Here is a 284,724-nt window from a genome sequence, read left to right as displayed (position 1 = left end):
AACACAACGTTATTTTCTATGTCAAGGGAGAGCGCTAGCACCACCTCCTCCCTAAAGTAAGGTAATTTATTTACTAAATGACAGATCCTGATAGACCCCCATTTTGGGACCAAAGTTTGAGGGTCTTTTCAATAGACCGAAATACCTGGTTATTAGTTTAAATAGGGTACAGCTATTACTATTTCATCCATGTTTAAGGCACATGTAAAGGCCGCTGAAAAAAATACGGTAATTCCGGTACAATTAAACTGATATTAGGCCACGCAGGCTTTTAAATATTCATCCGTCGGGTTTATGAACGAGGAACGAACCCTTGAAATATTACAATGAATTGAATGAGAGTTTCATCCAACATGAAGAGACCAGCATGGAATCCCTTTACAAATTTTAAACAGATTCCTGGTGCAGGATTGAGATTATGCGATTCGCTGTCGCGCTGTGCAAGTTAGAAACCTAATTCCGTTGATAAAATGTAATATTTTCAGGGCCCGATGTGAGATGATTCCTGAATATCTAATAACTTCTTCGTTCACTTGCATTATAAAAAATAAATGAAATTTCAAAGCTGCATCTCTGACGCGATTCTGCATCGAAGATTGAATTGGATTTCGCCATTACAGGATGTAACTTCCAAACTTCCAGATTATGTGCCGCTTTTGATTTAAAAGTTTTTGATGCGGCTGCATTTTCATAACAACGAGCAACATAGTTTTTCACGTTCATGAAGGGGGCCGTATCTGAAACCTATTATGTGCGTATGTAATTAGACGGCGGAAAAACATCGCTATCCAATTAACGCGTGACAATATAAAACATTGCGCCTATTTTGAAGCCCCATATTAATCAAACTTTTAATTAAATTCCACAATATGTCCCTAGTCCGCTTACAAATATTGACGGAGGCAAAAATAATATTGAAAAATAGAGAAACAAAACTTTCCCGCTAAGTAAATAAAACGAGCAGTTTCGTTCCGCTTCACAATTTTCATTCAAATGTAAGCTTCCAGATATCTTTCCACTTAAGACTGGTTATTGAACTTAAGTTAAGGGTGAAATTTTGATAAAACTTCGCTTTTATAAAGTGTCGAGACATCGAAAGCCGATGAATAAACTTAGAAAATTTTTGTAAACAGGAACTCTCAAATCTGATATTCCTCTCTGTTTCACCTCATTATCCCAGCAGGTGCCTCTCCGAGCAAACAAAGGAGGAGAATTGATGATCTATTGCCGTAAATTGGGACCTATAATATTCATTGTAGATTTCGAAACAAGTTGCAGTTCCTTTAGTGCTAAAAGCACTTCAGTTACGTGCTCAGTTACACTTTGCATAGCAAACGGCAATACAGAAGGGTTTTAATGCTCGAATATAACAATAAAGGCCGACAATTCTAGTTTTGGCAGCAGTTTCAGTCTATAAAATTGCTCATAGTTTAGTCATGAGGAAAAAACGGCAAGATGGAGCCATTTTCGTTTATCGTTCCCGCTTGAAACGTTTCATAAATATCTAGCAAATGATAAAAGATACATGTTGCCAATATATTAAGAGAAATGCTCATCAGGAATTCCATTTGGTGAGTCATCTAGTTGTCTTCAGCGGGAAGGAAAACGATTCAATTTTATTGGCCGGTGGTTTTATCGCGCATTTCCACAGGTTTCGGATAAATATTGATGAATTTTATTTCGAACCGAAAGTGTATTTCAATATAATGATCTATTAAAAGCATTTCAAAACAATTGCGAATTGCATTGAAAGAAATATAAATATAAAACTCCAGTAGATCTACTTAAAAGTTGCTTGAAAAAACGATTGCCATTCGGAAAGCGTCGAAATTTCAATAACGCTCCAAGGAATTTAGTCTACAGTGGGTGATTAAAACCCCCTCATAATATATCTAGGCACGATCATATACATACAGTCAGTCATAAAAGTATTCGTACACCCACTAAATTTCCCAAAAAACGAAGAAATACTAATGTAAAAAAAAAAGAAAAAGAGCTACATATGAGACACCCTAAATGTATTTATTTTCAATAATTAAAATAAAAATTAAAAAATCAATGTGACAAAAAATAAATTAAAATGTACTTTTAAGTGATCACGAAAGTATTCGTACAGCGCGTCCCATCGGTTATTTTTCGGGTTTTACAAAAAAATTAGCGATAACAATTTTTTCCTATTGTTGTTTATAGTAGTTTCTACGATATCAAAATTGTTGAATACACATTTGAAGCATTTAGTAAAAATGGGGCTTAAAGGACAAGAGTGTTCTCAAGATATTCGAAATTTAATTATTAAACTCCATAAAGAAAGAAAATCCTATTCCGAAATTAGTAAAATCGTTAATAGAAGTCGATCTACGATACAGTATATTGTGAAGAACTACAAAGAATCGGGAAATGTGTATAAAAAGCCAAGATCTGGAAGAAAAAGAGTTTTAAATTTACGCGAAGGGCGTTTTCTTATTCAAAAAATCAGAAAAAACCCGAAGACAAGTGCTCCAATTTTGGCTAGTGAACTATCAAATATGAGTGGTAAAAATGTGCATCCAGAAAATGTCCGAAGGGTTCTACGATCAGCAGGATTTCATGGAAGAATGCCCAGAAAGAAACCGTTTATTTCTAACGCTAATCAGCAGAAACGACTCGCTTTCGCGAATAAATATAAAGACGAGGATGAAAGTTTTTGAAAAAGGATTCTATATACCGACGAAAGCAAGTTTAACTTGTATGGATCAGATGGGAAAGGTAAAATTTGGCGTCAGAAAAACACACCATTGGAGGCCAAAAATCTATGTTCTATCATTAAGCACGGCGGTGGCAGCGTTATGGTTTGGGGAGGAATGTCAGCGGCTGGGGTTGGAAGTTTGGCATTTATTGAAGGCAAAATGGATCAGTATCAATATATGAACATTTTGCATGATAATATACCATTATGTGTGGAAAAACTGGGACTTCAAAATTGGATTTTACAACAGGACAATGATCCAAAACACACCGCTCATAACGTAAAGATGTGGTTAGCCTACAATGTGCCGAAACTTCTTGATCATCCACCTCAGTCGCCTGATCTAAACCCCATTGAACATCTTTGGGATGAACTGGAAAGAAAAATTCGACATCCTGATGTTCGAAAAAAAATTACAAGTCAAGAAACATTAAAAATAGTTTTACAAGAACAATAGGACAAAATTACACCCGAGGTCACTGTAAATTTAGTGAATTCAATGCCTAGAAGGCTAAATGCTGTAATTTTAGCCGGAGGAGGACCTACAAAATATTAGTTCATTACCCAAAACCCGAAAAATAACCAATGGGACGCGCTGTACGAATACTTTCGTGATCATTTAAAAGTACATTTTAATTTATTTTTTGTCGCATTGATTTTTTAATTTTTATTTTAATTATTGAAAATAAATACATTTAGGGTATCTCATATGTAGCTCTTTTTCTTTTTTTTTACATTAGTATTTCTTCGTTTTTTGGGAAATTTAGTGGGTGTACGAATACTTTTATGACTGACTGTATATTCAATGATACTATACAGGGTGTTAGGGAAATAACTGTCGTAGATTCAACAATGATTAAGAACGTCCTTTTGAATAAAAAGGTTCGTTACAACAGGGGTCGGACACCTAATAGTTTTCTCAAGAAAAAAATGTCAAAGTTGGTAACCGAAACACTATGATAAGCTTTAAAATTTTAATAAAACGTGGAAAAACTTACCTGACAGATGTCGATTGTTTGACATGTACCAAAAAAACTTTAAATTATTCAAAAAGCGATTGAAAGTTAATTAATAACTTAAGCGGTAGAAATAAACGTGAGCGGCAACGCCGCACCGAACGTGACTGAGGAAGAGGAGTTTGTTTTTGTTTTGATTGTTTTTTATGGCCCTTCGTAGGGTGGCTCGCCTACTTTGCGGATTAAGCGATAAAGCATTGGAATGCGCAGTAATCAGGTAGACCCGGTACCTCAATAGTACATGAGCCATATAGCCATCTGCGTTATGCCGTGGTCATCAAGTGGAGCCCTTTAGGGACCATCAAGAAGGGACAAGACAAAAACCACCCTCATTTTTCAGTTTTGTCATGGACTGCATATCCTTCCATACTTTTAATATTTCAGTGTGATTTCGTTCTCGCTGAATGCATCTTTTCTCAGTACACGCAACAGACCATCCGCAAAGTCAATTAGGGCGAGCTCGAAGTGATTTTATTCCGACTTATTAACAGCATCTACGTGACAATGTATTCTTTACGCGAGTATCATGATATGCTTTTGATTTATGGAGAGGCATCACAAAATTGTGAAGAAGCTCGGCGCATTTACGGCAATCATTATCCAGAAAGAAAATTTCCAACTCCACAAACATTTGTGCAAGTTTCCCGAAGGCTTCTGGATACACATAGCGTTATTCCTTCATATCAAAGACGAGGTCGACAGCGAGAACTCAGTTCTGAAGCCGAAGTACAAATTTCAAACCTTGTTCAAGAGATATATAACAACGCGTAATTATTTAATAAAATATATCGCAGCGTTGGTGGACCGTTAACGTAAGCCATTTGCCATCAAAATTTACCGTTAATAACTAAATTTAGAATAATAAATTGGAGTATTGAAAGTTAAGGTTCAAACTTCACATTCCTGCAAAGCACCTAATATGTCACAGCCTGCATCAATGAAATCATGAAATTGATAGGCATTGGCAAAACAGTGTATATCTAAGTTTATTTTAATAGTTTTCAATTCTGATTAACACGCCATAATATTTTTCCCCGAATTCCTAGGATGTTTGGATATGCATACAGGGCCCGTTATATGTAAGCCGTAACGGCAATAACTTTGTAAGTAATTTTTCTATCAAAAAAAATTTAAGTGAAAGTTAAAACGTTAAGTTGTTGTCAATGTTTGATGACTTTGAACTTTTTTCTTCTTCCATAACATTCCAACAAAGTTAAACTTAAAATTTTCAAATGTCACCTTCTATTTCCGAATTACTTTATGGAATTTACATTTATTTGCGTATATAGACATATCATATATATATAGGCATATATATTATTGGGGTTAGATAAGAAAAATTTCGAGAAAAATATGATTTTTCTTATTTTAATCAAAAAAATTAAATTCGATCCGAAAAGCAAAATAATAAAAACATCCGCTGTTTTTTTTAAGTCAAGTAAACAGCATTTCAGAAATTTTAATTTTTAACTTTAATAAAGCACTACCAAATTTTCACTTGATGAAATGGAGTGGCCAGCCCGGTCGCCTGATTCGGATCCTTGAGACTTTTTTTTTGGGGCTATTTAAAAGATCAAGTTTATAAAGATCAACCAAATGACGTAAATGACTTTTGGGCTAATATCGTCGATATAATGCACAAATCAGGCAAGACACCTATGTTCAGGTAAGCAGATCATTCATGCAACAACTCTATCTCTCTTGCCTCATGGATATGGTCTGTATATCTCGTTACGTTCTCATTCGACTTATTTGCTCTACTAGAGGAACTATGTTTATTCGAATTATGTTTTCCCATTCGTATAACTCTCTCAGAAATATTGAAGTGAGATCCCGCCAATACGTGAATTTGTGTATAGTAGATGATTGCAATACCCCAATTTAACAAAACATGATAATATATTCAGTAATACGATAGAACGGAAAATGACTATTCGAAATGGCTATTAGGCACCAACTTCCTATGTAAACTCGATTGAGTACTCAATTCTATACCAGCGAATCACTATTACTCACGCTGGCGCGATCGTTGTGTCCTTTGACGGTCTAATGCCCCTTCAATATATATAAAAATCAGGTTGAGCTTCTAAACACATTTTCAAACAGCAAAAATTTAAAGCTTACTATACGAGCACCAAGTACGACTAGTCAAAATGCCTCAATTGATGAGAAATAATTGAAAATTCCTTAATGTCTTTTTTCTTTCCTTAATAATTAAAGTCAGTCCTAAAAGCTGTTTTTCAGCTGCAGATATTGCTCGTCTCAGTTGGCATGTATTGTATAGCTCCTTAGAACCCGAAACCGCCCTTAACTAGAGTCCCCAGGTCCTGTTTCTTTGGGGTAATCGCTGTAATTATACATAATGAAACAGCATCATTATTGCGCCCCATGCAACTGATATGTGCTTAAAAACGATCCAGTTTCCTGTCTTGGATAGTTCCCAATAGTAAAAACAAATTGAATTTTATTGCGTTGCAATAAAAATAAAAGTTTTAATTCAATGGGGAGAGTTTCTTGGCATCCAATCAAGTAATAAATAGATGCAGTTGAGTGGAACTATTCAAATTAGCTAACGGCTATATAACACTATGAGAGAATTAAATAGTATTGTTTTTTTGCTTTGAAACTAAGCAGTGAACCGTGCAATCAGCTTCAATTCTAAAGCTCTAGCTGCTTTTGTTACATTTTAAATTACTTATTATAAAAGTTGGTAAATAAAATTCCTGAATCACATGTCTGATTTTGTCACAAATCTCATTAGTTGTGTGAACGTAGAATTTAAGTCACAAGACGACACTTCACTACTGGTGCTGACTTGTCTACTCACCTGACCGCCCTACGCTACCACGCTGGTCTCTTTGTGTGTGATATTAGCAAGTCCTTGTACTTGTAAACATCCGTGCCCTTGCTTTCCTTAAAGTCTGCCATAGAGGTTTTGCAACCCCTCAAGCTCCCTTTTTGCGAATTTTCCTTGTTATCTAAATGTTCTATCAAAGGAAACTCGGTTCCTATTCTTTGTGTCTTATTGGGTATTTCCTGTCCGTAGTTCGCGTTTTATTTGATCGACGCTATAGGTACTTCTAGTTCTTTAATCGGGTGGTAAACGATTTTGCCTTGCCAGTGCTGGCCAGTCTACACACTGCATCTAAAACGGGCACTTTGCTTTTTATTTTTTTCTTAAGTCTTAAGAAGGCTCAGTGATAAGTCATTTAGGGAAAATTTTTAATCGAGGAACTTCCTGGAACCTGGACGCTCGTTCCCGGCACTGATTTAAATGAAAGGGCCTGCTCCTATGTGCGACAAGTTAAAGCTCAGCAGCATCCGTCATATCGTGTCACTCTTTTCTCAGCCTTGTTTCGTCCATCCTTCGAGCTTTATTTCGGATTTTCGAATCCTTAGAACATGAAAACATATCTGAGAAACAAGAAGGTCCCTACGCGCGACGAATTATTTAGGTTTCCTTTTTATTTAATTATTTAGTTCTCCGGGAGATTTTAGTATGTTCTTCTGTGTAGGACGAAATCTTGCAAGTATGTGCTATAGGTTGGTCCGTATTCATTCCGCCCTACGTTTCTATCAACAACGGGCAAAAATTAATTCTAAGAAATTGAAAGGGCCATAAAACAAACTGAATTAATTTCAAGAAAGTTCCCAGCTGAAACTCAAAAATAAATTATAATTTCCTCAAATTCCGACTTCAATACCTGCCAGGATCGGGATTTCATCAGCGCGATCCACGATACATGAATAATATATTGTTTTTGGGGGGATGTAGCTTCGAATAGTACGAGGCAAGAAGACTCGCTCGTTAATTAAAGAGCTTCTCGTTACAGTTTTTGAAGATGTGGTTGCCTGCCCAAATTTAGTAGTGCAGCTCTAAATTAATTTTTGCCATTCTGCAATTTTCCCCACATATTTATAGATTGATTATTTTAGCTGACTCAATGGAAATTCGAAACGAGACAGGGTGTGCATCTGCTTATAAACACGTTTTACAAATAATAGATTTGCGCCTAGTTGAACAAGTAATTATAACGGTTATTTAATAAATTACAATAGCACTAGGTTTTCAATTTATTTGCGAGTATGCATGTATGACTGGCTGTTTTGTATACCAATTTATTTTCCCAACTTGAAAAGCGTAATACATAACAAAACATTTTACATATTATCATATTAACAATAACTAAAATTGTGCGTTATTCCAGTACATATTACCCTCCAAGGAGATCTCCGAATTTTAATAATACATCTAAGCTACAGTCGCCACAACAGTCTCTTGCGAAATGCATAATTTTGAAAAAAAGTTTTCTTCAAAATTAGCTCCCATTACTAGAATTAAGGAACTTTCGTTCTAGAATTGCCTAGATTAAATAAGCTTCAAGTTTACAGGGCTTAAGGGCAGCTTCAATTTTATCCAGTCAGCATGCTTATTTAGCTGCATCTCTTGCCAGTTGCCTTTAAACAGCGCCTTTATATTTCTGTTAGTGATCTTTCTTAACGTGCGAATAATTTCGTTAAAAAGCAAATTTAAGAAGTTTTAATAGCAATTTGAGGTCAGTCACTTGAAATTTGGTTGTTGTTTGCAAGGGATCTAACTAAAAAAATTAAAGAAGAACTTTTGCCCCGGGGGGGTCGTTACTTCCGTTATAAGCGAAAACTCTTTAAGTATGAAAGCATGAAAAAGCTTATAAATGTTAAAAATGAGAAAAAAAAAGAAAAATTAACTTAAAAATTAAATTAATTTCTTGGGGAAATGATTTTGTATAAACCGAGGTAGGAGACACCAAAGGGGGTGAGAAATGGAAAATTAAAGTCTCGCAAATTTCAAAGAGACGCACTTCAGTGATTACTAATTAGACGCCGAGGGAAGGCTTGTGTTCACTTAGGTGTAAAAACTAAATGAAAACCGTAATTTTCCCGTTCTCTATATAGGTAGGTTACCAATAGCTACCATTTCTTTGGGAATTTATATCCGTGCTTAAAATTGCCTAGACTTCGTATGTCCTAGGCAAGACAAAGCTCTATGTATGCAAATGAGCATAGCTATCAATCTATGAGAATCATCAATGTTAGTAATTGCAATCCTGATCTGAGCTCTAGGTCCTCGTAACACGAAATCAATTTTGTAGTTTCGCATGTATCTCAGTGTCACCCAAAGGGCATAGAGGAACGTGTTACATGAGTTAGGGCAACAATATCGTTCTCTCACAAGTTTGTTTTCGCAATTCAAATATGTTGTTTATGACACGGGTGCATTGCACTTAGAATTAAAGTTTCGGAGGAGAATTACAACGGAAAGCGTATGTTCGCTTTTGCATTAGTCTGCTGAAATTAAGGCAAAGTTTTTTTTATAAAAAAATTGCAAATATGTTTTTTCTTGCGTATGTCCGCGAGTTTAAAAGTTTAGACCACTAACTGACCTCCCTACTAAGTAAGACGTATGCTAAACAGGACTTTTTAACCAGGAATCGACGAAAAAGAAAATTTTTCTTTCTGCCAATGCAATAAAAAAAACTTTTTTTGTTGTGACACTCTTGTCCTTCGGCTATTTATTGATGCGTAACTCGTATTCCAATAATTTATTGCTAAGAAACCGAACTGCTCGAGAATTTTTCAGATTGTTGTTTTAGTATAATTCTAGACAATCCGCAAAGCGACCGCCGGGCAAGTTTTTTGTTGTTAATTTCAACGTCTAAAATGCTAAAATTGTTCCCATCAAAATTAGGACCGATTTCAAAGTTGTGGCTCACCAAAGTCGTTTTTTTGTTCGAATCATTATTTTGTCCTTTTAATCATTCCATGCACAATTTGCTTCTTGTTTGGCCAACAAAGTTCGAGCAAAGTATTGAATATTTTACTCCGGCTCCATCCAATGAAGGAGTCTACTCTTACTATTGGAATATCAGAATATAGGTAACCTACTTTCTTTCTAGAATACGTGACAATTTTAAGCTGATCATCCTCCAAAAATTTACGTAAATTCTCACTCAGATTCAAAACTGATGGAATTTTTGATACTTCGTAACATGATCCACGCTGCTTGGAGCTCGTTTACTTGAAGGTTCAGGTTGTTCACGCGAATCAGTCCAAAATGGCAACAATCTGTTCCTTTACCAAAGTACAAGATTTACGGCGTGCCATAGCCCTAGTTTTATCATATTGTCTTGTCTTGTCTCGTAACGTTGAATCACTCGATTTCTTAACTCTTGACAACGAAGGCGTGAGCTCGTCTATGCCCTTCTGCGGAACTATAAGAAAGACGCCATCTTCACCAGCTGAAAAGATAGAATTGTCATTTTCATTACACATGGTCTAGCTATTTGAGAGAATTTTCCGGTTCGCCCTACTGGGTCGTGTTGCGAAGATGCACGGTCCAGTCTCTATTGAAAAACCCGGCTGCTTGGGAAATAGCAGCTTGCTAGAATATAGCAATCCTCAAAGTTTTGTGTGTATCTCGAAAAAATCGTCTTTGGTGTAGCTTTTTAATCGTTTTTTTGTTTACGAATACTTCAAATAAGTTTTTGAAACTTTCTTGGAGCAATTGTTTGTCTTTCTTTTTTCTTAAGTTCACTGTTGCTGATAGATTTTTATTGCCTTAATGTAATTTAAATGACTTTGGGTTAACATAAAAACCAATCAGAATAAAGAATAAAATTCTCATAGAGGACGGCAATTTCAAGAATAAAGGAATGATCCAACCCGAATAACAACTAGAAGGCAATCGTAGAATTTATTCTCAAATCCCGGAATGTTTGGCATTCAATTAAACTTGTTAGTTTGTCACTGGAAGTGTCGAGATTTGTCTTCAAATCCCATTTGCCGGGGAATCGTCGTGTTATCTGATTTCAGTGATATTGTTACCCCAGAGGGATTATTAAAGTAGGTTCTCTCATTTTAAGTTTCCGGTCCATGGGGGTGATGCACGATTTAAATTGTTCTTGCATTAGTTGGGCAAATATGCGCTTGACATGATTGTTTACGATGCTTTTAATGAGATTTTTTTTATTTGCCTGCAAAAATCGTATAGATATGACCAAAGGGACAGCAAACAATCTGCAGATAAACTTTCCGAAAGGCCGAAAAGCCTGAATAACGAATCGGTCCAATTCTAATACAAACACGTATACAAACATCGGACTGTAACCTGTGGGGAAATCAAAAATGCAAAATTAAAGTTGAAAGCAATTTAAATTCAATATAGCGTATTTTCCTTGTCGGCGTATTTAGTTGAGTTCGCTTCCAAGGTTCTGCTTCCTTTTTTTTGTAATTAAAAAGGAAAAACTCTGTCGTAAAATCTAATTTAGGCAACTCTAAAATTTTTCTCAAGGAGCTACACGATGGCCTGTAAATTTCCATTAATTCCCTTCGTCAACATGAAAGAGGAAAAACCCCTTGCTTCCGGAACTAAGTTACGATTGAAATCAATCTAACATTATAGTCACGAGAACTGATGTTAAAATCTTCCTTGCGAATTTCCCTGAAATCCCGGGAAATATGGGATGGGTTAAACGTTATTTAAAATTATTTATTAAGAAAGTTAACCGAACTGTCTGGACTAACTTTCCTTGTGAAATTTTATGCATAACCAAGTTGTGTTTCAGCGTGCTAAGTTTTAATGCATACTCGATGGTTTTTGTGGTAATAGTTCCTGAGGTAAAATATCCTCAAAAATTATACCTTTGCATTTTCATTACGCTGGCACAGGCTTTTAGCCGCTCATTTCATAATCTCGAAGCTGAAAATTAACACGAACTCATATGTACTGATTTTAATCAATTCGGATCGATGAAGAGATCAATGTGGGATAAAATTGCAAATTGCACGGTTGTTGCGAACGCAAAGAAATTGCTCTTCTTGGAACTTTGATCGGAACAGTTGAAACTAGGACCTCTTTAAACCTTTCACTGCAAAGGCAAGAAACCAAGAAACATACTCTGTATTTGTTCTTTGAATGAGATTCGCTCATGGCAAAAGAAAATCGAAATAGTCGACTGCACCGCCTAGAAAACCTGGGTTATTGGAAGTTTTACGATGTCTGTTTGATATTATTTCATTCATGTTTGACAACACAATAAGAAATGGAGTTCTCTTTAGATAAAGAAAGTTGTTTCTATGTGCGGAGTAAGTTGAGCTTAATATGATTTGTTCGATATTGAACGGAGCTTCTAGCGTAATTTGTCCACAGGTCAAGAATATGCCGATGCCTTTATTTAAAATCGGTTAATTACATTTTAATCTTGCAACATTTCCACGTTTATACATTAATGCCCTATGGGTTAGGTCTGTATTACCGCCAATAAAACTGACATTTATCAACCATTAGCGTTTTATGGGCAGCTGTGCTGGCCGGAATTTAATTTGTTAATTATACACAGTAATTCCCCTCCACTACGTCCACTCTTTGTATCATGCCGCACACAACAGTTGGCACAGCTTTCTCGAGAAAAATTGATGCCGTTTTTATTTCACACTTCCGATCGGAAATACGATGTAGCTAAGGTGGATTTTAAGCCGATAGCAGCTCAAAATCTCGGGATAAAGAAAAATTACCTCATAAAACAGATCGTATCTTTAGCTCTGCAACATTGAAAGAATAAAGTTTTCTACGTATAACTGTCGTGAATGACCATAAAACGAATTACGTTATGCTTTATTTTAAGGTTTCCTTGCTAAGGTGATACAATAACAGCCTTTTAAGCCTACAAACTATAAGCTATAAAGTGTGAGTCATATCCTCGAAAATTATGTGCTAAATAAAATTTATTGTCCCATCTCCTATCAAAATGTATTAAAATATTTGCAAATCCCGCAGATTTGGTCTGGAATTGCACCTCATGAATAATAAACAGGATCCAGAGATGTCCCGGTTTCGATCCCCCCGAAAATTAATGTTTAAAAAATTAGAGATTTTATTAAATTCCCGTTATTAAAATATTCAAAAGCTTTGAAATAACCATCGAACTGGGATAGATATTCCCATGGAAATACCAGACGAGGTTTTAAAATTAACTTTCAACGATTGATGGATATTTAATATGGTTTAATAGGACCACACTTTTATTTCCCCTGCCGAAAGCGATATGCCGCTAAACTACTTTTGATATGCAGTTCAGAGGATTTTTAAACTGTGGCCAATGAACATGTGTTAATGATGCTGCATTCAAATTAATTTTTGAGTTGAACTCTTTAACAATGGTCTGGTTTTAATTATAAATAAATTAGAATATTCAAATCAGGTTTTAAGCATGTGAATGCATAGAATATCACGTAGCTGAACAGTGTTTGAATTATAAATCACAAATTGCTCATTGTTCTTTTAACACAAAGCTCCGAAATTACACGAAACAATAAGTATCTAATTAATTTTAATTCCATTGTATTTCGAATGTTTTAGCAATTTCCATTTTCCACAGAAAGGGAACAGATGAGAGTCTCTAATTACCATAAATTCTTCGATTAGGCCCTAGGAAAGGTATAAACGCGAGAGGGATTGCCAACTCAAAAATTAATTCTCATTTGCTTATTTGCGTTAATTAGTCTTTGCTTCCGTTGATTAGGATAGGTTGCTACAGGGTCGTCACGTTCCAAACGAGCCGATTGGTTTATTTTAACGCATTAATGAAAATTAAGGCAAACCTCGGATAAGCAATAACAAGCGCCAATCCCATTTGGGTTTAATTGAATTATGGCCCAAAATGATTTAGTCGTTTGCTTCAGAATTAAACCCCACGTGAGCCCGATGATTTCTTATAAACGCATTTGAACAAAATCGCGGATGCTTCGGGCAAAAATATGTGTTTCAAAATCAAAGCTGTAAAGCTGACTGGAACGAATTTATACAGCCACGAGAGAGCTTTTGAACCTTTCAAATGTAAAAAGGTAACCAAAGCGTTTTACTCTTATTCCTTTGGTTTTATGCATGAAAAGTTACGAGTGTATTTCGACGCATGTCATCCAAGTTGGTCACCACCGCAATGCAAATTTATTGTGCAGCATATTAAATTTTTCATAAAAGGTCCAGCAATAGTTCCATAACATTATGCTTACAAAGAGGTTAAACCCTAAAAGGTCATAAAGCTCTTTTGCATTTTTAATTCTCTCCCTTTCTTTATGGACCGTGTGCTTTTTATAGACCGTACTACTGCCTTTTAACTCTATTATAAAGAATATCGATTTCTCATTTTTGTCATAATGTAACTATTGAGTAAGTACAAATTCTTATTTACGTTTTCATTGGAAGCCGATAGGGGGAAGCAATTATAGTGCATTTACCGTTCGTTGGTACGTGCTGCGTCCCTGTTGTATTTAAGCTTCGAATGGACGAATTTTATTTGAGAAGTTGTAAACTTTTATTTAGCACGAACAAGCCTTAGCTTCTAATAACCTTAAAATACATCGCAGGGTTTCGCACGTACGTTTTATATCATTTTTTTATTGGGCACATCCCTCTTGAAACATCTATCAGCAGTCGTATTCAGACTGATATCTACGTAAAACATAATAAAAAGTTTGAATAGTTAGTTTTACTGATGCGCATTGCTGTAACTGAGCGTAGCAATTTTCTTACGCTTGCGCAATCACAACCGACAACGACGCACCGACGTCGAAGCAGAGAACACTCAGTGATAAATCCTGGTTTCTCGATGGTTTTATCCGAGTAACATCTCTGGTTCTGTAACTGGGGTTGTAAGTCAGCGGCTAAAGGTAAATCTGCCGTAATTTGTACAAAACTTTCCCAGTGCGATAACTTAATTATTTCATATCAATTATGTTTTAGTCATGTGACATTGCACAAATATCATCCATCTCTTAATCTGAAATCGATTATAGAAAAACTACATGAATAACTGGCTCCGAGCTTGACGACTTGACATATTTAATAAACCCGCTTTCAAAGATCTTTAACTGCAAAAACCAAGTTTGCTTTACAATCTCATCCAAACAGTAATTTCCTGGGTGTTTAATGTACATCTTGAAAAGAATTTCGATCTTTTCCAATGCGAATCCAATTTGGGATCGTCAGCAAACATCCGACGCTTCAAGCAAGTAGATTGTTTAAATAAAGTGTTTGCTACGGGGTGTAATCCAATAATCCCCGATTGTGACTGGTGAAAATTAAGTTTTGTGGTCTAATGTTATACTTTAAAACTTAATCTAGTGGAATTGATTTCGTCTGCTTGGCTAGAAGCCCAGGTGCTCTCTTTTTATTGCTCTGAAGGAAGTCATTGGGCAATGAAGAAGCTTTTATTCTTGCATGGCCCCTGTATCTAATGGCTTAAGAATATTGCATTCGTCTACAGTCAACTATACACAAACCGGGCTGGTTTTGCTTCTACCGACACGACGAAAATTAATCAAGGCCCAACAACGCAGTGCAGAGGCTTCCTCTCCTTTGTGATTCAGGCTTGAATTATGCAGTTAATGCGGTTAGATAAGACATGTAATTTGGGAAATATTTCACGTTTACCTTACTTTAAAAATATAGTTCAGGCTTACCCTTAAACCACTACGCCGGAAATTCTCGGATTAATTCTCATACAATAGCGTTTTGATATATTTATGGGAGCTTAACAGTGGAAGAGGCAAATATGTAGCATCGGGACTAAGCTGCGTATTGCTGTATTTCGCTGTAATAACAAAGTTCCAGGCAGATGAGCAACTTGGCAAGGAAAACTTTTAATAGAACTAAACACATTAAAATTATGTGTGAGGATTGCCCAAAAAAACAATTCTGAAAGTTTCCCAACTCCTCCAGTTTTTTAGATATTAATCTGAGTTTTCGTACGTTAACTACTCTGTAGAACCTCTCCTCTTCTTTCGCATGAAGTTTTCTTCTTAAAATCCCTTGATATAGCTGTTCTTGAAATACGTACACGTAGTTTTGAAATGCGGGTGGATACAGTATATGCAAATCATGCCATAATAAATGTTTGTTTGTCATTTCTAGGCTGCTTGTTTCGACTTTATTCCCATTGACTTCGTTGAGTTGTAATCTCACGTGCTATTCGGCAGTAACTAAATTGACTCGACCTTTTTAAAAACTTTTAAACGTGTCTGGTTTTCAAGCCTTTGCATACGGTTGTGTCGTTTCCCCACACTTTCCGGGGCGTAACTAAATTTGCTTGACTCTTGTAGGAGTTTACAACATGCCCAGCTATCAATCCCCAAGATTAAATTTTACAAAACACCCGGCATTTAACCTCAAAATTACGGTTGAGTCATGCTCCCACGTACTCCCCGGACTTAACTAAATTGATTGTGCAATCTTCTAATTTTAGTACACGTGCACGTAACACACTGTGTACACTTACAGGAAAAATCAGGCCATAAGAAATGCTTGTGTTGTTGGTCATTTCTGTACTACTCGTTTCGATTTTCTTCAACGGTTGAACTCTAATCCCACGTACTCTTCAGTCATAATTAGCTCGACCTTTTTAGACCTTTATCGAACACCCGGCTTTCAATCCCGTGAGTGCAGTTGTGTTACCTGATACTCTTTGAGCTTAATTAAAATGACTATTTTAAAATTATTATATAAAATTTAGTGATTTTCGACTCTGAAAATACGGTAGTATTCTCACGTATTCTGCAAGGCGATATACTCTTCAGGTCATAATTAATTTGAATTCCCCATTTTAGTATATGCTCGGTTTTTAATCCCTTAAAAGCGATTGTATTCGATAATTCCCACTTATTTCCCAGGCGTAGGTAATTTGCTTTGAATATTAACGACCTTTAAGCGATATGATTTTTAACTATGTCAATACAGTCAAATTGTATTCTCATACACTCCCCTGGCTTAATTAATTTTTTTCTTCTTTTTATAACTCTGGAACACGCCGGGTTTCCAACCCCGTGCTTACGCTTGAGGCGTGCTCCCACGTACACTGGGGCGAACCTAAATCGACCCAGCCATTACAATTGAGTCGTTAACACATAAGCAAGTAAATCGGCTAGACATTTTTAGAACTTTACTAAATTGCTCTACTAATTTATTCAAAATCGGGAAAAATATTCAGTACAAACGCATTGAAGGAGTCTAAACCCTGCATCTGCTCCCAGATACTAAAAACCATTACTATTAAAACTCATCAGAGACATTGCTCGAAACCACATTAAGACAATTTACATGCAATAAGTAGCTACAGCTTTGAGATAAATTTCGTTAAGGATGGGCCTACGTCAAAAGCATTTTCCTACTTATTGAGGAACTTTATAAATTCTTGAACTTTGAGGCAATGAAATCATTTAACCATTATTAAGTGGCAAACCGATTCAGGCAGCCAGAACTTGCAAACTTCCAAAATATTTAAGGAAAAGAACAAGCTGTTACTTAGAAAAAGTTTGTGGAAGTTTCTCAAGCAGCCAGGCAACATAGTTTGTGTATTGTTTTAAAACCAAACTCGAAATACAAGTTGAGCTCTTCTGATTCTGACTCACGATTCTTCTTCTCTTCTGATTCTCACACTCTGATGTCACATGTCTGATTCTTCACTGTGTAGTTGCTCCACACCATCAAAATGCGGTTGATCTTCGCGAGGGGAGGAAGCATTATTTTCTACAGTAAAACGATTTTATTGTTAGCTTTTATTTCATATTTTATGGTAAAAATATGTCATAAGACCGGGAAAAAAGTGCGCGTCATATTTCCTTAAATTATGCCACATATTCAAATATTAAATTTTTGTGACACCATATCGCGAGTCTCCCCTGAAATCCAGCAACGTGATAACGGCCTTATTCAATATTATGTAAATTGATACGATATTAAGCGAGATTTCCCCAAGTTCGAAATATTAACAAGTTTGTATTGATATTTCAGTTACCCTACATACTCGACGTGAAGTATGGACCTGGAAATAAGGGAACCCTCCTGCCACCCCAAATGAATATTTCATCAAGCGGCCTCATACCAACATCTGTGCAGACATTTAGGTTTGTATTTCTAACCGTTGTGTCTGTTGATAGGGAAATTCAAGCTGATTTCTTTCCGGACGATTTGACACTGCAGGGATAGGGAATTAATTTCTCAGTCATTGCCCTTTGTGCGTTCTTTCTTTCAGTGTTATTGGTAATGATAATGGAGCGGTATCAACTTGATTTATTGACACAATATGTGTTTTCGGACAGTAGTATAAAACAATCAGCCTGGTGTGAATTATTTATGAATTAGTCTGCTTGGTAGGGTTATTTTCTACAATTGTCCAATTTAAGGCAGTTCTTTAACATTCCTGTTTGGGAATGATTGCGACGTTGGCTCGACAAGCAAATATTGACTGAGTAAATTGCTTTTTAAGGAAATCGAATTTTTAACAAGCAAGGAGGCCAATCCTCTTGGCAGGAGGATTTATAATTTCCTTTCCGATTTAAGGTCTACTAAGTTTCTTGTTATTGCGGAACAAAAAACCGGTCATTAATAATTTTTTTAATGAAAGTCACTAAGTTATGATTTTATCACAAGTTTTAAATAAACATTTTTTTTCAGTATAACAATGTACTGCACAGGAGTGAGAAACGCGGAAATCTCAATTTTGATACAGCTGTCGGTAAGCACGAAGGAAAAAACTAATACCACATTTGTAAAGTTTAAGAGGAACAAGGTGTGTCTTAAAGGTAAGAAGAGGCAAGGTATCATTCATTATATGCCTTTTATTTATTTATTTGCTTTTTATACAAGTCTACAAATATCATGTATATTAAAATATTTAAAAAAAACTCTTCTTAGCCCATTAAAAAAATTATACATATTATGAGAGATTTATCAAAGCTAATACAAGAAACTGCAAACTGTTTTGTTTGTTTCGTTATTTCAGACTGTTGCAGATAAATGTAGGACATCTTTCATAAGAATTGAGCAGAAACAGAAAGATAACACAAAAGGATAATATTATTGAAGATACTCCACTAAAAAAAACACATAATTTTGGGGGCACCATAATTTTATTGGACACCTTGTATATCAAGATATGAAGACTTTCACGGCCATATTTCTATAATTTTAAAATATGTACCGCACTTGTGTCAACAACTCTCGTATTTAACTTGTTGCTCTAAATAACAATGTTTAAAAATCCATTACAGTTTTATATTTAACTTTAAATATTATTATACGTATTATTTCAATTTGAACTAATACTTCCCTTTATTTTATAAGTTGCGCATATTACACGAGGATGGTGGAAGGAATTTAATCGAGTCATACTATAAAGAGACAAACAAGCCTTCGGTTTAATTAAAATTGCCGATATTTGCACTTCGCATGCACCGCAAGCTTAAAGAGTTAGTCCTTCAGGAAGTGCGCTGATCATTGATTAGACACATTTTGCGCGCTTGCCCAATGCTAGGCTTTTAATTTCAGATGTTTGAAAATATGTTTTTCAATCGTTGTGCATGAAAATATTGGGCTGAATCTAATAGGATTTTTAGCTTTTTTGGCCACATAAAATAAAATATTTAATGTATAAACTTTGCTGTAAAGCATTCCCTTGGCAATATAACACTAGAAAAACAATAAAGCTAGTTTTATGTTTCAACGAATCAAGAGTTTTATGTTATTCCATATAAAATAATTTTATAGAATACTACATCTAGGAAATGAAAATATAATACCCTGGCTGTGTTTTCTTTGCATACGAAGCTCGATTTCAGTGGCAGCAACAGCAGTGGAATTCTATTTAGTATTCTATTGCAGTTGCTGATAAACAACAAACTAAGTAGATACTATTACTTAATTTTGCTCTAACTTGTCTGGAAAATTTAACTGGAAATTATTATTCAACCCGTTCTCCACTAATTATTGCAAAGCTCGCTATTTGGTCGGATTTTCCATTCACATTTGCACGCACGCACGCTGCTGGGGCAAAAACACTTGTTGATGTCATGTTAGATTTGTTTTGACGCCAACGATATAAACGACACCATTTAGGGGCCATTCTCGACCACAGCTCCCTATTTAATAAAGAATTATATATTGCGGAAATGAAGTGAGATAGGGTGTTGACTTCCCCAGTGTTTGATAGTTTCAGTCTCCAACTGGGCACAAAGGCGATTGATGAGGGTAGCCAAAGGACTGGAAAATTGCGTAATTTCGGGACAGCTCTGTGCGTGGTAAAAGTACAATTTTTCAACAGGGCTCGAGCTAATAAATATCGGTCATTAAGAAATAATTAGGCTTGGAGGGACCCAATTATAATACCAGGGAACTCGTTAACCATATTGGACGAAATAATGGTCTGCACGGGTAGCAATTTGCCTGAAAGTGAGGGGTTATTGTTTATATATGTATGGATCATTTAACGCCATTTATGTGTGTGCTGAGCTCTCGAATTTGTCCATTGTAAAGGCTTCTTAAATCTGAGCACAATTTAAGATGGTCTGACACACACTTCCCTGTGTCAGAAACAGAAGACTTTAAGTGATAAAAGACCCTGATGGATTATATTAATACACAGAGACCTAAAAACAATAAGGATACAAAAACGAGAAAACACGCTTTTTCCAAGCAATCAAGTGGAAAAAGCTCGCCTCGTTTGTCATTAAATTCAAATCATTTCAAGCGAAAATAAATTTCGTTGCGCTACTTTGATACACGCACCATATACCTACGAAATTCACCGGGAACATGTTTATAAGCCGCTTCCCTTGATAATATTGAAATTATAAGGACCCTTTTCAATTTTGACGCAGGGACAAATTTCGTGAGGGCAAGAGTCCTTAATCTTTGAGTGTACCGTTGCCGGAAAGCTTTACTGGCAATTATTCCTGGCAGCGTTTCGTGATTTTCGCTGAAACAACTCTCATTGGCCTTGTAGAGGTCAGTCAGAGCACGATAATTGGAATGTAATTAACTCTGATTAAACGCTAAATTGAATCACTCTAATTTCCTCGGCTCTACCTCACAGTCAAATGAAAAAAGCGCCCTTCTTGAAAAGTTTCAAATAAAAATATACAGCTACCAGCAGGGGAAATACGTCTTCGAAAAGTAAATTGCGAATTAAATTTTTAAGTAACGACGAGAAGTTAACGCCAATCGGGCATGAAATAAGGCCCTTTAAGGGAAGTTTATTCCATAAGACAGTAAAAATTGATAGGAATTTCGTGCAGTCTTAAATATTTACGGTTCAGGACAGTATGAGTTCGAAAGTAGCCAGAAGCTCTAACACACGTATTCGATTTTAGTCAATAGCTAATTTAATCGACACTTTCAATATGAAAACTTATGCAGTCTCATCAAAATTTTCTATTGAATATGCGCCAACCGTAGTTGTGATATGCCTTGAGCGCATGCGGTTTATTTTCTTGAAGGTTCAAAATATGTTATTAGCAAAGTCTTCTAGCTACATTGTGTCATGGAAGTAGGCTCGGAAAACACGCTCGAGCTCGATCTATATTATTTGTTATCAGGTATTTTCCTTGAGTTCACATTTTACGCTATATTTATTAACAAACAAATTTGATTCTTATTGTCGGACGAAAATCGTATACATTGTAAACTAAGAATAGTATAAATTATTTATGCGCTAACATGGAAGTTGACCCAGAAGCCACACGTGCGCTTTACCAACTTGACAAATTATTTGTGCCCTCTCGTGGGGATTGTTTAAATTTTAAGCTGGAATGAGGTGACAATTTCATAACTACATCAAGAGGCAAGTTTAATTGTTAACTAATAATTTGAACGAATCGATTAAGTTGATATTTGCAATAGAGCTATTTAGACGACGATTTGCCAGTGTGTAAAGCCATTTTAAGGAGGACAGAGGTTCTCGACCCGAAAACTGCTCTTAAAAACGTTTATGAAATATATTTGCACTCGAAATTCGAATTAATGCAAAGTAGGGCTATTAATTACATAGCTAGCTTCTGGAAACTTAATTTCCGCTACGCTGTTTAGAGTGAGACTCCTAAAGTTTTCTTATTCTTCATAATTAAGGAACAAAAATGTTGAACCTGAAAGCGAGACAAACGTGTATGAAAATACATGTTTCTAGTTATTAATCGTTAACGCGTTATGCAACAATGGAGCTTTTCGCCATTTATCCGGCATTTCCTGAACGTTTTCCGGAATCAAATTGCCCCAGCAACAGAGCACAGCACTTGATTCCTCAAGTGTCATGATTTAACTGAATATCTTCTATTTTCCTGTAAACTGAATGAGGTGTCACTTGAAAGGCAGAATTTAAATAAACTTCCTCTGGGAACTTGCAGGATGAAGTTATAAAGGTCTTATTCAGTAGAGTTTTCTAGATTGAATATTGAATTTGATATGTTCTCCTGAGGGCCAATATATTTTCGCAATTTCCTCGTGCATCCCAACTAAAAGAAGGCTATATGAAGCAACAACAAACTTGGACACCAACACAATGGCCAACAACAACCAATTTAGTTTGAGATTAAGGTTAAGCTAATCTCGGTTAAATGAGTGTTTTGGGCCTCTCAGATCGGCCTGCAAACACAATCTAAGACGGTCTATATCAACACATAAACATAATAGGAATTTACTTTGCTGAAATCTTAGAGCTGCTTTTGCTTATTGGGATATTCTGCGGGGATATATTGTTTTTTAGAAGTCTCCAGGAAAGCTTTTTAGTCTCACCTTTGCACCTTAAATAGGAACGTATTGTCACACGTGTGATTTAATGTCCACTCGTGTGCTGAGCGTGTAAAGCTAACAGAATTAACAAACCGCACAAAATTAAGGACAACATAAAGAATACTACCTTCATTAAGATTGTTCTTTATGCTGTATCAGCCGGACGAAGTATATTAAACCGCAATATTTGGACCAAATACCGAAACAAACCTGTCGTGAACGTATATTCTCATTTGGAGTTGCAATTTGTTTTTCCAGGTATTGGGAATACACAGAACGAGTCCATCCGGTTAAACCCCAGTTATTTCGGAAGTTCATCAGACTTTGCCGTCGCTTGTGTTTTAACCCTGATTACATTGGCCTTGTTTGTGGTCATAACTTCAGCTTATTTCATCAAGAGGAAAAAAAGGGAGCAGGAACACACGTAAGTGCCATTTCTCCTTTAATAACATAACGAGCTCGGGTTACCAATTAATTTTTTTTTATCGATTCACCGACCCCGGGGATTTGCGGGCACGAATTTCTATTCTCTTCGCCATCAAATTTTGTCTTTTAATAGAATAAATTACCCATTTTTCCAAGTATAGATTTAGGCGAGGTTTAACCAAAAGAAATTACCGAAGTTTGGCTGCTAAGCTTAGATATAAAAGAATAAACCCTACATAATAGCTCTTCCTTCCCTGGCATCCTAAATAACTGCGATGCTTCCCATGAATTTATAACACTCTCATAATCCTGACATAATAAAGGGTGTCACGTAAGTATGGGGTAATTTGTCTATGGGACTAAATTTACTTCTAGCAGGAGCTGGGTTCGGCATTTCGCATTTTTACACTTTTCAACTAAGCTAATTACTGTTGAAAGTTTGAGGCTTTAAATATCACACATCAATTGCATTTGTTGCCGAACGCTGTTTTGTACAGGTTGCTCCAACTTCGAATTTTTCGCGTGAGTCTCAGTAGCGCGAGATAAAAACGTTCATCATACCCTCTCGAATTATAATCGTGCATTCCTCTAAAGGCGGAGACGCACCCGAATGGGATTAGCCCCACCCTAAAAGAAGAAAAAATGTTCAAAAACCACCCTGAGTCTTAAATCTCCCCCTTGTTCCGTCTCAGGAAGTTTAATATTCTTTAAACCCTTAACAAATAAACCCTCTCTCTTCCAGATACATGACAGCCCTGTATGACAGCACCCCCCACATGTTCCTGCGACCGGGGTTCGGGCGTCCCCCGAGTATTGGCAGTGGCAGTTATGCAACTATTGACGACTTGCAGAAAAATCCACCCTCACCCGCCCCTTATGCCACGAGCGATTGTTGCCGCCATTCAGAAAATAATAGCAATTACAGGGTGTCTTATTATGCTTCTTCGCAAGTTATGTTAATTTCTCAGGTAAGAATCGACATGAAGATGGAGATTAGATCTGTGAAACTAAAGTAATTCGCACTCGTAGAAGAAAGAGAAGACTCGAAGAAAAATCAGTATTCACATTTCTGAGAGATATTTTGAATATTCATGTTGACACCAGACTGCATTGTTATTGCTTGAAAGTCTGAATTTGAACCTTCTCTGATTCCTAATTTTCGAGGCAGTTAATTGGAATACATGAAAGTGAAATTGGACGTGAAATTTGACTCTTAACTGCAGAGAATTCGAAAGAGAGCCAGACTGAAAAATTCCTTATAAAAGTATGATTTCAGGACTTGAAACTGGCAGTTCGAAGCTCTTTCCCTGATCTGACTGAGCTAAAAGCTAAGAGCTGGGAAGCACAGAAAAGACTTGAAATTGTTTGCAAATTGGTAAAAAGGACTTATTAAGTTCCTTATTGTTACCATCCTTTGCATTTTCTTGTATTTTCCCCGCAACCCCTCATCCGTCTCAGATTAGAAAAACGAGACTAAAACGTTTCGTTTCCACCAAAATTACAATTTGCAGTAAAATAGATTAAACAGGGAGAGCGCACCCTCAGTTTCAGACTTCAAACACTCACTTCATCCCCTAGCAATATTGGCAAAACTGAAAAGAACCGAAGTGTTGGCCTGTCTCTTCCACTCTGGCACCCATTAACAATGCAATTCCGAATTAGATATGATGTCCCTGTCCTGTCCTGGCCGCAAACAATTAAACAGAGATTGAGTTTTTGATAATAGCTCTATTCAGTGTTGCGATAGAGCCGCCGAAAGTGGCAATGACGTCAGGTGTCGTCAATACGGACATGCAGGAAATTGTGTCTGCTTTTAGGGCGAAGTGGAAGTCCGCTTTTTAGGAGGATAAAATTCAATCTAAATGTTTGCTTTAAGTGACTCTGTTTGAGTTTGGTGTCGGAATTAAAATTTAAAAGTAATGGAATTTAAATTAGAATGGGTAAATCGGTAATACACCTGGATGTTAATGATTTTGTGAGGGATATTGTGGGGCTCTAACGACCCTTCAAATAATCTAAATGCCCTTGAGCCACCCTCATAGACATCAAAATGAGAACAGGCATTCGGTAGTAGATAGCCAGTGAATGACGAAGCGGTCCGCCATATTAAACCCCTTGGGAATTTCGCAATAGTATTTACTTTAGACATTAAATTTCCCTCTTGTGTACGGCTTATCTGTTTTCACATAAGAGCACCCTTAGATTTGTGTGAAATCAATCAGACACTGCAATACGGATTATATTTAAGGGACTCCTGAATTAATTGCTTTTCCCCGTTAATGGCTACACAGAGGATGTAATTGTGCCTTTTAGTTTGCTCTTATCTTCTTTGGCCAGTTGTTTCGCGTTGGCGGTTGGGTAATTGCTAATTTCATGAAATAATCCAAATTCACTCAGGCTACAACAATTTTCTAGATATAAATAACGGGTAATGGTTGTTTGTATTTTCTTTCACAGGTGTCTCTTGGAGACCCAAGGCTCGCAGATCCAACCAAAAGAATTTCCAGCCTTACAGTTCCTCGATCCTCTATAGTAATAGATTCCCTCCAAGATGAGGGGATTTTTGGGAAAATATACACGGGAAAGTATCACGAGAAGACTGTTTCGATCAAGACTACTAAAGGTAAGGCAGAAGTTCACATTGAAAGTTTTAATTGAGATCATTTCCACTGCATTCCACCAATGAAGTTAGCTCTTATCCAGACTTAGGAACTTGCCTGAAATTACTCATAGAATTTTCCATGGAAATAATCTTGAGTACACGTTAAAAACCTCATTAAAAATGTGAAAATTCTCTAATGAATTTATTGATATTTTAATAAATTTTACAATCAGTTTAGATACAATAATATAACTTTGGTCTCAAAATAATATTGAAAAATCAGCATCCTATAACAGAAACAGTTGGAATTAGTCCTATTCCTACACTAAATTCCTTCCTAAAAGAAAAATATGCTACAAGTAATTTTAAAAGATCAAATTTTCCCTTCTTCTAAATCTTCTAACCGAAATCCTACTCTGCTGCTACATGCATCACTCAGTGGGATCAGATGCGGTTCGTAACATAGATCCGGAACATTTACTCATTGTAAATAGTATTCAAAGAAGAAGACTGCTGTATTCCATTTAGAGGGATTAAAACCAAAATAGAGAAATCCGATGCAGAGTTTTCACATTCATTCCGACCTAATAAAGAAGCCATCTTTATTCCAGTCTAGAAGCCCTCAGAATTTTTTTATTCTTTTGAGAGACCTCGTACATGTTCCGGAAAAAGCTTATTCTTCCAGGAATTGATTTAAGTCACGATAATCCATGCATGACATTCCATCCATAATTTTCATATCATGGTCTAAAGTCTAGGACCAAAGCCGGCCTTAGCGAGTCTGGCGCTCTGAGCGAAATTTTTAATCACTGCCCCCCTGCCCTCAAGTGAAACCACCAACTAAGAAAGTCCGCCGCCCTTTCTGGTCTGCTGTCCTGAACCATCGCCCCCCAAAAGATTGATACTGTGTAGGACACACATATATACCTAAACAATTATAATTCACCATATTATCCAGAAGCCTTTTTTGATTCGTTGTTTTTATTATGTTTAATATTGAAATTAAGCATTTATGAAAGAAAAATAATTGAACAGTTTGTGATGTTGTAATTGAACAGGAGTTTGTGGTATTAAGATTAGATAATGCAGATGTATTAAATAACTTTAACGTGACTTTCAAATTTGGAGACTAGCTATGAGTACATTTACTTCTAAATACTCAATATTTATGTGCCAATGTCCGATATGTACATGTCCATAAAAGGATTGTTAATAATCAAATTTATTTTTAAAAATCCTTAAAAGACTAAATCTGAGTATATGATTATCACGTCTTTCAAAAGAATAAGGCCGATGCTTCCCTGTCGAGAAGAAAGTTGGCTCATGCATAAAATAACGCAAAAATCAAGATTCCAATTCTAGTTGAGACTTCCTGGGTCAAAACTAGGGTGTAGAAGAAGAAAGCATATCTCGGAGTTTGTGAAATCTGGAAAAAAGTAGGGGAAGCCGAAGAGTCCTATTTCTGGTGTCAGTACTAAAGGTTATGCATATTAGACAGCTAAGTTGGATTGCAGTTTGAATTGGATGTTAAAGAAAAGAAGATTGAACCTGCCCAAAGTGCTTGCATCATATTTAACCCATTTATTGTATCTTTATTTAGTGAATTTATCGACTTTTATATAAATTCTGGTTATTAATGAATACATTTTTATACGTTTCTTTTAAACTGAGGCCTAAGTTAGGAACGAAGACAGCTCAAAGAGAGGTGATCTAACGATTGCTAAGACTACTTATCCACTCCTTAATTATAAAAAGCACATATACAGGAGAAAATGATAAAAATACTAAGAAATATAATGAATCTTAATACTGATATAAAACTTTACGATACGTCCAAGAAGGAGTGTTTAGTCAATAGTCAGTCAGAATTGCGAATCAATAAAGACATGAAAACTAAGTAATTAATTTTTCATTTGGAAACATTTAATACTTACAGTTCTAACCATGAGACCAACAAAAATAAGTACTTCGAGAGTTGTTACCTCTCCCGTCATTGAATCTCAGAACTTTCTCTTAATTTGTTTTGTGAATGAGTAAAATGAAGACAGTTTTATTCCTATTCTTTGAGTCAACATAGTTTTTTCTATATGGTCTGAACAACAAAGGGCTCTGAAGAGTTTCTTAGACCTCAAATATGTTTTTAATTTTAATATTCAGCATTAAACCCCCTACATCTTAGTAATCTTGATATGTTGGCGAACTAAACTTATACGTATGTATACTGCGTTCACAATTCAGTTTCATCTCAGATACCGCACTTACTTAAACCGATACTATTGCAGCTGAGACAAATCTATTATATATTTTTTTATATAATATATTTTTACTTTATATATATATTTTATTATATATATTATATATATTATTACTTTATATAATATATTATATATATATATATATTATATAAAGACTATTCACTTTAAAAACAATGTTTACTAGGTTTGTGTTGAACCTATAGACTACAAATATAAACGCAAAGTTGTTTAATACAGATTAACTCATGCATCTGCCCTATAAATTGCAGATAAAGCCCAAACTTCTCAATTTTATCACTTATATAACGAGGAATTAATAAACCTCTCCAAATAGTTCTAGAAATTATAACACCCCAAGCGACCGAGAGGAGTTTACTAACTTTTAACTCTCCACTAATTGGAAGATCAGAGTATGTAAATCTTGTTTTCCAATTCTCATTGCTGCTAATTTGTCTAATAACAAAATTAGAGCACAAGTTGGTGCATGTGCTCTTTGTGTTAAAGTCCCTCCTTAATTACTGTTACCATTTTAGTTAGAGTTCATTTTGGTGGTTTCGTGACGATTTTATTACAACGATCGTTCAGACTTTACGATTCGACCATCGTAAAACATCGACGTGTCCCTGGCTATAAAGTCAACTTTACTTTCATTTTGATAAATGAATACCATTATGGAGCCGGGGATTTTTTGTCACTTTTCGAAATCTATAAAAGTTCTAGGGCATTTCCATGGAATTAGCACCTACCAACCTTGGACACCGATTCACATAAAAGCTTTTAATATGCAGTATCTTGAAACGAGGGGGTATTCTCCATAAAAATATTTCTGCCTTAACCGAAAACACATGGCTGCCTAATCCCACCTAAGCGGGCCCGGTTGTATTGCTTAATGAAATCAACCCCGATCGCACGTTATTCTTTCTTAACTTTAGGGTTTGCGTGCAGTCTTGGCCAAAACAGTTTTAGAAGAATGTCCCAGCTGACATTTTGGTTTGGTAGACCATAAAATCCTTTTATTTTTACAGATACGGTCTCCAAGAGGTTGTTAAATTTATTTTTGGCAGAGGGAACAATGATGTTCGAAATGGACCACAAAAACGTTTTAAACGTCTTATGTGTGAACATGGACAATCCTACCAAGCCTTTGCTTGTCTATCCCTATGCCAGTAGGGGAAACTTAAAAAGGTACCTGCACCATCTTACTAGACGTGTTCCTTATCAAACGCATTGCAGGTTCCTTGTAAACTGCCGACAAAGAAAAGACAATACTATAGTCTCAACGCAAATCCTAGTTGATATGGCAATTCAAATACTTCTAGGGCTTATGTATCTTCACAGCAAGAACATATGTCTGAAAGACATGGCTGCCAGAAATGCTGTGTAAGATTCGCTGATTTTCTTTGATATGTATCTGAGGAGTACTTTTCTATTTTCCTTCAGGGTTGGGGAGAAGTTTGATGTTAAAATCACAGACAACTGCATGTCAAGGGACCTCTTCCCCAACGACTACTTTTGCATTGGGGACAAGGAAAGCAAGCCCATCAAATGGATGGCTCTGGAGAGTTTGGTGTATGACCAGTGGACTTTTCAGACTGACGTGGTAAGTAACGATCAGTCTAGACCCAAACAATCAATCCGTTTTGCATAAATTCAATCAAGTGTCATAATTAAGTAACGATATACCGACCATCGGAACGAGTTTTAAATTTAAATTTGATTATGTTCGACCTCGAAAATTATTTCTCCGGGTTTCTGCAGATGGAGAAGATCTAAAAAATAGACGAGGCGTTATTTGATTCTTTGTAACCAAGTTTATTCACCTTGATAACCTTGAATCATGCCTTATTCACACCTAAAATAGGCAGTCCGTCCGGAGGCCGACCAAATATTTAATTTACTTTGTTGATTCCTTTCTCGAATATCATTTCTTCACTTCCTCGTGAATTAATTTTTTCTTGGCATTTCGACTGTGAAATTTACCTTTTGACCAAAACCAGTTGCATGCTAGAATGATCTCCGATTGTAAAATTCCTTTTATAGCTCCGCTAGAAAAAAAAAACATTTAATAATAGGTACCATACAGTTTAACGTTGGCTAGTCTACAAACCCCAGAATTCCAAGTAGCAATCAACTCTTTGAATATCAAATGCCCGAAAGCAATGCGGATGTAAAATGCCCACTATCGCCGACAATGACAGGCGAGAGGCAAAATTGGGTGACTGCTTAAAGGTAACTTGCTATAATAGGTACCATTCTACAGAGACGGACTTTGAGTACCACGTTACTATCGAGGGAAAATAGATATTCAACCCTTTAGGTGCCTAAGCCTATGACATCAAAATGGGTATTTGCTTTACGTAACACCCGAGAACTGGTTACTTAATAGAAAGTCAAGTTTGATGATGGATTATAAATTTAATGATTGATAGACAAATTCAACAAAAGGACCGATGTCGAAGAAGATTATAGGTGATAAGAAGGGAAACTAATGGTGTGAGCGGTTACAAAGGATCAAGATTGCGTCGAAAATGGCCAGTTTCGTATAGTACAGTAAATGAGAGGGGATTCTAAAATTATACTTAAATACCAAGTCAATCTTGCGAGTCACCAAAAAACTGATACTTTCTCAAATTAAAGATATAGAGGTGTCTACTCTCATGTTTTACCCACCAACATTTTGAAATATTTGGTTCCTAAATCGCATAGACGAAGATGTTAAGTAGTCCATTGAAGATCTGATGTTAAACTAGAATTGAAAAGAACTTAAAAAGTAGACTTATTAAAGTCGGAAAATTCAATTGGAAAAGTGAAGGAAGGTACAAAAAGAAAGTCCCAGAAGGGGGCTAATTTTCTTCCTCGTTCGTATTCCTCTCATTCCGCGATATTTAATTTCTGTCCCCCCTGAAGAGTTGAAAAGGCTCGAAATATTTTGAGTCACCTACACTTTTCATTGGCAAAAACTCGGAATCATGTGTCTACTGTCAGGAGTATATGATAGCGTTGGATGCTTCTTGACAACAAGCAGGAAGAATGGGCGACAGAAACAGAAACATAGAAGATGAAATTGTTAACTTGACTAGCACCTTAATGAAATAAATGAAATCTACCTCCTTCCCCAGTGTTTCAAAAGTTGTTCTAGCGAAATCGAAGCTGTGATGCATCCAGAGCCAGCCTTAGGAGGTTTAGCGCCCTTTTGAATCAACGCCCCACTACCCCGAAGAAAACGGCCAGGACTGTCTGCCCCCTTGGGCCATCGCCCAACCTCACTCCCCATAAGATCTATATCGGATGTAGCACAAAAAGACCTAGAAGGTGCAGAAAAAGAATTATACAAAAGTGCATAAATTGTCTTAGATTTCTTTTCTGAAAAGCTTTATTTTCACCAACCAATTACTATCCTTTCGATGTCAGGTTTGTTGCAAAACCTATAAGTCCCCCCTATCTTTGGGTACGTGCGTAGGTGTAAGATACTTGTTACCACCGATGAAAATTTCAAGGCAAGAGCTAAAGCTTAATTATGCGTTAAAACTGATGTTTTTTTTGCATTTGCAGTGGTCATTTGGAGTAGTCCTGTGGGAACTATCCACAATGTGCCAACAGCCTTATGCAGACATCGACCCATTTGAAATGTCAACTCACCTGAGAACTGGTTACAGATTAGGACAGCCTTTAGGATGTCCAGACGAGCTGTAAGTAATTAATTCGCATATTTTCTGAATCATAATTGCTTTCGTTTTATGTTACTACGTTTCGTATAATAAAAATTTCATTACCATCAGTCTGAAATGAACTAAACATTATTTCCGATGAATTATTTCAAGGTTAATTCGAAATAGAGAAGTGTAGGTATATGCAGAGTAAAAGATAGCCGTGGGAAATGACATCAGCTTTGAGTTACACAATTTCTTCCCTTTCAGAATGATTTTTAAAAGTTAAATCTGCCGGCGCGGCACGAGGACCTACATACATAAAAATTATGTAATTCCTTGGGCAGCAAAAAGAAACCGAACCAACTAAGAATACTTCCCATTATGAGGGTTTAGCTGCAGAAAATTGGGCATACGTGTGCCCATTTTCCTGGCATTTTATTTCACTTTTACGAAATTTTACTGCCTTATTTGAAAGATCCCCCAGAGAGATACCAAATACAAAACGCTTTATAAAACCAATACTGTTTTCTCAGTATTTAAGTAGTTCAGCCGAGCCAAGATCGAGATATTATGTCACGTTTTCACTTTCGGTCCGATCGTCACTACTTTCGTTTTCATTCTCACATAATACCAATTTAAAATATGCAAACAATATTAAAATTATTTCGAAATCTTTCATTGTTATGCATCCAAGCCTAAGTGTTGAATTCTGTTATAGTTCATTCACAGGCAGGCACATAAGTGACGATTTAATGAGGAAATACTCCGTAGGCAGGAGGTTGCTAAAACACATTTTACCACAGAAATGCTCTAATGTCAATTTTAATTAGAGGCTATATAGTAACTCCCACTTACAAGAATTAATCTTTAAGGATTCACAGGGGAACCCACACAAACATTTTCATTTTAAATGGACGGTTTTCTAGTGTTGAAACTACTCTCTTTCAGGTATGCTGTAATGACCTATTGCTGGGTTCAAAATCCGACGGATCGTCCCCAACTGAACCAACTTCTAGCTTATTTGAACGAATTTTACACTGCCCTTTGTCGATTTGTGTAAATCCTAGAGCCTTAAGATAGCATACGGTAACATTAATCATATTTCAAGTATTTATCTCTACACGTCATGACCAGTACAAACCATTTATAGATCGCTAGAAAACTCGATTTTTTTTCTCTGTAAATAATTCTTGCTCAGCTTAGGAAACGAACGTGTCGGAAATTTGAACTGTGCCCTCGGATCCTTGGTTCTTTTAAGGGCAGACGTGTGCGGATAAAATTAATAAAGGGGGAATGCGTAACTGCTACAAACACCCAAAGCCTAAAAAAAAAATTATCATCCTCAAAACACATGTACACCATCGAAAAAAAAAGAAAAGGGTACAACTGTTATTTTGCTTTCAGGGTAGTTTTTTCCTTTGCATTTAACTCAGCCGCAGGTTTCAACGCCACCACTGTGTTTGCCACCTAAAATCCTTTAATGTATCAATTTTCATACTTCTAAGCCAAAAACAACAAAGTTTTGATATCCCCAATTTTGGGAAAATAGTGAGAAATCGCCGTTTACCATGGCAATTACTCTATGGACTGATTCCCATTGTTAGCTACAAAACCTATGAATATACCATCTTGCATTTGGGCACGGAGGTGTAAGCACTCGTGATTACCAAAGAAAATTCTTTAACCCTAGGTTCTAATGCCACCATTGAATTTGGCACTCCAAAGTCCTCCAATATTACACCAATTTTCACTTTTCTGACTCAAAAGCGCATGAAGTTAGAATATCTCAAATATGCACGAAAAAAGTCAGAAATCGCCGGTTTAAGTGTTCTGCAATTTTCCTCTGGGCTGATTTACTGAACTGATTTACAGAGCTGTGTGAACTGGTCAGCACCACGTTTTCGGATAAACATTTTGAGCCTCTTTACTCTGAATTGGACTTGGGACCTCTGTAGACGATGGTAAGTTGATGGAATCGCACGTTGCTCTGCAAATTAAGTGCAGGACTGAAACTCATTAAAGATTACTACGGCAACAATAGTCAATTTGTGCACTGCTTAACAACGCTCGTTATCAATTGTTAGAGGACAAATAACCCAGAGGAGACTCTCACTTGACCATTTTTCCCCCCTAAAGGTGGAACAGAGCAGTATTCTTGATTTGCACTTAATTCCCCTAAATAACGCTTCTTTGTGTGGAAAGACTTTTACAGAACGCATTCAAATAAACCGAAAGGAATATCGCCTTATATGAACGTTCGCCAGCCTTAAAAAATTATTTTGACCATGAAAGCTTCCGTTCAAAATACATAAAGATGAAAGAATCTGAAGATAATGGGAACTTGATTCGTTGTTACCTTGGTTTTAAAAGTTTTAACTACTCTTTCATTAATTAAGTGTACTTTTGTTCTTTTTTTTACGTCTGAATCATCAACAAAAGTGATTAGAGCAAAAGGAACTGTGAATTGTACTAATCATTTTAGCATTATGAAATATCCAAGTATATGACCATTAACTATCATTATGTCAGTTGTTTTCCTGGAAATATGAACATTCTAAATAGATCACGATTTTTATGAGTTGATGAGGATAAAACAGTTCAAGCTTCTGACACTAAAAGTAGCCTGTATTCCGAGTGCTATTGCGGCAGAGTTTGTCAAATTAAGACTGAGGATACTTTTAAGTGTTTGTATAAATGTGTTATATTTAGATTTAGAGACGAAACCTGACATTGTTCTGCAATCCCCTCGCAAATGAGGAGGATTAACGGCATGTAATTGTTACTATTTGTAAAACGTAACTAGATTTCGAATTTAATTGCTCCTAAGGATTATGAAAAGCCATCAAGTGGTATTGTTAAACCTCCTCTTGTCCTTAAACATTTTATAAAATTGCAAAATGCTCATTATAATGTTAGTTGAGCAACATGAATTTCTTATGTACTTTGAGTATCATGCATCCCAGAAGACGAAGCAAAGCGGTTTTGCTTTATTCGCATAGGTGCGAGATTTAATTGGGAGCGATGTTCAAGAAACAAAGGCAGGAAAACCTCAGCGGATTGTCCAATGACTCGAAATTTTTTTTTGTAGTGAAAACGCTGTTTATTAAGCTTAAAAGGCTTATCTATGATCCGGATATAATTTCCTGGCCGTATACAAAAAGGGCAAACAGTCCCGACGTTCTGCATATTTATTTTCCCCTTAATCATAAATCATTGCAACCGGGACACCTACGAAGAATCACGCATTGTGTGCATTCAGATTAAGAATTTTTGGTAGTAAAAGAGCAAACTAACCTTCCCGGACCTCAACTATACCGAAAGTCCCATCGGCAAACAGCAACAAAAAGTTTTATGATCCCGTCAAATTTACAAAAGTACTCGAAAACCCGGTTTTTATTGGGGATATAATTAACAAGTCAAAGAAGCCTAAAATGTTTGTTTTCTATTTATACGCAAGGGCTTTGCTAAAAATTACACCATCTCCTCTGGTAAACAAACTTTTTCAATTTGGGCCCCTTTGAGATAATCAAATATTCTGAAGGGTCAGCTACTTTTCCGGGCAATGAATTTGGGAGGTTTAGGGTTGTCACATGTCTGTGAAGATTTGTATCGATGTTCTCTATTTAAACAGCTAAGAAATATTCATATACATACTTAGATGTTTTATGTAATGATTGTTTTATCTAAGGTACTACAGTAAGATGTTAATAAGTGTTCTGACTTGCGCAAATTTTGAGTCAGCGTTTAAACTTGAATAGCTACATAGTTGTTAAACGGCTTTTTTGTTATAGCAAACTAAAACCCATTTAAATCAAACACTCTGTATATACTAGACCGTTAACCGCTCATACTGTAAATCAAAAACGCGCAAGTTTTTCAGTATTATTGTTGTTTATATATAATTACTAAACGTTTTGACAATCCCTTATCATCATAAGGGTTGAATGAATGGGACAACAGGGTTTATGATATAAAATTAAAAATGAAAATTTAGGGATCAATTTTTTAGTGTTAGGAAACAGTAAAGGTGTAAAATAAGAAGTTAATTATATTTTTAACACTACAACCCTAAGAGGGAATAAGAACATTTTGTGCAGCAATTTGGCAATTGAGCTTCGAGGGTCCTGCAAAGGAACACAAATTGCCGCAATTGTAGACATTCTAGTAGTAAGTATATTGCATAGTCGGCTACGATATGGGGGTTCTAGGACACTCTGGTATCTAAAGAAATGTAAATTAACCGCCATTTTGAAAGAAGAAGAGGGACTATTAAGGCCCCACGCGTTAAATTAGAATCAGGTCTGAATGCTTAACAGTATTTCTTTGGCAAACAACACTGGGCAGCAAGCCCCACCTTATCTTTATAACGTAGTCGACTCTTGTTCCATAATTCTTCTATTATTTTATAGAGTTTTTCCTCTCTACATAAGAACTTGAGGAAGGTACCAAATCATTTATGAATGTCTTTGTCTAGTGGTCCATGATCACTCTGTCCCTCTTTTTCGATCTTAATGTAAGCATTTGCAAATAAACCGACCATCTCTTCTTCTACGTATTATAAGATGTTGTCATCCTAAATGTAATGTAACCAGATGCTTTATAAACTGAATGTCATGTGCTTACATACATGTTCAACTTACATGTTTCCTTTGAGATGAAAATCAAATTAAATTTGTATTTTTGGTGTAATAAAATGCATTAAATGTTTTATTTGGTCTCATTTAATTCCCTCGACAAATAAGTTTGTTTAAACAAACAGTTTTCAAATTGTCAAGATTGGATGCCAAGCGAAAACTTGTCAAGAAACAAAAATCTGAATTAAACTAAATCACTGCGAATTAAGAGCTAAAAGGACTTAGGATTAATTCGGATTATAGCTACATTCGGCTCAGAGTAGTGAGATTAAACCAATCTGAGGTTTATGATCTCATCGAAATGATAAGCCTCAATTGCCCGTCTCTCCTCACTCTTTAAATTATTTAGGAGAATTTAAACGTTTTTGAAGTGTATTTTTTCACTTAAATCGACTTATTATAATCCCATATCGATCCCAAGACCAAAGAATCACGAGAAGTACCTAAATATCAAAGTGAGATTTGTAGCTCGTGAGGATGATTAATTTGACGCATTTTTTTAGAACAACTAGTGTCCAGAAGGCTCTTCCAGTGCACAATCAAAAGGGGCACACGGATGGATTGGGATCGTTATACTGAGGCCCGTAGAGAATTCCGATGGAACTAACACGTCGAGAGAGCTACCTTCAGTATTTTTTTCCTTTTCTTAGGAAAATTTGACAAAAAAAATAAATTAGAGGTTGGAGCTTCAGCGGGGGAGATGGACCCTGTTCCGGGACCAGACAGGACGGAACATGGATTGCCGATCTCGGGGAGACCGTGCGGCTTCCCTAAACGATCACTTCCCCGGAGAATCGGGCGAGGCTATCCTTAAAGGGGGCCCAGTGCTGGATTGTACAGAGGGTTCAGTTTGAGATTTTTTTTAAATTAAAACGCTGAAGAAGTACACTTTTTATGTCCTCCCCAAAAAGCGGATTATAACGAAATATTTGCCTGTGAGAATATCAATTTAGTCTGTGTCGGCCCTGTTTTCTGATCATGGTCACTTCGAGCCGTGGCCAAATGCCTGTTCTCGGTGACCTGGGCTCGAACAAACCCTTTAGTTTCAGGCAAAGAATTGAAAAAGCCATAACAACCTCTCTGGTCATTTCGTCACCATATAAGTACCCGAGAAGACAAGTTTTACTACTGGTATCTAATGTAAGAGGCATTGCCACATCTAAGACGATAATTGTTAATGACAATAGAACGACTTGTACCTACTTGTGAGGCAATTGTTTGTGCTCTTAAAACGCAACCTTCAGCTTGAAAAAACCATCGTCAATATGTGTAGTTGTTCTGTTTCAAAATGAGCCTTAAATAACTTCATAAAACTATTTACTTCTTTATCTTCTCTGGGACCATAAAAGCATCAGGCATGTCTTCCCTCTTCAATTCCAACGTCAAACATTATTCGCTTGCTAATCAACAAGGCGCAATATAGAGAATTAAACTCCCATCCAGGGCTTACTCTAAGCAAACAGACAATTACAATCTCGAAGTATTTTCAGAAAGATTCTCATTTAATTGCCTGAGGCGAGATTAATGTGAACAGCACAATATTCATCTCGCAACCTTACTCTCCAAATCCAAAAAACAACATGCTCCATTTAAAGACATTGAATCGGTAAATAAATTATACTGAAGATCTAATAAAAGCAGTTAAAATCATCATAAAAGTGAAATGACGTCCGCCATGTTCTGCGCCATAAAAGCCCTCCACCAATGGGCTCCGTTTCTTTTATCTCTCGAAAAACTCGGATTATACGGTACATTGTTGATTCTACTGCTTTGGAGGCAGGCCTTCAGTTATATGTTTTCTTATTGACAGAGACATTTATATCGTCCCAAAAAGGTCCTACATCAAAAATGGCCTCACTTTCGAAACAAAAACCGAAAGTGGTAGCATCTCTTGCCCGGCTTTATTATCGCTGTAAAGCCTCCCAGATAGAGGTTCTCAACATTCCGGTACCTACTGAATTTTGTTTAGGCAGAAAAAAGGAAATAACAGGTATGTTAAATTGATACTTCTTTAGCATCAAACAGAAGGAGCCCCTTAAGGGTTCGAGGGCGGGAACGGGGGATTCGATGGGAGGTTTTTGATTTATTAGAGCCTTGCCGACATTTTCTTTTAACATGCCCGGGATTCAAAGCTTTTGTGCAATAGTTTTGTTTAACATGTAAACGATTAGAGCTCTGTTCGAGTGGTTCAAAATTAATAGCAGGTAGCAATAGTGGTCTAAATAGCACAAAGGCAGTGTATGTTGCGACTCAGTTAATCAGGCTGCCTAGGGGCGAAATTTTACTTTTAATTGCTTACCGCAGATCATGTGTTTGCTGTTCAAATTCCTACCATTTCAGTAATTGGCCTCCTAAGAGATCTTTGAACCAGAACAATTCCAGAGTTTGTAAATTCCCAAAATTTTAAAGACAGAATTGGCCATCACAATAAGAGGTTTTTTGTCAAGTGGACATGTGATGAGTTTTTTCTTGGTGACAATACTTATCCTCCAAGAAAAACACTTCTTTGTATTCCTTGTTATTTCACTTCATGTTTGCACATAATTTCAAATAAAGATTCCTTATTTTTAATATTGACACCATCATTTATCAACATTTTTCAAAAACTAAAGCAACCGGAATTGACCTGATTCTCTTCATGGTTTTATAATAATTTTAACCTACTTGAATTTTCACATTTTCCAAGTAATCCAAATTGGCCTAGTTTCCATTCACAATTTCTCAGCAACCGGAATGAACCCGCTGTCTTCTAACGATTTTGTATGAATCTAATGCAACCTCAACAGGCCTGAACTGAAATGATTGATATTGTGATGACGAAACGGCGTGTGTTATATTTTATTGAATTGACGTATCAATCTTCTACGATCTGAGGTCTTTTATGCACCTTAGAGCTTTTGAGTCATACTGGTGGTCTCCTCATTCGGTTCCTCGCGAATCTTTTCACCATTCTGAATTTTTTTATTTTCATAGCTGCTAAAAACAAAACCTATCGAAGAGGAAGTAACCTTCCAGTAACCTTTCCCAAACTTTCAGCATAACCGACGTTAGACTTATAGACCTGAGTGCTTTTGGGTCTTGTGCGTCATGTCTGATTTTGGATGCATAGACGTTCCGAGCAGAATTTTCCAGGAATCTGGCCAAATCTGGATTAGTTGTCGCCTTTTTTCAGCAACATAAGCTGACTAATTGTAATAACTAACTTCAATTTGAATATTTATAGCTTCAAACTTTCACGTTTCTCCAAAAATTTAATAAGCTTTAATTGCACAATCGGGGAAATTTGAATTCCCATAACTCCCAGGTATAAAGCGTAAAACTTCAGTGTTTCTATTGAAAAAAGTCCCTTTCTTCTGGGAATACCATACCCTGAAACCGAGAACAACTATGATTTATATGTACATTAAGACGAGTTTTGTAGAACCAAATTCGATCATGATCATGGCACCGTTTCGGTTAATCCGACTAGTGGGAATGCAGGAATCCTTAATAGGTAGCCACCAGGTATAAGAATATTAAATCTGAAAAAATGCACGTTAAGTCGTCGGATATATTCACTCAAGGTTAATAATTTTGTTGTCGAGAAATTAATCTTGAATGTGACATTGAAATTATTTTTCTCTCCTTTTAAGAAAGGATTCAGGTTCTCGTGATTAAAGAGTGTACAGTGTTTGAAGAAGATTTGGTCACCTATTTGTGCATTGAGTGCTATGGGCACGCAGCACACCGGCTGCACTGAGCATACACCCATTGTTAAAAAAATAAGACAAATTCCTAGCAAATTGCATAGAGCTGTTGCATAAGTAGATTCCAGCTAAGTAATTATAGCTGCTTAAGTAATAATATTTTAATTATCGCATGCACCCACATTTATCACTCAGCCTCCGCGGAGTCCGAAAATCCATTGGAGGCCAAAACATTTGTTGCGTCCTGTATAAGTAGATTAATATTAGTTATTGCGCAACCTAATGATTGCCGAAATGTTATGCGGAAGATTGGAACCGTGAATATGATATATTATTGTTATAATGTTATGGGGGTTTTTTATGCGTTTTGCAGGACCATAAGGAAACTATTGCCAGTTACAAAAAAATGGTTTCTTGCAGGTTTTGACAATCCTCCAAGTGGCCGAAATGTCGTCAGACGAGATCATAGAAGTGGGTAAGTTGATGAGGTTCACATTTCCGTTCGAACGTACTAAACTATCATGTCGAATGAGAAAGATCATCATTAGAAACAGGATCGTGCAAAAACCACCTGTTACGCCAGTGCCTAACCTTGATGATTGGTATTAAGTAACGTTCACAACGAAAACATTACAAACCCGGTACGTAATCTCAATTGTTGTTTTATATAGAAAGGTATAACACGTATAGAAGGTTCTTATATTTAAATTCCAACGCTGCTAATAAATATTTACATAAAAGAGAATGCTGTGCGCTGACAGGATTCAGTAAAAATAACTTTTTTTAAAGCGCTTTGAATGGAACGAATCATGCCTCAAGGTTATTTTCTAAACAAAAGTGTAAACTAAACATTCACTTGCTACCTTGATGTTGTAATGTAATATATTAGTGAGACAAAAGACGGTCCCACTCTTTGCCATCACAAATACATCTTGCCCATCGGCATCGTTTCGACCTCTAGATGGGCCTCATCGAATCTCATTTGAGGGGCTGCAGAGCCGCTGACCTTAGCAAGACGAAAAGCTTGAATTCGACTTTCAGTTTTTAAGATGAAGAAAGCCTTGAATGTAGGTGAGGGCAAGCGCCTCCCCTCTATAGGCAGCCAAAAAAGCAAACGCAAAAATGTCCGAGAAAACAAAGGTTTAATGTAAGATGAAAAAGTGAAATAAAACACTAATGATAAATGACACTGAAGCCAGAGAGATGTAATCGCAAAGAGTTGGTTTATGTAATATTGGATAAAATAGGCTATAAAACAGTTGCAAAGGAGCCTGGTTTATTTTAACGCTAAATTATTCAATTTATCTATTACATAAACCGGGCTTTTCTTAGCTTACTCATTTAAGAACGAAAAGGAAATAAATTCAAAGCTAAACACAGTCAGATTCGGCTGCACTCAGTTACCACTTTTTTGCTTTCATTTCCTCGTCTTCTGTTGTCGAAATTTAGAGTGTTCACTGCGAGTAAAATAAACTAATTAATGAGAAATTATTAGATCATCTCATGATAGTCATATTGGCGTCTTTACTACTTCAAGGAACCCAACAAGCCTCATGAAGGCTGCTATTGTAACGTTTGCGCAACTTAAAATATTTAATTTAAATTATAATATTTAAAATATCATAAAAGTATCTACGTAAAAACGCAATTTTGTTAAGAGTCTCTGTCACTTCCATTAATTTATGTTAAGGTATAGTCGTCAAAATCCAATAGAGTGAGCAAGGCTAATGATTGATCCAAACTCTCGTTGGCTTTAGCCCGAAATTCTCACGAAAATCCACAGGTAGATCCAGTGGAAAAAATAAAAATTCTCTATTATGATTTAATGGTCAATATCCGTACTATATTTATCGACATTCAAAATAGCAAAGAAAGAACACGTCCTAATCTGGTCTTAGTTCAGTCCAGAATTGTAGGAAGAGGATGCGATGATGGCGACTTATGCCTTAGAAAAACCTAAAGTGAGAAGGTAATTTTATCCCACACTGTCATAGAATTTAGGCTGCAATTTTATCCTTAAGGATACTGTGCGACCCGTCTTTCACATACAATAGTTCATCTGATCGTTCCCCCGATTTTAGCCCAAAATTTCAACCTAATTCACATCATCATTGACTTTTACACCAATCCAAACCCAACACAGCGTTTTTTTCACCGATTTTAGTATATTTTTTTTGTCCTAGCCCAAAATCGCCGCTGCTTGAACGATTAAGAAAATTAGCCTAAAAAATCGTAAACCTTCGGTAACATTAATCAGAAATCCGAAAATCGATCTTTTTCTTCTGGGTCATGTATCTTCATCAACTTCTAAGGAAGTGAATCAAAGGAAAGATTTTAGCCTAATATTTTATCTTTATTCTCTGATTGACTTATGGCTGCTACGCTCGCTCCAATGTGCATGCTTTTAATGTTTCAGTAGCGATAACATGTATTTTGTCCTGACTAAAACGGGAATCTTTTTAGCCTTCATGTCACTTGCTTAGATAATGTCCGTGGTACTTAATACAGCTTTCATAATTTTACATGGATGTTGCATTGTCCGAGTCAAATGAAAGAGAATCTTGTCGCCAAACAACGAAAAACTATACTACACATCTAGCAATAGCCATTGCGTAAAATTGTATTATTATTCTTTACGTAACTTTACACTTGACATTATTTTTAAAAAACGTGCCTTTAGCTCCAAGTACAGAAATAAAGGTTGATTTATCGGACCTTTTGTGCGTGTATTACCATTCTGTGGACGGAAATAATGCAATATTAAGCAATTTAAAAGAAATTGTCCATGTACTAAATTTATTTAGATTTTTAAGGAGGTTAACAATGAAAGAACTCCTACACGGAATTATATACTACACTAGTTACTTTTTGGAGCAAGGTTATACGTCTTAAACAGGCAATTGTGCAAAAAAATGAATAATAGGTACATACATCCTTCGGCTGCCTCACTTCTCTGAAGGAGATTTATATTTAATAGAGAAAGTAATTGTCCTAAAATTTTTGATTTAATTCCTTCAATTAGCACTTGTTATTTTTCGGAGTTTTATTCCCCAAATGACACTGAATTGACCACACAACTTTTTGCTGAAATATACTATTAAATGTACATATACAGGGCGATTCAAAAAAGTGGTGCCAAACTTGAGGGGACATTGCGGTAAAGAATTTATGCATATAAACCCCTAGTCGAAAATGAGCTTTTTTGGCCTTGGAGCAATTTTTGTCCAAAAACATAATGTTGTCTCGTTGATGCCAAAAGACTTCGATGTTTCACTATTTTTTATTAAAGACAATTGATTTCATTGAAAACAAACACTTTTTTGTCCTTTGTTAAGTTTTTATCAACTGCATTTCCTTCACACGATGTTATTAAAAATTGATTTTATTCGTGATCGCATGTAATCATCGAAGTCTTTTGGTATCAACGAGACAACATTATGTTTTTGGACAAAAATTGCTCCAAGGCCTCAACGGCTCATTTCCGACTAGGGGTTTATATGCAAAAATTCTTTACCGCAATATCCCCTCAAGTTTAGCACCACCTTTTTGAATCACCCTGTACTAGTATTTCTTAATGCAATAGTAAAAATCTCTCATCACTTCAGACCCTATTACTCGTGCATCCATCCAGTCCAATAATATAGATTTTACATCATATTTCAGCACAGTAGTAGTACTTTTGCTTCGTAGTTCCTTAGCTATCTTGCATGAATACAATCAATGTCAAGTCAAATTTCTTCTTGCATACTCCAAACCTGTTTACCTATCCTCAGATTAATTTAATGAGAAATTAACCACAATCTCATATATCATAGCAATTCAAGGTAGCGAATTCCTTAGTGATTACCACACAACCAACTGATTAATCCCGCTTAGCATCATTGATTTGCCGTAAGAAAAGGCTCTTAAAGGATCTATATGCTTGACTAGTCTGATTAGCATAATACTGTAAATAGTTAAGGACATAAATGTCCTTAAATACAACTTTCTCTTAGATTTTTTAAACACCCCCGCTCAAATCGAGCTCCTGCGGTGGTATTAAGCGCAAGTGGTATTTAAACACTTCGTATGTGTGCTAACATTGAAAGTAAAAGTAAAAACTAAAAGGAATTCTTTTAATGTCTCACGTTTGGTTTGGTCGGGTTGGCATATACCTAGATATGTGTGAACGGTACATAATTAATAATTATTTTGTTCCACTTTTGTATTCTAGTTCAGGTCTGAATCTGAAATAATGGAGAGTATTAATTTCTTCCACTTTTGCCACTTCAGTGATTAGTTATTGTTTCGAACGCCAGGGATTTCAAGCCCAAACGCTTTTCATTGCTTAAGTCAAAAAGCAATTTATTAACGTGAAAAGGAATTGACTTAAATGTAAAATAACGAGCTTGATATTAAATAAATTTCGAAGAATCGTGATTGCACACAACAAAGGAAAGTGGAGGTATACGTATAGTATGTATAAGGAGGAAGCTAGAGATGCAGAGCACAAAAAGGTATGAACGAAAAAAATTAAATCAAATTTGATTTTAAGTTTGAAGTAATAGAGATTGGTAGATTTTTTAAGTCAAAAATAATTAAGGAAATTGGTAATTAAAAAGAAGACGTAGAATGAGCAAAAATAATTAAAAATGAAAAACTGAATACGAAGTTTGTTACATATTTCCTACAAATATCTTTAACGTGAAAGAACAAGTATTATTGGAAACGGGTAGTTTGGAAAAAATGGAAAAAGAAACTTTTTATTAGAAGGAGAGGGAGGAAAGTAAGAAGGATGGCATAGATTGAGGTAGACCACACACATAAAAAAATTGGCAATCCTAAACTGGTCACGCTTAAAGGATGTTTGCAATAAAGGAGTTAACGAGAGACAAAAAAACGTATATTAGAAGATACTTCGTTCTTCACAATTTAGTCTAATTCGAAAACAAGGAAAAACAAGAAAAGGGAAGAACCAAGCTATTAACGATGTAATAGGACATCATAAAGAATTGTTAATAGTTGTATAAAGTGAAAAAATTTGTATACTCAATAAATACAACATAAAGGGAGAAGAAAAAAAGTTGAGATAAGTGATTCTTTAATTAAACGTCTTTTTACGGTAGTAGAGAGGAAACTAGGAGATCAACACGACATAAAGAACTATCATTAAAATTCAAAATAATTACAAGTGCTTAGTCGATGATTAGAAACTAAAACATGTACATAAGTGTTGCCATTATGAATACACAATATATTATTGAAATAAATTATTTTAATTAATACTTTTCTTACAGACGCCTGCAGGTGGCGAACATTTTGTTTTCTATGCTAAACATTGTTCTTCAACTATGGATTTCTCATTTGTATTCGGTTTATGAAGTGATAATTCAAATAATTAGATTTATGTAAGTTGTTGTACATTTCAAGGTAACTTAAAAGTTGTTTTAATTATTAGTGCGAAATTGAAAATTTGCAAACACTTGCAGCTGTGGTCATATTAATCATTCACATGTCTTTCAGTTTACTATTTCCAAGCACCGTTGTGACTGGATTACAAGACTAAGATCATTATGAAAGTTGGCGATTTACATACTCTGATCTGCTTAACTAATCCCCTTGGCGAATAGTAAAAACTTAATGGTTATTCTAGGTCAGGACCTAATAACAATAAATTGGCAGGTATTAATTAATGTAAAAGCTAATTAACAGCATTGATTTAAGCTGCATAAAAGGCAGAGTTGCGACACCCAACAACAATCCAAATAAAAGCATTCTTTCCAATATAAAGTAGCTTGTGAAAATGGTTGTGGTTTATGTGAAAGGTCGCTTTTATATAGCATAAAAGTTTAAGCAGGTTTGCGATTACAACATTGTGAAACGAGTTGCAATATTTAAATGATTGTTATTTTTCATAGCACACGTACTCCTGCCAGAAATTTTGGTCATGGTTGTGATAAGCCTGTCATAGCTACAATAATACTGAATAATATTGTTCTTTGTCACTCTTTGCGTTTCGACATCGGTTAAACACAAATCGCAAACCAGCAAAAACGCTGAAGTGCTCACTTAGCTACTTTTGACCCAATGTTGCATCAAGGACAAAAGACACATGTGCTTTGATCAGCTTTACTGAGAACTTTTCTACATTTAAAACTTGTCACTGAGATAAGAGTGCAACGACTCAATCAAGAACATGCAGCAAAAAGCGCATAAAATAGAATATCGCATTCTTAATCTAAAGAATTACTCGTATAAGGAGAGTTTCATAATATATAGAAATGAATACTGGTTGAAAACCGTTCTTGATCAAACATAACGGTAACTGCAAATAAAGTTATCTACTAGCGTAATCGAATGCAGCAAATAGTGACTTCAATATAAATCTGAGGAAGCTGGTGTGTCCTGATTGGAGGAAACCAGTCTCTATTTGCCCAGCCACGCCTTAAACTCAGTGATTTTTTCAAAGAAGAGACTTGCCACATCTTTTTCTATGTCACAGATATTTCACAAGACCAATCACTGTTATCATCGCTGTTATAGTTACACCACATTAAGAATTTCAGATTTTATGTTTATTCGATGGGACGGAAAAATCATTATTATAATTCGCTCAATTTTACAGCTTCGAGAAATCGTAACATTCTTCATGGGAATAAGTGCCTTTAATGCTGCCAGTTGATACCCCAAAGATGGCTTTTAAGTGTACATTTCTTGTTTTAATCGAATATGCAATGCAAGCTTTAGATTGCAATGTAATAAGATAGTAATGCATTAAAAAATCATAGCTTCCATTAAGAACCAGATACTTTAATGTAGTGAAGTCAGATCGGTTGTCTCAAGATTTTCCTATGAATCGCATAATTCTGGTTTAATGGAATACGCAATTTTATAACACAAAGCTGCAGTTCTGACGTAGAGACTTGAAGGTAAAAGAATTAAGCAACGAGTTTGAAAAAATGGATCCGTGGAGGATGAGGGGTCTACCGTGGTCCCGCAGTATGAAGATTTACCTATAAAATCCTAATGAATTTCTTTCTCTAAGTAATTAGGTAATCTTGCAACATGAGGTCCTCGCTTGGAGAAGTTAAATTGTAAAACCCAAGCAATCTGCATTCATTGAAGTTTAAAGGAGCTTCATAGCTTCCGCTGAGAATGAGCTACTTTAGCGACTCCAGCGCAGGTCAATAATTTAAACGTTTCTCTATAATCCGCATAAAGCTCTCGTGTGAGCACCCGAAGCTATGAGAATCAAGCAATTTGTGTGTGTTCGACAAATTTAAAAAAATCGTTCCGTTCGTTATGAATGGGTCACTTTACTGAATTAAAAGCAATTTGATGGAAGAAGTGAAGCAACGTGTAAATAAATGTCCATTTAAAGTCAGTGCTGTTGAATCGTTTAAATCTGCCTTTAAATTGTGTGCTTATTTTTAGCTGGCTCGCTTTGAGGCTTAAGCTGGTAAAACTTAAGCAATTCATGCTTAATAAATTTCAAATAGTCGCAGCTTCCTTCGCGGGCCACTTCAAGAAGTCCAACGCGGTTCGGCGGGCTAATGAATTTTCCATAAATATTTTTCTCATTATTTTCTCAATAAGAAAGCGGCAAACTCGACGAGTGAAATCGCAACATGTCCCATAATTCGTCCCCATACTGGCATACAAAATGTTCCAAATCCGTAAGATGGGAAACAAACGTGCCTTAAAATAATCAGGCATTGTTCTTTTTGCGTTAAGTGTGTTTTGTTGGTGAAATTCTGTTAAAAGAAATTGACGTAACCAGTTGTACAATAAGTAGATGAATTTGGATTACATAAACTGTACAGCTTATTGGGAGAAATGTTTCGACAGGCTCTTAACGAAGGTCTGCCTTAAAGTAATTTTATCGTTAGTAACAATTTTAAGTAATTGTTTTCCCTCAGTTTCGCAATGAGAGCACCACTGCGGCTTGTCCAATGGGCCGAACGCAAAGGCCCCATCAAAACACCAAGCGGGCTTTACAAATGAGCACCTGAGCATGTTGAAAACAACAATTTGTCGTTTGACCGTTGCAAAAGAATTTTGCGCTTACATCACCGCGTTTAGCAAAAAAAAAATGGTTCAGGTACACCAATCAATTAGGCAAATTTTCCCATTGAATGTAGGTGAGGAATTTGCCTCCGACTGGTACTCCCAGGAAATTCGTATCGCAGTACCTACATCTGATTTTATTTAGGCGATAGAATTAATTGCAAATTATGCTCGCAGTACCTATTAGTTGGCATCGCAGTGTTGTCTGTTCTGTTGCCGTGTCAGTCCAAGCAAGACTACTTTCACTTCCCTACAAAGCGGGGACCTTGAAAGTTTCAAACAGGTAAATTCAGTCTCGAGGACAGTCGAGCCAACACAAAACTATCAATTACTTAATACGAAACTTGCCTGTATTACGCCATTCGTTATTTATGAGATTCACATCATCAGTGCTGCTTTTTTTACAACGAATAATTGCAGCTTTTTTCACTTCAGTTTGCTAATACCCAAGAACAAACCTTCACGACAGTAAAATACGCTAATTCATAGGAGCGGGCATGCAAAAGTAACATAACATTGAATGCGTTCTTCCTATGGCTGATTACATAATAATTGCAAATTAACAACTAGACTCGTGTTATGATCTACCTCACTATCCGTTCCACCATCTGGTCCAAATTACTCATAGATCCGACATCGAGCATGCACTCTGAAACCGGAACAGTTACATCAATTAGTTCCTCATCGATGGGCGTTTCTATTGTATCAGGCCTGCATGGACAGTCTTGCGATCGTCAATGCCCTTCAAACTCCTATTTGATCGGTGCCTCATTCGCTCGCCCTCCTCCAACCGTTCTCTAAAATTTTTAGCCCTAATTAAAAAAGTTAATTAAAGGGCAACGTAAGCAGATGTCTCTGTGCTTTAAAGCGACGGTCGTAGGCTTTGCAAAGGCGTCTTACGTAATAATGCGTAATGAAGTGTCGATTTCGAGGCCGATATTCCGAATTAGCCGAGGTCCAGACAGACATTACGCGATAGTGAAAGTATACGTAAAATATGGGCACTTTCCCTTGCCGCTATTACTGCGGCCATACTAATCTCGTAACTTCGTAAGTTTACATCATAACGCCGGTTAACAGCAGTTCAGTTGCTCGCAGATTTCCACCCCAGGTTCCGTATTTACGTCCAACAAACAATCCCAAGATTCAACGAAAATAACGCGAGCCCACGACGATAACATCACAGGATGTTAAAATGAATGTCCCCATAAATTTCATTATTAATAGGACGTGTGCACTCTAATTAGTAACCATACTGAGATCTTATTGTTTGCCATAGAATGAAATCGGATTTATGCTACTTTGAGTCTGGATTTATTTTAAATTTACATAGTTGGAGTCATTATTTTAGGCCTGGACGTCAAAAAGGTCTAGAATTACTCTTTCTATTTCGGTTGAGAATGGCGCCTCACACATAAAGAGGGGTTGATGGGGCGGCGAAGCCGCACACCACTCTCACCCCTCGGCGACAAATCTGGCGCCGTCTTCAAACTACATTCGACCCGCGAAATTCTGCTGTTGATCAGTCTCCTTTAATTCTCTTATTTGAAGGTTCTGTCACAGAATCGTCCTCCCTTTCAGTCATTCTTCCACCGCCTTCTCATTTCTCGCGAATTCGAGAATCACCATTCATCGGACGTCCACGCGATTCTGCCCCTAAGCATAGCCAAGGCATCGGAATTCTCCAGGAAAAAATCTCGACTTATCATGTTGAAACTGTTTTCCCTTCCCGTTTTTTACCCTGCGCGTGTCAATGCAAGACGAGGTGAAAGCTCCACCGACACTCATGCGCAGACCTTATCTCAGCGTGTCGATGTTGGCAGTGTGCAGCAGCAAATTTGGAATGCGTTCGCAATGTCAATATTGCTGCTCAGGTTTCATGAGTTGAGAAAAATGAGGAAAAGAGGCGAGAGATGAGAAAAGTAAGCGCGGCGAGGCAAAAAGAGCGGATGATACGGTTTTTAAATATTGGATTGTTGTGTGGTTTTTTTCTGGGTGTTTCGAGGAATTTATTACTTACTCCGTTCATAGTTTGCAAAAACACGAAAGTGAATTTATTTGTTTCGTGCGTTTCATGTCCTAAAAGTAGTAGATGAATGGGCATGGAAAAGTTATTAATTCAGTAAGAGTGCGATAATGTTAATAGAAAGATGCGGGACTTGACTACGTGAAGCAAGACGGTGAGATTATGATCGAGTCCAAAAATAAAGACGATGAGTTGAAGAGATTGTTAAAATGCAATAAAATATTTAGCTCCCAAGCTCGGGCATATTGCAGGATCGTTATTTCACAGTATTATACAACAGTGCCCCCCACCGGTGTGTGTGTTGTGAAAGTACTGGCGATTTGTGCCCCACGTTGACTGTGGTGGCCGCAGCCGAGACGAGTCTCCTTGGCTAAAGTTGTTGGTGAAAGCAAATGCGAAATACGAGTGCCAATCCGTTCGTAAGGAACATTTACGTTCACCATTACCGAAATAGACCGCGCTCAGGTCATGCCATACACTCCAACAGCGTCGAATGGAATGGAATGGAACCCGACAGGCCGCCGCTACCCAACCTTGAAATCAGCGAAGAAAGAACGAGTTAGCGAGAGGAAATTCGGAGTGGGAGGAAGAAAAGAGGGGAAAGTAAAGGGAGAAATTCGGGCGATCCATTAAACCCGATTTATTTTAAGTTAAGTGCAAATTTTAGTCGGCTAGGGCGCGCTTCGTCGATTCCATTCCATCCATCAGGACTCCGGGACTGACCGCTGTAGCCGCGTTGTGAAGGCTCGTTCACTTTTACTTTCATTTGTTGGGCAACCGAGCGCACTGGAAACCCGTGCCCCAAAAATATATACACTCGACGCGAAGCCAGCGACGGATTGTGTTCTAGTGTTTGTGGAGCCATGGCTCGGTGTTTAGGTGGTGTTCCTGGTGCTCACCCCCGCGGCTACCCCTTGGATAACGCTGTTCCGGGTGCCTCATTTTAGGAATATCATTTTTTCCCGGTAAGTCCCACTTTCTCGCGCCAATTTCCCAATCAACAACCACCTGTTGATTTTCTCTTGCTCTGCCGTAACGACTCGGATTGCGCATTGTCCTGGCGCGCCTCGTGCAACTCCAACAAACACTGCTTTCGATTCAACATTATGTAACTTTGCATTTCTATTTCTTACATCACGTTCATTTTAAATAGAAAAGTTGCTTAATGTTCTGTAATGCAATTAGTTCGCCATATTGTTCGGCAATCTCCTTCATTTCACTACTCCCGTTTTAGACTTCTCTAAATTCGGTCGGATGCCCGAAAACTTCAGAAATGGTAAATTGGCTGGCGCCAGCCAGCACCTGCTGCTGGAAGAAGTCGCCGTAAGGACAATAAGGCCTTTTTGCGCTACTTGTTGCGTTGGAGTTTCTATAGTTAATAGGCTTGATCATAATTCTAGTCCAACGCAGGCTCCACACTTGCGTACACCAATATTTTACCAATTATGTTTATTACATTCGCATTGGGTAATATCCGCGGTACTTCGCACAAATCGCGATTTACGACTAGAACGGCAGAGATAACGAATATTCGGATTATTTGATGAGGCTCCGCCTTGAAAGATCACATAGGCATTTCTTTGCAAATATATTTGCCAACGAATATGAATCCCTTATTCGTACAAGCAGTACTTTTCCTGGATGCCGATGATCAGCGGGCGAAGTAAATAAAAGGAATATTTTATGCTTATGTTAATTTACCACCATAAATTAGAGCAAAATGGTGAATATCCGGCAACATACACGCACAGTATTTTTCCCTCGATTTTTCCTAAATGCAGGATGAACGTTACAGATAAAGCATCATTCGCATATGAATTAACACATAATTGAAAGAAGAACCGAACGACCGTTTGGTTCCTTTGATGTTCGTGCTAGGGCTCATTCTCGGGCTCCTATCAAAGGTGCATCGATATCTTATGCGCCATTCAACACAGATACATTCCTCAATATTTACGTTCACAAACATATTGTTTTTTAATGGAAACTTTTGCTATTTCATCCAAAGCACGTGATGGCTATAGGATTAGTCACGTCACCCCAATGGAAATAACATTAATTTGAACCACTGTATTATTATTGTATTAATCCTTTTGAATCAATTCTTGACAATTTCCTCCACTGCAAGTTATAGGTACTTACGGAACTAAGATCAAACTGCAATTAATTGGAACAATATCAACAAATCATAAACATTGTAAGTGCTTTTTTATATGCATGAGCACATGCGATGACCCAACTATCGTAAACAGTAATTTCTTTAATAATAAATTTTTGATTTTTTATTACATTACCACACTCTTAGACAAGTTAATTAACTTATATTTATCCTGAACAGGAATGCGGGAACCTTTTTACTTCTAATGATGGAAACACAAATATAAAATTAATTTCTCCATGCAGCAAAGCGAATGTTCCATCCTGCATCAATGCACTCATCAGAAGCTCGCGAAGAATTTTATTCAGGACTGGGCTCAGGAGCGAAACATCCGACACGGGACTTAATTCCATCGATAAATCACTTTCCTACATATCCATTTTACTAACGAAGGTAATTTTGTATGGTCAAATCTGCTGAATATATCTAAAGCAGCATTATTAAACCACTAATCAAGCTAAATAGTCACAATGGGCAATTGCTGGAAAGTTAATTATCTAATACGAGCCATGATTCAATCTTCGCAACGAAGGAACCAGCATATCATGTTTCTAATACTTGGAAATTTTCACTGTTTTTAACTGTAGAAACCTAGGAGTAGTGAAATCAAAATGAATTTAGTCGCCCCTAACTTTAAGCCCTTTAACTTATCACAGTTTAATCCAACTGTTCCAGAATCCTCTATTTCTGACAACCAAAAGGTTCTATAATCCTAGTCGAGTCGTCAAAAACTTCTGAGCTATCCGAGGAAATCAAAGGTACCTTCCAAACTTCCCTTGATGTGCCCATTTCCAAGTACCATCCAACCAGAAAAACAACCTCCTTGTATGTTTAGGATGTCGTAGAAGTTAAATATTAAATAAAACCGCTGCTTTTGTTAAACCCAATTAAAATTTGCTGTGGAGCATAAAATGGCATGCGCGAATATTGAGAGATGCGCAGTAGCCGCAGCAGTGGAATAATTTTAAACTAATGAATAATCCTACGATTAATAGGAGATTTTAAATATGACAAGCTACGGCTGATTAGTCCTCGTTTGTCGGTCTTATTAGGCCACCGAGTTAAGAAAAATTTCAGACAAAAACAAACTAAAATCAGAATTATAAAGGCTGAAACGAGAGAACAGGACGTAAACATGAAGAAAGCCTTGCGCGTGCGCGTATCTATCGTAGAAACGCCACAGCAGTGCCCAATGGCTCATTTTGAAATAACGGAAAATTATGAATTTCGAAATGCTTTGTGCTACGTGCTGTATTAATATAGATAAAGAGACTGAAGAAATTTTCTATTTTGGGCATTTCGATGGAACGCAAGGAAGATTCGAAATTTGGACTAAGTCGAACTACTTTTGCGGCAGGAATGTGTTCGCTTAATAATCACAAATACCTCAATTCAACCTACCCAGTCTTGTGGATGACCAATTATGACTTGATACAACTGGATCACCATCAACATCACTCCCACCCACATATTTGTTATAAATAGTCGGATAGATACCCAAAACATAGGGACAAAAACATTTTTCGGAAAAACGCGAAACAATCAGGGGAACTAAATTCAATAATAATAATAATGCCGATGGAAACATATTTCATCTAGAAATTTAACAGACACTAATTCTGTCTGTTAAGAAACAAGTTGTAATAATGATAATTATAAATTTGGGCCACTTCCAGAATGAATTGATGCGTGCTCGGTTAAAAGTTTTCGTAACGACCTAGTTGCCGACTTATTAAATGATCATTATTGCGGTGGTACCAAAAATGGTTCTCAGCCATAAGAGAAAAATTTTAAAAAGTTTGATGCACAAATGCGTCCAAGACATAAACAAATATATGCTTGTAGAGCGCAAATGATCAAGCGCAGAATGCTAAACAATTAAGCTTAGTATTACACAATTACAGGAATTGTTTGTAAGCAAATACCGCGAGTCTGAAAGACATGTAGATGCAATTTTTTAGCCTGTAAATCACTTTGAAATGGATCATTGTAGGTAGAATAATTTTCTGCAGTCATTGTGACATGCAAAACATGCAACATTGCTTACGAAAGACGTCTTTTCGCTACTGGAATTGAATGATCGATCATTTATTGCACTTATAATTAGCTGTACTATAAGAAATCCTGGTTTTTAGGTGTTAGAAAGGCCTGATACATCTCGTTATCCCCATCTGTTACATATCAACCGCTTGCAATAAAAGCAAATATTTAATTTTCGGTTATTTAGCAGAACCCATAAGAGACCATGCCGAAAACGATTCAAACAAAGCATGGAAGAAGTTAACGATAATTACTATACCCATAAAATTACCAATTACGCAAGGCGTTACGACTAACATTCACCATTCTAAAAACGACCTCCCAAAAATAAAACTTTTACTTTTCGTAAACCATTCAGTTTAGTCCTACTGCCGATTATTGTGACTGATCCGTTCATGGTTTTCATCAGTTGCACGCAGGTTTATCTTATGAGGACGACTTTTAATCAATTATTATTCGGATATTTTCATAACGAACGCTCGCTTAATTTGAAAAAATTCTCTAGACATGTCCCATCACTGGGCTCTCATTGCCGCTAACTCAACAGTCGATTTGAACTCAAACAAAAATTTGTAAATTTCTCCAAACTTTATCACTAAAATTTCAATTTAATTGATTACTGAGAAAGAACTAACTTTTTAGCTTTAGAAGTTCAGATAACAGTTTCCTTTATTTCTAGCTACCACGATCGGTTATTTTGAAAAATCGCAATGCGCACCAACATCGCGCACCTTGCGCTACACTAAAAAGTGTCTAGAAAAACGTGTTCTAATTTTTTATAGCTCAGCCCCGATGCTCGACTCCACGATTTTGGTCATTTATCTATTGATTATTTCCTATTAAGTTTTGTTTTGTCACTATTCTCACTTTTTTATAAGTAGTTTTTCCTCTATGCTCTCTTATAAATCATATTGCTAACACATTAGAGCTTGTTTGTGCGTCCACGGGGTAATTGACTGAATTTAAGCAGTTTTAGTGCTTTTGCCCTAATTGGTATATAAATCTGAATCATCCATCCAGAGTATTTTTGACTCCCACTTGCACACGTCCTTGCCGTTTCACAGTCGAATTAATATTTTTGCGTCATATTTAGATCGAAAATTTTTTATACATTGTCCCCAGTATCATAAAGAACACTTTTAGCACCTTGCTCTCTAAGCACAAAGTTTCATCTTCCTATTATCACCCTTGTTAGCACGCAATTTCTAACGAGACCCATTATAACGATCTCTCTAGTAGCGGTTCTCTGCAGCATGGCAGCAACAAATTCGTTACAAAAATTAAATTTAAAGTCCAACTTTTGCGGAGTACCTCGTAGGATACATAAATGACATAATTCTAGCTGGCTGTCGCGCAAGAATTGCCTTCTTAATAAGTAAAAGTAAAAGTAGGCGAGTTGTGCTATACATACATACATTCATACATAATATTAAGCGTAACATGTATGTAATGTTTGTAGTTTTGTAACGACAACGTGGGAGATCAGAAAAGGAAAACAGATTTTATTCAGGATTCTTTTCATAATTTGAATCGGTTAGGAACGGATGTATGCATTACCACAGTGAAAAGCTATGTTTTGGAAAGTTGCATGTGTGCTAAGGTTAGTCTGTTAGAATTGGCAATAGCGATGTTTATTTTTTGTTTTAGCAACTATTTTTATTTATTTTCAGCCACCGCTCTTTTACAAAAAGCAGATTTCAATCCGAAAATAGCTAGGGAGCATCACTACCGCGCCGCAAGGGCGACGGTTATGCACCTCAGCTATTGGTGCGCCGCAAGGGGCGGAGCATCACCACCGCCCTTTACGGTGCGGTGGTGATGCGCCGCAAAGGGCGCGGCGGCGATTGTACATACGTACTATGCAGCCTAGGCAGAAAAGCTCTGGTATTTATTGTTGTGACGCAATTTTACTCATCTGTGGGTTCCTTTGAGCCTCCGTGTTTCACATTAAAGAAAATCCGCAACACATGTCATGCAATTAAGCTTTCGTTTTACACGTGACTAAGTCCTTTTTTTCAGAAAAAACTTCATATAAATAAAAAACTTGCTCACCGCGAGAGAATGATGCATTAGCGAAAAACCGTGCAAAAACAATTGAATTGACGCCATAAAAAAATCAATTTTGCCATAATGCATATAATGTTTATTGATGATTGTTATTTAGTCAGTCTATCAAGGTTACTTTCAAGCAATCGCGTCTAGATTTAGATAATTTTCTTGTTTTGTAACTTTACATCAAGCCAATTTTACTGCTAATAACACACAACAATGGGGTTTTCATTGCTTTCAATAATTGATGTTCTTTTACTAATTTCCGACACATTTTTTCTAGGAAATTGTATGTGCTACATGTGAGGCAAAAAGCATTATTCTTCCTTTATAAATAAAGTGGAAAAGCTTTAGGCGAGGCATGTGCACTCGCACTGAAATTCTCTAGAAGTTTCTAAAAAACCACTAGGCAATTCATTAAGTTAATTTTCTGATCTCGCAGGAGCCCGGCAATTAAATGCGTTATCACAAGTCCTACTTGAAGAGACAGTTGTTGTAAAATTGTCTCCATGTAATTTAAAAAACGCTGCCCACCATTGATCTAGACCGTCTTGCTACATGCGACTTTTAAGCCTTTTTTTGTACGGATATCTCAGATTTTTATTGCAGATTAGAGGTCTAGCCTAACGTAACGAACAGGATTATGGAATTTTAGTAACAGGTCTTAACTTTCAGTATTTGTCTTTATGGTTCAGTTATTTTGAAGATAGTCCGCACGCATCAACTTCGTGCAACTTAAGCTTAATCTATGCAATATGGATTTGCTATCTGCAGTATTGCCCCGTTTTGCAACTTACTTACCTCGCGCTTAAGATGTTTTTAGTGCTGCGCTGGCATTTATTGCAATGTTTTCAACAGTTTTAGCCTCAGTGGAACAGCTATCAATGAATGCATTGTACCAACGCCTTAAAACAAATTAGAGCACACAATGGTACCAGCAAAAAAGGAAAAATCCAGTACCTACTATTACCAGCATTCCGATTTAAACCAATATTGCATAATCCCGTATAGTTTTTCATTCGGCTTCAATTATGAAATTACATGTTTCTATTGGACTCCTATCACGACCTTGGGGCTGTTTAAATAAATTTGTTTTACAATACTCACATGTAAAAATTAATTGCACGCCAAATTAGTAAAATCGCTATTTTCTATTCTTCATTGTCCCAGGTATTAATTGATACGTACTTTGCCTTTACTTAAGTGTTACGTAAGCCGTCTAATGAAAGGAAAGATCGCATCTAGGATTCAAGTATACCTAAAGAGTTTTTCAACGCTCATTTTTAGATCACTCTCGCTTTCCCCAAAAAAAAATCCTTTCACCCTTAAGCACTAAACCGGTCACAATATTGACGCACGCTACGCCCAACATGGAAAGCACTTTCATGGTCCTTTAAGATGACAAAAACTCGTTAGAAAGTGAAGGTTGGCATTGTAGACGACTTTCTAAACATCGTAAAAGTGAAAGAAGGCTTGCTCGTAATAATGTTGTGAAAGGTCATAATTACCTTTAAGTGTTGTAAAAGTTTATTCGAAAAATATTACCTGATGATGGCGCAAGCTATGGGTCTTCTGCGTGCGTGTTTAGAAAGGTATTGTGGGTTTACTTAAGTCCTAATGAGTTCTGAACTTAATTTAAAATAAAAACTCCATTAATTTGTTCACTTTTAGCTTGCTGGTCACAACCTAACTGAATGCATTTGAATGCATAGCCGCAGTTTCAATTTTTAAAACTGGGAAAAACCGTATATTCAAAAAACCGCCTCTTACTTAAAAAGTTCTGTATATGTGGGTACCTGATCGTGCCCGATTCAATAGTGATAATACACTTACGCGATGTTGCCAAGTTTCCATTTTTTGCCCAGTTTCTAGGACTTCCCTTTATTACGCATTTTTGCAACTCTCAGGATCAGCTCCATCTCATCGACAGTTTCAGATAAAACGAAACGGTCCGCACTGCCTTGAAGGGGTTGCAACGAAGCGTCGCTCTGCCCTCTGCGGCTTAGATTTAAGGACCCCACGAAATGGCATATTTTAAAAAATGTTCAAAAATGTACATTGCCGCGAGGTGTGGCATACACCTCGTGTCCACTTCGCAGCCCATCTTAATCGAAATAAAAGCTCTGACATCTATGGAAAAAGTGCAAACTTGGCAACATCAACAATATCGTCACAGGATCGAGCTTAAGCGGATCCTGCGGAACTTCCTGAATTTGGGTGTGGTGGGTAAGTGCTTTCCGAGATACTAAGACATTTGAATGCCTCGCCCTGTAGGCGAACTTCGATTAAGTTCTGATTGGTGTCGAATGGCAACAGTAACGGCAAATGTGGCAATAAATTATTAAACGATCGGACGTTAAGAATTGCGCAAGTGCCGAAGATGTGTTCGTTACTTTGGTAAACATGAGCAGATTAACAAAACATCTTTACACTGATTTATACGAATTAATTTGCTTATGACGTCTGTTATTAACCCATAGGCCATAAACAAATTTCAAGGAATTGTTCTTAATAATGCGAGTTCATTTGTACATAGAAATATGTTTTATAAAACCATTTAGTTACTTTAACGACCCCTCAATTTACAATGAATTAAAGTCCAGATACGTTTAATATGTTGGGAGCTGCTTTGGTTGTTCGGTATAACGAAAAGCGATGTCACTGACTTCAGGTGAGCTAATATATCAGGCCATTAAAAAGCATTGGAGAAATTCTTCTAATTCGATTTATTACTGGTTAATAATTAGATAATGACATTTCTTTCCAGTTAAAGCAGTTAAAGTAAGTTTACGACCCGTTTATCACACATCGTTCACCTGATCAGAATTCAGTTGATGAGGCAACACCTGACTAATTACGTATCCTATTTGCGATGGTAGACCTCTTCAAATCCTGGCCGGTATGAGGCAACCCTGCGAAATTATGTAGTATGCCATAGCAATTAAATTTAAATTTGTCTATGAAATTTTTAATAATAGCTGTCCAAAGAAACGCATTCATTTCGTATTTCCACATATTTCGCAGTCAGAAAGTAAAAAAACAAAAGAAAATATTGACCCAGATTTGTTGCACATTATCCTTCTACTTTTTCTGAAACGTTGTGTAAAATCTAATCTGTGTTTTTACTTTTATTTCGAAATTCCCCGCGAGATGCCAAACCTGAATTTAGTCGGCTTCCAAATCGAAATAGTCGGTTTGAATATTTTTGTGTCCGAATACCAGAGCTAATGCTGTTATTTCAAATCCGTTTAAGCCTCCTGCGAAGACCCCAAACTTCAATTATTAACCGATAATTAGAAACTATTTTAGAGGAAGTCATTAATTAAATACCGCGTGCCATGGCGAATGTAACTACAATGTTGACCCAGTTAACACTACATGAAAGACCATTTGTTTCCAGCTTAAGTGGCTTTAAAAACAAAAATAGAAACCACGTGTAGAGTGGCATACGAGTCTTATTCGGCTGTTAGGGCAAATATCATAGGCGTGCTTAAGTATGCTCAACTCTCTTGCAGGTGGTCCCTTCCCAACAACGAAATTCGCCATGTACTCAGGAGAACAAGACTCTCACGGCCTACTAACCCTTCACTACGGCAAACACCATGCTACAATAGTAGACGAAATCAAAACTTGTTTTGCATCAGAGAACTACGCCGACATGACGTTCATTTGCGACGACAAAACCGCCCTCAGCGCCCATAAGATCATCATGGCAACGGCCAGCCCGCTGGTGCGCAGGATTCTTGGCGAGAGCGTACACGCCAACGGACCTTGCGTCGTTTTACTGCCGGGGATTAAGAGCTGCCATCTAAAACATCTGTTGGACTTTTTGTACAATGGACAAGCCTGTGTCAAGGTAAAACATGTTTTAGTCTATTAAGTTAATCGTGAAAGTAGAAATAGTAGTCTTTTTGAGAATTGAAAATCCGTAGTAGTAACCCTCGTCAAAGCTACTCTATGCTTACTTCTGGTCGAATCATACATTAATCCTAATATCCAAAATTAAGACAGTGTAGACTCTGTCTTAAGGTGAAAATACGAATCAATTCGCGTTCCATCTCAGGACGACGGTGACTGTCTATCCATCACCACGAATATTGATTTTTAGTCGAGTGAATTGGAAAGTATACAAGAACTCTTCGAGTTGCTCCAAATCAAGTCGGATGTCTGGCAGTCTTCAAATTCTGAAGAGGCCAAAAGTCAGTCCGACGATGGAGGGAGCAGCTGGGAACGCGACCACGACCCGTCCGACGCCGTCCAAATCAAACGAGAAACAGACGACGATGAAAAGGAAGAAGGTGAAATTAAGGACGACGATGACGACCCCGCGGAAGAATCGTCGTCTCAAGACCAGAACAATGGATCTCCCAACCCTGTGAACTTATCTATTAGTACTAAGAATACCGATAAGGATGAAACTATGCCAGAGCTGGAAAATAACGCTGAGGTATACATATTAGTCGATTCAACGTCCGCATTGATAAGTTGTATTTTTCAGAGGGCGGAACAGAATAACTCTGACTCTATGAAAATAGGTCAAACGTCGGTGAAGATAGCTCCGAAGGTGCATGAGCTGTCCCAGTTCCACCACCACCGCATGAAACGGAAAACCACATATATAGAGCCGATAGATTTGAAGCACCAGGAGGAGTATTCCCAAATCAAGCCGCCCATAGCCGACCCCAAGTTGATATCCCTAGTGCAGAGCCCAGATAATTACGTAGTGACTCCTCACAGGAAAAGACGTCCAGGTTTCCACAACTCACCTGCGCAAAATCCACCTTTCGTCCCCTTCTCTCCGTCATATATAGAAGATGCAGGTCATCACACTCCCCATAGGTACAAGAATCTTCCTCCGATTTTAGCGGCGCATCACCCGCTTTCACTGTCCGCTCCCCCGTTTCTAGTTGATCGAACGCACACTCCTACACCCGGAACTCATCCAGACACTTCTTCTGCCCCTGAAAATGTAGTGGTGAAATATAGACCTCCAAGTGCCGACCAAGGACTGGTGTCGGAAACGTATCAATCGTTCGAGCACACTTGGGGAGCTTGGAGTTTGTGTCAAACCCAAGTGAACCCTCCCCCTAGCAACGATGAGCCTCGTGAGCCTCCTCCCGGGTACTCCTCGAACCCTGGAGGAGAAGACTCTGCGGAGACCTCCCAGCAGGCCACTGGGAGCAAACAGGCTCTGCCTGCCGTCCAAGTGCGCGAATATAGGTGCGAATATTGCGGAAAACAGTTCGGTATGTCTTGGAACTTGAAAACTCATTTGCGTGTTCATACGGGAGAGAAACCGTTCGCTTGTAGACTTTGTGTGGCGATGTTCAAGCAAAAAGCTCATTTGCTAAAACACTTGTGTTCTGTGCATAGGAACGTCATATCTTCCAATGATGGCAACTCTGGACGATTTAATTGCTGTTTTTGTCCTTTGTCGTTCGAGTCTCTGCCCGAACTTATTAGACACTTATCTGGACCTCACAATAATTTGCTTTTAAGTAAAAACATGCACGAGCTTAAGTAGGTTTCACATTCCATTTCAAAGACGATGGGAGTCGTAAAACTTCAAATGGAACGACTTACATCCTAACTTGTGATATATTGGTGAGCAGATCGTATGTGGGTGTGGTCGAATGCCTCAGGGACCAAACCGTGCCTTGCATTAGAGCATCCAGAATTTTTCTGAAAAATAACACATTTTAATTGGAATTTTGTGATCTAGAAGGCTCAGCTGGTGCCTTTAGTGTGTAATCCCTTCTAGGACTCAAAGTTGTCGGCATTGTCCAGAAAAGCCCTGTTGCCCAGTTTCTTGTTGATAGCTAATGTTTTCTTTTTTTGATTAGAAGTAATTCCAACCGATGTGTTCAATTTGACTTTACGTACCTAAACTGCGCGTGGTGTGTATGACAAGTGATTTGGAATTTTTCGGCTGGTCCGATTTTCAGGAAGAGCTTTATGTGTTTTTTCAGAATTTACTTTAATTTTCAATCGAGTGTTATATACATCACAAGTAGGCGATTTATTATACAGTAACTAAAATTGCTTCTACGAGAAGTTTTCTTTCCGAAGCCCGCAGAACTAACATGATGTCTCGAGGATGCAACTTAAATTCAAAGCTTTTTTAGTTGTTGTATGTAAAATTTTGTATATAACAAGTTTATAGTTTTTACTACAAAACTGGAATGTACGAGCGTATATTTTTTTAATATACACACCAAAGAAGTAAATTGTAAGAATTACAATAAAACTATCTACTTAATTAACTTATACACGTTTTTCTTCCTTTCGAGTTCTCGTTTTTACTACTGAAAGTGAATAAACCTTCGAAGCAATTAAATTTAGATTTTAGGTTACTACACTGCAAAATGCACGATGTTTTTCTTTAACGATTAGGCTAAACTCGGATTAATAAACTCGTCGATAATTTAGGGATTTTGTAACAAAATTTGTTATTTGGTCGTAGCTTCACAGCCCAATATTAAAACAACCAAAAACTGTTTAATTTTTCTTTTTGCTCATTACCCCTCTCCTCGTTACTCTGCTTAATCCTTTGGATAATTAACCCAGTAAAAAACTCCAGGTCCTAGAAGAGGGCTGCATCAGAACTCGTTTGAAATCTAACAGAACCTTCCTGAAGTTGAGCGCGCAAGTTTTGAGAAATTGTATCTTTTGAGACGCAAGGCGTTTGCCTTCAAATGTGGTACAAACGTGGTAATTTAGTATTCTTTTTAGTTTTGTAAATAAGTTAGGTTGTAAATAGTGTAATTATAAGATAATAAAATTATAGAACTCCTGGTAATTTTATTTAAACCCCTAGAGAAAAAGTCCCGGTCGATGACGTTGGTCGAAAAAAGGCCAAAATAGCAACTTTATCCAAAGACGGGTTTTGTTTGGTGGTGCTGGTGCTCGGCATATTTCAATACACCTTTAACTATACAATACTTCGTACCAAAAGCCAACAGCACGCTAGCAGTTACATTGTTGCGAAAAGCGCAAATTTTCACTATTCGTAACAATATTTTACTCCCTTTTCGAAAGTATTTTAACAGCTCCCTGAACGCCTCGCCTGCAAAAATTTAAATCCTCCCCGATCGAACACAGGTGAATTTAAACTACACATATTCAGTATAAAAACAAACTTTATTATGTCTTTTTTGCATATAAAAACCGTTATTAAAAGTGTCCTCAACATTCATCTTTTACCAAACAGGACCGTCGCTTAGAGGCCTCATTTACGCTTCTCTGTTCAGGGGATTCTGCACGGTCCCAATGAACAGAATAGTTCCACTGTTGTCATCTTGAATGAAAAACAAGAATGGATGGGTCGCATTGAACGTTGCATCCGGAGTCCCTATTTTGTTGCCAATAACTACAGCTGAAAAAAACGTTTTATTAAAACGCCTATGCGTAAATGATGCTTCTAACCAGTGGCAGCAAGAGCTACAGTGCCCTTTTCATCTACATCGACACCTATAGACTGCAGAATGTCTGACACTACCAACTCTCTCAAAATCGAGCTGTTGCCCTGAGCAACACCAGTCAGGCTTGCAGTATTTTGGAAAATCTTCTGAATCCCTAACTGAAAAGACATATAATTGATGCGATTCTGGTTTGCCCATATGGATTAGTACCAACCCTTCGGAAGACTTCGACATAGCTGGCTTTGAGTTTAAACGAAAACTTAGGGATTGAAGCCAGCACTACTCTCTTATCTAGGAAGTGCAACTGCTGATAGAGAGTCACCAAATCGATTTTCTCCACAAGGTTTCTAAGGCCCGCTTTGGCTAGGGGCAATACTAAGATCATTGAGAATTTGTTGCCCTGAAAAAGTTTCTGTTACAGGATTTATCCTCCTAATAACTAAACTCACCTGGTAGGGTAATCGCAGTATTTTAGCCTCCAGGGTCTGAGATTCATAGTAGTAGAACGAGTTTGTGGTCGCCATGTAAGGGATGTAAATCGTGGTTTCCGATGGCATGGGATAGAAACCTCCAATGAAAGTCTCGTTTTTAGGAAAGGGGTATCTCCACATACCCTTGAAGTAAATTACGTTGGCAAGGAGCATTATCATGTCTTTGACTTCGGCTGGAATTTTATCTTTCACGATTATTTTACCAAGTTGAAGCAATGATGAGCTTACAAGGGTCCGTCAACTTCATCACAGACCCTCTAGTCGACTTTTCAGCCCAAGCATTAATGTCAGAGCTGGTTCTTTCGGGGTTTGAGAAATTAGCTGACACTAGTGCAGTTCCATAGCTCTCCGTAAGTTTCTTAGCGTATACGTCCTTGATCCTAAGACCAACATCCAGAAAGATCCGAGTGTTTACTATCAAGTCATTAGAGCTGGAACGGTTTTCCTGGAAAGCGTAAATCAACAATTAAATCACCATTGTATATTTGGATGGAGTGGAGGAATGGAGGAACAACTTACTTACTTACTTACATGCAGGGAGTCAATCATTTCTTTAAATCGTTCACGTACAGTCTCTTTGGAATTAAAGTCCAACACATCTTCAAATTCCTTCTGCGTCGATCCACTGGAAGCCTCATACAAAATTGCCAATATCAGCTTCAAGCTAATAGGTGAGAACAGAATATTGGAAGAATTCCTAGAGAGCACCTGAAGATTTCACTTGATTGGGCAAATGCTTGAATGGAAGATATTGAAACGTACCTTCAAAATTTTCCAGTCAAAAACATCTGACCACAGCAAGGCTGGATAATATGGGTCATCAGCAAATTCTTCATGGGCTTGTGGAGGATTGGATGGTAGTGTAGATTGGAAATCGAATGCTTGGGCTTGTACGGTGGCAAACAGTGACCCTAGAAGATAAACTCAGAGAGGTTAATGCGGTGTGCTGAGACGATAAGTTTTTATAGCAGGTTCGTCAAGTCCAGATAGTAGTTCCATTTAGTTCATATTCGCCATTACCTCTAAGTAATACTGAACGAAATGTGGAGCAAGCAAACTTCTGAGTCAAACAAAAATAAATAGGTACCGATTTGAAGAAAAGTTGCTTCAAAGTATCTTCGGCTATAGAATTTTGAGCGACCCCGTAGCGACAAAATGGACTGCAGCATTTGAATTTCTTTGAGTATTTTGAATGAGCAATTTTGTTTGTCTTTTTTTAAGTTTTTTTAAACTTGTCTCAATTGAAGCAAAGCGAAATAATGCAGGAAGTATGTGCAGGATTAGCCACGCAACACGTGCATTAGAAAATTTTTGGACTTCTCATTATCATAGGCCATTGAAATTTGGTTTCAGGCTAGAATTCGCCATTTTGAATCCAAGTAAAATATTTTCAAAATGGCGGCACTTCCGGTTATCGCGACAATAGCTACTAAATTCGTTATTTTAAATGGAACCCCTTTATTTTTTCATCATTTTTTATTTCTCGTTAAATTTTTAGGCCTGTTTATGTGAGGTATCTGATATCTAAAATTTCCCATTTTCAAGTTATGCTGGAAACTTTTGACAGCTGTAGAAGCCCATGGAAATCGATATTGTGCGCTAACCGTTGCGAGTTTTAAAATCGGTACTCTGGGGCTCAAAGGGGACCTAATAAGCTACATTTTGATGCATTTCAATTTAAAAAAAAGTCCTCTACAACCCCTGAAATATTCCGCAGAAGTTGCATGACTTCAAATCTCAATAACTTGCTTATTTCAAACGGGACATCCTGTACCTTAAAACGTTTTCAGGTATATAATTAAATTCTGTATAAACATTACTAAGGTTCCCCGGCCCGATTTCGGACAAGTCCTCTTCCAGTCCCGGAAAACCGATTTGAAAATTCGCGGCAGTTAACGTACAATGTCCATTTCCGTGGGATCTTGGAGCTGTCAAAATTTTCAAAATTTTCGGTATAACTCGGAAAAGGTAAATTTTAGACATTAAACACTTTACATAAACTGGCTTGAAAATTTAACTCGAATTTTAAAAATGATAAAAAGAAAAGATAGGGGGTTCCATATAAAATAACGAAGTTGGCAGCTACTTCCGGGATAACCGGAAGTGCCGCCATCCTGAAAGTATTTTACTTGGGTTGGAAACAATCGATTCCGGTCAGAAACGAAATTTCATTGGGCCATGATAGCGAGGAGTAAAAAATGTTCTATTGAGCGTATTGCGTGGCTAACTCCGTAGATGAACACATTTCCTTGAAAACAATTTGCTGATCTATTACGAAGCGAATGCAACACAGTTCCGCTACTTGTTTGCTTCGCGTAAAACCTTCGACAAAAAAAATTAAATTATGTATTCGTACATATACCCAACGCAGTGAAATCGTATATTTAGTTTATTTCATGCAGTGTGTGAGATGAGACGTGCACAAGCACAGCAGAGTGACAATCCCAATATAGGAATCAATAGGAACTCACCCAAAGCAAAACACCACAGCAACATTCCGTCAACAATTCGCATTGAAACTAAAATCATTTGCAGTACTAATGACTTAGAAGATGTATAAAATCCAGTTAGTCAGGATCCGGTTTGAATTAAGATAAAGCTCGGCCCGAACCGTCCGCAACATCAATTAATACAGCTAAATTCTGCCTTATCATGCAAATGCCGAACACGTTGTCTATCAGTTTGAAACTTTTTATTCGATTTTAATGGATTTTATTAGTCATGCGCAAATGAGTACCCAGAATGTGTCCATCGGATTTTCCTGCCAATCAAGAGGTGTCGAGGCACTGGTTCGTACTAGTTTCAGTTGTTAGAGAATTATTTCCTTCGGCACTTACGTGTTAACGTGTAACTGACTATAGCAAAAACGTGTGTTATTTGTAACGCTGCAAGGACAGCGACGGATAAGAAATTAATCTTGAGGAGCCATAGGACACCATCTTTAATCTACATACTAAACACATGCATTTTCTATGAGAAAAATCGAGTATGTGCCTAATTAACATGGACAACCACACAAACACGTAACTGTACTAAGACTAAAAAATAATAAATAATCTCTTCTTTTCAATACTGATGTGAAACAAACTCCTAAAACGCTAAGAACCACCCTAAGATTAGCTTCTCAACTGGTGTTAGATTTCTCCGCCGGTTGAGCTCCATCAGCTGCGGGATCTTTGGAATCTTGGGAAGAGGCCAATTTTTCGACTGTCAATCCTGCATCTGGTCCTAATTTTACAGCTACTTTCTCCTTCTCTTTGGAAACTGCAGGAGTTCCATCTTCCAGCCGCTCGGCAGGCTGGTCCCCCACCAGGGCGGGCACCGACTTCGATTCGTTACTATCTCCATCTTGAGCACTAAGACTGGCAACCACCTTCTCTTCGGTCTTGCCATTTCTGTTCAACAAAACTTCAGCCACCGGTTGAGCATTAACGACACCTCGCTCCCTGCTATCGTTGCCTTCGATGGTCTGATCGACGTTTGTAGAAGTAGAAGCAATTCCTAAAGCTGCGTTTAAGTCTGCAGCTGCAATGGTGCATCCCTCTTGGTCGGTTTTAACAAAGAAGCTGCGGTTTATCTTGTATCTGTCCAAGACGCCGTAGGCTTTCTGGAGGGTGGGAGAATCTGGGATGCGTTCTCTCGTCATCAACCAGGCGTTTTCTGGTAAAGAAAGTAATTTGAGAGATCGAGGATGATCAGAGATGTTAAACTTACGAGTATTTAATGGACCCAAACCGCTGCAGCTCCAAATCACTGCGTAGGTATCATAATCGGTGTCTAAAATCGTCAGGGCAGACGTTGTGGAAATGGGGGTTGTGTCGTATTTGACCATGAGTTTGCCCTCAGTTTTCTTGCCCGTTAAATCCATATTACCCCCAATGACTCGTTTCACGCCAGTACTACAACAACATTAAATTTGAATAGCTAAAAACCAAGAATGATAATGCTTACAATCTATTAGTAACTTCATTGGACACGTAAATTTTTCCGTTAGGGCCCACTGCGTAATCAGTCACTACACATCTAGAGGCGATTTCGTTAAACTGAAAGTATCTTTCAGCCTCGTACCACTTGCCAAGGAATCGGTTCATGTCAAAATGTGCCAAAGGCAGATAGTCAGGACAGAACCCGAAACTGGGAATCTGAGCCTTGCACAGGCAAATCGAGCAAAATAACAGAAACACTCGGTACATGGTTCGAGAGATTTTATAGCCCATTTCTTCTCGACTTCGTTTATATAGTCAAGTACCGGTACTTTTTGATAATTAATTTTATCAATACTACGAGGGGAAATTGGTAAGTGAAGTCGTATGGTGACACCAAAGAGATCTTAAAAAATCACTCTTAGAGACTTTCAAACCTGTGCAACTACCATACCTTCAGGGAGTTTTCAGCCAATGTGAGGTCTTAGATAGGTCAATAGTTAAAATATTCTTTTGGTGTATGAAGACATTTTTAAGGAACCCTCGTAAACGTCTTGAAGAAAATGAAATTACAAGAAATGGACATAAACTAGGCGTATTCCCAAGAGTAGGCAAGATCACTATGTGGTGTCAACGGTTCTTGACGATTTGGTTTGGGATGGAAGAGGCAATGCCCTATGCTGGCCTGATGAACTTGTGACGCAAACCTTCCCAAAGCCGACCATCCGTTCGGATTCTGCCCCACTTTAATAATGGCCTTACTAAGTGATGTATCTGACACATTTATATGGGTTGCTTGTATGCAGAAATGCATCACATACGAACAAATTTCTCAGTGTTAAGTATTGACTTGTATTGAAATAAATGGTAGTTTGCAGATACATTTTTCTCAGTACTACAAAGGTGAATGCCAAGAACTTATCATTACTATTCCAGCCAATCCAATTTTATAACTAAAAAAGCTTTACAACGAAAATAATTTCCAAAGAGATTGGACAAAGATTCGTTTTTTCAAGTGTTACGCTAACTTAAATGTTTATGTTGATCACCATATGGTACCGGTCCGTTCAACAATGTAATTCATTAACAGTTATCTGTGATATCTATCTTAATCAAGTATTATTATAACTTGCGCTGTCTAATAAGTTTAGTATTCAGACTTTGATAAAAACATGAAACCTTCAAATTAATATCATTTGTAGCCAAGTTTTGACCTATTTATCCCCCAATAGGACCAAGCCGGACCTCTTTCTTTTGCATATCGTCGCGGGCACTTGTATGGTTCTTGAAAGTTTTTCAAAGCCGCATGTCTCTTTTTTCGGTTTAACCTAATGAAAACCAAGTTCGTTTTTCGGTTAAATCTAGTGAAATTTCATATGTACAGGGTGTTCAAAAAAGTGCCAAATTTATAGAAGTTATAGGGGACATTGCGGTAAAGAATTTTTACATAGAAACCCCTATCCATAAATGGACCGTTTTGACTCCAGTGTAATTTTTGTTCAAAAACGTAATGTTAACTCATTGACACCAACGGAATTCGATATTTAATTCATTTTTATTAAAAATAACGCAAAAAAATATAATAAAGGTTTAAAATGACGGTTCCCTACTTAGTTACATAAATTTGTTTTTTGTATTATTGAATTGCGCCAGCGTTGTAAGATGTGCGAATCTTGCTGCACAAAAAAAGGTGCCTTCATCACTCTTCCCAACAGTTTCTCTTGGGTAACTACAAGAGTTTCGTTCACCAACGACTTGATGTAACCTCAGAAGAAAAAAATCTAGCAGGCTTAAATCAGGGCTTCACACTGGCCACCTGATAGATCTGCATCTTCTATTCGAAAAACATAAAGGCTCTCAGCTCTCTAGCGCTGCATCTTACTTCGTCATATATTAGACGCATGTGAGGTTTCTATGCAAAAACTGTTCACCACAATGTCCCCTATAACTTTTTTAAGTTTGGCGCAACCTGATTGGAATATTCTGTATATTGCTCGTTTACCCGATGAGGCACGCAACTTTGTGTCTTGAAAAAAGTTGTCTGCTCGTCCCTCAGTAAGTGCATCATTTTATGCTGATCATTCGGCCTCATTTGTCTGCAGGATATTTTACAAAAACTACGAAATTCCATTATGTAAGTTTTTCATATTGACTTATTTTAAATGGTCGATGATCGGCTAGATTCTTTTTCAATCTAAACATTAAATGGATTTATCAGGAAGTTTTCTTTCAGAATGTTGATTTCGATCGAAGTTATCATTATTTTTCATCATGGTAAATCGACGGAAATTACTCTTCAATAACAATTCAACACATTCTAATCTGAAGGGTGAGGACTTGCAGGATGCAAAGGTACCCGAATTACGGAAATATCTAAGTGGAAAGCAAAATTCATCCAGTTTAAATAAAAATACGTAAATACTTTTCTTTTAAGTAAATTCCGTACATCCCACATGCATTACGTCCAGGTCTAAGGATTAAAAATTCCCGCGAAATTTAAGTCGTTTAGACAAATTAGCCGTATTCTATTGGCACCGTACATTTACCAAATCCATATTTTCTCTTTTTCTAATCTCACACTGTAAAAAAGAATACCACTACTGACTGGAACTGAACTTTACATTCATAAAAATAGAAGATTTTTCAAGAGGAAGACCGTTTCATAGTCTTGCTTTCCCTGCTTACTACAAGTATTAAACAAAGATAACTACTGAACTGTCGTAAATATATTAAGAAAAAATATATATTATGAAGTGTCAAGAACATCAAAAATGCGGGCGTTGTTATTTGTTTATTGTTGTTTGCTGAAATTGTTTATTTTCATTCAACACCAGCAACAGAACCTTACAAAAAATACACAAATTTACCGTTATAATGCGAGTGCCTCTATGGCCTCATGTATTGGGGAATTCTAGGTCTTCTATAGAAAAGTAAGATACAGAATGAGGGGTCTATATTTCCTCCTAACCCTAGTAAATTTAATATGTTACTTGAAAGAATGCAGTGCCTCTGTAAATTTATATTTAAGCTCTCAGGAAGTACAAAGACTTTTAGGTAAGTTCCTCTGTTATCCTCAATATATTAAGTAAGAGAAAATGTGCCAGATGAACCCTAAATAAGACTTGTATAAGTTGATTAGAGGCCCCATGTTAAAAAGAGATTGCTTCGGGGTAGTATATGTAACATAGAAATTGACAAGACTATCAATATATGCTATGTCAATATGCTACTACTAGGAAATCTCTCTAACCGTAAGAGAGCTATGAAAAAGTAATCAAGCAACTTAAAACAAAAAAAGTATATTAGCTAGAAATTTGAAGTTAACTTAATAATCTCAAAAAACAGTTTATTGGCATATGACTCAATAAAAACCCTGGTTATCCTATGGTTATTTTCGGTCAATAGCAATACAGTATCAGCCCTAATATCACAAATGACAGGACTGATTTACACATATTTCTTAATCACTTTCAGGTTTACCAGCAGAAATGTATTATATAAGAGATGATCTGATTAGCACTTATGCTTTAAACTTTACTTTATTGGTTCCTCCATCAGTCAATGATTTATATTTTACATGGGAGAACACTGGAGGTCAACAGGTAGGCTGTCAACGATATTGACTTAACTTGCTAGATAATTTTGCTATTGCATTCTAGATCCCATATTCAATTAAAGTAAAAACATCCAATATTGGAGCAATCCCCAAAACTCACCTCAATATCTCCTCATCTGGTTACATCCCCTCTGCAACTCAAACTTTCATTGTCAGCTTCCCATGTTCAGGTCTTGTAGATGCAGATGTGCATATTGCCATAATTCTTAACATCACATTCCCTAATGATAATACCCAGTCCCTAACATTTTCCCGCAGAAAAACCTGTCTCAATGAAGATGTAGAGAGTTATGTTACACTCAACACTTTACCTCAGTTCGCAAATTCATCGAACATTTTTTACATAGCAATGTGTTGTGCAGTGTTGCTTATAAGCTTACTAGGAATATTAGTAACTGTAAGTTACATTAAAGATAAGAAAAGCAGGTCCACAGAGAGTGGGGGGAGTGGTCCTACTACCACCACCACCACTACTTTTTTGGCTGCCCTTCCAAGAAACAGTGTCAATGCATCATCTTATGGTAGTTTTAGAAGAATGCCTAGTTATTCTTTGTTAGATGATAGGTCCAAAGATCTGCAAGAAAGAATTACTGAGTTGACTATACAGAGGTTAGTTCATAGACTTCAAGCATAAAAGTGGATCAAATAATTTTTTCGGTTTTAGGTGTAGAGTTCGTTTAAACAATATAATATTAGAAGGAACATTTGGGAGAGTCTACCAAGGCTCATACACCAATGAGGAAGGAGCAGAAGAGACTGTAATAATAAAGACTGTAGCAGACCATGCCAGCCAAGTGCAAATATCCCTACTTCTTCAAGAGGGCATGGCCATGTATTCCCTTACCCACAAAAATATTTTAAGCATTTTAAGGGTGTCTATTGAAGACCACACAACCCCGTTTTTACTATTCCCTTTTCATAACAATAAAAATTTGAAAATATTTTTGCAAAAATGCAAGGTGTCTTCTGAAGGAGTTCATCACACTCTGACGACGCAAGAAGTAGTTCATATGGCCCTGCAAATTATCAAAGGAATGCAATATTTGCACAAAAAGCATTTGCTACATAAAGACTTGGCTGCCCGCAATTGTGTGTAAGTAATTCTAGTAATGTTAGTGGAAGGTACTACGTACAACTTCTTGCATTTTCAGAGTTGATGATAAGTTGAACGTGCAAGTAGCAGATAACGCCCTATCCAGAGATCTTTTCCCTTCGGATTATCATTGCCTAGGAGACAACGAAAACAGACCAGTTAAATGGCTAGCCCTTGAAAGTCTGCTTCACAAAACTTTCACACCAGCTTCAGACGTTTGGTCTTTCGGGGTCTTACTGTGGGAGCTCACCACCTTAGCTCAACAACCTTACATTGAAATAGATCCTTTCGAAATGGCTGCTTATTTGAAGGATGGTTATAGGTTGGCGCAGCCTATTAATTGTCCCGATGAATTGTAAGTAGACTTAAAAAAACTAATGTAATGTAATAAACGTTTTTCCTTTTTATAAATTCCAGGTTTGCAGTAATGGCCTATTGTTGGGCAATGAGTTCAGAAGAAAGGCCGACATTCACGCAGCTTCACGTGTGTTTGCAAGAATTTTACGCGCAGTTAACTAAATACGTTTGACGAAAACATTTTTTTGGATTCTTTAATGTAAGTGCCAACTTGACAGAATATATTGCCAAATATAGCCTCTAAGATATACCTACATATCTGTGTTCGAAAACATGCTTATGGTATGTACGTGTTAAAAGCCTGTCTGAGTGTATTTTTTGTTTATATAAGATATGTACTTTTTATATTTATTTATTTGTGATTAAAATATATATTCTTGCGACAGATACAGTGTTCTTTATTTCTAGCTCTATATTATTTTGTTGAATATTATAGGAACTCTGCACCTGCACCGCGAATCTCAGTATTTTCGAAAATTATCTTATGATTATGTTAGGACTAAACTCCGGAATGATAGCACATTCATGCATATCCGAAAATTGAATTTGCAGAGTCGGCAAACTCTAAAAAATGGGAAGTTTAAAGAACATATTGTCCATCGAATTGCTTCAAAAACGACGAAATCTTTACTTTTCGACAATAAAAAACACATTAAGACGTTTATTTACATTCTATATTTCACAATTAAAAAACATAATCGTCATAAAAACAATTTTACACTGACCATTGCATATTTGATATACACTTGAATTACAACTACGATCTAATGTTTAGATTCGGTCTTTACATAAAATACAACACTTATTAGGACCTTGGCATTTTTTTTACAATGAAAAGACAGTCGTTAGAAATCAGAACAGATATCCTAGCAAACATAAACGTACTGGCCATACACATGACACGTAGTAGCACGATTTGTAATAGGCTACTAGTCCTTTTTGTTTGCTGGGACGTAAATAACATATGTATGCCTAGATGGAAAAATGAAAGATAATTATTTTAGTATTATGATTTTTGTGCGTAATTCACGAAAATATAGATTGTCCACGACCACTTAATAATGAACTAATATTCGGCTTGTTGACTGAAGTTAAATAAGAGTGATACAGTATCAGAGGGAACAAAGAGGGATCTGCGGGATATAGTCTTCATTCCCGCTGGCTATTTAAATTAGATGTTTTCGTGGCAAGGCGTTCATTACAGAGCACAGCATCGGGAAATCAATCGAGGATGAGCGTCGCATATTGCTTGATTGCGGCGAATAGGTAAACTCGAAATTTTGAAGTCCACTATTACTAAAGTTTTAGTAGATTTTATCGTTGGCGATGGACAATGGCCGTGGACGAAGTATAGCATTATAATCGTTTTTTATGGCCATTACATCTTCTGGAGACTTGCACCCCTCAGCTGCGATTCGGGACGAAATCGTCTCCCTTAGGCAATAATGGTTAACATAATAAGCTCCTTTAATAATATAACACATCACTGAGTAAGTCTCCGGTCTGACACATATATGGCAACACTGTTGATAGACCCATATGATTTCCTTAGTTACTTTTTCTTGGTTAGACCGGAGACTTATTGAGTGATGTGCTATTATTTCTGGTCTTCTATGCGTAACAGTGTAATGTAAAATATAGCCTGAAATAATAAATTGGCACAGAAATTCGCAATTAAATACGATAACTATTACTTTTACCCAAAACCAAACTGAATTCTAGATAAGTCAACTAAGTATTAAAACTCTTTGGTATCCCATTATTTTTACAAAACAAAGACAGTCCTAGTAAGAAATCAGTAAATACATACACAGTGCGTTTCGTGAACTTTACAACAATACACACTTATGAGGGAAATTCAAAAACAACACGTAATTTACTACCAAAACAACTATACATAACTCGAAATTTGCCATATTTTAACTTATATTTCGAAGAGTTTACATTAATCATTAATTACTACTGACGTCCTTGTAGTATAGGTATGAAATTTGCACGAATAACACGTTTTAAAGCGCCTCGTGTCGTTGTTTATTTCAAGTGACCATTTTAATAGTAAGTATTTAACAAATTATTTTATTAAACCCTGTGACAACTTATAGTATAATTGTTATAAAAATTGGAATAATGTTGGTACATAAGTACCAATATTTTTACAGCGTCTTCCCAATACTGAAAATTTTGATTGGATTCAAAATTATGTAGGAAATTAAAAAAACTCATTTAAATTATAACTTGAAGGAAACTGGATTCATTTCGTGTTCGGAATTAATATCTCACTACAATCTACGGCTTTTTGTAGAAAAAATATAATAAAACTGCTTTTGTTTTTTACAGTTAGTAAGAACTAGCAAAGGATCTTCGTATACAGAGCAAAATCATTTATTTAAAACTACATTAGGCTCAGTGTATATTTCAACACATTTGACTGCAAACGCATTAAGCTCTAAAACTACTAACCAAATACTTATCATAGAAAAGTCACTTAGCTAAACACTCGTCGTTACGTTTTTATTTGCCCAGATAAAAGTTTCGAAACCGATTGACTTTTCTATGATAAATATTTCATCGGTATTACAACCAATGATAATGAAAAGACAGTAACTCAATCAAGGTTTCTTTAACCAATTTCGAATACATAAATTAAATATACAGGATGCCACAAAAAATATATTGCACTATAACATCTCCTATGCTAACAAAACTTTTGCTAAACTTTGATTCGTGAAAAAATCGGAGTTTTACCAATTTTAAAAAGTTATGATAACTCAGCATCAGGGCATTCAACCACATCTATTTGCTCCAATTTCATCGAATTCGATTTTTTTAACATTTTCCAAGATTTCCGTACATACAGACACGTTTGTAGCATCCTGTATGTTTTCCAAACTTGCTAATCAAATAACAATTGAATTGTTAACTACAGGTAATTCTTGCTGCAAATTCAATATTTCCAAAAAATGTAATTCACTTTGTATAATCAGATCCTAATTTTATTCAGATCAGGATTAAGCAACATCATTCAAACATTAGGACATCGATATACCCTATTCTGCATTTTGAACACCCGTCAATATCTCAGCTATTTTTATTGTGAAAGGTGGTCTTCACTAACCTACCGCCTTCCACTTCAAATTACAGAATAAATCCTTGTAACAACAGCTCTTAGTTTACGTAAGAAATGCTTTTTACAAGTCAATATTGAGATATATTAAAAACACCTGGTTGTTCTGGCATTTTTTATTATCCTCGATCAATTTTCCTTTATCATTTTCTTGGTGGAAAATAGTGTCTTACGAAAAATAATAAAATTGATATTTTTTTAATGTTTTCAATATATCTTCAGAACAATGGACCTATGAATTATACCTAATATTACGTTATACCTTTATAACTAACAAAGCTTATCAACGTAATTATATACACATAAGGAGTTGAACAACTACTATTTCTGGCCTTATGGGCAAGGCGGAAAATTAAATAAACTGGTCCATTCTTTGATAGGGAAAAAATGTACGAAAAAAAATTAACAACGTATGTAAAAAAAAATTAATAATGTACATAATAACTCAGTCAATTTGTATAAAAAAGTGTAAATAAATGGTGTAAAAATAAAATAAAACAATAATAAAAACAAAATTATACGTTCTACCGTAATGTGGGAAATTTGATAAAATCAAAATAATAACATGTTTCCGACCAATAAGGCCAAAAATACCCCAAATATAATAATTCTGTACATTAAATTACGCAATAATTACCAAGATTCCCACTAGTAACAGACACTTGAACTGTTGTTTCTAGCTGAAGCTGTTAGAAATTCAAATATCACATCGTTTTCGTAGAAAGTTCATAACGAAACAGCCCCAAAATTATATTTGTAATTATTTCGTTATTCGCTACATATCACATCATTTTTAAAGGAAGTTCATAACGAAACAGCCCCAAAACTTTTCTTTGGAGCTATGTCATTATGCACTACCTTTATATATCACCCGAAAACAATTAACATTTGACAAACCCAGAGAGGCCATTAAAATCCACTGCGCATTGTCGAATGTTAATAACAGAAATTTGTACCACTTCTCCTTAAACTTAAGCAATTCCCCATCTAAAGTATATTGCTGTCAGACAATTTATAGATATTTTTAAGTTCTATTCAACCTCAATTTAGGGAGAGCTAATACAAATCGCAATAAGGCTTTTAACGACTCCCGAATCGGGTCTCTTCTTTTGAGCCATTATAATTGTGACTCTAGCAAATATCTCTCTTTGGTAACAGTTTCCCGACATCTTCAGAGGAAAAAGAGCCGCACAGGACTCGAAATCAACCCCAAGTGTAGGCTGTTACCTTTAGGAACCTTCACGGACCTACACCTACTAGGGAATATTTCACCACAAAAGTTTACCTAAAGTTCTTATATCTATTGGTCACTTATGATGGTTTCCTCAGTTTTCACGTCAGTGATGCCTTGCATAGCTTTAGTGAGGACAGTAGCATCTTTGAGGGAGAGAACCTGCAATACTTGGGGTCCGTCGCTACCTGAACCCTGTATCATCATGGTATGCGTATTAAGACCACTCGGAGTGACCGTTAAAGTTTCGATACTGTCGCCGTTGTTTGGTTCCACCTATTTTAAAGCAAATTCTTGTAAACTTACATGTTTAGAAATTTAAGTAAATGAAAAAAAAAAGATGCATATTAGATCTAATTAAAAATTATAGCCCAACACCTAACTAAAAATCTAAACCAAAAAAAAAACACATTCACGGTATTTACCTTTACCTTTGGTACTTGTACTACCGGTGTAACACAAACGGTACCGTCGCTGTTGGTGTGTAGGTGCTGAATATTAGCTACCATAGTTTGGTACATTGACGCAGAAACTGGTACGGTTATAACACCGCTCACTGCAATGTCAGAAAAAAAATTAAGCAAAATTTAAATATAGCACTCGAAAACAAATGTAAATTTTACTCGCAAAATAAAAATGTTCTATGCCACAGCCTAGAAGAGAGTCGTAAACCTTAAATATCTATGATATGGAATTCTGAGGAGTTTGGCATTATAAATTTGGTGAAGTCTAGGATATCTACAATTAAAAATAGTAGAATATGAAGCATTTACGACCCTTTTTAAAGATATATTTAAAAGAAAAAAGCAGTCAAACATGCTTTTACAATATGGAATCTTTTGATATAAACCACTATGAGTAAATGTGAAAATAAAATTGTTTCTTGAAACGGAGGTTTCTGATTTTTAATTATCATCCTGAATGCTTTCGTTACGCACTGTATTTGCTAGTAATGGAGATATCTGAATACAAAGACAATTCCAAAATTCACACAATACATGCATCATGATATTAGGTATAAACGATAACATCGAAAGTAAACTAAACTATACTACACGTTAAGAGACGAAATGGGGCATTGTAAATAATAAATACATATTTAACCTTAAGTTACAGATTTATACAGGGTGAGTTTTTTAAGTGTGTCACGTAAATATCTCTGAAGTTATGAGTTTTAGAAAAAAAAGTTTCAAATAAAAAAGGGATTATATGAAAGGGGGAACCTTTTGGCATCATCACTGTTTCGATTCAAGGTCATCTTCAGGCTCTAATCAAGGTCAACTTTGCTTTTTCAAATGGAAACCCCACATTTTTTTGACAGATTCTGATTTGTTGTTCAAAACAAACATGTTTTTACTTGAAACATTTTTTTATTCATTTGATAGTTTTGGCACAAATTGACTTTTTTAAAGAATTTTGTTCTAACGAAAATGCTTGTATCGATACATTCAAGAGAAGAAATTGAAAAAAAAAAACATAATTTTTAAACAATTCAATCAAATAAGTGTTCAAAATGATGTCCTTCTACTTCAATGCATTTAGCGATTCTCATTTTGAATGACTGTTGGATATTCCAATATGTTTCTGGTCAAATGTTACGGCAAGCTACTTTTATTCTTTCTTTCATGTTTTCAGCAGTTGTTGGCACTTCATCGTAGACAATTTCTTTTAAGTACCCCCAAAGAAAGAAACCTGGAGATGTTAAGTCTGGTGAACGTGCTGGCCAGTTAACATAACCACCACGACCAATCCACTTTTGGGGAAACATTTAATCCAATTTTTCCCGAACAACTGTTGCATAATGAGCTGGGCACCCATCATGTTCATACCACATGGTTATTCGTCGATTTAGATTTACTTCTTCCAAAAGTATTGGCAAGTCATGTGTTAAAAAATCGAGATACTTTGCAGCATTAAGATTTCCATCGATAAAAAATGTTCTCCTACAATGCCACACCAAACATTTACAGTCCATGGACGCTGGTTTTCCACCTCTAGTAACCAATAGGGATTTTCAACAGCCCAGTAATGCATGTTGTGTCTGTTAACTTGCCCATGGTTTGTGAATCCAGACTCGTCCGTAAACAACACATTCGAGAAAAAATCATCATTTTGTCTGATTTTTCTTTGAGCTCAAGTACAAAAGATAACTCGGTTTTGAAAATCGTCACCATGTAGTTCTTGATGAAGAGAAAAGTGGTAAGGATGAAACTTATGATTTTTTAAAATTTTACAAACACTACTTTGTGAAATACCAGACTCTTCAGCCAGCTGGCGAGTACTTACATGAGGATCAAGTGCAATGGCAGCTAAAATATCAATTTGATTGTCTTCATTTCCAACGACAGTCTTTGAACGTGCTATTTTTTGTGTTTCGATACTTCCTGTGGCTCGAAATAAACTCACAATTTTATTGACAAAAGTCCGTGACGGAAGTACGTTTTGTGGGAAATGCTCGGCATAACGCTGCACCGTTGCAGTAGAGCTTCTACCTGATTCGCCATAAGCAAAAATAATTTCAATTTTTTCGTCTTTTGAAAATCGCACTGCCATTTTACAATATTTATTATTCTAAAACTGAATTGAAACTGTAAGCGAGTAGGACTGTGGGTCCTACTTGTTTACAAATTGATAAAACATCTATTTATTACGTTTTTTTTAATTCTTTCTTTATTCGACCAGAAACATATTGGAATATCCAACAGTCATTCAAAATGAGAATCGCTAAATGCGTTGAAGTAAAAGGACATCATTTTGAACACTTATTTGATTGAATTGTTTAAAAATTATGTTTTTTTTTCAATTTCTTCTCTTCAATGTATCGATACAAGCATTTTCGTTAGAACAAAATTCTTTAAAAAAGTCAATTTGTGCCAAAACTATCAAATGAATAAAAAAATGTTTCAAGTAAAAACATGCTTGTTTTGAACAACAAATCAGAATCTGTCAAAAAAATGTGGGGTTTCCATTTGAAAAAACAAAGTTGACCTTGATTAGAGCCTGAAGATGACCTTGAATCGAAACAGTGATGATACCAAAAGTTTTCCCCTTTCATATAATCCCTTTTTTATTTGAAACTTTTTTTCTAAAACTCATAACTTCAGAGATATTTACGTGACACACTTAAAAAACTCACCCTGTATATGATGTTTCGAAATTAGATGGCCACAATTCATCATGAACCAAACATAATGCTATTTTGCCATTTAAAACATATTTTAAAAATCAAAGTGGTATTATTTTTTTATAGAAAATTTATTTAATTTTAACTTTGACCACCTAATTTCAGAACATCTTGTACAAGAACAAACCATTCTAAAATATTTTCTAGTAACACATTGTGTGCTCAATAAATAATACCACACATTTCGCAACATAACTGTTCATAGTTTGAAGACCACACACATATAAAACAATGTCTGTTTTAAAGCTCAGAATATTTAAAAAAATTCAATAAACAAAATCAAATAAATATATTGGAAATCAGTGGTAAAGTGAGCCATCTTTAATTTTCTCAACGTTTCTTTTAAAAATTATTATGAATGGGACCTTCCTTATATTTTTCTTCCTTTACAAACAAACATTATTTTCAAGTATCTGACTAAAAGTTTCAGCGTATAATATCAAAACCCTATTGTAATGCGTATAGTGGAAAGTCATATAAAATCATACATACCCTGTCCATCTTCACCAGTCAATATAATTTGACCCTCAGTATTCAGGGTTGCTTCCGTAACAAAATTTAAACGTGAGTTTTAGAATGATGTATTGTACCAGGAGTGCAAAAATATTTATATAAACATTTTACGATAAATTTCAGTTATTAACCAGTATGTTTCTTTTACACATTTTTTAAAACCAAATAAAAGAAACATTCAAGTGGACGAAAGAAGGAGCCAATTTATTAAATTAAATTATTATAACAGTTTATTATAAAACTACTAATCAACAAATAGTAAAACTTCAATCAACGAAAGAAACTGAATAATAATTGTGACTTTACACACAATAACAACATAACTGACAACAATAAAATATAAAACTAGATAAATCAACAAATTATTCAAAATTTAAGGAGAAACAGGTTCAAATCAAACTGGGGCGAAGAGTCGGATCACATTGACCAGGGAACAGGCAACCTGGCAAATGTACTGCTGGGGTCTGATCGCATACACTAAATGATTTAAGAAAGTAAGTAGGTACTTCATAATTAGGAAAGTAAAGGAAGGAGTCTGACAACATACCCTATAGATACTACCTAGAACTTTTGACTTTTTTTAAAGTGATCTCTTAAAGTTGAGTTTCACACCGGAAGGTTATGTCACGTTTATAAAGGCGTAGTCGGTATTATATTGGAACACCCAGAACACAATTTTTTTTCATATATCACTATCTTTTTTAAACAAATCAGAGTAAGATGAGTTATCTCCGGAGCCCTCAAGATGTAATTGAACTATACATACAATAAACTAAGCGTAAATAAAACACGGATGGCTTTGTTAAACGTCCTGTTTAAAGTTCAATGCCTGCTGTGAGATTAGTTTCAATGAAATCTTAAGTATTTTGTCTTCTTCACTGGCCGTTCATATGTACCTATATAGATATCCTTTCCTCCTGGCACAAATCGCAACAATGACAATGATCGACACACACATGATTAGAAATTTCAAAGTCAAAAACCTAAACTTACCATGGCCATCTTCGGCAGTCAAGATGATTTGACCGTCTGAATTTAAGGTGGCTTCTGCAACCGAATTCAAGTCAACCACCTCACCTTGAGAGCCACCATCAGTGATGGTCTGTATGGTATGCACATTTGATCCGTCGCCATTTCCAGATTGTAACTAAATAAGAAATTAAATTTAACTAAGAGAGTTACTATAAACATCCTATGCATGATACTAAATAACACCAGAAATAAAAATGCAAATAAACAATTTTTTTCGAAACTTGAATTCAAAAACACTCTGTGTTAGCAAAATCTTACTTACCGTTGCCATACCCTGCACATGGGCGGTAGTACCATCTGGTAATGTTATAATGGGGTTGTTGGGATCAACCTGTACAATACTGACAGTTCCATCTGGGTTTGTGATGGTGTGTAGGACTGTTGGGGTATACTGCGTAGTAATCTGGGTACGAAAAACCTATTGTTAGCGAAAAAATAAAAAACTAAGTAAGCTTTCAGTATTAGTGTGATTACATAATCCTGAAAGTTTACAGTCATACTAGAAAAATGCTTAAAAGAAATAATAATCAAGCGTCCAGTCTAAAAAATAAACCCATAAAAAGAAAAAAGGAACACTGATGTACTACAAACACATGAAAAAATATTGCCGAGAAGGTAAAAATCTTAGAGTTTATATGAAAGCAAATGGAACTAATCGGTAATAATTAAATTAGATAGAGATTAGCTAGATAAGAGAAAGGTCAATTGTATAGACCATTCACTTATCGATATCCATCTTCATGTCCCTACTGTATATTTTTGGCAAAGGCTGCCTTTTCCCGCATATCATAAATATTATTTTTCTCTGATAACTTAAAACTGAGAATGTTCCAATTAAAACAATAGAATAAGAGCTTCTCAGCCGTTGGTACATTCAAATTTTATCGAGTTACTAGGTTTTTTGGCTATAAAACCAAGTAGAGCCACGGTAGACAATGAATCAAACGTGTTACACCTTGCTACATTTGGAACTAAAATTTAATAGCTTAAAAAATGGCAGCATGCGCTACACATTTAAATCTTGCTCGTTATTATATTTTTTTGATATTCAGTCTTAATTTTTTTGAAAGGAGACGCTCTAAAGGATTGACAAATACGCTACAAGTGAACAACACATAAAAAAGTGAGCCAACTAAAAAAGTACAACATCAAAGAAGCCAATTCAAAGGTACACACATCCACGTCTGAACTGTAGCCTCCCGGGTCGAGGCAAACCTGCGTGGACGATCCCGACAACCCGTCGGGAGAAGCCGCGATGATTTGAGGGGAGCCGTTAGCTTGAATTTGTATTTTGTGGGTGGGCACGCCAGATGAGTGCATTTTTAACACACCCACGGAATTACACTGAAAAATATTAGTAGGAGATGCGCCATTTTGTTATCGGGTTAGATAATGAAAACAGTCAGATTGTAAAAGATTTTAAAAATTTTTAGGAGCATATTCTTAACTGGCTATTCATTTAAATTGAGTATTAAGGAAAAATATCATTTACTGGAATGTTAGTTTAGATTAGTTAGTCTTAAAAAGTCATGTTCAAATTTAATACAGGGGCACAAGCCCTCTCATTGCACAGGTCCTTGACTTCTCCAACACAATTTCAAATATTTTTACACGGCGATTCCTGGTGGATCACAGTTACATATCTTCACATTTTCATTACAAATATAATTATAATTTTAAGTGTAAAGCTGTTCTTTCGATTGGTCTAAACCCATCATGAATGCCGGTTGAAAATTCGATTGGAGTCATATTTTTTACTTACATTCGCATTCGATGTAGCAGCAGCATTGGCCTTTTCATCCTCCTCAGTAAATGCAGGCAAAAGATCTTCCCTACCGTGAAATTTGTAGCAATTAATCACTATCTGTCGCAGGGCATGAGTCCAAGATATCTGAAATGAAATGTGTTTAAACCTTTGCAGTTAACATAAAATTAGAAATATATTTATATATAATATAAATGAAAAGCATTTTGATTACCAGAATTATAGGAAGAGAGATTACTAATGAATTTTAAAGATCTTAAGGCTCTAGAAAACTACTTGTCTTAGTTTATATAGCTCAAATTGCTGTACCAATACTACACAAAACCAGAATAAAGACAAACCTTCTGTTTCTCATCTTCACTTCTCGCATCCATTCTAACATTAGCCCAAGGTAACTCTTTTGGCCACCACGGAGGCCTTGTAGACTCCCTACCCCATCCAGGTTTACCTCTCCCTGTAGAGTACTTCAGCATCAAAGGGATGAAGGCGCGTAATTGTGCTTGCGTCATTTTCTCTACGGGGGTTGGAATTCCATCAATAATTAAAGGAGGAAGTTCAAAGAGGGTTGGATCCTCTTGTATTGGAGGAGGAGCCTACAGAAATTAAAGTTAAAAAGTTTCTTAACGCTATTAATAGAGACAGCTCACTTGATGGGCCAAAGCATTCTCTAGTTCCTCCATGATGGTGACTTTTAAATTTTTTATAATGTCTTCCAAGGGCTTGGCTCCGAATACTTTGTAACTGGTGTTGGGTTTGCCAGGGGTTGCCACCAATACTATAGCTTGTTGTCCTACTCTAGTGGCAAATTCGTCAATAGTTTGCTGTAAAAAGAGTGTAAACTCAGGCATTTAAAATGAATACTCCAAGCCATACTCTTAGCTTTCGTAGCAGTCTGTTTTGTTGTCGTTTTCTAATTGAAGGGTTAGTTTCAAATGAATGAGGCCTTTTACGTTTCTTTGAGGACACTATTGCAGCAGCTGCAGCTACTCCTACAGGACCTAGAGAAGATAAGAAGACACATGATAAAGGAAACGTAGTTGTGATAAAAAAAAAACAATTTAAACTTATTATCACAACTCTTGTAAAGAAGTCCTAGAAAATATAATGCTGGAACTTTGAATTGGAGAAGTAGGTAAATGAAACAATCAAATTTTCCTTATCCCTTTTAAAATTCCAGCAATCTAGTTTACTGAAGTTGCTAGGTATTCTATCTCTCTATTACTACACTATGAACTCTAAAAAACACACACTATCTTTTCAAATTTTCTTCACAAAATCAATATAGCATTTAATCAAATATTTCAATATTTAATGCTACCAACATAAACACGTAATACAATGCAACCAATATAAACATGTAATAGTTTCTTAGCACCTCTATGGAATGACCTTTTATCAAAAGGCTCTGTAAAGTTTCAAACAATGGCATGAATCAACGCCTATCGTAAATATTTTTTTAATTGCCGTTTGTTCAAAATACAGCTCTGTTACTACTTAAGACTGAGTTGTGAAAGTGTCACAAAAAGGAAATATTTTAAAGTGATAATTATAATTATGATACAATGTTATCCAGAATTTTAGATTCGTCTCTTTTTTCCACAATATTCAACAAGTCACATTGTATTACATATGAATAAAGCATCTTTTTGACATTATATATATATATATATATATTCATTTACCTAGATAGTCTAAGGAGAAAATAAAATTTTTAAAGTCTGATTAAAGGCACTTGAAGTGAATGAAGTATCTCTATTCTCTAAAGCGTCTACTAATTTAGTTACAGTCAGTGCTGTTCAAAATCAAATTAAATATTTTTGGGGAAGTTTACCTAAGCATCTTAATTTATCTGAAGTTGCAAAGACTTCCATTAGCTAATCTACTTAAATTCTTGAGGACCAGTATTATATACTACCAATTTCTCACAAAAAAATAGTTCCCATTGAAAATAAGGAATATTTGTACTTATTAAATTACCAATTTGGTCCTATTTTAAAAATTTTAACAACTTCCCAAGATATCAAAATGTGGGTAATAAATTGATATGCTTACCTGCTGCTGCCAATTGTGCTGTAACTTCATCTCCCATGGCGGCAGCCATGAGATCGGCATTGGTTTCATAAGCAGATCCTGGCGATGAAGGGCACTGATCATCGTCATCATCTGACTGTCCTGACATTCCAGAGGGAGAACCCACCACCATGGTAATCTGATCAGCTCCATTGCTTGAACTCCCGTTAGTGTTCATATTAGACAGTCAAGGCTTTTAATTTAACCATGGAAGGGGCTCTCTGTAAGAGATTATGCTTGTTAGATTGTTTTTAAGTACCTACATTTCTTGCAAAAACCAACGAAATAACTGAGGACTACTCTTATTACATGCTGACATTTATTTACTTTAAAATGTGTAACTTTGATATTATGTACCAAAAATTACCTGCAGAAATTAGCGAAAAGCAACTTATAGAATAGAAATTTATGACAGACAGTTTCTACTAGATACTTTTTTGTTTTTATCATAATTGATTCTAAATTTAATTGTTTCAATTACCATTTTTAGTGCAAAGTGAAGAAATTTAATTAAATTCCCTTCATTATTTGTTAATGAGGATAAGCGGCTACCTGGAACTAATGACAGATGGTTCCTGTCATATTTATTTTTGTTTTTAAAATTGACTGGAGACTTGGTTCCGAGATGGCCTGCAAGTTTTAAATAGCAGTGGCATAGTCGTCAATATGCGCCGGACATATTACCTGTCAAAAGCTGAAATCTGCGGAAATGTCAAACATGAAAAATTGTTGTTTCATTAGTTTAAAATTGATTTTCAAGTGGCATGTCGTTCTAGTTTCAAGTTTTGTAATTCAATTTCAAGGTCAACATTGGGTAATATTGCTTCTTATTGATGATGGCTGCTTTTTCTATTAGTAATTTATGTGACTAATTGCACACTTTGTGGAATGATAAATCTACTATCGTTTAAATTATATTTCAGTTAAATACTGTGTTCAAAAAATGCAGCAACACCTCTTCCTTACTACTGAACAGGAATGGGAACTTGATGGTAAAAACATGATCTATGGAAAAGGAACATGTGTAGCAATGATCAACAATATTATCTTAGAACCCTCGGACTAAGAACCAATGTTTTATACAACTCAGGATAAAACTAAATAAATAATAACACAAAACCACTCTAGGAATACTATACAAACTGAAAAATACCTATTATGTACATGTAAGACTTTCTTAGCTTTTCTGCTTCCTCAGAAGAAGCTCGATTTTCTTATAGAATTTTACAAGTTATCTAATTTGAAAATATTGAGTGAATATAGTGTAGATGTGAACTGAAACGTATGTGAAGGAAGTCGCGTTAATACAAAAAGGTGCCATGTCGTGACATATTCAAATTAAAGGAACACAATGTAACCCTGCGTAATTCAACTCAAAACGTAAATTTCAAATATAGAGTGCATCACAGTCCATACACCTTAGAATTTCATGTTATAATATTATTTTTTCTGTAACATTGAAAAGTTAACAAAAAAACCTTTGGAGGCAAGAATTAATGTTTAATTGTTATTATCACAAAACTTACAACTTTATTTATAATTAATAAAAAAATGGCAGCTATTTGAATAGAAAACAAAAAAAATTTAGGCAATAGCCAAAACTATACGGTCGAAGGGTTGCTTGACATGGAATAGTCGTTTCGTTCGGGGAAGTCCTTATTTTAGCTGTATGTACATATACCTATTATTTGTCAATTCATTTGAAACTGGTTTCCAAAATGTATAAGCGATTTATAAAAGGTCGTTTGAAAAAATGAAGCAATTAACTACCGAACAGAAAAAATTAATCATTCAATACTTCCAGGGGGGAAAATGTTTAATAAAAATAGCAAAATGTCCAAAAGACAGCATTCTACTATTTAATGTGTTGTTAAAACTTTTAACAAGAAAAGCGGGTATCGTGAAAAAAGAGAACAGCTCTTAACAAAAAGTTATCGGAGTATGATGAAAGATGGATTATTAGACGCATCACTAAAAACTCAAAAGTGAGTGCTGTCCAACTAGCTGCCGATGTGTGACAAGAACTGAGCATTGATGTTAGTACTCACAACATTCGAAAAATGTTACAGAAACATATTTTTCACGGATGAGTAGCCGGAAAGAAGCCCTATGTCAGTGCCATTAATCGTAAAAAAAGAATGAACTTTGCAGAACGTTATAAGGACGAGGATTTTGCCTTTTGGAAGATGGTTCTTTTTAGCAACAAGAGTAAATATAACATCTGGAGTAGAGATAGAAGACAAATAGTGTGGCGATAACCAAATATCGAACAGATAGATTCACAGTAAAACATGGTGGAGGTTTGGTGTTGGTATGGTGGTGTATAACAGCAAGTGGAGTGGGCGCATTACATTTTATTGACAGCACAAGTACAAATTCGTTTATGTAAATATTTTAAAACAACATATGAGACGTAGTATAGAAAAGTTTGGGGATTTTGGAACACCTAAAGTTCCATGCCAACAGTGATCCAAAGCACACTGGAAATAGGAAAGCTCTGGCTATTGTACAATTGTTCCAAACTGTTGCAAACACCCCCACAATCGTCTGATTTAAACGCAATCGAAGATTTGTGGGGTATTTTAGAAAAAAAAATTAGAACTCAAATAATTTCAAATAAAAATTAGTTGGAAACAGCACTTCAAGAAGAATGGGCAAATATTCATCCCTCGGCTACAGAAGATTTGGTCAAATTGACGTCACGTCGCTTGAAAATGGTGGTGGATAAAAAAAGGATACTCAACAAAATATTATATTTTATATGAATTATTTTTTTATGTTATAATGATGTGTACGGTTTTGGTTGTTGCCTAAATTTTGTTTGTTTTCTGTTGAATCAACTGCAAGTTTTTATTAATTAGAAATAAATTCTATTTAAGTTTTGTGATAATAACATTGAATAAACATTGATTCTTGCCTTCAAACGTTTTTTGTTAACTTTCTATTTTACCGAAAAAATAACATTATGACATGAAATTCTAAGGTGTATGACTTTGGCTATGATACACTGTAAAAGTATAAAAATGCATAACAATTTATATAACAGCATAGGCCCAAGCTGTAAATATTTGTACACCTATTGCATTTTTAGCCAAGACAATTGCTTTACTTCCTAAGACATGCTCATACTTCCCTAAATGAAAAACTCCTAAGTCCAGAGATAGTACAATAGGGTTAAACTAATACATTTCCATAAGAGGTAAAATAACAAACATGAATTTCAAGCCTTAGAAAATTGTAGTTTAGTAAGTTTATTGGTGATTTAAGGCAAGCAATATGCAATTTAGTGCAAAAATTTAAAGCTAAAGAGTTAAGAACATTTCAATTTTTTTTTTAATTTCATTAATTTTTTCATTTCATTCAATTTTATTCACTATAGACTTATTTTTCCTTACGGAAAAGGAGTAATTGATGAGAGTTCAATTCCAAAGAAAATGAAAGTTGTATTGTCAAGATTCAACAATGCACCTGATTCAAATCAGTTGTCCTTTTACTACATTTTGCCCAGTAATGTACATTTTTAAATTTTACATATTTCCAAAGATTATTGGGGATTTTATAGATGGTTAAAAATTGGAAAGTAATAAAAATTGACAGAGATATCCTGTATTAACAACAATATCCCCAAGTCAGACATGAATATTCAACTTTGAGGTAGGTTTCAAATACATCACAAAGTTACCAGAACTTTAGTCTATTCACACTAAGAGCCATATCATTGAAGTATTGGTGCCAGAAGCATAGTTATTTGGAAAATTGATATATGAGTGAACGTCAAGTTTAGATTTTAAAATGAACATAGTTATGTTCCTATTAAAATCAGTGAAACTTGACTAATTTGAACATAAGTATTTCTTAAGAGTAAGAATTTATCTATATTGACCTTAAAGAAAAGGTTCCTTAGAAATTATGTTGAAGGTCATACTAAAATCATATACCTACCTGGTTATTTAAATTGATAAATAATCTAAATTTAAGAATGACCTTCTAGCTCATTTATGTGGACCTACTGTAGACGAAAATAAATATTCATTAAACTACCTAAAAAAAAAAAATAATACACAAAATGAGATACAATCAAAAAATTAAAAATATTTATTTGTGCCAAGCAACTGGGTAAAAACGACCTAATTAGGGACCTAAATTAATGTTTTGAACGGATGGGCATTAGTTAATAATGATAGAGCCCTAGCGGATTCGTTTTGCTAAGGATAATAGGATATCGCCCTGTACAACAACATTGGTTAAACCAGAAATTGGTTTCATGTTAGTTGTGGATTGTGGGGGCCTGAAAATCAATATATTTATTAGATCATAATGGAACAAAGAGGATAAGTATCGGAAGATTATCTGACGGAAAAATCGAAAACACAGACGGAAAATTTAAAATCCCAAATAAATGCGTTTGATTTGTATTTTTTGGAAACGCATGCACATGCAACACAAATAGTAATGTGCGCACAAAATGGTGGTTTGGCGCCAGTCATTATGGACGCTAGACTAGGCCATGCAAAAATGCAAATAACACGAAATAGTCGTATTTCCAACCTTAGTCATCATTCTAGTTAAATTCCTATGAGTTTTTTGGTTTTTTCGGCCTCACTTATAGGTCGAAATGTGGGAAAACAACGTGGTAAAACACCATTTTATGAAAAGCATTTCGAGTCAGTCAACAACAATGGAGCAGGCTCAGTTAACATTATTACTACGTCTGCGTACGCACCTGCGTGTATCGTATACATTTATTAGAAAATCCAGATTTGCAGTGCAGATTACCACAAAACACTCAAAATGTCTTACTTTCCACATTCACACCACTTAAAACAACATTTTCTACATGGGTAAATATTTAGTGAACACCATGGCGTTTCATTTACGTCACATCACATATAATATTGATCGAACTTGGCGTTGCATTTTGATTCGGAGCCATATTACACGAGTATGCGCAATAGAACAGTTTGAATAATTTTTCAAAAACTTACCTTTTCACGTTTCAGGGGGGAAATGTCCCTTTAAAATTAAGTACTAGCATTACCGCACGTGTTAACGTGCCACAGTTCTCAACAACAAAGACCGGAATCCTGTAGAACTACAGAAAATACGGAAAATTCTTCAAGGGGCTCCTAGATTACGTCAGCGCCATATATGGAACAGTAGTATAACATCTGGCGATAAGATGTATAGACCGCTTCAGTGTGGAACGTGGCGCTACCTATAGGTCAATGCTGACTATGAAATAGTAATATACGGTCTGGTGATAAGAGATGCAGATGGCTTGATTTGTGGCCGTGGCGCCTCCTATTAGTAGTAGGTAAATCTTCCTAATATTACCCCAATTATCCAGATCTCAGGAACTATAAATCCATGCCATCACACATTCATTACCTGTTACAAATGTTAAATCCTATGCAGAACTTCTGCCTAACAATATGGATAAAGTTGAATGCAAAAAGTGTATTACATATGCGACTTCCATAGAAACACAGCACGTACTGGAAACGTACTAGTGGAAGCGCTGAGGTCCGACAGTCCTAAGGAAACCCAGTCATAAATTTAAAGTGAACTAATATCCATGGGTTAAGGAAGTTCTAATTAACTTAGAACACAGTTATATTATCTTCATTAAGCTACAGGCAGCAAATATCATGGACAAAGCTGCGTATTGCTTTATATCTTTTATCTTTTACACATATATACATATTTATCTACATGCATCAGGAAGGTTGTGATGCACTGATCACTTCATTTTATCGTTAATTCAGAGTTTTTAACATTTTAGATAGCAATTCATAAAGTGCAAACTTTGCAAATTTTACGTAATTACCAGTTTATGTGGAAAAGTGTAGGGTATTCTTACTATTCATTCTGAACATGATGGTGAAGTACAATAAATGTGAACATTAAAGAATTTACTATGTCTAATCATTTAAATAAAAAGCCAAATATTTCAACATTCCTTAATATCATAAAATACTCACCTGGAAGACCCATTATGAACATCAGTATTTACAGTTAGCTTAATCCAATATTTAAAAATGGATTCGGTTCGGCAATGTACTGCTAGTATTGCTGTAGGGCCTCTGCAAGGAGGAAATAGGTAGGTAGCAGCAGAGGCTCTGCATGCTCTCTTACAGTTTGTCCTATCAGGAGAGGTGCTTGTATGTATTATGATTGTGAAAGACCTACCTGCTGTTTTTATATGTAAAACAGGCGATGGCCACGTTTTACTACATCGTTATTGATTGTGGCACTTTTCATATTCATCGCAGCTATCATATTTTATAAATTTTGTAACTGAAGGCGACCTTAAGCGAAATTCAGTCCAATTGTCAAAAACGTCTTTAGTAAACAAAAGCATGGGTGTCATTTTCAAAGCACTCTTTGTTCGGTCCGATGGAAGAACCAAATGTGGTTTGAGGGTAGAGGTACTAAATGTATGGTACGGCTTGAGGGACTAGTTTCATATGATTCGGCTTGACGACCAAATATTTATACCTTCCCTATGATCGAGATGTGGTGCTTCCACAAAGTGGCAACCAAGAATGATTTTGGATTGGGTATCTTACGTTCAGACCATCTTTGAGCTTGTACCTCAAGGAATTGTTTCGTGCAAATTAATCAATCACCTTCACTACTTATTTAGGTTTACTGATATCGAGAACAAAATTACTTTCGGAAGGAGCCAGCATGTATGCTAGCTTAGTGCGTCTTTTTAATCGTGAGCGCGTCTATATTCGAGACTAAACGCGTGAGTGGGTCTAAAATGTGACCGTCTTTGAGTCTAAAATCGGACTGACTCCTTTTTAGAGAAGTCTGCTCGAATTTAAACATAAACTAATATAAACAAAACATAATTAATGATTTTCCTAGATTAGCTGAGCTTGAAATAAGGGTGCATGGTCTCAGTCTAGATTAAAACTAAACATAAATAGAAATTAATTTAAAAAACGATTGGTGGTACTCTTAAAGGGTATTCAATTGCGAGACTGAACTTAGGCCTATGCCTGAGCAAAATCAAATAAAAAAAATAAACGACCATCGATGGATTTGTCGAGTACAAAAGTCCTAAGACTCTGCCAAAACAGGATTTTCGATATTTTCGCCTAAGACTGAAGCTTGACGTGTGATCATCGTAGTCATAAAAAGATTGAATTAAAAAGTGCCTCTACGAAAAAGCAAACTGATGGTAGTTGTCGAAAGTCGAAACGCCGAATTTCAAATATGAGATCGTCACGTTGCAGAAGAACAACAGTTGCAATGATGCAGGGTCAATCTTATCTCATCAAACAATAGGACAAAATAAAAATGTTTTTCCAAAACTTCAGTTACTTTCCTCCGACTTGCGCAACTTATGCTCCCTAATTTAACCTATGATGTATCTCTCATGGTTATCGAGAACCTTGGTTGCGTTCCAGCATCGCAACACCCCGTGTAGAAATGCCCCTTGCTCCTGATAAACAACAACAGCAGCAATCTTTGTCCTCGGAATTCGCCATACTGACCCACTGCTCAGCGCTCTCGTACCTTTCAATCCGTTCATTCAAACTGTCCAATGCCGTACGCAGCACTGGCGGGAGTTACATTTCAATCAGCCGACGGCTTTCGCACTACGAAGTAAAGCGGGGTGAAAGTTGCATCAGCTTCATGGCTACACGATAACTCGTTAACAGTAAACAGTCTCAATATTTGAATTCAAAATTATTTTTCGCGAAAACTTGATCATGGAACGCGTTATCGAACCGGCGGTTTTAGAGGACCGTGTCTCAGATAGTGAAACTAAGGGGCTCTGGGTCTTTGGCTATGGGTCCTTGTGCTGGAAACCCGGTTTCGAGTTTCACAAAGCGGTTCTAGGATCTGTAAATGGGTTTCAGAGGAGGTTTTGGCAAGGGAACGCCACGCACAGAGGAACCACTGATAAGGTATGTTTGTAAATAAGATTTCTTTGAAATGTGGCACCAAAAATACGCTAAAAAAATACATTTTTGGAGGTTTAATTCTCCTTATGGATGTGAGCGCGGTTCACCAAAAGTGATTATTTTATTGTAATTTTTAGCAGTACCGGCCTGGAGGGAGGGGGAGGGGGAGGTGTGGTAGGTTAGGCGATAGCCCAGGGCGGCGCACCTTCCTGGCCCTCGGTTTTTCTTGAGGGTAGGGGAGCGATGCTTAAAAATTGGGCCCAGGAAGCCAGACTTGCTAAGGCCGGCCCTGGGTATATGTATTAATTGTTTCCCCGATACTTTCACTGAATTTGTTCAATTAAACTCTATCTTCTCAGCTTGTGCTGTATGTAATTACAGTTTACTAATCTAATATTGGCACTCCAGTTGTCCCTTTCAAAGTAATTTCTTTCAGCTCCTTTATTAATTGATGCTAGAAGTATTATGCGGTTATGGGTGGCCTAGATAATATAATCTACAAGAGTATTAATTAACACTCAACCTACACGCCGAATAACTCATTATTTCCTATTTTTAAACTGTTTCTGATTAGAGGCGGTATTCTCATTGTCCCCCATTCTTCTTAAGTAAGCCTTAACTTGGGCTTCCGTTTCTAATTTATTCGGCAATAGCATCAGCTAAAATTTCGCAATGAGATATCGTTATTTAACTGAAGATATGGCAAAATGAGACCGGAAAATTGGTGGTTTTGCTCGAAATTGCCATTTCTTTTTTTTTTGTTAAGAAATGTGCATTACATGACGGGACGGTTCCTAGACGAACATTTCTTTTCTTAAAATGAAAATTAGAGTTTTTAAGGTATGAAATCGGTCCTCGACATGGAACTAGCTTAAGCTTAACAAATGAGTGGAAAATGCGATTTTTCCAAATATAAAGATGACGAAGCATTTTTCAAAGTCAAAATATCTCTCTTTGCATTTTTATTCAATACATGTTCATTCATAAAATGCAAAGAAAAGAAAAAAATACATTTGAAAATGTTTTAATAGAAGGGTTGAAGGGAGACGGAAGCGGCATTGCCTCTAATTCAAAGAGGGTTTAAAATGGCCCAGTTGTGACGAAACTCTTTCCATCTTTCCTGAATTTGCTGCAGTCTTTCAGTTATTCTTGTCATGTGTATCTCTCGTTTAATGATCCGCTGGATTGATTGTGTGGGAGGCTTTCGCTGTGCCTTATCTTTGTAATCAGCTTTTTAGATGTTCTCTGAGTATGTGTCAATTTTTATACTGATCACGTTATCTTTATAAGTCAGCGATCAAAAATGTTTAGTTCATGTAGAAATTCCTATTCTTAAATTTCCAACGTGTTTAGTGAATTCCAATTTTTCGGCGAATCGCCCTGTCAATGTCGTTCTTCGGTCTTCTTAGGCGTCTGTTATTACTTATACAGGGTGAAACAAACATACCATATTGGAGGTATTTCAGGGGACAATATTACTGTGCAAAATAATTAAAAAATGCTTATAAACCCATGGTCAAAAACGCGCCATTTTCAATACACAGGGTGGCAAAGTTTCACGTTTTTTTCATGTTCTAACCAAAATGACTATTTTTAAGTAATTCGCAGAGTACTATCGTCCTCTGAAATATGCCCATGATGATATGTTACACCCTGTATATTTTCAACTTAGATTAATTACTGTTATATTGCTAAAAATCGGCAAATCTCAGAAACAGACGTACTCCAGACTGCAATAAATTTGGTAACGAAAACACGGGAGGTTATCAGCTCCATTATCAGGGATTTTAAATTATTTTAACTTAACCACTAGCAGTAAAGCGCACATATCGAACAATAATTTTATACATTTCATGTGATGGTACCCAAAATAGCACCTTTAAAAGTATTAAATTAAACAATAGATTACTTGGGTTCTGTAGCGGTTCGGTATCGACCATCACAAATAAGTTTTAGCTCAAAGCACAGCATGTAAGTTCTTTAAGGCGAAAACGGAACTATATATTCCGGGAAGAAGAACAGTTATAGGTCCTTTTGTTAATTCCGCAAAAAATATCGAGGAACTGCAGCGAAGCAATGAGCAAAGGATTTGATTAAAATCCTTGATTGTGTACCGTTATGGGTTCTGCAAATTTTATCAAAGGTACCGCTTCAGCTTATTGTATACGTTATGCGTTAAAACTAATAAATCTCCCTGGAGAGTGACTTACAGCTAAATAAGGATGCCTTTGGAAGTAAAGTGTAAGGCAAGCCAAGTTATTGTCAAGGACACCTTATTATATTATAGATGATAGAGAGGGCCATTCACCTGGTTTTTAACAGATGAACGTGATATTTACCAAATTGAAGATATATAAAAAATCTCTGTTAATATGATAATAGAGGTAATAATATTAAATTATCCGTTAGCGTGATGTGCAAAATGTGGTCTAAAATTTGCTTAAAAGAGGCACATAACCAGTATGATTTATGGGTATGAATTGAAAGTTGGCACAAATTCAAAGTAAACACAGCCATACTTTCAAGATAAACAACAATGTAATCAAATAAACATTATATTATTATTAAAGTATCCACACAGGTAGTTAATTTCAGGCACAATGAACGTAATAGCAGAGCGATGCCTCTAAATTTTTGGTAATATTGCCAATTTTCCCAACTAGATTCCATCATGTGTGTGCTCGAAATAATAAATCTCAATAGAGTTTGATTTAAAAATAGACCCTACAGGCTCGGCACCTGTAAAAATATAGGGTGCAACATGTCATCATGGAGATATTTCAGGAAGCGATAGTACTCTGTAAAATAATTAAAAAATGCAAATAAACCCATGGCCAAAAATGCATCATTTTCCACATACAGGATGGGAAAGTTTCACATTTTTTAAAGGACATTTTCAAAAGTTTTTTATAATTTTGTTTTAGTTAAGACTTATTTTTAACCTAAACTAAAATTATTCTAAATTAAACAACTGATTAAATGTTACGAATGACTTCAGATAGTCGGTAACTAAGCTGGATCATTTTTTTTCTCACTTCCTCTAGATCCTTAATTTGCATCGATATATATTTATTTTAAAAATTCTACGAAAACGGCGAAAGGAACGAAAATACTGTAATAGACCAAAAAGCTAATGAATTGAAGAAGTAATTTAAATTTAATATCAAAATTCTTATAGAGTGTTCCAAAAAAAGATATAAAGCGGAGAATAGCACATGACCTAAAAAAACTTAACGTTCTGTATATGACTACCGACAATTTTTACATTTTGTTGCAGAGACTCTTAAAGAAAATAAGTGTATGAAACTTCAAAAATTTAACTCAAAGCATATTTAAGAAAAATGCAAAATATGAGAAAACATGAGAAACTTTATCACTCTATATATCGAAAATGGTGCATTTTTGAGCATTTGTTTATTAGCATTTTTTAAAATTATTTTGCAGAGCGCTATTGCCCCTTGAAATATCTCCATGGTGATATGTTACACCTTGTACGTTTAAATTAACTTTTTAGTACTTTTTCTACTAGTTCAAATCAATAAAGGAAAATGTACTTCATTCACTGATACAGAGATTTGCTGAACATTAATAAGGGTTACTAATTAACCTCATATTAAATCAAGATACATTTAAATCAGCAATATTCACATATCGCATGTGGTCTCAAAATTATTATTTTATATTTAAGACCACCCACTACAAGTGATTTCAGAATTTAACAATAATAAGCCAAGATATAATTTAATAATTAAAAAATCACAATGCTATAATATGTGTTTTGAATTACTTATTTTAAAACAGTCAAACACCGAGATTTACATGTCTGTGTATATGCAAATTGAAAAGCAACACATTTGGTCAACTAAGACAGACGAACTTGATGTAAAATATCAAATTATGGGGATACTTTCGAATGGGAATCAAAGATAAATGTACAATGCACAGGCCATGATATGTATATGGGCAAATAGGTCGTAATTACATCCGAAAATGCAAAAAGTTCTCAATGGCATGCTGTTTAAATTAACAAATAAAAGACAAGCTGTTATGGGTTTTCGGAGGTTACTCGTGTGATAAGTTTATTAGTTACCTACTTAAATTTTATGTGCGATATTGTCAATTATTTTTATTTGTTTCAGCCCGGCCGAGTGGCAACCTTGGTAGATGATTCTGAGGTAAGCTCCAAACTTTCATGTTCACACTTTCCTGAATCCACGCATTCAAAAACTAAAGACAGACAAATATGAAATTATCTTTTTACAAACAAATAATGATTTTCGCCTTTGGGAATAATCAATAGCCTGTATCACCGGCTCAAGATTACTTATCTCATTTTCTAGGTCCTGACAAGTTATTGACTTAAGGTATCTCTAGACAGATCGGCGCTCTAGACACTTGTTATTCAATGTCTAGAGATTTAGAATTAAAGATATCTTTTTAAAACTTTTTATTGCATTTCAAACGATAAACAAAATAAACACAATCAACGACCGCCTCAAGATTGACGTTCACAATTGCCAAGATGATTTCTCTGTATCTTATTCCTAACGTTATTTTTATCTATAGTCTAAGATAAGTATTTGACTTCCCACATTTTCTAGATACACTGGCGGTAGCATATACATTGGTACTCATTCTTGAACGCCTAGATAATTTATATATAGATTAATGACAATCGTAAACGTAGATGAGTCAGTGATCATTGATTTGTTTACTAAAATATTGTGCAGGTACGCAGTAGTACCTCTTATTTTACGACAAAAGGGGACGATGTATACGGTGTCGTCACAGATTCCTTTTTAACGAGTACTTGGCAAATGCACAGAGTCGTAATTTGGAATTGACCCAGGCCAATGGCGATTGACGACAATTTAATGTGACGGCATCGTACCCATTTCGACGCGAATTCTTATCTCACATTTAGTATAAAATGAGTCTATAGGCCCTGGTTTAAACGCGCCCATTACACTTAGTTTTCTGGAGTCGTAAAGCAAATTCTTCCCCTCTTTGTTCCCCAAATCTGCCCCTCGTCATCACGTGGGGTGAATAAATGAAAGGTCCTCTCCATACGTACAAGGTGTTCCAAAAAGGTTGTGCCAATCTTAAGGAGGTTATAGGGAACACTGCAGTGGATAATTCTTGCACAGAAACCTCTGGTGAAAAATGGATTGTTTTGGCTCTGAAGCAATTTTTGTCCAAAACTTCTTAATTGGTCCGTTCTTGCTTTCACCTCAGCTAACTGGTAACGTCTACCCAAGTTTTTTGCAAGACATACTTCCTAAGCAATTGGACAATGCACAAGTTCTTACGGGATAGAATGTGGTTCCAACATGACGGTGCTCCTGCAAATTTCGCTCGTACTGTGCGAGATCACCTAAACCAACATTTTTGTGAGCAATGGATCGGAAGAAGTGGACCTATCAGGTGACCTGCGCGAATTCCTAATTTAGTTGGCTTTTTTCCTCTGTGGTTAGATCAAGTAGTTGGTCTCTTGGAGGAATCTCTTGTACCTTTACATAATTTTTTTGCGTTATTTTCGGTAAAAATGAACTAAATGTCGAAGTCTTTTGGTGTCAACGAGCTAACATTACATTTCTCAATAAAAATGATTCTGGAGTCAAAACGGCTCATTTTTAAAAGGGATTTCTGTGCAAAAATTGTTCACCGCAATATCCTCTATATCCTCCTTAACTTAGGCACAACCCTGTGTATGAATTCAATTTCAGGGCAAAGTTTATGGAGTAGCCTTTGCAATAAGTGAAGAAGCGGCCATTCCATATTTGAACCACCGGGAATGTGAACAAGGAGGTTACATTCAAAAGTTTACAGATTTTTACTCATTAGAAGGTTTGTTTACTCTCAACCCAATCACTCAAATCCTCAAAATTTACTTGTTCACGCAGGTGGAACTATTAAGGTACTGGTGTACATGGCGGCTCCCTCAAACATCCACTGGCTTGGTGACAGTAGTCTAGAAGAAATTGCCGACCAAATTGTGACCCGTGAGGGATCTAGTGGGCACAATGTAGAATATCTAATGCGGCTTGCCCAATTCATGAGGCGACACTTTCCTGGCAAGCATGACAGTCATCTTTTTGAAATTGAAGAGAAGGTAAGTTCGACTCAAATCGATCCGTGCCTTAAGTAAAAGAAGGGTTGTTAGGTGCTATCTCTAATACAATCGCGGGAAATTTGCCTGAAATCTCTTATGGGGTCTGGGGAGGGCTGCGTAACGTATATAGTGAGAGCTACCTCTAGGGACTCAAGTCCTAGTCAAGGAAGGCGCAATGGGGAAGCGAGGATCGAGACCTTTGAACATACGGCTAGAGTTCCTGGCAAGAAACTACGTTGCCTTAATATTTGAGTATTATTGAGATGTATATTCTTTGGTTCTTTTAATGGAAATGTGATTCTGATGCATTATACACAAAAATGGATATACATATTTTATTTAAATTGATTCTTCTGTATATAGATTAAGGCTTTTATGTATGTCCTATGGATGTCTTCAGATTTTACTTGTGAGATATAGGCTACGAAGCTCTCCGTGTTGAAAGGGAAAATAGGCAAGGCGGTTTAGTTTTATGGCAGGACTTTAAGAGTCTATAGAACTATCAAAGTTGATATAAAAATTCATATAAACTTAAGTCTGAAAATTATTCATTACCACGATACAGGAAATTGGGGTTTAAATTTTTTAAATATTTTTCGTATATGTCTAAATGTTTTTTAATTATTTGAGAAACAACCATCATCACGTGAATTTTATGTTCACTTAGTTGATTTCTATCGTTCTATATAATTTTGATATAAATTGTTTGTATTAATTTTCAAAGGCTCTGTCGACTGCTAAAACTCTGCTATTAAAAATTGTTGAGCAAGAAATTTAGAGAAATTTATGGTGTTTATGTTATTTAACCACTGATAAACATTTGCATACAACAAAGACAGTACGAAACCAATTCAATAGGCATAAGTACGTTATATTGGAACCAGTATTTTCCCCTTTTATGGAACGCTTGTCTTGCTAATTGTGGGTTATAATTAATAAAGTAAATATGAAGAAAGTAATTGAACGTCATAATGTTGACTGTTATGTATCCAACAGAAAGGTCCCAATATAATGTTCTCTGGCCTAAAAGCATCGCAATACTCTGATTTTTATTTATTATAGTGTGATTGAGCGTAAAAAATGTTAGAGGAGGAATGTGTAATAATTCTAGGAAGTGAAATATAATGTAAACTACTTGTGATAACAATTTTATATGACGAGATTAAAATAGTGACCTAATTTTAAAACAATATGTAGTTACTACACCCTTATGTTTTCATTGTTCCTGTTATAAAGAAAGTTATTTTTAATTAAAATTGTGTATGTATTAAATTTTTTATTTTTTATTTCTACAAAGTAGACAGAAATATTGTCTGCAAGAACTTTGAGTCAAGTAAAATAGCTACCTATACCCAGTATAAAATAACTGCCAAAAATATTAAAAACGCCAGACGCCAGACAAACAATATGGATCAAAAGTTATAAATAACCCCGAGCACTTTTTATCTTATTTGCTTTTCCATCATTTTATTGTTAGTACATACGCTCGTATAATTTAAAATTTTGTGAATTTATCCACATTTGGGGACCTCGACCCCAATCCGAAAAATCCTCGATCCTGGATTTGTGCCTAAAATGACTTTGTGTATTTTCGTTTTTAGATAGTGCTGGAGATCAGTGGCAAGGACCTGGATGCCTAAATTCTTTAAGCTATTGAAAATATCGCGCAATTATTAATGAATAATGTTACCTTTAAAAAAATTTGCTCAGTATTTCATATATTATTACCGACCTTATGAAGGGGCGAAATTGGGCAGAGGACTTTCCTGGTGGGTGGACTTTTTTGAAAATAGGTGGGCGATGAATAAAAATTTCGCTCAGGGCGCCAGAAATGCTGAGGCCGGTCCTGTTGCATATAACATACGTTTAAGTGTTTGTCCCGTGTAAGAGGATCAAAAGCAATATTTCGTTGTCAGTAAAGTATGTATAGCCATGGATTCGTGGCAAAAGGAAAACGTGTAATTTTGGACACATGATAAAAGGACGTATATGATGCTGGGAAGAATGAGGCGAGTCGCTAAAAACACTTTCGACTTGTGATTTCAGCTGAAAATGCATTATCACTTAAGAATCGAGCTCCTTCGGTATACAGAAAATCCTAATTGTGATTAATACATGACAAAACATGGATCCAGATCCGTAATCTACCGATATCACCGAATCACCATAAATATCTGTTTTAGAGTGGCAAAAAGGAAGAATTTTATAACCGCAACATACGCTCGTTTCACCTACTAAATAAGTTATGACTGTAATAGTTTGCAACTAAAGAGTTAAATAACCTGCGTTCTTAATATAAATAAACTGATGTTTTACCATTTAGACGTGTTGTCTCTATGCTATTTCGGTTTAAAGCCAAATTCTGTTTTATCCAACGTTATTTTTAGTAAAAATATATTTTTGGAATCATCGGAGATACCCTTTTACACTTGACAATTTGGCGAACATATATACATGTGTTAAGTAACAAATAAGATATAGATACAAGTTTTTATAGAAACTAACCATTTTTCTTACAATCTGATCTTAGATTATCATTGAGGATGCAAAACAGACACTTTTGGCTAATTTAATTCACTTCATACTTGAAACAGAATGTTCTTATAAACGACCCAAGTACCTACATCCAGTCTAGCTGGACACATTGTGTTTATACAGGACCTGTGAAATAGTTTTGTGAAAAAAGTTTCAATCTTGTATTTTAATAACAAACCGCTAGCGCATATACATTCATGTAACATTTTTTCCTTAAAATCTCCTAATTTTTAATTTCAATCGAATTCTCGTTCTCGGACTTTTCGTATGTGAGCATATTATTGGGGTGCTTACAATTATCCCTCTATTTTATTAAAGTAAAGCAGCTAAAGATTATTCATAGAAGTTTGATAATACAGAAAATAAAGGCTGGTGGTTTGCGACTTATGAATGATGGGCAATAATTTTCCTGTTCCATTGTTCTTAAAGCGATCTTAGTACAGTTTTCCGAATACACTTTCCCTAATGACCTTCCGTCACTTGTCCTTATGACAGTGACGCCTCTGTCAAATAATCCTGTCTCATCTGGGAAATAAAACAAACAAGTCTAGATTCATGGAATTTTTAGACTAATTTTATTTATATCTCGAATTAGATTTTAGAGCTAAATATTCTGTTTGAGGTTGAGTTATGCAAGAGAGGTCAATCCACACATAAATTTAGAGTTTTGGTAAGCCTAGAGCTACCAAAGTACGTGCAGCTAATTTATATAAAGCTGACTAACAATTGAGTATGTTCCTAAATACAGCAATGACTAATATTGCTTTTTAGCACTTTATTGACGAAGTACTGCTAGTTTCAATTTGTAGTATTAGCGTTTGTGAAGTTTTCTCTAGCGTGAATAATGTCTTATCCATACACACCTCCTCAAGGCCAACAAGGAACGTATCCTACTCCATATAACAGTAAGTATCTAACCAATACATTAGTTTTGGAGGAAAACTGCTTCTAATGCATGTTAATTGCTGCTAATAAACCATCTTAGTTGATACAATGATGTATGAGCTTAAGAGAAAGTTGCAATATTCACTCATGCACTTATAGCACCATATCCACCTCCTCCAAACCCAGGGTATGTAACCCCCAATGCACCTGGTTATGGCCCACCTCCGAACTATGGGCCAGGATCTGGGTATTCTCTACCGCAAGGCGGACATTATCCTCCGGGCCCTTATGGTTCTCCACCTTATGGAGGTCCCTCACCTACTGGACCTATTATTAACCAACCTGGAATGGGTCCTAGCGGCCCGGGAGTCATCCCTAGTAAGTTATTTGGGCTAAAATGATAATCTATTTAGTGCCAATTACTGATTTCAAATATGTGTGAGAATTAGAAATCCTTGATAGTAAATTCCTAAATGAATTTCTAAAGTACATGCCAGTAATATTTACCAAGATGAGAATAATATTTAAACTTATCTTGTTAAAAACAATACCTTATATGCTTAAACAATAAAATATACGTGTTTAAGCTGAAATAACTGAATGTATCTAAAACTGATGCTTTTAGCACAATCAACAGTGTTCTCTAGCTGGATGTTTCAAATAATTGAGTTTGATAGCTTTTAAACTCCAATTTTCATTTAGTTCAAAGGTTATTAGGTAAACAACCGGCAATTAAGCCTCTAGTTCAGTGCATCCTGTGTTTGGATGGTGAAGTGCTGATAGGTAGACTTTTCATTCATCCTATATTGGTACTATTGGGTCTGTCTGATGAATTTTTTGGGAGTATCAAGGTGAAAAGGACAGTTGAACCTGCAGATATTTTAATACCTTAAAATATGCTATAAGGGTGCTAAACTCAGGCATTATTCAAATTAATTGGCAATTGTACTGATTTGTCTTGTATCAGAGCAGCAGCTTTATTTTTATTTTCATTTGTGCTGTATGGTGATTTATACATATACCTAATATTACTAGGAATATGTTTGAAATGTGAGTTTAAAATAGGTAATACATAAAAACATTTTTACAAAGATCAAGCAGTCTAATAAAAGCCAAATGTTCCTAATTACATGTTAAAAATTCCTAGTGAAAGAAAGATGAAATGGTTCATGAATATGCGTACTGTGTGGTGATGGTGAAGGAACAATAACATTTATTGTTTACTTAAACAAGACCTCTTAAAAATGCTTACTAAAGATAAACGCTATGAGATTAAACTCTCAGAGAGACAAATGTTAATTAATTTTGTAGATTTGACTGCGTTCAGTATTGAGTATGCATTAAATTTGGATCAAATTTTATAAAAGTCTAGTTAATTTAAAGTCAGTTGAAGATTATTTTATTTTATTTAAACTACTTGTCAAAGGAACTTTTAGGTTCAGGTTAGGTTCAAACAAGGGTCAAGTTTTACATATTTAGGAAATTTTAGTTCAATCCTAAATATTGGTGTCACTATTTTATAATTATGTTACAACAGTAGAACTATCTATCAACTGGTAATTTAAAATATTTTTGTCTATATAGGAACAATTCATTAAAATCAAAAGAAATTCAAAAGATTTTTTAAGAAATTTTCTAAAATTTATACAAAATTGCACATAGTGACATAACTGACTTCCTTAGGAAGTTGATTCTGTTGCTGCTCGATGGGATAGCAGTCTCGGGCCTATTGATGATAAATCTAATCTCATCTAATCAGTTGCACTTAATTCGGATTGGACGGATTTGCCAAGTTATGCTTCATGAGCGCCAAAGCCTCATTCCCACCACACATGCACATTGTATAAATACAGTAGAGTTTCCAGTGTCCAGTTGTAGCTGCCGCTTCAGTTAACGTGGAGAGACACGGTCAATCGTTTTATCCAGGATATCCAAGTTTTAAGACATTTATCAAGGCCCCTAAATAGTTCCATTATCAAGAGATTTATGGTTGAAATGTTTGGCGTTTTTGAGATCAGTGCCCTCATGCAATACTACAATTTTGATAGCAATTACATTTGATTTTCTAACCGAGATAACGAGTGTAGTTAGATATTTTAATGAGCCGCAGTGATTTGACTTTACACAATTTCCATAATTGTCCTTAACCGCAAAACGTTTATTAAACTGGTTTGTATCTTGTAGACGGAAACTATCACAATAACAAAGTTATCACTCATATTTTTCAGCATAATTCTTATATTATCAAAACCGTAAGGCCGTGATAAGACAATTTAACTGCTACGAAAATACCTTGTTTGGACTTAATTAATTATGAAGTTTCCAACAAAGATGAACAAGTATTGATAGTCAATACCAACGATAAGAACCCAGTAAAAAGTATCATTAAAATGTCAATAACGTGCGGTTATCAGCATTTTTTTAATTTCTACTATAAGCTCCTTAGTACCTCCCTCCACAGCACGATAATACATAGGCCATCACCCTGTATCTTCAGTAGCGTCGTTAGCGAATAAAAATGGAGATTTTTCAATTTCCGACAATTATGTTCAAGAAAATAAGAATGAGTTCAAACCTGATAAAGACAGTTGATGTGTTGACATAGTGATATAAACATTGGAAGACGCTGCATTGTGTTTAGTGACAGTTAGATGCAATATGCCGGACATAAGAGAGCGGTTTCGATTTAATTTAAGAACTTCAGTGTTTATTTGCAAAATTCGGAAGTTTTTTAAAATCAAAAAGTCGCCCAAAAAGAAGGGGTATATTAAGTTTTTGACTGATGAGGAGCAGAGGTTTGTATTTTTTAAAATCGTGTTGGTTTTTAGATTATTTGGTTCAGAAATTGAAGTAAATAGAGAGAGTAAATAAGCGAATGTTAATTCCAGGTCTATTGTGTACTTAACACAACATGGCAATGAAGTTTATTAACTCTGTTTGTCCAGATGATTGTTCTAATAAGGAAATGCAAAATATGGCCAATTTTCTTATTAAGCTAGCTAAATATGTGTCGATTTATAGGACGAGCTAGAGTCAAAAAGTATTGCAATAGGCGTTTTTGTTCATGGCGCTTGAGTGAAACGTTGCTAGTAAAATAGACTACATATTATAAGGCAAAAAGTAACCTTCAGTGATATATGCTTCGAAAATTCGACAAATTGCCATCAAAAATGTTTGTATAGAATTCTGACTGCACTTTGTTCTTTAAACGCACATATAGAGGGGTGAATTAAAATTTATTTAAAAACACCTTAATTTTAAAATGTAATATCACAAAACTTCTTTCAAGTTGTTTACTATTAGTTGATTTATTTGTGGAATTGAATAGGAAATGAAAAGAATTCAATTGAAACTCAATATTGTTTTTACATGTATAAATAATATTGAGGTTTTGTATTATATGATCTTATTAGATTACTCATTAGTTCACGGAAAATTACCCTTAGTGCGTTGGTTAAAACGCTGCTTATTTGAGATTTTTTCAAGGTGGATGGATGAATTTACCTCAAGGAATTCCCAATTGTCCACCAGGATTGGAATACCTTACTATGATTGACCAGTTGCTAGTACACCAAAAAGTTGAAATTTTAGAGGGTATGTTCAGGCGCCACATTTCCGATTGCATTCTGAAACTCCTATTAATTTCTAGCCCTCACTGGATTCGAAAGCAAGAACAAATTCACAGTCAAAAACAGCCTGGGCCAAAAAGTTTACTATGCCGTAGAGGACTCCGATTGCCTAACAAGGAACTGTTGCGGCCCTCTTAGGCCATTTGATATGAAAATACTGGATAATTTTAAAAATGAAGTTATTCATCTGAATCGACCTCTTGCATGTGATAGTTGTTGTTTTCCTTGTTGCCTTCAGGTAATATATAATATTTAAGGCTCAATAGCGTGAAATGTAAACAGAATTGCTGCATCTACTAAAAGATACATTATTGAATTACAATTTACAATTACTCAAAAAAAATAGGTAGTTACATGAATAATTAATTATTGTAATTTATGCAGTTAAATTTTTGTATTTGGCTATATTTTAAATTTGTCAAATTTTCGCACAGAGTATGGAAGTATCCTCTCCTCCCGGTACACCAGTAGGTACAGTGGAACAAGAATGGAGCATTTTCTGTCCATCCTTCGCAGTTAAAAATGCCAGTGGTGATATTGTGTTGAGGATCGAGGGTCCCTTCTGCACTATGAGTATTTGCGGGGATGTGGAGTTTAAAATTATGTCTAGTGACGGGAACGTGCAAGTGGGCAAGATCTCAAAACAATGGTCCGGCTTAATTCGAGAGATGTTCACTGACACTGACTATTTTGGTATTACCTTTCCTATGGATTTGGATGTGAGGATGAAGGCTGTTATGTTGGGTGCATGTTTTTTAATTGTGAGTATTTGATTGGCTTTATTTAAAGTCGATATTAATCATGTTTTGTCGTTTTCAGGATGCAATGTTCTTTGAAAAAGCCAAAGGGGCACAAGAAAATGCCACTATGTTGTAATTTAAGGTTTTTCGCATTCATATTTGAATGCAATTTTCCTACAGTGTATCAGGGTTAAGGACTTACCACCCTTTTAAAATCTTTATTTCCTGACCGATTCTATCGTTTTTTTTGTTAATTAGATATTTAAAATGCGCATTTGTCTAGTGGATACGATTACTTTACCCATAGTCATGGTCAAATGCGTGCATATTTATATATAAAATTATTATTAGGGTTTTTTTTAGAATAAAGATGAAGGCACACCTGTATAGCAGAAAAATGAAAATCGGTACAGGTGGGCTTTAGGTCATTCTAATTGAGAATCTACTTTCATCTTTAATCTAAAAAAAGCCCTAATAGTACTTATTGAAATTTGGTACCATAAAAATGCACGCAGTTAGCGATGACTATGAGTAAAGAGTCATCGTACCCACTAGACAAATGTGTATTTTGAATATCTAATTAACAAAAAAAAACGTCAAAATCGGCCAAGAAATAAATATCTTACAAGTGTGGTAAGTGCTTAACCCGGACACACTGTATATTGTATTCTGTTCAGTTACTTTTGTTAGTTTTTTTTCTCAGGCTATTTTGCAACATCTACAGACAATATTTATTGTACATCACTTTCCTCATACGTTTTTACCATTGATATTCTATATTCATACGTTTGTATATAATTTTTTATCAGTACTGATTTACTTGCTATTTAAACGATTACTTCGCTCATGACTTCTACCAACACAGTTACCAGGTTTTTGTATATCCATTAACTTGGATATTTTTAGGATTTCGGTGCATTTGAAGGTGTTTTTAAGTTTTTTTAATTGTGTGATTTCTGGTACTCTGAAGTAGACTTATTGAGTAAATCCGCTTTTGCCAAAGTATTATATAAATAGAAGAGAGTCAAAGTTACACAATGTTGAAGATTAAAAATATAAACTAATATTAAATAGCTTGAACAATGTGCCTCGAATATACCTTCCTTATTACTCAAGACTTGAAAAAGCGCTTAGAAACTTTAAAGATTGATATTTAAACATAGATGTATGTTATATAATGATATAGCTTTTTACGTGTTATATTCGAATACTTTAGTCATAAGTATTTTTTTTATTTCGGTAAAAGTATTTTAAGCATGAAGTTGTTTTATTTCACATAACTATTTACTATATTAAAATTGGTATTAATAGAGTTGCCAAAGTAGATATTAAAAATTACAAATTACCGTTTAGGTAGAGCTTCGCAAGACCGAGACTGGCGTATTTCTGCCTCTCTTGGTTTTATATATCGACACCGAAAGAGGTAATCTCGGTACTAGCCTCACAGAAGTAACTACAGACTCTCGGTATTGGTATGGGTCTCGAATATGATTCACCTTTAAAATAGTATTTCTTGTTACGCTAGGGCCTTCTCTCTTGAGAGTAAGAGTCACACCATATTAATAAGAGATCAGAAATCTGTAAATAAATTTACTATACAAACGTCAATTACCATTCTTTATTAAAAGCTGGCTCAACTTATCTTGACTGAGAAATGAGTTTAGACATCGTTATCAAACCATTTTTCGCCAATTTTTTCTCCAGCCCCACATTTTTCTGGAGATTCTATGATAAAAACGGAAAACTTTCTTTAAATGTATTTAAGTAATCCACACATCGAAGGCATGAACTTTTACCATTTTTAAGTCGACAGATTTTAAAGAAAATTATTTATTCAACTCAAATAAAGAATTGTTAGGATAGCGTAACAGCAGGGAAGATCAATTTTCTGTGGTTCAATATTGCATCAACAATACACCCAGCAAATTGACTTTCTTATTATCTTTTCGTAAGTGGTTTTTAGTTATTAATTTGAGACGAACAAATTACTATCCTCAATTTTTCTTCATATCTCTCAACTTGGAAGGCTCTTAGGTCACCAAATTGTTGAGATAAACTTAAAATTCTCAGATAGTAAGGCGGGTATGAAAAGAGCACTCGCACTCCAGAAGATTTCTTATTCTGCTCCTGTTCAATATGCTTCACAAATATGCTGCAATTTGGCTTCAAATTATATTAAAATATATTTCGTTGATGGAAGCAGTCTTAGTGTTTTTTATTGTTCCCGAGATCTCAATCGCAATCCTCGAATTTGGAACACTGTAGTACTTACGTGAGAGCTGTATCACAATCATGCCTTCTATCAAACAACCCAATATACGTTGTCACGCAAAACATTTTTCAATAAACTCATTTGTACAGAAAAAAAACTCATCAAAAGGATCTACCTAACTAATCTCTAAGGCCGCAAGGCTTCGCCGGTCATTATAGTGCGGTTAGATGAAATTCCTACTGGTCAATTTAAACAAAAAGTTCCAAGTGATTATTATTTAAAGCCTTGAATCATCCGAAGATCAGTATAATATAAAAAAAATCTTAATCTCAGGAAATGTCATGCACGCCATCACAATCTTTATGGATTGCAAATATTTTTGTCAAATTAGTTTCTTCTAAGAGTCCGACATGTGCAGTCATGGACTATGGGTTAATAGTGTTGTGCGCATTTTTGGCCTTAGCTAAATGTAAGTAATTCCATTATGCTGCCTTTCTAAATTTAAATCTTGTAATGAACCGATTTTCCGCGCTTTTATCGCGAAAAAAGCGCCGAACAAAAAGTAATTTGTGTAATTTTCATGAAGGTTCGTTTATAAACTTTAGTAAAGGTAAATGAAGAAAGTTAAGAGTTAGAAAATAGGAACAAAAGTCGATACAATGGAAATTTAAATTAGTAGCTTATGAATATTTATGAGGAGACTCTCTTTTGCTCAAGTAATCATGTTTGAAAATGAACTAAGGTGAACATTCGTCAAAGAAACGAAAATGTTTTTTTTTATTTCTGTTTAAAAATAATTTTTTGATTGTTCTCGACTCTTGCTTACCACAAATGCATGTTAACTTTCAGCTGAAGAAGTTCCAACTTCAGGAAAACTCGACTTCGGGCCCGATGCAGAAATAAAAAATGACCGAACTGTAACCCTTCATTTACCATCAGTTTCAACACAGACTAACAACGGAGGTTTCCCCTCTAACATCACCAGCAGCGTTACTTGTGGATCTAACGGTTGCAACACCACTAACTCTAATAACTCCATTGAAACCCAGATTTTGGTTCATGTGAGAACCAAAGTTAACCTGGACAAAATTCTGGATCAAAAAACAGTCGAAAATTCTTCAGGCGTTCCAGTTTTGGCTGGTTATGAAGGATCTAGGCCCGAGGATGTTCAGATTAGGGAAAATTCTTTGCCCGTCCCGACTTCAGATCCAAAGGGGAATTTTTACTACAAACCTAGTTATAATGAAAGGAATTACCCTCTTTCACCAGAACTACCTCAATATGGCCCTTCGAGCTTTTCCTCTGATGGCAGAGACTATTCTTTTAGGTCACATTATCCTTCAGAACCACCTCCCTACGTGTCAAGCCAGAGACCTCCTATCGATCGATTCTACGGACCTTCTACACCTTATGAGCCTATCAGGCCTTTTGTATGCCTTTCTTGCTATTAACAGTTAAAATAACTTATTAGATACAATTTATAGAACTATAATCTTAATTCAGTGGTATCAGTTACCCCTCCAAGCTTAAGTAGAAGAGCTTACGAAAATGGTCCAAGGAGTAACGGGGTTGAGCAGCGAATGCCATACTTTGAGCACACTTACAACAAGCACCATTTTAGTGAGGAGGCTCCCCCGCATACAATTTGGCTTGGAAATGAGAATACTCGAAATCCTGTGGAATTTAGGAACATACCTCGAGATCAACTTCTCTTTAATGGATTTGGAAGTCGGAAGTTTGGAGGCGAGGGCAGTAATTTCAGGTGAGTTTTCTCAAATGAAGATAAGTACATTGCAATCTTAGTTGATTGCAGCCCTTCACCGTTGGAGCTGCGCTTCTACGAACCTCCCTATCGTCGCAGGAACCATGGTACCGAGTGCTCCTGCAGAGAACAGCGTTCAACTGCCTCAAATCTTTATGCAGCAGCCTCTAATAACTATCCAAAATTCTTTTACAAGAAACCTGAGACGTCACTCATCGATGATAAGTTGGCACCTCTAAAATAGCAGCTATGTAATGATAAGCTCAATATATGTGCGGGTTTTGCAGAAAGTTTCTCCTCATTATCTCTTAACATTTTGGTTGGTTAGTCGGGCCTCAATCACGTATAACATGCCCAATTAATTGCTAACGTTTACACAAAACTATTGGAACAAAGAATTAATTGGATTCTGGCTCGATAAATACAGATGTTAATTAATTATTATTTGTGGATGCTGTTTTTTCCTAAACTCGCAAAAGTTTCGAAGTTAAATTGAAAATTAGGAGGATTTCCGTTGTTTGGGCTTACCGACGGTGCGAATCATAAGCTGAAACAGCGCATGTGTGATTAGCGCGCCGGCACACAATAGGTCTCAACGCACTAGCACGAATTTATTCGACCTAACCGCCTGCACAAACGACTATTTCTAAGGCGAACGCTGTGGTTTGAATCTGCAATGCAGGAAACGATCAAAAAGCACTGAAAGCAGCCCTGCAAGCGCTATTTAAATATCAAATTGAAACAATCCTACCTAGCCAGCCCCACAAGAAAGTTACATCTGTTATTAAATTGTTTTCTGGAGCAGCTTAATTTCAATCTTACCGTTTATTACACAGGAAAATCATTTGCGAATCCCTTCGAGCGATGCCGCATTTGACATTTTTCCTTTCGACGGATATCAATTGTTCGTTGTTTAATTGCGAATTTCAGCCGGAAAATAAACAGAGAAAACGGGATTTTCCCATTTGAAAATTGTTTTAGAGACTAGCCGCAGTAAGGTAATTATTTAAGCAAAATTTGCTTAGCGATGGGTTTTGGCATTTTATCTATGAAGAGCTGAAGATTTTGCTGAGAGAAGTTTATGTGAACAAATAAATAAAAGTAATTGGCCTGCGTTGGGTCTGACCTTGATAACCTAATTGTATTTTTATGCAGGTTTATCCTTTTTATTTTGATGTGTGAAATCTAAACACTCAATGGGCGTACTTTTCCCAGGTGCTGCCTTAAATATTTTCAACATCCTTCTTCCTCGCAGACTCGAAAAACCCACTTTTTCAGGTGAGTAATTGTTTTATAAGCTCATATAAAACAATTAAAAAGTCATAATAAAAATAATTTTAGACTGGCGGCCACTTAGCGATGAGTATTTATTCCTCAAAATCGTGATGCAAAAAACCCTCGGACAGTACATTCTCCACCAGTGGTGGCAAGGTGAACAATTAATATTTCATTGAAAGAAGAAATATAATTAAATAAACCTCTAAGAGATTATACATGTTTGTCATATTATCTCGCGGAAGAATCTACATGTTAGGAGGTCTGAGTCTTATATGACCACGTTAATCACGTAGACACTGGCGCACGCATGAACGAAACCATATTGGGCTGGACACCTAAATCATGCAATTTTTAGCACAATGTACTAAACGACTTTGTAAGATTAAAAATTAATTTTCTTTTATTTCGCAGTGTCTTTACTGAAGCTATCGCTCTACGTAGTTGCTGTTTACGTCACCTCAGGGCCGTTCAGGTTACTAAAGAAAGTTCAGGCAATCTGAGGTCACTCGGGTTGCTCAGACGAACTAATTGACCTCAATTCAGCTTATATCGTTCAGGTTACTCAGCTCGTATTAAAAATTCCTGTAGCAAAATATTTACGGCGAAAAAGTTCGTTTCCCAGCAATCCCGAAAACATTCTTTACTGGGCACTGCCCTATAAACCTTGTCTTCCCGCTCTATTAATTAAATCTTGAAGCTTTTATTACAAATGGCTTCTTTTCTTGTCGTTCTGAGTAGTATTTTGGTTGCGAAAGACATCTCTGCTAATTACTAATGTTCCGGTTCGTCATCTAACAGAGAAAACATCAGTCGACTAATAGGATGTTTGAAGCTAAATTTAGTTAAACTGTTTACCTACGTGAACGAAAAAGTTGTTTTTAAAGGAAACCATCCTAGATTAAGAGCTTTCTTGAAGTTTCCTCTCCACTACGTCTAAAAGTCGGTGTTGTCATCCGCTAATGAAACCTTCACTTCAAACAGGTTTCTCACATGGAGGGGACTTACAGGACAACTAATTTTCTGATGCTTCGAAAATTTGTGATATGTGGTTGGGTCGGTTCTTCGAAAGTAAAAACATATTAACGGTCCCCCCTCTTTGCTGTATGTGGGAAAAGAATCAAACACACACTACGCCACTGTTAAATAAACATACCTGCATAAGAGTTGCCGGCTTTGGCATTATCGAATCATTTCTACAGTTTTTGTTGTGCTGATTACTATGATTTTTTTGTTTGTGTTTGTGTTTGCATTTTGCGATGCCAAACCTGGTTATTCTGGTAAATTTTAATTAGGATAATTGATTATTGCTGGTGTTCAGATGCATCCTCGTTGGTCTACTCTTTCTTCGATAAGCGAGGCCAAGGTTCTCGACACGTACCGAAGTGTATGGAAAAAAATATTCATATTGTTGTAACTTGGGATTAGCCTTTTCAATGTTAATGGCGTGGGTTGGACACACGGTCAAGGATGCTTTGAACATATTCCCTCAGGGCGGCCACTCAATTTCTGCTAAAATCTTCGTTTCCTTGGATTTAATTACTACCGCAGAGCTTTACCAAGAAACGGTTAAATTGTTTAGGTTGTTAGGAAAATGAGTTAGCACGAACGATCGTCACGATATTTTTATACGTACATCGTATAGTATAATAAATCTTAATTATCCCGCAAAATCAATTTCCTGCAGAGATTTTTTCATTGTACGGAAGATACTTTAAACCATGCTTGTTACGATAATCTCTAACGTACAACCATCATTAAGGCGTATAATTACCTGGACATATATTTTAATTCTTTACTCTTATCGACTGATGCATTAGAGCCCTTGCTACTAATGCACTCAATATTTCTCCGGACCAGGCACGTCGAGGTAACTTTCGGTTCAAACTTCCTGCGAAGATTAAAATCGCCCACAACATTGCCGTCTTCAAAGCACGTTAATACCCACCCAGGCGAACCTTTCATAGATTGATGAGGGCACGTTAATTTGGGGCAGTTTCAGCCAGGCACCTACTTAATATTCGGAATAATACTGTAAGGGCAGATGTGGCCTTCCAGCTGAAGGATTATATTTTTATTGGTACAAAACTCACTAAAGCAGGCTCAAAAATTAGTTATTTTCCTAGATTCCAGACCTCATGACACGCAGAGAACGCGCGTTCAATGCTGGTATTAGACTGTGGGTCGGGAAGTGCTCGCATATTAGTTAAATAGCATGAATTTCAGCTTAATATTCACAATAGGGTGGAACATAGTATAATGGCGCAAGTTCACCGCTGGTCAGGACCCGCCATCGGCGTCTGCGCAGACTCGGTTAACTAGAAGCATCACTATATATGTATGTAAGAGTATTTTTATCACAGAATGAGAGCTGTGGAATGAAAATACTTCATTGAATGTCCGTCCTTGAGAATGAATACTTAATTATTTATTCAAATTTCATGGTAAAATCGCTGTATTATAATAAGCAGGTTATTTTCCTATTGTTCGCAGAATCATCATATTCCGGAAATGATATAGGCAAAGGAACAACATCTACAGGAACTGGGGGGAACTCGTACGGCTACGCCGGGAGTTTTTCTGGAGCTGGTGGCCTGCCTCCAGGAAATATTGCCTCCTTTGCACCTTTTATTCCGCAATTTGACTTCTCCTCGTTTTTCGAGCAGTTGAACAGGCAACATCACGAATTCATTCGACAGTAAGAATTTAGATTTAGCAGCAGGGATAATGTTCCTTGGGTGCCTTTTCGCTTTTTTTTCTCGGAAACTGGATATCTGGCTACTAGGCTTTATGCATAAGGATAGCAGCTGGAGAAGTGTCGGGCCGCGTTTAACACCAGCTGCGAAAGTGGATTTAATTAGACGCCTTTTTAGGAATTGGAAAATTAAAAGCTTATGTCGCCCTCGGGCATATCAATCAGAAATCCCTTTTTTCCAGGGAATTTCCAATCGCGATAGGTCAAGAGGGGTTTAAAAAGACCCTGCTCTATAAATATACGAAACTTTTAAATGATTCTTTTTGTTCATTCAGTTGTCTAGAGCACTTAAAACTTCAAGGCAGGTATACTTAGTTCAGCTCCCGAGCAGAATTCTTTCTCTAGAGGGTGACAAACAGATTTTATAGGTTCTGGAAATTCCCCGCTAACAAGGAAAATAAAGCTTAAGTAATCTCAACTGGTCTGAGTTTCGAGTTTGTTCTTCGGTATTTCTTGTTTGTATACGTTCACGTGTTGAAATAATGTCGCACACCTTGTTAAGAAAAGTTTTTGGGTTAAATTACACTTTCTACTTAAGTTTAACTCTTACTGCTCAGTTTAACTTTCTAAATGCACGTACTCATTTTTCCTCATATCAGCTCTATTCTTATACAACTAACTCTCGTTTAACAAACATCGCCAAACAGGCAAATAGGTGCGCACGTCAATAGGCGGAATGTGCGAGCCAGGAGCTGGAATGAAAAGATCCAGCACTGAAAAGATTTACGTGTTAGGTGTAAAATTTTATTGCACATTAACAGGTAAATTCTATATCATTCCGAGCTCTTTTCGTTTGCACAGAACTTTTGACTACGAAAACATGCAAATGTGTTGCAAGAAGATGGGCCCCCACGCTGAAATCGCACAGTATACACGGAATTTAAGAGCCCATGGGATATGGTGGTCTATGAGTTTATCTTCAGAGTTTTGCTGCAATAAGACAGTTTTCGACAAAATAAAACACTGGTTTAAGTAATCATTGACTATCGAGTTACGGAAACCATTGCGAACTGCTTTGGAATTGTTTTAAATAAATTTTTAAACAAATGGCGTTGACCTGGCATGTCGCGGTTAAAACAGCATGTGGACACAATAAAACCTTCAAATCCACTAATTCCTTGATAATTTTCCATAAAAAGCTAGTTGTTCTTCAGTGGTGGTGGAGGTTTTACCTATTCCTATGCCTCATCTAGTCTTGGAGCAAGCGCAAATGCGCAGGCCTCATACATTCAGTAAGTACTAAGGCTTTTCTAGAAATTATGTCGTAAATAACATTCCTCGCTGTATAAACAACATTGTTTCTAACGTCAGTTGTATGTATTAGTTTGCTAGAATGTGCCTATTATTTAAGGTTGCAAACTCTTGCGCAAGCACCTTCAAATGCTGTGTCAGCCACGGGAGCCAGTGCAGTTCCAGGAACAGCTGCAGATAGGTAAGCGAAGTGTGAACTTAAAATAACATTTTGACGGGAAATATAATGTGCGTGTGCGCGTAAACGGAGCGGGGCACTAGGAGCGAGTATGGAGGTTGGTATGTATTAATAGGAAATAAACTAGTTCAAGTTTATTCGCGGGTTTATAGCAGGGAGTCTGTATTTAAGTTGGTTTGGAACGATCCACTTCGATGCTGCAATCATTTTACGTTTTATGCATTTGAGGTGAATTGTTAATTCTTCTTTTTTTTAATTTTTGGGGGGCGTTATTTCCAAAAATTAAAAAAAAGCAGAATTTTTGAAATTCCCTAATTTAATCGTGCAAAGCATTTGATTTACCTTATGCCCCCTCACTTCGTGCGGCAAGAATATTTTAGCTCTATTCAACCGGTTTCGCATAAACTGGGACCCCCCCCCCCCCCCCCCCCCCCCAGTTTGGATCCCTCGAATTATAAATTCGTACCGTCGGAAGCCCACGCAAAACACAAATCAATAACAACATAAATGTAAAGTTTGTTCAAGTTTGTGCAAGAATCAAATTTACCTTTTGCTATTTTGTTGTTAGTGAATCAATGATCATAATTTGTGCGCAATAGCGCCGAACCGATATTGTTTGCGTGGTTTGCAGTAATGATTGCATTCTGAATACATGCCGTTTGTCAACTTATCCCATCGGACTTTCAAAGCAAACGACAAATGCAAAAATTCATTTCCATTCCATAATTGAATCCATAGCAGGGAATAAAAGATTCCTTTTTGAGATTAGTTGGTTTAAATTTATATTTAATGGTACCCGAGTGCAGTTTCTTATGATACAACCCACAGAATAATATACAGTTACATATTTGGGCTGGTCATGGTTGACAAGACAAGCTCGTCATCTTTCGGTATTATATTAAAATTACTCCATTAATTCGATCACAAAGCGGCGCATATTCGACGTCTCTGACCCACATACAACATGCTCTTGATGACTCAGCTCATTTACGGTTACCCGACATTGCCAAATACCTCAACCTTTAAAACTTCTTTCTCGATATTAAAATGTTGAAGAAAATATTACAGAACTCTCTTCTCAACGTCGACTTCTTTGCAGTCATGGTGCTGGAGGTTATGGAGGAGGATTTGGGTTAGGAAATAGAGGAGGGTTTGTTGGAGGCTACGGAGGAGGCTTCACTGGTACGAATGAGTTTTCAAGAGATATTGCGTTCGATCATGGAGTCTTCTTGTGCAGGTCCTGATGGGAATAGTTTCTCATTCTCCGGGCCTTTAGGAGAGGGCACTGGGGCAGCTTTAGCAAGTGGCTCCATAGGACCTGGAGGGGGTCATCAGATGGTTGCAGTGTTTCCTGAAAATCCGGCAAGTTATCCCTTAGATAAAGAGACATTTAAATATTAATTGAACCGTATTTTAAGCCCCAGCTCTTCGCAATTAAAACTTTAATTAGATTTACATTTCCAAGAAACAAGATCAGGCTTTGTCTGTTAGTTTTTGATCACGAACGCAAAAGCAATAATTCCTGAATTGATTTTAAAGAACAATGGGGCGTAAGCTGAAAAAAAATCGAGCGCATTTTCCTTGCAGGTAGTGCCTCTTTTCATTATAGTTAAACGGTCTAAGCGCAAATTAGGGCCCAATAAATGGCGAATAAATCAGAAAGGTTAATTACTTTAGGGCCCTTGCAAGCTCAGAGAAATCCGCGATAAGTGCTTATGCAAATCTCTACTTCTTCTTAAGAACGCCCTTTCAAAGGTAATAATAGGGAAATGAGTGCGAAGCAGAAGTATCGAGTGACCAGCAAAGACACTTGCATCACTTCGGCTTACACAGTACTGAGTGCTAGATGAAGCTATCATCAACGAAGAGGGAGGGATTTCAGCGCATGAATTTCTTTTTCGTTTTAGAATGCTCCCAACGTAAACACCAGATTTGGAGGCCCTTTGGGGGGAGAAGAAGGATTTAAGAGTGTGGTTTCTTCAAGCCAGAGTGTGAGCACTAACATTGACGGAAAGCCCCAAACCTTCAGGGAGGCTTCCACCACCATCAACGACAATGGGAAAATCACCACCTACACTGCTCATAATCCATAGTATTAAAGATATATATAATAAGAGTTGTTTTGCAACGATTTTTTGTTAAAGATTTTACTTAACTGCGTCGAGGGGGCTATAGAAATAAATAACTAAAATAGGAAGTTACGAGTTGTCTTAGTGTATTTGTCGCACAAAACTCGATTTTTATCGTTTTAAACTGGGTCGTCATCGCAAATTCCGTCTTATCTGATAGTATTAAACCTAGGGCCCTAACTTTTGAGCTCTCTAAACCATCAAAAACTTAAAACAAAATTAAAATCCTCCGGAGTTTCACGTAGGCTGGAAGTTTTGCGATGCTCCAAGATATATGTCTCGCAACACAATTACTAAGATTGATCGTAATCATAAAACTCCCTTCTAATAGATAGGCTCTGGATATAATGAATGTCCCCTGGGATGATGGACTGCATATGAAATCTGGTCTATCCCTGCCTTAGTTGAAGATTAAAGAAAATGGATTTCAACGGCTTATCTCTGGATGCAGCTATACATCATGTATCCATTGAATGATGTGCCATTTATTTGCGAGTCCGTTTTTAATGGTCCCGAGTGGTAATATTTATAGCTCAAAATGTCTGCCTCATTGAGTTTTGCGGTTTCAATGATGGATTTACGGCCCTTTGTTCATTAGACGTATCAAAGTGAGATTTAAGGAGGGTTCGCGTAAAGCTACAAGGCAATTACAGCAAAGTGACTTAAATGGGCGTCTAACCTTGTTAAAAATCGGTTAATGGCAATAAAAATAAATTTATAAATCTCAGACTGAGGTGTATAATTAACGCAAGTTTTGGATGATGCCAACTGGTTTTTCCATGGGAATAATAAAACATATACGCGCACAACAGCCGGCCAAATATACTGCTCTCTCGAGGTTTTACCTACAGTTCTTGTGGTTTTTAATTGAATAATGCATCGATTAGTGATTTTAGGTATTTGTTTGTATTACTTGAAAGGTGAGTTTTTAGCGGGCAAATTTAACAAAATTTATTTGGCATTTTATCACAATCTCAATGTGTAATTGCTAATATATAGAGGTTAACTACCGTGCGATATAGCTCAATTTATGGCAGCTAATTGGGAAGCTAACAGGCAAATACATATAACATATAACCGTGTAATTCACCGAGCGAGCTGAATTGAATTCTATGCTTAATCAAGCATAATGCCTATCTGCTACCTGCCTATCCGCATATCAAATATTGCTGATCTCGGCGATCAATTCCACATACATATCTCATTTTTTCTGAACGTCCCTCATGTGACCAGCCGATTTAAGGGCAGATAAGGGAGCGGATTGATGATGGGTCTTTGATAAAAAAAGCGCAATTACCACGAGAAAAAATATTTTAGTCCTTATTGAAATAATGTGCCAAGTAGAGGGTTTTTTTCTATACAGAGTGGGCCACGAGTAACGCCTCGGAATCTCATGACAAAGCCAAGAGATTTTTTAACCGTTTCTTTTTTGAGATGTATACAGACTAACTAGAGCTAGATTTTAAAATTATTTTCAAAGTATACAGAGTGTCCCAAACACATGTAATTGATCAAAGTTGCATTTTTTTAAATGGGATCCCCTGTATATTATATAATTTTTGAACTCAACCATTAAAATAAAATTAAGTTGTATTAAGGTTTATGGTATCTAACTCTAGCAGTTTTTGAAATAATTCAGTTTTTGTCAAGATGCAAGATAATTTTCAACACCCAATCTCTCATCCCATATTTAAGTTTTTAAAACAAAATTGTTTTTAAAACAGAATGTGTGTAATAGAATGTACAGGGTGGTCTCTGAGGGTGTTCCGATATTTAAGGAGCTGATTCTCTGAGTTGTTCTAAGACGAAAATGTTTTATAAACTTATGTACTAAACTGAGTGGTTTCCGAGGTACAGGGTGTTAAATATTAAGAAAAACAAAGTATTTTTTATTTTCAAAATATAATAAATGTGAAAGCAACAAGAAATTGTGAAAATGGCAACAGAGTACGTACGTAATACTTCATTTGTTGTGTATGGCCAGCTATATCTCTTTAACAAATTTGATATTATTTTCCGCATGGATTTTCAACGGGGCATTTTTTTTTCTCAAAAACGATTTATCATCTCAAAAAAACACCCGCGACATTTTTGGTGCATTTTGAATCGGTTGTTTAAAAAAATGTATCTAATTTGGAAAATACCAGTGGCGTACCCCCTATTCCTCTATACAAATTAATGTAGTAACCCCTATGCACGTCTATGGTTACAGCATTTTTCTTTAAATAGAAAGGAAATGTATTGCTAGGACTACTGTGTAGATATACCGAGTTTCAGTAAAATATATTGCGCCATTTTGAAAATGCGAAGAGAAATATTTTATTGCTCTTAATATTTAACACCTAGTGTCTGTGAAACTACTCATTTTAGAACATGCGCTGATATAGCATTTTCGTCTTAGAATAATCCATAAAATCAGCTTTCATTTGTATTATATGCATTGTATAGCCAATACAAAATAGTTTCTAAGAAGGCGGAATGTGCAATTTACAGCAATCTCTATCGGTATGTTGTTGGAAAAGACATGCGACTAAGTTATTTTCTAGATTGCCCACGAGTAGAAGCCTCACAAAGTAAACGGCAAACCCAAGTGGAATCCCTAATCGAAACCAACATTCCTCTGGAATTGCTGAATTTGGGAAACCTACGCAACGTCGCCGAGAGAATTTTAATCAAGGGCAAAGACCTGATTCAAAACGGTCAGAAGTTTGATGTCACGATCGAGTATACTCCCACTCAACAACAAGCTGAGCTAGGACACTTACAAGAATTCCCACCCCAATTTGGAGGTCGCTCTCCGCAACTTGGCGGACCTCCTCCGCAATTTGGAGGCCTGCCGCTTCACTTCGGAGGCCGTCGTCCTCAACATGGAGGTCCGCCCCCTCAATTTGGAGGTCGCCATTTCCAACCAGAAGGCCCACCTCCTCAATTTGGAGGTCGTCCGCCTCACCATGGAGGCCCTGCCCCAGAATTTGAAGGCCCTACTCCAGAATTCGGAGATTCGTCCCCTAAATTTGGAGGACCACCCCCTAAATTTGAAGGGCCACCCCCTGTATTTGGAGGCCCCCCACGCCGTGTTAAGAGTGAGATTTCCTTGAGGTTTAGAATCAGGCTCAGTTTGTTTTTTTGTAGATCGTCGTCCTGGATGGCTGATTCCATCAGACTTCCCTGGATTTAAGGTGATGGAAGGTCCTTCAGGTCCGCCTCCTGGGCAGTTTAAACCTCATCGCCGAGGATATCGTCCCCACCATGACCACCATGGTATTGTTTTACCGAACACAGTTTTTTGTAATTAAAAAAGTATTTTTAGGCAATGGAAACGAAGGTGAGAGACATGGCTTCAATCGTAAATCAGAAGGTCATACTCAAGACAAAAATAGTGACGATGAAAGCCAGATATCTGGATATATAGATGGAAAGTTTCCTGTTATTTTACTAGATAGCGAGAACGAAGTCAGGAGATAAGACATGAATATACCATTTTTTTATATTGACCTTATATTTAACATTATCACAATTCCAACACGGATCCTTTTCAACATTGCCATCCGTATAACTAAAACGAATGGTTCAATAGTCCTTTGATATACTTGCCGAGATAAACTTATCGAACTGCAATATGTCATCAAAGGACCAGCCCATGATATGTAGTACTCATCAATGGGAATTCCATGTAGTGTGAAAATGGGGCACAAAACTCGTTTTGTGTAGGTGGCTATGAATAGATTATTGGGTCGCTTTAAGTGCTCTTTGAGATATTGTCCCAGGGCTTAAAGTATTCATTTCTGAATGAAACTGAAATGTTCACTTCTAATCTATTTATTCAACATAAATTACTAAGATATGGAAATTAATTAACCCTGATGATATCCTCTACGTTGAATTCCTTGAAGCATTTCCCTTTTAATTGCTCGCTTTAGATTTCCTGTAATGGTAAACCAACGAGGTAATTAGAAATTAAAATGTGGGGTGTACGCACTAACTAACTAGATATAGATTTTTGCCAGTCAATTCTTCATGCCGATCCTCCATGGTCCAACTATAACCTGCATGGTGATATTCAGGATTCGTTTCTGGGACAGAAGTCAGCAAAGTTGAAAATACTGAACTTACCGAGAAAGAAACTTGCAAGACTTTTAGTGATAGTACAATAAAACCCATAAAATAACTTCATAATGCAGAGTTTATTTAAAATCTATTACAACAATAAATCAATTCAAGAACTATCCTTAATGCCCTTCACCATGACCCTCACCATGTCCGTCGTCTCCTTCATGCTCTGAAATGCATAATATACAATTTACTGGGTGTTCTCATAACTTTGAACGAACAGGCCTAACCAAATCCTTGTACAAAAGCTCCATGCTCCCCACCTTCTCCGTGGTGATCACCTCCCTCGCCATGGTGGTTTGGGTATGGATGAGGTTCAGAGGTGACGTTGGTTGCAATGTTGACGAGTACGAGGATTGTCTAAGTAATTGGTTAATACTTGGTTTCTGGATGTGTATTCATATAAGAAAACTTACCAATAATGTTCCCAAGAGGTTCATTATGAGCGATAGGAAAACTGAAACAGACCAATGGATCTGAGGTTCTGTGTTGGTAGAGTTTCAACAGTGTTCTGAATGTTGATGGTGGTGGGTACTATAGTTTAAATAGACGTACTTAATTGGGAACAATAACTGTAAAAAAAGGTTTTTGAATTGGTAATTATTTGTGGATTTCCACATACAGAGTGATACTTGATGTTAGTTTTCAAAGCAGAAAGAGAGAGAATATAATGCTTTGAATATAGTTCAAAATTTAATTCTGAAATATCTCAAATGCAGGGCAATTGCGTCTCATTCATTTCAACCTTCTTTGGAAAAATTGTTTCCGAGAGCTGTTAAGGTATACAGGGTGGCCATTATATTCAGACTTTCAACGAGATTATAGTTAAGGACGATATACATGTAAAAAATACGTTCATGTTCTGGGTACCACCATTATCATTGAAGTAGTTTTTTTTTTAAGTAAAAACGTCAAGAATGCTGAAAACTCTGTCTCCTCTTAGATCTGATAAAACTGATTTATAGTGGTCTGTTTCATAAGAACATTGCGTACTTTTAGTGGCAGGATACAATAAAACTTCAAACATAACTACATAATGCAAAGTTTATTTAGAAGCGATTACTACAAAAAATAAACTTGGGAACTATCCTCGATGTCCTTCACCATGACCCACACCATGTCTTTCACCTCTAAATCCTCCCTCGTGCCCTGTAATGTAAAATAAATAACAATTTATTTGGTACTCTTCTGAGTTTGAAAGAGTAAGTCTAACCAAATCTTTGTCCAAAACCTCCACGATGCCCTCCTTCTTTTCCTCCACGGTGATCTCTTTCGCCATGGTGTTCTGGATACGGGTTCGGATCAGAGGTGACGTAGGTCACGATGTTGATGAGTACCAGAATTGTCTAAACAATTGTTTAGTATTTAGTTTAAAGATGCATTCACATTAATAAACTTACCAAAAATTTACCCAAGAAGTTCATTTTGAGTAGTAGAAAAACGAAAACACACGAGTGGATTTGTGGTTGGTCGTTGAGTTTCAGCAATGTTCTGAATGTTGATGGTGGTAGGTACTACGCTTTAAATAAAAATGTGATTAATTAGGAACAATAACCGTGAAAATAGGTTTTTGAAATCGTAATGACAAGTAAAATCCTATATATAGGGTGATGCGATTCATAAGTAATATTAGTTCTCCAAGCAGAAGACGACAAGAATAAAAAGCCTAAAAGCTGAAATAAAAAAAATCAATTTATAACACTCTTTTAGCCGACTATAGACGTATATTAAAAACGTTCTATTATCTCGATATTTAAACATTTATTAAATTTTTGATTACTTTGAAAGTGAGCCCATTTTGATGTGTGATGCATGATATTATACAAAAACTTAAAAACTGATTATAGAATATTTAAAATGCAGGGCATTGCATTTCCTAATCTTAAGCCTTCTTCGGATTCTTTGGAAATTTTATTGAAAGGTTCAAGAATTGATTTAAAAAATTCAATAGATAACAATGAAATGAGGATTCGAAAAGATATCCAGGAAACGTGCAGGCAAATAATTTTCCAGAGACACAAAATATGTTCTATAAAGCTTCTCATACAAAATGGCAAATATAATATTTCCGGGTATAAATGATCCCTTTGATCTTAAACCTCTGCAAAGTACAACCACTTTAAAGCTGCACCTGTCTTTACTGATTTCTGACTTATACAGGGTGTTTAAAAAAAAAGGGTTCAGGAATGAAGGGTGTAATTCCTTGATTTTTACTAAGAAAAAAATTTCTATTACTATGGGTCTGCAAACACATCGTTTTTGAGATACAGGATGTCAAAAAAAAGAATACCGGATTTGCTGTCTTTGTTTTTGTTGTTATTGCTTTTTGTTCATGAAAATGTTATTTAGTAGTGTTAACTGTTGTGCTGCCAGTTTGTGCTCATTCTTTCTTACTATAAAAATGCATTTTTTTACTAATTCAGAGATGGCCGATTTGCACTTTACGTACAGTCGTGCTAAAAAAAGCCATCTAGCTTCTTTTCGGCGAAGATGTGACTTCTGTGTACAAATGGCAGGTGGACACGTAGAACATCTTCTTTAAGTAAGGAAAAAAGTTAAAACTGCTTTTGATCTTATTTTTTTGACACCCTGTATCTTGAAAACGATGCGTTTGCGGACCCATGTTAAAAGGAACTTTTTTTCTTAGAATGGGCCAAGGAGTCGCACCTTTCATTCCTGAACCCTTTTTTAAAACACCCCGTATATGTAGACTTTCAACAGGTGCGTTCGGATAAATAGTTACAATAAGCGGGCTATTCCTACCAAGCTGTGGTGTTTCAGCACCCTAATCGAGAAAACAGTCACCGCAATGGGAATGTTAATTAAATTTAGGGTTAATAATTATCCACCACAAGTTGATCTAACCTAAACTACATGGGATCATTTATGGTCGGATGCCTGCGGACCACTCTGAACTTACAATGGTTTGATAACTTGTTACTAACCCGATAAATTATTCATCGGTGCGGTTGATCGCATTAACGACATCAACTTTGACAAACAACTTTTGATTGAATGTGGGATTGCGAATCGATTGTATTTGGCACTGTCTATATTGAATAATAAACAACACGGATACTTGAAAGTTTATTTACACAAATAAATACAAAAAGCTTATAGCCTAGGCACCAATCACAGAAGGGCCTTAACTCCTAGGTATTTTCTGGATGTAAGACTCTCCGCTGGTGCTAGGAAGGTGCTTGCCGATCCTTTTCTTCTTTACAGTGTAGCTCTCTCCTTCAGCCAGCTGTGCAGAATTAAAACTCTTTTCCTTTTCGTTGATGATCTCATTGATTTGTCTACCGAATGCCAATCTCCCATGCTTGATAGCATTGAATTCGAAGGCTTCGGCTAATTCTGGATCGATGTCTTTCAGTGGTGTATCTCCGGACCTAACGTAGACTGCCACCGCTCCAGGTTGGGAGAAGATCAGATTTCTCGATCTTGCAGGTTTTGACTCTGAAATGAACTAATGTAGGTAAACTTTTGGAACTGGTTTGGTTTTAGGAAAGGGTCAAGATGTGGAATTTGTCCGTTTAACATACATTGACCCGAATTCGCGGAAGGCTTTGGCGGTAAAATATTTCTTTTTAGCTGGGCAGAAATTATCGTTGATGTTTGCTGTGTTATTACCATCGTTAAAACACTGCTAATTATATCGATTATATTATTTATTAAATAATCGATAGAATTAGGAAGTTTTAATTAATATTCAGTAGATGAGAGCATCATCCTTAGTTTCGCTTTTGATGGCCGTTCCTCAGCGTCGATTATGCACCTTTTAAGGTCGAGCATTTTCCAAAGAGTGCTTCAACTGTAAATGCATAATCACCTAGACTTCAGATTGAGTAAAAGCCGGATGATGTATAGGAGATTTTTTTTCTTGAATCGTAAGAGGAACATGAAGTTAATGTTATGCAAAATGCGTAAAGAAGGTAGATATATGAAAGTTTGCGCTATGAATCAGCAAATGTCCCAATAATAATATATAAAAGGTACACATGATGAAATTTTCATGTTAGTTTAGATTGATTTGAGAGTCCGTGGGTACATTTATCGTTAGCCACTTTTTGGAATTTTAAATCCATCCCTGGCATACACGCATTTATCATGCACAATTTCACATTTTTATACTCATCATTCTTCATTTAAGGTTAGTTCAGGTTGCTGTTAGGTTAGGAACCTCGGGCCCAACTTCATATATTTTTCTGACGACATTTAATTATAATTTATTCTTCGATTATCTTCCCCAAAGCTCTCTGGTTAGTGCACTTGTGCGCAAATTAGGTTTTGTTCAATGTCCAGTAAAGGTTTAAGGCCTTTTTTGGCTTATGTTGGCGAACAAATCGTGAGCATTTTTTGCTCAATATTTCTCCGCTTTGTTTGAATTGAAGTGCACACATTACCTCGCTCATTAAATTTATTTGAGAATTTACGCGATCTTTCAGGCGTAAACTGAAAAAAAGGTGCCGATTTTTTTTGAAGGAGCTTCTAAATATTCGAAAATTTACATTCGTTTTCCACATTCAGGGAATAAATGTAGATGATTTCACAGGAATCGCACGACCTTTACACCTAATTTAATAAAAATCCTGAAATACCGAAAATAATCTTAAACTTGGTGACACATGGTAATGTGCTTATTTAATCTAATGTGCCTCATCCACGCTCCAAGCATTTTTTGTTGTTGATTGAGGAGTCGAAATGGGCTTTGATGAGATTCGCAGTTTCAAATTATCTTTTTCCAGGGAACAGAAGCAGGTAGGAACAAAGGGGCCTAATTAGAAAAAAATGTAAACAGCTAAATTTATTTAACAAATCCTGCGATGTCAATTAAAGAGGAGCGCTTTGTTGTTTGCTAAGACTAATTTGCAATTAAATGAAAATTACACATAAACCCTATAATTATTAAACGCTTAAGATGGTTTGTGCATTATGTGCATAAGTGTGCAAATTTGACTCGGGTGAATACTCTAAAAATTACTATCTTAGATTAATGGACATTTTCTCACGTGAAAACATGGATTTGGACTAATGGTAAAAGAGTGTAATGGGCAAATACACACCAGCTAGTAAGACGAGAAGTGCCACAATCACGAGGTCTAAGATCCGGCCGGTGATCATGTTAAAAGTAGGAACACACAGACGAAGAAGAGAAGCACGGAGAGACTGCCGCACTAAATCAAAGATTACCTTTTATAACTCGAAAGCGGTTAAGCCGGTAATGTGTTCAATTCTTCGATGATGAACGGATGAGAATGAAGGATTAGGACCCTGATGAGTTTTTTATGCGATATCTCAGCGCAAACCAGCCTTTTGTTCGTCTAGGTAAGATGGTTGGCAAAAAAAAATCGTTTTAGCGATGCAGTAACTAATCAGGCAAGAGTTCTTCAAAAAGCGAAAAGTAAATAAAACCTCGAGCCGGGATCCGCTCAAAAGGCTAACACAATAAAGAATCCACAATATAACTGAAAGCAAAAGCTTTCTGAAATTATTTCCCCATGGAAATGGGCACAGAAACCAAACCTTAAACCGAAAAATGTAAATTGTAAAATTCCCTAATGGCTGGATGAATGTTTGATAAAGACGAGTTTTTTGGAAGATCTTTGGTAAGGTAATTAGAAGCTATGTAGAATTATATTACATATAACAACGCGAATTGTATACATTTTATAAAGACGAAAATATTAGCAACGTTAACTTCTTTACATGACTTAGGACAATTGGGCCTTTAGGTAGATATTAGAGATGAGTAAGGATGTGGTTCCTGCGATGCGTTCAAATGGTTAAAGAGCCCGTTGGGCCATTTGAGAGGATTCTTATATAGTAACTATGTAAAGATCTGGTTGCAGAAATTTATTCAAATTTTAGACAAATTCCTTGATGAGAGAAAATCTAGAACTTCAGTATTTTGCGTTTTAAAGCATTTCTATATTTCCATATTTTACATCTATTCAGACCAACGTCCGCGACTACTTCTGAGGATACAAAGAATTTAAGCATCGAGCTTAAAATTATCTCATTTTTCATTCTTGAAATCCGTTGTCCTCCTTGGTTTTTTGGCGCGGACATCTTCAAAGAGAATAGGAACAATCTCATTCTCTTTATATATTTAAACAGGCCATGCGAAGCTCCACAGCTTCGCATGGCTCATGTTTCTTGTTTTCTGCATCTCTGCCTGGCAATATTTGAGGAGAACAATTATCTTTGCCTACATTCATCTAATTTCATCCATTTACTAACATGGCAACGTGCTCCAATAAGGAATCAAACAAAGAAATGCTGGAAACAAATTTATTGCGAACTAGAGCGCTTATTTCAGTTCCACCATAAGCTGAAATTAAACACAAACAACTGGAGAGTCGTTCCATGTTTCTCCGAAAATCAGGATTTATAGGGTTAAAATATTACATAGGAATAAACACTGGGTAGCAGGTATTCAATATTGATCTTATGTGGGACCAGCAAATCTCTTAGACGTGCTTAATGGTTAATGTTTGCAGCACTTTTAGGAATCTATTGTGCCTCCTCTTGCTACTCTCGAGATACAGAAGCCTTCCCTTTGTCTGACCAGCAGGTAAGCTTAATCACGGTGTCTCATCAAAGCTCTACGTTCTTAACCACGATTATGCAAATTTGTGTAGTTTTTCAGAAAATTAACTTTGCCATAACTAAGACAGGTTAATTCGCCAACACACCAGCAGCGTCTATGGATGTTGCAATAAAAAAAGATAAGTAATCGCACCGTTATCTTATCTCCAGCTTTAGCAAATAACTGGCAAGTGTATGCGGATAAGCAATAGTGGTGAAATTTGGCTTGATGGTATGTACACATATCCTGTAACCATTCATATTGTAATATTACGGTTAAAACTCATTGAATAAATGTAAACATTATAGCAATCTTCGCGGATTACTATGTTAGTTTTAATTCGCTCGAGCAACTCGATGATTCGATTTATATTTAAATCTCAGCTAACGCACAATGATAACCTCTAGTGCAGCTAAACCCTCTATAAATTAACTTCTAAATGAAAATAAATTAAAATTTAATACATTTCGGTTGAAATGAAAATTACTTCGCTGAATCGAATCTAATGCAGCCAATATTTATTTAATTAACCTGAAATTTGCCGCTGCAAACACCAAAAATTGAAACTACAGCAATAAACATTCAGCAACTTTTGCTGCTTAAAAATTATCGATTCAAATGGAAAATTGCTTCGAAACAATGGGAAAGGTTTAGAAACCTGTGCTCACTTGACACGTATAAGTTTATCATCTTCTGATCCGGAGCAATAAATGATAACATATAATTGGAATTGAAGTATTAACTCAAGTTAGTTATCAACTGGAGGAAACTTTCTGGCTTTAAAGCCAATAACTCAAGTGTCCGTTCCGTCAAGTAACCTTATGTACATACCCGCAGTAAAACTTACGTAAAAATGATAATTTCTTTATCTCTTTATGTGTAATTGATACAATAAGCCAAGACCCAACGTTACTAAAGAGATAAAATACTATTGCTTAATCATCCTAGTAGATAGTTTTTAAGATACGTTTTTCACGGCACTTTTCTAGTATGAAAGATCTTGATAAGAAGACCTTTTCGTAACGTCAGCACGGATTTGGAGTGATTTTTGAAAATCTAAGAATCCTAAAGCACCTCAAATTCCCTCAAAAAGCGCTTTTTTTCAAAGTGTTTACCTGTGCGTTAAAAAAAAGGTTTAAGAAGATATACCTAGAACTCTTCACAGTTGTGATGATACATGTATCTTCTGCGTGTTTTTCCACATTGAAGGTGTTAAATTTTTCCAATATTGTGCAAAAATACATACATATATGCATAAATTTGACATGAATTTTTAAATCGCGTAAAGCACGTGAACAATTCCCGAAGCAAGTTCTAATAGTCGAAGTGAACATATGTTGTAATAATCAATCACAATCAATGAAATAACCACAAAACAGACTTGCTAGAAAATTTGCATCTTTCAACTTTTACTTCGTTCATATTCATAGTACTCTGCGTAAAACGCTAAAAATTTCAAGTTAAAATGAGTCACTTAGTAAAGTGAATCAAATTTTTTTTATTGTGTATTTTATTGCGTTGTAGCTCCAAAGGTTTTTTAAAGATAGTAATTAATCTTAAAAGAAACGGTATATGGTAGAAAATGTCTAAGCACCTGCTATACCTATCATAAACATGGACCCGGCGATCGAGAGAGAAAACCGTAACAAACCATAGCGCGCGAGAAAAGGGATTTGAGTAACTCAAGGACATTTTTTCCCATGCCCGTTTATCGAAAAGTTCTATTTGATTTTTTCATCTTACATCCCCTTTTACGCGTTTGTTTTTACTGATGACTATTTCTTCATTACATTGATGCGGTTTTTTAGGCCCTTGTGGACAGGGCCACAATTCGCTCTGAAAGGTGTTATTACCGCCTCTATATCACGGCATCGCTTTCCCAGGGAACCGTAGCTTTACGGACATTTCCGGCCGAATATACGAGCAAAAGCCGGACCTAGCTGGAACAACGCTTTTTGAGAGGTTAAAACACGCCGGAAAGTTTTCATTTCCACGGGGATTGCAGAAAATTGTATGTTCGTATCTACTAGTAAAAGTGTCATATTGGTGGCCGACGGTGTAACTTCATAGCTGAGGCGCGGCCGACGATTCAGAGGCCGAGAATATGATTTTTCTGCGCGGTGCGCCTACTATTTTCCATGCAATTCAAGATTAATTTCAAATTTTAAACATAGTCTAAACGGGAGCAGTCGTACGGAAATGGTTTGCTAGCCTATTATTTGCCCTTGATCGACGATGCAAAAGCCTCAATTAGGTTACTCTGTACCTATCTCCCCCGCACTGAACTTTGTTATGCAGTTTATTAGAGGCAATTGGCAATTGGACCGGTCCATAATTGATAAATCAATGGTTCAATTACTGTTCTAATGTCAGTGAAGCATTTTTTAAAATAACGCAGGCAATTCCTCAGTTTTCTTGAGATCCTCAGAGTTTAGCAACAATTTTTATGGTTCGTGGCGAAGAGCTTAAGGCTACAAGCTATTGGGAGAATGTTTGTTATTTTCGACCATCGGCAACGTCAAATTTCTTCTCCTCTAAGCCAACAGTGACTTCCTAATTATGTCATTAATACCAAGAAATACCATGTTTCTGTCCATTAGTAAGGGATTATTGAAATACACATTCCCTCACTAATTTATAATTATCAATAATTAAGTAAATAACATTATTCACTGGAAACGAGTTATCTTAATCGCTGATTAGATACTATTATAGTTTCGTATTTTGGATCTAATTTATTACAACAATTTTGAGAATTAAATTTCTTTCTATTATTGCATGCTTTGGATGAAGTGACTGTGCTGTTTCGTGCCACCACGACCAAGAGCACAACTCGACATGAACATCGATATTTTTATCTACTAATGAATGGATTACTAATCACGATTATCTCAGACCAACACAACAATGCACGATATAGGTAAAAAACTCTAAATTACCCGATAGGAACAACGCTTGCCCATTGTTTGGTACCTGGTTACAGAACCATGTTTTGCGCTTTGAACTTTGGTTTAACCAGAGTTTGGCAGGGAGATCCTCTTCAAGCCACTTCATCAGCAATCATAAATCACAATAGGGATTATTAACTTGTTTAGAAAGCATCTGAAACATTTAACTAACCCGAATGCCTATAAATTGATTTAATTTATAACAGTGCAAGCACACAATTGCTTCGTTACAACTATGAAATAACTTGCTTCCTATGTAAAATTTATCTAAGACAAGGTTAGAATAAATCGTGCAACATCTGGTGTGAATTATTGATTTTCAGGAGGCTTCAGGGATTGATTCTAGTAGAAATATTTTATCGATATGAGTCCTTTTAACAGCGTTTGGTGAGTTAAGGAAAATCACAGACCTCTTGTGACCTTAACATCATCGAAAAATAAGTCAATGACTTTTCGAACTAATAAGCCACACACCGGTATCTTTTGGGATGCCCACTGAGGTGATGAATACTATCTTAACCAGATAGATGAGCCATCCCGACTAAGTCTTCCAAAATCGCTTCCGGCAGAGAGATAAAATAATGATTACCTCGTTTGATTTGTCATTCAAGCTTTGGAATCTAAATGAATATTAATCAAAGGTAATTATGATGGTATTCGATGATTAGTTCAGGTATCGTCATTATAGCTGTTTGACGCGTTATTAGAATCGGTCTTAAATCGATCTGATCTAAGACGGTATCTGATAAAAATTTCTGTCTAAATACCTGGAACAACGTGAATTAGTTTATATTAAGAGATAAAGGACAATGTGCTAATCAGCATTGAAAGAGGGCTACGGAATTTAAGCTTCAAAAGAAATTTGTAAGAACATTTCTTGTGCGGAAGGAATGAAAGACTCTGCCAAGGACTGGTGTGCCCCCAAATAATGGTGTGGAATTCGTTCGGAAGTTTTTTTTCACTGCTAAAGCCATTAACTCAGGGGAGCAAGCTGACGTCAAATTTAAAATAGTCGCCCTCAAGAGGAAAAGTTATCTTGAGTTTTTGAGAATTTTGAACTTCAATATTAGAGGAAGCTCACAAGAAGTACGTTTAAAATTATGTCTGTTAGGTATTTTTCAGGCAAAACTTCACATCGAGAAAAATACAAATCGTATCTCAGCAGTAAAGCCTGCGCTTGTGCTGGCGTCGCTGCCGTGATCGAGTGTGGAGCATGCCCACTTCTTTATTTAGAAGTTTCGCCACACATAGGAAGTATCAACAAAAATTCTCTGTCAGTCTAAAAAAACTGTAAAACGCTTCAATCATCAAAGGTACAGTCATGAAATACAATTACTTGAAATTATGTATTAAAAAAAGTGATTCCAAGGTCATGATTTGCATAATACTCTCTTTTTGAGAAAAAATAACTGAAATTTTGCCGATTGATTTTAAAATTAATGAGTAAAATATTTGTAAACAGTCCTGTGCGGCTAAGTCGCAATAATGACGTCTATGAATGAACCTGCTTTGTAGAACAAAACAATTACCTCATGATAAATTGCACTTCTATGTAAGTTTACTCATGTTTCCTTTATCTAAACCAAACAATATGAGATTCCGCATCTGAATAATCTAAATTTCCACGTTTCTAACAACTCCTATCCTCATCCCAACCTACTAAAAATTGTTGGTTTGGTCATTCTACCCTATTAAGCTTTCCTCAATAACGTGACATATTTGTTTATCCTAAATTAGCTGATATTAAAAATATACATTATGAAATATTCCTTATCTTATCAAGTGACTAATACAATTTCAACGTTTCCTATTATCACACCCATATCACAGGTGGGAACATAACATCCATGAAACAAGCGTGTGTTCAATTACAGGTCGTTGGAATAATGGACCTCCGATGGGCAATAGTAATCCTTGTGGCAATTTTTAATAATGTGAACTCTCAAAATACAGGTAACTTAGTCGCAGCGACGCATTCTACCTACTAGTAGTGTTTAAACCAACTTTGACTTTTAGGCAGTGCTATAGTGCTAATAGACTGTTACGACACCTTTACCTTACCAGGCATCACTATTGCCAATGAAAGACCTCCAGCTACGGTAAATATGTTGGTTGAGTTCATCCGGAAGTTAGAAGATGCCAATCCAACACTTACTCCTAGAGAACTTTCAGCACTTATAATTCAATCGTAAGTAAATGTCGATGTTTTAGATACAAAGGTAAAACGCATAAAGTTTCTGTGCTAAATAATTTGCAAAAAAGGGCTACAATCAATTAAGTTGTAAAAATCAAACACCCGCGCTGTTGCTTTGCTCCAGGTTGGCGCATGCTCTATTAGTGACTTATTTTCAAAGTTCCTTGTGATCCCAATAAAAATATTATTAGTAAATAATTTTAATACAATAGTTTTAACTAAAGTGCTAGTGCTAGTTACTTTTCATCTTTAATAAGGGGATAACCTGAAGAACTAAAACCTGAAGCCACGAAAAACTTGTTAAAACATGTTTGATTCCAGTTTGCGCCAGGATGGCATAGCCAGGACAATAGCGCCTGTAGATAAGAGATTTGCAATCCCATATGCGGCCAGTAGAGTGGAAAGACATAAGTTCAGGGCAATAATCAGGTATCAGCTTCCAACCATCCAGCAAACTCTAAACTACGGCGACCTTAACCCTTATGAGAAGGTTCGTTGTGTCTTCTGGGTATATATTCTCCTAATAACAAACCTTGCAGTGTTCTTTACACTACTTAATTTCCAACACCATCGATAATCGACGCAGGGACAATGAGGCAACTGAATGCGCCAAAGCTGCCAGATATACAGCTCGAATCACTAGAGATGTTAAGGAAGGAGAAGAAAATACTGAAGGGGATACTGAGTTAATTAGTCAGGACTCGGTAGTGGGAGTTTCCTCTGCGGCAGTTTCTACAAATATGAGCACGTGTCCAATTGAGTTGGGAGTGATACAAACACAGTCGGGAGCTGTTAAAGCCGGAAATGTTCTTGCAGGGATTGCTACTGGGTTGAACCAGGAGTATATAACTAACGAAAATAGCAGCACCTATGATAACAGATATGCTTCCACTATAGCAGGTAGATAAAGCTCTCTGGCTTAGTAAGCTGCTTCTTCCGAAACTTCACGTTTTAGGGGAACTATGTGAAACAATCTTGAGTCAAGCAACTGACCCCATCGAACTTGGCAACTCAGGGGGCTGGAATAGTTCCATCAATCCGAAATATTTCTTCCTTCAGAGCAACGCACCTTTACAAACCACAGATGCGGAGCTGAGAGGGGCTCTTGACGGCCTCTATCTTGGGTTAAAAATGAACAGCTTGACCTCCGCTTACTCGGACTTGAGGATTTCTCAGCTGATTGACATGTACTACTCACCTTACGAAAAAGGGATTTTAGATGGCTCTTTGAAAGGCTGCAACAGGAGCATTCTTTACACCGATCTGACGACTTCTGACGAAATGACCACTCAGCTCGTTAACTACATGGGAGTTTTGTTTAACTATGGTATAGCGAGGGTGTCCCTAGTACCATCCGCTTTTCAGCAGCTTTCCAAAGCTGCGGTAACCGCTCTTAATACTCGGTTAAGTAAGTTGTTGATGCTGACTGGAATTTTTTTGAAATGTAAGAATTCTAGCGAATATGGCTTCTTCGGATGTGGCATGTCGCGGCGCTCAAGCTATTGAGAGAGTTGTAACAGATTTGCTCATCTTCATCGACTCCAGCTGGCCTTTCACCACCGTCCAACCAGTTTTGTCGTAGGTTTTTTGAAAATACTTTGAAGGCAAAAATTTAAGCACTTACTGCACGTTTAGACATATCTTAAACAACATTGATGTGAACAAATACCAGTCCAGGGTTACCTTATATGGCGGGAGTACCCTAAGGAATCTAACGGCAAATGGCACCAGATATTTGTCTGATTTCTATTTGCAGTACAACCAGTCTATCCATAAAAATGGTAAGTACATCTCATATTAACTGTTTTTGAATGAAATCGACACATCGGTCTTTTATACGAACTGAAAACATCTAAATCAATTTTCATCATAAATTATTCTTTTGTGTGCGCAACTTTTCTATTGCAACTTATGAGATTCCGATATCGGATATCCTTATCTTGGAGTGTATTTTTATTAGCTGAAATAACATCGTTTTTTTTTAAAGAGACCACTGGTTTTAACTATATCGAAATTTTCGAGCTTATGGAAAGCTACGGCTCTGCTAAACTTGACAACAGCAGCTATACTGGAGGAGAATCCACTATTGCATTGTTAATCCCTAAAACTAGCCCCACGAACGAACAAAATACTTTCCTTAGTCAAAGAAGGGAAGTATTCAACAAATTACTGCCAGGTAGGAATGGCAGTTATCTGCAACTTAATCTGAGGTTCAAAAATACCTATCGTTCTTTCAGACATAACCTTTTTGGTTCTTGGAAGCGGCAGTGCAGCTGACTACAGTAATATCATATCCAACACCAAGAGAGATTTTGTATCTTTGAAAGAGAGCACTAGCGAAGAGTCCCTTAGCACTACTGGTCAAAGTGTTGTTAGCAGTATCCGCCAAGGTAGTATCTAAGATAAAAGTTACCATAGTTAGTAACAAAGCCTTTTTGTATTTGCAGTGCCAAGGTCTCTTGTGAACCCTGCATGTACATCCCAATATACGGGGTCGGCGAAGACATTCGAAGTCACAGATTACGTCGAGCCTCTGGGAACAAACTACTATAGTATTTCGCCTCATTATTTCTGCTCAGGTTCCGAAACTAGAAATCTTAAGATAAGGGAACAGGTAACAACACCATTATGTTTGCTTAAAGTTAAAGTGTTTTGAAAGTAATTAATCCCGACATCTTTGCAAATAGCTTGCCCCTATTGTGCCACAACGATTGGGGACGCAATAAATATTTATTGTTTATTTAAATTGATTTACCAAACATATTTATGTGATTGGGCAATATTTTTTTTCTACTTATTAATTGATGTTAAACACCTGCGCCTGCCTAGGCGTTATTCCTATTTCGAGCTGAGCTCATGCGCCCTTTAATCGCTCATGATTGAATCTAACTTTTAATGACGTTTGGATGCAAAAAATCATGTATGCTGTAAGATCTAAACAAGTCATTTTACATATCATATGATCGCTTATTACTTAAAATTTTGAGTGTTCTAAGGAGTCAGGTCGATAAAAACACTTCTACTTTCGTCAAAGCCACTGCTCGAAGACGGCGGTGCTCATTAATAATTGGCCCCCCATGGGTATTATTCATCAAAAGTGGTTGAATGGAGGATGCTCTTAATGGTGCAACAGCCCTAAATACTCGAAATTAATTACAACATCCTGATCAAGATTTCTGCTAATTTTTAATTCATTTTGCATTAATTTCCGCTCTCGGATGTGATTTGGTTAATAATACAGATATTATACGGTTCTCAGGCTTTTCTCATTCGTTCGCAGCTCAGCATCAGAGCATTTAGGTGATTTAATTTTTTTTCCAAGGGATATGGTACCATCAGCATTTGCATCTCAAGAGACAACATCAAGCCTGCTAACTCTACTGATGGCAATTGCACTGCAATATCAAGCTCCGAATCTGTTACTGACATTACTAATTTCTGCGATGGTTCCACAGTCAGTTCGTGCCAACCAATTTACATTTCAATTAATGGAGCGAACTCGACTGGAAATTGCAAGAGTAAGTTACCTGTTATGTCCAAGGGAAGTCAGTTCCATAATTTTCCACTTCGCGGAATTACGTGTTAAATTGCAAAAAAATATTTCATCAATGTAAAAAAAACCTCATAAAAGTATAAAATAGCGACTTTCCCTATATAATAATGAGGCTCAATTCCGGGTAAATGCGACGGAAAAAGGAGAAGGCGAAAAGACAAATGCAATTGCTTTAGGAATGGATGGCAAACGAGCCTAGAGAATAACTAATGTATGTTTTAATGTTAACCGTTTAACCCCACGAGTTTCAACCTCAAGAACATATTGCATTAACTACGAGAATTCGAGAAAATTTGAGGCACGTCGCATACATCTCTTAAACTAGACGAGCGTACAAAAGTGTTCAACTGCTCCCAATAGATATGTAAATTGCGAAATGAGAAATGAGCCTTTTTCAATTTTTAAGGGAGAGAAACCCTCATTTATCAAGAGCTGAACAGGGCTGAGGAAATATATGGGGAATTTTGCTCTTTAATAGTTAAGTGCAATTATTCGGCAACTCATGAGTCTGTCCTCACGATACACTTAAATCCCCTAAAATCATATGTTTAAAAGGTGAAAATTATAGCAAAAACTATAGGTGATGCGAGGTTGGTTAAATCGGGGCGAAGTGGCGCAATTTGGAGTTCAAAAGTATGCCTTTTTTAAGTTTGGAAAAATTCTGATGGCTTTCGGAGACATTAAAAAAAACATTATTGTAATTTTTCCTCTTCTACAAAGTGGCGATGTCATCCGACGTTTCGCTTGTCGATAACCATCATCAACTTTATTTTTCCCTACGGGCGCCATCTTGGATTTCTACATTTTTCAACTCAGTTGTTTTTCCTCATTACAGAATTTCCCAAACTTGACCTCTAAACTATGCGCTCTCGCCCAATTTACCCGACCTCGTATCTTTTACGGTTACCGAGATCCTCATGGTTGAGCTCCAGCGACGACACCCTTCATTCGCGGTTCCAGTATATGACGGCTGTAATCAGATGAAATGAACCCACAATGGATTAGAACCTTTTCATCCAGGGTAAACTGACGATTTACGTACAGAATTCCTGTTAATTAAATTTGGGGTCGTAGAACTTTGCCTTACAGTAACCCTTCCTTGGGAAAACTTTAATAAGACGCTTATGAGGGATGCAGATAGAACACAATCTTAGTTCTAAAGTAATTGTTCTTAGCTTTTGGGTTCGAGTTTGCCCGAGTTTTCACAATACAGGAGATTGCTAAAGTTAGCCCGAAGTTAATGTAAAGGTTATTAAATTGATGCAAAGATGGCATAGTTAGTTAAGTTTTGATTAGTACGGCTGCGCGATTGTTTAAAGTAACTCGTCTTATGAGCCTGTTTTGGTTGTGAACAGCATCATTTTCGAAAATGAATTAATTTGGTAGATATTTAATTAATATTCTAGAGTGAAAAGCGGAGGAATTATTTTAGTGGCCACTGTTGGGAATAAGCGCGCAATGCACCAGCTATTATTAAATTACTCTACTTGTATTCGTATAGCAATTTAAATTAAAATATACATTTAGTTTCAACTACTTTGTAGTAAATGTTGCCCTGTAGAACTGAATTTGCGGTTAATTGAGGAAATCGAATGAGCGCTTTACGGACCCTCAAAATAAATGAATTCAACAAATACCTTTGTTACGCTTGGAAGTTAAATTCTTTATAGTACAATAAAAGTTCTTGCCAGGTGTGGGAGTTTTAAATGAATTTCCTCCGTTCCAAATTTAATTCGGCATGCTCTCAACATTTTTTTTTACCCACAATCATAATGTTTTTCAGGTACCTCGTGTAGATTTCCCACCGACATCCAGTATACAATCACATTGGAAAACGTGGGCTGTACTAATGGGTCGATCGTCACTGCTGCCAGTGCCCTTTTAGTGTTATTCCTCTGTGTCTTGTCACGGTTTTCATAGACTGAATTGTTAAGTGGCCGTCGAGAATACTTGGTGTTCATGAATTACGTTTGGCTGCTACATGAACAACATATCGCATTAAATACATGTTTAAATATGCCGCCTTATTGCGGATGATGAGTAGGTACGATTTTAATATTTATCCTATATGTATAAAAGCAGGAAGTTGGGGATAGATAATCTTATTTCGGAATAGATGTACACATATGTAGGCGCTCCGCAACGAGAGGAAATCGCCTTGTCTGTTTATATTTAAGTTTTGTTAAGATACTTCGGCAGATGCAAATTTCGTGCCTATTGCGTTTATTATCTTTTTTTTACCGTACTATAACGTATTTACACTTGCCAAAAATATAAACAATAATTCAAGTATTTGATTTATTTCCCCTTTCGATCTTAGCCGAGGTGAAGGCTTGGTAGATCGAAAACTTCCGGTCCTCCCCAGAGATCCTAACTTACTGATTGCCTCGGTAACATGGCAAATGCTGTCCATTATTCGATAGTGCAAAAAAAATCCCGCGATGACGGACCACGGGGTAAACACAGCCCCTATTTTAAGCGCAAACCCTGCGTAATAAATCACCCTTAAAACGTTTTCTTGAGATCCGAATGAATTATGTAGACATAGACGTCATCAATCATTCTAATACGGTGCTGAAGAGTGAATGACAATAAAAAAAATATGCATAATGCTCTATTATTTTAATAAAGTCTCTATTTATGAGGTTGAAGTCGGATTGGATGTTGGAGAGCGCAGGCAGGAGTAGCTGCCCTTAAAAGGACAGCCTGCATTAGTTAAAAGGGCCCGATTCTATAGGTAATACAATTTCAGTTATATTAAGACCACTGTTTCCTAGGGATTGTTTGAATGCGAATTTTCAAAGGATTTGTATCCTTTGAGCTTCTCTTTAGGGGTGGTTCCCAATTTTTTTTTGAATTGCCTAAGCTTCCATTGATAATCTTGAGAATCTGGGAAATTACAATAAAATGTTCAACCTTTACCTCAAGTAAATGCTTGAATGCTTTTAACTTCTCTACGAGTTTCTAGAGGAATTGAAACTTTCAGGTTTGAAGTTGGATTATAGAAGATGTTTAAACAGTTGTCAAAGTAAGAAAAAGTTCCTATCGACACGCCCTGGAATCGCTTGATTTCCGAAATACAGGGTGCTGAAGTTTAAAAAAAATTACTGTCGAATTCTTTCGAAAGCACCAGGTTTTTTTAATCACCCTGTGTTGCGAAAAGAACGCGATGAGCTTTTTTCATTTTGACTTAGAAAATGTCGCCATCCCGCAGAGTTTTCAAGAATTTTTCGACTTTTCTAAGGTGCTGGTTTCGTTTTTTTCTGCTCTAAGAGGATGTTTTTGTATTTTCCATGATTTAAAATTCGATATGTGTTAGAGATTTTTTTAACCTTTTGTCCACGACTTTCCAAAGGAGCTGTGTTTTTTGGCTATATTACAGAAAAATTAACAACAAAAAATGGATATATTAAACTGCGACGCAAGGTATTTGTCATATAAAGCTTTCCATACCAACCCTTTGAAACATGCAGCACTTTTGGTCTTGTCACATCTGAGCTTTTAATGTTGCTTAAAAGCTTCAACGCCTCACTAAGCAAGATTGACATGCACGTGAGTACTCTAGGTAACTCTGTACATATTTGTGTTATTGGTTTAACCTTCTACGTCAATACTTTTTAGAGCTGAACGAGCGTCGGTAAATTTAAATACCTCCATCCACTTTGTGGATTATCCCGATGCAGTGGAAAGCTCACCGTTTAAAGGCCGCTTGAAAAATAATCCCTTAGGGCGGAATTTTTCTGCTATAGTTCAAGTTCGTATAGGTGAGTGATTTTATGTCGTTATCTCCATGTATAAGCATGCAAATTGCCACATGATAGATGGGACTTTCGTGGAGTGAAAGGGAGTAAATTCTGATACATAAATTTTTCCCTAAAGGGTGCCGCCTCCAATTCCGTTGAAAGATAAATAGCAAGCGTTGGCAAAAACTTAAATTGAATGTGTACTGGGAGCTTACTTAATGAGAAAGATATAAAATATTACTGAGTATTTAAGTTCAAGATTTAGTTGAGTTGCAAAAGTTCAACAAAGTTTCTGAAACATTGTAAGGGAAGTTAATTGAAACTTCGAGGTTGTCGAAGGTTCATATTCATATATTAAGCTTCTTACAATGGCGAGTGTAAATTTAATTATGAAATTTTAAACGTTTGCAGAAATCGTAGGTCGTACCGTTAACCTTCTGGACTTAATGGTGAAGGAACTTTGGTACCAGTAGAGTTGAGTGCCAACATGTTGTGAGTAAGGTCTTTTAACATTACATCTCTATCGATTTACAATAATCGATTGCAACCAATGGAATGACCGCAAAGAGGATTTGCTTACGAACATCCACTTTGTGATTTAGCTACTCCACATTCATTTTACCGACTTCTGCGTAAGCGCTAAATCTTCCAAACTTAAACTATTTTTCGCAGAAAATAAATCTATTCAATTTCATTATTGTTGGCAGTCTTTATGTTGTTCGCACAAAATAGAAAAGGCTCAACTGTTAGATACAAAGGTAAAGCCCTACCTTCATCCATTCCTTTTATTCCATGCATTATTGCACACCTATTGGAGGGTTTCAGAGTCCATTTTCATTTTTGAATTTTCATTGTACTACTCTAGAGGAGCAATTTTAAGGAAGAAACGCAATTCCTGTCGAAAATTCTAACGAGTGGATATAAAGTTTCACTAAAAACCAACAGCAAAGCTTACCAAATGATGAAGGCCACCTAACTATATAGAATAAAGGGCTTTGGGATAAACGGTTGTTTCTGCCACTAATGAGAAAGCAGCCATTTACATTTGAAAGGACCCGAAAGGTTTAGATTAAACCCAAACGTGTCCGACATTTTTGTTCGTGGTTGTAATAAGATGTGTGAGATTATTGGGATGTTTAATAAAAGTAACAATTTTTTGCTGTTATCTCATCATGAAACAACAAAGGAGATAACGATAGTACTGAATTGGGAACACCTAAGTTCTAGGCAATGAATGATTAATTTGCTGGTTATCGTGAGGGTGATGTGTCCGCATTATAAAGGATGAAAGGGATACTTTTGTACATTTCTGTGATTCTAGCGAGTTGTGAGTAACGATTCTTTAGTGTTATGGCAGGAATTAACATGTAAATGTAACCAAAGTTGCAGGTCGATAGCAGAAACTTCGAATTAGGGCTGTGGCATAAAAATGTGTTACCTGAAAAATAACAAAAGTTTTTGCTTAAGTATCGTTTAGGAAATATTCTGCCACAGATATAAACGTGCACACAAAACCTTCTATTGTACCACAATTTTTATCTTGAAACATGTTTGTTTAAGTTAATAACTATCAATGCAATGAAAACCACATAAAATCACAAAATGAAAATTAAAGACATGCACATGGAATTTATTTTTAGAGAGCGGTCAGGGTACCATAAACATGTATTAATCATGCACAATGGGTTGATTTATATCCACTTACCCAGTTGACTTATCAGAGCAGACTAATTTATGTCTCTCCAAAAAAGCGTTTTGATTTTAAAAATCCAAAATATGTGGAAAATATTTTAACTATTATAATCCTATAGGAAATGCACTAGGCTCTGATCAGATTAGTTGGCCACTAAATAGGCGAGAGACTTGCGCTTAAATACTTTGAATTTGGTTATTCAGTATTATAATGATTGCCAAACAGGCAAAGAACTAAACAGCGTTTCAATTGTTTCAGCGTGCTGGAAACGCCTTAAAGGCATGCGCGTCACATTCGTCAATTCTTATTTTGAAAATTTGGTTATTATTGATTAGGTCAGTTAATATCACACGTACTGAAGCGCCCCGGAAAAATTCTCCAGTGGTTGTCCAAGTGTCGCTCTGATCACTAAATCTTTGCTAAATATTATAGAAATTTAATGAATATCCGTTGTATGGTCATTTTGTGAATTACCTGAAGATCTGCAATAGTATAGTTATAGAATTTCTCTTATATTCATTTATATTTATAAGTTTCAATCTATTCGCGTGGCATTCATATACTTAACATATAAAATATCGACAGCCAAATTAATCAGAAAATATTATCTAAAATCATTTGAAATCATACATTTTTAAATTTATCTTACTCTAAATTTCAATCACGCTCACCTGCCGAGTTTTGCCGGTATTAACGCACGCGCCATGCTTCGCAATTGCCAATTACTTGTTGAGAGTTATCCATTCACGGTCTTATTGACATATATTCGGTATTTACTGACCTAAATCTAGGTAATAGCTATTTATATCAAAGTGGAACGAAACCAAATCTGGGACGCAATTTCCACATTTGTAATTTTTCTGGCAAATTGGACCATTCAGCAAGAAGCTGCAATGCGAAATTGGATATTTTGAGATATTAATTGGGTGTGAGTTTCAACTCTGATTGTGAATAATTATTTGTATCGCGAATTTGTTTTTTTTTTTAATAAAAAAGTACCTTCCTCAACGAGAGGGCGAAAAACAAAGTTTTACGATTTACTGGGGGATTTAACTTCACGTCACTAGTTTCCTCTCCAAAAAGCCTTCTAGCCAGGCTACGTCGACTATAACTATAAATTTTAACAGAGTGTATGTGTGCTCTATCTACCCCACTTACTCCAGGATCTAGAACTAAGCTGAAGCGGAAATATCTACTTTAAAGGTCAGGGAACTGCCCTATTTTTCAAACTTATATAACGTTCGCAAAAATAAAATATTCAAGCTATGTAACCAAAATTTATGGAATAATTCTACTAAACAAAAAAAATTATATAGGCATTATGATCGCAAATGAAGGCATATTTATTCAGAACATTATTGGTCTTTTTGCAACTCTCTCAGAGTGGTCTGCACACTAATGGCGCAGGCGCCGTTGAAATATCCCGCTAAATGAATATTTTGGTTAAAATTAAGGTTATCACAGGTTTTTGAATTAGGAAATTTTACCGTCATATTTGGTTAACACTTAAGCACATGCTTATTACTTAAACTATTAAATAAAAAAAAATTTTAGGTCTATCTCCTGGAAAAACGTCCGAAACTTCATCATCCGTTCCCGATATATTACAAGCATGCTACAGGAGGAATTTCACGATTATATCCAGACCACCTCTTACAATGAAAGTTTTAATCGAAATGTTACGTAAAGTAGAACTGAGCGAAAAGTACAACACTAACACCAGGGTGCTAACGACGTCTATGATACATGGGTAAGCGATTTAAAGAAAGAATTTTTTCCTTTTCTCCCGATTAGTTTATTTAAATTACGTTGATGCGTTGTACATTTTTTGCTGAAATGTTTTTAAAATTTACAAAAATCTGCATACAAATTGGGGTGGTAATTTGAGCGTTTATAACGTCATTAAGATCCGCTTTTCATTATATTTCTAAGCAGCTAAACGTTTCTATAAATATTTCATTAAGTTTGAAAGAGAGGGAAGAAAAATGTACTTAAATATTCTCGATAGCTATTCACTACATGAACATTCAATTAAGGAGATTAAACGTACACTGCACTGATCCCACATTTAAGAATTTACGAACAATAAGCTTTATTCACTCTCAAATATGGAAGTATGTAAATTTATTCGGGATTCAATTGTTGTTTAAAATATTGTAAACAAAGCAAGCTCTCCAATTAAGCTTGAAAATAAAATGACGGGGGTTTTCCAAAACTAATGGCTTTCACTTTTAGAATAATTTTCGATGGGATTGAAAGGAGTCCAGATATGACCGAGACTGATTTCGCAATTCCTTATGCTGCCACTCTGAATAAATTCCATAAATTCAAAGTTATCCTTGAGTACTTAATATCCGGAAAGACCTCGTTATTTCCCGTGGAGACATTAATTCTAGAGGAATTATGTTTTCTACATCAATTGGCTTCGAATACTGTATATAGATTTGTAAGAGGGGATGAAGATTCTACATGCGAGGATTCTTCTTTGATGCCAGGGTAAGTACATTGGCATGAATATTGCGGCCCCGGGACGAACCATTAGGGTCATGAAAATCAATTTGCTTGAAATATGACAAACCGATTTAGAATATTTTATAATTGTAAAATGAAAATAATTTAAACCAATGTCCTGCCAACAACAAGTCCCCTGGTAAAGCCTGCTCAACCGGCGCAGAAAATTAAACAGAAAGTTAGGGGAGTTTCGCTTCAAAAATGAATTCTGTTCTCTATACCCATAATAATTTTAATTTGATATAATAAGGAGGAAATTTATATTACTTTGTACACAAACGAGCTACTAATATGGTGTTTCTGACAAAAATTTTTAGAGAGGTTGAATCCCCTCATTGTAATTCACGTCAGAGGCAGAGTTTGCGATATTTCTCTGGGCTTTATGTATCTTCAAAACCTAAATAAATATAATAACTTTGCATATTCGAAAGCCCTAAATATATATTGGAAAGTATAAGCGCGTTAGTAACACAGCGACCTAGGGGCATTTTCATATTGAACATCCCCACAATCCTTCACGCAAATGTTGCCAAACATTACTTGGAAACAAAAACAGACGTTGAGTAGAGAGCAAATTGACTGCGGTCGATAATGGGTTTGCTATTTGAGTGATATATGTATTAACGACGCAGTCATTTATTTACAAATGAATATTGCATAATTACGCAAAAGGGAAATGTAGTGGTCCAATTTTCTGACCCTTTCACATTCGTCCATTTTTAATTTGGACCAACGTTTAGGCCTCATCACAACCATTTGCGGCAAATGAAAACCTGTCGTTCTTTTCTTATTTGTAGGGAGAGAAGCGGAAATACTAAAAGGGAAACTCGAAATTAAACACCCATTTTAGAACATGTTTCTGATTTATTTCTTTGTTGGTAATTTATTCTTGCGTAAACTGCACAAGCAATTATATGCTCGGCATAATGAGAGGCGAACTAACAGGAGTGAAGGATAGATTATCATGGGTCTTTTCTAAATTAATTCATAACATTTAGCTGCCAACATCAGATTTTCCAGTCAAATGAAGTTTCGCGAATCGAGAGGTGATTTCATTATGCCTTTTTTCTTTCAAAGATAGAATTATATTTTTAAAAAATACCGATCATATTGCATTAAACGAAACTAGGCAGTAAGCCAAAAAGATATTTCAGGTGTTATAATTTTATGTCGCCAACTGTAATACAATATTTGTGGTTTCCCAAGCATGTAGAGGGCAACATCATCTGGTCAATGCGATTTTATGGCCCAAGAAGGTCGAAGGAAACAACCCTTTGTCTTGCAATGTGCAAAATGAAAAGAGGTTTTACAGCTAAAAATGTAAGTAGTGTTCACTGCTCTAGCGCTCTTGTTTGAACAGAGATGGAACATTTGATGATGAAGAAGAGATGAAACATTTCGCGATGTTCTAATGGTTTGAACCGCTCTACTTCAGCTGACGAAGTTTGAGCTGCTCTTCCTAGCAGTTACGGCATCGCCTGAATCGACATATTAGTGCGACTCTCTTCGGAATAGTTGGGTTTCATCAAAAGAATGCGCTTCTTAATGATGAGAGTTGTTTGCGTTCAGCTCTGATTGTCTTCTCACAGAAACTCCTCGCAAAGAGACATAGACTGTTCTCCTTGATAAAGAGAAATTGATCGCAATGTGTAAAGCTGACTTTTTAAGAGCTTTTCGCTATAATGTTTGTGTTTCATCTCACATCATCTGTTATGACATATATATGATTAATTTCAGATTTACTGTAGTCACAGATATACATATATGTGTATATATACCTTTGCATAGTACGAGATATTCTAAGCTTTGAAATGAAATTGCTTGAACATTAATTAAAAGCAGAAAGGGGCTTTTTACAACTTGAATAAGTCACTTAAAACTAATTCGGCCTTTAATTAAGGTATGTATTTCAAACGAATAGAGACATTCGACTGAAAACTGCCTACAGGTCCACAAACAACCGTATCTACATATTCACTCCCTTAAATGAGGCCTCTCGGAGGTACGCATCGATCTCTCACGCCCTCCCTAGAGGTTAACAAATATCCTCTGAAGGTTACCGGTTTATGCCAGTATATTACATTGCCGGCATATTTGACACTTACGAGGGTCAAGTTTTAAGATAATAATCCCATTGGGACCAAATGTTTGATTTAATCCCCTAAATGGCAATGTCGAGTTTCAACATGAGGGATTTCGTTTGCCTTTTATGTTCCGAAAATTACTCGAAGGAGTAATGGTTTTAATTACTCATTTTGTCGTTTTTAAACAGCCCCAGTTCTCTGTTATTTTGTACCTGGTACACCGCATTAGTATGTAAATAAAGGATTTTCTTGTAATAAGCTTCATCAAGAATTCCTGATTATTGAAATTTTCAGAAACAATGCTCGAAGCTTCTGTTAAAGGTGACTTTGCAGCATTTGTATTACTGTTAAACTGGAAAGACGACAAACTTCTATTAAACAACTCTTGGAATTTTAAAAAGTTTTCCCCGATTTACTTGCTGATTGCAACTGTGAAGGAATTTTATTTACTTGCCTATAGAGGCTTTGCGGTTGTTCTATACGAGAGGATAGACAAACGTCTGGTATTCATCATAATGGATGGAAAACAAATGTGGTAAACTTTACTGTGGAAAGAAAATGCCCCATTTCCTTCGTGAAACTGAAATATTTTTTTATTTTTGAAACCGAGATTTATCTGTTGTGAATGGAGGTATTTTTCTCTACTATGAGATATACTCTCTTTAGGTGGAGGTATGGTTCACTACTTCGAAACAAATTGTAGAGAGCGAAGTCAAATGAGACTAACAAATTCTTTACCTAACCATATCGTGTGACTATATGAATATATTTGATACGTTCGAGACCGATAGTTTATTCTTTTTTCTTCCTTTTTTTTAAATTTTAGTAATAATATCTCATACAGCAGCAGGAGTGGTAGCGGTGGAATTGCACACTGTTCTCAGATAAAAATAACTGAGAATAACGCTCACCCTTTATTAAGGGCTCGGAAAGACACCCTTGTTAACGCGTCACTGACAAATTCGCCAGCGTCTTCAGAACTCAGGAAAAAAGAGTAGAAAAACGGAAATAAACGGTGAACTAAAATCAATGAGATATGAATATTTAAATTGTGTGAAACTCTCCAAAATGGCTCTTTTTGTCTCGATTCGCCAGCGAAACGTTAACAAGGGTGTTCATTCGAGCCTCGCAACCTGTGAAGCGTTATTCCTAAAAAACGGTGATTATACATTTTAAAAGCTAAGACAAGGGGGGTAAGGGCTAAGACATTATCAAGGGTATTAATTATATACAGGGTTCGTCCCATGAATATTCGAGTAATACAGGAGGCAAAATCTTAGTAAAAACCTCACAGTACACGCGTATTGATTTAAATATCTTCACTCTTTCCAAGCGTAACCGAATTTGAATTTTAAAGCAGTGCCTTAAGTTATATTGTGCTCTTTGATGCAAACAAACTGTTTGCTATAAAAAAGCCTCGAGAGAAATTTATTTAGTTAATCCCTCAAATGAGATGCCCCTTTTTTAATCTGTACTGCAGTGCGTCTCCTTAGAAAAGAGGCTCTCGCGCCTTTCTCAGATGTTTCCTCGGTTGTTAATTACGTTTAATGATTTACCCTCCTGCTGTATCGGGAACAAAGCCTTTAAATTATACTTCTAGATGTCTAAATGTCAGGCAAAGACTTATTCTGCTACCTAAGGCAATAACACGTCGATATATAAAACTTCGCGGTCGCTATTAAGGGTATGTTTGATTTTACCCTCCAGTTTGCCGCCAACAAGAAGTATTAACAAGAGAAATGACATTGTGACATAATTGCTTTAGACCCCACTAGGGACCCTAACAAATATTTATTTGTGGCGCTTTGAGGCCTCAACGCTATAAAGCTATTTATATCGATTTTCTTCCTACATGCACTTATATCCTTCGAAAAACGAAATGTTTGCGATGAACCGAGAAAGGTCCTGACGGGAACATTTTATTATTCTGTAATGGGCTGTGTGCATTTCGGGAGAAAGCAAGCATATTACATCTTTCATACAGCTACTTGAGCGCCCAATAAATATGGAAAAGCTTTAGAAAGGATTAAGAAAATATATGAACGATTTTTTCTATAGGATAAACGAGGCCTAGAAAGGAAGTTTAATTTTCTTTTGAGGAATAATTGTCAGTTGAAGGTTTAAGATTAAAAATATCTGAAGTTTCTCTCGAGGAAGGAACGCATCACCGGAAACCCACGTATGAGGTACCTCCACATGTTATTTCCTGTGAGGTGAACGAGTTCCTCCTCTTCATGAACAGATGGAACTAGACTTGATTGAGATTGAGACATACGTACATTTTCAGTCCGCTGCAAACACCACACTGCCTTAGATCAGTCCAGCAGCAAGCCCATCTGGACTCGTGCCTAACCCAAGAATGTTATCCTCGTATAACTCTCTGTTCCTAGACTCTCTCCTCCTTGAGCGCATATTTCGATCTCTTTATAAGAAATTATCGCCATCTTTCTTTTCCTCATTAAAAGCTCAGATGAATCCGTTAACGCATTGAGAGCTGCATAGAAAGGGTTGTGAAGGCGTTAGTCTGAACAAGAGCGATGGGCGGAAATGTCTTACACAAAATGCAACACCGAGGTCAAATCTATTGAGGCAAGATCGAGACCTAAGCAGTGGTTTGAGGCTCGTTTGCATTGCATAGAGCTCTCTTCAATATTTCGACACAGGGCAGTTTTATCATTTACAGCAAACCACACATGGAGAAGGAATGAAGATCCTCAAAGTCAGAAAGCGCTTGAGTCCTGAGAGCTTGCGTGTGTCCCTCAGTAATATTTTGAGTGACCGTTCTTGGAATACCAATTTTTAGCTTAATCTTACGGTGACAATAATTATATTCCATCAAACCAAAGATTTCCTGGGTAACACGATACCTCTCCCCCCTCCCCCTCCAACTCCTATACAGGCTGTTCCACTTAAGACTCCCTCTACGGATATCTTAAAAACGAAGCAAGTTATTTAAAATTTGTAAATTGGTGTTGTTAATCGCTTCAAAAATCTTGAATTTGTTAATATCATTTTTTTTATATTAGGTGTATACCTATGACTCCGCGTTTTTTTACGCATTTTCAACTGCTTGAAACTGTATAAATTTATTACCAATGTTTATTAAAAATAATTTCCATCGTTAATGACAACATTTTCCCAGAGATTAGGCAGTTTATAGATTCCATCGTAAAAAAAATTCGTCAGTTTTGAAGCGATCCATTCATCAAGCCATTCTTGGACTTCTTGGCGATTCTGGAAGCGTTGCTCTGGCAAACCGTGAGCCATTGAACGGAAAAGGTGATAATCCGACGGGGCGATATCTGGCGAGTATGGCGGGTGTGGTAAGACTTCCCATTTGAAATCCTTCAAGGTGTTCTTGACTGGTTGAGCGACACGAGGCCTTGCGTTGTCATGAAGCAGTATGACTTTGTCGTGTCGATCTGCCCATTCTGGCCTCTTTACTGCGAGTTGATTACGCAACTGCACTAGTTGTTGGACGTAACGATTGGCAGTGACTGTTTCGCCAGGTTGGAGAAGCTCGTAATAGAGTACGCTGCGCTGGTCCCACCAAATGCAGAGCAATACCTTCTTCCCGTGGATATTTGGCTTTGCGGTTGAAGTTGTTGGCTCACCCGGGCTTACCCATGATTTTTTCCTCTTTGGATTGTCGAAGTAAAGCCATTTTTCATCTCCGGTCACGATACGATGTAGAAAAGACTTTCTTTGAAAACGTTCAAGCAAGATCTCACACGTCGTTTTTCGTTGCTCTTTGTTCCTTTCCGTCAATTCATAAGGCATCCATTTTCCTTCCTTCTGAATTTTTCCCATAGCGTGAAGACGAACCGAAAGCGTTTTCTGCGTGACGTTAAGGGAAGATGCGAGCTGTTCTTGCGTTTGCGCGGCGTCTTCGTCCAACAAAGCCTGCAGTTCTTCGTCTTCAAATTTTTTCGATGGCTTACCATGCTCCTTGTCGTTGAGGTCGAAATCACCTGATTTGAAGCGCTGAAACCATTGTTGGCAAGTTCTTATAGACGCAGCACCATTGCCATAAGCCTCAACGAGCATTTGGTGAGCGGCAGTGGCGTTTTTCTTAAGATGGAAAAGGAAGAGCAAAGCTTCCCGCAAATGATGTTTATTCGGCACAAAGTTGGACATATTTAAACCTTAATTGAAAAGTTTTAAAAGGTCATATAGCAATTATCATATATAAATAGAAAGCTGGTAATACGGAGTAAAAAATGAAATAAAATTCCTTAAATAAAAAAATATTTTTTCAAAGAAAATAGAACTAGAAATAAAAACGCGGAGTCATAGGTATACACCTAATAATATAGTTTTTGCCTAGATGGCGCAAAATGGTCACATTTTTTTCGATCCCCAGAACATGAAGATGTGATGCATATGAAAGACTAATGAATTCTGAGTAATTTTTCTAATATATTATAATATTTTTCCTAATTTTCTTTCGTTTTCCATATATACCACAAAAAATGTCTTATATCTCGAAAACGAAAGAAAATTGGAAAAAATATTATATTGCATACATTATAATATACACACCCTGTATATGTGTGGTGCACGTAATTTAGTTCAGGTGCTAATTGTTAGTACCTGTTTTACGTTATTAATAATTAGTTCATTATAGGTGTATTATAATCTGGTTGTTGTCATAGGTAGGTCTGGCAAACCACCAATTATTATTATTTTTTAGAGTATTTTGTGAATAGTTACTTTTTTTCTTGTTAGTTTATTTAAGTAGTTGTCAAGATTAAAATAAAAGAGTTCCTTACAACATTCGCGATCATCAACATCTTTTAACCACACAAGGACAATTGGTGACCCCGATTCCGAACTCAACGCATCAACCCTCTAGAACACAAGCTATCTCATCCAATCATGCCACGTTCTAGAACCATCCAGCCAGAAGCTAACGTCATCGAGCCCTCTATGGATCAAGAAGCTAGAATCTTCATTAAAGCTCCACCATTTAGTAGAACAGATCCAGAATTGTGGTTTTCTCAATTGGAATCACAATTTTTTATCAATGGAGTGACTTCAGACGACTTGAAATTCCACACTACTATCGGAATTATGGACACAGAAAGTTTGATTTGTGTTAGAGATCTAATTATTAAACCTCCCATGAACAACAAGTTCCAAACCCTTCGTCAAAAGGTATTGGATGCCCTCGTAGAATCACAAGAAAAAAAGTATAAGAAACTTTTTTCGCAACTTCAACTTGGAGACAAAAAACCTTCCATACTTCTATCCGAAATGAACAGTTTGGGAGGCTCTTCACTTCAAGAAGAGATGTTGAAAACCCTTTGGATGCAGAGATTACCTCACAATATGCAGACCATTTTAACGGCATGTTCCTTGCCATTATCAGAAGTGGCGAATATAGCAGATAAAATTGCTGATATAGAGTTTTCCCAAGTTTCTCAAATCAAGTCAGAGGTATGCACAAGCAGTCCCAATGAAATCAACAAAAATACATCTTCAGAAGAATTCAAACACATCACTAAACGTTTGGATAAATTAGAGAGGCAAATCAGATCCCATTCGAAATTAAGATCTTCTAAATTTCGACGCAATTCACCCAGCAGAGATCGTCAAAATTCTTCATGGTGCTGGTACCATCAAAATTACCAAGAAAAAGCTCGCAAGTGTGTGTCTCCTTGTGATTACAAGAAGGAAAACTAACGATCGCGTCGTCCTGGGCAGCAGACGGCGCGGGTACAAAGGACTGCCAAGTGAAGATCTCCACGAACACCAACGAAGATAGACAAAAAAACATTAATATAATTAGTCACAGGTTAGTTATCAAAGACCCTTTAACTGGTATTCATTTCCTTATAGATACTGGTTCTGATGTTTCGTTGTTACCCAAATCTTTTCAAATACAACAAAATCAATCTCAATACACCTTATTTGCGGCCAACAACACATGTATTTCCACCTTCGGAACCAAGACTCTTACAGTTAGTTTAGGTCTCCGAAGAACGTTTACATGGAATTTTATTGTGGCACAAACAAATCATGCGATTATTGGAATTGATTTTCTCCACTATTTTAACATAATACTAGATTTGGGCAGTAAACGAATTATCGACAGCACAACTAATCTGACAAACAATGGTAAAATTTCTTGTCTTTCTACATCATCAGTTCATGCAATTCCTTCTTCATGCAAATATTTTGACATTTTGGTTCAATTTCCAGAAATTACAAAATTCTCATCTACTCCCTTATCACTAAAACATAGCACCTCTCACACTATTTTCACAGAAGGTTTTCCTATTTCTTCCAAACCTAGACGCCTTTCAGCAGAAAAGCTTAAATTGGCAAAACAAGAAATTCAACACCTCATTAACTTAGGTATTTGTCGTCCTTCAAATAGTCCTTGGGCCAGCCCTCTACATATGGTTCCCAAGAAAAACTCTTCCGATTGGCGACCGGTTGGAGACTATCGCAGACTCAATTCAATTACTGTGGTAGACAAATACCCAGTCCCCAATTTACATGACTTTTCTTATTTTCTCGAAGGAAAAACAATTTTTTCCACGATTGACCTCATCAGAGCTTATCATCAAATCCCAGTTGAAGAGGAATCCATTCCAAAAACAGCCATAATCACACCTTTTGGATTGTTCGAATTTACAAGGATGCAATTTGGATTGAAAAACGCAGCACAATCATTCCAACGCTTCATCAATGAAGTACTTGGAGATTTGGATTTTTGTTTTTCTTATATAGATGATATCCTAATTGCATCAACAAACGAAGCTCAGCACAAAGAGCATCTCAAAACAATTTTCGAACGTCTCCACCAATATGGGTTGACAATAAACCTAAACAAATGTGTTTTTGGCGAACATAAAGTTCAATTTCTCGGATACCAAGTTTCTGAAAAAGGTTCTTCTCCTCTTCCCGAAAAGGTATCCACCATTTCAAACTATCCTCTTCCTAAATCAATTTCAGATCTCAGACGTTTTCTAGGAATGCTCAATTTTTATCGTAAATGCTTACCTCACGCTGCACATCATCAAAGTGTTCTTCATGACTTACACAAAAACTGTAAGAAAAATGACAAAACACCAATCAAGTGGACTGACGAAACTGTGAATGCTTTCAATGAATGTAAACACGACTTAGCAAACGCTGCTACATTAAATCACCCCAGTTCATCAGCCCCACTTTCTTTAACAGTGGATGCATCAGATTTTGCTATGGGAGCAGTTGTAGAACAAATGGTAAATTCCTCATGGAAACCCTTAAGCTTCTTCTCCAAGAAATTTTCAAAAACTCAATGTAATTACAGTACTTACGATCGCGAATTACTTGCACTGTATTCAGCAATCAAATATTTTCGTCATTTTCTTGAAGGAAGACCTTTCACAATTTACACAGACCACAAACCGCTCATTTATGCATTCATTCAAAAATCTGATAAAGCATCTCCTAGACAAATGAGACATTTAGATTTCATTTCACAATTCTCAACCAACATACTTCACATAAGTGGCAAAAACAACATTGTAGCAGATACTCTATCTAGAATTCAAACCATTTCTTTTCCGAATTCCATAGATTACGATGAAATAGCAAAAGCTCAAACAACAGACCCAGAATTTCAACACATTTTTAGAAATCCTCAACTTACATCACTTACCTTAAAACAATTTCAAGTTCCTAATACACAAAATTTGATTTACTGCGACGATAGTAACTCTAGAATTCGCCCATTCATACCGAAACATTTTCGACAAGCTATATTTAATAAATTTCATAATCTTTCTCATCCAGGTATTAAAGGTACAACAAAACTTATTTCATCCCGTTTTGTTTGGCCTTCAATGAATAAAAATATCCGAGAATGGACTCGTTGTTGTATTAACTGTCAAAAAGCCAAAATTCATAAACACACTGTTACCCCATTCAAACAAATTCAAATTCCGGATTCCAGATTCCATGATATTCACATTGATATAATAGGTCCTTTACCTCCCTCAAACGGTTTCACTTATTGTCTCACAATTATTGATAGATTTTCTTGTTGGGCAGAGGCTTATCCCATGACCAATATATCATCAGAAACCGTTGCCAATTGCTTTTATAGCAATTGGATTTGTCGTTTTGGCACCCCTATTAAAATTTTTACAGATCAAGGTCGTCAATTCGAAAGCTCTCTTTTCCAATCCTTAACCCAAATTTTAGGCTGTAAACGTGCCCGTTCTTCTCCTTACCATCCGAATACAAATGGCAAAGTAGAGAGATGGCATCGAACATTAAAAGCAGCTATCAAAGCTTATGCAACTGAACGCTGGACAGAAATCTTACCTACTATCTTACTCGGATTACGTTCTACCTTACGAGAAGAGATAGGAGTTTCTCCTGCTGAAATGTTGTACGGTACAACGTTAAGACTACCAGGTGAATTTTTTCAAGACAGCAATATCGTTGACCATCCTTCTTCTTTTATACAAACCCTCAAACAAAAAATGCAATCTCTTCAACCAGTTCCAACTACTCATCATTCTAACAGAAAAATTTTTATAACTCCTGAATTAAACACTTGTACACATGTTTTTCTTCGGAATGATACCATAAAGAGATCTCTTCAACCTCCGTATGAAGGTCCCTTTCTTGTTAAAAAACGTGAAGACAAATATTTTACAATTGTTGTCAGAGATAAGGAAGTGAATATTTCCATGGATAGGTTAAAACCTGCATTTTTAATCTCACAAGATCCAAAAATTAATAATCAATTCGATTCTCTTATCAACCAACCAATCATCCATCACCATACAAAGAAGAAAGATAAAACCGTACGTTTTGCTAATGTATAAATTATTAATCATAATTAAATTATATTTTTATATTGTAACGATTAATACCCTTAACATTATACCTCCGTTATTGGGGGGGGAGTATTGTGGTGCACGTAATTTAGTTCAGGTGCTAATTGTTAGTACCTGTTTTACGTTATTAATAATTAGTTCATTATAGGTGTATTATAATCTGGTTGTTGTCATAGGTAGGTCTGGCAAACCACCAATTATTATTATTTTTTAGAGTATTTTGTGAATAGTTACTTTTTTTCTTGTTAGTTTATTTAAGTAGTTGTCAAGATTAAAATAAAAGAGTTCCTTACAACATTCGCGATCATCAACATCTTTTAACCACACAAGGACATATGTATATTTCCTTTTCCCGAAGTGATTAAATGGTTCTGGAATTATTTATGTTGCTTTTACTGCCATGTATATGTTAGGAATATCATGTTATGGCTGTTGTTATCACAGTTCTAAATTCACTACATCAACGCGATGTCGGAAATTAATTTAGTAATGACGACCAATACCTAACAGATACCATCACTCCGACTTCCGTTCCCCTATAATTTGATTAGTTGTGGTCAATACCGTGATTGAGTTCACATTCAAACAAAATCTTTCGTGTTTAATGACGGGGGGTAAATCAAATCTGACTTTCACTTCCAGCATTATGTGTATATTCCATTAAACGCTCACACATAAATTCTCCAACAGTTAACACCATGTTACGTTAAAGGCAGGAAATTTGGAAAGTTTGGATATTGTTTCGGATCGTTTCCTAAGTTTTAAACTGTCAGGGGTGGCAATAAATCCAAAGAACCATTTTTCTTATTTCGTTTAAGTGTGATTCTCCAATTCTCCAGAGCTCGCAGGCTGGCTGCATATATCTTTGAGATGCAGATTATCACCGAAGATGTTTAATTTGATATTATCAGCTTCAATAAACACAAAACAGGATGGCCCAGGGTAATGTAATGCTCAGAGCATGTGCGAAACAAGTATGTAAATTTAATTATTGCCATAGCGTATGATCTTGTCTCATTTATTGATGTCTTAGTCAGATGACGACAGCTTAGGAAAAGCATTGATCTCGTGGCATGCCTGCTCTTCAGCTTATCTGCCTCGAGGAGGTTGTCTCGTTACACTTTGCGTTTCCAATCTTCTGATAAAAAAAGGTACAATTTCGACTGGAAATCAAGAGGTCCCAATTTTCTATGGCAGCTTTCAGTATAACGTTAAAAACACGAAGACGTGGAGTTAGTTTAATGATAATAGAATCCGAGGAGTGAATTGAAGGAGCGATGGAATAAACTAAACTAATGGACTGTAATGGAGAAACCCGCTACATGTTCAACTTTAGCACCCCATAGGAACGGGCGAATGAAGTAAATGAATATAAATGATCCTGAGCAGTTTAAAAGTCTGAATTTATTCATTTTGAAGCCCCAATACTTTTCGAACGTAAATAGGAAAGATTATAACTGAAAATCCATCAAGTTCAAGGTTTATCGAGCGATATTTAAATGCTGTAATCGGGAAAGCTAATCCGTGCAAAAATATGTTGTGGAGATCGCGCCTCCCTGCACATTGTGTTTTACCGATTAATAAACAAATATGCAAAACGTCGGGGGGAAATTTAAATCTTATTTGAATTATTGGCGAACTTCTGCGACTGCGAGGAAGAGGGTTGAAATTTTCGCCTGTAACCTGGGCCACAATATTCATGCAAGACTTGAACATTTTTCTTTCAGCTGAGAAGACGCTAATTCCGTTATAAAACCCCGGACTTAAAATTTCCAGCAATGACTAAATTAAAGTATTACAACTTTCCAGAGTTGTAATTCTTTTGATCCAAGTTTATGGAGCTCATCATGCAACTTAGTTAGCCAGTCAGAAATGGTAACATTTTACCACACAACCGCGATTTCCACAGTTGAAATAGCGAACTTCTCTAGTCGGTTTAATACTTGCAAGAATAATTAAGTATATAAGTACTAAAGTTCTGAAGCCGAATTGAATTACGTTAATGTTTGATCTCCAGCGCTTCATTCCGTCACTTACACAGTTTTGACTTGATTTGCTTGGAGTCCGTGTTATGGGAAAAATTAATTGATCATCTTAATTATTTCAGAAAATCTGCATATTACAGTACCTCAAGCACTCTAAGTAATTGCCCGTTGAAGCAGGGGAATATACAAACGAGATGGGGTCCCATATCAGCCTCGCATTTGATAGGAGGTATAGCGGCTGGATTGCAGCCAGAGCAAGTAACCTTCCAGAGAGTTTTTGACGCCATTCACATGCACGAAGGCGAGTAGAGATTTTCTCTTATTTTACAAGGTTTTGTGTCAATATTACGTCTATTTTTTGAACGATTGGGTTGCTTATTCGTTCCAAACCGTTTTTCGGTTCACGAAAGTAAAATATTCAAAAGCATATCCAATCAGCAGGATACTGATTGCTGATTGTTTTGCTGCTACGTCTATAGAGAATTAAAAAAGCTTGTTCCCGGATGGCCAATATTAATAACGTGAGGTCAAACACAAAATCCAAGGACCGCTGCTCAATTTCATACTCCAGGAATAGCAGGATAATACTGGCCCTTGTTGATTTTCCTTCATTTCCGGTAGCCTACTTACCAATGTCTGTTCGAGACGCAGCTCGAAAACTTGCTTTGAAAGGGCAGTTTTAATTTACCACATCTTAACCAAGATTATCCCCTATGGAAGCTCAAGTTCCCGTGCATGGTGGAACTGCGTAAACTACATTTACCACAAAATTACATCAAACCTAGACTTAGCTTCGAATCGATTAAACGGCTTTCAAGAAGCAACCTGTCGCTGCAATTTGAATATGACGACAGTCATGATTAATTCTATATCTGTGCTGCTCCTCGAAATTTAATTCGAATTGTTAGCAGTAATTACACCCATTTATCCAGCCATTTTAGTGGTATGATTTTAATTTATTATTAGAGGATCGCTCAAACGGCTTAATTGGGATATGTGCTAATGACTTCAGGGAGATATTTAGTCGGTCGATGTGGATGCCGTTCATTCGAAAAAACAATTCATTACCGAGCTTTTTATTTAAGGATTTTGTCGTTGCTGCGCAAGCTCGTCGCGTGGTCTGTGTTAAATCAAGCGCATGATTAGAAGTTATATCTTGATGTAATTTTGGACAGACAAAGTAATAAGACACAAAAGAAGTCATCTTTCGATCTCGATAGCCAAGATTACTTTTATTTGGAGCAGTGAAAGTCTGAAAAGGATTTTCGATACGGTTCCTTTTACTGGTTAACCAGAAATTCAATATAAAAGGCAAGGATCGTCATTTTCTCTTTAAGGCAGATATTGTCATCGAGCTTAACGAGGTGAACTACTCTATCGACCTCATCTCTGCAGATAAGACATTTACAATATGGACTGTTTATTAAATCAAATAACTGATTTAATCGCCACTTCCGTAAAACAACTCCGTATGTAATAATGTCCTTCATTTGAAGCTGTTTTGTCATGTAGAAATGCGGACAAAGCTCCTTTTATTGCTTTCTTTCGCTTTGTCAAAAAACTTGATGGATGATTGGTTATAGTGATTTAAAGCAAGAGAGGGTTTAGCAGAGCCTCTTTTTCGCGTTATTGTTTTTATTAGCGATTTGGTAAAGCAATGTCTCTGGAAGCTAAAGCAAAAATGCCTTGCTTTGTCTGAACCCGATTTGCTGCTTACATATTGGTATGTACGGTAGATATTTTATTAAAACATTAGAGTTGATCGTATCTATAGAATGTACGGTTTTATATTCTATTTCAAAAGCGCTATTCATTCCCGAAAGAACAATTCATTATTTGCCCACATTTATACTTAATAAATGTTTCGACCCAAAAAACCCATCATCAGACCTTTTTTTTATTTAAAGTCAGCCCTTGCATTCATTTTTTCTATTTACCTGTTAAAATTTCTGTCCCCTTGGACACAGATGAAGTACATTACAGAGGCGCTCTTCAGAAACCGCCAGACCCAAAGGGAGTTGCCCTGAGTTGGGTTCCGGGTCACAGCCCTGTTAAGTTGTACGAAAAAAGCAATTTATTTTATTTCATTTATTTTATCGTTCTTACGCGCAATTTTTTTTCTAGGAAAAAATTTATCACTTTCATACGAGGTGCCTCCCGATTCTAATAACGTGAGTCAAAACATCGATAGCATACTTTTCGTTACAATAACAGGAGATCTAGGGGAAGTGGTTTTAAGTCAAGCAACTGAAACCCCTGCTATCGGCAATCAAGGATATTGGAACGATACTTTACTCCCCAGGGCATTTTATTTGAAATCGCAGCAATGGGACTTGACCGAGGCGGAAATTCTTGGAGGAATTGATGGTAACTAATCAGTATACGTAGAAGGCTTTAATTCTGAGATGATCATGAAAATATGTATATAAAGTACTTGATAAGATATAGAATTACCACGTAACGCTAGCTGGAGCGTTAAAATAACGATGAGAAGGATTTTATGGACGGAATGATCTTATCGAGATAATGGAAATGGGAAAACAATGGCAAGCCACATCTTGCTTGCTTAGCGAATCAGAACGAAGGTCTGGATAGAATGTAATGACTTGCAAAAAATGGGGTTATTAAGTTAGTTGCTTCGTAAAAAGCAGGAAAGATTTTAATGATTATTATAAGAACTTCTCTGAAAAATTGTAAACTAATATCAATCTAATTGTTTCAGGCGCAGCCATAGGGAAAAAAGCTGCTTATCTGTTGAACGTCTTGGATAGCACTAGGCTGTCTCAACTCTTAGATATGTATTACTCCGACAGGGGGATCACTTACGAATTTAATTTCAAAGTGACGGAAAGAGCTGGGACTTTGAAGTATCTATTCGAAAATATAAATTTCTCCAATCAGGTAAGCAGCAATTTGAATAATCTCCTCACGCCTTTCTCTGTGTCACACATCCACAGGTTAGTCTAGAGATCTTGCTAATTATAATCTTCAGCTAATCAGAAATTTGCCTTTGTCATGCAAATTACCGGATTTGCATTACAAAGCTTCATGTTCTTATTCAGTAATGATGTTAACAACACACTACTTTCAGCCCTTTCATGAATGAATTTAATTTATGAATGAACGTAACTTAACAAATGAAAATTTGTCCTAATTTCAGATCTATGGCTCTACAAAACTGCTTCAGGCCATCAGGAATACTTATAGTGTAACTATGATGGATGAGCACATACGGCAACTTTCAGCAACCCATGCTGATATTTATAAGACCAAGGCAGGTAAGACGAAATGCTGAGAATACTAGGAAGCTGTTATATTTATAGGTGGACATGGCAGACAGCTCCAACTTTAGACTAAGTTTTGGGAATCTTCCTGCAAAGATATTATGGCTGCGAGTGTCTAGTCAGAACTTAGAACTTCCACCTTTCTGTTGCAGGATCGATAGCAAACAACTACGATAAAATTGAATACGTTACCGGGAAACGACTACTAGCAAATTTGGAAGTGATCGTTATTCTGGATGGGACATTCGACTCGTACACCACGCAACAAATGTTATAGTAAGTATGAGGGAATCGACAGTAACTTGACATCGGTTTGGTCCGATACATTAGGGGAGGTGTGCACCTGCGCTGCGCAAGTGACTTGGATGATGTCATGATGTGGACTGGCGCTCGTCAAGGAGAATTTTCGTATTTAAATCGAGAAACAACCGCCTTCTTTCGGGCGCTTTTCTAGCAGAGAATTGTCCAATGAAGTATAAATATGATTTTGCCGATTTCGAGAAGATCTGTTTTATATTAAACAAAATATTTATGTCGTAATTTACATAATACATGGAAATTCCATTTGGATGTTTATCCGTGTGTTCCACATAAAAGCGACTGATTATATTACGCAAGAGCACACTACAGAGACTTTAATTCACATAATGGAAGAATTACAAGTTACGTTGGTATTACCTACTTTATGGATTTCTGTATTCTTCCGGGACTTTACTGACACATATTCAAAACACCACTTTTAAGTTCGTAAGTTTAAAAGCATTCCGCATAGCTTTTGAATTTATATATACATATAAGAGTTCAGCTAATGGTTTATTTATGACCTGGACTTGGGCGGGGTTTGAATCTGATCAAACTCCCACACAGTGCATTATTCATTCTGTGCTTGTCGTAAATTTAAGACTTCCGAACACCGTTTTTACTCCCGAAAATTTGGATATGCGTATCCGTTTTACTGAGACGGCTATGCAGATTAATCTACGTTATATGCAGAACTAGTTAAGCGAAATCGTTTAGGCAAAGTTTCAAAATCCTATATATTTGGAATATTAGCCATATCTGATAACCCGCACCTTCATGAAAAGCGTGTTACTGGAATTCCCTAGATTTGGCAAAATTAGTTTTCGAACATATCAGGCAAGCTGAAAATTATTGCTCTCAGGCGAATTTTCAGTGCAGCGAATGCGATAAAAATTTTCCAGTGCACATTTGATGCTTGCACACGATGGTTCGATTGTTCAAAGTTTCTTATCGTGCCTTTCAACGACAAGGCTGAAGCATGTTTGAGACTTTCATCGTAATGGGGGCATACTGCTACCTAGCCAAACATAAGCGACTGAGCCCCTCAGTCCCCGCATAAGCAACGGAGTTGCATCAAATAAGTGCACAATAAATGCACTCAGAGATGATTGCCGCGTGTCATTTAAATTTGAAAATAAGCTCTTAAAATTACGAATTTAAAATAAAATATTCTGTGCGCATTTCTAGGGCAGAGCATCCTTTCATCTTGCACTTTTCTGTATCTTCCTTCGTTATCGCCAAACATCTCATCTTTCTCTTGAAGACGTATCTACCTCTGAAAAGTATATGCAATGATTAATTTAAATCAGCATTTGAAATATTTACAAGAATTTCCCAATTTTTTCACAAAATCCGTTTAAAGGATCCTCTTAAATATTTCCAGTGCTCTCTCCGAGGCAATCGATGTGTCCTACTACGGGAGTCGAATGGGAATTATAAATGGCCAAACTGGAGAATGGATAACGAATGTAACGAGGGAAAATTTTGAAATGTTTCGAACTTTCCAACTGATGGACCAGAAAGAAAGCTGTAAGTAATTGCCAAAAGAACATTGTCCCCAGATGGGATGTACAGGTACTTGAGAAGTCCGAACATCGCTTTTCGCCTCACAAAATACGATATATTAAAACAAATAAACGACAATTTGCTTGTTTTCTGTTTGTATGCTCTTATATGGGATGGCAGTAAAAGAATCGGTAATTGCGTTAGAATGTCTTATTAAACCGATCCATCCGGAGGTGAAGATAATGAAGAATATTTAACGGTGACCTAATCTTTACATCGCAGAAAAGGCTATTGATGCTGTGAGTCATTAGCCTCAGTCATTTCTTACAATTTCAATCGGTAATTATAGACTTCATTCATTTCATTATTTCATTTCAGGGCCTGCAACTCTGTCTCTCGGCCGAAGCTTAGAAAGTGTAAATGCCTATTATCAAAACCAAACCAAAATTGATTGCAGGGTCAAAGTAATGAATTCTATTGGTCGGGCAGTTGTTGTCTTTAGCCAAGATGGAAGACTAACAGATACCGACGCAACAAGAGCAAGAAGATCTCTAGACACTATTAAGCAAACTTACCCGGAAACCTCAATGATTTATCTTAGCCAGGATGTGGACGGAGTTCTAAGGGTAAAAATTACTTCTGTTAGATCTAATGGATTTAAAATGCGATCAGCACAAGTATCTTTAATTAAAGTTTCTCTACTTGTTTCCGCAATTATTAGTCACTTTAACGGACAGGAACAGAGCGCGCAGAAATGATGTGCTTGCCGTTATACAGGGTATTCGTCTCTCGACACCCTGTATATCATGTGTTCTTTTGAACTCAGCTTTTCTTCTAACTACGATGATATAGCACAAGTTAAGATTCAGTCTTGCAGTTGGCTGGAAATATAAAAATTTCTGTTTTTGCAAAGAATGCCTGGTAAGTAACAAAATAAAGAAAATCATAAGAGGTGCTCGAAGGGATCACTCTCCACTTCTGTGCGCAACTCCTAAAGTTCTGATTATCTTCATTTTGCAACTCATTAATATCAGGAGGTACAGATTTATAAATGAAGTCTTTCATAGTTCCCCATAAATAATAATCAGATGGAGAAAGATCTGGTGAACGTGCAGGCCAACGTATGTCTCCATTGTTTGAAACGACTTTACCGCGAAATATTTCAGACAAATAATCGGCCACTCTCCTAGCATTATGTGGCGGAGCAACATCTTGTTGGAATCAAAGGTTATTCAAGCGGTCGAAGCAAATGTTATTGATGTAATCCGTAAGAAAGGTCCTTAAAACGTGCGAATACCAATCTGAGATCCAATTGTCTTCGTAAATTTATGGGCCAAAGATCGTATCGCCAAATAAACCAACCCATACATTTAGTCCGAAAAATGTTTGTAGTCGATGTCCTGAGTGTTCGTGTGGATTTTCATTGGTTCTGACATGTTGGTGGTAACGACTGAACATGCCTGCGAAATTCGAATAAATTTCTATGAAGGAGTAGAAAATAATTTTGCTAGCTCGTACCGAGGGTTACGGCGATCCTCATGGTTGAGTTTCTGACTTCTGTAAAATAAGAGTAGAATCACTTAAAGCACCGGGTTTCGGCACTTACAGCTTCTTAAGGTCTTATCGAAAAATGAGCAAAAGTTGTTTGACGTCATACGAACCTTAAAGTTAAATCCAACCCTCCTGCTTTTAATTAATGGCTTTCACTGAAAAAGAAGCACATCTCGCCGCTTATTGGACTAAAAGGAAAAATCCGTGCTAATACCACTTGATACCCCCCACAGGTTAAAAGGAGCTCAACATTTCGTACTTTTATAATATCAGCTCCACATGAACAACTCATTGATAAGAATTACATATAAATATTTAAACTGGCTTTTAACGAATCCGCAAAGCTAAGTCATTAATCATTTGATGGAGCCCAGTTTGATAGGTATAAATGAAATTTGAGGTGCTTAACGACCTTTAGAGAGGTTTAATTATTCTCAGAAAATTAAAGGGACCCTGCCGGATCCATTATTTTTATAAGGTGAGACTTTTTAAGTAATATTAGAATAAACAAAATTCATTCGTAGAGGTAAAGGAATGATTAAGTATTTAGCAATTTAACAACACAATTCCATTCAATCGGGGTTGCAATATAATCGAACATTCTAGTAAACCTTAATCATTTGAACGAGGATCGCCAGGATGGATTCATCCGCAGGGTTTAAAGCTTCCTGTTTTCAAGTGAAAAATAAACCAGTGTTGAACTGGACTGAGACGCACGTAAATCCACGTTTCCAATTTTTATTTTTATTTGATATTTTACCTAAATGTGGATTAATTTAAGGCTCTACTGGGATATTGTTCTGATGCTGGAACTTTTTCCCACGCATGCAAATTTTTATGGCCGTCAAGTCCAATGAGATTAGGTTTTGGTTATGTAGCTCTTTTACGTTTCTATATTTAGCTAGATGTTCCCTTTTCATGAAGCTATGGAATATGAAGTGAAGGAAACAAAGAAAATCAAAATATATATATGTTAGAATAATATTTACTCATTTTGGACACTCACTTACACGAAAACTTTAAGGTCCTGATGCGCAAACTCGCGCTCGTAGCCTTGCTCAACGCTACGTCCCGCAACACCCCTCCTGCAATTCTAGACACCGTCGCTATATCTTTTAATAATACTCTGTGTAGAGATTACTTGATTGCTCTGGAATAATCCGCTGTTTAAATTCTATTTGTTTTCAAATTTAGGCAGAACCAATTTCGGTATAATAGAAGACGTCTCTGCGAATAACATGGCAGCTTATATTCTATACCATCTCCTCGGAGGGTATAATGGAAATGAAGCAAAATTATACACATTAACTTTCTCTCCCCTGTAAGATAAAAACAAATTGCTGTCGTTGGAGGTTTTATTTAAGAGCTTTCGTAAAATGTGAATACATTTGATTTTCACATCAAAAGCAGTAATATTAAAGGGAAATTAAATTATTTATATAAAAAATGTAGGCAATTAATATAAATGACGGTTTTCGCGGAGATTGGAATTTTTGTAATCAGTTATCGGAGAATGAGCCCCCGTTTACGTTCATTACGCACTAATTTAGCCGCGATAAATGTGGGCCTCAGGAGGAGGCAGATTTGGAAAAAAATTAATCGCTAATATCAAAAAGGCATTGAAAAATTTAATGGGGCCATATATTTTAAATGTCGTATTATAATTTTTAGGAGTTATCCCGAAACGACGACGATTCTGTGATTAATCCCTCGACTGATGCGCTTTCCACCATCACGAAAATTGTTGAGAAGCTGAGTGTCATTGCAGGCAGCTTAATCAACTTTTACTGTAATAACTCGAACGTCCGTTTTGAGCATTATTTTACCCCAGGAGAAGAAAACGTTTTTCAAATCCACAAGGAATACATCAAGCGCGGTTTTGTAACCACCAAGGTAAGCTCTCAAAAAAGTCACCGCAGGTTTGCGCTGTTCTCTAATTTGGCGGCTGAAAAAAAACCATATGGTCCAAAGGGACGTCCTACTTGAGTTGAAAGGACACCTGCATGGAGTGTGCAACCGTCCTGTAGCTAAAGTGAGAGATCGCCCATTTTGGAATTTTCAATAAAATAACTTCCTGATTCTCATCTCGCAAGCCAGACTGCTGTTAGAACCAAGTTCAATGGTGAAGGTCTTTACATGGTCATTTCATTCAAAAACAGACCCAATAAACCGAACACATTTCATGAATTTTAACTGGCTTATGTGTAACTATCTCATGAAGTAAATTTAACACGTCATGACGTTCTATGTAAATCACTTTTACATATTCGAGTCATATAAGGTAAAGACATTCTCTGTCTCATTTTTGCTGGTTTACTAAAGAATCAATGACACTCTATTTGTCGGGAGTTTTTGTGCTGCAGCAAATAGCGATTCTTACGTTATTTTTTCACAGTTAAAAAATAACTGAAAATATTTTAATATTCCGAGAGCTTTGCAAACGAACAAATGTTTTCTGGAATAATATTTGAGCTTTCAATTGAAATATATGATATTAAATATAACTTTCCAGCAACCAGCAGCAGGGACAACAGCGTTGAAAAACATATTTTAATATTGCTGAAAATAGCTTTAGCTTTAATTCCATCATGTGTGCGTTTTATTTTACATAGACCCATGACGAACACTTCATTACAAATTTAAAACGAAATCAATAAAATTATCCACAAAAAAGGCTAGTAGTAATTGTGATATGTTAGAAGAGTCGACAGGACAAGGTTTAGTTGAAAAGAGCTTCCCTTGTGTTTGTCCCAGGCTAAATATCACAGATCATTCAATCTTATTTTTTCACAACTGAGGATTCTCCTGCGAAAGGAAGAACTTTGAAGGAGAAATTCATCGCCTACATGACAGCAGGATAAATCACTGTCTAAAGAGCCCGTGTATACAAGTAATTTCACTAAAGCGAGAAATATGTGCAGTTATGAGCTGAGTTAATAAACTAAGAAAAACAAAAACTCTCTGCATTACTAATGCGCCTATTAAACATTCATGGCAGGTCTAAACTGCCGCAAAATTAACATTTCTGTTGGCTGACCTTTAAATCAAAAACCCGTTGACTCGCTTTACCATAAGGACTAAAACCTCAAAGGCCAGAATGGATATTAAATCTGTACCGTATTTCAATCATACACATAAATTTTATGCAAATTTCAAGTTCCCGCTACTGAATAGGTACGAGATTTCTCTAGTAACATGAAGAAATTAATGTTAAGTAATGATATTCTCAGAGAAGGAGCAAAACTAGATTTCTATCAATAACAATTAAAAATTACATGTCAGGGAGATAATTCAGGGTAATTCGCTGCTATGGCCATTCGCAAGTGATCTGAAAATATTTTTACCGCATGTGCGAGCCCCCACGTCTAATTTCAAAAATCAAGAATTCTCAGCAACACTTGAAATTTCTTATACCATTCTGCGTCGACCGAACACAGAATACTTTTGACCCAATGCCCCCTCAATGCCGCGTTAACATTAATTTACGCATATGCCTATGAGAAAACGGGGGCATAAGGACGCAGCCACGTTCACTGCATTTAATGGAGGAAACGACGTACTCAGCCCGCATATGCAAATATGCTTGATTTCTATTTCTTACGTTGTGTTGTACGTATTTTGCAATTGAATGCAGTAGTGGTTTCTTATCAATAAGAGATGTCCCATGTAGTGTTATGAGGTGTCCCTAGTTTATGAAGATATGGAAGCAGACACTATTTCCATAGTTGCAAAGAGTGACACAGTTCCCTTGAAATTGAGTTATATGCTGATGCATGATATTATCCAAGGGATGATCTTGGTTTTTTCATGGCTGACGGAGGAGCATACATGGTAAAACATCAACTTGAAGAGATATAGACAAGTGATTTCCATGGAGAATGAAATCATCGCTCGCCTTCGTGTGGCCGTGGAAAGAGCGACACGATAAAGAGAACAAAGCACCAAAAGTTTCGTCAGTCTTGAGATTCGAGGGAGAAATCATGGCCACGTTCCCTATCATTAAACTTCCTAATAGGGTGGCGGTAGGGTAATAGTTGCTCCAGATTTTTCCAGTTAAGCTTTGAGGGGACGGTCGGATCATTATAGGTAGATATTTTTGGGTCTACCTACTGATTCAGTGGAAACAACCGATAAGCTGAAATTGGCATTTTCCTATCGATTACCCAGTATGAATGACGAGAACTATTCTGTGCCTATGTCTTCATCGTCGTCTCGGGCAAACTAACGAAATCATCGTCAAAAGAGAAACCTAGTTATGTATGAGTCGTACATGTTCGCCGTAATAACATTACATACCAAGGCATTTCTGTAATGTTTGTTTTAAATCTTATTGTTTTTAGTTCAAGAACAAGGACTACGGCGACCTTTCCATTTGTATCTTCACGAAGCGGACGTCTCAAAATAACCGAGAATGTCAACCGCTAACGGTAAACAGTGAGATCAGTTTTAATTCTGGCAGTTTGTGTAGCCCGGATTCAGCTTGCGATCTGCAGTACTCTCTCACGGCCAACAACACTCAGATCAAATGCGCAGGTAACGTATAATATACCTACCTGATAGACATATTTTATTAGCTCTAAAGTATAACGGATCAATAATAAATACTAATGGTTTATTAAACAGTGGTTTCTGCTGTGCATGCCCGGGTTCGCTAATGGTTTTCCTGCTTGCGAGGTACATTTAAATTTTTATCATGTATTTCCTTAAACTAGAGTTTCATCAAAATGGCCACTTCACTTCGCATGGGGCAAAAAAACTTATTTTCTTTATGTGGTATTTTTGAAATTTTTTACCAACAAAGCACAGACTTCATCGTCGGGCCCAGTAGTCGGTGATCTACAATAAAGCCGGTGGAATGTTCTCTGCTGTCGTTATTGGGTTTTGGTCATTTTGGATCGGTCCCTCCAGCCCAAAAACTTGTTTTCTTTTAGAGAGGAGCGCTGAACAAAGTCCACTTTTTGCCACACTTACCTAAAAAGTGAACTTTGCGCGAAAATTTCGCAACAGAAAATCGTGTGCGGCGCATTTCCTTAGGCCAACGCAGTGCAACAATCGCAGGACTAGATAGCATTAGTTGAGCGGTAGTTGCTAAGCTTTTGCCCATCGTCTATTCTAGATGAGGCTCACAGAGCCATTTTTTAGTCCAGTCTTTCATACAAATTTGCTTCTTCACAGGACTCATGAAAATTGCACTAAAGTTCCCTTCTTGTTCTGCAGCTTCGATCCATCAGTGTTTGGCGACGTAACGTGCTATATTTTTTTAATTATTTTAGAAACCGACTGCAGATACCCAGACCAAGTGTTGGTGATAATAACCAACACCTTTTCGCGAGGGGCATCCAATCTCCAATCCAGTTTACTCACACTAGGAGCGTTAGTCTGGTTATTAACTCATACGTAACAAATAAGTAGTCTTATTCGTATGGCTTTAATGGGACAAACTGCGAAGGAAGTGTAAGTAAGCGAAATTTCTTTTCCGATACGTCGAGTTTAAATTGTACATTGTAACTTATAAATAAAAATTGGTTTAAAAACTGGTTTGCGTTGTGGAGGATTTGAATTTTACAACTTATGCATGACTAGTCGGCGGGTAGAAAGTGTGTGTTCGCCTCTAGGAATGTTCCTGTCATCATCGATATAAATGTTAATTACTTGCTACGCTTTAAATTAAGCATTTCACTGTTTTAATCATCTTCCGTTCAAATCCATTCAACTCCATGTATCAAAGACAGCTCGCACAAATACGCTTAAAGTGAGATTGTATCAATTTGCCGCAAAAAACCTTTACAAGCTGTAAACATAATATAAAATGTATTTTCATACGCATAAGTAGGTACCTACAATGTGCGTGCCTAGAGCCGCCACGGGTACTTGTTAATTCAGACCAGGCTGTAGAACTTTGGGAAATCCCCAGTGAAGTGGTCCTTCCGAAAATATTAGTGATACGAGTATAACTTGTTTGAGAAACTACTTATACAGAAATGTGATGTTGCGTGTAATTTACATATAAGAAAAATAGTTTTTAGCTTATTAGCGTTACGTAATTTATTGTGTAATCAGAGCAAGATACTCAAATAAACTTCTGCACCAATTCGCCAGATTCAAATAACCCCAATACCTTCACCTCTCAATGTGCAGTTATTAGTACAAGCTTCACAGATCAGATCAACCAAAAGAACAGTTACCAGACAGAAATCATGATAGTTAGTCGTTAAAAGGCTAAGAAGTCTAGAGACTTGTCGGCGTGGGTGATCCTGTTTTACTTCTAGTCTATCGATGTACACATGTACATTGCCCATCGCAGAACGTTCGCAGGAATACACTGCAAACATACAACCGTGCATGTTATCAGTTTAATACCATCCAATCAATCAATTCAAATTTAATCAAATTCATATAATCAAATATTATTCGCAGCCCTTTGCCTCAAAGGCAACTTCTTAATCTCAAAACTTTCATTGCACCACGTGCATAGATAGGTACACGAATATCGGGACTTAAAAATAAAAGTTTTATGTTATTTCATCGGGGGATATTTTATTAGAAATCTCTCTTGTGTAAGATCCTGAAGTAGGGTGCATAGAGAAAACGAGAAGTTTTGTGTTTGGAATGGAATTGTATTTCAATAGACCGAAAGGAATTTGAGAATCGTCCTACCAATTTAAAGTTATTAAACTACGGAATATTTGAATGTTATTTCAGGGTGATTTTCGAAACCGAAAAGAAAATCAAAGCGAGGTTGAGAATCGATAAATGTTTACGTTGTTCACACCTATATAACCACGCTGTCAATCAAAAGCCTTTTAATGTTCTTCGCCTCAAAACTCCCCCTAGGGACCAGGCCTCCCGAGGAACCAAGCTCCTTTTTTGAAAATCTACTAAACGAACCACGAGGTTCTTAACACGACTGCAATACAACGGTGAACATTCAAGGGTCTAAATGGTCCTACGCCCATCTCTTCTAATTTTTCTTTTGGCTCTTGGTGAATCCAAACGCCTAAAGCAAATTTGAGAAAATCTTAGTTTTTCTTGAGCGAAAACGTCGAGTGTTGATGTCGCAAGTGCGAAGCCTGTTGGGTAACAAAAGGGCCTCAAACCAGTTCACGCGTTTAAATAGTATAATACACTGCACGTGCTCCATTCGAGAGGGTGGTAATTGGTGTTGACGCAGACCGAGACAGGCGATAAATTCATCTTAGATGTCATGGATTAAATGACGAAAGCTTAGGAAGTAAAGGCTTAAGCTTGAGCTTATGCCCTGCCGAACGAAGAGACACTGTGTGGTGGTGAACGAAATTCAGCTGCACACTATTAAAAGCTTCAATGAGACCTCTCCAGAAATTCCTCTCGATTGTTCGCAGCCGTTGATCTATGAAGTCACAATCTTCTCCGTTATCCAGATCAGAATCTCTGACACTCGTTAAGGATGTCCTCGCTGCAATCGCAAAGGCCCTTTCAGTGGTCAGGTATATCAGTATTTGCATCAGTCTGGGCAACACGTAGCAGGACTTTTGTGCGTCGTCATAAAAGCTTTCCGATGTAAAATTGCTAATAAAGGTTGCTGCCACAAAGATAGGGATAGAGGAAACAATAAACAGGGCTCTCGCCATCGCACATTCGACATTTGGGGCCATTTCGGCCGGCGATTCCTAGAGGTCTGGTATCTCAAATTGGTTCTTTGTTTGGTGCAAAGAAACCTGAGGGCGGTTCTTGAAATCTCGGTTCTTGCCGAAAGTTGACCAATAAAGCAATTGAATCTGATAAAATGGCAATCAAAATCCGATCGATATTTCAAGAATCCGGCGTCTGCTCCAGTTTCTATACATTCCATCTCTGTCATTGTTAATTATATGGTTCATTTTACACGCAGTTTGGGCACAACTTCAGTCATTCATACTGACTAAAATGAGGTGATTGCGTGTCCATCCATAGGGAATACGTTGCCGAAACGTTTCACGATCCTCAGGAGAAAGTAAACATTACTGAAACTAATCAGCTGCTTTAGGATATGAGGATTGAACTAGTAAACAAAAACGACAACCGACCAGGCAAAGAATGCAGCGCCGCGGCGCCGACGCCGAATGCCGATAATTGCCTTTGCCCTTGGCGTCGAGGGCTGTTTGAGGATTTACAAGGTGTTTTAGGCATGTATACATGTTATTAACAAGGCGCACGTTAAGATTACAAATAATATCGCACAAACCTGCGGAAAACCAGTAAATTTTATTCCCGAAAAATCCCGAGATTCACATTCATAATCCCGAGATTTAAAGGATTAAAACAAGGTTTGAAATTTCGGAATCGTCGGGATTGTATTGTGGACGGGATTAATTGTAAGCATTGTGAACTAGATGTGGCGCTCTTCGATGATTTACGTGAGAATTATGGACAGATACGATTCCCTCGTCCTGACAAAATCCCGCTCACGTAATCTCATGAACTTGCACACTTTGGTATTAAAAATTATATCACGTTAACAATTGATTATTAAATTTCCACTTTGCCACTCTGCAGCACTGTTATTATCAACTTGTCGATTGAGCCAAACGCTGGTGCATCGCGTTATTTTTATCCCAGCAGCTAGTGGAAGAGCGTCGTGAAGACCAGAAAAAGACACCCTGTATAATAGCGTATTATAGTTAAGAGGACGAACGTCTGCCCTAATTGAAGCCCTACACTTCCTTGAGCCCGTTTCTTGCTAGGGGACAAGTGACCCTCCTGCCCACAGTCAAACGTGTGCGGCGCCATTTGAATGTAAGGGGCCGCGACGGTCACTTGAGTATGAATCCACTGATTAGGTTTGAATGGAATAAATTTTGAGCTTTGTTTGAGTGAAGAGTCACTTTCGTATGAGTCGATATTTAGTAGTAGTCTTCGGTATGCAAAACAGCTATCTAAAAGTTTAGGTTTTAATCTCTCAGAATCAGCCCAAGCAGTTGCCCCGAGTCTCCGGTTCTACCTTTCGAGGTCAATACGCTACGTTAATGCATTTATTTCGACTTATTCTGGATTTGTTTCACAAAACTGTTGTACGATTTGACTGTAATTGACACTGAACCACTAAAAGAATTACCTAAATAAAAATAACACGTCGAAACAAAACAGAAGAAAAGGAATTCCAGTTGAATTCCTTTTGAAATTGATACCAGAACACAGTAACCCAGTAACCACCAGTAACCAGAACTACATGCAAAAGGAAAACGATCAGAGTGTTTCTGGTGGTTTTGGTTACGGTTGATAGATGGCGAATTCAAGCATCGGTACCAGTACTGCAATATGGCCGGCTTTTTCGGCTGTCCTTTTGGCCCTATGTAATGGCGGCCTCACTGCGACTGAACTGTTGCTTCATTGGCGCCTCTTGGCGGTGGGAAATGTTTCTTAAATTTCCTAACACTGAAAACAAAACATTTGGCAGGAGTCAGCAAACATCCAACAAGTTCTGTCCAGTCGTTCAGGTTACGTGTAAAGTTGACCGAGGTTTTCCTGACACAAGTTGAAAGTTAGTGGTAAGTCAGCGGCCAAATCAGAGACTTTTGAAATTTTTCTCGAAATTATTTTTTAATGTTTTTAACTTCATTGCTTCGGTACGCAATTTTCACATTTTACTGATGGTTTGCATGTTCATTTGTCGTTTTTTTTCTAACCCCGTAGGAACTCGTTTTTATTCAACAGAAAAAGATTACGGCGTGGGGCCCCCGAGCCTACAGGCTTCGGTATTTAACTTTATGTTTCCTTGATGGTTTGCGTGGTTATTTAAGGTTTTTTTTAACAAACAACTACTTAAGATTCGCCCTGTATGTCGCTCTACTGGCTTTTCCAAATCGACGGTCGGAGGTTCCCAGGCATTCCGGGTGTCATTGCCCATACTGACGTGCATGTACCTACATTCAATGTCTCGTCTCGTTTCTATTTAGATATTTGTATTCTTTTGTGCTTCGATTTGCTCTAACATTTTGCAGATTTATTAATTAATATACTATTACAAAAAATAGGTTTTAGCGTTCCCCACTTCCTATCGAATAAATGCCGATTCCTTGATTTTATCGTGTAATTGTAACAAAAAAATCTTTTTATCCGATACAAATTTTCATTGAAACATGAAGTCGTCGTGGGACCGTCTAGGAACCCAAAATGGGCAAGTGGAGGAAGCACGTAACACTTGAGAAAATCCTAATAATTTTACATAAATTTTCTTATATCGTACTACCCATTTACTCTACACAGTTGCTGTTTGGCCTCTCATACCTACTTATCAGATATTGGGAACGTTGACAAAACATGTTATAGTTGTGCCTTGATGTCTTGTTCTTAAATATTAAATCGCACTGAAGAGACCCACGCAATGATAAAATCCAGGAAGCCTTCTGTGAAGGTTTAGTAATATGCTCCCACAGCCTCAATACGATTTATTTGCTCACCCAGTCTAACATGCGGTAGTTTGACCGGTGTCGTGCCTCTAGGGACTGCCCAAGTGAATGTGACTTCAGTACTAAAACCGAATTTCGTTTATGTCAATTAACCTGTACAGGGTATTTTCCATGCACAAAGCGCGGATTTAAGGGGATATATTCCTTGGGTCAAACTAAGTACGCGGAATGGCTCTATACACATTCTCCCAGTTTTACCTCTAACGTCTCAAACATTTTCGCTTCTTTCGAAGCTCCCTGGAGTTACGACTTCTGGGACACCTGGTATATTCATCTGTACAATCATACCGCGCAAAGCATTAATTGCAAACGTGATATATAGTGATTTTGCAAGACCGTGCCACAAATACCTGAAGTCAAGCCAAGTACTTATTTAACTTAACATATTTTAACTTTTTTTAATTGGCTTTTATATGCGTGAAATGTCGAAAGTTCTTGTGTATTATACGAGTAATAATATCCGCTTAATGTCAAGTATAGGCATAATTTCAAGAAATATGCGCAATTAAGTTTCAGCATTCAATAACGCAGTGCTAAAGTTAGAATTAGACAACAAAGGCATTTCATGATTTTTTTGCGAAAATAGCAATTAGTTTCTCAGCTTGCGAGCGCATATTCAGGAAACAAGTCCGCGGGGATTTAATGGTAATGAAGATACATAGACCTAAATCAGGTATCATTTAATCTTATTGTACTCCAAGAGTTACGTTCGCAGAGCATTCGGCAGGCGGCTGTATTGTATTTAGTATGTACACACATTAATTTAAATTGGTTTTTTTTTAAGTAATTACCATGACTTGTTGAAAATTAATTCAGGTGGAAAACAATAACAAAATTCGTAAAGAAAATTCCATACACAGGCTAGCGTGATCGCTAAATGTACATAAAGTATTATCAGTCCAAGTCGATCCGGTTTACAAGAGTACAATCGCCTCTAGCAGCCTTAAAACATGACAAAGAGGACACACCTTAAAAACAAAATAGACGTGTTAAGAGTCTTAATGTTATTTTTGACCTTGCTGGTGTTGGTCAAGTGATATACAAATTTTTCATCGGCTTCACTGGCGTTAGCTTGACGAATATATCCACCTCTACTTAATTTAATATAGGAATGCCGTCTTGCTTCTGAATACCAAGAGTCTATAATTATTGTTATTATCTACGGCAAATTTAAATATCTGTCCTTCCTATTTATGGCCGTTGTCTCAGCTTGTTACTGGTAATATTAGAACAATTTATTAGCGGATTCATTACGATATCCGGGCAAGAAAGTTGCCGTTCCTACGAAGGAGGTAATTAATCTAAGTTTATTTATTTCAACGGTTCTAAGTGAAAATACTTGAAAATGAGCATGCATTAAAGTGGCGTTAAGGACGTCATGCCTTAATTCTTAACAGACACATAAGTTTCCTGTGGGAACTGCATTGCAAACAAGTTTTCAAAATTTGAGGGGTGTTGAAGGTTTTTTAGGGAGTTAAAGAAGGACGAATTCCTACAAGTTGCAGAAAATTTTGTCTGGTATAAGCTCTAACGACATAGACAGGGTGATTTAAAATTACTTTGCCAGCAACTTGGCAGGCGTCTTTGCCAAGATATACAGTGTTCAACTCTAATTAGGTAAATACAGATTTACTGTGCATATTTTGCAATATATGAAATGTTATATCTTGCATTAGTTGCGCTCGTACCAACATGTACTTGGATATTTTCGAAAACAAAGTTGATGCTTGGGTGGGTTTCCGGATAAGAAACTTCTTCGTTCTGAATTCCTTGTCTGATTCTGAGAAAAAAGCTTCCTTTTGCCGAATATACTGTCTTGAAATCCAAAAATAAAAATCATGGATCTAAATACGATAATCCAAGCAATAATCAGTGCACATACTGTGAATATACTGATATGACATAAGGGAAAAAATCAATAATTGAATAAAATTTAAAAAACAGTCGTCAAAGTTTTCTTGAATTGCTCAGTTGCAAATTCCACCCAATTGGAGTATATTTTTTAGCGCTCAAGATAAGTTTATACATAAAAAGCCTAAGACCGAATTCGTTTTTTTATAATCTCTTGCCTAGCTTTTTAATACATGCGCCACCATTGTTTATCAGTCAATGCAGGCACAATCTATACATGCCCATGTTTACTAATAAGCCGGCATCTAAAATATTTCAGCGCAGACGCCAATAACGCTAACTATCTTTGCGCGCGCATGCGTGATCTCAAATAAGTTATGCCAACAATGCCGAAACCAGTATTATTATGATGTGTGTGTGGTAAACTTGCATAGAAAAAGTTTACTGCATAATTTTTTTTATTATATTACATGGTTATCCGGCATACAAAAGCCTAATTACACAGAATTATGAACATTATTGTAAGTAAAGTTGCTTTTCGTACCTAGTAAAATCCAAAAAAATACGAAAAACATCTGCAGATTTCAAGGTCCCAACACTGACGACCGTGGCATTGGTTTTAACTCCGGTAACCTAGCTTTATGACGTCAAATCACTCATACAGCTAGATAACCAAAGAAAATCTCAATTCCTCTAGAGATGAGGCGGGATGAAATAGTTACCAACGAATGGGGAAATCCATTAGTAAGGCACGTGATGCGCGCACGACTCACCCGGCACTCAACCAAAAAAGTGAGACTGTCTATGACAGAAAGGACATATGACCTAAACGCACCTTCTTGAGAAACTGACCAACCGCTCAGGATTAACCAAAAGTGGACCCAGCGTTGGTACAAGAGATTTTGCCGGTACCGGCCGATGATCTTCAATTGTACTTTCTGCGTAAAGAATTGTACTAACTTGCGTTTAGTACTACTCGACATTTCTTTTGTTTAAATTTGAAATTAATGTACGCGGTTAAAGTTTTTCACGTACCGACTTAATAAATCTTATTTTGGCGGTCGATAGATAATCACAGTTCACAGAATTGCTTTTTTTGCCGAATTTTATTTTTTTTGTGATTGCCATTAATTCAAAATTTCAAGTTATGTAGGGTGCTATGTAATCATGTTGCAAACTTTAGTGATTGTATCTTTGAAAGTACCGCGAAATTTTGAGTTGGTATTTATCTCCAAGGACTACTTAGTGGTAGTAAGCATTGTTTGTTTAAGATTACCATTTTTAGTTATGATTTCAGGGGGATCGTTAAAAAATGATAATAAATTTTAAAGTTTAACAACTAACGTTACAGAAATTTTCCATCCTTTATCGAACTGATCACATTAACACCCCTTTTGAAGTCATAACTTCTCAAAGACTTCCGTTATTTCATTGTTCTCAAATTTCTTGCAAGATCAACAAAAATTACTTTGTGAAATTCCATGCCAGACCTTCATCGGGTGAACTTATCCTCTTTATCTTGTATGGCAAAGTGGATTCAGAATGGTCCAGTTCCCACGGTTGTCTTTCCATCTTGCCTGAATTTGTTGCAGGCTTTCAAATTTTTTCAGAAGACAACGAAATAAATTTGCATTGAAATTCCTGTCGCATGTTAAAAGAAAATCGCCCTGTTTGTAAACTCAATGTTGAATTAACATGCCGTTTCATGCTGTTTGCATGGAGGTTTATCAAATTTTGAAACAATAGTCCGCATAATTTTTTTGCTGAATTAATTCAAAAATAAATTATAATTCAGTGGTGTTCTTGTACTAAACTTAGTACAACATACCACCCAGGTAAACTCTTAATTTACCGATCTGGCTTTCCCCATCGACAGCGGCCGGTTAAGAAAACCTGTTTGAAAAGCCAAGCCTGAGACGGTCGCTGGTACCCTGTATGTCACCATGTTGCCAAACTTTCATCTTAACGAACACCAGTACTATCTTGCTGACCAAGGGTCATTCTACAAACGGATCACTTCCACCTGTCCTCCAACCACAGATAGCTTGCCGGCTAATTGCGGTTTTAACTTTTATATTTACGAGATACTTAGAATAAAAGTACAATGGAGCTTACTTAAGGTTTATGAGCAAGCTAGCCATATACTTTTAGTGTTTCAGGGATTACAGTATTTGATGTTAATTGCTTTTCGTTCGAGAAGACAAAAGAGGGCCCGAATTAGTGCTTACCATAAACGGAAGACATGCATTTTTCCGATTAGAGCGTCAGTAGTCGAATATCTTCATTTGCTTTGTAGCAATTAAGCAATATCAGCGTGTCAACCGCAAGATCGCAAAACATTGATTGGGTTAAATGATTGCTGCGTTGATTGCTTAGTTTCTTTCTTACAGAATAACCCAAGAAGAATTTTATTAATCGAATCCGTGACTGGTGAGGCTGGTGGACCACGGTATTTTCGAACTTCTTTGAACCCACCATTGCCTCTTCGGAGATCACTAACCAGCGGCGTAGGATAATTGGTATTTGACATCCATTTATTCCGGCTAGCTTTGTGTTCTTTCGATGCGTTTAATTAATGCTAACCGTCAAGAACCAAAGGGTACGTAAAAACTCATACCAGTTTCCCATGAAAGATACCACCTAACGCTCGCTGTAATGACCTGAAAGAATCCCTTTTTGCGAACATTCTATGAGCAATGACCTGTTAGCTTCCTGCGTCTATGACTTCTTAAGAGATTTATCGCTTCATCATGAAAAATAATTGGTACCGCCTCTGGTTTAACGTATATGTAACGTCATGGGGTCTACCTACCTGCTTCACCTTTTCTTGACCAATACATGAATAATCCTTTTTTTATTTGGGCAACTCTGAATATTTTAATTTTTTTTAACGACTTGTAATTAAGTTCCTAAAACAGATTCCGCCTGGGTTTGGGTTTGAAGTTTTATAACCTAGACATGCCTGCAGGACCATGTAGGGACATTCATGTGTAATTATCGCACAAGGAAAATTTCATGTTTGTTCAGGTACCTGGGTAGATATTATTTGCCCACTTAGGTTACACTTCGCGTTGCTGATGTGGAAACTATTTCCGCTGATATCCACACAAATGAACGCGTTAATGCTCATGTCGAGTTTACTGATATATGAGGGCCGCGATCATTATAATACTTATAAGGATAGACATCGCAAGGTTCCCTTATTAAATTCAAACTCAGATTCAAACAGAGCTTAATAATGATTCTTGCAACTCTCCTGCAACCGAATTTCTCTTACGACGAAGATACTAATTATACGTTTGAAGTGAACGTCTTGTAGAACATGATCGAGTACGGCAAGCGTTTGCTCCTTCTAGCATCGATACATCTACTTCCACGGGAACCAGGTATGACTCGCATGACGAGGAATGTTCACCTCCACCCTTGGTGACCGTAGTCTTCATGCCCATGGAGATGGCATCGTGTACGTGCTTTTCGAGGATTACAATCATCTCATTTATTGCATCTAGCTCGCTTAGGAATCGTTGATCTTTGGTCAACTAGAAGATTATTGCTTTTTCTGTTCTCATGGTACACGCTTTTTCGTGGTATTTCGATGTTTCAGAATCGCAAATTTCTAACCGAAAACGAAAATAGCGCATTTGAATCTCCCTACTCTTGTTTAAGTTGACAAAGTCTCCGTTTAACGTACAGCATGCTTATCTGCACTTGCTTTGAAGCGTTCTGCATGCTAAGGCTTAATTCCACTTTTACTTCCTCCTTTTTCCTCATGTTCGGCCGTTCTTTCGTTCTTAACTGCTGTGCGTCTGATTGAATGTAACTGTTTTTCCCAAACGCTTATTCCTTTTTTGTGATCTGCAGCAAAACAACCTCATTTCTAGTCGCCCTAGGGCACAAACAACCAAATTGCATTATCTATTCAACGTTATAATCATTCCACATGGAATTCTATTTCATCTCTAATAGTGTACAATGATGTTTATCGTAAATTAACACAGTTTCGACTGCAATCAGCTGCAATATGGAAATTTGTATAAATCGCTATTATCAGTTGTAGGTTCCAGTGTATAGGCACTAACTGTCTCTGAATCTCGGAGATTGTACGAGTTAAGCAGCAATAATTGTATTATTTAGCGCTGCCACTTTTTTATTTATCGATGATTTTAGTTTCATGACATGCAATTAAAGAGATTATGCCTGGTAAATGATGGTGTGGAGAACCTCTTAATATTGGATTGAGCCTAATCCCCTGGCCGTATCATTTTATTACAATTCACTAGGTATTTCTTTTAATCATTTCTGGGTTTTTGCATATTCATCAAACCTGTAAATTGTCTATTCGATATGCTAACTACACACAAATAAACAAGTTATCTTAAAAATTAAGGGAAAAATTATACAAGAATTGTATTAAAAACATTTATTGCTTCTTCCCACATCTCTATCTTCGCGGTTTTTTAAGTGCTTCCTCTTTCCTCCGATTTGATCATTGATTTATTTATTTCTCTAACATACCAGAGTATGATGAGGGGTAAATTACCATTAAGTCAATTTAATCCTTTCATATACGAATCTTTTTATATGGGAAGGATTGACCTCCAGAAAATAATGGTCCACGAAGATGCCCACAGGGTGTCTAGGGCCAGACGAAGACCGGCCTGGTCAGGTTAAACCCGCCGTCCAAACTTGCGGCTTTCAACGGAACAACATTCCTGTCTGAGGGCTTCATCATGCCTCCCATTTGTACTGAAACTAGTACATCCATGTACGACGTAATGTGAGAAGTAAAACGTTATCTCCAAACTTGCTGGTTAATTTCTGAAACTCACGTCGTTCTATTCTGAAGTTGCTGATTTATTTGTCCACTAGTTGGCTCGCCAATAAGAGGAAAACGCGATTGTTATTGCAGAGGTGTAGAGTGACTCTCTCGCTAGCTTTAAAAGAAAACAATTCCTGGGTAATGTCGCTTGTTTAGCTTTGATTTTGATTGATAAAAACTCGGGATTTTTAAAATATCCACTCTCGAACCTGTGGTACTTTTAACCTTCATTTATGGGTTTACAGTACATCTCATCACGAGAGATAGTACAATAAATGAGAATGTTAATGAAAACCGCATTCCTCCGGTACCCAGTCAGAGTGCGGGAGGTAGGTCGACTTGGCGGTGCTGCCGAATTCTCGAAGAATCAGATATTTCTCTTCAGAGATGGGTTATTCTTCAGTATATGCCAATAGTGTTTGATTCGGGTTAAGCATAAAATTTATTGGCAACTTCGAATAAGAATTTGATTCAGATTGTCGATTCATCATTTTCTTTTTATGTAAAAGCCATTCAGACAGATTTAAGACTCCGTTTTCATGCCACAGGCCCTCTTCATAACATTCGAGTCGTAGCTGACACAACTCATTTTTTCAATCACGACGATCTTGAGAGATGTTGGACTCAGTTGACCGAACGCAAAGTGATCTTTGCAATCATAGTGAACTGAATGAGACTAATGAGAGGACACAAAACTTGCCGGTTCTCATATGAAAGAGTCTTTCGCTGCATTCCATTAACATGGAGAACATTCTTCTGACTTGGGGACGGCAGTTGGTCCAGTCTGTCTCGTAGCAGGCGTCCCCAATACCATAACTTTAAAAGAATTTCGACAATTTTTTTTTAATTAGGAGAATATACTGGGGCTTAAATTTTTTAACAATAATTAAAAGCTCATTTCGAGGAGCAATCAGAAATCTGTTCAAGCCCATTTGACACTTACACATAAGTTCACTTATACCGATGCCTAAACTCCAAGTAGTTCAAAGGAAGAACAGCTTCAGCGATCAATGTTTTTGCGATATTCGCATCAAACTCTTCAAGCATCTTTCTCCCTCAACGAACACACGCAAATGTCAAGAATAACAGAAAAACTGCAACAAATTCGGACATGATGGGACGATAATAGTCACAATTGGACCATACTGAACCCTCTTGGTCTAACAAGGCAAACACGGCAATCCTGCTTTTTTTCCTTCAACGGTTCACTTGAACTATTTCTAAATTTTTTTTCTTTTCTTCGCATTTTATGAATTATGTAGTATTTATGTATAGATCTAAGTGTTTTTGTCACAAGGGCACAGGAAGCAAATGGCCGATAGCTTTATGTCCTGGAAATGAGGATTTATATGTATATGTATAAATGTATATAATTTTTTATATAACTTAATAAATTTCGTAAAAACAATAGTATATTCTATGTAATAAAGCGACACTTTATCATCTCTAGATAACGCTCTTCCCACAATGTGCCATCTTAATGTATTGTCGGCGCCACGCCAATTACCAAACGAATTTCCCTCATAACACGCCACTGACCTACATATTCCCAGCCTTTGCAGGAAATTATGACAAACACATGTGAATAGTGAAAGTTCCTGGCTAGAAATGAATAAAGGTCTCCAACTGGCATTAAATTTGACTAAACAGTAAACTTGTTCTTTCAATGCCTTTAACCTGGTGATCGCGGATTGTATCGAAAATCGAACCCGTTGTTATTATGTAATGGCTTTAATGATTTATGTAAAGTAAGGGCGCGTTCTTCGGGCGGATCAACACGATTTTAACGGAACTCCATATTTTCTGGGAAATTTATACGTAACAATAAGACCCTAAAATCTCCATTCTTGTATTTTAATTACATTTCCCGGTTTCCTCATGGATCTAAAAATCATGTTTCTTCGGTCCCTGTATCGCTGAAAGCATTTGAGCTATGCCGTGGAACGCATTTGATATCTCGAAGCCCAAATCTCACCGGCAATACGGTAAATAAGTTGTTTTGCTCAAGGTGACCACCTTTTTACTGGGCCATAATTTTTTCCACTACCTACTTTTTTATAAAATTGATACTAGGCATATAGACAAAAGTCTATAGTTATTTAGTACTACAGTCTCTTTTTGCAAATGAGGCTTACAATGTCCATCTCAGGACAGCGAAACTGATCCATTCATACATCGATTTGTATGCTGAATGGGCGTTTCCAAAATACAGTTTTTGGCATCAGTCCGTCTACAAGATATCTCTGAAAATAGTGTCACAAATTAAACCCCGTGTTCTATTCCCCAAAATTGGATGGAAACTTAATATAAACTTGAATTGAAAAATTTTGAACTTAAACATCTTTGTCGGTAAAAGAACGTCCGAAACACGCGCTCGTACGGAAAATTTTGCCTTTCTGACTAATTTCACGCTGATACAATACATTTTTAAGGCTCTAAAACCTTTTTTCTAATTCATCCCTAGAACCAATAGCACCCATATCGATCGATTAGACCTAAAAACAACACCTCGAAAATTAAAAATTTTTCCTGCACCTTACTTTGTGCGCCGATGTTTCTGGGATTCATAGAGCAACTGCCTCAAAATGAAATCTCATATTAATCGATTACGTGCCTAAAACTGCTTAAATCCGGTTACAACACACTCTTTAGTTTCCGCGATATCGTACGTTTTGATATGCAATGGAAATAAATTGAAATGATATTTTTCAAAAACGTTCTGAAATTTTTGTTACTTAATAAGCTGTGGCGCAGAAATCATATTCCTATGAAATATTACTTAACTCTAGCCCATCGTTAGCCAAGCACTAACTACGTATCTTCGCATGAGTCAACAAAAATTTCCTTTATGCACAACTTAGCACATTATAATGTACCTTAAAGAAACACCAATCTTTTGCAAGCAAAGCTACATACGTCTCTCAGGTTATTATTTCAGTTAGTTAATAAGTTACTAAAAACAACGCAATTATCACATATTGGTGGTAAAATCTTTTCTGTTACACATACGCATCATCCATTACCATACATTTCCATTAAAATTGTATAGCCTTGGACATGATGTCGAAAATTGACTGCTATTTACGTCTTGCTGTTCGTAACATCGTTTACGTAAGATCAAAGAACATCCTCCATGGACAGTAAAATAGTGGCAGAATCGAAGTTCTTGCTTTTAACTGCTTGCTCGATGTTCTCCTGGCATATGACAACAATGAGGAAGTTTCTACTTCCACACTAGTTCATTAATGTGGGATCCGCGTGTCAGACCGCTTAGTGTACATAGTTTGTAGATATCCTGCGATAAGTTAGGATTAAGGATTAGGGCATGAGGGCGAGTTACCCCTAAGGTACGCCCATGGTTGGCATTACCCCGTAACCTGGGTTTTTTCCACGATGCTCTGTTGGCATGGGAAGTACAATGCTGGTTCCCTTTGGCGAGGTCTTCGCCAAGGGCTGGGTGCCAGATGTGGACGCAGCGGCTCCGTGCGGAGGACTGTCCCAATGCCTTCAAGTATTGTTTAAATGGTACGCCCATGGTTTACGATCATGGATGTTCATACTTAAGACTAGGGAGAAAGCGGATCGCTCTCTTTTTCCTGGCTTCCTAGTGGACTGAAGACTCAGGGGTCGTGCCCGCGCTTTTTTACTCAGTTTTTTATCTAATATATTCATATCGTTAAGTTAACGTGGCTATCATTGAAAGATCCCTAACTATCCCTAAAACACAATTGCCGAAGCTCCAATTAATAAACCCCTAGACAACGGAAGAAAAACCTACATTAATATGCTCCCGACTTGTTCTATGTATTTTTTATGTAGAGTTAATAGGTCTGCCCTCGCTATGGAAGGACAGTCATCTACGGCAGTGTCCGCGTTCTTGAAGGCACTGAACTCAGAAATGCGTGGTATGTCCCAGGTAACAAGCTTATTGAATTGAATTGAAACACGTCAAAGATGAATTTTTCTATTTTAACTCCATTATGTTATGTATATGTTATTTTCTCCTCGTCTACTCGCATTCGTGCTGCTTTCTAAAACATAAAATTTACAGGAGAATCAGCAGCTTAATTAAATATACTGGGTGTTCCATTAGGAAAAATGTAAGTCTTTTGAAGAGTCTTTTTCGAACGCACATAAAATGGCTATTTCAGTTTTTTTTTCAAGTGCAGGGGAACAAATAAAGAGTTTAGTCCTCACTAAATGACTACAAGTTACTATTTTCAGTCTTAAAATCCTGACTTTTTTTAATCGGAGTAAGCACTTGGCTTGTAATTCTTGTGAATTTTTAAGTAGAATGTACCTTCGGTGTGGGTTTTCGTTGTTCTTGGCTTTCAATAAACGTACCCCGTGATTTGGCGCTTTTGGAAATTTTGGAATGCTTTCGAATGATTATGAGACTCCGTTTTTCCATTTGCTGTTTAAACATATTTTTCTAGAACGCTACATATTTCACAACGGTTAATAATGAACAGCTTTCCATTCATTTTTTAAGTTGACTTAGGACGTCGTTTCGCAGAAGTCGCTAATATACAGAGTTTCCACACTCCTCGCTTTCTGATTAGAAATGAAATACATTTTGCTGTTATTTGTCTTTGAGCTTCTAAGTATGGGAATCCTTCATTCAACAAAAAACGAATTGAGTCAAGCTCATGAATAAAAGGGAAATATTGTTTGTGTTGTCTGGAATAGTCAAGTGAAAGTTGTAACAATTCCTACGATCGAGACAAAAAAATAGTTTTTTTTATTGCAAAGGAGGACATTCCTCGTTATGCGATAAGGGTAGAAATCGACGGGGGTGTACCTATACATTCGGCGAGAGAGTGAATTCAGTCGATTCTGAGCCTTTGGAGGGAAGTGATCTCGCTTTGCCAGAAACATCCGCGAACTTTACGACGATTGTGCGGCACGATGTTTTTGCTCAACTTTTGTTTGTGAATTATGCCGTCAAACGTAATTTTAAAAATTATGATTACAACAGAAATTGTCATATGCTTATACATCCTAAATTCAAGCGTTGGAGTTTTTATTAATGCCTTTTTTGCCTACAAATTGTTCAAGAGTAAGCTGCCAAGGAACCCTTTGCTGGTTGCGATGGTAATTTCGGATCTTTCTGTGTGTGCCATCAGCTGTCCAGTGAAAACTTACAGGTCTCTTTATAAGCCTGAGTTGCCAGCTGTGGTCGTTGTTTTGGACTTTTTTGAGGTATGTATAATTCTTTATTCATTTTGTTAAAGAAAGTATTTGCGAATGCTGTGGGGATATTCTAGCCTGGTCCCCCATCTGAGTCGTGTCGTTACGTCTTTGACACTTTTAGCTTGATGCATATGTACCAGTATATTTTCTTCTTCAAAAATATACAACCTTTTCCGATGGCTCGTCGCAAACCAGCCGTCATTGTATCAGAAACCCTTTAATCCGCATAGGGTCCCCAAATAAGCCGAACTTTGAAATTGGGTTCAAAGTTGTATCTACATTCAACCGCAAATCTGCGCTACCTTTATCCCGTAGATTTAGTAATGGCTTCTACTTCTCCAACAATTGTATAATGATGCGACTCGCCTGAGATTTACTAATATTATGGAAAATGCAGCTTTTAGGCAATAGCTTCGTTTGCTTTAAGGAATAGTTGACTGAAGGAAGGAATAGTGGTACCTCGTATCAAGAAAAAAACACATTTTTCTATTCGTATTTGACAGTTACTAGACTAAGCTATTCCTATTTTCCTTACTAATAACTCTTCTTCATTCTGACTATTTTATATTTTAAATTTTGCCCCACATCAGCTGCAGCACCTAATAGTTCCTAGAGACTGAACATCACACCATGTTCTATATCGAAAACTATTTCCTAATTAAAAGTTTCTGTTTAAAATTAATTTCCTACTCAGGCTCAAAATTGCCACCTCATCAAAATCGTACGTATACGTAGACATTATGTAAATTGAGCAAGGATAGCTCTACCTCGTAAAATCCGTATAATTTTTACCTCTACGTACTCTCTCAATCGCAAATGCCATATTTTTACGGGGCGTGTAATTTTGATGCCTCACTCACATTTTTGTTTTAATGTGCCAAATGTGCCTCGTTCTCATAATGTATTACGTTTATTTTTTGCATATGTTTGTTTTAATTCAGTTAACGTCGGCTTATGCAAATTTTCGTCCAACGTTCGCTACTTGACAATGCTAAGCTGATTATTTGGTTTTATAAAGGTATAGAGAAAGTGTTGTTTGCTTTGTAAGTCTATTTTCGAGCCGTAAGTGTGTCTCACGGCTCTTTAATCTGTACACTCGTGTTGATAGAATGGCTGGATCAGAGAGTGACTGTCAGTTAAGATTCCTTCCTTAAACGAATGTGTTGAACTGAAGCGATTAAAATGATCAACTATCTATCGTTAATTTGAAATTTCGAGGAAACATGGTGTCTCAAAGGATTTTTAATACGAAGCTCCAAAAACAAAGTTGTTTTCTTGAGGCTCGCTTTCTTTAAGGAACGAAGAGTATCTTTGCAAAATACATTGCTTATTCGTAATTAATTTTTGCGATAAAGGGATTTCTCAAAAATTCATATTCTTATAAAGGCTTAGACAGAACGAAGAATCCGCTTTAATTTTCATTGCCTTAATTAGTGGCTATATTTCTATTCAAAAATCGCATAAAAGGCATTCGAGAAAACGCTGAAATTTTATTTTTTTAAACTACACCATCCAAATGACCACCTCCGCCCTACTGGTTCTCCTGATCTCTAATACGACAGTTTTGCTCACCCGCCCCGACATTTGAATTGGGATTACGTTAAGCTCTGTCCGAATATTATGTTTCAATTATCTAATTGTTATTCGACTCAGAATTGAATCTCCTGAAGTTGAATGAAACTGACGGCGAAATAAACGCTGGATGTTTACAAAAGAATTCTTATTTTTAAAACAAATGGCAGCTGCAAGAGAGCATTGAATATTTTATCAACGCTCCATATTCACACATAAACTTACATTTATCGCGAAAGCGTCTCGACTTCATTTGAATTTGTGTGCCTCTATATTATTATGCGACAAATTACCTTTGGAAATGGATATTTCATTCTGCCTCACCCCATACTTACCCAGTGACAAGAGAGTGGGAAGGGAATACACCCAGTACGGCAACGTTGTCCATAAGATTTTGGGCTTGGTTGTAGGTGTATCAGCTGGGGTATCAGGAAACAGGAAAATATTCATGTGCTAAAATACTTTAAACAAACCTTACATGCATAATATTTAATATTTCGATATTTGCCTATGGTTTTTCTTCTTATTTTGTTCAATTCTTTTGCAACCTGAAAGTATAGTCATTTATACGTGACCCGCTCATATTTACGTTACCAAATAGAGGTTGGTTCGGGCCGTGCCTGAGGCCCTCTCTTCACGCTGAACTGAGCTTCACACCAGTCTTAATTTTAGGGTAAATTATAGTTTCTGTAGCGCACACATCCCCACATACAAAATTATTCCCAGTAAGCACAACTGAAATCATTCAAAACAGTCATGTGTTATTTCCTAGTACGATAAATCCGTCGGAGGCGTCTTTGGGGAGTCTGCTCTTAATGGTCTAAATATATTCAGTTAAACCGCTCCTAGTAGCTCCAAAATCATCGCCTCTTTCATACAAATGATCACTTTTAAGATCCCCAGTGGTGTCTATTATGTGTCATAGTCCTCGGATTATCTCTTTACTCCACTTCTAACTTTGTTTCATTTGGAGTCGTCTGACGTGCTAGCACTCATCATTAGATTTACTAGTTTTTTAATCGTCACCCCTACTTCATTCCGTTTGTTGATATATGGAATTTACGAACTATGTCCTTAACCCCATGTGCCCATCCCTTGCATAATTATTTGTTTGCATTTAACACAGTTCAACTTCTCGGATGATTTAATTATTAATATCAGCTGTACGTTTATGCATTCTCTGACATCTGGGTTTGCTAGATATTTGTGTTTATCTTTGGTTAACTAGATAAGGCAAGTTACGTTCCCCATCTAGACTGTTGGGTCTGCGAGCTATATCCTTACACGTGGCGCTATATCAGATATCATTACCTGTGAATTAGATGAAATTTGTGAGAAGTTCTGCGCTTAACATCGTCCTGTATTCGTGATGATTTTTTTCTGAATTATCAGGAACATAATTTCCTATCAGTTTACATTAAATTCAATATGTTACTTCGATATTCAGTAATAAATATGGTTCTTTAGCTGATATTGTCGTACCACAATATTAATGATAACTCGATATCAAACCATTAGCATGTTCCTTTGGAGTGTCCATAATACCAATGTTCGATAATGGTCCTGATGATCATCATCGCGATGATCTGCATTTTAATCGTTACTTTTCATATCATCAATAAATGGTAATAGAAATTACAGGAGATGTATAAATGCACAGCTCATCTTAAAGTTCATATAGACTCAATATACTTTTTTAACATTACTTTAGCCTGGATTGTAAAGAACAGTGAATTTGTTTTTGTTTTAATTTTAGAGTCTGCCTGTCTCGTGCGCGACTCTATTCATGATGTTTGTCGCCGTGGACCGGTACTGTGTAGTGAAGAAGTTTATACCCAACAGAAGAGTAACGAGAGTGAAGATTTTACCTTATATAGTGGGGCTTATATACATAACATCTACGTTAATGGTTCTTGTGGAGACTATTTCTTGACACAGAAAGTACTCTTGGCTGTCCTTAGCTGTTGTAGTCAAAGTCATCATCACCCATGCCATTCCTATTCTAGCCGTAAGTATTCGACACTCCATTCAATCCGCTAATGGTGTATTTTAACGAGAAAACTGAAAACCGTAAAAATGGTTTTATTGGCACAAAACTTTGCAGAGTAGTCTTATAAAACTCCTCAAGTAAATTTTATTTGGCTATAAATACTATTATAGTCACAGTCCTTTCAAAAGTCCCTTCAGATTAAATTTAAGGTTCATTCAGTAATTTTCAAATTAGGTACACAGGGTTTTTTTTCAGATGTGTTTTTATTTGATATGTCGAAGACATTTTTATTCATGAAAAGTCGGTGTAGTGTGTGAAATTTCTCGAAGTTGCTGCCATGCCTGTTGGCGAAAAGATAGTAATATAGTTGTAATAGAATTTTGGATAGTGACAAACCACACTACAGAAATGTGTACAGGTAATTAGTATACTAAAATCCCGCTCACAAAAAACTTAATAAAACATTTTGACAAGAATAGGAAATTATTAATGACCTGAATAAATATTAGCAATAATTTTTGACAGAAATATTTACTCGTGGGTAGTTAACATATTTATGAAAAAACATATAATAATCTTATTAGTAAGTCAATATTTCACTTTTACTGGTTGTAGATTTATTTTATATTTATTAGCTATTAGTTATTTGAATAAATTACGGTGTTTTATCCCAAATATACCGGTATTATTTTATTTGTACAGTTTACGAGTTAGCAACACACAGTAAACTCTGAAATTGAATGAATTATTTGGACGACCGAAGCTTTTAACAGGTTCGAACCGCAGCCACATAATTATACGGATTAACAACGAAATAGGCCATAAGAGAGTCATTAAGCTGAAAATGATAGGGCCTGCAATCTAGCTTCTCTGCCATCTAAATATACTGGAATTTCATAGTTCGACAAACTGGGACAATAATTCTGGGTAGACGAGAGATATTTAGGCGATACCAGCCTACACACTTTTGTATAATCTCACACATTTTTTTAATTGCTTTTAAAGGATCGTTACATTGTTCAATGAACCACAAATAAATGCAACGAGAGAAGGTAACATATAACATAGACTCCATTACCTAGAGCGATGTAGGCCAAGAGTTTTCAAAAGAAGCATCTTTTCACAGAAATCCCGTGAAGGATTGTAATCGTTAAGGATATAGAACAAATTAATAGAAAACTGCAGGTTATAAAATTTTTCAGGAAAAATCAAGTCGAATCGTGGACAAATAGAAACCTTAACTTTTTTACTCTAAATAATAAAAAAAAGCTTAAAATGGGTTTAAGAGATACCAGTACAGCTACAGTACTAGATACACGTAACTAATTGACGAACGCGTGCAACTGAAACGGATAAATTTCCCAAAGCAAATCACGTCTGCTCCAGGCTGGTGAATTTTAAAAGAAGATTTACTGCTTAAATCATTTTCAAGCGGAACCAGTGATCACGGTGGAAGTGATTGTCGAATATTTGGAGGAAAGTGATAGGCGACTGATAAGAAATTCTATCATCATTTTCCTTTTCGGTCTTTTCTAATTTTTCTCCTGCGACATCTCGTTGTAACGGTAAAGATTGACAATAATAAACTGTAGGTACATATTTTTGATAACTTTTTCTATAGGTTTTATTCATCTAACTCTAGTCTGCAGAATCCCCCAGGAAATTTATTAATTTTAAAATATTTGTTTATCACGCGGAGGTCTTGATACGTGAAACAGCTTACCAAGATTGAATTTGAAACTCCCTGTGAATATTTCGCAAATTTAGCACCTCTCCCTTCTCAAGAATAGACTTGCATAATTGCAGCATCCAGTTTCAAACTAAACTTAACTAGTTTGTCTCGTAATCCGGCTGTAGACTTTACATTTGATGAGGTAGGATACGATTTAGAGCAACGACCGTGTTTTTGGCATACTCCATGATAATATGTTTAAAAAGTTTACCGAAACGCACTCGTAACGTAACGTAACGCAACACAACGCAACGTAACGTAACCTAACGTAATGTAACGTGGCAGTAATTTTGCTTTTGGCGTTTAGATCCTTAAAATCCTTCCAAAAAATTGTAAAATAATACGAATAATTATAATAAAACATGTTACATTTTATATTAAATTACTGATTTGCCGAACCATGGTTTCCCGCTTCAAAGTGAAAGAGGGATTCATAACGTGATCTGAATTTTTAATTTTCGTTATATATATTGCCGAGCGCAATTCCTTAATTTCTTGACATTTTTCTAATATCGATTTTACTGAAATATTGACTCGTTACGCCTACTGTATGTAACATAAGAAAAGAATGAAGTTAAAGAAATGCTTTAGGGCTTTTCTCTAACTTTAAATTAGTTCCATTTTTGTTAGTCTTGCCGAACACGTTTCGCAGTAAAATCAAAGGCAATTAGCAATTAATTTAAAATTTGCAAAGCCTATGCAGCTGATTATACGAATATAAAATCCCTTAATTGCCAATTTTTAAATTATCTTAAATAGGAAGGGTCCGAGGTAGTTTGTAGAGCATCTGGGAGAAACGTTTAAGGATGATTTAATAAAATTTTGCCCTCATTAAAAGGCGATCGTTCGTACCGTATAGGTTTTTAATGATTCGTTGCCCTTGAGCACTTGACATCTATTTTGAAAGATTAATGCCTTTGCAGGTACTGTTGAGCAATTTATTTCTTTATTCAAATCTGACAGCAGTGTCTCTAACAGCAAGGGCCCGACACGGTGAACTACCTCTTCCAATGCCAATATTACAAAGAAAGAAACCGCAGGGCTCTAAGTCTCACGTCATCATAGTCACCGGAATGTCAAAGGTACCTTTAGAAGTTGCTTTATTTAAAATTTTATTTGGTGATTTTATTGCCAGCAGGACGATGTGGACGTCCCAGAGAACGTATCTGTAGTAGAAAGGCCAGTACCAAGCAGTCTGAGACATCGAAAAAGGCTTGGGTACTTCATGTTGTTAATGGCCCTCAGCTTTTGCTTACTCTGGGGACCATTTACCACCTGTCAACTACTAAATGCGTTAATGGAGGACGGAATCAGTCATCAAATCGTAGTGCTAACGCAGTCCTTAGGACTGTTGCATTCTGGTTTGAGCCCCTTTTTGTCAATTGCCAGTTTGGATAAGGACTGGAGTAAAGGTGATTAGGAAGACCGAAACTTTATAGAAAATGACATAGATATTTAATATCGCTTTCAGGATTGTGGGCCTCACTCAGAAAACTGGATATGTTGAAGCAAGAGCGTCACGTTTCGCCTTCGTCAACGAACGAAGATGCATTAGGGCCGTTCCATCCGAGGCTCGTCAGACCTATCAATAAGGCAAATTATAACCGTCGCTCTTCGTCTGTTCAAATATACTAATTCTGTGATCTCTGTACAAAATAAATCTATGCTGTTTCCTCGAAATGATTTTAATACTGTTGACTGCTATATATTTCTATTTATGGAATCAGAGATAGATTGTTAGAGTTATCTAGAATTTGTATATGAGCCTTAGAGGGAGATGGTAAATATCATCGTTGAAGGTGCGAGATTTGTCTTTGTTTCGTGTGAGGTTGATCGCTAAGTTTGTGATTTTTTCCCAGTTTTGCAGCCACTCCTCCCTAAGAGGTTAGACGAAACCCCAAACAAGTAACAGCTACCGAATTATTTTAACAGAATTACTAATTGATAAGAGTTGTTGTCACAGTTGTAAAAATCACTGTTGCGACAAAAAATAAGCTAATATATTTTGGATGTAACTTTTTGATGGTCTCCCCTTCTAATTGTAAGAGTAAATTTTGTAACAGTTCTTATATTAACCAGGTCCATCTAAGGGAATACTGCAGAATTATCAAAGTAAATGACAATATTTTAGATATTTGTTATGCTAAGATTAGTGGTCTTGATGTAATCAAAAATATGTTATCATAAGTCTAATGTATCACTCATTGCTGTCAATGTTAAGTGTTAACGTTCACTCATCATTTCTATGGTTACCGATATTCAAGAATTTGTTAAAAATGCAATAACATGCCATCATTGTCAATGATACTGGTTGTTTTGTGTGTAATGAAAAAAATCAACATTAAAGGCGAATGGGGCAAACATTTCTATCTTTTATTTCAAACTCCCACGTTCTCTCACATCCTTATTCGTATTTGTCGTTGGTCTGCCTTACGACTGTAGCTATGGGATTTTTGAGATGGGATGAAGCAAAATGAATGTCTTTACGGCATTAAATGAAACCAATTTATTGAGCTGGCATGATGTGTCGATTAAGAAAATTTTCTTGTCGCTTCTTGTTCTCGAAGCGATGGAAAACAGTTCACATATTCTCAAGTCAACTGACAAGAAAATGCGGTATCGAAATATGGAAAGGAAGTGATTTGCGCAAAAAGAAATTTGTTGGAAATTGAAGCACGATGTGATGTTGCTTTCTCCATTAGGATGACAAGACCATTTCCGTTTGTTTTCCTTTCCTTCAGCGTAACTGACGTACCTGCCAATATTTTATTGGCTTTACACATACGGTAAAGATATTACGGTCAACCGAAGGACGTTTTTGATATGGGAGGGAAATAAGAGGTAGTAATACCTCCTCAGTAACAGTATGTTAGATTAAATCAATTAAATTCTAATGTGAAACGTAGACAAAAAATCTGGTGCTCTAGTTATGCAATGCTCAAATTCTAAATACGACAACTTTCCATCTCCATCTACATCCGACTCTTCCATCACCTTTTCTGTAATCTGCTGTCGTTCTTCCAGTGATAGCTCCTGCTTTGTGAGCAAAGTGAGGGCTGTGTCCAAATCAGCAGGCCCTATGAAGTTGTCGTTATCAAAATCTGCAATATAATGTAACGAAAACATCGTTTAAGCTTGATTAAGGTGCCTACCATATATCCTGAAGGCAGAAAACACTTTAATATCTCTAGGAGCTGCTTCACTAAAGACGGACAGCATGTCCAAAAAATCCTCGAATGTCAAACCGCCTTTGCCATCCCTTGAGAACACCTCGAATATCCTGCTCTTAAGGGGGTTTTCCTGGAATTTAAATGTATATAAAATATATATGGTATATTATTTAATAATAGTTATGTGGGAATTGCCTTGAATTCTGCTAGTTCTTCCAAACATTCAACTGGAATTTTTATGGAATAAGCTTCGTTTTTTTTCATGGTGCATGGAATCAGATCAGGTTTCATGTCTTTGAATTTCTTGTATACCCTAAAAGCATTGGTTTAGGTTTGAAAGTTTTACATCAACAACTCGAGTTTACTTGCCTTAGAATTTCTTTCCTGGTGAAGAACGTACAGTCCTGAGAAGTGTTTTTAATTACTTATTTTTTATAAAAAAACAATTGGCTACAGACCTGGTAATTTACTATTTGTTGGTCTGTAAAAGTAATTAGTTTGTTGCCCATTGTACTGCAACAGAAGCACGAAACAACTGATTTTCCGCATTTACCACATTAAGCGCGAACACGGCAACCCTACTGAATTAGGTGTGGCCCATATGGACAATTTAATTAATCAAATGTATCGATTCGGTCAAAGCACATGTAGCCTATATTTACAATTTAGCATGTCTTCTATATTTGGCGGAAACTGGGAAGTTGTTAAGGAAAGCTCTAAGGAAGTTATTTCAAGTCATCTTGAGTTTCCTGGAAAAGGATGTAAATTTAATTAAAAATACTTTAGCTTCTTCCTGAAATTATAGGTCGGATTAAATTGACTTAAAGTAATGGAGAATAGCGTTATTGATTGTTTATCCGTTAGTGCTTCAAACGGTCTGACGAACCTCAATTTGTCAGCTTAATTGGAAGCACTTCAGCAGTAGGGGAAATAAATGTGAGATATTTCGGCAATAGTCTTGAAACACTTGAAGCTTCTGAAAAATTCGAAGAACATGTCTAAGATGAGAAGCATTCTGAATTTCAAGGAAGTGTATATGAGGCAGTTATTATTTATTACTCGGAGACAGCTGCACTATAAAAATCATATATTTTATATTTCTTTCATTCTCCATTCCAGGAAATTTACGTGCTACTTCAAGCATTAGACTGACTTTAGAGGCACATTTAATGCCGCGAAAATTGCTCCGATAATAAAACTATGTCAAAAGATTGCCTCAGATACAGGAGTTCAAAGATGGAGTACTGATTTCTACTAGAACTAGCAGCGTTGCAACGACGAAAGTTTTTGCGTTCTTCTTTGATCATATTTTCCATGTTTTTTTGCTTCACTTCTACCATTTATAACTTCTGTGATATAGTCGCCCTACATCCTTAACAGAACGCCTTGTAGTGCTGTGGCCAAATTAGTAAAGGGTGGATTTGCCTGACAACATGAAGTTTATATGACAAATTTTCAGATCTACGTAACTTACCACCAAACTTAGATTTGGGGGTGAATTTTGCAAAAGAACGACTCGCAACAAAAACGACAATCAATATTTTAAAACAATTTATTTACCATACAAGTTACCTTACTTAAACCTTAAGTATAACAAGATTAAGTTGCAATACATGAATATTAAATAGCGTAAATATTTTAATACAATAGGCTTTAGCGATAACAATGGCTGCATCTATAAGTTGAAAGCGCGGAAGGCCTAAATTTCATTGAAAATATTAAAGGTTTTAATTATTATACATTATATTATATTATGGAATCTTCTTAGCTAGCATTTGGTGTTGAAAAGAACTTCATAATGACTAGTACCAAATATGTATATTTTTAAATACTAATAATATACATATTGTTATATTTATGAAAGTTAAGGCTAGTCTTGCATAGCGCCTGAGTCGAGAGCGGTGTTTCCTTGCTGGACTCTAAAGCACAATTTCTAGAGAATACCTATAGAAGGTGATTTGTTGCCACGATTAGAAAAGCAAACGAGGCGATTCCTCAAGCGATTTTACGACTAAAAGTACTAAGTAGGTCTCACCTGACTTCAATTTTTAAATTTAGGGCGATTGCAAACCGGAAACTTTACCACCCTGTATTTCAACGATAATACCAAATAGATTGCACTTTATTCGTTAAAATCGCTAAAAGAATCACCCATTTTAGGTCACGCCTCGCGGTGTAAATCACGCTATACATTCGATTTGGTTGAAACTAATTGTAATTTAATAACTAAGAGTCTCAAAGACATCAAAGTAAATTGCTTTAATCCGCTAGTAGCAAACTCCTAAGGCATTTTGTGACGTTATAAGTCTTGAATTCATTATTACTATCTGGTCAAGCGAGGAAGGCGTCATTACGTCATGGTAAATGAGAATTCAGATAACTGTTTTCGAATACCGTTTGCACACACTAGGCACTATAATGTTCTTAAAATAGATTTATTAGAAAATAAATGATTTTTACACCAATTAACACCAATAGGCACAACACTAATTATTACTGTGAATGTTAGTAATATGTTAAAGCTTCGCTCTGGGTTTCCCTGCAATTCCAAACAGGCATCCAAGCAACTAAGTCCAGCAGAAAACACCGCTGCAGGGTCAGATCGCACACAAGTGGAAATGTTTAAATTTTTTAAAGATAAATACTTCCTAGTCCGCTAAACACTTATCACATATTATTTATTTTTTGTTGCTATCTAAGTTATAAACCAAATTTGTACTTGTTACATTCCGATTTTCAAACCTAGAGCATTTCTTTTGTTATACCTGTAAAAAATAGAGCCTCCATTCTTGCTGCAGCTACTAATGAGTTATTGCCACTCTAGCATTAAGTCAAGCACCGCGTTTTTTCTACTCCATTAAGTCAACGAATTTTAGTCTTAATTCTAGAGCATCAAATTTCGATTAATCATATCATAACTTCTTGAAAAGGTATTATAAATCTTGAAAACGTGAGGCAGAAGGGTCTTCTAAACACGCATTGCATCAGTAGGCCGAAAGACAATGAAACCTACTCAATTAATGCCTCTTTCATACAATGTTATCTCTGAAGAGATAAAATATATAAGGTGTTTAGTAATACCCTTATACCCTCCTTACTCACTGGCTTAACTCTTTAAACCTAAATTCGGAAAACTTTTATTATCAGTTTCGTTAAGAAACTGGCCTGATAAGTCAATTATAAGAAATGCATAGGCGGCAATTCAAAGCACTTCGCTGCAGTTGCCGGCATTAAAATTTATGACATAAATTTCCTTATCCCGAAAGTCTTTTTTAATTTATATCATACATTCAATTCAAACCCCGCAGCAAAGCAAAGTGTTTATTTGATATGCTTTGTTAAAAAAATCGTCTTCCAAAATTGTTTATGTAACTTCTTAATACTCTTAGAGCTAGCGTAAAGTGCTCTAGTAATAATTCATATATCTATATCTTCAACAGTTATCTCAACTGGTCGAACATAAACGTATTATATATTATGGTACAACTTTTGTTTAACTCTCATATACAGAGCAAATCACCAATTAGGTGGACAGGGAAATCAAGTGGAGTTTGTGCGTGCCCTCTCCAACCCACAATATATTATGTGGCCGACAAAACGACATTAATTTGAAATTTCGCTTAAAATTTCATAGTCGCGTAATCCTCATTAAAAGTTCCGTTGTTCTAAATTTTGGGCTTGACAAGGACTATATTTTAATAGAGCTGAAGTCCTTGCAGCACAAAAGCTACGGTTTCTAAAGGTGTAATGTAGCAACGTAATATGGAGTCATGGCGTCAGCAATTTTTAGAGCCTGTGAATAATGGTATTACCTACCGCCACTTAAAAGACCGTATGAATGTAAATATGCGGTGTATGCTATTGCGGCTTCCATATCACGGCACCGCTTTCCAAAGGTTTACTTAGCAAGATGGATTGACCGAAGATGGACACCCGTTCCGACGGGCAATATGATAATCTACGTATTATGGCATCATGGCGTTAATAATAATTAAAGACTGTCAATCAAGGGTTTTATCTCCTGCTATTTAAAAGACAACATAAATGTGAAATGGGCGAACATCGCTTTAACTGCGGCTTCCATATCACGGCACTGCTTTGCTAGAAAATCGTTACTTTTCTCAGAAAGATCGAGTGTCAGAACGGGCCACCATACAATATTGTAATCTACGTAATGTGGCGTCATGGCGGCAATAATGTTTAGAGGCCCTCAAGCACAGTTTTACCTACCGCTACGTAGAACATCACACGAATGTAAAATGCCCGACCATCGTTTTAATGCGGCTTCCATATCATGGCATCGCCTTCCTAAGAAATGGTCGCTTTACTCGGCGAGATCGAGTGATCAAAGATGAGCACCCATTCCACCATACAATATTATAATTTACTAGAACAATTTAAAATCTACCTGCGTTTTATATCAACGGACTATCTATTTTTTATTTAAATGCACAAATGGGTCCCCCTTTCTGAGTTGAATAATAGCACGGTCCATGATAAAACCATGTTTTTCACTTTAGAAACATGCAAAGTGGAGATTAAAGGAAATGGATTTGTTGAATCTCCTCAGAATCGAAAACTGACTTCACCGACATATTTACTATTTAATGTAGCCCTCCAAGAAGAAAAATTCTTTTTGCGCTCTCATCAAATCATTCAGTGATATTAGACTATTCAAGTGGGGACAAGGGCAAGATTTTCACCCACTTTCTCTCTTTGACGATTCAATAACCAGTTTTATAAATATTCTTTAATAATACTAGGAAAGATAATCAGGGCAGGCCATCCGTGTCATTAAAACCACATACTTCTGTACATGGTAGTTTTCGATAAAACAGGTCGATTCTCGAAATATCAATGACCCTATATTCATGTCCAATAACGCAGATTTCTTGTAGATTTGCCACGAGAATTCACCAACCTTCATATTATTAAAGAATAGAAAAAATCAAAGTAACGTGATATAGACATTTGAGTTTAGTCTTGAGAATTTTCGTCTTAAATTTTAGCGGATATTGACAAATTCGTCTAGGTTTTCCTATCCACCTACTTGGGTAACGTTTACTGTATACTTACACACCTAATCTAGTGCATTGGTACCACATGCAAATATATTAAATTAAACAGTAAGGGACATTCCATCCCAGGAAGTCCATCTAACGATAAACAAAAAATAACAACCTAGAACCAGCTAGACCCACCACCTAATTTGGAACCAATCCCCCCTATTCCTTTTCCTAGGAAATTACTAACCCTTCCAGCCACCATATTCCCTACGTTAGACAAGGGATTCTCGTCTCCTGCCAAGCTGCCCATTAACGATCTGCTTCTGCTGTCTGAGTCATCCTCGCCCATTTCCACAGCGCTACATATTCATTATTTAATTCAACATTAACGTAGCAATATAGCTCAACAGGCTAGAAAATCAGTTCCGGATTGTCAAAAACAGTCAGAAATACATCCATGGAGTCCCGATCTGTATATAACGCAAATCTCTGACTATTTCTGACCACCCGGAGACGGTCTACTTCTCTGCTGGAACAGATCTACAGGTTTCTGAATAAGGCACTTCAAATGAGCATGCGCATCAAATTATTAAATTAGCAAAACATAATATTCAGCATACGTACCCATCAGTCTGTCCTAAAGTTAGAGCACAGGTCGCTTCCTCAGTCTGCATTCTTTGAGCGATAGTTTGATAAGCCTTGGAATTAAGCTTATCTTCCATAACGCCGTGGAGCTCAAAATCGGAGAATATTTTCTAAAATGGAATATAATGTTTCAGCAGCATGAGAAAATTCCATTTAATTTCAAGTCGTTAATCGCAAGTTCCAAATGTTTGGACAAGGGACAATAAAATTTACCTTTATTATATGAGCAAGGCACGTGCACTGGTACGGATGCAACGCATGGTCCAATCTTTCCGACAACCAATTGCAAATCATGTTCATTTGAGCCGTGTACCACTGTTCAAAGAAGTTCAAGATCCACAGCTCATCGGTCACCTTACCTCGAATCTGTTCCATGCTATTGCGTAGGAAGTTTACGTAACTTTGTCCTACGTCTTTCCCTGACCCCGAAACATTCTATAACGTCATGATGCGTAATTTTCGACTACACTTTTGCTGATGGTACCTACAGTAAAGCTTAATATGGACCCAATAAAACTGCCCTCATCATATCGAGATAACTTAGTAAGCGTGGCCTCTAGGACTGACATCAACTTTGTAAGCATTCCCTGGTTCATATTGGCCAGGGTTCTATCAATCTGCTCATCGATTTTAGTGTGATATTGGTGCTGTAAATGAAAATAATTATACATCCAAATTACTAAGTGCACACTGTGCATACCAGATCAATCCCGTCTACCGCGCACAGCTTGAATGACTGATTCTTTGCGTCTAAAATCACGTTGACCATCGCGCACATTTCAGAAGGCAAGATATAATCAGTAGACAAAAACGTGACTGACTTTTTAAGCCACTGTTGAAAGGCAGTCTCAGTCCTTTGAATACACGACTCAATCATATCGCAAGCCATAAGTTTTAACCTCTGCTCTAAATGTTGCCTAAATTCAGTATCTGGCCAGTGAAGATCTCTAATGAAGGATTGCAGGGCGTCTAGCTTCCAGAAGAGATCTTCCGACGTAGCACAACCATTTCTAAAAGAATTTTATCGATTACTATAGAGGGGCTGGTAGTTTTGATTAGTTACCCCTTTATCTCCCACCGTTCTTTCTCGAAACCTTTATGTATCGATTGTGCTATAGAGGACTCCATTAAGTCTACGTATCTCACCACCAGAGAAGCAAAGGCGTCTCTGAGGTGTTGGTGGAATCGGCCATTTTTGAGGTTGTCTATAAGAAAAATTGCTACTTATTCTGGGTTTGTCGAAAAAAGCCCGATATCCCTGAGATTTTTTTTGAGAAGTGTGTTTGCCCATATCATACCCGGAGCCCTGCTATATTACAAGCGGCTCCATAAAAAGAATAATCGCAACTTTAAATCTGCTCAGTTCGTCAAAAGTATTGTTGGTTAATCGTAGTATCTGCAATTTTCCATGTAAGTTGGACGGCTGCATCCCACCAAAAGATAGAAATATAGCAAAGGAGACCAGTGGAGTCGTTTACTTTCTTATCATCTCTTAATTTTAAGAACAAATGTGTTATAATATGTCAAATGTATACTTACCATCAGTTCTGAGATAATCATTAAGGATCTGGAATAGTGGGAAAGAATCCCACGTGTCAGGAGCTTGATCATTCAAAACTCTGTCCATGTCAACCGCAAAGAGCGACCAGAATATTTCGGCGTGCTCAACGAGGAGGTCGCTAAACCACGCAAAAGCCTGTATTTGTAAAAAAGGATTAATTAAATAAAATTAGATAATTTGATTTTTTTCGACAATACAGTTTTTATGAATCCTCAACAAACATTTAAAACATAAAACCATTTTGTCTTTGATACACATAAGATAATATTGACACACTGAATCATGCCACGTAACAGGCCCAGATTCTTACATTCTTTGACTTAAAATACGCAATGAACGAAATAATTCAGTTTCAGCTCGATTTTTGAAAATCGAGCTTGTTCATTCATTAATTTGTTCATCAGTAATGAACGAAAGACAAGCGGATATTGCAAAAATTATACACTGTAAAAATTAAAAATATCCGCTTGTGATAGATAAGGCTTATCTACAAGAAGTCAATGGTCTCAGATTGAACGTTATTTAAAATGATTTTCCACCAAGCAAACAAAGGCACGCGACACTAGTTACAAAACACTTGTTACATGTCCAGACCACCGACCCAATTGGCAGAACCCAACAGTAATCTCAACTTGGTCATGTAAATACATGTGAATATTCCATTATCTTCACAACATTACTGTTGCCACCGCTCTCCTCGAAAAAGCAAATTTAATATTTTTTATGAGTGGTAGAAGTTGCTTTTCCGAAATTATTACTGGTCTCTTCAAATTCCTATCTGAAGCGGAGATAATGAGTTTTTCTTGCTGAGCAAAATTTTTTTCTGAGCTTTAGAGTGACAATAAAGAGACCAAGAATAAAGATCTCTAAAGAAGAATGAAGAAGAATAAAGAATAGTACGTGCCGTGGGATCTGGTGGGGTGTAATTAGCATGCGGAGGCATGCAATAGCGAGACACAGAGTTTGAGTGCTGCTTGGCGAGCCGACTGGGGGTACCCGGGGAGCCCTGCGCAGGCGCCGGTTGCCCCGACCCTCCCGCCTGGGCACTTTGGGCCGACTGACTGGCCACAGGTTTTTCAGGCTTACGCAGTTGCTACAGTTACATACAAAATTACACAGACATTACAATACATAGGGTACTTAAAGCCAGGAGAAGCGCTTTTGCCATACCATAAGAGAGATGTTGTTGCTTTGGAATCAATAGAAATTTATTTTTTATTGAGGACATAACTGAACTCACAAACCTATTTCTATTATTTCCAAACACAATAGCTCTTTGAGGTATAACTGAAAACATAGTTCTTTGTTTCATTGACCACAAGGTTATACTTGAAGTAAAGTCAAAATTCAAAACCAAGCACTGCAACTTATTTTTGCACAACATCAATGCACCTATTAAATCTATGTAGGTGCTGTTGCTAAAAAAAAATTACTTTTTGAAACTTTTAAATTAACTAAAAACCAATACGATTACGTTAACATCATTAGTTAATTAGCACTTTATGAATATAATAGCTGAGATTATTCATTGAACGAAAGCTGTTATTTTCCATCGTCCTTGGACACACCATTAATAAATTAGTATTTTTCTGCAATTTTTTAAGTGACAGTCAATCTCTTCGCCAATCACAGTCAATGATGAATAGTACAAGAAAGTTTTTTAACATATACACTTTTAGCAGAATTTATTTAAATATAATTTTTGAGACATTTCTTACCTCTGCGTAATGTTCTTCATTTTGTTGTAACAGATCTACGCAAAGCTCAGCCAGACGAACTAAGTCGTCAAGCTTTTTCCCGGAGGAGACCATTGCTTCGCCCCTTAGATCCTCTGAAAATTAAAATTTTATTATTGCTCTACCAAAAAGTTGGGCCTTTTCGTTTCGTTGGATATGGATTTAAATTTCTCGGCTGAGCATTTGTACGGATTTTAAACAGCATTTTACTATGGCTGTCTGGGCAAAGATTTAAAGTGTCTACGCAAATAATTACCCTCAATTTTGGCTTCCGCTGACAACTTGGTGTAATTTACCAAAGCTGCAGTTTCCAGACACTTCTTAATGACAGCTCTAACTTCATCTGGAGCCACAGGGGTAGCAGCGTCTTTCATTAAAACTCTCTCCAGTAAAGAAATAGTTGCTCGAAGAGCACCTTCCGGTCTACCAAAGGGAAACGTGTACCTGTAATATATGGGTGAGTTAACACGCTGCATTGACTCACATGTATAGAGCCAAAAATTTCTAAAAAAAAATAAGTTAATTGAGTGTGTGGGGATTAAAATGTAGAGCTGTAAGCGCCTGGGAAACCACAGCATACATACCTCCAAATAAGTTCTAAAAAGTATGTTAAGGTTGGTTCCAAAAAACTTATAAACGCATTGCTTAAAGCTTTCATGCAAGTTATAAACTCACTAGAGATTTAAAGATAATTTCAATTACTCTCCTATCCCGTAACTAAACATTACCGCACTTGAATACCGACAGAAGTAATGTCCATGGTGAAGTGTTGCTAGTCCTTGTGTCACAGCTCGTTGTAATTTGTAGTGTTGTAGATGTTTCTGTTGCTATTTCAATAACTTACAGGGTTTGGTACTGAGGCAATTTTTGTTATTATCGTGCGGTGTCCCCATAAGTTTTTGAATCATCTTTACTATAAAAATAATATATTTTACCTGAAGTTGGTCACTTGGTGTTCAAGCATCACTCTCAATCTTTCTCGAATTTCTTGGAACTTCTCTTTTTCTTCGTAGGTAACGCTGCCAACCCCGTCAGGAACCGGCTCCATACTATAAGCAATTAAGTGAAATTAGAAATCAACTTTTAGGTATCTGTGAGAACCAAATTACTCATTTCTTGTCTGTAAATATGACTGGCAAAACAAGACCAAAATATACAGATTGGGCCCTGTTGGTGCCGAATTAATAACTTACACATTGACTCAAAGTAGCTACGTAGTAATGTAGGTGTATAAGTCAGTGATCGTTACCTCTAGGTATACTTATCACATGTCAGACAAACCATTTTAAATAAATATTTAGGATTCATTGTGTACTATTGCATTCAAACTGGGAGTGAACATTTAAGAAACCGTGTGTGGGTTGGTGCAGAAAACAAATTAACTTGGTGTTCTTGTTATCAGTGTGGTAAAGTTCATTCAATAAATTACAATTGCACACTTACTTGCCAAAACCTTGAGGACTAGTTGGCAAATTGTACCCGACTTTTTCGTCTATCGCATGCGACCTAAAACAAATTTCTCATGTCGTTTATCAATATACCCAACTTTCATCGCCAATGAAGTCATTAAAGAAGTTTCGTTTCTTCTACGAAGACACTTAAATGCGATAAATATGGTCCCACCCCCAGTGCAGAAATTTGAAGTAGAAAATACTTTGAATCAGTGTGCTACGAGTACCAGAAATAACTACTAACTTATTTCCGTGCACGTGACTCGAACAGAATGCGTAGCTGAAGTGTATAAGCGTTGGATCGATCATGTGGTTCTTATCTGCCTTGTCCAGCAAATCAGACAAATACATCAAATGCCTATAGCAAGCCCTCACTCCGTATCTCGCGCAGTACTCATCGAGAATAAATATTTGACCAGAGCTGAACCAACCCTGTAACAATCGTATTTTTTACCATTTCCAAAAATATTGACCCATATTTCCTACCAGGGAACAATAGATGTCTGCCAGCCGATAATCCAACGTTAAAGACTGTAATAACTTAAAAAGAATGTGATGGTCAAACTGGCAAGGGTCTGCAGAGATAAAGTCTTCCATTCCATGTTTTCTAGCTCTGTCCGCATCTGGAAGGCCAATACGTTTATAGCGTGTCCTAAATATGGTCTAAAGCATAGGTACCTCCTTGAATTTTAGATATTGTAGAATTTTTATCTTGAAGAGTGACCGGTGGTGTGGGCTTATGCGACTGTCCGGTAGCGCGATACATGGCCATAACCCAAAGGTGGCATTCGTTTTCATCGTCGCTCGCGTATATAATGCTATCTCCCTCTCTTACCGCATTAAAAAAGAACCTACCCCCTTCCAAGTCTGGAAATAAGTTGTCATTTGTACAGAGATATTCTGCTGCCTTTTGACATAATGGAGGTAACTTACGCTTACCCGTTCCCACCATCAAAGTAGCTTAAAAGAAAAGAATAAAATTGATACCACAGAAATTGACGCGAGCCTCAAAGTATAAGATGTGGTACCGCATGCCCAGTGTGCTTAAGATAAGGATGTCCTGCATGGGAGATATTGCAAACGGTAATAGATACATCCTTGTCTTAGACACACTGTAGAAATGACTTGGAACCCCTTTTGCAATGTGAAGATTTTATTGTTATACTCGTAGCATGGTAGTTGCTTCACCCTTTATGCTCATAGTCGCAATAGGGTTTGATTCTTCGTCGAATAGCAAATTTCTTAGCATAATACTGACTCGGGTTCCTCATCACTTCTAGTCGGTTTTACCAATCCGATGACGAAAACAACTAAAGTACATCTCTAGCCAAAAAGAGATGAAATTACCGTTTGAAGCTTCAATATAATCCACGGTGTACCCGTCTAATTGCATCATTTCTGAAGGTTCAGATTTCTTCTCTTTGTAACTGCACATTGCGAAGGTATACTGGGAGACTTGGACAAGAACGTAATAACGTTTTTTCCACTTTTTCCACACACTTTTGCCTAGAGCATACAAATATCCGCAGTGTTTCATATTGAGTGGTTTATCCATTCTGCAGGCGATTTTGATGCGTAAGTCTTGGTCTGGAAGATTCTTTGGAATAGTCATTTTGTGCCATTCTGGGGCCTAGAATAAAACCTTATTTGTATTTCCCTTGTAATAATAAAAACAGCCAAATGGTATACCTTAGAAGACAATGGTGTTGGCTTTATAATAACTTTTCCAAGTTCTTTGTCTTCTAAAGCAAGCATGCCAGGATTTTCGGTAAAAAGTTTTACTTTGACGATTGGTAAGGGGTGGGTGGTGCAAAAGTCGCCCTGCGTGTCCCACAGGGGCTTAGAAGCTTCGGCTTGATCAGTTTGTAACTTTTCGCCATTTTCTACTTCCATAGTACAGTATACTATTCTGCTCGGTTGCAATGATTTTAAACCTCTCACTTCCATTACTATTACCTTTAATTTAAAAAATGGCTTGTGGCTGTTTGATGTAATGATGAAGCTGGAAGGTACTTACCTCAAGCTGAAAGGTTAAAACGACGTCCATTTTTGTTAGAGTGGTATCGCTGTCCGCGGAATCTCCTTCCAGTTTCGCTAAAGATCCTTGCGATCTAAAAGAAGTAACATAGTTCATCAAAAGGTGCTTCACATTATACGGATTATTATGGTTATGCAACCTGTGATTATAGCGTTTTAGTTTTTGCAAGCCATATTTTAATTCCGTGGATCCTTTCGATACTGGGAGGGACTCCAAATTCGTCATCAGTAAATTTATCGCTTGTTTCTGTTCTTCGATGTAAAGGGATTCCATTTCTTTCAATACAAACTTCGGCAACAGCTTCCGGTTCTGGTGAAGAAAAACATTTCATTCTCAGACGGATTTTTAGATAGGTAGCAAGTGATTTGGGGATTTTAGAGGACGGATTTTCTTTGTCATTGCTTTTCAAAAGATGAACTGACCAGCAAAAAAGTAAATAATATATTGAGGAGTTACAGTTATCTAACGAAAATGATTTTAAGATTGATTAAGATCTATAACATACATTTGACCTCATTTCATGAAAATATATTTTATCAACTAGTTAGATTATAAATCTTTAAATTTTAGAGAAACAAGTCTTTTTAGTTATACATATCACGTGTTCTTCCTTTGAAAATGTTTTCATCTTTTAACATTTTTCCTAATTTCGGATTTTATTGTTGATATTCATAGAGAATTTGGTCACAGATCAAAGAGAAATTGAAGAAAAATTTATCAAATAAGCGAAGAAATAAATAATAAAACTCAAACCTTTTAAATAATATAATCGACCAATTACTTTTTTAAGGGTCAGTTCTAACAAGTCCATTTTAGACATTGATCAAATAGTTGTCGGTCTCCGCACGAAGTAAAGTTATTATCACAACACCAGGAATTTCATAAATATGGTGATAACATAAAACAAACATCAACAGAAATGATTCTCCTTTTTAACACAGGAAAAATTCAAAGTTCGAGTGGTATTTGCAGACTGTCAATGGCGTTTGCTTCATCTCTCCACTTTACATTTCTTATTTATCTCTCACTTTCTACACTTATAATTTTTTCATTTATATACATATTGACTTCTTATAATTTCCTCACTCAGTATGAGTTTCTGTTCAAATTCTTCGTGTTTTCGTCTAATTTTTTTTCAAACTATTGCAACAGCATTGCCTCTTCCGTCGTGACCTTGCAAAAACCTGTAAAAGACAATAGAAGAGAAGAAATTCTTACCTTTGATTGTTCGTCCAACTTTACACTTGAAGCACGCACTAGTGTATGACAAACGTTAAGAAAAACCTGCGTTAAAAAATGTAACTTTCACTCACATGAAATGAAACGTTCAATTTCACAGGTTGGTAACAGAAACTCAGCTCTTTCTCAAAACGATAAATTATTTTACACATTTTAGTTATGTCCGACAATTGGAGGAAATGATCGTTATTTTAAAAAATGTTCCCGTTTGGGCATAAATCAAGGAACGACGACATGAAGTTCGAAATTTATGCGCATAAAAGTCCAAATTTTACAAAACAAACCATTAGAATTAGTAAAAATAACGTTCTGGACTTTTTACTGTTTTTAGCAGCCCAGCGTAAAAATATTTAATGCATAGCATCATGATTTATGTTTAAGTAAAGTTGAGCATAAAATGCGTTTTATAGTTTAAAAAAGATTTATATTAAAGTAAATTACTTTTCTCTTCTTCGGAAGATAAACATTGTATTGCCATATTGTATGGTATCAGGAATCAATCGTCTTTGCCAAAAAAGAATTGAAAACTTGACAATATTAAAAAGGATTTGAAAGTTCTCTAATTTAAACGAAATTATTCGGAAAAAAAATAAGGAAAACTCCTGACATTTCCTTCGCATCTGTGATGGACATTATCAAATGCAATAAGGAAATGGGGAAAGCGATCTCTCATGCATCTCAACTATGACTGAGGAAGCATGCAGTAAATGTGTCCTGTAAATCATGCGTGGTATTTATACTATTTCCATGTGCATCCTCAAGCGTGCGATTTTATGAAAGAACTGGAAGGGATTTTGGCGCACACGATGTATAATATTTAACGTGGCACACGCTTCCAATCTGGATTGAAGGTTGTAACTTCTTCCTTTCTATTTCCACCTTAAGCTCATCAAAGAAGTCATTGAGATCTTCAATGACGACAAGAATTTTAATAGAAAGAAAGAATTTGCGGCCTCAATCCAAATTAGAAGGGTAGGCTACGTCATACATCGTCTACGCCGAAACTCCTGTCACTAACGCGCATGCACACGGTGTAAATACGATGGACGATCCCGTTATCGCTTCAGTCATCATCGACAAGTGGAAGAAGTTAATTCGTCCATCGCCTTTGAGAATGCCACACCGCAAACGTAGAAGGAAAATTAGAAACAAATTTCGCTGCTTCAAAATCCGGAAAACATTTTAGATTATGCAAATATCTGTACTTTATGGAGATAATGACGCAGCGTAAACCGCTTTTATGCATTTAGTAGAGTCCAGATACGTCTTGACGCAAATCATCGCAAAAATCAGTAGGTAGGGTTCATGGACTACGCAACTTTGGGAACACCGAATAAAACATACATATGTTGCTTTGGGAGACAATTTTGATTTAAATTAAAAAAATGTATTCTTTCATCTCCAATAGTTTAAGACCATATTCCGTTGATTGTGACGAAATCGAATCAATGCGAAGAAACACTGCCAGAATCTCCATTTGGTCTGCGGTAGTTCTAATAATACACAGCTCTGTACAAAAATGAACATTTGAAACTTAACTAAACTATTCAACATTTGCGAATCCCATACCCCAATAACTGTTAAAAAATATAATTGACTAAAGAATGAAATGCTTAAAAAATGCGATTGAATGTTAGGTCACTGCATATACCGTGTTTATCCTTCAGAAATTGTGAGACAAACGCATGACAAAGTGAATCTGTGATAGACTCGGTATAAAATGCAGTCATTTGTGCGGAGACCGATGATAATCGTATAAACTATTAAAAGGGGATTTGAACTGAACCATGCTATACCATATTATTGTGAAAATGTACCTTTTCCATCTCAGCGACTTTCTGCATTCTACCATCGAGTTCTCTTCTAATGGCTGCAGCTTGTTCGTCTGCAGATTCGAGCTGCGCATTAAGGTAGATAAATAGTTATAACCGCTTTTTAGAGGTCTTTGCTTTAACTTACGAGCAGCGCATTGTAGAGAAGTTGATGTTCGAATTTCTTTACACCTAATATTTGCTGAAACATGTCGAACAATTGTTCTTTAGACAGGAAGAGTTCGGAATTTATCGCTTGGGTCCTAGGCCTTTTATTTTCATCGTCTTGAACTAAAAGAAACTTTTTCAATATTATCAGAGAAGCAATTCGAGGCTAACACCTTTTAAAATGCAGTCAAATTTTGCCATCCACGATGTATAAACGGTTTCTTTACTTAATCCTTCCATCTCGGGCAACGATCTAGGAGTTAAGTAAATAGTGGATGTTATTAGAGATTCGGTTCGCCTCTACGGGACTTACCTAACGCGTTTTTCGATATTCAACCTAAAGACTTCTCGGAAGTCATACTGGGTCCAGGCACCTAATTGAACCATCTTAACGACTCGTTCGGACTTCAGAAATACGTCGTAATAATTTTGCACCGCGTTTTGGAAGGCTTCGTCAGCCATTATTTGGGTTTCGCCTTTTAAAAAACTCTAAAAAAATCAAAAAATCATTTAACCGAATGGCATCAATTCTAGAAAATTTTAGAGTTCTCGAAGAAAATAAGCCTTTCAGTCGGGGCTTTCGGAATTACAATCGCATATTTTGATTTTAACCGAAAGCATGCTTATGTAATTAGCTGTTGAGAAAGCAATTTATCTTTTCTGAGTAATTAACGCTGATGTTTTCCAAATTCCAGTTTATCCCATGCGGAATAATAGCTATAATGGTGCTAACTAATTAAGCGCTACGTGTAATAATTTTAGGTCAATTATGTTGTAATTAATAATGACTGTTTTCGAATATGGGCGATATCGTGACACGTTTCGGTGTGGCAATGTTTTCGTCCATTGCCCATAAATTTTAAGATAAATGGGGGCGTTTTATTCGGAAGGTTACACATGCGAGCAAAAACACTAAGAGAACACGGTTTTTGGTCATTTTTTTGTGTCAAATAGTACGCATGCGTCTTTACAGACCTGCGCCACAAGTGGCGCAACTTACCTGTTCAATATCATATTAATTATATACCTATATTTTTGCCAAATTGGGTATAGGGGTACAGTAATGCAACATGAATCGATAACACTATATAGTAATAAAAGAGCATGGGTTTGGTTCAGTCATGGTTTTTTTAACACTCCCAAATGAAAATATGAAAAGTAACTCTGTGTGTGTATGTGTGTTGACCGGAATCATTTATTTCCTCTCCACACAGCTTTATGTGACCATTTTCCCTCATGTCACATATATTATTAAAAATCCTAGGTTTATTCTGCGAGATTTTACTACTAAACTAGATTTGTCTGCAATCTCTGCAATGCAGCATTTCTACGGATTTGATTTATGAGGTTTCCAGTCGTGTATGGTTAGAATCTTTCAGTTTTAATAATAATTAACTGCAAACCGATCCCTTTCTGATGAATATTTTAAAATAAATGCCAATCACAATATTTGTGAATAAAAAGAGTATATTGTTTTGTCGGGTTATACAGGGTATTTCAAATTCGACCTTCACCATTGGGATCTCGGAAACTAGAAGAGATACGAAGAAGATTAAATGGGGACAAAGTTGCGTGATCTAGCGCTTGATCAACATTTAGCTGAGTTTGGTACCTTTGAAAATCTTCTTCTATTCTGCTTCCGTACTTCATTTTAGGTTTTTGGTCAGTTTGGTGAGTTTGGTGCTTTTGATATGTTCATCCAAAGTTTTAAATAATGTTCTATACGGTTGTTGTCTTTCCGAATATAACTCAAAATACATTTGAGCTGTTTTCGTACTGTTCCTGTCAAATTTGTAATAAAGTCTTAACATACCTCGTTTCCCTTAATTTCTGAAGCTCATTTTCATTGGAAATCTGCACACGCTCTAATCTCGTTGGAGGAGTTCTGTCATATATCGCGAACAAAAGAAAATCTTTCGATGGAGTCAAGGCCAACTATGTAATATTTCTTTTTATTTAAATATTTCGGCTTTTAAAAAAATTAATTATAAGAAGTTTTATATCAATGAAATCAGAATGAAACGCACTATTTTTTTGTCGAAAAATTCAATATAGCGCCCATAAGAAAAAATAAAGTTGATAATGGTAGCCGAAAAACGAAACGTCGGATGGCAAATCTGAATATGTCATCGTGTAGCTGAGAAAAAGTGGCAATGAAAATGTGTTTATGGATTTAACCTTCTTTGTAATAACGCTAAAAAAAATAAAAAATGGATTTTCCAATTTTTAGTTTTTCTCGGATATCTTCGGAAGTACTCGGACAATTAAAATTTTGAAAATGGTATTCGATCAAGCGCTAGATTACGCAACTTTGCCCCCATTTAATCTTCTTCGTATCTCTTCTAGTTTCCGAGATCCCAATGGTGAGGGTCGAATTTGAAATACCCTGTATATGTTTCAGCAGGGATGTTCAAAATGTTGTAAATTATGGTGGTGTTTTGGCTAATCAACCGCAGCACAATTTGCCTAAAAAGGCTTCGATTGAGGCACCTCGTGCCATTCAAAACCAGCCCCTTTCCTAAGAAGTACAGCATATGACATTTGAAATCCGTACTTACCTGAAACCTATTTACAATGGCATCCAACTGATGCCTGGTAATTTTATGGTAGCGTTTAGGCGGTTCCGTGGATTGTTTGGCATTAAAAGGGTACGCTATACATCGAGATACAAAAACGTAAAGCTGTATTCTCTTCTTCCTTTCTTCTTCTTCGCGTTCCTGCTTTTCCTGGATGTCCACTTCTGTCTTTTCTGAAGCGACTGACGGAGACGGACTAGTCGGCCGGGGAAGAGAATTTGCTCGCGAGGAAGACCCAATACTATGGGTTTCCGCCTAGAGGTGAACCTTGTTAAATGAAGCTTTAAACAAAGTACTCTAAAACTAACCGAGACGGCACTGCTTGGTGATAAAGATCGCTGCAACGCCGCAGCATTGTTGGGGATCTCTAGGATTCCACTACCATCGGATCCGTGAGAGTGGTATGGGGATGCTTCCGCCTGAGAGTCAAATTATCGTCATATTTAATCAGTCCTCTCAAAACATTTCTCATCGTTGACATATAAAGATAACGAGATCAGTACAAAACTGCAACAGAAATGCACAAGTCCATCTGCAGACCATTCTTGAACTGCGGATACACCTTAGAAAATATATTTCCAAATACCCTCGTTTTCCAGTACATATGTAATTTAAATATTATCTGGAAGAATGCTTGCGCGAGGTGAGAAATAACACATTATAATGTGAGAAATGATGATAACATTTACCCTTGCGAATGTATAGGATAATATCCACAGTAAAGAAGGGAGATGAGAGTCATATCCTTCGGAATTATAATTCATTTACCATCCGCACCAGGAATTTTTAAAACGAAAATATCTAATTTCTTAATAATCAGAAGTACATAAAATAGACTTTTCGTGTTCAATTCATCGTTATTGCATGGAATAAGGAAAGCTTGTGGATATTCATAGAAATAATGTTTTTAAAGTGGTAGCGCAAAAGAAACTCGTTTGTTTCGTTAACTGTTCAACACAAACATCTATAAACGTGATATTCGTGAATATTTTGCTGAAAGTTAAAGCGTTCGATACGGCGGAAAACACGAGAAATGAGCGGTCGATAAGCAAATGGCTTCCATTTTCATTGACATTTTAAAGAATTGCGCTGCGCTTCTATTCTCTTTAATATACAAAAAGTCAAAGCGTTTTTAATGTTGTGTAGCATATTGGCATAGAAAAATAATTGTACATACCGGGTATTGATGCGTTTGGTGATGAGAATGATGAGCGGGTGGATGGTGTCCCACATGATGTCCAGTTCCATGTTCTTCATCACTGTCTTCCTCAGACGAAGATGGATCTATCATCTTCTTCTATCTCGTTTTAAACGTTTGGACTGAAACAAGCGTCGAAGTTGTCTGAGTAATATTCTTTGCGAATATATTGCCAATTGTTCAAATCCGAAAAGACAAATTTGTCTGTCGCATGGTTTTAAAATGGGACTTTTTAAAGCACAAACATCCGTAAATTAACCCGTGTAAACCGGCTCCGAAGACAAACAGCAAACAAAGGCGATGGAAGAATATTTCTTAGTGATTCTGAAAAGAAGTTTTGGATTCAAATACACCCACCCAGAGCCTCGTTTGAGATTTTTTTCGGAATTAGTTTGAATACACGTTTCTCAATGCCTGAAAATGGAGACTCGCTTCGTTAACTTTTGATAAAGTAGGTGTATTTCTGCAACTTTGCTTGTCAATACGATAAATCCAAACGTTTCAAACCTTTCCCCCTTCCTTCATTATACCAACACCAATTTCTTAATGTTTGCTTTCTATTTTCAGAAACAATTAACGTTAATAGTGCCTGTAGAGTCTCAATCCTGACGGGAGTTATATAGATTTTCTTGATTAATGTTTTGCCTATTTCTTGTTTGTTCATTTTTGCTGGGTTCTTGTTGTCCAGATAATTACCTGTCTGCTGCTACTGCAGACTTAAATTACTTCTGTTGTGTACCAAAATTGAGTCGTTTTAGGTTGTCGATAACGAAATGAAAGTTCGTGGGTAGTTCCCACAATATATTTGCCAAGAAAATGGACACTTTAGTTTAATATACTTGGAAAATACCGAAAATAACGTATAAAGGAATTTTACTATAGCAGTCCTAAAATACCATACTTATTTGATTTTTTTTGTTTCTACCGATGGATCAGGCATTAGTCTACTGGCCGTGCTTTAACGGGGCATGTCCAAAATGAGATAAAGAGAGAAGAATCACTCTGGGCACCAATGGATACATCGGCCGAAAAGAAATTCCGGGATTGTTGCTAACTTCGGGACCTTTTTTTGTCCCTACACTCGTAAGTTGATGGAAAGTTTCTGTCCCAGACAGTTTTAAGTGGAGAAACGTGTTTGAATCTGACCGCCTTTTTTGTAACCTCAGCTTAATGATATAGCTGATGGAAAACTGTTTTCTATTGCCTAGGCTGCAAAGTCTGGAAAATTATTGCAGATAGATAAAAAAAACAGCCGTCTAAATGGGCGTATGCAATTTCCTTTCAACAGTTTTTCCCCCGGTAATTGAAATTTTAAAGTCAATTTCCCCTTAATAATTAACTTATTCATCCAATTCCATTAAATATTGGCTGCTTTGTTATTTGATTGACAACGGGGTTCTCCCACAAAGATTGCTTTTTATTGAGGGCAAGTTATTAAATCTTTGTTGATTTCATTCAATTCATGGCACTTTTCTGAAGGGAAATTTGTTTTGCCCGCATATTGGCAATCGAATGAGGTTTTCGCACAGAAACAGGCAGCAATTTTAATATTTGACTTAAGAACTTTGATCAGCACCACATGAAAATTTGTTTCATATTTGTGGGATTCTTAGGTCAAGTAGATCTAACCCTTTTGTACATATGTAAAGACTTCTCCAGTTTTACGATAAAGTCGAGACACAATCGGAAGTCTTTGAGTTGTAAATAATGATAGTGCCAATACTGTTAATTAGGTTAAGTCTGTTAATTTAAGGTGGAAGAGTTGTGAGGGGGCTGATGTTACCCCTGTAGGACGTCTATGTATGTCGCAACCTGGTTAGGAGTATTTTCGTCAATTAAGAAGGTTTTGCAATCGTTATCTTTATGCGATTTTGCTATTTTATGATTAACGTCTAACCACCCTTTATCGGTAATTGTGGGAAAGGATAGCCGCTCTTTGTCGGCGCGGATGAGAAGCGCGGCCGCGCTTTGTTGGCATCTCTGGAAATGTACCGACAAAGTGTTATCAGTACCACGGTAACGACTCAGGTGGTGTCATAAGTCGGTAATTGCTTTCAAGCCAGGGTACGACACTGTTTTAATTACCCTTAGTTTAGTACTTAAGAGCGCCCCGAATCTAGAAGGTCCTCTTTCTTTTCGAGTGGCTCACCAGAACTGTTATCCGCAAACAGAATCCAAAGTGTATCGGTTAATATCAATAAACCCTATTATTCAAAAACCCTAGACAACTTTAGAAAAACCTACATATTTATCCAGAAAACCTAAGTTATTGAAACATTTAAGTCAGACGCCATTTAACTCTTCAATAGAACTTGACTAATTTTCTAGTTTAATTGAACCTACCCCGAAAGTAAAAATTATTCTGAACTTTCCCGCTGGTGACTCGAAATCCATAATTTAACATTCAATTCTATTTTCTTTCCCTCGTATAATTAACTTATACAGCAGATTCGATAAATATTGTATGTGGCCATAAGGCTTTTATTGTTTGAGTGACGTTGATATTTCTCCAAAAGTTTACTTCGTATCGATTCTATTATCAGAAGCTTCAACATGCGCTATAAATCTGTAACTTGTCTATCTATAGGGTGTTCGCTTCTAAAACTCAACCATGGAAATTTCGGTAATTATAAATGTGTGACAAATCACATATATCGAGGATAAATAGTAATATGATAAATCTAGGCTCAGATCACATGAATCATTAATACTAGATAGTCGTTGATTGATTCTACTATCTTTAATGTTGACATGTTATACAAGTAAATGACATTTAACATGTTCAATTAGGGCGTGTCTATTTCGTTAAAGGCTGACATGGGCTCAGATTATATACTTCCAAAGGTTCAAACCTTTTAAGCCTGCGGTGCAGATAGCAGACTTATCTGAAAGCCGTCCCTATTGGGGTTCATGAATTAATTTCTGAAGCTCCTGTTTTAGACGTGTGTATGTAATACGTGTATGGGTTATGGTTCTAATGCAGGTAGGTGTCAATATCAAATAACACATTAGAATTGAGAGCTGTGGAACGTTATATGTGGCCTGAAGGAAGGGCTATTAAGGTCGCTTTAGCGGACCCTGGGAGACGTCTCGGCTGTGAGAGATAAAAGAGCATTTTCATGTGTTGAAAAACAGCTAAACTCACGAACAAAATCTGGAATAATAAGACAAGAACGAAAATAAATTTCAACAAGGGAAATTTATGTAATATAGGCTACATCCCTCATTCTAGATCCCGCTTGAGTAAAAGGGCTTTAGAACGACGGAAGCCGAGACTGAAAGAATTATGACCTGTAGAAAATTTATATAAAGTATGAAGAACGAAAGTTACAAACTTATCATTGTGTCCGCATATGCTGTTTGATAATTATTTAGTGTTGAAATCTGATGTAAAATTACATATATTTACATATGCCTGATTGCAGCTAGTTTTGACCCCTTCAACGTTACACTTTACTTAAAAAGCGGAACATTTATAAACCTAAAAACCTTCTAATTTGCACAGAGAAATGATTGCAAAAATAGGGCAAATCTCAAGTTGCAATGCTTTTGAGTTTATAAATGCGCTCTGACCTTCAAGTGTAATTCAGACTCTGAGAGACACGAGAATGCTGCAGGCTTGTCCCAATTAGTTCTCATCAGCTTACTCTCTGGAGACTATTTCTCGCGACTGTCCTGCCGTCTTACAAAGGGGCATTTTCTTCTGTCTAGCAAAGAGACAATTTCTCGCCCTTTGCAGACTATAAGGGTAATTTTATTATTGGTACAAGTAAAGCTGAATAGAGTCCGTAGTTGATCACGTAGCTATGTCGAAGCCCTCCTTGTCGTGCAGGAATGCATTTCAATCGAGGTAAATTTTCCCTGAGGCATTAAGCTTCTTAGTATCAAACTTATGAGCGACTATAGCTACATAAACTTATCCTCGAGAAATAGCCGGTAAATCGGAAACTGTGGGATTTGTCTCCAATTTACAGAAATAAAAAAATGCTTAGGGATCCTGTAGAGTGAAAATAAATAATTTATTTCTAAGACACATTTAGAATGAATCGCTCTATTCTTTTATCCATGCTCGCTCTACTCATTTGTACCGATATTTCTGGGACACCCTGTATAGGTAATTAATTATTAGAGCCTCAACCGCATATCGATTTAGGGCGAAAGCTTTTAAACAACCAACATTATTATATGCAGTATAACTGGCTAATACCCACTACCTCCTTTGTGTATTCAACAATCAAACGATTCGATATGTGAATCAATTTAGTTTCGATACGTTAATAGGATTATCGGTGATAATACGGCTATTAGGCCTAAAGGACAATAGATAATAAAAATTTATTAATCTCCAACCAGTTCTTAAATAGGGCAACTTATATTTAAACAAATGGCATTTTCAATTGTCCGTTCCAGACCTCGTTTCCTTTCATTTTATTAATCTAGAACGCGTTTGAATAGACGTATCAACCACGCATTTGTGAATAGAGGGTATTTGATGTTAGGCTGAATTGAATTGTTGCATAAAAACGTCTAATGTCGATATATGGTGTTCGCTGAATGGTGTATCGTGCCAGAAGCTGGCCCCACACATGCGCATTAACAGGGCTCTACCCTCTTGCAGTAGAGATCTAAAAAGCGCAAAAAATAAATTACTTTTGAGAGATACCGTTCCGGAATTTTATCGTAGTGTTGGCTGCAACGTCTTATAACACAAAATCGCCTTTATGTTTTCACTTCAACGCCCACTCTTCTAAATTTGAAATTAAAAGCGTTTTGTCCTCGACCATGACATGAATTGGAATAAAAAAGCCTACGAGGCGATTCAATAAAAGCCAATTACGTATATCCTAACGCTATAATTTAAAAAGGCACCCCTAAAAGTTTTATCCCCAATATCTTTCTGACAACGCTAGTAAGGAATTTTTATTGTTCTTTTTATTTTTAGATTTCTTTTCTTAGAAGAAGACTTATATGTAGCAGGACAATTAGAGGACTTTTTGAAAGTGCAGCATAGCGATTTTATGGAAACGAAAATGCATGCACAGGTGACCTCAATAGGCTTTAGATTATAATATATAGCCGCCAATATCGATTAGGTGGGTACCAACAATTACAAGCTAAAGTAGGTCTGCATGTAATTTTTATCAACACGATCAATAGAATGTAATAAATTTCACTAATATTTGAACATGCGATGTTTTTAAGATAGATATTTGTTGTTCGTACTATGTGAAATTATGTTAGATTAGAGAACTAGATTTCAATCTATATTATGGCCTTTGTTCTAATCTACCTCTTAACTAACGCGAATCTTGAAATTTTGGCCTTATAAATTCTTCACTGGAGACTGAAGAAATGGGTTGAACAGGAAAAAAAACACGATATAGATTTTTTCGCGAATGAAATTGGTCGCCGCAACTGCCTCGAATAATATGCCGTTAGGTCAAAGATAAGTGGATACTATCGATTTACAGATATGACCTAAAACTGATTCCACAAAGAGATCAGATTTTCAGATTTCCCTGATTCGCAATATGCCAAAAACTTACCTTATAATTACTCATCCTTTTGTTCGTCACCCTATATTAATAATAATTATTTTCTATTAAAGCTATAAAAATATTGTCTTCTGTGGAAATATCGAACGAGTTTCACAACTCCGACCCGCAAACGAAAACTGGGGATCAATCGTTGCTTCGGCGTCACTGCGTTTTCCCGGCGCGTTATTTCACGCCTGCGCCTCATCCCCCAAAGAAACCACTCGGGAAAATATTGACCATTGAATGGAAAAACCATTGCACGTAATGGTATACGGTTTTTCCGCCTCACAACTAAGGGCTTTAGGAATATCAACACCCTCTGTGCGATTTGTCTTCATAGAGATCAGAGGCAATTTTCTGGGATTCAATGATGCTTGACATGTAGTATTACAGAAAGGATGAACATAGCTAACACTTCACAGATCTTGAAGTTCAGTTTTCATTTTCTACATAGATAAAAATTTAATAGATTCGTATACAGTTCTGTCGTCCGTAAATTGGAACGAAAGGAAAAATGATACTTTTTTTACATGATTTTTAGGAGTAACGGTTGATGTGTGCGGTGGATGGTCTAGATCTAAAATGGGCATTGCTAATACAGGATGTATCGCTGAAAACTCTGCACTCGACTTATTTTGAATGACGATCAAAATATTAGAAATTGCCACGACATGTCGATTTTATTTTCAAGGGGAGACACACTTTAGCTCTAAATGTCCTTTGCGACGGTCCATTCAACATTAGAATCTCAAAGGGCATTATAGGTCGAGCAACGCCTTATTTGAAAAGGTTTTTAATTCTGATTATCAACCTGTTGAATTTCATGTTTTATCATTTTAACTAAAACGCAACAGAACAGCCATCAGCAATTTCATTATCCCAATGAATGCCTTGCTCATAAATCTTTCTGCTTCCAATTTCCGTAAAAATTGAAATCAGACTCGAAATATATTATTTATAGGATCACAATAAACATCCATTTCTCGTTACCAGTATTCTCAAATCTAGTTCGCTGCCATAAAAGAGACTTACAAAAGCATAGAAAAGGCCATTAAGATGATACATTATTCAGTGTTATGGCTGAATGTCCTCGACGAGTTTCCTCTGCTTTCCTTAACAAAAAGTGCAGACATGCCATGAAGATATACGATAACTTCATTTTAATTAATTTTACACTGCTAACCTGAACTAACCTGAAGCGATATGTTCGGTAAAAATCACGGGATTTGCAGTCATTTCCATCTTTCCGATCGGAACCATAAATGTCCGCATTATTGGTATGTTATTTGTTTTCACTAAAATCTTCAAAAAATGGAAATGATATAGAAAAATAATTATTTTTGCTCAAAAATGTTTAGACCAAGTGGAATGTGATTTTCACAATAAAACAATGTTGGAACACTTTCTAGCGTAGAAGGCCATGATATTAGAAAATAATCGACTGTAACTTGTTTCCGAGTTATTTATGGTAAATTAATAAAACCTTATAGGGGTCATTTTGTTCTTCATTATAATCATCAAACTCGTTATTGCTTAGAGCAATCCTCCAGCAATCATTTATATGGTTTCGCGACTTAAATTAATAATTAATTACAAATTGCTTCGAATATTTCTCCGGTTAGATCTCCTTTTTCTATTTCAAACCCAAACGTGTTATGCGAACTTGCGTCTACATGCACTTACACTTACAAGGTTTGTCTCCCGTACTTGCACTCGGTGCGATCCGAGCTACACCACTTTTCAACTTCATTTATTTCCAAGATGTCAGATGACAGTGGTAAACAGCGTTTTGTTTTGTTTGGTGTTCTTTTAGTTTTATAAAATCAAAAATTTCATTATTTTAAAGGGTTTTCAGACATATTTACAAGAAAAATTGAAGAAATTCAAGAGTTAAGCGATTTTCAATAAAGGAGAACAGTACTGCTTAAAGGTTTTGCATTCTCGCGCCTAGGTGAGTTCTCTCAATAGCAATTGCCCACTGTTTGAACAAAGTTTAGCACAATAATTACAGTATTGTTGGTTCTCGCTAGTATTGCTATTTAGCTAGTTTGAAACTTAGTAATCTCGTCTTGTCGCTATAAATTACAAAATTTAAGTCAATTTTGGATTCTGATATGTAGGAATTCTACAAAAATCTACCATCGACCAAACACTTGAAGTACTAACTCAGACATATTAATGGAAGGAAAATTTTATTAACTATGGGAATACTTGAGATTGTTAAAAAAAACAATTAAAAACATTAATCATAGTAATAATTTGTTCAATATATTCAATCTAAAATTGCTTTTATTTATATCAAAAAATGTCGCAGCTTCACCTTAGAATTGTGATGCCAAAACTTTAACATCATGGAGCCAAGTGGTGATTCAACATACCAAGATGAAGCTCCTAGCTGCAGCAAAGGAGCCGACTCCCCAACTAAAGACAAACTGTTTGACCCATCCATTGATATGCTGATTAATGATTTTGATGATGAAAGGACACTAGAGGAAGAAGAGGCTCTAGCTGCAGGCGAATCTGTGGAGGATCCCTCCACTGAACTATCAAATTTAGAACGGGTATAGTAGACCCTTTTTTTAATAATATAATAGATTAGTTGCCGTTTGTTTAGGAGGGCAACATGCCTTTGGAGGAGCTCTTAGCCCTATATGGCTATAATAAGACCAAAAGTAAGGAGAGTGCTTCAGAATCTGAAGAAGAGGAAGAAGATAAGAAAGTACCAATGGAAGAGGAGGAAATATGTGAGGCTGTTGTTGAGCAGGAAAATTGTTCCAATCCTCCCAGGCAGTCTAAATTGACCCTTCTTTATGAACCTATGTCTGAAGATGTAGACAATTCAAAGAATTTAGCTTGTAAGTGGCTTTTAAATGTTTTATATAACTTGATATAATTATAATTTTCAAAAAAACATCTAATTAGATACAGGGTGTACATTTAACAAGTGATGTTTTCCTTTTGCAGCTGTTTCAAAAATCAGTGAGGATGAAGAAGAAGAGCTGGATTCCAATGCTGATGAAGATGATTATCAGAAATTCCCTTCAGGAATACATGTAAGTATTCATATTTTTACATTCAGTTCATAATTCTGTAACATTCTACTATAAATCCATAAATATTAAGTCTATTAAATAATGTTAAATAAAACATCTTGTCCAATATATTTAGAATATCATGGTAGGCAGTGACTACCAAGCTCAAGTACCCGAAGGCCTAACAAATTATGATCAAGATCCAGCTAATGACAAAGAAGACCAGCTTCTTTGGAGTCCTCAAGAAATATACCCTACGAAAGTGGAAGAGTACCTTCGAAAAGTTCAAGAAATATTGAAACCCCCTACCATTCCAAATGGGAATGTGCTCAGAGACGACGAAGAGGCGCTGTACATTTTGAAAGAGAGTGGTAAGTATAAAACTCCTATTGATAATCATAAATCAGAATGCATCAACTATCAAAACAAATTTCATATAAAAATTTGACATGTTTTATTGCTCCTTACATGGACCTGTTCTGTGTCAATTGCGTTGCAAATTGTATGATAAAAATGTCTTTCATTATCTATACCAAGAAAACATCTTATATTTCTAAGGTTACAACGGCGATGAAGCTCTTCGTAAGCTTGAAATCAAGGAGCCTTCTGAACGTGCAGTCTGCAATGGACATGATGCAAAATGGTCTGAAGAAGAATGTCGAAACTTTGAGTCTGGAGTAAGAGCTTTTGGGAAGGATTTCTTGCAGATTCAGCAGAATAAGGTAAATGACTAACACTCAGTGCTTTGTGAGTTTAAATCAGTATTTTCTCTTGGAATTTTAAATTGTGAATACACTTTTTATAGCTTTTTTTCTCTGTGCTTAGTAATACTTTGTTATATGGAAAGTCTTCCATTCAAAGATGCCGTAGAGTCTCGTATTGGGACAGAAAACAAAATTTCAAGAGGAAAAAGCCATTAACTTGTTCTCGTCTTTTTTATGAAACTTTGTATTTTAAATAATAATTTCCAAATATATTTGTACCGTCTGGTAAATCGATCAAAAAGAGAATTTTTAAAAGTAGAATGTCATAGTCTGTGTTAGTGTTATTAAAAGACAGTATTGTGTTTAGTTTGTCTGAAATATATTTATTTTGTTCAAGGTTTGTGCAGTTTGATTGTAGTATGCTTGTGCAACTAACAGTTTTTTTGGTATTCAAGGGAACATTAAATAATCATACATTGCTTTCAATATGGTGTACTTACAGGAAATGTTTTATTGAAGTTGGGATCACCTCATTTTTTATGGAATTAATTAGCTGATGTGATTTCATTTTAGACTATTTAATTATGTTAAAAATAGTGTTAATGCAAGATCAAAGCCAGAGTTATATATTTTTATGTATATGATAAACTATAATTATATAATAAAAGTTGATTAAAGCGGTTGATTGGATTGAACTTAGATGCTGAGAACAAAGGTAAGGTATTTTTAGTGTATTATTCTGTAACTTTTAGCAATTGAATTTTTTTGAAATATGAAAACATCTGTAAATCAATTTGTAAATTGGTTTAACTCTTAGGCTGTTTCTGTACTTAAGTTTTTTAAGTTAGAAATTTAGTTTCTCAGATTAAAACTATTTATTTTGCCCATCCTTTGTATCATCTATTTAACTCGCGATAAATTATACTCACTCATTGATTATATTATAATAAACTAACAAATTTTCAGTTCATCCCATCAAGTGTTCTTTGTAAGTTTTAATATACTTCTTAATATACACAATTTCTATCTACTTTAAAGGTTCCAACAAAATCTGTCGGAGAAATAGTCCAATTTTACTACCTGTGGAAGAAAACTGAACGCCACGACGTATTTGCCAACAGATGTAGGCTAGAAAAAAAGAAATATTCATTCAACCCTGGAGTAGTAGATTTTTTGGACCGGTTTCTAGAAGACCAGGATGTGGACTTCAAAAGCCCATCAGCTGCCACTGGAACTCCTTTGGATGGCACTTGATTTGGCTGTGATATCTTGAGACAGTAATTTATTTTCCTTATTTACAGTAGGTTTTAAGTGTTAAGCCTCACAAGAAAGTATATTTTGTTTTATATTTTTTTTATCAAGTTGGGTATTTAATGATAGGTACTCAAAATATGTGCGTAAAACTTACATTGTTCCTATTACACTGATTGAAACTTTTGTATATTTAACTGTTGTTTCCAATTTAAGTAGGTTTATATGGTAGTTGTTGGTTATAGTACTAAATTTTTAGACGTTTTCCTTTTTGTTTGTTTTTTTTTAATTACAAGTCCTATACATATGTTAATAATGGTAAATATTCAACCCTGTGAAGAAAATCTTTAAGATAACATTACAAGGCAGTCAAATTACCATGGTTTATCAATTAATAAAAGAAAGTGCCCTAAATATCTTCAATCTTCAATGAACAAAATATTTAATAAACTTTTAACAAATACAAGACATCATCAACAGAAATAAAATTTACCACATTTAAACAATAGTACATTAAATATTGATTTAGGACACTAAAATATTACATATCTGATCAAAATCTGTAACAAACCACTTGGCCTTTATTTTAACAGCATCCCGAACAATATTACCCCCATAACCAATAAAGATGTCTGCTGGAGGCGAAGCCTCCAAGTCTGTGACACCATCCCCAATTAGTACCACATTCTTATAATCACCAGTCTGCTTTAAATGTTGTATCACTAGTCCCTTGCCCCCTGTCTTTGATGTAGGCTGATTTTCATCAAAACCAGCATATTCTCCAGTAAAATAGAACTTCAAACGATTGGCAAAAATATGACTGTGAGATATTTTCAGTTGATCAGCAATTGGAGTGATAACACACCTAAAGCCTCCTGAAATTAGGTAAACTGGAACTTTTCTTCTGTGTAGCACATCCACTAGAGTTTCTATTCCAGGAGTTAAGGTGGGTGGATTCGTTTGAATGAAATCCTGTACTTGCCCAATAGTGGGTTGAATGATGTTGAGCCTTAGTGTCAGTGCCTCCTGGAACGTCATGGATCCACTCATTGCCTCAGCAGTCAACTTGGCCACTTCCAAACCTTTTCCACAAAACTTGGCCAACTCATCAATACTTTCTTCTTGGATAACCGTAGAATCCACATCAAAACAAACACAATCCGCCTGCTGAAGGATTGCAAACACTTCTTCAACCATCCTTATGGCATGAGCACATGTATAATGGTTTGACTGATGCACACGTGAGAACTTTGCGATGTTGTCAGATGGGTAAAAATGCAAATCTCGTGTGACGCAAAAAATCCCCAGTTCGGTTTTTCCCAAACTACTTGGTGGCTATAGATATTTTCCTTTCATATACCGTTCTGATGTCGGGTTCTTGAAATTTGAAATAAAATTCGGCTAATAAATTCTGATATCTCGAAATGTCTGCTAAATTTTGCCGAAAGTTCATTATTGAGGCAATTCAATTTGATAAAATGATAACTTGAACTTGGGAAATGCTCTTTTATGCACGTCAGACCATTGGTGATAAGACCTTGGTCGGTCTGAGAGTGTCGGACTGACGAACCCCCTCCCCTCCCGCGAGATCACAAGATTGGCAGTACTTTGGAGAGAGGAGGGATGCCTAGAACATCTTAAAATATATACGAAATTCTCATAACTAAACAGACTCATTTCTTTCTCCTCTCAACTCCACTTAGGAAGGAATTTACTCTAAAGCAGAAGGACGCCCCTCTCAGGGAGGTGATGATGTTGGTGCGAACACATACCGCAAAGATCAGTAGCTGACCTGAGCCATCCCTCCTTATTACAGCGGACATGAGTTAAGATAAAACCTCGAGCACTAGGAAATGGACTCGACTGAGGTAAGTCCAGAAGTAAACCTTCAAACCGCTTTAAGAATCGCTATAGTAAGTCTAACGTTTCGATAAGCACTTATTCTGGTTATGTCTTTTATTTTTCTTCCCTCATTAATAGAACTTCGATCCTCTTCTGACCGAAGTCCTAACAATGGAATTTAATAGCGGATAGTGTGGAAATGATTTTGTTTCCCTTAACAATAATATTTATCAGGACAAGACCTTTTCGCAACCGAAGATCTTAGAAGTAGAGAATTCCAGAGAATTTCGAACAAACTCTTCAATTAAATAAATAATATTTAATAATATCTCCTTTAACTATTTTATCATTCGATAAAGCGTTATTTTTTATAATAAACAGCAGTCTTAAAACGTGATCAAAGGCTTTGCTCGCAACCTTATGGCCTTATGGTGTCAAGAATCCAGTCCATATAATATGGTATTGAAGTGTATACTCCAGGGAACTGTTCGTTGGCACAAATTCGTGGACCAAAAGATACAATTCCCTGTGAAGTGGAGAAATCAATTTACATGAAATTTCATGGAATAATAAAAAACTTACCTGTTGGACATAGATGGCTTCGTAATAGTCATTGAAAGTTGGCACCACCATGGGTCCACCACTGTCACCTTTGCATGAATCTTTGCCTGGCAGTCCACCCATGCACACTTGGTTTTGAGTCAGTTTAATACTTTCGGCTTCTAGGTAACTTCGTGCGCAAGTATTCCAGTCGGCCACTGGTAGCCTCACCTTCTGAAGAATATTCGCTGTAGCCCCTGAAGTTTACACCTTGTTCGGACAATTTCTTAGGGTGTCTATATTGTTACCTGTAGTTGTATTGGTGACGCCCCATCCAGTAATAAAACCTGCACTATACTCTTTGGTTCTTTCTTTCCCTAAAGGGAGGCATACTGGTAATGCATTAGCTAAAAATATACATTTATACTATAGCATATTTTTGAGAGTATGGTAATTTACTAGCATTAAGATTTATCGTGGAGACTCTTATCAAGCCAATATCGTTGCCCAAGCTCCCTTTCCCATACTGAGGATGAAACAATGCTTCCTCGACCATCACATCCTGTACTGGAGGGTTGCATTTCCGGGTCTTATTCACCACTTCGCAGTCGATGTCATTGAGTAGGTCGTACTCTCCCACCCTCACTGAAACCCTAAGAGTTAAAAATCATATCAGAAGAGGAAAAGAAAGGTTAAAAACGTGACTTACAGGCGCTTGCTGCCTAAATTTGTGATGCAATGGCCAGCAGTAAGAATGTAGTTCTTGTTGATGATCGTTCCGCCACATAGAAATCTTAATTTATTTCCTGCATCACACATCAATCAATTGGTTCTGTTTAACTTTTCACAATGATTACCTGATGAATATCGCAGAAGAGCCATCCAAGGAAACTCGTTCAAAAATGCATCTTCACCATTGGTGATCCTGTTATTAGCGTCTATAAACCCGCAGTTTGTAGGGAGTAAATTGAGGTTCCTATGGGAAGAAACGTCCGGTGGTTGGTTTGAGGACTCTACATTTTCTAAGTGTAGTTCTATTGATTGTGATGGGCAGCAGACCTAGAATGAGGTACTCTGGAGTAACTTTTTTGTTTATTTCGTGTGATGTGTGGGTAAATCCATGACTTTTTTCAGATCGTCGATCGTCAAACAACTGTAAATATGTATGTTGAATGTTATTGCTCAAATTTTGCCATAACGGTATCTATTTGAACTTGACCCCAAGTAAAATCCTGTCCTCACCATGAAATCACTAGGAATTGGTCGAAAATTTCCTTAATGGGAGGAACCAAGTTGTATTAAAACTTTATCAAGCTAATATTTCACATTTTTGAAGGTAAAATGATGGGGCAACTTAAATTACAGTCTATTGAACGGCTTTCGTTCAAAGGTCTATATCTCTAAAACCTATAGAGATAAATGCATAAAGTATACCTGAAATTGTGCTCAGGATGTGTTTTGTCTAGGAGTAAAAAAAAATTGTACAGGATGTAGTATTTAAAAAAATCGACTTTTTGGTGGTAGAACGATGAAGTGACTGAAATTGCGACTTATTAAATGACCTTCTTTGGAGGTATTTTTAAAATTTCTAGAAATAGATATGAAGACCTATATAGTCGAAACCACCTCACGTATGTACGTATGCAATCTAAAACTATACAGTATTTTGAATTTAATAAACTCTCAATGTTGTGATCCACTTAATAACTAATACTGCTTGTTACTTACTTTTATAGTGCCTCCAGCAACCCCGCAAGTATAGGCCTGTATCCTTTTTAAAACGTCCTGAGATATGGGTTTTTTGAGCGTCGTGAGGACATCCAACATGGACTGGCATTCTGAAAGTGGTAAGCAATTGCCAACGCCTTTATTGGGGGTCCGGCAGCCATTGTCATCAAATACCAACTCTAAAATCATTCAACTCTCTAAAATAGGTAACAATATTTGATTTTTATTCGACTTGTACGCCTTCTTATCTGCTTCTATTTCATCCCTCTCTTTTCAAATTTGCGTGACAAAAAGAAAACCCAGTGGCGTAATTTTAGCTTGGAGCACGGTAATGAACTATTTTCAGGTTCATTATTTCAGATTGCTAGGTTACAAAACTCAGCTTCTTTTCTGCACTTAACGAATACATAATTCTTCATAGCGTTAAATTTATGTATTTTTCAATCAAAATTCAAAAATTCTAATTATCCATAACTTGATATTGCCAAGTCCAATAATTCAGAGTTTACAGTTCAAAACTGTGTCTGTTAAATATAATGAATGAAGCTGACGATTGTCCTAAAAATCATCTTTAAATCAAGACACATAACTGAATTTTTGGAATTTATGTTTGAAGACCATTAAATTTGAGTCGAACATAAATTTTGACGTTATTACATGACGTCAGGTACCACAGATAAGCTGAATCTCACGTAGCATATCAAATTAGTCAATGTTATGAAATTCAGAGGAGTCTGCACCAAGAACAAAAATTTGTGTTATAAAATTTACATTTATACTGCTTGTATCTTGTGTTGTTTATATCTTAGCTGGAAGGTCAAATGATGTGATAAACAACTATAACAATTCAATGAAGATTCATCACAAGAAGATTTGTGTTCTTTTATATATGAAATTGTTTAAACGTTCTCTTGAAGCCTTGTGTAATGAGTCAATAAACAAACCAATATTTTTATTGTTTCGGCTGAGGTACCCACCAAATTTAAATCGCTAAAATCTGTACAATTTTATATTATAAGATCCTCGATCTATTAATTTTACATTGAAGCTGTATAAATCTAAGAGCCCTCTTCATTAACTTCCATTGAAGAAATGCAAACACTTACGTGGAAAAACCGTTGGAAAACCAAATAATCCGCAATAACAAACAATAGACCAGAATATTGTCTTTGAAACCCGCATTGCTTCGTGCGAAAAGTGGTACTAATGGTACTGCTGAAGCACTGCCCACCGACGAGTTTTAGTGATGAAAACAGCACAAAGAGGATTTGGACTTGACTGACAGCCTACTTCAATGGACTACAGAGCTTATATAAGCATTAAGTTTATTCGTATGTGCAGAAACGTAGGTATCACTGGCTTTTATAAATTATTTATTTAAATTTGACTCTCTGAACATCATTACTATAAGACTTGTAGATGATGTTTGGTTGTCAAAAGAAATAGTTTTAATATTTACTACATTCCAAATGTGACAAATATATGGTCTTCAAATTGAAGAAAGTCTTGGTGGTATATTCTGTAGACAGTCCCACCGAAGAGGATGAAATCAATAAAATAAGGCTTGTAACATATTATTTCACATTCTGAGAATGGAGATATTTAAGACATTGTGTAGGAGTGAAAAATAAAACTATTTCAAAACAAGAAAACCACTATATTCGTAAAACACCATTATCTAAATAGGAATGATTACCATTATCAATATGTTAAAGCTTAAAATTCTAAATAACTTCACAAAATATGAATGCGCACTTTAGGTATCAGTATTTAAATGCCCAAAATTCTGACTAATTATGACGTGTATTGGCAAAGAACGATGGCGAGTGCTTTATTACTTTTATGACGTGAGTTCATACTTAAAGGCAATTTTTTCTCTTTCAGATAACACAGGCCACCTATTCCTATCTTGCATTGCTGCAATAAACAAAATAAAATTCAATATATCAGAATAATTTTCTTTGCATCATATTTACATTCATATTCCATTCCTAATAAACTGCATCTTACGATCCAATATTGTCTAAAATCCACAACAAATAGCTCTTCACCCTAGTGTAAACTCCAGGTTTGCCCTCGCTCCCACACTTTCTGGGCCCAAAAGACACTATCCCATATTGGATATACCTGGGACTGCCCTCAATTAGCCCTGTATACATCAGGGGTCCACCGCTATCCCCCGCGCAGGAGTCACGTCCTTTATATCCACCTGCGCAAATCTGGTCCGACGTTACTGGCAAGTAACGTTGGTAGATCTCACTACAAGCCTTCTCTGGCAACACTGGAACTGAGGCTTTGAGCAGTACCGAGCTAAAGAGATCTGAAGAAAATAGGGTTTTTAAGAGTACTTTGGAGATGAAACAATAATTACCCTCTTCAGTGGTGCCCCATCCTGCAACAATAGCAAATTTGCCTGTTAAATCGCCATTGATTTCGGCCACTGGAAGACATATTGGTTGGACGTTGGCTAAAGAAGCAAAATAGTGGAGATTTTTTTTTAACTTAACAGCTTTTGGCGTAAGATAGAAGTTGGTACAGTTCTTGTAGTTATTTTTAACTTACACCGTGAAAAGTTAGCAACTCCAGCTATTTTCAGCAATGCTATATCATTTTCATGGGTCCTCGGATTGTATTTCGGATGTACTGCAATACGCTCTATATAGAAATCCTGAACTGGTGGGGAGCAATAGGTGCCATCGCAGTCTACGTTGGTACTTGAAAGGTCGTATTCACCAAGACGTACTCCTAATCTAAAAAACAATTTTATTGGGACATTTAATTAAGACTGGTGATGTACTCACAGAGATGTGTTCAAAATGCAATGTGCAGCTGTCAATATAAAGCTCTCCTGAATTAGGGTACCTCCACATCTATACTCTATGCCAGCATCTACTTATAAAGAAAGTTATTAGGTAACAGAAGGAATATTTTGAGTGGTGGTACCTGAGGAATTGTAGGCAATAAGGGCCATCCATGGAAACTCCTCCAAACCAGTCTTTTTGCCATCAGTTATTCTGTTTTCAAGGATAGTTATAGACCCACATCGTTCCAGAGGAAGATGTTTGAAGTTAGGGTGTTCCTCCAGTTGGTTTACCGTAGAGGTGCTTTCCAAGAATTTCATAATAGATACAGGAAGTTCTGATTTATTTGTTACGGAGAGGACTGGTTTTTGAGTGGTGGTTGTCGTAGTAAGAATTGGTTCTAAGTTTCTTTACAAAAAAACTTTAACTTAGTGAGTGCTCAATGGAACTATCATGGTACCTACACGAAGCAACAGACTTTAGGTATACCGTTCTCCAGTACTCCGCATTGGTGCTTGATCATGATTCGAATTATGCTCTTGGGCCTTGGGATTGTAGTCTCTTTCAAGAGTTTTACGAAGAATGGGCATTGTTTAATGCTGATGCAAGTGTTCCCTAGTGGAGGACGGCAAATTCTGCCTAAAATGAGGTTTTCCATCATTCAAGATTAAAAAAAAAGAGTTTTAGAGAAATTTATCAAAGTTTGGCAACATGGTAGTATTGTTAGATAATGTATGAACTGCACTTACTTCTGATAAAATTGGGAATAATGGAAAAATCACTTGTAACAACACTAATTGCAGCCACAGTTACCATGAGCATATACAAACACTTAATTGCCGTCATATTTTTTAGTGTTTACTAATGTTGACACCTTGAACACTAAGAAAATGTTGGTTTTAACCATATTCCAACACTAGACACCCTTACATTAGTATCAATCTTACAATACTTTTCGAGAACTGCGATAAGATACCTGGTGGCTGTTAACAATTGAACTTAATGGGCATTTACGACTTATTTCCGAAGGTACCAGAGAAGGGTACTGGTCCGTTACAATTTGCACAGAACTGTCGAGAGATCAAAGATTGATATATTACGTTCATGTCGCTTAAAACATGTTTGTGGGTACTTTTTAAAGTATTCACAGATGGTAATGTTGATGCCAGTGGTAATGAATATAATCATTAAATCGCAATTAATTATAAGGATTCCCAATTATCACATGAAAATGAAGATGCTCGATTTTCTGCAGACCAATATTCTAAGTACAAAAATGCAGTTTTTTAAAATCTATATTTCTTTTTTGCTATATAGGATGTAACGTATCATCATGGAGATATTTCAGTACTATGCAAAATAATTAAAAAACGCTAATAAATTCATAGTTAAAAACGCGCCATTTTCCACGTACAGGGTGGCAAAGTTTCACATTTTTCCTTATTTACTTTGTACATAATGTGCGTGCAATGCAAATAGTCGTAAAAAAATCTGAGCAAATTTAGGCCCATTGCGATTTTGTGCCTTATTACAGCCCTGCTTTTAATTAATTGAAGCACCCGGAAGATCGGTTTCGTTCTTATTAAGTCTCGTCAGTCGGTTCGTCTTGAGTTAATTAAATACAGGCGAAAATCTCATAACGTCGACGGTAAAAAATCGCATTTACCCTTAATATTACCGACCGGCAATTGGACCACTCTACATATGCTCTTTTAAATATATTTTAGTTTTATTTTTTAACATTATTAATAACATTTATTTGTATTCATTGTTGCAGGCACAGGTTTGCTTAAAAGTTAATGATAAAACTGGAAGTCAGACTTAATTTTCCCCAAGTACGTACGCACATTAATTATTTTAAACTTTCAAAATGTAGCGGTAGTCTTCACATTAAAATTCACTGATTTCTTCGTCTAACTACGTGTAATAAATGAAGACAGTAAGATTATATTAAGGGTCTCGTTAATTGTCACTGTCACAGATGCAATTTCGTTGCATAAAGAGAGTAGGCAATAAGGGCATCTTAGTTAAGTTAAAAAGAGAGAGAATTATAACTCAGAAGAGTCCGGCCATTTTTTATTATTATAAGAAGTGAGGTTAATTTGTTCGTAATGTTTGAATGACTGGCAGTACGTGATGATTTTGGAATTTAAATAGACGGAAGCAAAAATTTTAATTACTGATATATAGATATAGATGCATTGACATGTATATAATGTCCCACATCTTCGATTAGCTGCTAAATCGCTTTAAGTTGTTCCAGGTAAATAAACATTAATTTCCTGTTCTAGTTTTTAAAGTTAGTTGTCTAAAATATTTACATTTCTTGAGTAATATCTACGTTGACGTGTTTAGTTTTACATAGTTCAGGTTAGTTCAGCTTTACATAGTTCACTGCATTTTCATCTATTAATTGCATTTGCTGCCTGAATACTAGTTCGAGCTGAGAAATCCTTGAACTCATATAATTTGTTGTGTAGGTGCACTGAGGGAGTACCTTACAAAGTTACATACATTATATGTATGTTATTTGCGCCGCTGATAGTCGAAGAGCTAAAAATAGTTATTGTGTATAAAAAGTTCTGTTTGATAATTTGAAAACTAATTTTCTTCTTCAGAGATAGGTATGTAAGTAAGTTATTCACTATTTCTTATTGTCAGCAAGTTTCCCTACACTAGTAGTGACCTATGCCCAGATACGAGTTGGGTAATTCCTGAGTGACTCTTTATTTGAATTATTACATAGGAACCTATTTTTAATTCAGTATTTTATTGTTTACTCATTCCTCAGTGATTTTATGTGAAGATAACACTTTGCAAGTGGATATTGGAAAATTAAGAAAATACGGCACTTTGTTCTACAGGGTGTTCAGTAAAAAATGGGACATATGTTAGTTGGAAATTATTTGCGTTAAAATAAGTCGATTTGTCTAAATTTACCTTAGTCCAAAAGTTGATACTAACAGAGCTACAGGGATGCGTTTTTCTCGGAAACTGTTGGCCCTAGCGACTTCAATAAGATACACCTTTCTTAACTAGAAAAGACAGGGAAAGAGATTTTTCTAGTCCAAAATAACATACAAGGTGAAACAAAAAAGTTGTAACGGTTTAAAGGGTTCAAAATCGTCGGCGGTAGCATCCTCTAGAAAATACATTGAAATTGATGATAAATTTGAATTTCTCATCTCAAAAAATCGACGTATAAGAAAATTCATGAAATTAGTTGGAAATAGTTAAAAGATGTTAAAGGAAATGTGATTTATTTTTTCGACTTTGACACCCTGTAGCTCCGTTAGTATCAACTTTTGGACTAAGGTGAATTTAATCAAATCGGCTTATTTTAACGCAAATAATTTCCAGCTAATGTATATCCCATTCTTTACTGAACACCCTGTATAGACAACTTGATATAAAAAAATATATATCACAACTTTACTAAGTAGGTATTTTAAATATAGCTAGTTCACTATAGATATGAAAGTTGTTTACTTCAAAACAGCAAAATGTAACATTACAATCATATCTGGTTTTAGAAAATTTTAATTCAAATGGTTTGTGAAGTGGCAAAAAATGTTTATGGATATATGGGTTTTTGTCGTTTTTTATTTTTAAAAAAATTGCCTGACTAGAAATGTGTGGTCAAGTAGATAGGTTTGTGGAAATATTGCAGTAAAGCCTTGTACTTGTTTTGGGGATTTTAGTCAGAGCAGTAATATTTATTACTAAAGATATAATCATATGTGCATTTTAAAATAAAAGCTGTGTGCACTCCTGCATTGGTGTGTTGGTGCAAGTTTTAAGGTATACAAGTGTAAATAAATAAGAGCAAGCAAAATTTGGGGAGTACTATTCCTTGTACCAAAATAAAAGAGAATAAGGTCAAACTTAAGAAAATAAGGTCCCATATATTCATCAAAATTGTCAGGATTTTTTAATGAAAATAGTGTAACATATCAATTTTATTTTTCCCAGTAAACGCTAATAATAACATTTTTTTCTATCAATTTAAACTATTTGAATGTATGCATTTCAGATTTAATTGTCCAGAAAAAACATGGCGAGACTAGACATAATCATTTTTGGAGCCACTGGCTTTACAGGTAAGCATTGCATTCCCTATGTGGTCAATGCTGCCAAAGAAAATGGAAGGAGTCTGACCTGGGGCATAGCTGGAAGATCTGAGGACAAGTTAAAAGCTGTACTCAAAGAAATGGGAGACAAGATTGGTAAAACCCTATGTTTATTTCAAATTTTAGTAATGTACCTAGTAAATCTTATAGAAATGAATTTGGAGTCAATTCCCATAATAATTGCCGACGTTGAAAATCAAGAGTCGTTACAAAATATGGCAAAAAAAGCAAGACTTGTAATCAATTGCTGCGGTCCTTATCGCTTCTTTGGAGAGCCCGTGGTCAAAGCTTGTGTTGAATCTGAAACTCACCATATTGACGTAAGCGGGGAACCACAGTATATAACGCAAGTCGAGTTGGATTACCATGATGAGGCCCAACAGAAAGGTAAGTTCTAGCACTTTTCTACTCATTTAATAGCACGGAATTCAATAGGTATCTATTTGATCAGTGCTTGCGGAATGGATAGTATTCCTACGGATTTGGGAATCATACATCTTCAACAGAATTTCAAGGGGACTCTAAACAGCGTAGAGACCTACCTCAGAGCGTGGTCTGAGGGCTCAGTTAAAGGTGCGGCTTCTTATTTTAATTTTGTGTAATTCACTTTAAAGAAAATAAAATTAGGCTCTCTTGTCAACTATGGGACCTGGGAAAGTGCCGTTTACGGTTTATCTCATTGGAATGAGTTACGCTCCCTGAAGAAAAAGTTTGACGAGAAGTTCAAGAAAACTCCCATTTATCCTCCCAAGTTAAAACATAAAGTTTTGCCCCACGAATCCAAAGTCGGAGGCGGCTGGGCTCTACCGTTTATGGGATCAGATCGATCAATTGCCAGAAGGTCTCAGAGTATTTTGTATGAAAATGATAATGTGCGCCCTGCTCAGGTAATTTGTGGATTTCTTCACGATTATATTTTTTGCCCAAATTTTAAATTTCTGATATTATGTATCATTTTTAAAAAATTATAGATTGATACATATATAGCGTTCCCTTCAGTTCTTGCCGTTGTTGTGGTGATGTTGTACGGGATGGTTTTCGGATTATTATCCAGGTGCAAATGTGGAGTCAAACTTTTGCTGGCTTATCCAGAATGGTTCAGTGGTGGGTTTTTCAGCAAGAAGCCTCCACAAGAAGACGTAATCGATAAATGCTGGTTCAGTGTGGATTTTTATGGAGAAGGTAAATTTATTTTTCAGTGATTCATAAATTGAGCAGTGAATTATAGGCTGGAAGGAAAAGTTGGCAGACAAAGATGATCAGTACACAACCCCTGTTGACTCGGTAATCACTGGAAAAGTTAAAGGTCGAAACCCGGGATATGGAGTTACCTGCTTAGCTGTAGTCTTAGCTGGAATAGTTATTCTTACCGAGAAGGAAAAGATGGTTAACAACGGAAAGTAAGTGTTTCTGTTAAGTTTAATGTGCACAGAAAGGTAGATATCTGATAACTAATATTTTTTTTAGAGGAGGAGTGTATTCTCCAGGAATAGCTTTCGCTAAAACCTCTTTAGTGAAACAATTAAACGAAGGCGGGCTTACATTCGAGATTGAGTCTCAAGTCGACATAAAATCTGTCTAAGCATTGGTCTTCAATGTTTACAGTTATTACAATTTTCTAACAAGCATTTATTATGTGGCATTTCGTTTGCATGTGTTGGTATTGTTTAAAGATATTTAACTGTGTTTTTAATGTTAAATTTAAGGAGTAGTTTGCAGTAATAAGAGTTGTATAACATGTGTAATACCTGAAATAATATTATAATTAACAGATTTAGGGTGTGCCGTTCTAAAATAAAATTTTATTTTAATCATTGTTTTCTTTTTTTGCTTTTTGACTGCAAATTCGTGTTTAGAAACTGTTAAAGTAATGTACTTTATCGAGTCTAAACTGTAATGAAGCATTATATAAGGCAAATTATTGATAAGTGTATATATTTTGCCTACATATGCGGGTCACTTGGGCTTATCATTACTATCAATAAGCCTTATCAGCGTTTTTTCTGTAAAATCTTTCTGATTGATCCAACGTAACATGAAACACTAGTCCTTTCATCAAAATTAATGGATCGAATTAATATACTTGAAGTAACCAGCCTTAAATAAAATAATATCTTTATGCGAATATCACTATTACAGATTAACTTACTAATAGATATCACACTGACTAGATTTGTATATAACTTAGTCATACTATTACAGGTAAAACACAACATATGCTAATAAAAACTAATGAAAATTCTGAAAAAATTATATGCTAAAAAGGCAGATTTCGTGATTTTGTTGGGAAACAAATCGTGGCTAAAAAATAACACGTCCATTGTACTATTTTTATATGGCAACTTCAACCAATTATTAATTAATGGCATTCTACCTGCAATAATTGGTCCGCATATATTGGTCTAAGACCCCTAAATAATAAAGACATTGGGAATGGAAAAATACGAGATATAAATATATTTCATATTTCTAATACATAACATACAGGGTGTTGCGAATTTCAATAGCGTAACTTTTATTTTATCGAGAATTGCTTACTTCCTAGAAGAGTTGTTCGTTTTACCTATTCGCAAAAACATGGAACGGTTAAGATTGCTATATGAAATAAAATTTTAGTACGAATTAAAAAATTAACTTTTAAAGCCTATATTTGCAATTTGCAAATTACGATTCGGGACACCCTGTACCTATGCTTTTCATCTGGTGTCAGTCTAGTCTCAAAAATAGACGTCGCAAGCAGAGTAAGTGTTTCTTCTCAACGAAGTGCAGTTATAGTCAAATTTCTACACATATCACATCATATCAAATAAATATAAAATTCGGCTATTTTCATTGGTTCAGTTCTTGTTGAATTTCCGCTACAGTTTTTCCTTTTGTTTCCGGAAGAAGTACAATGATAAAAATGGTACCTACCACCGAAATAAGGGAAAATATATAAAATATTGAATCGTAGCCCAAAACAGTGGCTAAGCCCAAATAACTCTTTGTAATTACGAAAGCCAAGAACCAGTTAAAGGTACCAGCAGCTGAACCAACCATGCCCCTTATTTCAGTAGGCAGGATTTCCGATGCGATCATCCATGGTATTGGACCCAAACCTAATGAAAGAATTATTACAAACTCTTGTTGTGAAGTAAATTTGGGCTTACCTAAAGAAAAGGCCACAACAAATAAACAAACAGTTCCTATAGGGATGAATCCGATATCTGAGAGAACATCTGAGTCCGGATGACCACGAGTTTTTATAGAAAAATAGATTCCGAGAATTGTAATATTTATAGCAACTACTGATAGCGATAAAATGATCAGGCGCTTACGACCGGTTTTCTCAATTATAAGGCTCGCACAAAGCGTCGATAATGTTTGCATGGCACCAACCTAGAAAGAATATTTCTTTTTTAAGCAGGGAAAACAGTTTCTAAATATATAATATTTACAACTATAGTAGCAACGTTGGAATTCAAATTAATTCCAGTAGATTGAAAGATATCACTTGCGTACAGAATTACAACATTAATCCCACTAAACTGCTGGAAAAACATTAGAGCAAACGATATTAAAACTGCTTTCAATATAGGTTTCTGGTGAAAAGTACGCCTCAGGGAGGTCACCATTTCAGCATTTTCCTTTAAAGTTCCTAAAATCGATTAAAGTAAAATGAGTGCCTTGTGGTGTTTGTTTAAGTTTTGCATTTTGTAGATATCAAATACATGAACTGAGGTAATGAATAAATTAGCTGGTTCTTTTTAATAAATACAGTAAACAAACTTTTTTATGATGCTTAAAAACACAACGTAAATAAAACACTGACGCATTTAGAAATCTTTGACTTTTTGGTGAATAGTAAATGAATTCTTGCCATTTAAATCCTGAAGAATGTTTAATCTTTGTTAAACACAATTTGTGAAATCTCAGTTCACATATTAATTCGACAGTTTAATATATACCACAATTTCGCTTTAAATAGACAGTCACCTTCAATATGAGTGAGTTCACTATCCACATCATAATTAGCACCTCTCAATTTAGCTAGGCTTCTCCTAGCACCCTCATGGTCACCCTTTTTAATTAAGAAACTAGGTGTTTCTGGTTGGAATGCAAATATAATTAGGAACAAAACGGGGGCGCTCGCACATAGCTTTGTGAACTGAAATGTTGATTTGGTATATTAATTTAGGTTTCAGAGTAGTAGCATAGGGCGCAACATTCAAGGCAGCGATTCAAGATGAATGCCATATAACTTTATATAAAAACGTTTCCAATTTACATGCCTGATGATTATTTACCTGTGATGGAGTTAAATATTCCCCAAATAAATAAGAAAGAAAAATTCCTGTGACAATCATTAACTGAAAAAGACTACCAAGGGCGCCTCTAATATTCTGATGGGAAATTTCACCATTATAAAGTGGAGCAGCAACACAACAAGCTCCTACAGCCATTCCCGTGATTATTCTACAATAGCTGATATTAAACCTGCACTATTTCACATTACAAACAAAAAATACCTTCCAAAATATAAAGCCAGAACACTTTTAGCCCAAATTATAAGGGCCCATCCTCCTGTAAATGGAACAATCAAAAGCATTAGTGCATATTTTCGGCCAATTAAGTCACAAATAAACCCAGTAGGAACACACATAGCCATTGCACCAAGAGTTGCAAAAGATCCTATAACATTGCAGGTCTCTAGATTGCTCTATAGAGAAATTGATTGTTACCTATCCAGCCCAATTGGTACTTATCAACAGGAATGTCATTGTATTTTCCATTAGTTAAACAGTGAAGAATGGGAGATGTCCACCCCAAAACCATCCCTGCACTAAGAGCCGAGAAAGTTGCTGTAGAGGAGGAAATTATAAAATGTTAAGTCATAAGGAGGGGTAGGGATTGGACTCTTGACCAAATTTCCATTTTTTAATCTCACCTGCAAATGCTGCCCATATTTGAGGGAGCTTTGCTGGGGGTACTACAGCTCTATCTCTTGGTACTTGAACTGGATGAGTGTCCTACACAAAAAGGTTTTTCTCATGGTAGTACTGATGCTGATAAATGTTCATCTAAGCTATTTATAGTTCATGCCATGCTGAATGAAATAAAGAAGTAAAATAAGATAAATTAAAGAAAATAAGGTAAGGGCAGCATATATTAAGAATATATCTTAGGTGCTGCTACGATTTTTGAAATATGGCAGTTAGAATGACACAGTTCCTGAATATTGAAGGCAATAAAACTAACTGCAGTATTATCTTACAATATGGTCGTAATAGTCCACGGATGTGGAAGGATTCACTTCTGCATTCTCCAAGAGGGAATCCCTGTCTTGGCTCATGGTAACTACAAATGTTTTAAATTAAACGAAAATACCAAATAAAACGCGTTTAATTGTTAATTACTTTTTGTTTATATTAATTAATTAATAAACAACTTCTGACATTTCTTATGTCAGTTTATATGTTCGATGAACCTAACCTAATTGATACTAACGAACGTCACTTCACTGATCATGACCAAATGAAAGTGGGTCCACTTAGGGCCTGGGTCTAGTTACTTAGTTTAAGATTTGGAATTTTCCAATTATAGTACTCATCACGCTAAAATTGCAAAAACATTTAATAACATTCTGGGTAAACACAACAATAAACAATCCCGTTGGATTGGAAGACATTCATTATCGCAAAACACGCAGTTCCTATTGTCACACTGATCGAGCAGGGCGATTTTGAACTTTGGGAAGAATTCGAAGCCATCTGGAACAATTCTTGAAAAACCGGTGTTGATTGAATCTCCCTATAATTAAGTTTTCGCAGAGGCATAAATGCAAAGGCATAAACGATAATCTACTAATAGTGTCTCCATCGAAAATTTCACACCCGCTAGCGTATGGCAGAATGGGCCTCTTGGTCCTTTTGGATTTTAGAAGAGCCTCTAATTATGTCCATTTAAACAAGCTGCTCGTTGAAAAGTCACTCATTCCCCGGCTACTCAACAGAGAAAACAATCAGTATTCTCGCAAAATCTAAACCTCAAATAACTTAATATTTAACCAAATGGACTGAAAGTGATATTTTCAAAATTGCAAGTTAAATTGCCGGTTGTGTGATTTGCCTTGATTTCCTCGTTTTGATCTGCGATGGAGCTTACCTCACCTAATTGCTTGGTGGTGGTTGGTTAGCTCTTTGTGGTCTATTTGGTTAGTCCCCAATTGGAATAACTGAAGAAGCTTAATTATCTTACAGCACATAAAAATAAATTTAACCATGGGGGTTGAGGAGTACCCCAAATGCTGCTGGCAAACGGTTTTTTAGCAAAGCCAATGTCATCAAGGAAAGACAATTCAGGTTTTTAGGTTAATAATGGGACTTATGTTGGAAGATTAGGGTTAAGTTTTTTGGCGGTATATATTATGTGTTGTGTTTAATTCATCTCTCTTATGTATCAGGTACAATTTTGCAATTTTATTTGTTGTTTAGTTGCTTGGTTTTATGTATTGCACTGCAAGCTGCATTAGCTGATTAGGGAGTATGCAAGGTAAGCCAATTTCTATCGTTCAATGAAAGTTCAAAATCGAATTAGTTTAATAATTTTGCCCTGTTACTCTTGCAATTTAAATGATAAGCAGAAGCTCGGTTTGTGGCAACGTACCGCCCAATACATTGTATTGTATTAAATTGAGTGAACTAGTAGCAGTCTCTCACCTCAACTTGAGGTAAACATATATGTATTCAAATACATTTTGTTCGTTAGTAGAAACATGTATCACAATATTAGACCAAAAAACCCTTTATTAATAATCATTTGTCATTGCTTATATTCAACTTGATTGTTGTTATTAATATTACTACAGATTTTTGTTAAATTTTACTTTGCAGGAATAGGAAACAGTGAAAGTTGGCCCTCACATTCATCTGAGGAGATGGAGACAGATGAAACAGGCAGTAACGATGCACTGGCTATTTATCAGTCAACAAGTAACAATTCTGGACAACCTTCAACATCTTTAAATGGAGAAATTCTAAAGGACTCAAGCGAAATTGAGGAAGTTCTGTCAACATCCAAAAATGCAGATGATTTAAAAATTGACAGTGATGATGATTCATCAGCCTCTAATTTACAAGGATTAGATGACAGTTTTGAGATGCCTGACTCTCCTGTTTATGATAGCGACGGCGAATTGATGGCTCCTATGGATATAATTAGGAAAAGAAATAAGGAAAGTAAGTATTCTTGCTTGATCTCATCATACGCATTGAGTTAATTTCACAATTAAGGGATTATTGCTATGATGAATAACTTCCGGGACCCAGAGATGGAAGCTCAAATGTCAAAAACTAATAATAACTTCATATTTGGCTGCACTGAACCAAAACCTGTAAAAGGGAAGCAAAAGAAAAAACGTGGTGGTGACGATTGTGCTGTGCGGTAAGTTTGTAGGAATTAAAGAGTGGATATTATAATTTTACAAGACATTTTTCAGATTTAATGTGAGGAAGCCTTTGGAATTAAGACGATCCCGTAGATTGCAGAGTCAATCACCAGATGTTACTAATATAGACTTTGATGAAACTTCAAAGGATAGTGATGACTGGGATCTTGAGGTATATTAATCCTAGGCATTCACTTGAGATTTACCTTTCAACTTTAATAATTTTTGTTTAGAGCTTGGAAAAAGTTATTTATTTGCCAAAGAAATCACGCCAGTTTAAGAGGACTGAGGGCGACTTGTATAATAAGTATTTGGTTCCTGTAGAAGATGTTACAGAGGTGAGGTATTGTCTTATGATAAATCAAAATTTAATATCTCTGGCGTCTTCAGGAAATGCTCAACAATATACCCACAAGGGTAGCGAAGAAGGTGTACTCTTCAGTTCACGGTACATCTTGCCACCAGTGTCGCCAGAAAACTATAGATCAAAAGACTTCTTGTCGCAATCCTGAGTGTGTAGGCTATCGGGGAATGTTTTGCGGGATTTGTCTTAAAAACCGGTAACTGTCGAAACCTAAAAGGTGATCGAACCTGTTTTAAATTTTACGATATTTTTAGTTATGGAGAAGACTGCGCAAAGGCATTGCTTGACCCAAATTGGATTTGTCCAGTTTGCCGTGGAAGGTGTAATTGTTCTGTTTGCCGCAACCGCAAAGGTAAAAGACCAACCGGAATCTTAGCACCAATCGCTATAGAAAGTGGATTCCGTAGTGTTGATCACATGTTAGAAGATCTACGTGGACAAGGTGATAAGCCTGAGCAGGACGAGTATTGGGCTCTTATGAGAAATCCAGAGGTATACCCTCGTATATGACGTGGTAAATTTTTAATTGGGTTTATTGTTTTATGTGAATTTTCAGGCTTTTCTTGGATTCTCTGATGGAGGCTATACGGCTCATTTCCAGGGTGGCCGTGTTGAATATATGTCGTGCAATTTGTGTTCAGCTCTAAACAACCCTGTAATTCTTAAGGATGATCCTGAGGTAAGCTCTTTGAAGTTATCATCCATTTTTTATGTGACTCAATTCTGGATGAATTTTCAGGTATTTCTTGGATTTTCTGATAGAGGCCACAGAGCGCATTTCCAGGACGGTCGTGTTGAAATCATTTCATGCAACCTGTGCAGTTCTATGAATGAGCTTGTAGAATTTGAGAAAAATCCTGAGGTATACATTTTGAGGTTAACACCTAATTTTAATTTCTTTAGTTTTTTATTGAATTTTCAGACTTTTCCAAAATTTTCTGATGGAGGCTGCAAACCACAACTTCAAGACAGTGTTGAGTCTATGTCATGCAATGACCTTGTAAGGAAAACTGAGGGTTCAGAACATCTTTTACTTATTGGGAGTGACGGGTTGATGACGAATATGGATAGCGAAGCATTTGAGCAGCGCTGGTGCAGTGCACAAAAGATTTTGGAGGCAGACTCACAGTGACAGGTTTTTTTGAGTTTGATTAGATTTTAAATTAATTTTTTATGCCTACTTAGTGGGTTGAGTGGAACTCCCCTTTTTTCGGCATTATAGTATTATTATTTTTGTTTAGTTTTTACCATTTTCAGTTTTATTTTAAGTTACTCTAATTTTTTATTATTTTGTATTGTTTTTGTTTTAGTTTTGGTTTTACAGTGTAGCCCATTTAAAAATGAATGCCTCTATAATTGTATTTATCGTTCGATGTTGACTAACATTTTTTTGGCTTGTAGTATGAAAAAAATTGTCCTTCAATTTTCGACCTTAAAAAATGTATAACAAAAACGTGACCCTGTGTCTTAAAATACAGTTTTTCTCGCTCTGGAACTAAAAAATAATAATTAACATCGGATAATAAAGACAAATTTTATAGAGGAGTTCTGCTTTTAAGTGGACCCCATTGCATTTATCAGTTGGTAAGCTCACACGACTCCAGTATGACTAGATGAACCTAGTTTGACGTTGTAAACGAAGTCTTGATAGATCGTTTACTTTATCACTTATTACAAATATTTCAAAGTCGAAAAAGTTTCGTTCTATTCATTTAGTATTATTAGTTTCATAAGTAAAGGGCGATTATTAAGAAAAAACCTCAAATAGGCGTTTAAATATTAGGGGCATGTATCGAATAAATGCACCTGTTATCTGTTTTCAGTAGATGTTGACCGTTACCGATATATTAATCAACATGCCCATACTGATTATCAGGCAAATATACTAAAGTAAACTAATCACCACCTACTAGGAGGTTTTTTTAATGATCATTCGTTATTTACATACTGTACCTGATTCTAAAAGACTAAATATTTTACGGTAGTAATGGAATAGGTTTGTATTTTACTATATTGTACAACATGGGTTTCGCGTGCCCATCGTCCTTTCATCGTTGATGTTTCGGCATTTAGTTCTAACATAAATATATAATTTATTTTTCTAGGCGAAAAAACATTTTATATACTCTACTTTGTTATACGAGATGATCTCATTAAATTCATAAAGAATTTTGCAAAAAATATGGTCTAAACACGGCACAACAATTTGATGGTTCTTGATCTGATGGTGTGTGAAATTTTTATATCGGGGTTTGATGCGTGATTAAGCTAAAATGTTACCGAACAGCTGTCTAATGCGATTTACGAAATAAAAATCTACTAATTGGAGTATTTTGGGTGGGTAGAGTTGTTAACGTTGAATCTACTAGTGGCGCATGGAATGAAAAATTTGAAAATGCAGTAATATAAACAATAAATAGACTAAAATTTAATAAACAAATAATATTCAATAATGTTCAATCAGTAAACATAACGCTTTACAAATGAACTATCTGTTTCCCTTGATATACCTAACACGAAGGCACTTAATATTCTCAGCAGCTTAAGTTTTGAAATATATCCAGAACAAAGTTTCTCTCCATCCTTCCAAAATAAAGTACGTTTTTACTTTTCCAGCTGTAAATAAAAAAGGTCCTCGTTAAAACTTTTACAAAGTTTTACATTAACGAATAGCTTAAGGAGGATATACTTGGAAATCGCTGAAGTTAGCGCAAAACACGACTCAAATACCCCCGAGTAGTCGCTCGGTAAAAGAATTACAAATAATTTTGTTTTCTATTGCCGCTATACGAAATCGTATTTTAAAGGAGTGACCTACTTATTCTGATTATGTAATACGGGGTACAAACTCATTATACACACTTTAAGTAATATATGTTTTTATTTTAAATATTCCAATAGCAATTTATTTAAACCATTCCTGAAACTATTGACAAATTTCCTTCCATTCTTTATCCATCTCTTTCTTTAACTCACTTAACTTCGTAAGGCATTTATCCCTCCACTCCCTTCTAGCCTTCAATTTATCTAAAGGAGTATCGACCTCCAACTGTTTAGCAATTTCTTCAACTTGAGGGCCTTCAAACTTTGGTGTAGATTTAAAGCCGCTGCTCACCGAATACATCGTTTTGGAGTAGGATTCACAGTATTTTATGAAACCTTCAGCGTTCAAGTGGGTGGTCTCAAGAATGCCCAGAAAAGCGTAGCGCATGCCGAGACCGTCAGACATAACTTTGTCTATGTCTTTGACATCCAGAACTCCATCGTTGACTAAGTGCCACGTTTCATTCAAGATTGCATATCTGTAAGGAAAAATTGATTTGTTTGGATATGATTGATAAAAGTGCCAAAGAACATCTTTTAATGACTCTTTTGGCAAATATGCGCGCTTTTGTTATAAATTCATCTTACTGGATTCTGTTGACAGCGAAACCGGCAATTTCCCTTGAAAACGACACAGGGGTTTGCCCAATTTCCTCCATAATTTCCCTGGTCTTCTTCGCGACTTTCGGTAAAGTCCATGGAGCAGGCACAATCTCTACTAACGGAACGTAGTATGGTGGATTGATGGGATGGGATACAATGATGTTTTCTCTTTACATGAAGAAATAGATAATTATAAAACTTGCGAATATATTCTTAGAATGTTTACTTATGGGTTAAATGGTCGCTAAAAGTTGAAGGTAAAAATGTTGAAGTTGAACTGGAGAATATGGTGTCGAATCCCGCAATGTCATCTATACCTTTCCATACTTTACGTTTCAGCTCCAGCTTTTCTGGGACGCATTCTTGAATAAATAGGGCGTCCTTGACAGTATCTACTAGGCTGGTAATACCTAAAAAGTACTAACACTTCACGCCTATATACGGTTGATTAATGGTGAGTAATGATTTTTGCTGTTGTTTCGCAAGTTTTTTTCTAATTTTCAGTTGGTCAAACCGTTCACCATGTGCACCCAAATATTAAATTACATCAAACTGTTATTGACGCAACAAAACAACAATACAGTTTTTTAAATTAAAATTAGTTTTTAACTTACCTTTAATACATGCGAACTGCTGCTCAGCAGTCAGTTTGCCTCTGAGCAAACCGGACTTTTCCAAAGTATTCAGTTGCTCCTGGATGTCACTAAGGGCGGCCTGGATCTGTTCAGGAAGGACGTCGTAAATGTGCACTTTGTATCCTTGGGAAGCAAACAGCATTGCCCATGATCTTCCTATGAGGCCACTGAAAGTATTGAGGAATTGCAATCGACTCTTTATGTTGCGTCTTTAGATCCAGCGGCAGGGCACAGTGACTTTGGGGGTACCCGATCGGGAGAAGAACACATAGACATACAGAAGATGTGTCCACGACACCTCAATATGCTCAGCTGAAGTCATGATCATATATAATATATTGAAGTAAACTCGATAGAACTGGGTGCATGTGTGAGAGCCGTGTTAATAACCTCACGGTCAAAGAGCGTCATTCAAAGGATAACTGGATTGGGGATTAGGACGAAAGCGGACTATGCAGCTTTTGAAAATTGGAGAACTGATTTTGAACAAGATTGACCAGGGAACGGATATTAGGATATTGTGGATGCCGTTTCACTCTGGAATAAAAGGCAACGAGGTGGCTTGAGGGAGAATTTCACGAAGAGTACAAGTTCTTGTACAGGGGCGCCTTTTAGGGGAGAGGACATAATTAGTAGACCGATGGACAAGACTAATTCTAATTATCACTATCGGAGACAACAATTTGAACCTCAGCTTTGGCACGAGGGGGAGAAAGGTCTTTCCAGGATGCTCTCAACGACTCGAGGAGACCACACCCTTAAAAATCTTGAAAGGTATTGCTACAGCTATTTATAACTTGCGAAATTGAATTCGTTAAGTAATATCTGTAAGGAGCTATATAAATAATCGTAATTATCTGCCTTATCTAATTCAGTTGAACTTAATGCAAACTAAAATATTTTGCTTTCACTGGCAGATAAAACATGTTATTATGTCTCATAAAGTGCTTCTAATTATATTTGTACTTAAAGTGTGTTGAAAATACAAAGCTATTTTTGACGAATATAAATAGGTTTCCAGGATGCTGAACTTGGCAACAGTTACTATATCAAAAATGCATGATTAACTTATTTTTCATCATGGTGATTTGGACATGACTCAAACCCCATGAACATTCAACCCCTCTTGAAAATCGATACAGGCCGTCCTACCCCATGCTAGATGGCAGCATAGATCTAGTCGTGAAGAAGCCACTTTGGGAGGAACTTTTAGAGACTATTATTTCCCCAATTAGCAGGATAATTTAAATTAATGCCATCGCTGACGTGCTAGCACGAAACTTGAAAGTAGTGCAGTGTCGTAGGAAAGCTCTGTTGGCTGTTTTAAAAATACATATAAATGAAAACAAGCGTACCTGCCTATAATTCCAATTTTTCTATTAGGAACCGGACACGACATTATGAATAGAGGTAGTGGTACTTGTTCTGTCTTCGACGAATACGCACTGTTAAATGATTTAATCTCCGGTTTACGCTACAAGTCATATGTCTTATTTATTTTGTTCTAGCAACAGTATTATTTTCAGATTACCGATAAAATTGTTGACAATTCTGGCGCAATTAGTAGAAACATGTTTTATTCTTTTAATGAATTCCGTTCGATTTTGCAATGGCCTACGAGTGTAGTGGTGAATGTATCGCCATGACACCTTTGACTGTACAGAAACGATGCGTCCTTCTCTCGAGTACACAAGATGCCCCAGAAACCAATGGTGCCCCAGGTACCAATGAGTATTGGCTGCTAGATGGTAAAAAAAGAGCGACGCAGCTAAACTTGCCTCGAACTGAAGTTTCTTGCTTTCATTCTACAGGGTGTCAAAGCAATTTTTTTAACTCTGGAAATTGGGGATGAATCTCATAGTTCTTGATTTACATCCTTGTAATTACTCCTAAGGGAGTTTTTGGCTTCGATAAATTTATTTCAAATATCTGTTTCAAGCTAGTTGATAGGATAGCTCCAAGGAACAATGTCAGGTGTGGAAATCACGAACTGTGAGATTTGTTCCCAATTCATATAATTCAGAAAGCTTCTCTAACACCCTGTACAACGAAAACAGGCAACTTCTGCACGAAACAAGTTTAGCTGAATCATTTTATTGCTTTACCCCCTAGCACCCAATACTCATTTGCACTAGTCTTTCTGAGACACCCTGTATATTAATGTTCTCAGTTTGGTATATTACAAAACACTTAATTTTTGTCAGCCTGATCTCATCTCCTGAAAACTAGTTCCGTCTAAAGTGCCATAAAAACCGAAACCTAAACTCTAAGCCTATCAAAACCTTGAACGACTGAGCCGTAGCGTTCTAACCCAGAATAATTCGTTAGCGACAAGCCTTAGAACTTATATATAGGTTGCAAGATGCAAGCAAATTAATAAAATTACATTCTAGGCAGCCAAAGCAAAAACTTTCCCTTAAACTCGAGTTAGAAGCTAACTTCAAAGTTATGAATAATCCCCAGGCTTAACGTCAAAGTAGAAACCAGTGTGGAGTTGGCTTTATCTATATAGGTGGGGCATTAAGTTCGTGTAACTTCGTTGCTGGATTCCTAATCGTGTTTATGCCGGGGTGTTTGTAACGGAGAATAATAATTTTCCGAAAAAGGCCTTTTTAGTTTTAAGTTTCCCCTAGATGAAGTTCGACATCCTCCGGTGAAAGCTTTTAGTTTAAAATATGTACTAACATCAACAAATGTAAAATCATCGCGTTGGACATTGATGCTTGGTGTGTTCGGAACAAGTGAACAGCCTCCATAGAGCATCAGGCAGAGAACGTGATTCTCTATTAGCCAGAGTGATCTAGTAGCTAAGCATGCTTGACAGATTTGCGCCGACTCCAATCGGATGCTACGCTCGTGTCGAGATGCTGCGAAAGAAGCAGTAGGCATCACTTTTCTCTGCATCATTATAAACGCTCACTTTTTTGTTGGAGTAAAATTCAATATTTGTTGTCCAATTAAATTATTATTTATCGTCGTTAACTGCATCATCAATTTAAAGCTGTGTACTGGAGGTCTATATTGAATAATAAGAATAAATAGGTAAACATAACAAGCAATTTCATAAAGTCTGGAGGTAGGTAGCGCACGTTGCTTAATCCCTTAAACAATTCATAAATCTTAACTAGCAAATCCTTGAAGGGGTTGTGCGGCAGCCCATTCTCCAGATTGGTGGGTAATCACTTGCTCATTACTTATCCTCCTAACTATTTACATGCCATCCTAAGACAAATCGTTATTCGGGGGCTTATCTCCAACATTTAGAGACTCCTGGATATTCGTAAAATCTTAAAACGACGTTTTCCTGATATTCCCGCGCCGCCTCTAATGAATCCCGTCGCAAGATCTTTTGCATTATTTAAACATTTGCGCTTTAACAAATGGAGAAACCCCGATTTATCCCAGTGAGCTATTACTCTTTTATTTCTAAGAGGATTTTTCTGTATTCTTTAAAATGCTACGCTTAAGGGCGTTGATTTCCTTTATCGAATACTACTTAGTTCTACAAAGAAAAAAGGAAAACTAGGAAATGTTTTCAGAAGCGTCAGCAATTCGTTACGGCAAGCCCCACTTTCAAGTGAATATAATAAGGTGCAAATCCACCTTATCGAGAGAGATTTAATTTAGAGATAAATACCATAATTTAAATTAAACTGTGCCATTAAGGTCCTTAAGCTCGTTTCCGCAATCGATACAAAACGAATTGGCAAGAAAGAAACCAGAACGACCCTCCGGTGTAATCAATAGCGGAAGGAGAAAAATGTTACCAATAATTTATTTAATGAGCTATTCGCGTTCTATGAAACTTGCGGAAATAATGTTCCTGTCTGCGAATACTTCTATCTAGAACTCGGTCGAAAGTAATGGAGATCCAGAAATTAAAGGAATTGAAAAGGTCTCAAAGGATTCAAAACCTGTTCATACGGGGTGATTCTGAAGTACTTCCACAAACTTCAGGGGGTGATTGCTGGCATCATTTTAAGATAGAAAGTTCTAATATACGACGTTCCTTGGCAGTATAGTTTCGAAGGTACAGTGTGTTTGTTTATTTAATAAAGTTTTATTTAAAAAATACTAATTTGTTAGTATATGCCGGTATCGAGTGTTATTTTGGCCACCTACAACAGTTTCGGGACACCTAGAAACTGGATGAATTGGGGGTCTGGAGCTCTGCGATGTACCGAAGAATTGAGGCTCCATAGAGATCTACACTCCATCATTTAATGAGAGGTGCTGTTCTGGCACCTTGATGGGGTCTCCATTGTTCAGTCGATGGACGTTTCAGGTTAGTTCGGGCTAGTTTGCTTGCTATTTAAAGGTCTTAAAAATCGTTAAGTTCTATTTGTGACTGTCATCTTCCTACTGGTTTGAAAGAAACGAGAGAGTAGAAAGAAGGAAAGGAAAAAACTTTTGTATATTCATTAAATGTTTTTCTAACATGAGGATGCGAATTTAACAGCCAAAAATGTGTATGTCCTGTAGCAAATTTGAGGTAATAGTCCATATCCATAATCATCTATGTTCCGTTATTAAATAATTATTTTATCGCTTTTATATCTCTCACTGGTCATATGTGCACAGGAAGTAAATGTACTGATTCGTCGTAGATATTCACTGCAATTAACATAGTTTAAAAGAAATTTGCGATGTTGTCGAAGTAGATAAACCGAACGACCGATTTTATTTTCCTTAAAAGTGTAATTGTTCGAAGTCTTCAGAGGTCAAAAAGGGTTCTCCTTCTTTTTGGGCTAAATTCTTGTGAAAACTTTATAGGTCGCCTGTAAATCAGGTGTCGCTGCAAAACCCCCGTAATAGGCAACGTTGGTTACTGTACTACAGTAATTATTCCATTTTATAAAACAAGCATCAAAAGAAGCATCGATTATAACGTTAGTTGAAATGTGGGGGCAATGGTTGAAATCATGGGTGGTTACTGCGCTTATTTTAGGTCCCTTCTTTTATCAAAGCACAGCATCCGTTGTAAGTAATATTTCTTAGTTTGTTGCTACTAAAATTGAGACGAATCATATTATTCTTCAGGGCTAAAACATACGAGCTGAGCCATTTATAGTTTAACACCCTTCTAAAATATCTAGGCGGCTTACCCTCCTGAATTTTACGGATAATGGCCACGCTATTCATACTTTGAAACGGGAAAATGGCCCTATTATTTAAATCGAGAGATTATTTAAATTATTGGAAAAAGCCTGGGGTTTTATTATCTTTAGCGTTATGTCTCTGAACAATTTCAATGTGGTCGGCTGCTCTCAATCCTTAATCCCACTTTTAAGGTTGTTGCGTTTGACCGAGTTCCGTTTTCAGATCAGAAAGCTTCACCTCCAGGCAATAACCAACTGCAAGGATTCTAAAAATTACTCCATGGATTGGGGTGATTTCACCTTCGAACCTGGTCCCAAGACCAACGATTTCTTGTTCGGCATAAGAGTCATCGTCCTAAAACAAATTACGCACTTTGGAGTAAGTACTTTTTCAAATAATTGAAAGCACATCCAGGAGATTTATTATGGGATTGTAACGCTCGGAATGATACTACCTAATAATACCGGATCCAAAATTGCTCCATTCTCCCGGCCTGCAGCTCTCCTATGAACATCTCAAATTGTAGATCTCGGCGGGATTAATCAGAACTCTATAATTAAAATATAATCATGGCGGCGTTAGAGCGGGCTCCCTGGAAATTTCTATTATTAATTATTCCAAAGATTATCGGCTTAATTCGTGTCGTTTCAACTTTAGAGTTTGCCTCAACATTTCTTCGATAGCTCGAATTTTGATTTATTATGTTTTAATTATAACTACCTTAATTCAATTTCTCCAAAAATGCTTAAATACTCTCCTTGTTACAATCTATTGTGTATCCATCCGAATAGATGCATTTGAAGCAATAGAAATCAAATAGCAATAGCAAAATAAATTGTTCAATTTACTGTCAAGGCTGATTTCTATTGCCGGCTTTTGTACAGGGTTTAATTAAGCATGCATATAGCCGAACTTTAATGGGTAAGCCATTGAGGAATTTTATTATAAGAAATTTGCGTTAACATGGGCGCGTAAGGGCTAAATTCTCGAGATATAGGGTATCCAAATTACTATTTTAAAAGGTTTTCTTTATTTTATTTTTGGGCAATAACATGGAATTTTGACGAAATTTTGCAAACTGGGCTAGTTGATAATGGGAAACTCAAATATTTACCCAGTTTTTTGTTTACCGATAGAGGATGTCGCATACCGTGTTATATCTGAATTTAAATAGCCACAACTTTTTTGTAGCTTATCGTATGTATTTTTTGAATAAAAAAAGTTATTATTCATTCAGTTCTGTTGATAAAAGGCACTCCTACTATTTGCTGTTAAACCAGCCGTTCTCTGAAAAAAACGGTTTTTAAGTTTAAATTTTTACTATCGAAATAACAATTATCAAACAACAGAAGTATCGCCATTGGTGAACTCTTTCGAGTAAATTTTGAGTATGTTTAATAATGGCACACGACTCAAATATCCCGTTTCTTATATCTCCTTCCTTTTGGATTACTGTTTTATGCAGTAACGACATGAAGTGACCTCCCAAAAATAATGTACGAGGTTCATGTCGGGTGATCTGGGAGGCCTGCTCTTTCTATCCAAGGGTTAGGGTAGCTGTTCAGATATTGACGTACGACTAAACTAACGTGGGAAGCGCCTTATCATGCATGAAAGACATTTTTTGTGTAATGCTTAAAACCTTCTAAATGTTCAGGAAGACTGTGTTGCAAAAACCTTTTATAGTGTTCGCCATCAGGTTTTATTGAAGAATGCAAGGTCCAATAAGATGACTACCGATAATTCCAACCAGAATGTTAAGAGAAAATTGTACTTGATAATGATTTTCTATGTTTTTATAAGCGATAACCTGCTGCACTACATTATTTTAACATTACTGTTGTGGATTTTGAAACATCTAACGTGACAATGGTTAACTGCTTTTCCTTTCAGATGGAATTCAACCTTTGGAAATGTGAATCCGAAAGTTGGGACAGCTGTGAATATTTCTTGCAGGGCTATAAAATAGATAACATGTGTCCTTATCTGTTGGAAAAGGACCAATTTTGGTCCACATTTGTGCAAGGCGTCGTACCTCCTGTGATGTGTCCCATAAAACCGGTAACCAAATTTTTATATTAGTGTTTAATTAAACTTTCATCCTCCTTAAAGGAAGTATTTCATATAATTCTTTCCATAATCTCTACGGCCAATTAGGAAGTTTGACTCTCTTAAAAAGATCGTTCGTTTATAGCGGTGCATCCGTAATTAAAACATCAAAATAAAACTTATTCCTAATCTCCGTCTTCAGACTATGGCGTCTGAAACTTTGGAACTTTCATAAAGGATCTAAATGGATTTGTTTACTAATTAATCTTTTAAGGCTCACCATCAAATTATTTCGATTTATCCGCATTAAAATTTATTATTCCTGCGGCGAATACAGGTTTTAAAATTTAAATTGACTCGTTTAAATAAATTTTATGCACCCTTGCTTCAAATAAATAAGATTTGTTTTAACTATTCCTTATTTTTCTTCACGAACTGATGAACTCTGATTCTCTTGAAACCTCACGCTCCCACAGTTTTTCCCGATTCCGGACTGTTAAATTATATTCCTCCCTTTTTTATTACTTTGTTTTTGTTACTTTCCATTTTATTATTCACTCACTCTAAAGGCTGAAAACATGTGTATATTCTTAACACAGCCCCTTTCAATAATTTATAAATCTGTGGTGTGGAAGTACGATATGAGCCATCCAGATAAATTATCAGTAATTAAATTAACTCCCGCCCTGGAAAATTTGCCCAAACATTAATAATGTTCGTTCATATGGGATTCATTATCAGGTTAACACTTTTGTTTTAGGCTCTATACAAAGCTAATAAAGTTCCATTGTTTACCGATTATTGGACATTTTTACCTGTCCAACAGCGATTTATAAGAGCTCGGTTGTTGGGCTTCGATGGAAACGAAACTGTGTCCTGTGTGGATGTTGAAGTCAGTTTTAAGCGTGAGAATCACGCATAATTGAATATAATCCTGTCTAAAGTAAATGTTTGTTGTTTTGTATACCGAAAAGAGCTACCCACTTTGGGATGGTTATCCCGAAGAGAATGTCTTAGAACCCAGGCCGTTCATCACGGAAGTACCAGGCATGGTTACTGAGGTATCTTCATTTCAATCGTTACCGTCTTAATGGTGACCATCGCGATTATCGGTAATAAGGTTTAATGCTGTAGTTAACGCATTACTTATAGAAAAAATTGCCATGTATCTTGCCATGGCCAATATCTCTAATTCATGCTTAAAAATCATAAAAGCCATCCTCGATGGCAGAATCCGAATGCTTTGGCTTTGCAACCGCAATCAATCACTAGTTTCCCGCCGATAATAGCATGGGCTAATATGAAAATCGTTTAACATAATACCATATTCATTTCAATCGGATTCCATAATTCGGAATCCTTTTTCCTTTTGCACTGCAAACAGAATCGAAATCCGGCACGAAGCGAACCGGATGTACGTCCGTAATAGGATTGTGTAGTAAAGCAATGATCTAATAAAGCACGGCACCTTGGGATCTGACTCGGGCTCAATCCAAATCAATTTTGTAATTAGAGCCTCTATGCCGGCCCTGCGTCCCAACTCTCATTTCTTGATTGGAAAATAACTTGTTTGCTGCCCAGGTGGTGGCTTTTACTTCTATTCTTGATCCGCTTTTCGCCAGGGGTGATGTTTTGATCAGAGGCAGGGAAATGGACATATATCGCCTAAGCCAAAATCTTTTGAAGTTTTTATGAAGATGGGATTTTTACAGTGGATACTCCCAACTAAATGAGATATCATACGAAGTTTATTAAATGGTTTAGCTTTCAATGTAATTACATACTGTCCTTGAATCGATAAGGACATTTATGGATACTTACTCGCTTTGAAGATGATGTCTTTTTCTTGTTGGCCTGTCACCGCTTGTTAAATTAAGTTCTTCGTGATTTTAGGTGTCCTGCGTGTAACAAATTCAACTTCAAGGGGTATGATTTAATTGGGATTGTATCTAAAAATGTACAAAACGAATAGTGGAAAGTTACCACGATAACAAGCAAACTTTGTTTACTTTCTGCCGCGGAAATAACTGAAAGCTCAACTTGAGATTGGATTGAATTTATAATATGTTGTATGTTATGGTATTTTACAAGCCCCAAATGAACTTCAGTAGCTAATTATGTACTTGATGCAAATCTTAATGTGCATATACAGGGCGACCACTGTTCGAGTTTAATAATAAATAACCATGGGATATGGGTTATGTGGAATGTGTCCCAACATAGGAGTGTAATCTCCGGTGATAATTATTAGGGTTAGTGGAATTTCTTAAATCTCACACATTTACCCCAAGGGAAAATTCCTCAGGGACGATCCCCTAATCGGGAAAAGCAGTATAGTTACAATAGTTCAATGCCTGTAAGGGTATTAGCACTGAGAGTAGTTGTTTCTGCCCTTCTCCTTCTTAATGATAGTTATTAACATAGGGGAGGGAACATAAGGATGTAGGTTGAAATCCTGAAATTTGGGTTAACTTTTATTAATCTGGGAGCAAAGTTATTCGCCTGAAGTGCGCGAAAATGAAAATTTACACATCAGGACCGTATAAGTGTTTATTGCCCGAAAATAATATCAGATCAAAATCTAACCCAAAGCTTAACGAAATCTTTCACCGCCATATGTGACCGATTTGGGAATAAAAAGAAGGGTACGATCCGATTTCAAAAATCCAGGATCGTAGAAAAAATAAATAAATTGGTGTTAGTTGCCGAAAAGAAAAAATATATTTTGGAAAAAATTGAATTTTTTTAAATTCGATTTTCCTGGATATTTGCGAAACCTTTAGAATTTCAAAAGAGATAAAAGGCCCCAAAGTAGGCAATTTTTCCCCAATTTAACTAATTACTTTATCTAATCTCGAATAACGGTCACGTGATCACCCGTTTTTTCTTTTTTCAATTGTTTTAGGTTAATTACAAAAAGTTTTAACATTAAATGGAGTTCTTTCCTCGTGCACATAAATAGGTCAGCATCTTAATTAACTATTTAATTTTTAACGTTTAATTGCAAACGTTGGTGGAAACCGAGTGAAGACCTGAATACCATTTCTTGAGATGCGGTTTTTTAATTAATGGAAATGATAGGGCTAAAATTAATATCGCTGAAATACGAGTCCAAGCAGATTCTTTCATAATCATTATCGATATGCTTTACTTTAGGGCGTATTTGTGGTAGCATCATTGCAGCACTCGGATAGAAATGTGGGCAAAATTAACACATTTAATATTTGCTCCCACTTCAAGATACAAGTTATAAAGTAAATACTCATCTTTTGTCAACGTGAGATCAGAATAAGACGCAGTGCACGACGTAAGGCGGTTACGCAAGACAAATATGTATTAATGTTGGAGTATAATGTCTAATTGGACATAATTCCCCTAAAGTTAAGGTTTACATCTAATTATGCTGAAACGCGGATGAAAGTAAATATAAATAATATTTCCTATTTTAATATATAAATATGAACTAGAAGAGCAGCAGCAAAAGTTTCGATGAGCTCTATGGTGCCTTTTATGCAGGAAATTTGCGACCAACGATGGTGCACCATGCAATTACTGGAATTTCCTAGAAAGAGCAAACGTTCGTGAAGTAAAGGGTCCGAATTGGAATGTCGGTTTTTGCGAATTGTCTAGCTATGAGAGGGAAGTGTACAGGGTGGTTTGGTTTTCATAACGAAAACTTTACGGACCAATAGAGAATTGAAAAGTAATACAAGTTTGATTTATAAACGTCGTCTCTAAGGTCCAGCGTTTCTGAGATACGTGACCTCGAAGTGTTTTTAGAGATGGAACGTACCTTGTGAAGAAGTCTTGTTTTTGTTTGGGAGCATTATAAGTGACGTCAAGGGGGGAGGGGGGTAGTAACTCTTATACTTATCATAATTTCTACGCCACGGGTGCCAATTACTAATTTTTATCGTTCTTAAGCTTCCATTTGCCTCTCCCCCTTGTTAAAAATTCCTTGAAAAATTTTGAATAAACGGAACAGGTTCATAACAGCTAGTAGAATTATTCGCCATTAGAAGAATATTGTCAAGGTAAATTACTATTTCACTCCCTTGTTGATGTAGATATCTAGCCTCTGATGTGAGAAGTTTAGTGAAAATGAAAGGTGCAATGTTTAAACCGAAAGAGAAAGATGGTTACGTTAGCAGTCCCTGTCCTCCAGACAGGGTTGGAGTGAAAATAGTATACATTTTACACTAACTTACGAAGCAAATGGCGCAAAAAGGCTCAAAATAAGTAGAGGCCGGGAATAATGATTTCAATAATTTCATAATTTATTTCGCACTTATTCATTTACCCGTTTAACGCACTTGCCCCATTTTACCCTGTGTGGGTTTACGTTCTGAATCCCCTTTATTGGCTCCATAACCGGTTTAATAAAATTCTTCAAGTAATAATAATTGATCTCATAAATTTCCTAAATTTTCATTTGTTCAATCATGCAAATGTTATGTAATAGGAATTATATGGGCAGCAAACGTTTAAAGTAAATTGAAAATCTACACAATCAACTGGACAAATTTACACAGCAATACAGTGTGACATGAAATACAGTTAATACTTGGTCTGAGTGGCATAGCTATAAAAAAGAAAATGAAAATTGATCCGAGAATACACCAAAATAGAGAAAGAGGGCTTTTTTTCTCAGCATTAAAAATACAAGAACACGCCAAGGCGAGAGTTAAGAGCGTCGTTTACTATATTGATTCCTCCAGTTAAATTGTGTATGTAAGGTGGCGATGGGATAATTAAGAAGAGTCGAGCTTTACCAGGTGAAAAATTAAGGATTTAATGTTCATTAAGCAGATATTTCTAATATAGGGAGAATAAAGTGAAACTGTGCGCTTGAGAGAGTTAGTTTATAACTTTAGCTGTATGATGTTCTAATCTTATTTTAGAGGGGTAGGGGGAGAAAAGGGGGATTATTATCAAGTTCGCATTATAAACTTTATTGTCGATTGTAGTTACCCAGCTCCAAGTTTGGTTAAGCCACAGAAAATAGGACTAACGCCTTTAACCCGTCATGCATTTCGAAACACTGAAAATCCATTATAGCATCCAAAACTCATCTGGCCCAAAAAGAGGAATCTACCGCGCTTCGACCCCGATTCCAGACGTGAGACATTGCAGGCGTTTTTTTACAGGCCAAAGTTATAAAATGATCTGGGATAGCTTTAAAAAGGGCCTTTAGAGATGGGTCTCGTAATTGTTCTAAGAAAATTCCAGGGGCGCAGCTCGATCAAAATTCAAATCGTCGTTTTAACGATGGAGTTAAATAACTGTATACCTTAATATGCGGCTCATTGCCAAGGAAATTCAACCAAAAAAAAAAACGGTACTTTAAGAGCAAGGCACAATAAAAGTTATGTTCTAAAGGGAACTAACGAGTCTTTTGAGAAATACATCCGGAATTAAAGGACCACAGAAACTGCAGTTTCATGGCTCATATCTTTACCGGGAGACATTTGGCGTCTGTTCGAGTAAAATCACATACTTTCTCAACTTTTGCTCCCTTAACTAAAGCAGGACGTAACGTGCATACGGAGAACTGAATGTAAATTAAGATTAGAGACCAACTTTGTTACATTATAGATTACTTTCGACGGTTTGGTTTTCAAGTTTTGCGTAAGCCTGATATTACCGATTTAATTGTTTATTAATGAGAATTTGCAGAGTTCACTCATGAATATTCTATTAACACCTCAACTTCATATGCTAGAAGAGTAAATTTCAAACCACAAAATCGCCTACTAACATGTATATTGTGGTTTTAAAGTGCTTGAAAATGTTAAAAATACAACATCAGTGAGCTTCACACGATATTTCGGTATATAAACATTTTACGACACGCCAAACACTATCACATGCAAGGTAGCAAAGCGAGTGACACTAATGGCGGCCGCAATATAATGCAATTAAATGGTCTTAATGGATTTGCACTTACCATTTACTTTAGCTGGAAAGTTGTCTCTGTTAACTTACAGAAAGCCCCTGTAACACATTGCTGGCGCCTGTTTTTGATCAGGTTTTTGTTTTTAGAGAATGTGAAGTCTAACAGAGGCTTCGTGTTATATGAGAGATCATAAAATTCATTGAAACATCGCTTTTCTAATTTTATCAGAATTGCAATGTTAGGTTGCTAGGTAGCTATTTCTGTTGATTCTTGTAGGTAATGGAAAACCATAAGCTCCAATTTTATTATTTACTTTATATCATTCATTCAATATCTTGATCCATTGCGCAACTGTGTAATTTTTATGCTTTACGTAGAGTTAACGATAGTCGCGTTTTAAACGTACAGGATGTTCGAAAAAGCAGGCCAACCAGAAATTCTTCGGCTAAGTTTAAGAGTAGATCCGTAAGGGCTTTGTAGAAGAGGGGCCGTTGACTGTTTACCTGTTAGAGAAACATCGATGTGGAGCGCCTCACGGATCTGTCTTGGGACCTATACCGTTTCTACTCTATGTACATCAACGATTTAGCAAAGATAAGTATTGCCGGAAATTTTTTGTTACTCCATAGCGTTGCGACGTAGAAAAAACTGTACTGCCACAGCAGAACCACTGAGCTTAAAATTTTTGCACTTTTAAGAGTGAATGTTACTCTCAGTTAGTTTTAATTAAAAATAGTGTGCAACTTCGCTGTCTCAACAACTCCTACTTATGCGTGAGGCATTATTCCCATACAAAAAAAAGAAACCAAAATAAAACATGGAGATAATGTGCAAATGGTGCGAAGGCCTTCCGTGCAACATTTAGGATTTCTTTGCCATTTGTTACGAAAGCACAAGGTTATCGTTGAAAAAGTAGCTATTTACGTGATTCTATTGCCTTATTGTATGTGAAGTATTGTCAGTAAGACTTCAGAGCAATATAATATATTTTCTTGGCTTAGTCATGGTTTTCATATGGTCGGGAAGGCTTAGAAAGGCAGAGGAGTTCATACTGTTCATCTTAAATGGGTAGTTTGGGTGTCAATGCAATATTAAACAACCGTGATAGAGCGTTTATTTTTGAATTCTGAAGAGAGGATTTTGCTAGTAATTCCGCTTTTCCTGAACAACAAATAAGCCATAGTGCTCTTAAACCAAGTTCATTGGGGTTAAGAGTCCTCTTCACAATGGATTCCAAACGTGCTGTTTTAATTAAAATTCCATGTTGCAAAGCATAAAATTAATATTTTCGACTGAGTTGGTTGATTTTAATAAGGTGAAAGTATCTTTTAATTCATTGCAGGACAGATGTGAGAGCTTGAAGTCCAGCGACACAGAAATATATCAAACTATTTGAGAAGATGACGTTTCGGAAGAGCAATTGCGATGGAATGGATTCCGGTGGCTCTCATAAATCGAAATATTTTAGTATATCTTAGCTTATTTACCAATACTTCAGAATATATACCAGATATAGGTCAAAAGTCAGTTGTTCTGTGTAGCGTTTCATCGCTCTATATGTGTTAAACTGTACATACTTATCATCGCTGTTAGACCCTTAAATACCTCTGACAAGATGATTTTTTGGTAATGCATGTATTGCGATCTTGGAAATTACAAGAGATATAACAAAGGGTAAATTGGGGCATTTTAATCATTTTTTGTAAAGTTTTTCCTAAATAAATTTTTCTTCTATAGTTTTTAAAGTATTTTGAACAAACTAATCTGATGTAGTTTCAGAAAACTGTTACACTGCATATTTATTTCTGACCATTTTGAAAATATTTAAAAACATTCTTCTTGAGAACGGGTGTCGCGAATATAAATTTTTATAGCTGGAGGATGGGAAATTTGACACCATTATCTGGTTGGTTCAGGATAGATTATGTTAGCCAATTTGTAAAGATTACAATATGAGACTAGAAAGTATTTTTGCAACATATTTAGGTACATTAATTTAGGACAATTGTGTGCCGATGTATATCGATTGTTGTTTACAAATGGGCTTAAGCAAACATCACTGCAGCAAGCGACTACGCATGAGAAAGTATTGAAGGGCCATTGATATTCCACGCTCCACCCATTTTATGAAAAACCGGTTGGGTGGGCCAAAAAAATGTTTTGCCACATTAAGAAAGGGCGCATAACGTAAAACAAGTTCTCTATTCATATAAATTTGGGAGCCGACGCTCGACGTCGCGACGTTGATGAAATATTTTATTTACAGAAACATACCTTTTACTTTTCAGAGCTTTGAGGTTGGATAAATTTTGTATAAGTTTTATATAAAGTTTTTTGATATCTTTACTACCAACATTTTGGTTTTTCCAAATGGCTCAAAACCCAGTGGGGAAAAGTTAATTTGTCGAGCGGCTGTGGCTTTCAAACAAGATATGTACAACTTTCTTATCTAATCTTTTTTCGAACTTCTACAACTTACAAGATCTCAATTCCAACATATACAGTATATTTCGAGACTAGCGACATGAAGGAGTGTATGCTTCTGCGCATCTTCATTTATAGTATATAAAAAGTGAAGTAAACGTAGTGGAGATGAGCTTTCGTACTGTACAAGATCTGCAATGTTGCCAGCTGGCTCTATTTAAAAAACAAATTAATACTTACGATTGTTTCACGTTTATGAGTTGTATTTATTTTCCCGTTTAATTTTGAAAAGAAGAATTGCTTGAAATACAGTAGAGTCGCGATTTAGTGAACTCCGCTTTGAGTCAACAACCCCGTAAAGTGAGCACACAAATTTTATCTTTGCTTTGCGACACAGCATGCGAGTATGCGATACAGTTACTAAATGATGAAGCAGACAATGCTAACCAGATTGTTATAGATCTCTCACAAAATATTAATCTAAATGTAAGTAAAATTACAAAAATATTTTATGTTTATGTTGACATGATTCTGAATTCTTTATTACAGGTTGTATGTGAAATAAACGAAATTAACAAATGGAATAAAGATGAACCCGGAAGCTTAAATTAGTTGGAGAATGAAATAAGAATCGATTCCGATTCGGAAGAGGAACATGACAATAATGTGTCAAACATAGAAGATAAACTTATTTCAACAAGTCAAGCTTTGCGGTCTATTAACGACATTGTCCATTGGGCTGAGGAGAACGGCGATGATATAGTGGAATATGGCAGCTTGCTCGTGTTGTATGATTTGAGACAAAAATAGCAGGAACGAACCTGAAGAAAAAGTTTAACAGCCCGGAATAACGTAAATTTTCGCACATGGTCCATAAAAATATTATGTTTTAAATGTATTTTTTTTTAAACTTTACTTAGTACTTGAATAAAATAATGCTCATTTTCGCAAAATATATAGTACATGTTTCTTCGAATACTTGCCCTTAATCTCAAACCTCGCAAAAGTGAACACTCCCGAAATACCAAAATTGCTTTGCCAGAAAAAGTTCACTAAATCGCGACTCCACCGTAATTTTGGTAGCGAACTTTGAATAACAATCAAGCAACCTGGCTGTTTAAAGGCAAGCCGGCAACATTGCAGGGCTCACCCAGGACAACAGTTGATCTCCATTATGTTTGCTTTATTTTTTTGCATACTATAAATGGAGATGCGCGGAAGCATACACTTCTTCATATCGCTAATGTCATGAAATATACCGTACGTCAACAAAAACCTGCTCGAAATTTACACCATCTCATCGCACAAATTGCAAGAATTAATTTCAAGTTAAACTCACGACTGCAAAGCCCTCATCGACTAGAAGGGAAACCAGAAAAATCGCAAATTTGGATGTATTAGGGGTGCCACAGCTATTTCTGTGGCTTCCAACTTTGCCGGGGTTACGAAAGGAAAATGTTTATATTTTTCTTGCGTACCGTTACGCCGAAACTTCTGCCGGTCAGTAATTTACCCTCGTAATTGCAGTATTTAAAGTATGGCCCGGCTACCTTCAGTCACACAAGCGTGATGCGGTTTTCCATCGCGCTATTATTTACCTCAAGGGATGTGATTTCAGTATTTACGACTTCAAACCCTCCTTAATATCATTTGGATAATTGAAATGTTTGTTGAGAATGGAACCACGATCGCTCAGTAAAGTCACGTCTTCTCTTGTGTAGATAGTTGTTGTATCAGCGCATTCCGTAAGTTCCTGTAGCCTAATTAATATTTGGCAATATTGGCACATCTATTGGTATACAATCCGGTCACACGTTTGAAGCCCGCGATATGATTCATTATAGTAATATCGCCCCTTTTTCCATACCTTAGCCCTGAGGACATTAGCATCATCCACTAGCATAAAGGCATTGCGAAAGCTTTTAATCTCTCCTAATTTCGTATATGATCTGCTTTAATCCGAATTTCCTATCAACTCATTCATTTGAACCTTTTCACTCTTGCCAACAAGGCCTTTGATTTTGTAGCTATTATGGGATTATCTTTTCCGGTGAAAACAAAATCCTCTCATATTTTAAAACACGAAATGCACATTAGGCTTGTCAATGTATAAACCAACTCATGTTAAGGGTATGAATGTAATAATTAAATTTATTTGGATTACTTAAAGTCAGGAATTTTGGGTTTGTTCATGTATAAATGTGACATCATACGTGGGAGGTAGCGTTGCGGTGATCAATAGGGAAATTAAATCGACGAAGAGTGTTTTTAACGTAGGACTCAGCAGGGCATCGTAATGCGAATTATCGAAATTCCCAATTAGAACCTAACAAAAAGCTTGGTCGGTGGAGGTCAGGAGTAAATTTGCAGTGTTCAAGAAAAAACGAGTACCCTCAAAGGTCGGCCGTAGGAATCCCATCTAAGTTAAATCTTTCCTCGGCTTTCTTTATCATGAAGAAAACATCAATCAGGAACGGATTACAGTCCGACGGTTATTAAGAACGTTTGTATGGGACTTATAGGGTCAACTTCTTAGGTCCTATGTCAATGGCCAGGACCGGAATAAGCTTTCCCTACTTGATCTAGATTATCTGCCATTTAAATTTGGGCAGCTCGCATTATCTTTATGGTATCTTGAATTACCACAGGAAAAGAACATAAATTTCACGTCCGAGACTTTTGTGTTGCAAAGAGATGAACTTCCTATTTCTCTTCTAATCTATTTACTTTGCTAAACCGCCTTCTTCAATATTCTGTTACTGTAGGCGCACCCTTGTCTGCATCAGCACTTCCGATTTAATGATTATTGTTCCTGGGAAATTCCGAAATAGAGAACACAAATCTAGAATAAAGCAAATTAATTTTGTTACGCAGGCCAGCACTCGTTGGTTCATCCCGTTTTCATAAGAAACGCCGCAATGGCTGAAAATATTTGATTAAGAAAAGTATATTAATAAAGCCTCCGGTAAGCAAATATCGTGCTACGCTTATTATCTTTTATACAGAGGCGGGGAAGGAAAAGTGCGTTTATGACGGGCGGATTCGGAAAATTTCAAGAGAAACGTTCTACTTGAGAATGAACACCTACTGGAAAAATCTTATTCGTCCTCGAATCATCGTTGATGTCATAGAGAGGTTTCTGTTCTCCCACGTCAGGATTGAGTTATTAGAACCACTATAGTTTACCAATAACAATTTAAATCTCCAGTCACGTGACGATATGAACTATTAGATTTCTGACAATTAATACGCAGTATTAACGAAAGCATTTTAAAGGCTGCGTCACCACTGCGACCTGCTGTTTATTTTCCCTTATAAACCGTTATTAGATTTCCTATTGTACTCTTTCTCCTTTGACCCAAAATAAAGAAAATTCATTTACTTAAGGCATAAATTTTATTTGGGCAACCTCAATTTCAAACTGAATGATACCTGCAGTCTGTTAGAGTACTAGGGAATGTAATTAAGTTAATGCTTTTAATTGGTAAAATTTAATACCTACATAAAGCCTTGCTTTAAACTACCTAAATTATGTAGTTAAAAGTATATACCGAGTAACAACTGGCATTGTCAGTAAACATCAGAACAATAAGGTAATATGGTGTTTCGCTATATTATTTTATTACCCACCTCAGCTGTATCGGAAGATATGACAATGGTAAAATAAATATAGACATATTTCTAGAGAAGAGTAAAATAAGATTGTGCTCGGATTTTCTTTCGCAATATGGGATTTGAGAGGAAGTGTTATTATACAGTGTCTCTAAGAAAGGTTTTATGTGGTGCTCCTGAAAGTAAATGCGTTGCTCTTGAAAGAGGATGATAATAAAAAGGGAACTATATTGCAGTTTAAAGGCTTGGTTTTAGAGGAAACCTAATTTTAGTGAAAGACAAATTTTTTATGCCATAATTAAATACTGAATGGCAGTCGTGTTCGCAACCACCACCTCACAACCTCATATACCAAAACAGTAAATCAGTCGCAGACCAGTTTGAGAAAAATATTTTTCAATTCTTGGCCATTGTGGCCATCCCACAGCTTAGATATTATTACTTTAAAGACCCCTTCAACAGCCAGACAGTTAAGATAAGTCGAGTTATTATCGACCCCGAGCATACGGGCCCTTATCGCCACTTGCTGAATTGGAAAGTACTCAAAATAGTCGCACCTGAATGGTACTTTTTTTGCCTTGTGTAATCCCTTAAGTTGATATATTTGTAGTGACAGCCCAAGGGTTCAGCTAAAACCTTAAAACTTTATTACCGGTAACTGACATTATTACCGGTTTAATAGGGCAGACAATTTTTGAAGAAAACCACCCACATTACCCTAGAACTGGTCGGTTAGTCAATGCCGAGTAAACATGTGGGTAAATTTATGTCCGGTGGCAAAGTGCTTACAACTGTCCCAACTTCCTTCCGTGTTGCATTTCCGCAAGTTAAGTTCAGAGTTGTAATAAAAAGATTCGGTGTTTATATTTGTCAAACTTACGTAAAAAATTTAACTTACACCGAACGCCAAGCAGATTTCTTTGTCAATCGTCGTAGCTCTACATCAAACAAGTAGTTTTTGCCACTTGGTGCACGCTCAAATACGATCTCTCCCAGATAATAGGAAAATTATGGAAGTCTTTGCAGTTTTGTATGAAATTAAGATGCAGCTTTCTCGCTTGCAATAGAAATATTATTTCCCTTAGTGCTTAATAATGTATAGAATTGGAAATGGAAGTCATGAAGAAAAACAGTGCGTTTCAAAGCTGGCAGGGGTATTATTTTTGGGAGTAGTTGCTTCCGTTTTTTTTTCTTCTTATTTAGAAAGACTTTGCGCATGGACGCGTGAGGTGTCAGGAACACGTTTGTTACCATCGCAGTGGATGTTCGAAAAAAGTTATTTTTGTATCGCGTTTGCGAAATGGGCGCATGAGACAAAACCTTTTTTGACGACACAACAACTATTGAATCGAACAATCGATCACAACCACTAATGAGGATTCGCGCACCAGCTGCAAACAATATTTGTTCTACAATTGTTGGTACTTTGAAATAAAATATTAGAATGGTAACGATGCGAGCATCGTTCCATTTATTTCTGTGATCATTATCAAAGGCACGCTGGCATATATGTGTTATATTCTAGCAGGAAATTCTCTATTTTTGATGTAGTTTTGGTGTACTTTTCACATCAAAAATAGATAATTTCATAGGTTGAATATTTGCCTGGGTGCCTTTAACAATGATTACCAAATTGGATGGAACGATACTTCCATCGTCCCCAAGGAACTCTTATCGAAGGAGCGTTTTATAATTTATGTGACGCAGCGATGGCTTAATTATCCAATAATCGCGTTCGCACAATGAGGTACCATTAGGCTAGTAATATGTATTTATACGTGAGGAATGACGTTCGTTTCTAAACATCATTAGTTCCAAAATACGTAGTGTTCTGAGATTTTGACATTACTTTGTATTCTAAAGTAGAGCCTTCCCGAAAGAAAACGTGCTTCTATTTTGCCTGTCTAAACGTCCTCATTGCAGCGGGTTACATTTTCCTAAAGTGAATTTCGTCAGACACACTCTTTGCATTCTTCTGTTTGCGTATTTGTCGTAAATCTAAAGTAAATAAATCTAAGGGTCGCCGCTGATTTTGAGCGGGAGTCTTCAAGATTTATTTCTGTTGTTCGAGCTTGAAACAATCCAAAATAAATTTTACCGGATCATTGGGGGATTTCAATTTTTTAATACTTTACGTGCGGGCTTAAACCAGATAAACGACTCCTAGTTAGATTTATCTTTTCGACAGCTAGAGGCAAAAGGAAAACTTAGTTTCAGTTAGTTTCTTAACTCGCCAGTTGGAACTGAGCGAAGTTAATATTACCCTTTATGCCCCTTTTTTGAAACCCGATAAAAAGAAACCGAGGTATTGTTCCGGGAGATTTTAACACTCTAATAGGAATCTTTTTTTAAAAGTTTCATATGAAGAAAATTAACTTTTGAACTCTGACCGAGGGAACTAAGCCCGCATTCACAACCAAGCACTATGTATCTCATCAGCCCAGAAGTCGTGGGCGCAAACCAAAAATAATTTAGAAGGTTTATAGTTGGTTCCTCTATTATTACCGTTTTGCTTAATACATTATGATCTTGGTGAAGGCGAAGTTTAAGTGTGACTTTCTCTGCAACTCACATCCATTAAAAGACGTAAAGTAATTAAATAGTTGCGACGATATAAATTCGGGGCAGATACAAAGCAAGCAAAACAAAGAAAGGCCATAATAAATATCTTCATGTACTTTGAACCATTTGTTTTCATTAGAATCCTATAACGTAAAGCAGGGCGACATTGGTGCATATTTAGTACGCTAACTGAGGCAATTGCAGTCGGAACTAAGGTTTCCCTTACTTTAATTACTTCTTGCACTGCGGGAACATTTTACGACGGGTGAACATAAATATTTTTTAATTTCAAGGATATAGTAAATGTGATAATTTGCAACTTAATTACCACTTAAATATAAATAGTTTAACTCGCATTTTAATCCGGCGTCGCTTTTTAGCGACTGAAAATCCCAGATTTATAGAGAACACTGTGGGTACGGAGTTCCAGACCTGGATCTGTCTCAAAAATGAAAAACCAAGTTTTATACGCTTTCTGTCTAACAAGACCTTTTTTGTTCACAACAGCTTTTCGTCAATTTTTCTTTGCGCCAGACTGAATGCCTGTAATAGCTTTATACGTTATTATATCGGATAAAGTCCTTTATAGTACAGATTGATGCGTTTCCTACGTTACGGAGGTTTTTTTAATAAAATAGGAAATTCCTCAACGCCACGTAAGCACCTCTAATAAAATGGCTGCACCAACCAGAACTGCTCGGAGCTATTGAGTAATAATTCTTCACCACTTTACCGAATGGAAAATAGGCATTTTTTGTGTGCATGTTCGTTCGTTGCATAAATTGATTTCTTAATCATTTACTCGGTTAGGTGTATTTTCGAAGCGGCAAAAAACAATATCAAAGGGCAATTTGTTGCCAAACTCGTACGATCCATTTCAGCCCGATATTAATTACATAAATCCTGTAAATCACAGAAAGTTATATACGAGTAGTTTACTCCCTGTTTCTGATCGAGGAAAAATGACGTCATCAGTCAGTGTCTGCGGTCAACCGCAATCTGGACCATGCTAAAGATGACTGAACGCTAAGATAATAGATGGATAGCGTACAACAAATAATCGACTGTTATAAGCTACATGAGACATTACACGATAAAATTGTTACGAATTAGCGCAACAGTGTGAAAGTTTAAAGACTGATCATTTTGTAATTCATTAAACTTCGTTAAGCTCAATTTTCGATCAATAATATTAAAGTTCTCGAAGCTTGAGTAACGTAAAATCAGACTTCTAAAATTCCCTCTTAGATCAGGAAAATGAACGTTTCAAAAATACTTTATGCTCCATTGTTTCAGGCAGCAAAGAGCCTGAATAATCCTGCCAAAGAACGTAATCTATAGAGATAAACAAGCTGTATACAGTGTGGTCGAAACTAAATGGAGTAAATTCAGTTCAAGTGCGCTACAACGCCCAAATTTTTGGCTTGGAAGCATGGGCTTGTAATAATTTATTTGACGGTTTTTCCTTTCTCTAAATGCTATGGTTATTACCTTCCACAATAAAACTTTGCAATGGCAAGGGCTCGTTTACAGCTTTGCTAGTTTGGTGAAAGTGCCGTAGTAATTTATCTTTAAGGCACTAAATAGTTCTGTGTTTTGCGAATTGTTTCACTTCCACTTTCAATTTGTGCCAAAAAGGGTAGTTTTTCATTAAGTCAATATTTGAAATAAAATATTAGTATTTTTTTAGTAATAGCGTACCCCGCAAAACTAGCGAAAATTGGATACTCCGTATATTAATTAAGACATTAAATTTTTTCCACGTGGCTGAACCCATTGGCCGTTCGGTTTAGTCTGACTGGAGAAATTTTAGATTAAACTCTTTTTGAAACTCCTATGGTTTCTAAGATAAGGGGGATGGCCAGTCTTAACCGGGCCATCCTGGCCGAGGATGGTTAAATTGCGGCGAAGCTGCGAAAACTCAGCTCTATAAAAATTGCATCTTAAAGCTTTTACTGTGGATCTGAGCATTTCCAGCTAGAGTACCAAGGAACTATCACATATGTCTGGAATAATCCCTATGACGAATCCCTATGACGAATCCCACATTTCAATATTTGCTATCGGAAAAATAAATATACCGTAATCTTCCCTTTACATTTAAAAGTTTTAATACCGATCTAAAGAAGATCGAATCCATCTACAAAAAGATTTTGCTCCTTTGAACGAGACCCCATCCCATTAAACTAAGATTACATATCAGTTTTATGTTTTGCTCTGAAGCGGTTAAATTCCTCGAAATCCTTGAAAGCAATATTTGGGGCCATTTGCAATATTTCATATAGTAAAGTAAATAAGTAAAATTTAAAAAGACGTCTCAGACCAGCGTTGCGCTGCACCCTGATATGTTCATTAAATAGGTATTAAGGCTCCGCTTGTCAACGCCAGAGGGAAAAAGAAGTGGTTAAGCCGAGGATCCCTCTTGATGGTGATTCGTGGCCAAGTAAACGGTTGTTATTGTCTGAGCTCGGTGATATTTTCACAACCTTTTATTTTTTATTTCGTGTTATAAGGATTTATCTAACATTCTCTTAGACAGCTCTGATTTTTGAAGACTTCATTTTAAGCACTTGAAACTGAAAACACACACAAAAGCCGTTGAACGCCATGAAGAACATCATCATCGAATAGGAGCATAAACCTTCTGATTCGATTTTTTTCCTGCCTGCCATATCCGAGCACATTTTCAATAAAAGGAGCGTATGTTATTTCAATGATTTACCGATTTGAAACATTGGCAGTCTCATATTCAATATAGAAGGGAAATTGTCACTTTATACGTGCTCCATTCGTGCAAAAATGGATATCGTAAAATTTTCACATTTATAATAGATGGCCAAAGTTTTTCTCAACTGTGATTTCCAGCATAATTCTTTGTCGTTAAAAGTGTATTAGAAAAATTCTCAGATGACGCTGAAGGGATTTAATATTTCACCTGGACGTGCCACACCTTCTTTTACTTAAACTCTTATTACCGACTTTCTATGGCGTTATTTCCCTCCTCGGCTTAAATCAAACACACGCGTAGCAAATGATAACGTCGCAACACATTTGTTAACGTTCAACAGGAAAACAAACAGAGAATCAAACAGAGCGTCCGGTAAACCACTTATGACATTGTTTAATGAGAGCATCAATGTTAGGTGGGGCTCCAACATATGTGTAATACGGCATTGCCAATGTGGACGATCACCGCCATCGGTATTTACATGTGTTATATGGATCATTTACATTTGTACACCCGCTTGTTACGGTCATTAACAAACTGAAACTTCACCTCTAAAATTTTCGAATGTGCGTTTTTAAATTTGACGTATCGCGTTTCAAGACTGAACGAATACAGCCTACAACGCGGTGTAGATGATGCCAATAACTGAGATTTAATACCTAATGAACAGGTTCTATTTTAACCACGCTGCACCACTGGAGACGATAATGATAATTAATTCTAAATAATTTAAACCAACAACTTCTCATGGAATTTGAATGACATAGCCATTAAAACGAATGGTTCTTTTTCATTAATTTGCCCTCGATATTAATCTGGAACGAATAATTAATAATAGCAAGACACGAAAACAACTAGAGATTTAAACGTGACGTGGGGTAAATCGCTTATGACATTGTTTAATGATAACATCGGTATTACACTGCTGCTTCACTAATGTGGATGGTAGCCACCGTAGACTTTGACACATGTCACAAAACGTTTACAGCTTACACTGATAAAGATAGGCACCTAAAGGTCATTAATACGCTATATCCTGTGTACTCTTGTTAAGCAGGGTGGAGATTATGGTGATTGTTGTTGAACTAGGTCAAGAAGCAGAAAAACTGTAAATATTATAAAGATAATTTACATAACGCAAAATCATTTACTAGAAAAATTATGTTAATTATTTATTTTAATTTGACTGCTGTTTTATTGATTGTCAATGGTAAGCTGCGCGGTTTAAGACCTTCAAGATTCTCAAAACCTATTAAGGATGCACAAAGCCTTCTGATTTATTGTCACATTTATTAAAAAGAAAATTGCCATTTTATAGAATTTGTAAAAATCAAAAGGGCTGCGATATAAAATTTCAATTTTTGTAATAGAATACTGTATACAATTATCTTATTAGATGATCTTCGTTCTGATTTACAAAATTCCGGGTTTTGGGACATTGCTTCTAATACTTTTCTTTAAGGATAATGTGAAGACGAAGAAAGCACCTCATTTTACGCCTTTTAGGACGTAAATAACTGAAATAAATGCAAATGATTAGAGATAAGGTCACGAAACTCCATTTTCTTTTAATTCGCAGCAAGAAAGCTATTTAATAAAACAACAACATGCAGAGTCTTACAGCATAAAACTCGATATTTCTTGTTTTATATTGAACCACCTTCATCATAATCGTTTCGACAACATTTTTCATTTATATATTATTTCAATTATGTGTATTCAACAAGTAAGAGGCAAATCATTCCAATACTTTACCGTTAAAACCATAATGCTTCAGCTTTCCAAGCAAGATATCGTGTTGCACACAGCTAAAAGACTTAGAGGGATCAAAGAATAAAGCAGCCGCTCTATCCTTTTTATTCAGTTTGATTACAAGAATTCCATGGATGAAAGAATTGCCTCGATTGCATTTTTCTTCTTCTGAAAACCAAATTTTTCTGTGTTCAGGATACTGCACTTTACTATGAAATTTGCTGGGTACCGTATTTGTCGATGGCCTCTTTTGGTTTCCATAATTTAAAAAAAAAATCGGTAACTCTCCGGCAAGTTTTAAGGAATGCACGGAAGCAACCGTTTGTGAAGGAACATTTCCGGCACTGCTGATAGTGCCGCATTTGGCAGTTGTTTAACATGTCTAATTTATCCAATCTCGTATCTTTTATAGTTAGCGAGATCCCCTTGGTTGAGCTCCAGAAACAGACACCTTGTACATATTTCCCCCTCGGTCTCAAACGCCGGCGAATGACTCAACGAAAGTGAAAAAGCATAATTTTTACTCAACAACGACCAGTTAAATATAAATTTTAAGTTGAAGCACGTAAACTCGCTCTTAATCGGATTCGCTCCGCTTTCCATTTTTTCTTACATTTTTTTAAAATAATATTTTTTCTTCTTTTTATATATAAAGGATTAACTTAAACGAACTGGGTGTTAAGTCGTAGCTGAAATACTTTACACGCTATTGTGATTCTTCTGGTTACGCATTAGTTAGACAACGATAAACTAATGGCAGGTTTGCATATTTTATAATGTATACTTGCTCGTTAGGAGGTCGTTTCCCCGATTATTCCAACATTTTTAATTTATTAAAACCAGGCGAAAAAATCCATTGTTATAGCCTCAAGTAAATAACCATAAAGTGTTTATTATTATTTAAAGTAACCCTGTTTTTATTTAATTAACAGTTAACATACACCTAGTTTTCCGTCCACGTTTCGTAAATAGCTTAAAGCAATATATTTCAGCTCGTTACTATGCTAAGAGAGTGTTGCCATTTTATAGCACAATCAGCAGTGTAACTACAATGCAATAATCTCCTATTGTCCTCAGGGAAATATCGCATTTTCCCATTATAACGATTAATCCGATATATTTCTACGTCATTTGCGTTTCAACGCAAACTTTGAACCTTTTAACGGCTTTCTTAGTCAGACACTTTATAAATCAGAGTTGCTTAATCAAGCATGACAGAAGCCCTTTCTCGTACCGCATATTCTATCAAATCGTCAGGACTGACAGAAGCATTAATAAAACAGGTTCCCAAAGAGCTTTTTTCCTAATGTCTTAAGTAGACCTCTCGGTTAACATAACGCAAACCCTCGAATTTATGGGTGGTTCAATAGGACTTGTCAGGTCAGTTGGCTTTGTGAATCGTTTCCATTATAATCGTTGTCGCGTAACACCCTACCGAAGCTGAGTGTCCCGGTGAGCTGAGGGATTCTTGATTGATGATACTGTCTCCACCGTGTCGCCGGTTTCCTAATTCGGTGTTGCTTTATACCAGATGATCCGCCTTTTTACTCAATTTTCTCCAATTCACATTATGTTTTGTGTCGTTTATAATTTATTGTACATGATGTCTAGAACTATTTGAATATACATGATTAAAAAACTCTTCAACTTCATTACTCTATAGAGTGTTAATAAAGTATGTAGACAAAATTTCTATGAATCGCAGAAGAATTTTAAGATGAAGTACATATTAACATCGGTTTGTAAGGGGTACGTTCTCAAAATATTGGATATTAGAATTATAATTATCTTTCTGGATAATACGCGACTTTTTGACGAAATTTTGTGTGTCGAAAAAGTTGAACATAGAAAATTCAAATATTTACTTACTTTTTTGTTTACCAATGGAAGGACCACATACCGTGAAAGCTCTGAATTTAAATAGTCACTATTTTTTGTAGGTCACTGTATGTCACAATTGACTAAAAAACCTTATATACGTATATACACTCACTTTCACATGAAATGCACCACCCAATAATAATAATAATTAAGTCTTGTAATTTTGACAAAATAATGCTTCATAATAGAGTATCAAATGATCAGACTTTCAGTTAAAAGATACAACATTTGATAATGAAAAAATTAATAATAAGTGACATCGCCTCGTACGGCAATGCAAGCACGTACTCTTCGCGGTATGCTTTGCAACAAATGATCAATATCTTCTTGGGGTATTTCATTCCATGCTACCTCAAGATGATGTCGTAGGTCATCCACATTGTTTGGAGGCCTCGGTAAATTTCGAAGACGGCGACTCATCATATCCCAAAGATGTTCGATGGGCGATAGGTCCGGTGACCGTGCAGGCCAAGGCAGTATTTCCAATTGTGCTTCTTCCAGGTATCGTCGAGTAATGTTCGCACTATGTGGTCTTGCATTATCCTGTTGGAAAATGCCATTTGGTAAAGTTTGCATGAAAGGTACTAATACTGGCCTCAGAACATTGTCAATGTAGCGACGTGCGTTTAGGGCGCCTGGAACGAACACAAGAGAAGATCTTCGGCCAACACATATCGCACCCCAGACCATAACACTAGGTGTTAAAGCTATGTGGCGCCTTTCAGAAAATTGCAAATTTCTTCTTTCACCTCGGTATCGTTTTACTCTTCTACGACCATCATTGATTCATAAACAAAATCGCGACTCGTCACTGAAGACGATATTGTTCCACTCATGATTCCAATCAATTCGTTCTTGACACCAGGCCAATCTGGAAGCTTGGTGTTGGGCAGTTAGTGGCAGTCGTAGATTTGGGCGGTATGAATGCAAGCGAAAAGACGAAATTCTTCTGTAAACTGTTGTCATCGACACCCGACGATTTAGAGCTCTCATCCAATCTACTGCAACAGACATTGTTGTTTGAAATCGATCACCAATGGCCATCCGTCTAAGAAGTCGATCTTCACGTGCGTTGCTGCTACGGGGAGGACGTCCAGCTGGACGATGTCGCTCAACCCTTTCTTCAGACCACGAAGACCATATTCTCGCAATCGTGGTGTGGTTCCGATTCATTCTTCGGGCAATCTCACTAAAAGAAAGTCCACCCTCCTTCATGCCGATAATTCGCCCTCTATTAAAATCCGAAACTTGGGAAAAATTTCGACGCTGTCTCACTGGGGGCATTTTGAGATATCTTGTTCACAGTTCAACAACAAAATAAACTGATATTTCCATGTAAATACTGTTTTATTTATTTACAATTGAATAAAAAATCTAATAGGTCGATGACAAAAAAACCACCAGCATTCTTTCTTTTTTACTGAAAGTCTGATCATTTGATACTCTATTATGAAGCATTATTTTGCCAAAATTACAAGACATAATTATTATTATTACTGGGTGGTGCATTTCATGTGAAAGTGAGTGTAGTATATAACGATTATCAAGTTTTCAAAATTCACTATGAATTTTTTTTCTGATTTTGTTCCCATGGAAACATCTGCATTGATTTTCAAGGCTTGTTTTGCATGCATTCTCTCCCTGTGCATGGCCGCTTTAGAGGTAAATTACGGAGTATATTTTGTTATTTTCACTTCAAACCCGTTTTTTCCAGAACGGTTGCTTTCAGCGAGGAATGCTAAGCGTACATTTTATCAGTAAAAATGAACGAGAAATAAGTTTTTTAATTAAAAAATGACAGTAAGCTACAAAAAAGTTACGTCTATTTAAATTTAGGTATATTTCATAGTATGCGGCGCCCTATACCAGTAAGCAAAAAACTGAGTAAATATTTAAGTTTTTCATCATTAACTGTTTCGGTATGTAAAATTTCGTCAAAATGCCGCGTTATCGCACAAAAATACAATCAAAAAACGAAATTAATATTTTAATTTGAACGTCCTGTACCTCGAGATCTGACCTTGACCGTGTTACGCACTAGTACGGGTATATGAACTATTTATTTTAAAATTCTTTAAAGATTCACTATTTCAAGCTTGCTTACATGTTTACCCTGTACGTACTAAATACAGTATTTCTACTCAAGTTATCATGCTTTAACAAATTAGTAAATTCGAGCACAAACCGTAGTTGCCGAACATGCAAATCAATGCAACCAAACATGAAGGCCTAATAGCACTAATTGGCTCTCTATTCATTCTTTGAAATAAAAATTGCGAATTCTTTTTTTTCAATTACCTTAGCTTTTGAGGGTTAATTAGGGAAAGTTTTGGGATAGAGTTTCCCTTCTAAAGAAATAAATAGGACGGTTGTGTTAACTAATTACTCTATTCCTCAACTGCACTATGCATCAAAGGGCTTTAGTCTGAATAAACCAAGAAACGCCTGTCGTGTCCATGATAGTGAAAGATACAACTTCAAACAAAAAGGGCACTTTGTGTTAATATGTGTTATTTATGCTCGGCGAAACTATACTTTTGTTTCATCTTTCTCAACAGAAGCTTTTATTGTTTTATTGCATCATAAATTATTTTATTTCTCTAAAGTTGATTCATATTTTAACCCAACTACCATCATTTATTACAATATTTCATAATACAAAATTACAAATTTAAATTTAGCATAACACGTGCAAAAATTCTAGTTGAGATGGAGTGCCCCAGGCCATAAAGGTATCTGATACAATGTCAAAAGTACAACCGATGTAACTGCATGTTAAATTTATCTTGATTATCTTCGAAAGAATTCTTGCCAGTTTTAATGACTTGATGTTACAAAAATTAATTATCAACATTGGTGAAATCGGGAGTGCGTTATCGAAGAAAATAAGGTTAAATGTTTAATTAATTACGTGCTTTGTTTGAAAGATGAATTCATTCCCACGAAGTTTGGAAACATCGCAAAATATGCGGTCCTGTTTGAATTCAATTATCTACACATTTATTCGAAATAGACTAAAAAGCATCCCTACGTTCCCATTTATACTTGATTTTATACATTATGAAAATACAAAAATTTACTGCGGATGAACTTAATTGAAGAAAAATTGGTAGCAAGTAACAGTAGAATTGTACAGGTTCGGGTTACCCGAACTAACTTGCTAGAAGAGCAGGTCTCCATGACGAAACAACCGAAACTCATTTTAGAAACTCAGGAAACTTGGACTGTTTCCGTAACAGATTCAATTGACGCCTGCTCTCTATTTTTTCCTTCTATCCTTTCCAGACTCCACCCGCAGGTGTATGGTATGTCTTGGAATATGCACAGCTTAACCATTTTGTACGCACACATTTTTGATGAAGACAACAAGTAGAAACACGTGTCGCAGAATTGCTCAACATACTCTTCGCATTTCTAGTTGAGCGCTCTATTCCTTTTGCTAACTTGCTGCTAACTTTTCTTACATTATGCATTATGTTAAGTTGACAAGTTGTTAACTTAACATACAGTATCCCAAACATACACTTCATACATTATACGCCTACGAATAAATATGTAGAAACACCTATTTGAATTAATTGAGTCAGTGTTGTACATAGTGTGTGTAGTCTTTGTCTATAAATTATAGAAGGAATTTCAATACATTTCATTGCATAGTTCTACAAGTAACATACAAATTATTTCGAAAATAGTTCATCGAGGAGTATATTATATTATAAGTTTCCAATGCCAAAGGGTATACTAACTAAATTTTCGATTTCAGAGGCAATTTTCTTACCGCATACATAACTTAAATCTAATTTTACTCATCCCAGTAACTTTATCTAAGGAAACTACGAACGATGGTATAAAATATAAAATGGACCCCAGCAATAGCAGATAATATTTTGTTAAGGCTCCAAATATACGAAGTATATTTTATAATACACGTTGCGTATGGTTATATTGAGTCATACGGAAGTAGTGTACGTAGTATATGTTGAGTTATACGTGAGTTGACTCAACATAGTACACTACGTTAGTACCGTTACTCTAACCGTACGCCAGTTAGGACTAGAGAGTACCGCAATAGAAGACTCTTGAATGACCTTGTTTCAATGTAGCTGCAGTGAGTAGTTATAATATTTAATTATTCCATTTCTAGTTCGGTAGTTTATCAAAGAATTCTTGGATCATGTTATTTCTTTACATTCCTCGGAAGCATTGGCGGCAATAACAAGAGAATCTTATTTGAGGTAAAATTAAGTAACAATACGTTTCACTGGTGATAAACAGCAGAGACCGAAATGTATTTTACTCTTACCAAAAAAGCTTTAAAGCGCTCTTAAACAGGAATTAACAGTTTACACGAATCGTCGGATTCCTGGCGAAATGTTGACCTCAGCAGACCCGGAATCCCGAAGCTTTACTGCTTACAAATCTTTCTCTAAAGAACAGCCAGGCTGCCTTTCCGGTGCTGGTTAAAGCTTCAACGATTCAGATATTAAACAAAGAGATATCATGTTGCCTGTTTTATTGCAATGTGTGGCACGGACTTTAATATTTTAGATTTTCAAAATCAGAAACGCTTGGAGCTACTTGTTGGAAAGGAGTATAAAGCTAAGTTTCAACATTTCCGAAATAAAGGAAAGGAGTATTTTATAATAAACGATTTGAGTAAAATATTTCGCCTAGCGAACGTCAAATTTGACGCTAAACACGGTGCTTCAGCTAAAGCTGTTGTACCTACAATTTACATCGAATTATGTTTACGCAAGGCATTAATTAGGGCTGTAGACAAATTTTAAGGTATGAACCTTTCAAATTAAATTTTATGCATACAAATAAAAATTTTAAAACATGAGCTTCATCAGTGTTGGTGCACTACCATATTTTAGTTTAGTTAACGCATGACAGCTATCCGTAGGATAAGAATAGCAGGGCCACATGCATGGCCTCCCAGATTACCCGATGCGAATTCTTTAGATTTTTTTTGGGTCACTTGATGTCGGTAGGTAATAAGACGATGACCTAAAATCAAGAACAACTAAGAAATAAGATATTTGAGCCATGTACGTGAGTCAGTCGCCAAAAAAGTGAATAAATATTGGAGTTGCCCATTATCAATTTTCCCGGTATGCAAAATTTCGTCAGAATGCAGTGTTATTGTTCAAAAATTTAGTTAAAAAACGAAATTTAAATTTAAATTTGAATATCTCATATTTCAAGAATTTAACTATTGTAAAGCCATGTTAACATGAACTTTTTATCCGAAAATTCTTCACAGATTTATCCCTTAAGATTTATCTACGTACTTATTTAACAGCCCTGTACGTTTATATGGTAAAAGTATGCAAACCCTAAATCGGCATTAAATACAACAGGTCCACTGAAATATTTATAAAATCCGGAAACTCCGTACACGGGGTAACTTGTTTAACTTTACTTTAATATACTCTCAATTTTATATAAAATTTGCTCCAATCGCTCCTGCTCGTACTAATGCGGACCATCCAACTGGTCTATAAAATTAAATTGAGTCTCTGATTAGGTTGTGAATCCACTAGTTACTATTCCATTAATTGAACCGCTGCAAATCCCTCCCCATCGACCTCACCCCCGATCATATGCCTGGAAATCGAATGTGTTAAATCCGCCTCGAGCCATATATATTGGAAATATCAACCATTCACCTTGTGTAAAAGTAATAATTTTAAAAGCCGTAATAAAGACAAAATCCCTTGCCTTTAAAACTCCAAGGGACGTTAGCTCATACTTATTCGCTGTGAATTTTCTCCCAATATTTGATATCTTCCATGGGCCGTCAGCGGCAGCTGTGCAGTCACACTTCATAAGGCCGATCTGTTGCCTGAGCCGCGCCGTGCCGTGCATCTTGCTAATATCTTTAACGGAATACCGCTGTTGGGCCGCACACCTCCAGATGATCAACTTTTCCGATTCGCTTTCCAGTGGACGGAAAGCTAAATCTACCCAGACCGAAACATTAGGATGCACTATGTAATTCCTTAATACGGTAATGTTTTAATAGCGCGACGAATATTATTATTATACAGGGTGTTCCAAAAACAGTGGGTCAACTGAGTACGCTGTGCTGGCGGATGAAAGAATAGGGCAATTCAACTGGACTTGTTTTGTACAAAAGTTGCTCGGTTTCGTCCTATAGCGTGTCAATGTAATTTTTTAATTTATCCTAAAGACACCCTATAAAATGAAAACAAGCAACTGTTGCATAAAGTAAGTTTAGCGAAATCACTCTATTTTTCACCACCTAGTACAAGCACTCATTTGAACCATTATTTTTGGGACACCTTGTATATTATGGTAAATTGAGGCAGCGTGGAGCAAAAAATCTTAATCGCGATTGCGCGTGCCACTGCTAAACAACCTAGTTTGATTCTGCGCTCTTTTTGATGCGCTAACTCAGTTATTTCTTATAATTTACACGTAAGAACGTTTTATTGATGTTCTTATAGATATAGTGATGAGCGTAGAAGCCAGTACAATTATTGTTAAATAAGTGAAAAACATTTTCTACCAATACGTGAAGATTCGTTATGAAGCGAAAATGCGATACATTTATACGTGACAAATATCAATAAAAACAAAATAACTTCTGTGGATAATCTAGTTTCAAACTCAGGACAAAAACTTTTTGCACGAGAGTCGGTCCACTGCGAAACGGGCCATATTGGAATTATATATCACTTCCAGAAATAGTAAAGAAAGTCCTCTCGATCACTTCTGTTATAAGATAAAACATAAATCCGAGTGGACAGCTCATTTTTTAAAAGCCGAGGTATTGAAACGTATGTTACTAAGAACTGGCTTTCATTGCACAGGCATCTGCTCAATTTTTTTGCAGGGTTCCCTTTTAAAACTAAGAACTTGACGTATTGGAAAATAGCCCTTTGTGTTCATGCATTGAAGTGCTTTCGATTGATAGTGAACTAATTAGCCGAAATGCGTTTTCATTATAGTCGCAAATGTAAACTGGTCCACAATTAGACTTTAAAATACATATAAAGAGACAAAATTACAGTTATAAATAAAACACTTTGACTTCCCAATAAAATGTTTTAGTGCATTTAACTGACCCAATTATCCTGTTTCTTGA

At 36.3% G+C, this 284,724-nt stretch overlaps 24 protein-coding genes, 3 long non-coding RNA genes and 1 pseudogene across 46 annotated transcripts in view; 15 read left to right on the top strand and 13 right to left on the bottom strand.

The window, feature by feature from the left end:
- LOC136414691 (tyrosine-protein kinase Dnt-like) overlaps window positions 1-32,525 on the top strand; it is a 53,348-nt gene extending 20,823 nt beyond the window's left edge. The window contains exons 3-12 of the mRNA XM_066398859.1: window positions 17,567-17,679; window positions 18,230-18,357; window positions 22,595-22,760; window positions 23,505-23,730; window positions 25,220-25,385; window positions 28,645-28,804; window positions 28,853-28,999; window positions 29,060-29,219; window positions 31,172-31,308; window positions 32,218-32,525. Coding sequence (XP_066254956.1) covers window positions 17,567-17,679; window positions 18,230-18,357; window positions 22,595-22,760; window positions 23,505-23,730; window positions 25,220-25,385; window positions 28,645-28,804; window positions 28,853-28,999; window positions 29,060-29,219; window positions 31,172-31,308; window positions 32,218-32,329 — 1,515 coding nt within the window. The 3' untranslated portion in view covers window positions 32,330-32,525. The remainder of the gene's footprint in view (window positions 1-17,566; window positions 17,680-18,229; window positions 18,358-22,594; window positions 22,761-23,504; window positions 23,731-25,219; window positions 25,386-28,644; window positions 28,805-28,852; window positions 29,000-29,059; window positions 29,220-31,171; window positions 31,309-32,217) is intronic.
- On the bottom strand, window positions 29,260-29,835 carry LOC136414710 (uncharacterized). Its single transcript, XR_010752557.1, has 3 exons — window positions 29,727-29,835; window positions 29,461-29,664; window positions 29,260-29,388 (listed from the first exon to the last, which is right to left on the bottom strand). It is a non-coding gene; the product is annotated as an uncharacterized lncRNA (long non-coding RNA).
- A 5,277-nt stretch (window positions 32,526-37,802) lies between the features above and the next one.
- ken (ken and barbie) lies at window positions 37,803-62,700 on the top strand. 2 transcript variants are annotated; one of them, XM_066398860.1, is made up of 5 exons: window positions 37,803-37,893; window positions 40,010-40,064; window positions 59,424-59,764; window positions 60,017-60,355; window positions 60,407-62,700. In XM_066398860.1, the coding sequence occupies exons 2-5, from the start codon at window positions 40,037-40,039 to the stop codon at window positions 61,430-61,432; spliced, it is 1,734 nt and encodes a 577-aa protein (XP_066254957.1). In that variant the 5' UTR covers window positions 37,803-37,893; window positions 40,010-40,036; the 3' UTR covers window positions 61,433-62,700. The 2 variants fall into 2 exon arrangements, with proteins under 2 accessions (XP_066254957.1, XP_066254958.1); XM_066398861.1 differs by lacking the exons at window positions 37,803-37,893; window positions 40,010-40,064 and adding an exon at window positions 49,992-50,626.
- A 329-nt stretch (window positions 62,701-63,029) lies between these two features.
- Window positions 63,030-66,583, bottom strand: Spn27A (Serpin 27A). The gene is made up of 8 exons (XM_066398953.1): window positions 66,292-66,583; window positions 64,583-64,731; window positions 64,352-64,528; window positions 64,049-64,265; window positions 63,779-63,993; window positions 63,544-63,729; window positions 63,334-63,487; window positions 63,030-63,283 (listed from the first exon to the last, which is right to left on the bottom strand). Exons 1-8 carry the CDS (start codon window positions 66,347-66,349, stop codon window positions 63,141-63,143), a joined length of 1,299 nt encoding a protein of 432 aa, XP_066255050.1. The 5' UTR covers window positions 66,350-66,583; the 3' UTR covers window positions 63,030-63,140.
- Window positions 66,584-66,944: 361 nt separating this feature from the next.
- Window positions 66,945-68,037, bottom strand: LOC136414834 (lazarillo protein-like). The gene is made up of 3 exons (XM_066399051.1): window positions 67,772-68,037; window positions 67,535-67,719; window positions 66,945-67,480 (listed from the first exon to the last, which is right to left on the bottom strand). Exons 1-3 carry the CDS (start codon window positions 68,035-68,037, stop codon window positions 66,945-66,947), a joined length of 987 nt encoding a protein of 328 aa, XP_066255148.1.
- Window positions 68,038-70,497: 2,460 nt separating this feature from the next.
- Window positions 70,498-73,196, top strand: dnt (tyrosine-protein kinase Dnt). The gene is made up of 6 exons (XM_066398904.1): window positions 70,498-70,797; window positions 71,218-71,345; window positions 71,403-71,968; window positions 72,024-72,452; window positions 72,511-72,807; window positions 72,870-73,196. Exons 1-6 carry the CDS (start codon window positions 70,686-70,688, stop codon window positions 72,979-72,981), a joined length of 1,644 nt encoding a protein of 547 aa, XP_066255001.1. The 5' UTR covers window positions 70,498-70,685; the 3' UTR covers window positions 72,982-73,196.
- Window positions 73,197-73,466: 270 nt separating this feature from the next.
- On the bottom strand, window positions 73,467-90,907 carry ewg (DNA-binding protein Ewg). 9 transcript variants are annotated; one of them, XM_066399317.1, is made up of 12 exons: window positions 90,714-90,907; window positions 85,711-85,949; window positions 84,532-84,656; window positions 84,306-84,479; window positions 84,000-84,251; window positions 83,656-83,784; window positions 83,070-83,237; window positions 82,156-82,296; window positions 81,855-82,008; window positions 80,841-80,891; window positions 77,590-77,720; window positions 73,467-77,440 (listed from the first exon to the last, which is right to left on the bottom strand). In XM_066399317.1, exons 2-12 carry the CDS (start codon window positions 85,904-85,906, stop codon window positions 77,234-77,236), a joined length of 1,728 nt encoding a protein of 575 aa, XP_066255414.1. In that variant the 5' UTR covers window positions 85,907-85,949; window positions 90,714-90,907; the 3' UTR covers window positions 73,467-77,233. The 9 variants fall into 9 exon arrangements, with proteins under 9 accessions (XP_066255414.1, XP_066255412.1, XP_066255416.1 ...); XM_066399315.1 differs by lacking the exon at window positions 90,714-90,907 and adding an exon at window positions 90,452-90,676; XM_066399319.1 differs by lacking the exon at window positions 90,714-90,907 and adding an exon at window positions 90,452-90,675 and having other exon boundaries at window positions 77,596-77,720.
- A 2,308-nt stretch (window positions 90,908-93,215) lies between these two features.
- LOC136414767 (glutathione-specific gamma-glutamylcyclotransferase 1) lies at window positions 93,216-101,027 on the top strand. The gene is made up of 5 exons (XM_066398952.1): window positions 93,216-93,650; window positions 97,787-97,822; window positions 99,374-99,494; window positions 99,551-99,759; window positions 99,811-101,027. The coding sequence occupies exons 1-5, from the start codon at window positions 93,453-93,455 to the stop codon at window positions 100,009-100,011; spliced, it is 765 nt and encodes a 254-aa protein (XP_066255049.1). The 5' UTR covers window positions 93,216-93,452; the 3' UTR covers window positions 100,012-101,027.
- Window positions 101,028-102,815: 1,788 nt separating this feature from the next.
- On the top strand, window positions 102,816-107,866 carry scramb1 (scramblase 1). 2 transcript variants are annotated; one of them, XM_066398868.1, is made up of 7 exons: window positions 102,816-102,984; window positions 103,066-103,199; window positions 103,339-103,557; window positions 106,666-106,773; window positions 106,829-107,046; window positions 107,243-107,569; window positions 107,628-107,866. In XM_066398868.1, exons 2-7 carry the CDS (start codon window positions 103,139-103,141, stop codon window positions 107,682-107,684), a joined length of 990 nt encoding a protein of 329 aa, XP_066254965.1. In that variant the 5' UTR covers window positions 102,816-102,984; window positions 103,066-103,138; the 3' UTR covers window positions 107,685-107,866. The 2 variants fall into 2 exon arrangements, with proteins under 2 accessions (XP_066254965.1, XP_066254966.1); XM_066398869.1 differs by lacking the exons at window positions 102,816-102,984; window positions 103,066-103,199; window positions 103,339-103,557 and adding an exon at window positions 105,342-105,974 and having other exon boundaries at window positions 107,628-107,853.
- A 2,230-nt stretch (window positions 107,867-110,096) lies between these two features.
- Window positions 110,097-111,785, top strand: LOC136414678 (uncharacterized). Its single transcript, XM_066398840.1, has 4 exons — window positions 110,097-110,229; window positions 110,610-111,190; window positions 111,245-111,522; window positions 111,574-111,785. The coding sequence occupies exons 1-4, from the start codon at window positions 110,097-110,099 to the stop codon at window positions 111,764-111,766; spliced, it is 1,185 nt and encodes a 394-aa protein (XP_066254937.1). The 3' UTR covers window positions 111,767-111,785.
- Window positions 111,786-113,908: 2,123 nt separating this feature from the next.
- LOC136414700 (uncharacterized) lies at window positions 113,909-119,178 on the top strand. Of its 3 annotated transcripts, XM_066398871.1 has the most exons (7): window positions 113,909-114,077; window positions 115,291-115,495; window positions 116,707-116,784; window positions 116,904-116,984; window positions 118,081-118,163; window positions 118,219-118,343; window positions 118,889-119,178. In XM_066398871.1, the coding sequence occupies exons 1-7, from the start codon at window positions 114,020-114,022 to the stop codon at window positions 119,072-119,074; spliced, it is 816 nt and encodes a 271-aa protein (XP_066254968.1). In that variant the 5' UTR covers window positions 113,909-114,019; the 3' UTR covers window positions 119,075-119,178. The 3 variants fall into 3 exon arrangements, with proteins under 3 accessions (XP_066254968.1, XP_066254970.1, XP_066254969.1); XM_066398872.1 differs by lacking the exon at window positions 116,707-116,784 and having other exon boundaries at window positions 113,922-114,077; XM_066398873.1 differs by lacking the exons at window positions 116,707-116,784; window positions 116,904-116,984 and having other exon boundaries at window positions 113,916-114,077.
- Window positions 119,179-119,831: 653 nt separating this feature from the next.
- Window positions 119,832-122,893, top strand: LOC136414699 (proline-rich protein 2-like). The gene is made up of 4 exons (XM_066398870.1): window positions 119,832-120,030; window positions 121,657-122,193; window positions 122,243-122,371; window positions 122,421-122,893. Exons 1-4 carry the CDS (start codon window positions 119,985-119,987, stop codon window positions 122,573-122,575), a joined length of 867 nt encoding a protein of 288 aa, XP_066254967.1. The 5' UTR covers window positions 119,832-119,984; the 3' UTR covers window positions 122,576-122,893.
- A 382-nt stretch (window positions 122,894-123,275) lies between these two features.
- LOC136414708 (uncharacterized) lies at window positions 123,276-123,737 on the bottom strand. Its single transcript, XR_010752555.1, has 3 exons — window positions 123,637-123,737; window positions 123,451-123,580; window positions 123,276-123,389 (listed from the first exon to the last, which is right to left on the bottom strand). It is a non-coding gene; the product is annotated as an uncharacterized lncRNA (long non-coding RNA).
- A 509-nt stretch (window positions 123,738-124,246) lies between these two features.
- On the bottom strand, window positions 124,247-124,817 carry LOC136414805 (uncharacterized). The gene is made up of 3 exons (XR_010752565.1): window positions 124,621-124,817; window positions 124,434-124,566; window positions 124,247-124,369 (listed from the first exon to the last, which is right to left on the bottom strand). It is a non-coding gene; the product is annotated as an uncharacterized lncRNA (long non-coding RNA).
- Window positions 124,818-126,294: 1,477 nt separating this feature from the next.
- LOC136414669 (uncharacterized) lies at window positions 126,295-128,446 on the bottom strand. The gene is made up of 2 exons (XM_066398829.1): window positions 128,287-128,446; window positions 126,295-126,679 (listed from the first exon to the last, which is right to left on the bottom strand). The coding sequence occupies exons 1-2, from the start codon at window positions 128,342-128,344 to the stop codon at window positions 126,366-126,368; spliced, it is 372 nt and encodes a 123-aa protein (XP_066254926.1). The 5' UTR covers window positions 128,345-128,446; the 3' UTR covers window positions 126,295-126,365.
- A 1,542-nt stretch (window positions 128,447-129,988) lies between these two features.
- LOC136414673 (uncharacterized) lies at window positions 129,989-140,670 on the top strand. 2 transcript variants are annotated; one of them, XM_066398836.1, is made up of 13 exons: window positions 129,989-130,043; window positions 134,635-134,713; window positions 134,777-134,948; window positions 135,276-135,444; window positions 135,494-135,854; window positions 135,910-136,362; window positions 136,412-136,532; window positions 136,590-136,735; window positions 136,942-137,130; window positions 137,192-137,344; window positions 137,402-137,568; window positions 138,277-138,472; window positions 140,291-140,670. In XM_066398836.1, exons 1-13 carry the CDS (start codon window positions 130,041-130,043, stop codon window positions 140,425-140,427), a joined length of 2,346 nt encoding a protein of 781 aa, XP_066254933.1. In that variant the 5' UTR covers window positions 129,989-130,040; the 3' UTR covers window positions 140,428-140,670. The 2 variants fall into 2 exon arrangements, with proteins under 2 accessions (XP_066254933.1, XP_066254932.1); XM_066398835.1 differs by lacking the exon at window positions 129,989-130,043 and adding an exon at window positions 134,244-134,312.
- Window positions 140,671-143,465: 2,795 nt separating this feature from the next.
- On the top strand, window positions 143,466-171,759 carry LOC136414690 (uncharacterized). Its single transcript, XM_066398858.1, has 13 exons — window positions 143,466-143,577; window positions 145,498-145,693; window positions 146,179-146,439; window positions 159,489-159,667; window positions 161,491-161,733; window positions 162,089-162,267; window positions 162,527-162,644; window positions 162,803-162,926; window positions 164,335-164,480; window positions 164,835-165,082; window positions 167,679-167,900; window positions 170,348-170,540; window positions 171,281-171,759. Exons 1-13 carry the CDS (start codon window positions 143,535-143,537, stop codon window positions 171,406-171,408), a joined length of 2,280 nt encoding a protein of 759 aa, XP_066254955.1. The 5' UTR covers window positions 143,466-143,534; the 3' UTR covers window positions 171,409-171,759.
- A 16,184-nt stretch (window positions 171,760-187,943) lies between these two features.
- LOC136414795 (uncharacterized) lies at window positions 187,944-195,909 on the top strand. The gene is given in 5 exon segments (XM_066398989.1): window positions 187,944-188,306; window positions 191,626-191,877; window positions 194,515-194,673; window positions 194,727-195,003; window positions 195,063-195,909. Coding segments are annotated over 5 exon segments (1,116 nt in total). The 5' UTR covers window positions 187,944-188,042; the 3' UTR covers window positions 195,227-195,909.
- Window positions 195,910-196,426: 517 nt separating this feature from the next.
- On the bottom strand, window positions 196,427-197,383 carry Cib2 (Calcium and integrin binding family member 2). Its single transcript, XM_066398890.1, has 5 exons — window positions 197,220-197,383; window positions 197,131-197,165; window positions 196,957-197,074; window positions 196,744-196,891; window positions 196,427-196,692 (listed from the first exon to the last, which is right to left on the bottom strand). The coding sequence occupies exons 1-5, from the start codon at window positions 197,268-197,270 to the stop codon at window positions 196,475-196,477; spliced, it is 570 nt and encodes a 189-aa protein (XP_066254987.1). The 5' UTR covers window positions 197,271-197,383; the 3' UTR covers window positions 196,427-196,474.
- A 914-nt stretch (window positions 197,384-198,297) lies between these two features.
- Window positions 198,298-221,863, bottom strand: Cadps (calcium-dependent secretion activator 1). Of its 5 annotated transcripts, XM_066399274.1 has the most exons (27): window positions 221,737-221,863; window positions 216,170-216,312; window positions 215,301-215,411; window positions 214,975-215,247; window positions 212,730-212,905; window positions 212,590-212,669; window positions 212,397-212,539; window positions 212,255-212,335; window positions 209,178-209,507; window positions 208,850-209,116; window positions 208,508-208,790; window positions 208,094-208,120; window positions 207,839-208,027; window positions 207,647-207,783; window positions 207,405-207,592; window positions 207,153-207,215; window positions 206,645-206,758; window positions 205,966-206,153; window positions 205,692-205,804; window positions 204,878-205,066; window positions 203,952-204,108; window positions 203,476-203,617; window positions 203,113-203,422; window positions 202,901-203,059; window positions 202,626-202,847; window positions 202,392-202,522; window positions 198,298-202,126 (listed from the first exon to the last, which is right to left on the bottom strand). In XM_066399274.1, the coding sequence occupies exons 2-27, from the start codon at window positions 216,281-216,283 to the stop codon at window positions 201,943-201,945; spliced, it is 4,371 nt and encodes a 1,456-aa protein (XP_066255371.1). In that variant the 5' UTR covers window positions 216,284-216,312; window positions 221,737-221,863; the 3' UTR covers window positions 198,298-201,942. The 5 variants fall into 5 exon arrangements, with proteins under 5 accessions (XP_066255371.1, XP_066255373.1, XP_066255372.1 ...); XM_066399276.1 differs by lacking the exon at window positions 204,878-205,066; XM_066399275.1 differs by lacking the exon at window positions 207,153-207,215.
- A 1,632-nt stretch (window positions 221,864-223,495) lies between these two features.
- Window positions 223,496-226,978, top strand: LOC136414984 (mesoderm induction early response protein 1-like). The gene is made up of 7 exons (XM_066399330.1): window positions 223,496-223,678; window positions 224,042-224,288; window positions 224,342-224,582; window positions 224,692-224,780; window positions 224,896-225,130; window positions 225,318-225,481; window positions 226,502-226,978. The coding sequence occupies exons 2-7, from the start codon at window positions 224,079-224,081 to the stop codon at window positions 226,715-226,717; spliced, it is 1,155 nt and encodes a 384-aa protein (XP_066255427.1). The 5' UTR covers window positions 223,496-223,678; window positions 224,042-224,078; the 3' UTR covers window positions 226,718-226,978.
- Window positions 226,979-227,116: 138 nt separating this feature from the next.
- LOC136414986 (phosphoserine phosphatase pseudogene) lies at window positions 227,117-227,943 on the bottom strand (annotated as a pseudogene).
- Window positions 227,944-228,974: 1,031 nt separating this feature from the next.
- Window positions 228,975-234,795, bottom strand: LOC136414833 (transmembrane protease serine 9-like). The gene is made up of 15 exons (XM_066399050.1): window positions 234,375-234,795; window positions 234,090-234,264; window positions 233,768-234,033; window positions 233,626-233,713; window positions 233,387-233,574; window positions 233,196-233,291; window positions 232,834-233,144; window positions 232,684-232,741; window positions 230,825-231,003; window positions 229,954-230,155; window positions 229,806-229,902; window positions 229,556-229,749; window positions 229,405-229,503; window positions 229,139-229,353; window positions 228,975-229,082 (listed from the first exon to the last, which is right to left on the bottom strand). Exons 1-15 carry the CDS (start codon window positions 234,469-234,471, stop codon window positions 228,975-228,977), a joined length of 2,373 nt encoding a protein of 790 aa, XP_066255147.1. The 5' UTR covers window positions 234,472-234,795.
- Window positions 234,796-237,652: 2,857 nt separating this feature from the next.
- LOC136414592 (facilitated trehalose transporter Tret1-2 homolog) lies at window positions 237,653-243,278 on the bottom strand. Of its 3 annotated transcripts, XM_066398705.1 has the most exons (10): window positions 243,152-243,275; window positions 243,010-243,092; window positions 242,683-242,764; window positions 242,477-242,596; window positions 242,264-242,426; window positions 242,042-242,210; window positions 241,731-241,902; window positions 241,193-241,392; window positions 240,905-241,133; window positions 237,653-240,853 (listed from the first exon to the last, which is right to left on the bottom strand). In XM_066398705.1, the coding sequence occupies exons 2-10, from the start codon at window positions 243,085-243,087 to the stop codon at window positions 240,585-240,587; spliced, it is 1,482 nt and encodes a 493-aa protein (XP_066254802.1). In that variant the 5' UTR covers window positions 243,088-243,092; window positions 243,152-243,275; the 3' UTR covers window positions 237,653-240,584. The 3 variants fall into 3 exon arrangements, with proteins under 3 accessions (XP_066254802.1, XP_066254800.1, XP_066254803.1); XM_066398703.1 differs by having other exon boundaries at window positions 243,010-243,278; XM_066398706.1 differs by lacking the exon at window positions 243,152-243,275 and having other exon boundaries at window positions 242,683-242,820; window positions 243,010-243,110.
- Window positions 237,680-239,572, top strand: LOC136414593 (saccharopine dehydrogenase-like oxidoreductase). The gene is made up of 7 exons (XM_066398707.1): window positions 237,680-237,851; window positions 237,906-238,142; window positions 238,191-238,328; window positions 238,383-238,642; window positions 238,727-238,937; window positions 238,984-239,155; window positions 239,223-239,572. Exons 1-7 carry the CDS (start codon window positions 237,680-237,682, stop codon window positions 239,335-239,337), a joined length of 1,305 nt encoding a protein of 434 aa, XP_066254804.1. The 3' UTR covers window positions 239,338-239,572.
- Window positions 243,279-244,165: 887 nt separating the features above from the next.
- LOC136414729 (cell division cycle-associated 7-like protein) lies at window positions 244,166-248,400 on the top strand. Its single transcript, XM_066398901.1, has 10 exons — window positions 244,166-244,286; window positions 244,628-244,972; window positions 245,027-245,177; window positions 245,233-245,353; window positions 245,415-245,519; window positions 245,572-245,741; window positions 245,800-246,037; window positions 246,102-246,224; window positions 246,285-246,407; window positions 246,468-248,400. The coding sequence occupies exons 1-10, from the start codon at window positions 244,280-244,282 to the stop codon at window positions 246,675-246,677; spliced, it is 1,593 nt and encodes a 530-aa protein (XP_066254998.1). The 5' UTR covers window positions 244,166-244,279; the 3' UTR covers window positions 246,678-248,400.
- Window positions 248,401-248,407: 7 nt separating this feature from the next.
- Window positions 248,408-251,121, bottom strand: Had1 (beta Hydroxy acid dehydrogenase 1). Its single transcript, XM_066398902.1, has 5 exons — window positions 250,962-251,121; window positions 249,586-249,773; window positions 249,198-249,381; window positions 248,957-249,139; window positions 248,408-248,847 (listed from the first exon to the last, which is right to left on the bottom strand). Exons 1-5 carry the CDS (start codon window positions 251,003-251,005, stop codon window positions 248,472-248,474), a joined length of 975 nt encoding a protein of 324 aa, XP_066254999.1. The 5' UTR covers window positions 251,006-251,121; the 3' UTR covers window positions 248,408-248,471.
- Window positions 251,122-251,215: 94 nt separating this feature from the next.
- Window positions 251,216-257,677, top strand: LOC136414832 (uncharacterized). The gene is made up of 5 exons (XM_066399048.1): window positions 251,216-251,354; window positions 254,471-254,586; window positions 254,929-255,084; window positions 256,600-256,767; window positions 257,516-257,677. Exons 1-5 carry the CDS (start codon window positions 251,216-251,218, stop codon window positions 257,675-257,677), a joined length of 741 nt encoding a protein of 246 aa, XP_066255145.1.
- The last annotated feature ends 27,047 nt before the right edge of the window (window positions 257,678-284,724 follow it).

The sequence above is a fragment of the Euwallacea similis genome, chromosome 18 (assembly GCF_039881205.1).
Source record: "Euwallacea similis isolate ESF13 chromosome 18, ESF131.1, whole genome shotgun sequence".
Lineage (NCBI taxonomy): Eukaryota > Metazoa > Arthropoda > Insecta > Coleoptera > Curculionidae > Euwallacea > Euwallacea similis.
The sequence above is the reverse complement of the archived record's forward strand: the minus strand, read 5'-3'. Positions and strand labels throughout refer to the sequence as shown.

Bases quoted from the DNA above. Each gene is read 5' to 3' on its own strand.
- ken (XM_066398860.1), top strand. From the start codon at position 40,037: ATGTCGTCAGACGAGATCATAGAAGTGG. The intron at 40,065-59,423 runs GTAAGTTGATGA...ACTCTCTTGCAG, and splicing joins AGACGAGATCATAGAAGTGG to GTGGTCCCTTCCCAACAACG. The intron at 60,356-60,406 runs GTATACATATTA...TGTATTTTTCAG, and splicing joins AGCTGGAAAATAACGCTGAG to AGGGCGGAACAGAATAACTC.
- Spn27A (XM_066398953.1), bottom strand. From the start codon at position 66,349: ATGATTTTAGTTTCAATGCGAATTGTTGACGGAATGTTGCTGTGGTGT. The intron at 64,529-64,582 runs GTACGTTTCAAT...TGAAATCTTCAG, and splicing joins TTGACTGGAAAATTTTGAAG to GTGCTCTCTAGGAATTCTTC. The intron at 63,730-63,778 runs GTGAGTTTAGTT...AAACTTTTTCAG, and splicing joins TACTGCGATTACCCTACCAG to GGCAACAAATTCTCAATGAT.
- LOC136414834 (XM_066399051.1), bottom strand. From the start codon at position 68,037: ATGGGCTATAAAATCTCTCGAACCATGTACCGAGTGTTTCTGTTATTT. The intron at 67,720-67,771 runs GTAAGCATTATC...ATGTTGTTGTAG, and splicing joins AATGAAGTTACTAATAGATT to TACTGGCGTGAAACGAGTCA. The intron at 67,481-67,534 runs GTAAGTTTAACA...TTTCTTTACCAG, and splicing joins TTTGGGTCCATTAAATACTC to AAAACGCCTGGTTGATGACG.
- dnt (XM_066398904.1), top strand. From the start codon at position 70,686: ATGAGGGGTCTATATTTCCTCCTAACCCTAGTAAATTTAATATGTTAC. The intron at 71,969-72,023 runs GTTAGTTCATAG...TTTCGGTTTTAG, and splicing joins ACTGAGTTGACTATACAGAG to GTGTAGAGTTCGTTTAAACA. The intron at 72,808-72,869 runs GTAAGTAGACTT...TATAAATTCCAG, and splicing joins ATTAATTGTCCCGATGAATT to GTTTGCAGTAATGGCCTATT.
- ewg (XM_066399317.1), bottom strand. From the start codon at position 85,906: ATGAACACTAACGGGAGTTCAAGCAATGGAGCTGATCAGATTACCATG. The intron at 83,785-83,999 runs GTTTGTCTTTAT...ATTTCATTTCAG, and splicing joins GTGAAGATGAGAAACAGAAG to ATATCTTGGACTCATGCCCT. The intron at 82,297-83,069 runs GTGTGTACCTTT...TTTCGTACCCAG, and splicing joins GCTACAGTTCAGACGTGGAT to ATTACTACGCAGTATACCCC.
- LOC136414767 (XM_066398952.1), top strand. From the start codon at position 93,453: ATGGAACGCGTTATCGAACCGGCGGTTTTAGAGGACCGTGTCTCAGAT. The intron at 93,651-97,786 runs GTATGTTTGTAA...TATTTGTTTCAG, and splicing joins ACAGAGGAACCACTGATAAG to CCCGGCCGAGTGGCAACCTT. The intron at 99,760-99,810 runs GTAAGTTCGACT...AAGGGTTGTTAG, and splicing joins TTTTTGAAATTGAAGAGAAG to GTGCTATCTCTAATACAATC.
- scramb1 (XM_066398868.1), top strand. From the start codon at position 103,139: ATGTCTTATCCATACACACCTCCTCAAGGCCAACAAGGAACGTATCCT. The intron at 103,558-106,665 runs GTAAGTTATTTG...GATTTTTTCAAG, and splicing joins CGGCCCGGGAGTCATCCCTA to GTGGATGGATGAATTTACCT. The intron at 106,774-106,828 runs GTATGTTCAGGC...ATTAATTTCTAG, and splicing joins AAAAGTTGAAATTTTAGAGG to CCCTCACTGGATTCGAAAGC.
- LOC136414678 (XM_066398840.1), top strand. From the start codon at position 110,097: ATGTCATGCACGCCATCACAATCTTTATGGATTGCAAATATTTTTGTC. The intron at 111,191-111,244 runs GTATGCCTTTCT...TACAATTTATAG, and splicing joins ATGAGCCTATCAGGCCTTTT to AACTATAATCTTAATTCAGT. The intron at 111,523-111,573 runs GTGAGTTTTCTC...AGTTGATTGCAG, and splicing joins GGCGAGGGCAGTAATTTCAG to CCCTTCACCGTTGGAGCTGC.
- LOC136414700 (XM_066398871.1), top strand. From the start codon at position 114,020: ATGATTTTTTTGTTTGTGTTTGTGTTTGCATTTTGCGATGCCAAACCT. The intron at 118,164-118,218 runs GTACGAATGAGT...CTTCTTGTGCAG, and splicing joins CTACGGAGGAGGCTTCACTG to GTCCTGATGGGAATAGTTTC. The intron at 118,344-118,888 runs GCAAGTTATCCC...TTTTCGTTTTAG, and splicing joins CAGTGTTTCCTGAAAATCCG to AATGCTCCCAACGTAAACAC.
- LOC136414699 (XM_066398870.1), top strand. From the start codon at position 119,985: ATGCATCGATTAGTGATTTTAGGTATTTGTTTGTATTACTTGAAAG. The intron at 122,194-122,242 runs GTGAGATTTCCT...GTTTTTTTGTAG, and splicing joins CCCCCCACGCCGTGTTAAGA to ATCGTCGTCCTGGATGGCTG. The intron at 122,372-122,420 runs GTATTGTTTTAC...AAGTATTTTTAG, and splicing joins TCCCCACCATGACCACCATG to GCAATGGAAACGAAGGTGAG.
- LOC136414669 (XM_066398829.1), bottom strand. From the start codon at position 128,344: ATGATCACCGGCCGGATCTTAGACCTCGTGATTGTGGCACTTCTCGTC. The intron at 126,680-128,286 runs GTGTGTATTTGC...AGTTCATTTCAG, and splicing joins ACTTCTCGTCTTACTAGCTG to AGTCAAAACCTGCAAGATCG.
- LOC136414673 (XM_066398835.1), top strand. From the start codon at position 134,259: ATGAACCTGCTTTGTAGAACAAAACAATTACCTCATGATAAATTGCAC. The intron at 135,445-135,493 runs GTTCGTTGTGTC...CAAACCTTGCAG, and splicing joins ACCTTAACCCTTATGAGAAG to TGTTCTTTACACTACTTAAT. The intron at 138,473-140,290 runs GTAAGTTACCTG...AATGTTTTTCAG, and splicing joins CTCGACTGGAAATTGCAAGA to GTACCTCGTGTAGATTTCCC.
- LOC136414690 (XM_066398858.1), top strand. From the start codon at position 143,535: ATGAAAGGGATACTTTTGTACATTTCTGTGATTCTAGCGAGTT. The intron at 159,668-161,490 runs GCGAGTAGAGAT...TTTTTTTTCTAG, and splicing joins CGCCATTCACATGCACGAAG to GAAAAAATTTATCACTTTCA. The intron at 162,268-162,526 runs GTAAGCAGCAAT...TCCTAATTTCAG, and splicing joins ATATAAATTTCTCCAATCAG to ATCTATGGCTCTACAAAACT.
- Cib2 (XM_066398890.1), bottom strand. From the start codon at position 197,270: ATGGGCAACAAACTAATTACTTTTACAGACCAACAAATAGTAAATTAC. The intron at 197,166-197,219 runs GTCTGTAGCCAA...AACACTTCTCAG, and splicing joins AACAAATAGTAAATTACCAG to GACTGTACGTTCTTCACCAG. The intron at 196,693-196,743 runs GTAGGCACCTTA...ATTATATTGCAG, and splicing joins TTCTGCCTTCAGGATATATG to ATTTTGATAACGACAACTTC.
- Cadps (XM_066399274.1), bottom strand. From the start codon at position 216,283: ATGATAGATCCATCTTCGTCTGAGGAAGACAGTGATGAAGAACATGGA. The intron at 212,336-212,396 runs GTAAGTTAAAGC...CTTAATGCGCAG, and splicing joins TTCTCTACAATGCGCTGCTC to CTCGAATCTGCAGACGAACA. The intron at 209,117-209,177 runs GTAAGTACCTTC...TTTAAATTAAAG, and splicing joins TTTTAACCTTTCAGCTTGAG to GTAATAGTAATGGAAGTGAG.
- LOC136414984 (XM_066399330.1), top strand. From the start codon at position 224,079: ATGGAGCCAAGTGGTGATTCAACATACCAAGATGAAGCTCCTAGCTGC. The intron at 224,583-224,691 runs GTAAGTGGCTTT...TTCCTTTTGCAG, and splicing joins CAATTCAAAGAATTTAGCTT to CTGTTTCAAAAATCAGTGAG. The intron at 225,131-225,317 runs GTAAGTATAAAA...TATATTTCTAAG, and splicing joins GTACATTTTGAAAGAGAGTG to GTTACAACGGCGATGAAGCT.
- LOC136414833 (XM_066399050.1), bottom strand. From the start codon at position 234,471: ATGACGGCAATTAAGTGTTTGTATATGCTCATGGTAACTGTGGCTGCA. The intron at 233,714-233,767 runs GTACCACCACTC...CTTTATAAGTAG, and splicing joins TATTGCCTACAATTCCTCAG to ATGCTGGCATAGAGTATAGA. The intron at 233,575-233,625 runs GTGAGTACATCA...ATTGTTTTTTAG, and splicing joins TGCATTTTGAACACATCTCT to ATTAGGAGTACGTCTTGGTG.
- LOC136414593 (XM_066398707.1), top strand. From the start codon at position 237,680: ATGGCGAGACTAGACATAATCATTTTTGGAGCCACTGGCTTTACAGGT. The intron at 238,643-238,726 runs GTAATTTGTGGA...AAAAAATTATAG, and splicing joins ATAATGTGCGCCCTGCTCAG to ATTGATACATATATAGCGTT. The intron at 238,938-238,983 runs GTAAATTTATTT...AGTGAATTATAG, and splicing joins TGTGGATTTTTATGGAGAAG to GCTGGAAGGAAAAGTTGGCA.
- LOC136414592 (XM_066398703.1), bottom strand. From the start codon at position 243,087: ATGAGCCAAGACAGGGATTCCCTCTTGGAGAATGCAGAAGTGAATCCT. The intron at 242,765-243,009 runs GTAAGATAATAC...CTTTTTGTGTAG, and splicing joins TGGACTATTACGACCATATT to GACACTCATCCAGTTCAAGT. The intron at 241,903-242,041 runs GTAAATAATCAT...TCAACATTTCAG, and splicing joins AATATTTAACTCCATCACAG to TTCACAAAGCTATGTGCGAG.
- LOC136414729 (XM_066398901.1), top strand. The intron at 244,973-245,026 runs GTAAGTATTCTT...TTCACAATTAAG, and splicing joins TAGGAAAAGAAATAAGGAAA to GGATTATTGCTATGATGAAT. The intron at 245,178-245,232 runs GTAAGTTTGTAG...GACATTTTTCAG, and splicing joins GGTGACGATTGTGCTGTGCG to ATTTAATGTGAGGAAGCCTT.
- Had1 (XM_066398902.1), bottom strand. From the start codon at position 251,005: ATGTCGTGTCCGGTTCCTAATAGAAAAATTGGAATTATAGGCAG. The intron at 249,774-250,961 runs GTACGCTTGTTT...CAATACTTTCAG, and splicing joins AAAATTGGAATTATAGGCAG to TGGCCTCATAGGAAGATCAT. The intron at 249,382-249,585 runs GTAAGTTAAAAA...AGTACTTTTTAG, and splicing joins GCAGTTCGCATGTATTAAAG to GTATTACCAGCCTAGTAGAT.
- LOC136414832 (XM_066399048.1), top strand. From the start codon at position 251,216: ATGGCCTACGAGTGTAGTGGTGAATGTATCGCCATGACACCTTTGACT. The intron at 254,587-254,928 runs GTAAGTAATATT...TTCCGTTTTCAG, and splicing joins ATCAAAGCACAGCATCCGTT to ATCAGAAAGCTTCACCTCCA. The intron at 255,085-256,599 runs GTAAGTACTTTT...TTTTCCTTTCAG, and splicing joins AACAAATTACGCACTTTGGA to ATGGAATTCAACCTTTGGAA.